Source organism: Bacillus rossius, chromosome 1 (genome assembly GCF_032445375.1).
Source record: "Bacillus rossius redtenbacheri isolate Brsri chromosome 1, Brsri_v3, whole genome shotgun sequence".
In the NCBI taxonomy this organism is placed as follows: Eukaryota; Metazoa; Arthropoda; class Insecta; order Phasmatodea; family Bacillidae; genus Bacillus; species Bacillus rossius.
Window position 1 is genome coordinate 361,841,751 of NC_086330.1, and position 288,358 is coordinate 362,130,108.

Genomic DNA, 288,358 nt, shown 5'->3' on the forward strand with positions numbered 1-288,358 from the left:
CGGGACTTAGTATTTAGGTTTCAATTGCCTAACGAGCCCACTCTTCAGTTCATTAATTCCGTGGCCAATTATGCGGCCGTTCTTAATTTAAACCTCACAGAAACTGAGTTAGTACAAACTATATTAGGGAATGTCTCTCCGCATGTGCTTCAACATAGCGCCATGCTTAGTCCTCCCACAACTTTGAATGCTTTACGCAAGTGGAGCTCTGAAGTGGAGAATCGCTTGCTCGCTGTTAGAAAATATAAGGAGGAATTCCCCATTTCATCTACATCGCGGTTTTATAAGCCTAAAAACTTAGAATTTCAGCCTGCTGTGAATGTTTATTCTCAGTCTGCTCGTGCTACGCGCGCGCCGCAGCTCGTTGATTGTGCGGTTAGTGTAACCGAGCCCCTTGTCGGCTCCGGCCGCGCTACCGACAGGCGCCCCCCTCCCACTAATGCGCCCGGCCTTAAGGCCAGCCGGTCTAGGTGTGCCAACTGCGGAAAGTTCGGTCACGCGGTGTCTGAGTGCACGCAGCCCGCTGTGAGCCGTGATTTACGCAAATGCTTTAGGTGCAACCGCGCAGGGCACTATAGGGATCAGTGTCCGGGAAACGGGCCCCGATCAGGGCGTATGAGCGGTCGCCGCGATCGTCGTCAGAGAAAAGCCGCCTTTCATAAATTTTACAATTTTGTTCATGTTAATTTGTTTAGTGATATTGTTCCGGCATTAGTGGATTCCGGAGCCACTCGTTCTTTGTTGAGTGCTGATTTTTTTGATTCCTTATGTAATAAATTTCCTGCATTGCGGAGCCGTGTGACTACGTGCCCTGACGTCATTATTTGTGTAGCTAACGGAGAAGTAGTACGCGCTCACATGACAGTTGAGCTTCACATTAAAATTGCCGGATTTTCCTGGAACTGGCATTTTTACATTATTCCTGGTTTGTGTCATTCACTTATCCTTGGTCTGGATTTTCTGGGGAAAACTCGTTGTTTGATTGACGTGGCTAATCAGCATCTTGTTTTTGGCTTTCACCCTTCATTAAAAATTAAATTAATTCCGCAGAATGCCGCCCCTGAAGTCATGTCTTGTCCTGACATGAGTGACATGACCTTCAGAGACTCTCTGATTTCGGACGTTTTCAGTCGTTATCCTGACGTAATAAACAGTCGTATAGGTAGGAGTGATGTATTGCCCTACAAGTTTTATTTAAAGGATCGCACGCCTGTTAAGGCCAAAGGCCACAGAGTATCACCCCCTAAACTACAAAAAATGAAGATTATTGTCGATCGCCTCATGGAAGCTGGGGTCATTGCCCCATCTATTTCTGATTTTAGCTCGCCTACTTTTCTAGTTCCTAAAAAGGAGGCTGGAGAATTTCGCTTGGTTCACAACTTCAAATCTTTAAATGATAAGGTCATTCAGGACTCTTACGAATTACCGACGGTAGAGAGCGCTCTACAACACCTAGGAGAGGCAGCCATTTTTTCCGTCATCGATTTGAACGCCAGTTTCCATCAAATCCTCTTGCATCCTGATTGCCGTAAATACACCGCATTTTCTACCCCTTGGGGACAATTTCAGTTCAATAGGGTGCCCATGGGAGTTTCATTTGGTAGTCAGGCCATGAGCCGCGTGCTGGACCATATTCTTTCTGATTTAAAGTATAAATTTGTCTTTAACTATATTGATGATATTATTGTTTATAGCGCTAGCTTAGAAGAGCACAAACAACATCTAACTCAGGTGTTTGACCGTCTTCGAGCGGCTGGGTTAACTGTTAATCCTGACAAACTTCGTTTGGCCCAGGACCATGTTAAGTTCCTTGGTTACATTATTTCTAAGGGTAAGCTCATTTTGGACCCTGACAAGGTTTTACCCATAGTTAATTTTCCGCCCCCTAAAAACGTCAAGGGAATTCAGAGATTCCTAGGCATGACAGGTTACTATGCACGCTTTATACCGGACTATGCTGCGGTCTGTGGTCCGTTGAATAAGCTGCGCAAGAAAAACACAGCCTTTGAATGGGGTGACGCGCAACAGAAAGCCTTTGATAATCTTAAGGCCCTTGTCTCTTCTCCTCCCGTTTTGATCCTTCCGGATTTTCAGCGTAGGTTCGCACTTCAGGTCGATGCGTCTAGTATTGCTCTAGGAGCCGTCTTAGGTCACCTCGAAAATGATAGATTACGTCCCATAGCTTATGCTAGCCGATCGTTGACAGACGGAGAAAGGCGTCTCGGCGTGTATGAGAAGGAGGCGCTTGCATGTTTGTTCGGCGTTGAGAAGTTCGCCTCGTACCTGGACTGTCAGGAATTTGACCTGTACACTGACAATCAGGCACTTAGCTGGTTATTTAACCACCCTAACCAGCTAGGGAAATTAGGGCGCTGGGTGTTACGGCTGTCCCGCTTTAACTTTAAGCTACACCATCTTAAGGGTAGTGACAATGTGGTCGCTGACACGTTGTCACGGATGTTTACCCCTGAGGAGTTTGACACCAGTGCCTTGCCAGTATCTTGTTCTGAGCCGATTAGTGCCGCGGTGTGCAAGGTCTTCCCAGAGTCTTTTCTTAGTATCCGTGATTGTCAGAAGGATGACCCGCTGTGTGTTCGCATACGCAGGGATTTGCATCATGGCACTGTTACGCCCTACGTAGAGGAACAAGGTGTAATTTATTACACAGGGAAATCAGGCAAGCAGAGGAAGGCAGTGGTTCCTGCCTCCCTTCGTCCGATGGTTCTTAAGTACTTTCATGACTCATTGTTGGGTGCTCACTTGGGTATCGAAAAAACATTCCGCCGCATCAGCGCGCATCTGGCATGGCCCGAACTACGTGCAGACGTGCGTCACCACGTGAGGTCCTGTGTTGACTGCCAGGTTTCTAAACCTCCGCAATGTGCCAAGGTTGGCCTGTATTGTGCGGATCCCCCGGTTGCTCCATGGCACGTTCTGCATATGGATATTTTTGGCCCCCTTACACGCTCCAAAAAGGGAAATATTTGCATTCTAGTGGTTCTGGACATCTTTTCCAAATTTGTGTTACTACTCCCCTTAAAAAATATGAAGGCGACTAGTATTGTTAAAGCCTTAAGAGAGCAAGTGTGGAAATATTTTGGTGCTCCTGCTATGATAACCTGTGATAATGCCCGTTACTTCCGGTCTGTATTATTTAAGGATATGTGTTTTGAATGGGCTATTAAACCCATTTACAGTAGTCCCTATTGCCCCCAGGGTAATCAGTCTGAACGTGTAAACAAGGTGCTTAAAGCCACTCTAACTGCTTATTACAGGGATGACCAGTCATTGTGGGACAGTGACCTTGAATTCATCAACGTGGCGTTTAATTCTGCTGTCCATATGGCGACAGGGTTTCCCCCTTCCATTTCCTTCATGGGCCGTGAGTTGACCCATCCCTTGCTTAACTCCTGGGGACTGCCGCCTCTGGAACTCGCCTCTGACAGTGATTCCCTGGAGGCCATGCTTGACGATGTGAGTTGTAATCTTAAGAAGGCCCGCGAGGCTGTAGCCGCCTCTTATAATGCTACGCGGAGACCACATGGTTTTGCTGTTAATGACTTGGTTCTCTTAAAGAATTTTAAATTGCCAAAACTGGCTGATAATGTTAATTCAAAATTGATTTCTGCTTTTGTTGGGCCATTTGTGATTGATAGATTTTTGGGAGACAACACGGTCCTATTGCGTAACCCTTCTGGTTCTAGAAAATATAAAAAGGCCCATGTGGGTCAATTAAAGAAATTTCATCAATAATTTTTTTTTTCTTTTTTTGGACTTAGTTTTTTTTTGTTGTTGTATGGGTGTTCGTGTTTCCTTCTCTTTTTTTTTTCCTTTCCTCCCACCGATGCTCCCGCCACGCCCAGAAGAGGACTTCGCGCCGCAGCGCACCCGACGCTCCTCGCCCTGCCCGAGATAGCGTGACCGCAGCCGCCCGCCGGGTTCGTCGTGTCTGCAAGGTCACTTGCTTGCTGGGACGTTGGTCGCCGTCACGTCACCGATGAGGAGCGGTGGCATGGAGTCGCCGCCGTCTCCTGCCCGTGTGGGGCCGTGACGCGTGCGGAGACTGACTCTCCTGCAGCGGCCGCTTCGGACGGCCCTGCCTGCCAGGCGCCGAGCGTGGGCAGGCGGTGGGGACGCCCGCCGTTCTCGCCCTGGTGTCGCGCTGGGCGAAGGCATGCTGTTCCTGCTACTCTGGGATGAAGAAGATGCTGTTCGAAATTGAATTTATTAGGGACGTCCCGTACTCTAAACTTTCTCTTCAACGCTGAAGAGTCTTTATTTCAGTGGAAACGCTGAAGACTCTTTATTTCTGTGGATACACTGATAATCCTTACTTGGTGTCCTACACGGAAACTATGCCAGTCATGAACTCACTTCAAGAAATTGTTATTTAGAAACATTGTTTGTATTTGTATACACATAGACATGTGTTGAACTCACTTCAAGAAATTGTTATTTAGAAACATTGGTTGTATTTGTATACACATAGACATGTGTTGAACTCACTTCAAGAAATTGCTAGTTAGAAACATTGTTTGTATTCGTATACACAGAGAAATGTGTTGAACTTACTTCAAGAAATCATCAGTTAGATATCAAGAAATTGTTATTTAGAAACATTGTTTGTATTTGTACACACATGGAATTGTGTTGGCTTGACATTTGAGTTACTTCAAGAGTTGTGACCGGACCTGCAGTTCCTCGTGTCCTTGTGACTTGGTTGGCGAGGCTCGCGGTTGCGTTCGTCAAGGGTGGGGGAGTTGAAGTGGTCGGTGCGCGTCACTTGAATTTCGCGCCGCGCGGCGGACTTCGGCGCTCCTTCCCTTCCTACTTTCCCCCTCCTATCTGCGTCCAGTGCTGTGTTTTGTCTTCCCCTCGTGAGGTGTCCGCGCATGCGCGTGGCGCCCTCTTGCTTAATTAAAACTAGGTGTAATGCCTTGAAGGCTCTTGTTCGTTAGCAGTCAGTCGGTGCTGGTCGTGAATTAAGCATGTAGTCTGATACTTGCTTTAGAGAGAGTGTGTGACAGCGGGGAGAATGCACGTAAGTGTTGTAAGGTGGTGACCCTTACAGTAATGTAAACGGTACTTGGTAATAGCTCTACTATAAATTCCATTTCGGCCGTCACCGTCTAAATTCTATTTGGCATTTATTGCTTTCTTTGATCATTTTTTTGTATTAGTACCATGCATAGTTTGTTTGACGTCTCTCCCCGTCTGGTCTACAGTCTTCGTTAGGACTTGTTTTTACGTAATGTATGTAATGTATTAATTTGTGAATTTTCCTTTTATATCATGCTTTATCATGCTTTACAGTAAGCTTATACCGCCTAGTGTAGGTTAGGCCGCGGTCGCCTGCATGTTCATTTGACGTTTTTTTTGTATTCTCTAATGAGGCATGTCTGTGTTCACGACATTGTGTAAGCGTTAATACTTAATTGTAATATTTCTATCTTTCAAGTATTTATCAAGTTAATATTATGTATTCTATCAAGCATTTAATCCTAAAGAAAATATAGATATGCGTTCACGTATTTTGCCGTGGCATGTGTACTAGCTCTATCAGTATTAAGCAAGTATTAATTATATGTGAAAGAATGATGTATTTGTATGATAACCACGTGAGGCCTTTGCCCATGATTAAACGAACTAAGTTAATGTAACTATTTGCTACTTCAACCTTTGCATCCATCCTTGGCTATAATTGTTAGATTACCTCTTTGAAAACCTTTTATTCAGCATAATTTATTCAGTATTTTTAGGATAGTGTTACACGCAGTTGAAGGTTCACGTGAATGTACTTCACCTGTTTACACTGTCCCATGAAGCTCATGGAAGCCTTCAGTGCGAATGTTCGGTATACCGATACCGAAATCGAAATTTTGCTACTTTCATTTTCGATTTCGGTAAGAATTTTATCTGTCGAAGTTCGTTTTTAGCGAAATATTTCGAGCCAAACGAAAGTTCAATAGCTTACCGAAGTTCGTTTGTTCTAGTTGAAAAAGAAATCGTAATTTAATAAAAATGTACAGTATAATACCGGTACAATAACGTTCCTTATTATAAAGTATATTTCACTTAACGAATGTTTTTTAAGTCCCCGCCAAAAATCGTATCTTCGCCATGCAAAACGGTTTCAGTTTAAAGTATCATTTTCACTATAACGTATAAATTCTACTAGTAGCGTGGCATTACTACAACAAAATTTACTTAAACTGGTAAATAAATTTCCAGCTAAATGATTAATGTAGTAGAACAAAGATACACAAATACCAACGCAACGTATTTTCTAACCTCTAAATTCTCAAGACAAAGTTAACAAACAGTTGCGCGCACAACAATAGATTATACCGTACGTAGTATGCGACGTGAGCAACACAACACCATTCGATACATCGAAAGACGGAGGTTTGAGAGAAGTATTAATTATTTAGACAAAAGTGTTACGCTACGCTAAAAATACTGTTTGATGTCTGTGCCGAGATTGTTTATTGTTATTGTTGAGTTTATTTTCAGGTTACGTTATTTAAACACCGCATTGTATTTGTGCTACAATATGAATGATCCTGGAGATAAAAAGAAACGAAAGCAATTCACGCTTAAGGAAAAAGTGGATATACTCAGAGAACTAGACACGGTGAAAAAAGCAAGTCGCAGTTGCCAATACATATGGCATTGCGGCTCTCCTGTAGCTATTTTTTTATATATTTTTTTCTCTTTGTAAAGATATGTATGCATGTTTCAGTGCTAAGTACAAAAACTTGAGGTACCTGTAAGTACTTAGCACTGAGATTCTACTGTAATGTCTTTATATGATTTGCTTGTTATTACTAATAATGTAATAACATATGCAAATCATATAAAGACATTAATTAGAAAAAAGATTTCCATTAAGATTAATTTACGTGGTGATGAAAAAAACTCACGTTAATGAAAATACGGGGTAAATCTGTATTGTACGAATTAGCGCCAAAAAAAATCGTACAAATATGAAATAACTTTCATTATATGCTATCTTACGTCCTCTTTTCAGAACCGCCTGCGGAGATAAAAAATTCCAATTACTTTTGGAGATATCGAATTTTTTAATATTCATTTTTTGGCGATTTTTTTAAAAAAAAAATTTAAAAATCTGAAAATACCTTTATTCTGTGCTCTTTAACTTCCTCTTTTCATTAAACCCAGCGGAGATCAGAAATTCCAAATACTTTAGGAGATATTGAATTTTTTAATTTCCTTTTGTGCACTGCTGCGGCGTTTAGCGGGAAGCCTACGATTCACACATCTTTCTGGACATACCCGAATACTCACGTTGGCAAGCCTTCTTTTCTTAAAATTAGCAAGAAGTAATTAAAAATACTTTAAAACATTGTATATGGTTGGTTATATTAGGTAAGTATAGCTACATTAAAAAAACTGTAAAATCATTTTATGGTTGCTTAGCAAATAACATTTTAATATGTAGCTATCCAGGGCTAGGAAACCGTTTACATGATTTCACAGTATTTTTAATGTAGCTATCCTAACCAAATCAACCATCCACAATGTTTTGAAGTATTTATAATGTAGCTAACAGCCTAATTGACCATTAGTTTTCATGAGTTGCATATTTATTTACAATAAACAAAAAAAAAAAAAAACCGAAGATGCACGATCGGGCGTTCGCCTCTCGTCTGTTGAAAGGCTTGCCAACGTGAGTATTCGGGTATGTCCAGAAGGATGAGTGAATCGTAGGCTTCCCGCGTTTCACCATTGTTGCTTGTTTACAAGAATGATTTTTTTTTTTTTTCGCGACGTAGTTGAACGACTACATCACGTAAAAAGAAAATTACGTGAGTTCCTACTGTTCATCCTTTTTCCCGGTTTGTTAGGTCAGGTCAGCTACATTATAAATACTTTAAAACTAAACAACCATTAAAATTAATTTTTATTATTTTTAATGACCGTTCAGTTTCAAAGTATTTATACTGTAGCTGACCTGACCTAATCTACCTTTGTCCCGTTTTGTTAGGTCAGGTCAGTTACATTATAAATACTTAAAACTATACAAGTAAAATTAATTGATATTATTATTAATTTCCGTTTATTTTGAAGTATTTATCATGTAACTAACCTTACCTAATGGAAAATTTCTGTTATTTAGGCATTCACGCACACACGGCAAAATATAAAATGGCGTCTGTTGAATGATTACATAGGGCTTGTATTGCAAAATAAGAACGGCGATATCTCCAAAAGTAATTGGAATTTTTAATCTCCGCAGGCAGTTTTGAAAATAGGACGTAAAAGAGCATATAATGAAAGTTATTTCATATTTGTACGATTTTTTTTGGCGCTAATCCGTACAATACAGATTTACCAAATACGGTAAAATCATAATTTGAACAAACATGGCAGATAAAGTAAATAAAATTTAACCGTGATTACAGTAGGCCTAGGTATCAAAACAAAATCATGCAATATTTGAAAAATTACCTGATTCATTTGCTTTCAAACAGTAGTGTAGGTACTATATTCGTAAAACATACATTCCAGAACTGTTAGTACACTATTTAGTATTTACCGTATACACATAAACAAAGAACGTACCTACTTTTATTTGCGCACAGCCAAACAAAAACATTGTCGTCTGCTTTATTTAAATTTTACATACTCTGACTGGCATATAAAATCCTCATAATATACAGCCAATTAGACAAAAAGGTCAACAAGTCACTGCATGTAATGACCACTTGGCAGCAACCATTTGTTATGTTTTGTTTTGACCATGTCCATTGCCTAGTTTACAGCTTCCTGAGCTAGCCATGTGTGACAGTGGTGCAAGATGGCGGCCGTTCCGCAGTATTCACGTATTTTTTTCATCAGTACCATGCACGTGATAAATATATTATCATAGACTGCGACATTACGACTGTAAAGGAAATAGTCTGTGCGCTGAAAGATCTGGATTGATTCTTGAAATTTACGAGTGACATGGGGCTGTGTTGTGTGGTCTAGGGCGGATGTTGATTTTATTAAATAGTAATATTTATATATACATCAAAAGGTACCAAAATGATTTATGTAATAGAATTTATTACTGAACAAATTTTGGGGCACTTTTTTTCTTTGTTAATTAAAAAATTTCGCTTAACTTTCGTTAAGAATATATTTATCTCATAGAAAAATTCATTTTCGTTTCACTTTCGCGAAACTTGATAAATTTTCTTTCACTTTCATTTCGTGTGGATAAAGTCACTTTCGCACATCCCTAAAAATTTTGCTTTCAAACAAAAGCCATGCTGTGAAAATGTACAAAAAATATATCTATTTTTACAAATAAGTTTTTTTTAACTTTTAAACACTTAAGCACTCCGAAACACAACTTTACAATAACTGTCATACTTTTTGCATAGCCATGTTCCTATCTACACAGTTTTTGTTTGAAAGCGGTTTTGTGGTACACGGCTGAATCAGGCTGATAATATATTAAAAATTGAAAACCCTATTCTGGTGCACGGATGAGTTTCCAAGGAGGGCATGATGGTTAATTCCTGATAAAAACCTCTTGCTCACATTCGGGAAATGCTGACAAGGGACCAAATGAATCGACACATCGCACCCTGAGTACAAGACTATCGTAACTCAAAAAATTGAGTTTTTGAGATATTTCTACCATAAGCAGGAAAATATCATTATCTAGGCACTGCAAGACTATTGCAATATTATATTTTCTTTTACGGGACTTATGGCAAATAATGTAGTGTTGCACTCTGGAAAACATTATATATAAGAATATGTGCAAGACTATGGCATCTGAGTTGTGATAGTATTGCACCGATTTTTTAGTTACGATAGTCTTTTACTCAGGGTGCGACATTTAAAAAAATTAGCGAGTCTATATTGAAAAATACGTTTACAAGTGTTCGTTCGGCGGGGGCGAGCTCAGAACCTCCCGCTCCTGTGCCGCCCGGTGTACTTGGAGTCGGGCCTCGTCTCCTTGCCCTGCCGTGCCCACCGCTGCTTCTTCTGCCTGATCCACGCCTTGCTCTTCTTGGCGAGCCTGCCCCTGGTGCCCCGCAGGGGGTCGCCCCTGCCGCCCGCCTTCCTCGCGAACTGGACCTGATGCCGGCCCGCCTGCTGCTCCGCCTCGCCCAGGCCGGACGGCAGCGCCGACGCGCTCTCCCCTGTCATCAGCACCAGGAAGAACTTCTTGGCCTTGGTGCTGTTGGGGAAGTCCACCACCACCCCGCCGAAGAAGCCCGCCCGCATCGCCTGGGCCGTGATCAGCTCCACCTGCTCGTTGTTCTCCGGGTAGAACTGGAACACTGCCCTGGCGGTTCGGCTCTGCAACAGTCACCCTGTCTTCTGCACTTACCGCTTCAGTTATCATTGCCGAGAGTTAACCCTGGGCAAATACAATCCTTTCGACGCGAAGCTAATACCAAATTGAATGTTTAAAATATTGAAAAAAGTCCAATCAAATTGAGATTATTGTTTTTATTTTATAAAATAATAAGTTAAAGAAAAAAAAAATAGTTTGATGTTTCCAATTGAACTGATTAAGTGATTAACCAATTGTACCCTATATATAACACCATTCAATAAAAATCATAAACTAAACATGAATAATATAATAATATTAATATTGATCATTCATAAAATCAAAACTGAGTGACTCCCACCCCCCAAGAAACCAAACTTTCTTTGTCCAAATATACACCACATACAAAAAAAGCTAAATATTTTAATGAGCCAATCTTAGACTTTCATGTTTTAAAGCATCACAAAAAACGCCTATCAACACATCAGACGCAAAGCTTTGCGTAACAACTGAAGATTCACATAAAATAAATAGCAAATTTCCTGGCGAAGTCAAATTGAATATTAAAAAGAGCTTCGATTGATTCGCTTAGTTGAAGATTTTCACAGGCCTACTGATCATGTCCATTGCATATTAAAAGATGTGATATGACATAAACATAATATGTACAGATATTCACAAAGTGTAATATAATGGGTGTAAAAAAAGTTATTCAAGTGTTGGTGAAAATTATTTATTTGCACAACTTTTTACACCCATTATATAACACTTATTGTATGTCAGTTAAAAATATTTGTGGCAAAACAACAAATGAGAGGGAGGTATCAAGTTGAAGTTTCAGATATAACCCTTAGCTAATAGTAAAAATGAGAAAATAAAATAATAAATAAATCAACATGGCACACGAGACCGGATCGACACGTGTCTGGAACAGGCTCTCACCAGGCTGGCGTAGAGCGTGCTGAAGAACTTGTAGAGCCGCTTGACGGGGTTGTGGGACTTGCGGTCGGCGTTGCAGAGCCACTGCAGCGCGCTGACGCTGAGCGCGGCGTCGAACGCCCCGGCCCGGAACGGCACGCCGTGGCCCAGGTCGCCCAGGAGCAGGTCCCCCTCCGCGCCTCGCTCCACGGCCACCCCTGCACGCCCCAGCGTCACCGCCCTCACACTTCCCGCTCTCCGGAGGATCAAAGCAAAGCAGGGCCGGTGCAAGGTAAATTGGCACCCTAGGCGAAATACCTTAATTCCCCCCCCCCCCCCCCCCCCCGGACACCCCAAAAAAAAAATTTCCTTGCCTCAAAATACATCACGTAAGCCTAAGATTTTTTCAACAATCCAATGTAAGCAGGCTTGTGATTTTTTTTTTTACTTTTTTACTTATTACAAATCATAAACAGGTCACCGTGGACTTTAAATAATTACCTATATCAATATAAACATTCCAAACTGTTACAAAAATCCATTTTCATCTAGTTTCAATAATCGTTAAACATATTATATCAGCTGTTATGTGTCGTGCTGCGCCACCCCTGCTACTTGGCGCCCTAGGCGGTTGCCTAGTTCGCCTCTATGGACGCGCCGGCCCTGGATTAAAGGCATGCACGTGGCACAGGATGTCCGTGAAAGAACTTCCCAGTTTCAACGGTGTATTACTACAGTGTAATTCTACATCTCCCGATGTCTGCCGAGAAAAATTTTACGGACGTCTTTGGCTAGACTTAGTATCATTACGTCTGCCGTGTCACCGGGAAAAGTTTTTTCTTAATTTTAGTTTGGAATTACACCACGAGATCGCACAGGAATCAAAACAAAGGGGCGGCAGAATTGACTATTGAGCTTCTAGCAACCTGATAGTTCTTTCCATGAACATTAAGTGGCAATGTTGTTCATTGTTGGTAATAAACATTTCTGTTAAAGCTTTGCGGACTATACACTCTGGATCACACATGCACGATAATTGCAAGACCAAAAATAAATTTCCCACGGAAATTGTCAGCAGACTGCAACAAGTGCCATTGAAAATACCACACAAACGACCACGGAGTTTACCAAGGAACCTTTCACAGAGGCACACCTGCTTTAGTACAGACTTCAATGTATTCAGATTAGCTGACAGGCACTACACTGTATGTATCTAAAATACAAAACTGTGGGTACATATACAGAACATGTAGAGGCATAAAAATATCAATGAACATAGGTCCGGAAATGCTTCAATTTATCACCTAAATGTTCTCATGAGAGTTTATATAAATATACAATTAAATATCCCTGTCTTTTCCCTGACAGTCCATAACCAAAATGACAAATTACCTTTACTATTAATAAAAAATTAATGCATTTCACAAATTTTGCAATTTTTCTAAAAGAGCTAAAAAAAATTACAGCCTTCACCATCATGACATCTGGCCTAATTCTAACAGAACCTTCCATAAGCCATTTTAAAGTGTGTATGACTTTGTACTAAAAACCACTCCAAAAGAAAAAAAATCTTTAAATGTCCGGGTAATGACAGACTGAAGTATGATACTTTCACCACAAAATAAAGTCACTAGGGAATTTCTATGTCTTTTCCAGGATTTCAAGATCATTCCCTGACTATCCCCGACCAATTCCAATTGCCTTAACTCTCCAGAATGTGGACACACCGTATCACATACAATGAAATACACAGGATCTCCTCCACGTACTACGCCATATCAGTAAACGTGTGGAAAATATGCAGTCTGTAAGGTACAGGTTTCATTGGGATTAGTCGCATACCATGCAAATATGGCATTTTGTATACCAGTGTTGCAGTGCATCTCATTTTCTAACACTGTAACTGATCTAACAATAAAGAGAAGCATTTCAGGACCTACATTCATTGATACCGCTGCCTCCTCTTCACGTCTTGCACGCGTACCCACAGTTTAGACACGTACCTAGAAACAAGATTTTATGGTTTTATTTTTAGTCCAATTTCATTTTTAAAGCAAATGATTTTGGTGTTTTTTAATCTTTATAAACGCTGTTTTGTAATAATTAATCCACCAAAATAAGGGTAAAATTTATAAACTGCATTTTTACAGTAAAATAATTTTTAATGAATTGATTAAAAAAAAAAAAATTCAGAAAAATAAAAATGAACCAGCAAGCATTTATTGTTTGAAACTGATTCGATAAGTGATCCACAACAATGGAAATTTATATTAATTTTTCTGATACATGCACTTTGGTACAATTTTTTTTTTAATGATTTAAATTAAGTTTTTGATAAAATTCTACTTGATTCCACGATAAAACTTACACTTGGGTTCGGTACGGTGTTATGCGGTGTGATCGCGAGTCACCCCGGGTGACGGGGGTGGTGGGAGGAGGGGGGTGGCAGGGGCGGGGGCCCACCTAGCATGGCCGGAGCGATGTCGACGCCCACCCACAGGTGGCCGGCCTCCTCCAGCACGTGGCCGCTGAGCCCAGAGCCGCAGCCCAGGTCCAGGACGAGGCAGGGGCCCGGGGGCAGAGCCAGCAGCTCCAGCGCGCGCTCCGACATCTGCAGCTGGATCTCCACCATCCGCGTGCTGCAGCCGAGGACAACACTCGTCTCACAACCACCTTCAACCAGCAGCTTTCCCTGCTAGCTCTCTTGCCGCTGCGTCACTAACCCACGCACCTCATATTTACAGTACTTACCCGAAAATAACGCGCCACTGAATACAATGTGACCCCAAAACATTTTGATTTATGAGTTTACGAAAGAGACTTCACGGATTGTAAATCACAATTCAAAGAACAAAGCGCTTCAGTATCATTTAAATTATTAAATTTATTCTAATTTTTTTAGACTCTTTTTTTTTGAAGCCAATTTGGTCAGTAGAGTGATTTTCGTGGTCTCTTTTAAAACACTGAACTGCAGATGGGAAAAAAAATTTTTTGTGTTTTATGACTGTAGTTCAAAGGCAGCTGTTCAGAAAGCAAAGAATGCGATGATAAACGGTGGTGGACAGTCACCTGGGAGGGTGAAAGAGCAGCCACAGTGAATAGAAGCAAAAAGAAAACTGGATAAACTCCATAACTCCATTTGTAGAGACCGGAAAAATTCGCGAATTCATTCGGCGATAGGCTAGAAGTCAAATATATATATACCTTTTAGATGATTTTGCTATTGGCTTACTGTTCATCTGTACGAATCTCAACCAATTATAAACCCTCAACCAAAGAAGGATCGAATCACAGACAAACCAGCTGAGACGACTCACAAGTCAGCAGCCAATGAACTGGCGTTATTTGCCTAAGTGTACAGGGGAATGTGCAGTCTATCCTGAAGGCTATTGAAACCGCGAATTTTTCCGGTTTCTATCCATTTGCACCCTCACCTTCATTCTGCATCACTCATCTGTCATGCCTGTGCAGAGGTCCAGAAAGTCCCGGACTAAAGTGGCATAAGTGATGTACCGTAGTTTACAAGCAGAGCAGGTAGTTTTTATCAACTAAGCCTTTCCAATGGCAAGATAAAATTTTGGGATTATAATGCAACCTCCACGTTTAGTTTCCACAGTTTTGGTAAAAATTATAGCATTATATTCAGGTAAATACTGTACTTACAATTATTTTGAAGCTGTAAAAAGGTAATGCAAGTGATTTTTTATTTACCCCTATAAGTTACTGTTACAGTAAATATCTGAAAAGATAATTTCAGGCAAAACATAAAATGCAATAAAGCCAACATGATAAATATACAGGAAAAACCCTCAAGTAAAGACAAGAAAAAAGCAACATGGCCTGGGAGACCCAGCCTGAAGACATTTTCATGAAATTATTTTTTGAGTTTGGAGTATTTCCAACATATATTTCACCAACCAAGCACAGGATTTTATTATTCTCGACCCCCAAGGACAAATTTCACAAAAGGGACAAAAAAAATCTTACCTCCAAACTTACTACAGATTGTAACAACATGCAAACCTCGTAACTCCTTAGTTTTAGATTTCATCCAGAATTTTAACAACACAAGGTGATAAAAACACACATGACTGCATACTGTAAACAAAATACTGATGTAAACTTCTTACCTTATGAATCGAAATAACTGTACCACAAACATTCATTAAGTCAGGAAATAAGAGGTTTGCTAATTTACTTTTCAGACCATTGACATTACAAGTTTTGCTGATGGAAATTGTGTTTTAAAAAAATATTTCTCAGTTACTAAGTTTGAAGAAAATATGCAATTCATAGTTTAAAAAATTAATGAAGTTAAAATTGACAAAAAGTATAATACAAGGTTTGCTAATTGACAAAAATATGATACACATTTTTTTCTTTAACAAAAAGTCAGGAACTGTATTCAGTAGAGTCAACATGATAAATATACAGTTTCACGTATTATCCTTTATATTAGGGTTACCAGACGTCTTCTTATATTTTGACATGTCCTCTTTTTAGCCTCGTTAACAGTCTGGATGGGTTTTCCAACAAATTGGCAAATTTACTTATTATTGAAAGAATTGAAAAAACAAAATAAGAGTAAAAGTATGTATTTCACACAGATTTTGGGCAAAGTATATGACAATACAATAGCTTACCTAGGGAAATAATAAAAGAGAGTAATATTTCAACATATAAGAGGGAACTGAAAATATATCTGTACAAGGAAACGTCAGTAGAAATGTAGATATTACGTGATTAAATGTTTATAGATTAATATAATTTAAATCACAGACTAAATAAAGAAAATAAATAATTTACCATGATAAACGTGACCGAGATGTATTTAAGTGTCTACTGATTAAAGATATTGTTTCCGTTTCAGTTGATTTGCATTAGTTTACAGTTGTTTCTACTTTAAATACAATAAAAAGTTTTTTATTGTATTTAATACATTGTACACTTTGAAAAAATACTAGGTATGACTGTTTATATTTGTGTTATTATGCGAACAATTGTCACCAGACAATTTATATATATATATATATGTATATATATATATATATATATATATATATATATATAAAATTTAACTATTAATTTATTATAGATATTAATGTTGTTAAACCTCTTGCTGCTAGGTTATTTCTCACTTTCTCACCTGTCTTCATATCATCGAGCAGTTTGGTATTGGTCTCAAATGTATTTGGTAACAATCTCCAAGGGACAAGTTGTGTTCAATCAATAACAGAATGTTAATAACCAGGAGCATGTATTTTTTGTGAAAAGCTCATAACGCTCACTCCTAGACTGCAACAAGTTAAGACCCGTTTCTGTGGTTTCTTCATCGTAATTGGCAGCCGTCTACAAGAGAAGCCATCCACTGCCTAGTTTGACAGGACCAGTCGGGACTCGTTTTCTTCCGCACTAAACTTCTGTGATTCGCGTGCCGGCAGTAGACAAGCAATTGAGAGAAACTTAACCAATTATGAAACACAGACCAAGCTACCAGTTATGTTAACAACACAATTATTAGTCACAAATTCTTTTCACGAAAAATGCACGCCCCTATAGTTACAACACATGGTTGAAACATTGTTACACTATATTTTTGATCAAATACATACTTACTTTTCTGAATATTTCCTTGCTTCACTTTCATTGTAGAACTGGAACAAAAAATAAAAATCCTCAATAACTTACATGGACCTAATTTTTAATTGAATCAGTCTCATTGAAAAGTCCAAATCACCTTGAAATGAAATATGTCAGATAAAAAAAGAAAGGCCATTTCTCCAGAGATATGGCCATTTGATATAAGCTGTGATCTGGCCGCTGCATATTGGAGCGATACAGAAATTGTATTTTTACAAGGAACATGATTCGGCTTCACTAGAGTGCAGTCATACAATAATGCGAGTAAAAAAAAAAAAAATGGACATGTGGCCTTTTCCAACAGACCAATTCAAAATATGGTACAGAGAAAAAACAAAAAAATATGCATGCTTTATGAAATCAATCCAAATGAGTCATTTAATGAGGCCCAACTCAAAACAACGTGACCCAACTAACCTTATAAAAATGACATGAACTACTGTACAAATTTATGTATACATTACATGTAGTCAAATACAAAATGCATCACATATGTATACCTACTATTACATACATAGCTGTATTTGGTGGATTACGAAGTAATAACTTGGCCTGATCTTGCATGAACAAAATATTACAAAATACTAAATTAAGAGATAGGAAATCATCAGCATAATGTTTAATCTAAAATTATGTGTGTGAGCCTACATACATTAACTGCTCACACAATAAGTAAACATATCATTATTCCTATATTCATTGGAGGTTTGTTCCGTTGTCGGTTTTTTCAAGTATAATGCAGGCGAGTGTAAATTAATTTATTGTGTTACTGGCAATTTTTTTAATGAAGGACACGGAACAAGGGATTCTGAGGAGAACGACACCCCTGATATGAGCTTATGATCTGCTGCATGAACCATCTGCCGATGGTAATTTGTCGAGTTACGGCTAAGCAGGTCCGCGGGGCAGAGTCAAGCTGAGGGAATTGGTTAATTCTGATTAAGTCAGCATGCCGGTCAACTGCCGACCAGCACAGTGCGTGCTATTGGCTCGGGCACAGTAACAAACGAGCAGGTAAGTCTACGTTCATTTGTAAATAAATGAAGTTACATATCTATAATGCTATTGCATTAACATACTAGTACACGTTATGGAACTGAATATAAAAATTAACGTTCCCAAAAAATATGTAGCCTACAGAAATAACACATAACCGCTCATTTACAAACTATACACAATATAGACTCCCTTGAGCTCTTCAGAAACTTGTCAAGCCAGTTTAAACAAAAACACTAATCACTAGAGACCTGCAAAATTCGCGGTTTCGATGGCCTTCAGGATAGACTGCACATACCCCTGTACACTCGGGCAAATAACGCAAATTCATTGGCTGCCGACTTGTAAGTCGTCTCAGCTGGTTTGTCTGTGATTCGATCCTTCTTTGGTTGAGGGTTTACAACTGGTCGAGATTCGTCCAGATGAACAGTAAGCCAATAGCAAAATTATCTAAGAGGTATATGTGTTTGAATTCTAGCCCATCACCGAATTAATCCGCGAATTTTGCAAGTCTCTACTAATGACTTATAAAAATTGTTTCTAATTAAGTTATATATTTTAAGTTACGCTAAAATTATGCACCAAGTTATATATTACATGAAGAACGTATCATATGCCAAGCTATGGCTTGGCATACAAATGATACATTTACATAGAGAAAACAAATACACAACATATACAAAACGGACGCAGGCACCGCAAGGGACTGGGCACTGCAGGCAGGCTGGCACTACCCACATGGGAACCACCACGCAGATGTGCACCAGCTGTAGGCAGGCACAGTGCACACACAGCAAGGAGGTCCAGTGCAATCATTTTCATGAATACGTTTTCTTTATAATTGAATTTTAAAAGAAAAATTTATTTTGTCACACAGAAATCTCAGGAAAAAATATATACTTTTAGAACTCCAATGTTTACACAAATAATTTTAAGTAATGATTTTGCTTGAGAAATGGAAATTAAACAATCATGTTTTTCATTTTTATTAATACATACTTTGTTTATAAGTCTGCTTGTTGATTGCATGAAAAAAAGAAGTCGTAAATATATACATATTAATGTTATTAAATACATGAAACACACATGTCAAGTATGTACCTACAAAAAACATGCTTACAGTAACACATGTGCAAAAGGGCATTAAACACACTACTTGGAAACACAATCCCTGCAGCATCTGTGCACGAGGCATGTCTGGCTATAATGGGGAGAAAATACAATATTGTAGCCCACTAAGAATTACAATAATCCTTCCAAAATAATTTCTCTTTAACCTTATGTAGCTAAATAGCTGTAATCAACTTATTATCTTTGAAAGATATGTGCAATGGGAGTGCATGACTTGATGTAAGCTTTTGGACATACGCCATTGCTAAGCACATGTTAACAAGCGACGTTTTGGGAACTGCTATATGCTCCCGTCCTCAGGTAACAAGCGACGTTTCGGGAACTGCTATCTGCTCCCGCAATGGCGTATGTCCAAAAGCTTACATCAAGTCATGTAATCAACTTATTCTGTCTTCGCGTGATTTTTTTTTCAGTAATTTTTCTGCATCATGTATCCAAGTTTATCCCTTGATCCTGACGTCATGATCCAGTATGACTGATCCTGTGGTACATGATGCTTGCTGTTTTAATTTAGTAGGTCGTAAGATCCTGGACATAGCAAAAATATTACAATACAAACAATGTTCGAAAGTAAAAAGAGAAAATTTCCAGATTTTTATTTTATCTGATATTATGATAATTCATTGTTACATCACAATTTTTGTTGTATCCAGGATCTTTCTATGTACTATATTAAATCAGTAAGCATCATGTACCACACAGTCAATGTATTCAGGATCATGCTAATAGGATCAAGGGATACACTTGGATATGCAATATGAAAATTTTAACTTTTTTCTTTTAAATCCTGGAAGGGAGGGATCTGGATACCACGGACTTCCCCCCCCCCCCCATGCTTCGTCCTGGAACACAAGACGACGAATAATAAAAATACAAGTACATTAACACAGACATTAACATAAACCAAACACAGCATACAGAACAACTTGTGTGCGACTATAAACTGAAGCAAGGAATAAAAAAAAATTAAAGTTAGCAAAAGGAAGCTAGAAATATAAGTTTGATGACATCCAGCACTGTTACATGGTTCCCACACTCTTAGTGCAGATAGTTTCCCTGGGTTTCTCCTGTCCAGTGCTAATGATCACTGACGGGATGGACGGTCGAGCAGAACGGGTACTCCGAGAAAACTCCCCGGCACGCTAATACATCCACCGCGTTTCCCACTTTCTAGAAAGACATGGATTTGACCCCGCCGGGTATAGAAACCCGAATAGCCTCGGTGAGAAACTAGCGATCTGACCACAGCTCCTGAGAAGGTGTGGGAAAACTGCCAGACAGAGGACACTGCTATGGGAACAAAAACAAGCCGACGACAAGAGTGTATACTTACAGGATAGAAGAGGAAGCGATATTGTCTGCGAGTGACAGGCTAGCCAGGCTAAGGGAAGGGCACAGGGTGATTGTAGCTGATGGCTAGGAGATTATCGGGTTTGTTGTCATTAACTTAGAAACACATAACTTAGAAACACAAAAGACAGAATTTTATTAGTTATGCCTGTTCTAAGTTGTGTGTTTCTAAGCTATGTGGTTTGGTGTTTCTAAGTTATGTGGTTCAGTGTTGTGTGTTTCTAAGTTCAGACAATTCCATATTGTGTTTTTAAATTATGTTTTTCTAACTAATGATGTTTCGAAGTTGTGTATTCCTAAGTAATGTTATTTTATTAGTTATGATTATTCTAACTTATGACAGTTCTAGGTTATGTGGATTTTAAGAATTCTAAGTAATGACTGTTCTAAATTGTGTGTTTCTAAGTTATATGGAGATCCTTTATTTTGGAAGCAGTGCCTAAGACGACAGGAGCAAGGTTGCAAACGTGGTCTCCTAACTGATAAAGGGAAGGCATGGGAAGGTAATGAAAAAGGCATACCAGGCAGGATAGGAGGGTCTTGAGATGTTACTTAACTTATACGATATATGTAGTGATATATGCAAGGCATTTAATGGACTCTTTGGAGACCTGGGCAGAAGATCGTATTCAAATGAAGCTTCTGCAAACCAATAATTGTGAAATTTCTTAATAAAAAAATAATTGAAGCTAGGGAATAATATCCCTGGAAGCAGAAGTAGATTGTTATAAATATCTACGGTGTCACTGCACAAAGCTATGTGGTAGGAGATCAAGAGCAGAAGGTGGTACAGAAGGGGCATAGGGCACTGGGACCTGCTTGGAAAGATCTTGAAGGGAGAAGGGTAGGAGGATGAAGGATGAAGCATAAACCACGTTGGTCCGACCGATGCTGGGTATTCACCTGGTGACAGAGGTGGGGAGTTGAGTAAAAAGTACCAGAAGGCAGCCAAATGGGTGACAGATATGTGGGACTAAAAGAAAGGGGGATGGGGAGATACATGCCGTCTGTGATGGATTGATAGAATGGCTACTAAGGTTTAACAGCGTGATGTAGAATGAAGCAGGCCGCGGAACAGGCAGCAGCGGGTGGTTTACAAGGGATAAAATAAGCATAGAAGCTTCAAATGGTTTGAATAGGTACAGAAAAATGGAGGCATTCTTTCTTCGTAAGGTCTAAGTGGGACTGGAACAACTTAAGTGGAAGGTTGTTACTAATGTTTAGGAGAAGACTGAGAGATGTGTAACTGAGGTGAAACCTCCTTGCTGCTGGATTAATGCTCAATTGTAAAAATAATTCAAGTTTCAAGTTTCATATCAATACCAGTTCCGGCGGTGCCTGATGCTCCGGACGTGACATACTGCTCAGTTGTCTAATAATACAGAAACGCTGTGAACAGACGAACTCTCTTGAACACTTAAAAACCCTAAACAACCCTTTCCTTTTAATAACATCACCACGTGCAAGTAAAACATCATAGATAAATAAAGTGCGATAGAGAATCCAGAACGCAAATATTTACAGTGGAATGTGGAAAATAATTTTTAACCTCTGCACATACATCCAAATTTGTATAAAAATTTGATAATAAAAGTATCAGTTTAAATCAGGGTATGTAAACTCTAATATATGTTTGAAATAAATTTTAAAATTAAATATGTTTTCGTATTGATACGGTTTTGAATCACTAACAATTCCAATTCTTTTTTTTAATTACAATATTTTATATTAGAATAAACCTGGATACACAATATGGAATCTGGCTTATAATTTTGGTGTAGATTATACGATTTAATTTCAGAATCATAGCGAATTATAAATTATACAGCCATATTTTGTCATACGGAAATTCGAGTTTTTGATGAGAAAACTGTTTTACTTTTAAAATTTTTATTTTAGTGGAACTGCTTCTACATTTGTCTGTATGTTTTATCCATAGAGGTAAGAAGTAAGTAGACTAATACCTCCATGGTTTTTATATATCATTTATAAATTTTGCTTACTATAATGTGGGTTTGTTTTTTGTTTTCGTTATCAATGGTGCTCTGCCGCCATTCAATTAGTTCAACATGGCCGAAGAGTTGTTGGTGGTTTTGAGGAGAAGTGATTCTTGTGGTCTTGGATTTTCTTTATTAGGCACTGCAGGATTACCTCCGATTATATACGACATCATAGAAAACTCTCCAGCAGCGGAAAGTGGAGAGGTGAGTACACTTAAATAGTCTTTTTACTTGCCGATTTTCTGCCGCAAATTCCTTCACTATGTAGGGAATTTTGACGTTTGAATGTCATAATAAAAATTGTTTGAGTGGCTCATTTTGTAGATGTAACAGAAGTAAGTATTTCACATAGTGGAAACAATTTACGTTAAATGCAAATACTTTTTGTGGTTAATGTAGGTTCGTGTGTTAAGAAAACAATGTTAGGTTAGGTATTATGTTTTTATTAGTAGTATTATTTTATTTATGAATCGTTAGTATATTTAACTAAGGAATGCTGCTTATTCGTATGCATAAATGTTGGTATTATTTATTGTATGTCACTACTGAAAAAGTTTTTATGTTCGTCTCCAGTTAACTTTAGTAGACCGGTTTAATCCTACTGGAACTACTGCGCCGGAGCACTAGGAAGGGCCCTTTGTTTCACACCTACTTGATTATCACTGATTATATTAGATTTTCCATATTTGTATCCGAATAACTTTGAACTACTATGCATGGAATGTAAACATTTCTGCACTGCTATAAGTTTTAATGCTGCATTTTTGTGAGTAGTATTTAAGTTACGGGATTTTCTGAAGAAAATTATGTTTCTTTTTTTTAGTGATGTTAATGTTTGTCAATGTAATTTTAAAGTTTATAAACTCTAATACCGAAATCATCATGAATGGATGCACTCACCTTTCTGTTGCATTTTATCCCCTTTTTTCATTAGTTTTACTATTTAAAATAATGATTAAAATGCTGCAAGTAGAGCTGTACTATTAATGCTTGTAACAGTTTGTTCACGGTCAGCAATGTTTCAAATTTGTTTGAGGCATTTGATGCAGTTTATAAATGTAGTATCATATATGAACCAAAAGAGGCTGGAAGTTCTTTGCTTAACAAATGAGCTCCTTGTTAAAGTTGTCAGATCCATGGTAATGTCTTATGGGGAGTAGTCTAGGTCCTGATACCATAACAATATTAATGACATTACCAAATTGGTAGTGCTGACATCATTACCACCCCTACATTCTTATGGGACTAGCATGGGAATTTTGGGTGGGAAGCATTGAGGTGCTTATTTTGAACAAAATATGTTTCTTTACTAAACTAACTTATGGGTATCATATTCTATACTACAGCCCTACCTATTCCAGTATAGAACACTATTTCAAGGATGTATTTCTCATGGTATCATATTGTATGCTATATTGTATCCCTCCCGGTTTACTATTTTTGTGATACCACATTTTATAGTTCAATTATTCATTGAAAATTTATTTTAACGTCTTGGGTATCATAAAGTATGCTATGACCCCACCAATTCCAGTACATAACACATTATTGTTCATATAATATTTGAGGTATCATATTCTAAGCTACAGTCCCTCACGGTTTAGTATATTTTGCGATACCTGATTTGTAATTTTTCCTTAGTTTCTCCATTCAATTTGTTATTATTGTCAAACTTCCATGATGTCATACAGTACCCAACTTTCTTTCCAAGCACTAGTAAGTAGGTATCGTATAGTGAACTTAGCCCGTCTTTGGGTATGGTTTTTGCATTATAGTAATGTTTTTTTTTATGTTATATTTAAACTATGGAATGCTAAAAGGCATACTCTGGATGGAGCAGATAATAATGCATTTATTTGTTTATTATTTATAAACTATCTTAAAATAACAAAAGTATGGTTTAATTTAGGACCAAAGAATATGCAGTATTAGTGTGCATCCTTTTCGTCTTTCTTCCCCTTTCTCCCATCCCCCCCCCCCCCTCCACCTTCTTTTCCCATTTCGACATATCTTGATTATGTATGCTCTTAAAATAGGATCAATGGAATATCAGTACTTTAGGGTTCTAGGATGTGCTATTAAGTATATGAAAACACCAGCTCAGGTATACAAGGTTATCCTAAATCATTCATCAGGTTTTATAACACTGTTCATTGACAAGTATGCGATGAACAAAGTGTACTAGGTGATACATGAAAAAATAGATATACTCACCAAGTTTAAAAAGCACACATTAGATGGCAGGCCTGTGATGGCATGCTACAAGATGGGAGCAATGCGGGAGAAGAGTTTTTGTGTGTTAGAATATGCGAAGTGTTTGTTGGTTACGATTGTTAAGCATGCATTTATACATAAATACGGAAAAGCTGCATTTGGTCTGCAAAGCATTTTGCATTGGTTTTGCCAGTTTCGTGTAGCTGGTTGTCTGTGTAAAGGAAAAGCCACGTGATGACCGCATGTCTCGGAGGAAATCGTGGAGCACTTGAGACTGAGCTTTGTGCACAGCCCAAAAAAATCACTGGGTATTCCGCAGCATTTGAATTTTGTACCCTACTGTTTGTAACTGTTACAACTCCTGACTCCAGATGATTATACACGCTGATTGGAGTTTTGCACTCAAATACAGCAAGTTATGGCAGACAATGATGACTTTACTGGGCCATTGAGATTCAGCGACGAGGCGAATTTCCATCTTTCATGAAAGGTGAATCGTCCTAATGTGAGATTGTGGGGTACTGAATTGCTGCATGTCTATGTGGAGCTGGAAAAAAATTCAACGCAGGTGTATGGCCGCTTTTTCTTTCATCGAGAAAACAGTGACAAGTTCTGTGTACCTGGATATGTTGCAGTTGTGGTTATTGCCACAACTGACTGCTGACTCCTTGACTTTCATCTTTTAACAGATGGGGCTCCACCTCACTGGAGCACAATTATCTGTGCCTTTCTCAACAGCAAGCTGCCACATTGCTGGGTAGGACTCGCTGGTCCGGGTGATGTTCCTCTGTTTCCATGGCCCCTCAAGTTGCCAGATTTCACACCATGTAATTTCTTCCTGTGGGATTATGTTAAGGACAAAATTGATGTACTTCAATGCCAACAATGCTGCAAGAACTGAAGGAACGCATCACTGCAGCTGTGACAGACATTGATAGAAACATGCTAGAGAAAGTATGGAGGGAACTGGATTACCGTTTGAATGTGTGCCGGGTGACCAAGAGCGCACACATTGAATATTTGTAGAGTACCAGAAACTTGGTGAGTGTATGTATATTTTCATGTATCACCCATGTTTGTACGTTGTAATACTTTTCGATAAACAATGCTTTGAAACCCGATGAATCATTTAGGCTATCGCTTTTGGAGAAAAAATCTGTATGTTTTACAGCATTAATAGAAGTAATGTTTTAAGTTATTGGTACAAGAACTTGGGAATAATTTAATTAACATTATTTGATGTATCAGTTTATATATAATCAAGTAAAATTTACCCAGAAAATTATGAAGTCTGGCTTTTAAACTTGTCCAATCAGTAGTGCATCCAGGGAATTTGTGTTTTATTAAAAATTTTTCTGCATTTAAACTTAACAAGAGGCAATTCATATATTGCTAGTGACATACTTAAGTTCTCGATTATATATATAATTTTTTATGTATGAATTTGGCCTTCTTTCGTAACAAATGTCTATCCACCCCAGTGTATTTTCAAGAATTAATCTGTGACTCGATTAGAGAAGAATAAGAAGGTAGTGCTTGCAGTGTCAGACACAAGAGAGGAATGGGCTGATGTTAAGTGTACAAATGTGTTTATCAAGAATCAAATATGATAAGCATTTCCCAAGGCTTGTGACTTCTCTAGTATAAGTATATTTGCTCTTGTTATCTCAGAAAGCTTAACATTAAATTAAATGGGGTCTCTTAACATGTTTAGCATGCTAGTCATCATGTGACTCTGGTCTTTGCAAACGGATGGAGCATGTCTGATTGAATGGAATACAACCAGGAGTCTGTGCGGAATTTCATTTTGACAGGAGGGGAGGAAATAGAACCACTTTAGTTGGTGGGGATGATAGAGATATAATTTTTTTTCATTAGAATTTCAGGGGGATAATTCCCCCTCTGTATGCCCCTGGGCACAACAGTAGTAAATTAACTCTAAAATAGGAAAGAGGACAAAGTTACCTTGTATATGTCCACATATTTTATTTATGCAATGCAATGCAATGCAATGCATTCTAAATCACCTTTCATTATGGTAGAAACCATTAGGCTATGGAACAAACAGTCAGTTTTACATAAAATCATTGTAGTATTTACAAATTACCTAGTAGAAAAAATACCATAATCAAAAGTAACATAAAGAAACTGCAATATGATGATAGGAAACATATGATTTATGTGTACATAACTGCATTAAAATATTACATACTTAACTAACTTTGTGCTTGACTTTTTTGTTTCTTTATTTCAATGTGCCCAAGGACACTTGACAAGTTGATGCCAATTAATGTAATCTAAAGTATGAAGTGGTGCTACATTACTGAAATGTGAAATATTTTTTTTTCTTTTGTTCTTGTTTTCTGTGTCATGTTTGAAACTTTCTTGAGGTACCTAGGCATTTTAATTGTTTATATATACTATAGCCTACAATATTCTCACACATAAGTTTTTTTTTAATCTGACTTGTGTGTTTGGAATTTTAAACGAAATACATTTGCAGATTTTTTAAAACACAGAAACAAGGGTGTATCCAGCTCAAAACAGTAAGGCCTGGAAAGGGGGGGGGGATTTTCCATAATTCAGCTTCTGTCATTGGGAGAAAGGTCCATGAAGCCACGTCGTTTATTTAAAAAAAAAAAAAAGTTACAATAGTTTGTGAGGATTAGCTACAAACCTTTTTCTAACTGTTGGGCCTTGCTCCTTGTTTTATCTATTTTTTCCCTCTTTGGAAGTGTGGTACAGTTGCCCTCTCCCCGCCCTTTTTTTTTTTCCCCTCCTGTTCCATCCTTGATATGCCCAAGCAACAAAATCAACTAATGTAAATTGTTGGCCTTCAAAGCTGAGTCGCGTCGAGGTGGTAGATTGTACCGACGTTTCGATCTGCATTTCAGCAGGCATCCTCAGGGGTCGACGCGGCTCCAGGTAGTTTATTGGGAGAAGCCTAGATGTCCATCAAGTTCTGTCCCTGCCCGAACACGCCCGAATATTCACCTTCGGCCAACCTCGGGATTTGTTTTATTTTTGCGCAGGAAAAATGAATTCAAATATTAAAAGTGGTCGATTAGGTTAGCTACATTAAAACACTTCAAAACACTATGGACGGTTAGTATAGCTACATTAAAATAAACAGATAAATATATATATATATTCGGGCGTGTTCGGGCAGGGACAGAACTTGATGTACATCTTAGGCTTCCCGTTTATTGGGGCAATGGCAGCGAAAGCGTGCAGTCTACTTCCAGCTGTTTATGAGGTTTCATTATAGTACTTTTTATGGTATTGTCCGCGGTATTCCGAGGGGAGACTCACCTCTCCCGTACCCAAGGGGCCCGCCTCTTGACGCCGCTGCGTGTCTCGGGAGAACTACCTTGACACGCATCGAGCTGCTCATAACCTCCAGCAAAGCGGGTGGCAACTCAAATAGATAGCGCTTCTATAGTTAGCTAGTTCTTTAGTAAATTCAGAGAGGTCGTGTATACTTAAAATTCAATAATTGGAATTTTTATGACTGAATTAAATAAATTAATTAAATAAATAGTTCTCAAAAACAAAAATTATAATTTAATATGATTGTTAAATCAGTTTTTTTATTACTGTAATGTTTCCATTATGTCGCTTTTATAATAACTGGAGAGAAAATGAAATTAGCAGACATGATATAGTTCATAATCTTAAGAACTTTAAGCGTTCTGAAACGGTATCGAACATCCGGGCAGTAAAAAAGTAATGAGGCGTTATTATTATTATTATTATTATCACTGCCTTCGTTCGAGCATAAAAAACCGTTAACAATTGATTTTTTGTCAATACATTCGATCGTCACGCACTTCCGATCACGTTACACCTTTTGTACATTCATAGATGGCAGTGTAAATAGGTGATTGTGTGCGGCTACAGAAGCACAACCTTGAGCTACCGGTCTTTCTGATGTTTGGTCGTTGCCTGCAGCATCTGCTCAGCTGCTTTCTATAACACACATGCACATTGACCCACATTTCCGGGTCCGCCCGCCTGGAACAAGAGCTCGATGGGAGATAACCGCCACCGCGCGAGACGCTGGCCCCCTTTGCTTCACAACCTTGTGTGGAGCGATGTTCCATTCCTAGTCTGCAGTGTGCATTTACTATCGGCTATTAGCGCTGCCCTTGTTTGTGTGTGCTCAGTTGCCATATATACACCATTGAGCAAAAACGTTTCACACGACTTTGTAATGTAATTAACTTTTTTTCTAATGTACCGTAAACATTGTATTTTGTGAAGTAAAATCTGGAATGAGAATTTTGGAAAATTCATTTTCCTGTTGTATTTCATAAAGAGCATCATCGGATAATATTCATTTATTTATTGCTAAGGAGTGGTAATTGAAAGACGCCATTTTTTCCCCAACAATTTCACTAATTTTTTATCTCATTTAAATTTAAGATTTTTATCTTTTTTTTTAGCATAGCACATAATTTGTATGTATGGAATGCCTTGTTATTAATAGTGACGGACTCCAAAAATAGTTTCTCCTTTCAAATAATAATTGGTGTTTAGCATTTAATTATTATTTTCTTGTCAATTACTTTGACTGATAATACTGTCAATAAACACTAATTAATAGTCTTAAAATCATCAAACAGTAAATTTTTTTAAAAAAATACAACTTATTACAATTAGAGGTGGTATACAAAATACAAGGTTAAGCCGGATGGTATCTATCTGGCAACAGTGTTCGCCATTTCCTCTTTACTGCAATCCAAGCATGAGCCAGGCAATATCTGACAATTATACGTACCTATTTGTCTCCGGAAGCGACATCGCGTGGGCTGTCCGAATTGGAAGTGACGAATGCTGGTAACATATGTATACTTCTTGTGTATTTCACGTTAAAAATAATCGTCACCAATTTGAATTTTAGATTTTATTTAATATTTGATATCACATTTAAGTAATTTAAAGACTTGTATAATCATTTTACTTTATAATTGACTTATATTAATAAATTGAATATAAAAATAATATTCAAACATTTTTAAGGAAGTTTTTTTTAACAAATATATGCACATACCGCTTTTAACTACGAAACAAAGGTAGAACTAGAAAGTAAAGTGCCGTTAATTCTTGTAAGATTAATTATTTGTTTGTATACTACTAATCTCAATTTAACATTGTTTTTACAATCAAATTCAATTGTTGTAACACAATGTGAACAACGTGTTCGGCTTGCTAGTACTGTTTGAAGAAGCCAAACATTGAACCTGCCCTGATTCAAGTTCGCCACAAGGTCGCAAGTACACAACTGTGTATTTGAATTCGGAAACTGCCTAAGAAAATTTTTTTTCTTCTTACCGGGTCATTCAAATTTTTTTATTCAATACTTGGTCGATGAGAAGGAAAATATAATTAAATAAAGAAAGGATCAGTATCAGGAATTAATCATAGTTGGCGATATTTTTATATATTTTTAAGATGGCATATTTTAAACGCACGTGTGCACCACGTGACGGCTCGCGCGACAGCCCGACGCGACGTGGTTGTTTTGTTGTGTCTAACGGTTTTATCAGCGTTAAGACTCGGTGTCACACGTCATGTTGATTTTTTTTTCTTCATTCATTTAAGTGCTATTTCTAAAATCTTAACTCGATACCTCCTTTGCACTTGTTGTTGTGCTGCAAATATTTTCAACAGTTATTCACTTAGTGTACTATATAATTGGTGTTAAAAAGTCGCGCAAGTGGTGATGATAATTGAGCAGTAGTTTTGGTTGTTTTTCTCCGGTTTTAGTTACAAATTTTGCTCTGTTACAGAAACCATTTTTTGTTGTTGATAAAACATTGTTTATATATCCCATCTAAAATGGCGTTATAACAGTGAAAGTTTTTTTTTTAATCGGGCCAGTAGTTTTCGAGTTTACTTACAAATTAACGCGCACATTCTCTTCATAAAATTTATATATAGGTGTATGTATATATATATATGTATGTATATATATGTATATGTATGTATGTATATATATTGCAGTTTTTTAAGCATATATTTGTTTTCTTGGTGATAGACACACTAGATATTATTTATGGATATACTTATAAAGGCTATGGACAGATTTTTCCTTGTGATTTATAAATTCCTCTCTCTCGATTTCCCTCTATCCCTTTTTTTCTTCCAATCCTTGAGACCGGATTTTTAATCTATGTAATATGCAAAAATGCAATGCAAAATTCTACATTCACGCTAATCTCTTCAGTGAACTAGCAGTGGATGGCTAAGGTTTAAAAAAAGGGCTAGAAAGTGGTCATAACTATGTGTATTAGGACGACCCAAACGAATTGGTCGATCGTCTGAGACTGCTATTGGCGTCGCGTAGTGCAGAAAACTATTCGTACAACGAAATAGTCTCCATACTCGAAGAACTTGGGAAGCTGGCTGCATACTATGTATGAGTCGAACCGGAGTCACACGCGAACTTCATGCTCCTGCAAGACGGAAATACCTTCGGCGCAAAGTTGTTGTGCATAGAATTGATGATGTACTCCAGGCGGACCTTGTTGAATTGGTACCATTCCCGAATGAACAAGGGCTTCAAGTACATGTTGATGGTCATCGATGTGTATGGCAAGTTTACTTGGACCAGGCATTTGGGGCGATGGGCTTTTACCGTCGCACCAGTAAACAGATGTTGGCAAAGAATTTCACAATGCGACATTCAAGGCTTTAATGAAGAAGTTTGGCATTAAACACCACTCTACATTTAGTAATGTCAAAGCTCCCGTAGTCGATAGGTATGACAGAATTTTGCGCACCAAGATTTGGCGTCAGTTAACGGCTAACATAACTAATAAGTGACTGGATATCTTGCCGAACTTTATTAGCTAATACAATTCCATGGTGCATTCTACCAGAAGATAAAGTCCAAAAACGTAAAGTATGATCACCTGCTTCGGACAGTGTTTCCCAACACGAAAGCGTAAAGCTAACGTCGGCGATATTGTGCGGATCTGCTAACAGAAAGGTTTCTTCGAGAAATGTTTCACTGCTATTTGGAGTCCCAAATGTTTCCTGTGTGACCCACGTTTGCGAATCTGAGCCTAGGATGTACTACCTGAAGTTTTGGACCTCGTGCCTATTCGCGGTGGCTTCCATGACTAAGAGATTCAGCCTACGATGTGTATTGACACGTATCTGGTAGGAAAAAATAAAGAATAAATGGTGGTGGAAAGTTCTGTTGAATAAAAGCATCCCAAGAATCATCCAAAGGTGGAACTCAGTAGTGGGGGCTCGATGGTTGTCACCATAATGAAACTGTAATGTTCGTGAGTGAGGCACTCGATGGTAATATAGTAACGAAAAATGCAACGTTTAGGAGTGGAGCACTTGAAGGCGACGCACAGTAATGAAAATTGCAACGTTCAATATTGGAACCCTTGGTAGCGATGCCACCGCAAAGAAAATTGCAACGTTCGGGAGTGGGGATCTCGATTCCAAGATGGCGACTGAGTTCAAGGTCATTCAATATGGCTGCCGTTACGTCACAATCCAAGATAATGGACCCAGGTATCTGAGCTACGCACCCAGCACAGTTTCCGGACCTACTAATTTATACTACTACTGTAACGTATGTATTTTTTTATGATAGGTCTCTAAAGCGTATTTACGTGCATATTGCTATGCCTAAGATAGCTGTGTATAATTCAGTTTAAAATTAAGGAAATAAGGTGTCAAGATACATGTAGAGCAGACCTAAGTCGTGCCGTAAAATGGTATTTGCATGAAGTACGAAGGGGGGGAAAAATACTCGTGTGTAGATGCTCCCTTTGTTGGGCATTATGGCAGATTGTAGTTTCTTTTTTTGTGCTTTCTCGCTGAGTGATGCTTGCTCGAAGTTCAGAAGCTGCGACGGAAAACGGCGAGTTTTATCTACGAACATCTCGGCCATCGTGACAGTTCCCGGCGATGCAGTCGCAAAGCCAGTTTCACAAGTTTCTGAAAGAAGTTACGGAGAGTTCAAGGTCTTCGGAACGCTTATGAAACCGTGTTTCTAAAATAATAAACCTGTCTTTAGGTGCATAATATATCAATTCATCATTGCCTAGCACCAAGCAAGGTTACGTCGGCAAGAAGTAGGAAAAACAACTTCGTTTTACAAGGTACCTAAAGCAAGCAATTGTGTGCTTACGTACTTCACTTGCATTTATGGCGTACTTGACGAATCCTGGTGGGTTCAGTTTTTAACTTAAATTATACAATTTTGTACACTTCATTAATGTTAGAGACGAGAATCAAGCTGTGTTTCGTATTTACGATCGGTATTTGTGTGCACGTATTTGTTGAAACTTCCTTATAAAATGCTTTATTAATATTTTTATTCAATGTATAAATGCCAGTCAGATACAAAGAATAATTACACAAGTTTTTAAATTATTTAAATGTTTTTTTTCTCAAAATGGTGATTTCTTTTTAACTCGTGAAGTACGCGAAAAGTACACGGATTCCATACTTTACTTACAGTTCGGAAACGCTTGTGATGTCACTTCCGGGAACAATACTTGAGGCGAATTCGGACACGGCCTAAGTATCTGGTCATTTAGGTTCGGAATTTATTGAGATGGAGAATCTATGTGATCAGTTAGTTCCTTGTATTGGTCTTACAGTGTTTAATTACTTTCTCAAGTCTGTCTTGGTTTATATCAAACTGTTCAAAAAAATGCTTAAAATGGGCAGGTAACGTAACTTAATTGTTTTTGTTCGTAACAAGAAATTGCCTGCATAGTTGCTTTGATTCGTTGTCGTTTGTAAAATGAAAGAACGAATTAAGCGTTCCTATAGGCTCTCGATTAGTGCACGTGCAGAGTATGGCCGGGTGATTTGTTTTTCCCCCCGAAGAAACATTTATGACTATTTCCCTAGGCTTTCGTATCAAATAGTATTTACGAACCGTTCCCTTTACCTACTCGACGATGCAACATCCCGAATGCATGCTAGATGAGCTTTAAATGACTCACGGACATTTCAGAAATGAGTATACTATTCTTGCAATTGGGGACGCTTAAATGATTCATTCGAAGTATTATACGAAAAAAAAGGCTCGTAGCACAATAGGTCCCTCCTCTCTAAAGCTATTCTTTTTTTTTTTTTTACTTCGTAACGAATAATTGTCACCAATTTTGCATTAGTATAAGGTTAGAATTTTTTTCTATGTCTAACACTTAGCTCTTGGTAACCAGTATTTGGTAGGAGTAATTTCGTGAATGGAACGGAAGTGACATGGAACGGAAATGTGTAGCCATGGTGCTGCCATCTGTGGCGGATGGCGCTTAACCATAGTTCATTAAAACAAAGGGAAACTTAAAGTGTTAACTTTTTAAATAATTTTAACAATATGAGCAGTATTTTAATAAAATTCCTTGTCGAAAATCAGGTCCGAAGACGGGGTTTAGTATTTTTTATTTTTTTTCCCCCCCTTCAAGTTTCTTCGCTCTTACAGGAACCTTTTCATTATGTAGTCCAACATTTCCGTCTGCTAATCAAACCATTTTATGGTCTACATAACTACTCCAGCAGCGAATTCTAGCGGTGGGTGAGGAAACTACGTGTGATTAGCGTCAAGAAAATTAGTTTATAACACAATTTTATTGGTTTTTTTTATCACGCTCGGCATTATTTTAAGGAATTCCACGTTAAATTCCGTGTCCGAGTTTCGTATTACAAGTGTATTTGTAACATGAGAACACATGAATTTGCTCGTTTCCGAGGTTAGATGTTACACATCTCATGCTCACTTTTTTTTTTTTAACGTGAATACGTCTTTAAAATTGCTTCCATAGTGGGAGGCAATTCAAAAAACGAATGATAACAAAATCGGGGGAAACAGTTTGGTGTTGCAGCTACATAGGACAGGTATCTATCATCTCCATCCAAAATTTAATTCCACCACTGGCTAGCTAAAGGATCATAGAATTCGTTACGTTAAGTGAGGACTGTGACGCATCGCGCGCCGTGGAGGGGGAAGCGCCGCCATTTTGAAGTCATTTTGCTGCGTTTCGAGATTTCCATTTAGTATAACTTTTGACTCGGAGAGGCTACGACCTTCGTTTTGAGTTTCAATTGTCAGCTCTCGTCAAAATCTATCGATTGCACGTATAAAATTTTTATTGTAAAATAGTTACAGTGATTAAAATAATTAAAAAAAATAGCGTTTTATTTATTTGTGTAGAAAATATTACCTGTTACACGTTTTCACGTACCACACACGGTCGTGTCCATAACACAGCCACGCCTTTTTTTTTTTTTTTTTTTTTTTTTTTAATATTTGAAACTACTACAGGTATAAGAATGCGTAGAAATATTCGAGGAGGGGAGAATGAGTCCCTTTGCTTGCAAGAATCTGAGAAGGTTGCGCGCTAGTAACGCGCATGTTGGGGCCCGCTCGGCGAATCCTTTTCCCCGAGAGTGGAAGGAAGTTGTCACGCTCCTCCCGTCCTAAGTGGAGTGTTTCTGCCGCTCCCTTCAACCTCTGGCCGTCCTGCCCATTCTTCCCGCCATTACGACCGCAGATGTTTCAATATTGCAGGCGGTGCTTGTGTTCTCACACCACCCTCCCCCCCCCCCCCCCTTTTACCATCGTGCATCCCTGCAGCCCACCGCGTCTGTTATTTTATTGAAACGTCTGTGGCCGGGGGGGTGGGAGTGCGAGGCATCGATTTCACGACGCGCCTTGCCCCTTCTCCGCCCCCCCCCCCCCACCGCCATCACCGGGGGCGGCGCCCCGGGACGTCGCCCCCCCCGCCATCACCGGGGGCGACGCCCCGGGACGTCTGGAGGAACCCGGTCTGAGGTCGGGTCAAGAGGGGCGGGCGCTGGTCAGAACGACCCACCAACTCCCGCTGCACGTTCATCGAGGAAAAAAAAAATATTATTGAAAACACACATGCGACTTTTTGATCTAAAGTCTTTCCCGAGCGCATACAGTTAGTCGCAGTACAATTATTTGTCAACTGACCATTTACAATGAAATTAACTGTGATTAATGCGAATGCTATTTCGATACATATCATCTGGTTTAATTTGCATTGTAGGTTATGGTACTATTTAAAAAAAAATCAAAATGAAATAGCTCTGAGTACTAGCAAAAATAGAAATCCGTTCGGAAATTCTTCCAGTACAATAACGACAAAAAATTCCTTTTTGGCACACCCTGCAGTGTTAGGTAGATTTCGAAGTACGTATTTATTCTGGAAATATTTCGGAAAATTCTATAAAGTTCTGGAACATTTGAAAACTTTATGTACATAACATATTTATGTTCTCCAATATTACAAAATGATCTATTAAATATTTGCTCATATTCCATGCACCAAAAATATTACTAATATTTCTAACTCACTGTATCCAGCATTGAATAATTTGGAACGCAGCATTGAAAACCTTAGAACTATTTTCATATTATATGGCAACTAAAGTAATTATTTAATTTTTTGGCCTTCAAAACTATTTTTTCATATCTTGCACTAATAACGTGGTCGTATAAAATTTTGATTTGCACCTAGGTTTAAGATAATATTAAGATGGTTTAAAATAAATTCAGACCTATTTGATACTAAGAATGTTTTGAAAATTTATAAATTTCAACACATGTTTACGGTAGTAATTAGTTTCATTAAAAATTGTTTCAGCCAAAGTTTTAGATAAAGTTCAGCATTCATACAATAAATTATAACGAAATGATAGTTTATCTATTTAAAAAAAAGTAGCTATATTTTTTTTTACTTTCAAACCTTGTTATATCCACCTCTTGCAGTAATGGTAGAGTAAGCAAAAGTGGTTTTAACCATAGTTTTAGTCCATATTTAGACAGTTAAACAAAAATAGGAATGGATTTGATAGTGTACCGGGTATGGAAGCTTTATTTATTTTCTCATTCCAACCCCATGGTTTTTTCAACACCTTGGAATAGTGGTTTGTATTATTTAAAAATTATCAGACAAAAGTTTCAGATAAAAATTATAAGATTCACAAACAATTCGAACGGATTTGATAGTATGCATATTAAGATAGTTATGAATTTTTTTTTTGTCTTTCAACCCCTGTTATTTTCCACCCATTGTAGTAATTAATGGTTGGTCACATAAAAAATAATTTCGGACCTAAGTTGAAGATAGTATTTTTAGGTTTTACAAAAACAAAAGTAATGAATTTAATAGTGTAAAAGGTACGGATTTTATGATTTTTGTTGCTGTAAAATGTAAAAATCAATATTGTAAATAGGTTTCCTCATTTTGATTTGGCTGATCATACCAATCTAAACAACTCTTTACTTTAGTTATGCTAATCTGTACATGTGGGGAAAAAAACACTATTTAAAAATTTGTAAAAATCTGTTGTACTGTAACATTATATGTTTCCCGCCCAGATAACGTAATTATTTATTTTAGTTGATATTTGTTTGTTCTATGTAATTAATTTTATTACTTGAAAACTGTTTATTTTAAGGTGTATACCTATCTATGTAATTGGTACTCTATGGACAGAAATGAACGTTTGAAACAAACAATTGCAAAGACCCCTCTAAGGAGCTATTGACTTTTAACGGTAAACTGTTAATTTAACACCGTTTTTATTTAATGAAAAATGTTAATCCAATATTTATTTGAATTTCGTGAAAGATTTTGTGTTCCGCGCTATTGTTGCGCGCGGATTTAATGTGTTTGACTTTAAATCATGTAACTGTCTTTAGTTCTCGGCCAATCAGGAGCCGTAGTTTAAAATCTGTCAGGCATTGTTAAGAGGACTTAATTTAAGAAGTTTTAGGAGAGAATGAAATGGCCTGCTAATGAATGAACTCCTACAAGACGTCGACGAATAATAATCCTGAAAAATAGCTAGAAAAAGATAGGCATCCGCACTAAAGGATGATAGAATTTTATTGTTAGGACGTAAATAAGTATTAATAGGGCTTTATCTAAAAAGATAAAGTTAATAGGAGTGAAAAATATACGTGAGTAAGAAATGTTAGTTACTCCATTTCGCTAGTAATCACGTATCTCATCTACACATCGTTATTTTTGCGGCCTATTTACAAAATAAACATTGATGAACTGAACTATTGTAAATATTAACTACGAGAATTTAAATTGATACTTTAATTTTACACACCACTGTCATCACCCAGTGATCTGATGAGCGAGAGCATCAGAGCTCTACCGACCTAAGTCATTTTATTTAGCCGAGGTAAAAACTTATATGAACCCTAAGTATAAACTGAACCTGAGATTTGCCAACCCGAACCAAAGAGACATCTGCTTAGTAAAAGAATGTGCGCATCGTCACTCCAGACATTTTTAATTTATGTGTGTTCTGCAGTGCCAACAAATGGTTAGGAATTTTTGGAAAGTAATAAATAATTATATTATTATTAAAATAAACCTAAGATATTTTCATTAATAAATAATTAATGTTTTATATGTTATTATAATTTACCCATCTTAACTATATCCATACCTATGAATTTTAAGTAATCACCTAACTGTGGCCCAGTAGGAATAACACATGCACAAATTGATTTTTATCTAAGCACAGCCTTTTACATAGAGGTAACATACATAATTAAACTGTCTAACCGAAAGTGGAGTCATTTAGTACAGAGAAGTGTACCCACATATTTATCTGGCGCCTCAAAGTGTGGCCTATAGTAGGTAGTACTCCTACACCGTCATAACTGAGGAACAGCTTTCTTGGGCGTCCAACAAATTGTGAAGCTTCACGTCAATCGTGCAACTTTGCAACTCAATTGAAGCTTCAAATAAACGAATAGCAAATTTATTGGTGAAGTTAAGGTCGAATATTAAAAAAGAGCTTCGATTTGATTCGTTCAAACGAATCTTCGCACGCGGCTACAGATCGCCGTGCGGGAAAGAGGGTGCGGTTCGTGCTGTTTTATGAAATGTTGAGAAACAAGACGAAGAGCGACGGAATGGACAGGACACACTCCTTGCACTAGACGGGATTCCGCCTGCGGTTTGCAAACCAGTCCCATTTCGCAGAGACGCGGGCGCGGTTGCTTTGAACTGCGCGTTTATACAGTTTGCTGGGACGTGTCCTTTGAAGCTTCAGCGGGTGTTCTCCGAGCGTGTATCGCGCGGTGACCTGTGCTTGTCTATTTGCGTTTTGTCAACCCCTGACGTAATATGCCACGAATTAAATTATAGGTAGGGGCATGCTGATTTCGCGAAAAGATTTCGGGACTAGTTGAAAGTTAAAACACTGTAAAGTCGTCTGTGTTTCGTGATTGGGAGAGTTTCTCCCAGGTACATGTCGATTGTAACAGCACCAATCACAGTGATTCAGTGCGGAAGTAAACGCGTCCTGAGTGGCTCAAATAAGGCAACAACTTCTCTCGCAGACGGCCGCCAATCAGAAGGAAGAAACCACAGGTGCGGGTATACCTTGTTGCAGTCTAATAAGTGTTCAGATCTTTTCGCGAAAAATGCCTGCCCCTAATTATAGGGCATCTAGGCACCAGAAATAACATTGCACATAGTAAGTTGAAGGAGCCTCTGTATTGGTATCGTGTTTTTACCTCATGATTTTAAATGAATTCATAGTATAACCATTTTAATTGCATATAAAATGTTTCTTTTTTTTACTAGTCCTTATGTAATGGTTTTTATGAAATTAAAGGCACAATTTTATATCAATCCTAGCATGTACTGTTCGTATGTAGCCTTCGTCTTAATATTGTTTATTTTTAGAATATCATTAATTTAATCAGTAAAAATTGTTTTTTTTTACAACCGTAGAAACCTGAGTTTTTCAGGGTTTTGTAAAACTTAATGTTTTATTGAGTAAATGAATCATATAGTATAAGATCACACCCGATACATGTATTAGCATTGAATATATATAATGTATAGAAGTCGCGAGCCCAGGTTAAATTTTCTGTCCGGTTTCTTAGAAGAATTGTTGTAGTTCCAAGCTCCGCCGCTGCGATCGCTTTCATCGCTGGGTATCGGCTGTATACGCCCCTGGTGGTATTTGGCAGAACTAGGTTAACCAGCCCAGTCGTGACATCATCCTTCACCCCCCCCCCCCCCCCCCCTCGAAAATCCCAGACCAACGATTCAAATTACCCGGCAGGTCTTATCAACATCGTTAGGCGACCTTGAAGAGAAGCTTCCCTTACCGTCGTTTGAGAAAGATGAAATCCCAAAAGAAGCTAGCCACGGAAATCACTGAATGATGGGATTCTGTACCCGAGTGAAGTGAAAATTAGCTATTAAAACTTTGTATTGGGCCAATAGTCAGTGTTACGTTCAAAATATGGTTTTATTTTAAAAGTAAAATACTTATTTAAACTATATTTCGCGTTTGTGCAAATTTACTTTTAGATATTGGCAAGGGAAATCAACATACCTTAAACAACCTTCTCTTATTCAACGTTATCTATTAAGTAGTAAAAGGGGTAGATATTATTTTTAAAAATAAAAAAAATTATATAACCCACTAAATCAGTATTGGCAAGATATATATAAATTCAATATTAAAATACGCACATTAAAAATTTTTGTAATTAACTTTTTTCTGTAATAAAAATTCAGGATGATTTTGGTTTAATTGGTTTACGTATATTGCTATATTTTCTAAATCACATAGAAAAGGGAAAACAGTGCATCAGTGAAAATTCAAAAATTTAGTTTAAGTAATACTAGCCATACCAAAAGATCAATATGCGAGATAAGAAATTTGGTAACTGCTCTACATTTCAAATAAAAATGCACTAGTTTCATGAATACTGAAATGTATGCGTAATAAGGCATATTATGTTATTATACTAAGCATGACTATAACTAAAAAAATTACAGTAATTTAAAACGATGGCATTCTTAACATACAATAAGTGCGCGAGTCTTAGTTTATTTTTTAATTGGCTTCTTCGTCAGATGGAAAAGAGTTAAGATTTCATCAAGGAAAAATATATTCTCAAAGTCACTAAACCGGGAGATAGAAAATAAGGTAGGTACTTAATTTTAAATAAAAGTTAAAATAGACTTACGCTAAACCAATTAAAAATAAGTCGTAAAAATATTTTTATTTATTAAATATGTTCTATACTTGACAGTTCTTTGTGTATAATTCTTCAAAAATATTTGAAATTTAATACATATTTTCTTAAAATGGTAGAATATCAGCAATACCCGGAAATTACGTGAGCAAAGCCACGGGTTATTAGATACACTTTTATTATAAAATAAAAACAATTATGCATTTGTAGTTCACGAATGTGATATTTTGTTTATTGCTTCACAACATTCATTTGCCAGTCTCAAATTTCATTGTACCACTTGTCAGAAATGTCACCAAAAATGAGAGATAGTTTTTTTTTGACGAATTTCAATTACGAGGAAACCTTTCGCAAGACTTTTTTCTTCGCAGTAGTCACTGGGACACCATTAATTTAAATCCACTAAGATAATAAAATTGTATGTATAATGATTTGTTTTTGTATATTTATATAACTTTCCAACCAATTTTTAATGATTTTCATGTGAATAAAAACTTGTAAAGCAATTTAATTAACTGTGTCATAATACTTCTGATTAGATGGAAATACAAACTTTTCATCAGTAATATACGATGATAAAAATATTTATTATTGTAAAATAATATTCACTGTTCAAATGCAAATTTAAATAGATTATTCATACATGTTTCCTGCTAATTAATGGTTTAAAATAATAATTTTTTAATATAAAATCATTTTTCTCTTGTGTTAAAATGGGTTGCTAAAATGAGGAATTATAAATATGTCACTTACTAAGTCCGTGCACAGATTTACACAAAACAGCAATGTAAATAATCTTTTTTGGTAGTTTCTAATTTTGTGCCCTGGATAACATGAATTTGGTTTAATTCATACCAAAGTGAATTTTTTGAACAACTTAAATTGATGTCATAAACAAATATTTATTTTATATTAAAAATCCACAAACAGTTTTTAAAATATAATATTTATCACGCCAGATGGAATAATAAACAAAAAATAGCTCTTATATGTTGTCTGTGTTTAAAGAATTGTATTATATTTCATGGAAATAATATTTACCTTTCGGTTATTAAAAGAAAATATATTTGTATTCAAAATACTTGCGCATCGTTTTTACGAGCATAAAGGCCGGGATACATTCGCAATAGCACGCAAACAGCACACAGATAGCACACACGCACAGAGATAGCACAGAGCTTGATGCTACATTCACGCACAACACAACACAAAATAATACCGGAAGCATTCAAAAAAGTTTTTTAAATGTAAAACTCCCGTTCACAATTTTGGTCACTGAAGTTGGCATACGTGACGTTTGTTTAGATTCGTGTGTTGTTATTGTGGTACGGTTTTCGTTAAACCCAGAAATATTTTAAATATTTCAAAGTTTACGTACAAAACACAATGAGCATTCAAAAATATATATCACTGTTTATTTCAAATCCGGCTTCTTTAACACATTCAGACACAGACTTCCAAGCATTTAATTTAGCTTCTTCATTTTTGTATCCTGCGGATCCCCTGTCATACAAAATATTTTTACTTTCTATTACAGCTATCAAAAAGCTATCAAATGTGCCTTCCATTTTTATGTTATCGCGTGTTTGAAAACAATAACAAACTACTCAAGTCAAGAGCACCAATACTTTCGTGACAATTGTTCTTTTATAAGCCCACTCGAGTAGTACTTAAACTGTTTGCTGATTGGCTACCATCATGGTCGCGCACAGAAAATAACCTAAAAGTTAAAAGTTAATGAACTTTCTGTGCGCCGATCCTGTGCTATTTTTCTGTGCGCGTGCTATTTGCCAATGTGGCAGCTCATATCTAATAGTGTATGTTGAACTTCTGTGCGTCTGTGCTGTTTGCTTGCTATTGCGAATGTAGCCCGGGCTTAACTTGTGTATCTAACCTCAAAGCAAGGAATATAAAGAGTGGGAACTCAATGCTATAACAAACACTCTTATTTTCTTTGGAGATCCGGGAAATGTGCTTTATTTATAAGCAAATTAACATAGTAAATCGTTAACTTTTCAGATCTATGTTGGCAAAATTGATTTTTTTTTGTGGTCATTCGCTACTGGGAATATTCACCATATAACGTTTAAGATTATTTATTTTGAATAACGAAACAACCAAAACATTATGTAAAAATGCTTCATCTTATGTTAAAAAAATTATAAACTGCATAGCCACAAAGTATGACATCATACCATTAGTTTCTGTTACTAATAACAACACGTGCACGCGTTTGAACAGTCATCGCAGCCATAGTTGTTTCATAGCTACCATAATCATTCAACGTTGTCAAGAATTATTCCAAATTATGTTTTGCCATTTTACTCAATGCGCCACTCCGTTAACACAACATTTTATAAATTCTGAACCACGAATGTCAGTGGGAATGTACACTATACTGTACATTCCAATCTGATACGCTTTAAGAAATTTCTGTAGTTTTCTTATTATTAAAACTTAATTTTTGATGTTGGCATCTTTTAACCGCACTTTTTTTTTTTTTTTTTTTTTTCGGTGGCCGTACTCCTCCAATTCAGTTGCGCCCGCCGATATCTAAGCGCTCGGATTTCAACAAAAGGCACCGCCTCTCGATAGAGTGAAACAGAGAATTACGCGCACGACCTTGAAAAAAGCGACGCTACAGCGCTCTGGCGTGGAAGCTGGTAACTACGAGTACCCTCTTGTGGAAAGAAGAGCTGTCTAGCGGCGGAGCTAACAACTACCTCAGTTTTGGATCCGAAAATTGGAATAATAAATCCTATCCCCTCGCGACTTCTATAAGTTATATATATTCAATGGTATTAGCAAGCACTCGAGGGACTTGTGTTACATATTTATCCTCATATCTCCGTCATATAATGTTACGGTTACCGCTCAAATGTTATAGTCGCACCGTGCGTGACGGGAAGACTGCGCGCCAGTCCACAGCCTTGCGCTGGAAGCACCATCTCGCGGGCCCCTTAACTTCTTGCACTTTCGTCTGGCAGAAATGGCATAGTTATTGAGACTATTTACTAGACAATTATTAGTGATTTGAAACTTTTTTTATATAGAAATCATCTCTAGTTTTCAGTGTATGTTGTTTGAAGAAAGAATTCCGTGGAAGAAATAATTGGGAAAAAAAATATCACGGCCCACTGTGTTCGTCTGTCATTTTCCCCCCCCCCCCCCCCCCCTTTCTGAACAGTTCCATGGAATTCTGTGTGCCATATTTTCGATTAAAATTTTGACATCGGCCGATTTTGGTTTTTTTCTTCTTCTTCTGGGTGATTGTGTTATCTTACTTGTCCACGTGTTGTGTGGTTCCTTCGTGACACGCGGTGGAAAGCCATTGCAAGAATGACTCGGAAGATATAATTGTTCTCGCTGGTGTGTGGAAGAGAGGGAAGCCTATGATGCACATAAAGTTCTGCCATTCCCGATTACACCCGAACAATTCACCTTCGGCCAACCTCGGGTTTATTTATATATACATTTATATTTCTCTGTTTATTTCAATGTAGCTATACTAACCTAACCGACCACTTTTGATATTTCAATTCGTTTTTTTCCTGCGCAAACATAAAACAAATCCCGAAGTTGGCCGAAGGTGAATTGTTCGGGTGTAATCGGGGAATTAGACAGTCACAGGGGTTTCCCCCTTTTCTTTGTTGACCCAGCGCTCTTAGCCGATTGGCCCTACCGCCCTGGGGCCCCCACGGGCGTGGATGCGGATACGCCGCATACGCAACCAGGAAGAGCGTTAGAGCTTTTGGCTATGCAAAGGGACTGAGGCTACCCATCCCAGCTTATGCACCACCTGCGGCCCCCTACTCCACTCAGCTCACCAGCAAGTTGGATGCTCCCTTAGCCCTCTGGAGTTGTCATCACTTCTGGCGCCTACCCCAGTCTCCCGCCTCACACTGGGACTCCTCAATCACCCAGCGAACCCGCGGTCCGGTGGAGGCCTACCCAACCTCTGCCAGCTGTCCAGGCTGGTTACCGGAGCTGTCCTCGTCGCTCACAACGTCAGCACGTCAGAGGGTTAGGGAACCCTAATACCTGCCCCTAAAGCACTCGGGGCACCACTCCCAAGTACGAGTCCTACCCGACAAGAATCCTGGGCCTTTGAGGAAACCTCAGCGGGGCACCATTCAGACATGGTGGATTCTCCCCGTACTACGACCAACTTTTGGTCTACTCGGCAGACTGTTCGCCGGTAGCCTGACCAGACCATCACACTTCAGAGTGCAGCCACGGGGTGTCCTCGTCGCCTCGGAAAACCCTCCGACCCCCGAATGGCAGAACTTTAATGTGCATCTCAGATCTACCGTGGAGAGAGGCTGGCGGACGAGGGGTGTCCAGCGACCCCGCCTCGACACACGTGGCGTGTCCCGACGTCCCGGCGTCCAGCTGGCTCGGCGCGCCTCCAAAGCCAACACCCCCACGCGCGCGGACGCGTCCGGAGACGGGATCTAAATACGACACGAGCCCCCGCGGCTGGAGCAGGGCTTGTAAACGCGCAGTCAGTCAGTCTGTCTGTCTGTCTGTCGCTCGCGGGCCCGCCGCGGTCATCGCTCAAGCCTTCGGTTTGATGAGGATGCGCGCGCAGCATGCAACTAGGATTGAAAGGATGGAAGAAAAAAAAAGGCTTAATATAAATAAAAAAAATTTACATATTACTTTTGAACCTTATTCTTTAATGATTGATAGAGACCGGAAAAATTCGCGAATTATTCATTTCGCGATAGGCTCGAATACAAATAGTTATACCTCAGTGCTGCCTGTGCCGTTGGCTCACAACTCGCCTGGATGACTCTGGGCTAGTGAGGAACACCCGACCAAAGCTTTATCGAATCACAGGCGGCTACGCTGGAACGTTTCACAAGACAGCAGCCAATGAGTGGGTGACATTTGACCGAGTATACGTAGAACTGTGGAGTTCATCCTACAGGTCACTGAACCCGCGAATTTTTCCGGTCCCTAGTGATTGATATTGACTTGAGTACTGGTCCATATCATTGAAAAAATTGTTTATTTTGAATATTAGTGATATAAAATTAGTTTATAATACTTTTAATTGTATTTATATAAGCGAGGTTATGTTCCCGTATTGTTGATTTATTTTCATTATAAATTATTAAACATTATTTATAAATAATTACAATCTATCTATTATTTTACTAAATCGTATTATTTTTTTCATTTGTTTATATTGTTATTGAATACTAAGAATTTATATTAATTGTTTAATTAGAATTAATTTATACGTTACCAACCGTATTTGTAATATCACTCGAGTTCTTTTATTATTTTATTTATATTAATTATTACGTTAAGTAAGTATAACTTCTAATGCGCATACATAAGTTCATGCACTTTTTTTTAATTTTTCTGCAAGTACAGTGTGTGTACGGATCTCAAACGTCACGTAAAAACAAAACCTATATTAACAGCAATGGTGCTGGAAATAATTGAAACTTTAATTTAGAGTAGCCTTTCACTAATTGCATTTGGTTTTTGACGCCTAAAGTCAGTTTATAGTTGCACGTTAAATACAGTTAGTTGTTGACTGTCCGCTTAAATTATGGGGAAAATATGACTGGGAAGGTTTTAACTTTGTAACTTAAAAAATCGGCGCTCGAATTGTAGTAATTTTCATATTAAATTTGCTTCTTTTTTTTTCATTTTAGTTACAGCCAATATATAAAAGTCATCCCTTGATATAAAAAAAAAAGAGCAGGAAAAATTTAAGAATAAGTCCTGAAATTTATACCTCCGAATATTTGTAGACACCTTGATAGGCCTGTGCGAGAATTCGAAATTTCAAATTTCAAAGCAAATCTATTATTCGTATTCTTACACTTTCGAAATAATAAATTTTTGTTTGTATTCGAAGTGTAGTGAAGGTGTTACATATCACCTCTTCTAACAATCAAAATTCGGGTTATGAGTTATTGTACGATATACTATACGTCACAAATCCAAGATGGCGGTCGGCACCCGGCACCACGCGCCACCACCAGTGCCCGGACATACTTTCCTATACTACTCATGTATGTGCTTATGTATGCGGTTTAGAAGTTATACTTAACTAGCTTAATAACTAATATAAATAAAATAATGAAAAAAAATTTAGTGCTGATATAAATACGGTTGGTAAAGTATAATTTCGATCTAATTAAAATTTAAATTAAATCCCAGGATTCAATCTTAATATAAACACGTGTATACAGGCATGGTAATGCCGCCGCGGTGATCCGTGAATGTCACCTGAAGGCCATAGCTTTTTATTTCCTGTCAGTTTACTATAACTTAAATATTTTTTTAAAAAAAATTCTTATCCTGCAGATCGTTGCTTAGATATTTGCTGTCAAACGCTTCGGTTCCTATAGGCTATGTTCCGCGGCAGGGCCACATGGACGTAAGAGTCAGGACGTGTGTCGTATAAAGCAGGCAGTCGTCGTACATTAATCCTAATTTCAGGGATATTATAAATAAAACTATAAAAAAATTTGTTCCTCATTTTAGATACGTGCAATAGAGGCTTTTAATTCGAAATTATTATTTGTTTTCTATTCGAACATTCCAACATACAAAAAAAAAGGTGCCAGGGGTAGTAAGCAATAAGGTGTGAGTAAAATAATTTCGTTCTGAATGTTCACAGTTACTGTCAAATAACTTTCTTTGAAGGAGTTGGGGGTTCTTCCAAGAAGTTGAGCCTAGGGTTTCTTGGTCGAAAACAAGTTGGGAACAGCTGGTCTAACGCACTGAGTTTTCCTCTAATACATAGTTTTGAGGCTCAATTTATTATTTTAAATATTGGTGTCTGTTTTAATGATTTGAATAAGTCTCATTGACTTGTATATAGTGGAGTTAGTCGAGCCTGCAAGTTTGTTATAAAGGAAAAGTAAAACTGAACCGGCTAGGAATCGAACTCAGCATCTTTGGCTCATCAGACAGTAGCTCTAACCACTTAGCCATCATACCGAATCATTCGTGGATAGGCAGTGCTTGATTGTGGGGAAGAGAGAGCGCAGGACGCCGAGATTGCAACAGCTGTCAGTGCGCACGTGTCCTGTATGTGTACCATGTGTACCGCCTGCATGTATGTCTGCCACGTGTGTGTGCACGGAGTCCAAGAGAATACCTTTTACAACTTGTTTGATGGGCACCTTAAGAGGCCAACTCCAGTGTTTCAGGGGCACTACGCAACCCGCGTTAACCTCATAAGATTCAATGCTAATTTCATTTTGCTTATAACTAATTAACTATGTAGATTTCGAAATGATGCTTGATATGTAAGACAACGATGCTCTTATCAAATCCCCTTTCTTCAAAAACGTGCATAAATTATGGTTCAAACCTAGACAATACACTTATGCATATTAGTAAAGATTAGTATAAAAACATAATTTATGCACTTTTTGAAGAAAGGGGTTTTGATAAGATCATCGTTGTCTTACATATAAAGCAAGCATCATTTCTAAATCTATATTAGTTAATTAGTTATAAGCAAAATGAAAATAGCATTTAATCTTATGAGGTTAACGCGGGTTGCGTAGTGTCCCTTAAACACTGGAGTGGCCTCTTAATATTTCTGGACTTTTTAGGCAAAAGAGCAAGTAAAAAATTGGCAAAATATTCATTTATTTTATATTAATACGTAAATTTAAAGTTAAGCTTTGTAATATATAGAGTGGCCATAAAATAATGTCCCAGTTTAATTGGTATAATACAACAGTTTAATTTAGACTATTTACACAAAATAAATATATTTTTCAGCAACACACAATGCTTAATTAAAACTTCTGTCACCTCATAGACAGTTTCTTAGTAGTTCATTTGAATATATGGTAGTAGTGAACCTCATTCAAGACAAAAAGAACTGTTTCAAACTAAAATATTTCAGTCCATCGTCTTTTTTTTTCTAACATAGCAATGCTCATGAAATAAAAAAACGTTATACTACCGAGAATTATCATTTTGCTACGATAAAATGCCTTACGAGTAAAACATTTACATCCTATGGTTGTAGTTAAATAAAAAATAATATTTTCTGGTTAGATATTTCTCCACAACGGTTATAGCAGTAAAATATAATGCAAAAATTAACACCACAGTTTCGGGGTAAAAATTCGTTTAAGTATTTCAAGATGGTGAGGGTCGACCAGTTTTATGTATCTGCATTAGCGTCGCCACCATGCGACTCGAAGGCTTTTCCTTTACTTTCTGGGCGTATCTCGTCGCCGCACCTAAATATATGGAAAATTCCATAACTTTGCTGTCGGGGTCTTCGTTGCTTCCGAAGCTTCCATCCTTCTTTTCCATATTCCGTCAAGCCGCCTCTCGATCTTTCTTTCGCGCGTTTTCGCAGTTCATTTTTTATTCAGTTCCGCGTGGTCTCTAGTAACTAGGTGGCATTTATGAAATATGTATGTGGGTTTGGTGCTGGCTCTTGGACAGTGCTGGTCCTGCCGACATTTTGGCTGACTTGCCATTATTTTAATTGCATATTTCTTTCTCTCAAGGACAAGCTTCGGACCCTTTTTTTTATTATACCTCTTTAGGCGCGCTATGGAAAAAAAATTAAGTGGATTTTTACGATGCGCGCGCACCATGCAACGAAATTTTTACTGGAAGATGGCGGACCCACGTGTATGAACATACACATTTATAGTCACTTTCATAAAAATATGGGACATACAAGACGTATTGGTGTGCCAAATGAAACTTTATGATAGTGAAACTTTCCTGCAGTATATTTGGTAAACTAAAATAGTCATAGTAAAGATTAACTTTAGAAATTAAAAAAAAAAAAAACAAGAATACTGGTATTGCAACAATTCAATTATAATACATACCGTAAAACGGGGTTACTTTGACTTTAAGGGTAACTTTGACAGTTTTTGGGGCTACTTTAACAGAGTGCCAAAATATGGTGTAAACGTGTGCGGAGCGAACTCGCGTGACCTTGTGAGGCAGAAGGGGATTGCTGTGAGTGCGGGGAGTGGGTTAGTGCATAGTATGGGGGGAGTGGGGTGAGGGGGGCGCGTGGGTTTGCTTTGCGATCACCTGACTCGCCGACTTTGTGAACGAATTTGCAGCTCGAAACTACCTCACGCAAAGACTGGCCACAAACATCAAAACTTTAAGGGCATCAGTGGGTCCTAACGAGATAAAATAGTTTTTTTGAGAATCTGAGACCAGGATACAGGATACACGTCCTGCTCTAATTTATTATTTTGATGAGACAAATATTACAGATGACCCGGGGGCGATAAATGTCCTAGTACGCCGAGGGCACAAACGCGTCAAAAGAGTCCAGGAACATTCGAAATCATCATAATATTGATTTCAAGACTGGTTATGTGCCTATAATTGTACCCTTAGTGTTTGATATTATTGTGTTAAATATGCCTTTAATAAAAATGATATATTGCTTAGCAAAACTCGTTTTTAATTTAATTTTGTGTATAATGAATAAAATATTAATATTTGTTTATCAAAATAATGTCAAAGTAACCATTACGCTTTAGATATTTGACATCAGTTGCATTTAAATGCCTTGTCAAAGTAACCCCACACTCGGAGTAACTTTGACACTTTTTAAAAAAAATATATAAAATTTTGGGCAGCTAGTGGGGCGTGTTATTGATATGAATTTGATAGCCAATGGACACATTGTTATGATGGAGCAAATATATAATTAATTTAGGATGTTAAAAAAAAGTAACCACCAAAAAACTTCCACAATATGTCAAAGTAGCCCCATTTTACGGTATTCTCCTTAAAATCTCCTGTAGGGCTTCGTAGCGCAGTGGTTTATAGTGTGCGGCTAATAGTTAAATGAATTACAGATAACTGGATTACTAAGAGATGCAAAATTTCTGGTATTCCACACCATAAAATACGTGTCCATCAAAATAAAGTGATATAATTTTTACTGGTTTGTTTGTCTGACAATGGCTTATGCATTACTTCTCACAATCAGTATGGCTTTATTAGCGTGATATTATGAAAGCTGCTATCTAGCGGGTGGACTCAAAACTACTTCTAAAACGAGGTCTCAGTCGCGGCAATTAAGAGTTCCTCCCCCGTGGTCCTTGCGGTCAGTGTCTCACGGGCTTTCCCTCTGCGTGCAGCGAGCAGACGGGCCGTAGTGACGCATGGGCTGGTGGTGTGCCGTGTTATTTCGCCGCTAGTGGCCGCTACGTGGCGTGTGATATATACTGTCCTTTAACAACTGCTATATTGCTCAGTAAATAAAGACTTTCTGTGCCCAGACGTTGCATCGAGCACGTAGAGGGGAGCCATTTACGACATCTTGACGGCGTCACAGCCCACACGCCCCGAGTTCCAATGGCGAAACTGCTCCCTGATGATGGCGACTGAAATGTCGACCGAAACGTTGGTGGATTATTCGCCAAGGACACGGCTACAACCCAGAAGCCATAGCTACTTCAGAAAATGGCCGTGAAAGCCTGCGAACATTAAGACAGGTGGGACAATCCATGTCAATTCAACCAATGGAAAAAAAAATTACGTCTTAGCATTTCCTTTATTTTAGGCACAGTGTTAGTATTAGCTAAGTAGATGACTATTGCGAAATTGTAATTTTTTTGGAATGTTTGTTTTTGAGTTATGAATTTATGAAATTCCAAAAAAATGGTAAATTCTGCAGCACAAGGAAATCTTTAAACTGTTCTAGTTAGAGAACTGTTAAACTTGGAATACTGAAATTTGTGGCATTTTGTTTAGTTTTGTATGGCATTTCATAAAATATATAACTCAACATGGTTACATTAAATCTTTTTTTACTTCAAAAGTTTCAAAAAAAATTTTTTATGAAACTCAAAAACGGAATTTTCAATTTTTTTGAAAAAAATTTATTTTATTCATACTTTTATTGACTACCTATATACCAAATTTGAACATGGTATTCCAATGCTATCTTACTAAAAAATATTCTTGTCTGTGTCAATGTATGTAAACTTTTGTAACAAAGAAAATCACTTAAATTTTAAATAAATAATTACTTTACTAATAAACTTAAATAATATATGGTTACATCTCACAAAATTTGTCTTGTCACTTAAAGTCAGACTTCTTGGCTCAGTGGTTGGAGTTCCTGACCGATGGCCTTCAGTCAGTTATAGTCATCATCATCATCATCATCATCATCATCATCATCATCATCATCATCATCATCATTACTTAGACAATACTTTGGTTACTGTTCTTGAATTATTAGTATAAGAGATTTATCTTTTTGGACAGAATTTGTGAAGCTGTAGTCATCTCCTGTTGAGGTACACTGTAAGTTCTACCTGTGGCTGTTATTGGATTAATTTTACAAATAATATAGTTTTTCGGTACCGTCAAAATGTCTGCTCTCCTTGGGTACATAAATGAAAACGAAGGACCACTTGGATGAAGAAAAGAAACAGTAACTTCTTCTTCAACTTCATTTTTTGAAAGAACACATGCGGTCCACCATTGTTTATCATAGGTGCATGCAACAAAACCTACTATCTCTTCAAATGGTACATCTTCAACAACAGGACTAATTTGAACTTTGTGCACTTCAGATTTGTCAGAATATGAATAGATTTTTGCCTCAAGTGTATCTGTTGTAAGAGGAATATATGCATGGAATTTTTGAGTTCCTACTACAGCTGTTGATTCTTCAAATCTAATTTTCAGCAATTTTTCTTCTTCAACATACTCCTCATTTGCCACATAGAAAAAAGTCACTGAGGGTATGTTTCTTATTCCCCACTGAAAAAGTTGAAATGGTGTCAATATGTGGTTGTCTGTTGGATTTTGAAGACTGGCCTTGGCTGCAAGTCTCTTAACTGTACCTGTTACTCCATCACACACTCCTTTGCCATGAGAGGTTGCGTAATAATGCCATTCAGCTTTGAGTCCATCAAAATCTTCACCATGGTGACAGATTTGAAAAGTTCTTTCTGTTTTTATATTGTGCAGCTGAGCCATCAGAGAAATAGTACAACTTTGTTAAATTGGGCAGAAAACTTTTCAAGAAGCCAATAAGTTTTTTTTGAAAGACATGAACAAGGACTGTGTTATGGGCTAAACAATCTGAAATAAATACAAAACTTTTATGAAGAAGAACTTCTGTTTCAGTGTCTGTATTCTTGTAGTACACCACAAATGGATGGACAGTAGCCATGGAGTTGTTCCAATGGAACCCTTGAGCTTCATCTTGCAGAACAAACGAATAGTTTTCTGCGAAGTCGCATGTTATCACAGCTTCATTTTCTCTCAATGAAGATTTCTTCTCAGCAAAAAATTGTGATTGCTGTTTTGCAATGAAGTCATGTTTCTTCAGGTGTACTAATTGGATACAAAATTCGTCAACAAATTCATCGGTTGGTTTACGTAACGTTTCAAAAGAACAACGATCAACAGTTACCCATTTTTTATAACTAATGTTCTCAATCATATCTTCCTCGAGACAACCCATTAATGCTTCTTTAAAATCATTAATTGTTGGACAGTAATCACATTCATCAAGGAAGCACAGTTGACTTGGTGGGTTGCACATTATTTGTGACAGATATTCTTGATACGTCTTCAGTGAATTTTCCAACCCAGGTAGTGTAATTTTATGCAAGTTTCCACCCACAATCATTAATTTTACGTTTTGGTGCGCAGTGCAAACACATACACAATGTGTGCCACTAGCACCAGCTATTACACAGTTCTTGGGTCTCAGTTCTGCAAATTTGGAGAAACCAATTTTTAACTCGGGGAGTTTGGACTTAAATAGGCAATGCACTTCTCTCAAGTTTGATAATTTTAACCTTTTTTGAACGTGAATAGGTTTTCCATTAGCATCTTTTCCCATTGAGACATAATCTTTCAAACCAGGCATTTGCCTACTAACATCATCACTGCAATAGAATTCCTTTACTTGTGTTGCTGTTTCTCGTGAAAAGACTTTCCCAGGTTTTGGATCTGGTGCAGACAAAACCCCTTTCACTTCTAATAGTTGTTTTGCTTTTCGTGCAGTGTAATTGCTTACACCAAACTCGCTTTCAATTTTGGCACAAGACCAACTTTTGGGTAAAATTGTTAAAATTTGTAATCTTTCACTTTTACTTGCAGTTGTAAATTTTTCTTTCAGCTGATCTATAATTTCTGTATGAGATCCTTCGCAATTACATTCCTTAACTTTTCCCACATTTTTAAAAAAAGTTTCATCAATCTTTCGTTTTATTTTTTCACTCTTTTCTTTGCAGTATCTTTTTTGACTTTTACATTTACTTTGTGAAACAGGTGACTCTCCAATAGAGGTTAAAGATGCATTTAAATAATGTAGACCTGTTTCAACGTCCATGTATGATTCAGTTTCACCTTGACTACAACTTTGTTTTTCAGTGTCATCTTCAACAATGCCTAATTCATTGCTTTCAGTTGCATTAGAGACACTATGTTTTTCCTTACCTAACTGTAAGCGGCAGGAAGTACAAATTTTCATACCATCTTCAATACCATAACCTAAGGAAGTCATCCATAAAGTAACATTTCTCAAGTCTTTGGAAATCCAATGTCCATTCTTTTTTAAAGGATTACAACAGTATTTTGACCACTTTTTATCCATGGTATACTCCAATGATCATTTCTTACTATGAGGAATGAGCACAATTAACTATACTCAAGTATTAAATACACATAACCTCTCAATATTGTTCACTCAACAAAAATATCAATATTGTTCACCCAATAAACAATCACCATTAAAAAAATCACTACAAAAATCTTAGTCTAAAGCTTCAAAGCTTCATAAAAGATGAGTTATGTAAGCACTTGGTAAACTTCCATAAACCCTTTTGTCTCTCCCAAAACACAATATGGCAGAACAGGCAGTGATGCCAGGCTTCAAGGAAGTATTTCCTTCAGACTATCAAAAAACCCCTCACCGCATGAAAAATTTCCCACTTCAAGTTTAAGTTGAATATAACAATTATTAAAAGGGACCATTTAATACAAAACAAATTGTAAAAATTCCACGTAAATTATTTATCATCCTAACTGTCATTCAATGTTTTCTTCAGTTATTGATGTGCAACCTGACATAAACAAAAAAATAATTTTGTTAAGATGCCATTGGAATACCATATTGAAATTTGGTATATAGGTAGTCAATAAAGGTATGAAAAATATATATTTTTTTCAAAACAATTGAAAATTCCGTTTTTGAGTTTTATAAAAAAAAATTTTGAAATTTTTGACGAAATAACGGCTTTATGTAACCATGTTGTGTTATATATTTTATGAAATGCCATACAAAACTAAACAAAATGCCACAAATTTCAGTATTCTAAGTTTAACGGTTCTCTAACTATAACAGTTTAAAGATTTCCTAGTGCTGCATAATTTACAATTCTTTTGGAATTTCAAAAATTCATAACTCAAAAAACAACATACCAAAAAAATTAAAATTTTACCATCATGCTTGTGATAGGTAGTACAACATGCATAAAAAAATTTATTAAAATCTGAAACCTTGACATTAATTTTTATTTATTTATTGGTTGATTTGATATGGATTGTCCCAGCTGTGTTTCCTGCGCTCCTCGTGTGTCTGAGGTGACCCTAACCGGACTGGAGGGTGTGTGGGGTTACTGCGAGGAAACAGTTTTCCATCGTCCTCACACCTTGGGAGATCACCGCTATACCCATCGAAATGTGCCGAAAAAAGCGGTCGAAGAGTTCCGAAATCGCCTTCATCAGTGCATCGCTGCTGATGGCCACCATCTTCCTGATGTGATTTTCATAACGTAATTTAAAAAAAAAAATTAATATGTATACTGATTCCAATAAAATAATCATCAGATCTGTAAGGTGCATTTTTTTTAATAGCCCGACAAAACCGATACATACCTTTTGACCCACCATTTTTTTTCCTCGCAGTAATTTACAGACATTTCTGGTAGTGAGAAAATTACCTTGCAAACTCCTTGCCCAACGACTCCTATTATATATATATATATATATAATGAGGTTTCATTATGAGTTTTTATGATAGTATACTGGCCGTGCAGGGACGAAGCACAAATTTCCCCGAGGGTCCCTGGCGGGCGTGGTCGCTGGGAGGACCCGTGGTTCGATGCCGACCCCGCGGTGTTTGCCTGTGCGCGCCCTACCGTCGTCCTTCCCGCAGTACGTCGCCCGACGTCGCTCTGGAATCCACGGCAGGGCCGTCGAGAGAAGCTTGGGTTGACCCTGACGGGACAAGTAGGAAACCTTGCAAGTAATGCGGTTTTTTTATTTTATTTTTGTCTGATTAAAAAAAAAAAAAGAGTTTAACGTTGAGTAATAGGTACCTGGAAAAACAACTTGCTTGACGCCGGGCTGTTCGGTTTCTCTCTCGGAGGCCCCGTGCACGGCCCGTGTGATGAACCGGGCGACTTCGCGCGGGGCCGCCACTCCGCCACATCCCCCGACTGCCAGCAGTTTTTGATGAGCCATTCCTTAAGTCCACTCGTTTATTTATAATTACACACATTTGTACATGACATATGTAACATTATTTTGTATAAAATATTAAGGCGTAAAAGGATTTTTTTTATTGTATTACTATTATTTATTGTTTTGTTCTACTGTATCCATTTATCCATTGTTATTTTTCTGTACTGTCACGTCCCTCTTTACTATCAATTATAATAAAATGTAAATAGGTCAAAAATTCTCCAAAAAAAAATCCAAAATATAGATTTCAAGAAAAAAAAATGTATTTTACTTATTGCAACTCAGAGAAAAGTTCCACTAAATTAACTCAAAAATAATTCGGAAAATAATAATTTGTACTCCAAAATCAAGCACAACTTCAGAACCCCGCAGCGTGTATTTCAGTCCTTGCGAGTCCATTGATGTGTTAGCATCTAACATCGATCGATAACGCGCAACTTCACACGTGTTCTCAAGATGTTCGTTTTGCAGATAAACTTCAAATACCGAACCCGGGCGCGAAATTTTAACGTAGGATTCTTAAAAATTAATGTCGAACGTTATATATAATCTGATAAATAAAATGGTCTCTTTTCAAATAACCAAAATTACTGGATGCGAATCTCGCACATGATTACTGCTCCCGCCGCTAGAATTCGCTGCCTGTAATCGTAAACGTTGCTTGCCATCATCAAACGCAGATAGCAGAGCAGCACGAAACAACTGGCAATTTTAAACTATTAAAAACTGTTCCCGTAAAACAGCAGCTTTCGAATTTTATTAAAGCATGTCCATTTTGTTAAAATTCATTGAACAGTTAATACTATAGAATTTCCGCGCACGTTAGAATTAATACTTCTAAGGCATTACTGAAAATATTAACCTGAAACATTTTAGAAAAACATTACACGAAGTATATGTTTGTATATTCGTTTTTGCTTAGACGACTGAAATCAGTATGTAAATACTTCCTACAAGCAAGCCTTAACCTTTTTGAGCTGATTAAACATTAGTATTATATCATAATATTATAAAAATCCAGTGACGAGATTTCAGTCATGCCCCTTGAGGTTACAAAGCGCGCGCACTACCTCCGTGCTACTTAGCCTTTTCAGAAACCACGTGGAGAATGTCTATTATTACATTGTAATGCCATGTTTCCTATGTTTTCTTTTTTTTAACTTGTGATTACATTTTGCTGTGAGTATTTTAGTTTACCAAGTATATTCCAGGGTAGTTTAGCATAAAGTTTCACTTGGCTCACCAATACGTTTGGTATGTAACCCTTTTGTTCACGAAATGACTATATACTTGTTTATGTTGCTACGCGTGGGTCCTACATCTTTGTGTCACATTTACGTTTATCGACTTTTCATTTCCAAGAAATAACTCTTACCAAATTTATACCAGCAGCTAATATGTTTTCACGTCAAAAAATTCAAATACTGTAAACGTTATGGTGGCAGTAACTGAAAATGTGTCTGTGTGTATTGCTTAACTTGTAAGGTTTCCTATGAGTCATATTAGCAACTGACTTGTAATTCTTACGTACTATCATATAGATGAAAAATATCTCGAAACTCAACCGGGCCCCGGGTATATTTGTTTAGTTTCCTTCTCCTCCTCCCCCCCCCCCCACCCCCACCCCTTGCAGTATTAACTCCCTCTAGACGAAAATAAGTTCACTATTGTTTGTATTGTTGCTACAGCGACATAAATTCGGTGCGAACAGAAAATATATATTATTCATCCTATCCTTCAACACATCTACAAAAGGGATGTTCGATACGCTTTACAGCGTTTATGTATTTTTTTCCCTTCAGAAACCATCTACAAGGTCTGGTCTCAAATAATCACCTTAAATTTTTTTTATCGGTTGTGTATCTTGGCACAAATGTGTTAGTATTGCATCTTAAATGTTCAATCGAACATTCGCAGTGAATTGCACATAATAAGCGTGTTTCCTCCAGACCATCAGATCGGACAAATGCTGCAGTCGAAACTACGGTCCCTGAATGTTGCTTTGCTGTCATGCCTCTGTCCTGTCCTGCACTTCTGAAAATAAATCCATTGGTGTGGAATGTTGGCTACGCAATCGCGCGAGGACGCAGTTCTACGGCAAGAAGCGCGCCAGACTGCGCACGGCGCTGACAGCGGCCCCGTTTGGTGTCACGTGACCGCGGGGGGGGGGGGGGGCGCAAGTGGTCCAGTGGTCCAGTGGTTAGCCGCGCCGGGTCGCATCAGGACTGCTAAAGACGGGGAGGGGGGGGGAACCCCCGAGGAAATGGGCTTTTTGACGGTTCGTTAATGAACTGTGGGAGGTGGTTTCGCCGGTTGGCAGCGAGTGTGCAGGCACGGAAGCTCGGTAAGTGGCCGGTCCTCCTGCAGCTGGCCCCGGGCAGGAGACAAAGGCCGCGCCATCAGTATTCCCGGCGGCGGCGACGCTGCAGGATGCGTGAAGCCGTCGTCCTCTGGGGCCCTGCTCGGCGGGGCGTCGGCCCGGACGGCGAGGTAATCGCCTGCATTAGGAGCTCTCCCCCTCTCCCTCCACGCACGCATCACCCCGCGTGGGAAAAGCTACCGCCGGTGTGCATCTCGTGCGGGGGCCGCTGCGGACCGATTGGTCGCATAACAAAGGGAGCTGATGACCTATCGTAATTCGGAGTGAGAAACGTTTTATGTCAAATTGCCGTAGAGACCGGAAAAATTCGCGAATTCATTTCGCGATAGGCTAAAATACAAATCGTTACACCTCGGTGCTGCCTCTGCCGTTGGCTCACAACTCACTTAGATGACCCTGGACCAGTGAGGAACACCCGACCAAAGCTTTATCGAATCACAGGCTGCTACGTTGTGGACGTCTCACAAGACAGCAGCCAATGAGTGGGTGACATTTGACCGAGTATACGTAGAACTGTGGAGTTCATCCTGCAGGTCACTGAACCCGCGAATTTTTCCTGTCCCTACAAATTGGTTAAGAGGCCGTGTCACAAATTTGCGCTCCTATCTATATCAATGTTATTTTAAAAGGCAGTTTTTCTCAAAGTCTATAAGAGGTAGGGGCCAGAAATTTTGCCTACTGAAAGTATACAATACATTTAACATAACCGCTTTTTTCAAATTTAGTTATCATATCATATATTATTTCTGTGATGAAAAAAATATAATCAATATTTTGATTTGTCCAGATACAGTGGAATTTTGCTTATATTTATAATTATTTAGCAAAAACTGAAAAGGCCATTGAAATGTATTGTACATTACCTTCCGATCAGTGTCTTCATGATCATGATGGGTTTAAAAACCTGGTTGTAATCAAGTCTTTAACTATTTCATGACAACATTTATACTTAATAATTTGGAGATAGGCCTTTTCTATCCTAAGCCCCTGAGCTTTCACTATCTGGTCTGGCGACCGACCTGACACTCTTCAACCACCCCAAGGGTCTCCGATTGCACATCCGATAAAAAAAAAGCTGTTCGTTCATTTGTTTTTGTGTCACAGACTTCACACATTTATGCCAAGGGAATATTCCGCTGATGTGACGCCATACGAATGTATTATTCGCGACCATACAACTTTTTTGTTTGTCATCGGGAAGAAATGTTCATTTTGAATTGAGCATTTTTAAATGTCAGCGTAGAATATGCTTATCTGCCCATTTTGTTTCTTTCCATAATAATGAGTAAAGTTAACATTGTCATAGACATTTTATTATATTCGTTTGCCGTCCAAGTAAAACTGTCACTATATCGCACGTAATTATATATTTTACTAATTTGTTAGTTGTCATTTTATTTAAGTTACAAATAACAGTAATCAAAAACTATTACTTAATAGTCCAGAAAAGAGATTGAGTTATTATTCATTTAATAGGGGTTTAAAATATGGTACTACATACATATTATATATATTATATATATTATACATATTATATATATTATACATATATTATCTTGTTGTCTTCTTTGTAACTTTACTGGAAGAATGGCATTTGGTATGTATGTTAACTCACAATGAAAATACTTCAGAAGTACTCAACAGTGAACAACCTAGGCCCTATACTAATTTCATTATGTTCATGGAAATATAATTAAAATTACAAATAATGAACTGTATGTGTTTCACGTAGAGATATCGTACGAACTGTATGTGGTACAGACCAACACTTGCTAAGGCTCTGAAAATACTTAATTTCAGTTAATGTGTGGAGAATATTAAAAGTTAGAAATAATGATATATATAAAACAATGCAAAGTTATCAGCATAAAAATAGAAGTTATTTTTACGTAGCGCCTATTGGAATGAATATTTTGTGTTGAATTATGTGGCATGATTAATATTCTCTTATGGTATGTGTGTTTTGTTAAAATCTTATAAAACATAACTTACTGTTGAAGGATTTTCATTTTTTTTTGTTATGATCTTATTTAAACAAGTTTTAATTATATTACACATGTCTATTTTAAAATCATTTTAATGTATACTTATAGAATTGTAATAGGCTTTATAAGGACTCTCAAAATGCATGTGAGTATCTATAATTATCTACATCACCATTATGGCCGTTTCACAAGATCAAATATTTATTGAATTCAATCAGTTGCATTCATTGTACATGATTTTCAATTTGTACATTGAATTCAATACAAATTGAAGATGTTATTCAACTAAGCTTATTAACTTATAAGTATTTTGTTTGTCCAGTACATAAAAGTAAAAGATTCTTTATTATTTAAATAATGAGCATCTATAAGCAATAACGTTTTCTAAATATTTACATAAACATAATGAAATCTAATTTTTCAATACTTTATATCTACGATCACATCAACGGCAGTATTATGTAATCAATGAGGTAATTAAATATCTTTAAAAGATATTTTCTCCTCTGTAAAGTAAATTTGTGATACAGCCCTCTTAATGTTAGTCTAGTGAGTTATTTCGTCTTCTAATATGCTACAGCAATATATAAAACTAAGTTTTGTTAGTGTTTTAGTCTTTTGTAATGTTAAAGTGTAATGTAATCAATTCATTTTTTTTTTGTAAATTCTTATTCATAAAGATACATATCATAATAAGATAAATAGTAATATTTGTAAATTTAGATTCTTTGAAACAACATCGATAAGAGGTTCTCCTACCTCTGTTAAACTGTATGATGGTGCATTGTAAAAAAATTAGGTAGTCTGACTTAAGTGAGATTGTATTTAGATTGTGTGTAATGCATATGCAATATCTAAGCATAAGAATTTATGTTATTATCCTTTTAAAACGTTACACTATGAATTTCGTATACTTTTTAATGTCAACTACCATTATTTTTCACGGAATATTACATCCAGATAAAGAATAATTACCACATGTTTGAAGATTAATTGTATTCCGATACATTTAAAGTATTAAAATTTTTAGATACGACTCATACTACAGTTGTAAATGTGAGGTTTCTTGATTCTGAATCCCTGCATCCGCAATTTCCTAGTGAGCCGCCGGTCAGATTGTCATCCTCTCAGATTGTCGAGGAACCAGATACATTTTTCGTCGAGTAATCTGGCGGTATAGTAGTTTTATCACGCGCTGCGGTTACAGTTACTTCGGTTGAATAAGCCACTAAATCTCACTGTTAAAAGAGAGAACTTCTAGACCAGAATATTGGAAATAAAAATTTACTGACACGGCCTCTTAAAGGAACCACCACGTACCAATGTGAAGCGCGCACGCTCGCAGCATGAGCCGGCGGCGGTCGCCGTAGAGACGGTGTGGACTGCCACCAAGGTGATGTGTTTCCTGAACATATACTGTGAAGGCTGGTAACCTTGAAATAAGGCCAATCATCGCGAAAATTGAGAGTGGGTGGTATTAAGAGCACAAGTCAACTTGGTTTTCCACAAGACGTATGCCTTTATACCGCCCCTTGTCGCAAACTATCTCGTGTAGTATCACGAGTGTTAAACTGTAGACTCATGTCCTTGTATGACTACAAATTTAATGGTTACCTTGAAATAAGGTCAGTTCTCTTTCGTCGCGAAAATTGAGAGTAATTTTTTAAGGGGCGGTATTAAGAGCACAAGTCAACTTTGTTTCCACAAGACGTATGTCTTTATACCGCCCCCTGTCACAAATTGTCTCGGGTATTATCACGAGTGTTAAACAGTAGACTAATGTCCTTGGATGACTTTAACCTTAATGGTAACCTTTGTTTTATTGTTGTTTGCTATGGTTTAACGTCGCGTGGCTATGCACAAGGGCGACTGGACCGCTGAGATTAAACGGGGTCCGAACCACTAGGCTACTGACTCGGTGCTCTTAAATTAGTGTTTTGTGTTCGAACCCCGAACCTCGAGGATCCAGCAGTTTCTGTTAGTCTTTCTTCTGTTCTATATTACTTTCATAACCACGTTCAGTGATATAAGTTGTTTTTTTCTTCCAAATTGTGTATGCGTTGTGCGCTCATACTCCCTCCCCCTCTTTTTTTGACGTGACAACGTCTAATAAATCGATGAACGCCGGCTGCACGCACGAAAAAATGTCCTGTTACATTGTTCCGTTACGCTGTGTCCCGTTACGTTCATTGTACGCTTGCGCCGCATCTATCTCTCTTCCACTCGACTGTTTATAAAGTGAAGTGAAAAGTTAATGTGGTTTTCATTGCTTATTACAACAACAATTTTGGCAATAGAGGTTAATTATTCTTGCATTTTAAAAATCTGATTACTAGTATAATTTCAAGAATTTTTTTTTATTATTAAAATAAAAATGATTCAATTTTATTCATAAAGTATGCAATCAATTCACGTTGTCACATTAAACTATCGTCCGTAAACCGACTTTACAGAAAACCAATTTTTTTTTTTTTACCTCCACTTTGCTTGTGATCTCTTTTAGAGTAGCGATCTTAGTTGATCCTGACTGTTAATCCGGTAAAACAAACCCATACTGCTTTCTTCTTCTAAGTGGGAGGAGGTGTACTTCCGTTTCCGCTCAGCAAACGTGTCGTGTGTGTGTGTGTGTGTGTCGTGTGTGTGTGTGTGTGATCCACCTCGCTTCGTCTCGCGTCGGCTGCCCTGGGGCCTAGCCGGTACCTGGTGGAAATACGATTGGCTGGCTCCGGTGACGCTGATCAGATCTCTCAAGGACGCGGGGGTTTCTCAGACGCCGTCGACAACCCTGCACGCTGGAGTTGGTGAGATATTGGCTGAGGGGCCGGGATCGGGATTCAGGGCCGTTCCACAGTGGCGCGGAAACGTCACAAATGGCAGCCAATGAGATTGCATTTCAAGGTTGAGAAATATTAATTTAATTTTTTTTTAAAAAAGTACAATGCTTCGAGATAATACCACGGGCAGAATTTGCATCTGTATAAATATAAATGTAAATGTTGGTTCGTTCAAAATCTCAAATCTCCGAAAGTTCGTCACCGATTGCTTTAAAATTTTTACGCAACGTTGCTTTCGAATACTATATACCTATGTCACACCTGTGAGAGGTAAATAAGATATAAATGTATAAATTAATGTTTGTGTTCGTCTTCTGTTTCCTAAAGTTAAAGATATATGGGAAGATATAGACATAGAGATATAGAGATAGGTAAAGAGAAATAGAGACAAAAAAAATTGAAAGAGACATAGCAACGCATGCCGGGCATTAGCAATTATATAATAAAAATAAACCAAAAGTTATAATAGAACACTAGATATTATTTTATTTGAAACAATTTTAACGTATTTATAATATAAACAAACCACCGCAACCAAATACTCAGCTTCTATTGTTCGCACGGGGCAACGTAAACTGAAAAGCTCAGCATTGGCGAGCTAATCCGTACGGGTCCTTTTCCGTTTGCGTGCCATTGCAGAACGGGCCTTAGAGCTGATGTAGCCAGCTAGCCCAACCTCGGAGCCGCAGTGTCCCGAGTGCCCACGCCTCCCCATGCGAGCGATCCGAGTTCAATCACAGGCGGGGTCAGACCCGTCATTGGGGTACGTAGCTGGTGGGGGTTCTTTTTTTCCTGAGTGATTTCGTTCGTCCCGCCATTGTCATCTCACCTGCAGTGTGGGGGGAGCCTTCTTTTCACAGACGAGAGAGCCAAACGCCCGATCGTGCATCTTCGGATTTTTTTTTATGTTCATTGTAACTCATGATAACTAATGGTCAATTAAGTTAGGTTAGCTACATTATAAATACTTTAAAACACTGTGGACGGTTGATTTGGTTAGGATAGCTACATTAAAGATACTGTGAAATCTTGTGAACGGTTTCCTAGCCCTGGATAGCTACATATTAAAAATTTATTTGCTAAGCAACCATAAAATGATTTTACAGTATTTTTAATGTAGCTATACTTATTTAATATAACCAACCATCCACAATGTTTTAAAAGTATATATAATGTAGCTAACCTATCCTAATCGACCGCAAAATTTAATGCCACACCGGTTTATACAATGAGATAGAACGGGGGGGGGGGGGGGGGGGGGGGGGAAAGCGAGCACGAACTTCGAGGAACTTCGGGTGCAGCTCTCTCGTCTGTGAAATGAAGGCTTCCCGCAGTGTGGTCACCGCCTAGTCAGGGGTGTGTCTGTTTTGGTGAGGCGGGATGATGGTGCGACGCTAGCTGGTGCTTCTAGCGCGGTGTCGCCTCTGAACTAGTAGCGCGCAGTCTTCTCGTCGTGCACAGGTCAACTCTGTGAGATTTGAGCGGTGACCATAGCATTAGATGGCTCATAAATGAAGGTGGAGGTGTTATGCAAGGTCTTTGGGTGCTATAAAGAATCTTTATCACGCGTTTCAACCCTTTTAGCCCTTCGCAGTTTAAAAATTAAATACGAAACAGAACTAACTACTCAACCGCCTCGGGTGTAATTCTTAAATTATTTTCGTTAACAGACGCCACTGATGTCTTGAGTAGTTTTAATATCGCATGTTTTCTTCTAGAGCTCTGCAGACTGAATGTGTGTCCAGGTAGAAGGGACCCTGCCCCTTAAAAGTCCTGTCCCCCAATCCACCCTTAGGGGGTGCGTGTGAGGGGGGGGGGGGAGCCACAAGTCTCTCGCGACGACCTTCAAGCACTGCATACAAGGCGACAGCTCGACAGTGTTAACACGTTACGGCGGTCACACCTACCATTGCCGGCCGCCATGTTGTACATTTATTTCGGTATCGACTACTAGTGTCGTAAAAAAATCGCTACGGGAGAGGTTCATTAAAAAAAATTTAATTTGTATATGTTTATATATTGATGTTATTTTATTTTTGTATATTCATGAGAAACTTGGGGGGGGGGGATTTTTTGCTCTCCTGTTTTGGAAACATCTGCTGGTGTTTAAGTGCCCGTCGTGTTCTGGGTAGCTTGGTTTCCGCGCTGCTGTTCTGTTGGAGTCGGTCTGAGCGGCCCTTCGCCGTCCGTGAATAGTTGATCGGACCTGCCGCGGCGGCGAGGAAGTGCTAAAGGAGCTCCTTCCTCCCTTGGCCCCCTTGTGCCCCCTTGTGCAGGGGAACAACCTGCCCCCTGTGGGATCGATAGGGACTCCCTAATTCTAATGAATAGTGATCGGAGGCCCGCCCACGCTCGCGGCTCGACGGCTGGGTGGGAGCCCGCGCCGAGATTGCCTCGCCCTCGACGCCCCCGGAGTACACGTTCCTCCAGGCCCTTCCAGGCTGTTACAACCCGTGTCTCAACTAGCTCATGCTCGGCTTGCTTTACAAGGCCTCATTCAGCTATTTATTGGAATTAGGTACATATGTACAACGTATCTCTCCCCCTCTCTCATCTATATATTTCTATTTTTTATCTGTATCATATATACTCTGCCACTCGCTATATCTCTATCTCTCCCCATCTATATCTCTCCATCTCTATCGCTCTCTATCTCTATCTATCTCTATCCCTCTCTATCTCTATCTCTCTCTCCATCTCTCTCTCCATCTCTATCTCTCCATATAGGTATATCTCACTTCATATATATATATATATCTCACTTCATATATATATATATATATCCAGCTATCTCTTCATCTATATATCTCTCCATCTCTATCTCTCTCCATCTCCATCTCTCTCCATCTCCATCTCTCTCCATCTCTATCTCTCTCAATCTCTATCTCTCAAGCTCTATCTATCTCTCCATCTCTATCTCTCTCTCCATCTCTATCTCTCTACATCTCTCTCTTTTTAATTCATTTCAATTCAATTATGTCATGCGTGCGCACTCGATACACCGAAAACACACGGAAACTGCCGCTAAACTGCATGAAATGCACACACATCTGTTGAAACGATTCGCGCGCCACCTGTTGTAAAGTGGTTGTGCTGATTCAGAAGCCTTCGCGGGCATGCGCATAACAACCCGCCAAAGTTCCATCGCATTCGGGCGAATGGTATATAGGAACGGGACAAACAAACATTCATTTGTTATATATAAATAGATTGTACATGTGTTAATTAAAACTTGGAATGTGTGGGTCATGGTGTAGCCTACATTCTAGTCATCATTCTTTAGGGTTATGGAAAAAATATGTTGTATTAAGTTATGTTGTAATCTTATAATATAAAAAAATATATATTAATTAAAATTTTAAAAAATACAATTATATCTTAGAAAATGACAAAGTGTAACTGAAAGGGTTTATGGCGTGGAGGACGTATCTACACGCATCTAATTTGAGGATTTTTTTAAGTGTAAATTCTGTACTCAGTAGACGAAAATACGGCGATTAGGCGAGCGAGAGTTCGCACAAGGCAACAAACGAAATTAGTAGATGTTAGTGTCGAGCTGTGAATATGCAATTCACTGACGAACTCTACTATAACGTCATCGTTCATATCCTATAATGGGGATTGTTTGGGGGGGGGGGGGAAGTTTTATTACGACCGCCCCATATTTTACTAAATCGACCTCGCTCGCTGTTTCACTAAACCACTCGACTAGACAGTTATGTTCACACACGGCGAGTTTACTAAATTACTCGCCACTCAACTAAATTACTAGCATAGTGTAAACCAGCCAGTGTGGTATCTAGGCGATGACTCATCCAGAGCGTAACGAAAAAAGCAAATCTCAGGTGTGCGGCTATCTGATGGAGAAGGGGAGGGGGAATATTGAGCGCCCCACTCCTCACTCTCTGGTGAGCATTTTTGAGGTGACGCAGTTGTCGTTATAGCTAGAAACTACAAATGCCTTAAAAATATTATTGTACCATATCGTTCTGTGAAGTTTCACTGCTAACGCGCATGGCGGCTACGCATATATATTTTTTTAATTACCACGTTATTATCTCGGTTTCCTGTCTGTTTGTTTGGTATAAATTTTTCAATCGGTTGTAAACTAACTTCCCGTTGAGCTGAGTTGGTTTAGCGATTCCCCCTGATTCGTGGTGTTAGGCTACGAGCCGAACAGTACAGTGTTGCGGGATGCATAACGCAGCACTACGCAGGCGGTACCTACATCGTCGGCAGCTCCAGGTTTTAGTTTTCAAATAAACATAATGTAACATTTAACCTTAATAAAAAAAACGCAATTTTAATTTAAATAATTTATAATTTACTTCAGAAGAAACATCAGCCTTTAATTTGCCCAAACAGTAAAATGTAATATTTTTATACAAACTCAGCCAGCGAGACAGGGTTTGATGCGCTCCCTTCAGCGAGAAAGAAACTCACAAACACTATATACTTCTTGGTGGAAAATTCATAGATTTATGGACTAAAAAACAGAAAATAATTTATCCTAGCCCCATACAGATCCCTAATCCCATTACAGATTGTCCTGAAAATTTGTGATTTGCGAATTTTTAATAGGTGTGAAAATATTTGAAAGATTTAAAACGAAAAAAAAACCGTGGGTCGCATGCAATAGATAAATAGTTCACGTAGGTCATTAAAACCTTTATTGCACTGCAAATGATATGAACTATTGTGTGAGTTCTCAACAACAGCTACTCCCTACACTCCTTAGAACTACTTTCTTTAGAACTACTTTCTTTCTCTCATTCGTCGTTGCCCGACAGTTTGATCCAAGGATAGGAACACGAGTTGTACGAGGCTGTGAAATATCTTTCGCGGCATTGGTGATTTTTTTCTCTCCTCTTATGATTTACTTTTGGCGCTGATAGCGTGGAAGGTTATGGGAAACCATGATTTTACAACCTTGCCGGTAAAAATCTCGATGGTTTTCCCATCGTCATACAGTTTTCCGAGGTTGCGCCTGGCGTTGACCAACGTTATAATCACCACCGTAATTATTGTACTTCACTAGGGACCGGAAAAATTCACGTTTTGAATCACCTCTAGGATAGACTCCACAATCCTTTGTGTACTGGTAGGAACCGTCAACTATAGGTAGCCTACGATTCGGCAATTCTTTAGTTGAGGGTTTCACATTGGCCAAGATTAATACTTGTGTGCCAATAGCAGAAGCAGCCTAGAGGTATACATATATGAAATTTATCCTATCACGAAATGAATCCGCGAATTTTTCAGTGGCCTGTAAATCACTCATTTTCATCATCATCATCCGTCATTGTTATCCACCTATCATTGCCCTTCAAGCATCATCACCAATCATTATTAGACACCTGCACAGTTCGCTTTATCTAGTATCAGGACGAACTACACACACTTGTACACGTATAAGTCGGTGTCTATTGCTGCCACATTTTACCTTTCGGCCACATTGCTTGTAATGGGTTAATTCTGATTTTGTATCGTTGTTTTTCTCGTCCTTGTTCCCACGAGAACGCAGTTCAATTGTGTAATGGGCAGGGGCATGTGTTTTTCGCGAAATAACCTGCTCGCTCATTAGACTGCAGTAAGTTTATGCCCGCGCTAGCTATCGTCTCCGTCAGCAAGGGAAGCCATCGCTCTATTGTGTCAGGCATTCAGGGCTCGTTTATGCTTCCGCACTGGACGGCTCGTGATTGATGTGCTGACAGTGGACATGTGCCTGGGATAAACCTAGCCAACCAACCAAAGTTGTTGACTCTCAGCTGGTCTGGAAATATTTTCGGAGAAACCACATGTCGCGAAGTCTGCAGGCCTGTAGACATCGTGAATCCAAGGGACCCACTAATCAGGGGGTGAATCTTGTGTTAGTGAGTGCGGGACGATAAGTGCGGTGTCTCCTCTGAACTGGCGCGCAGTCTTCTCGTCTTGTAGGGGACGACTGTGGAATTTGAGCAGCAACCGTAACATTAGGTGGTGGTGAAATGAAGATAAGGTTGTAATGCAATGGGTGATTTTCAAGAATCTTTACTTCTTTACTGAAAACACGCGTTTTAGCCCTTTTCCACTCTCCTTGAAATGCAGTTTTAAAACGAAATGCGGAAACAAGACTACGGAATTGTCAAGTAGTTTTGCAAACGGCGTGCGCGTGGTCAGGCATCACGAAGCGCTGTGTGCGGCAGGGTGTCCACAAGGAAAAAAATATTTCGTACCAACTTAGGCGAGAAAAAAGTACTAGATTTAGAAAAAAAAAAGTACTAAATTATAATTTGTTATGGTTTTAACAATTTACGAAGTTATTATGACATTGCAATGCTCGAACTTAAATATCACACCACACACATAGGCCCTATGTACATTCCATTTATTTATTTTGTATTTTTGTTTCGTTGATCCCACATGGAGTCAAGGCTCCGGGATATAGAACATGTCACGTTATGCATGTAGTTCCCTTAACATACAAATACGTATGTGCAGACATTAATATTTACATGATGCAAGTTAAAAAAAAAAGTACAGAACATGTCACACAATTTAACTGTATAGTGATACTTGATACTTTATGCAGAACATGAAGCAGCTGTTATCACAAGTCCATATTTTTTTAAAAAAATAATTACGCTAAATAACAAAACATATTGGAGTTACTGTAATATTATTATATTAAAGAAAAAAGTACTAGATCTAGTCAGGGGCGTAGCCAGGGGTGGGGGGGTTTAGGGGTTAACAACCCCCCCCCCCCCCTTAGCACCAAATCTTTAATTAATTTCTTATTCATCACTCAAACAAATTTCATATTAAAATTAATAAAAAATTTAACATTACAATATTTAAATTTAAGAACCGAAAACTGCTAAAATAGCACTATTTTACACCTTAAAATCCAAATTTTCCCGGGTGAGGGAGGGGGGCATGCTTCTTAACACCCGCCATACACAAATCCTGGCTACGCCACTGGATCTAGTAGGAAAGTACTGACTGTGGACACCCTGGTGCGCGGTAGTTCCCCCGACAGCCGAGCGGCCGCGCGGTGGAGCGCTCTGGCGGGGGCGCGCGCAACCAGCTCGCCGCCCGCCCGGCCTATATTGATCCTGCGGGGCGTCCGCCGCCTCTTCTCGGCTGGAGGCGAGCCCTCGCGCGCGTTTTATTTGTAACCGGTTGTCGTGCGTGCCCGAGGGGCTTGGGGGGGGGGGGGGGCCGTTTACACAGCGCCGATAATCGTCCCGCCGAGCTGCTGTAGAGCCACTTGCGGCCCGTCCCGAGGGCTGCGCGTGTTTTTGGTCGGCGCGTTCTGGAAAGTCCACATTGATGTACTTACAGGGGAAAAAAGATATGCTCCAGTCTGTCATCATCCATAATATATGTATATATGTATATATTAGTAAATAGTATTGCACGCTATCAAATGGCCGTGTGCGACGTTGTGTTGGCACTTTCGTTCGTTTCGCCTCCCCCCCCCCCCCCCCCCAATAATTCCGTGCAAGATGTGGGAATGGAGAATTTTTTCTTAATTTGAAATTTTGAGAATTGGGAATTCAGGGAAATTTTTGTTGCAGATATCGTGTGAACACCCTGGTTACCACCGTACCCCCCTGCTCGTATAGCGAAAACAGGTTCCGCATCTTTGACGGCATTTGCTTGGCTGTTAACTTGTCTCTCACCTATTTGTGCATTTTTTTTTTGTTTTTCGCTTTAAAAAAAATTTTTAATTGCAATCGTTGTTTGACGCAGGCCCCTCGATTCCGCGTTAGTTCTCCTTCGACGTCAACCGGCGAGTCCGGATACTCGCGCGCAGGAAAATCCTACATTCGTAGCCTGAACCTGTCTTGGAAGGACAGCCTGAACCTGTCTCGCGAACGGCAAAAAGGAAATTTTTAGTTCAGCGTTTTTGGGACGAGAAACCAGTATTGCAAACGTTAGTCGCACAGCTGATGATTGAATAACATACTTGTGCATTTTCTGCACGATACCAAATGTGTGGGGACACGTGTTACAACTCCTGTCGCTAGCTTCAAGGAAGCGACGGAACAATCATTCACCAGTAGTTTCGCGCCTGTAGCAGGGAAGGTCGACATGAATGGGGCGAAGTCTGGCGACCAGACCCGGGGGACAGGCCCTTCGCTCACGGATAGATGAATGAAGGCTGGGGCAGCAGAAATGTGTAACAACCACTGTGCTGCCATCCGTTGCGGATGGCGCGAAACAAAAGTTCGCAAAGTCAAAAGAAAAACTTCATACTAACTGTTCAGTGAATTTTAACAAGATGGGCAGAATTTTAATGAAATTCCTTGTCGAAAATCAAGTCCAAAGCCGGGGTTCAGTTTTTTTTCCCCCAAGTCTTTTTCGCTTTTATCGTAGCCGTTTCATTTTATAGTTTAAAATTTATGTCTGTAAAATCAGTTGAGTCAGTAGCTGATCCGGCAGCGGATTCAAGGGCTGGTGCGGAAATTACGTGTGATTCGCATCCCGAAATGTAGTTGAATTAACAATTATCTTATATTTATCATTCTCTACATTATTTCAAACAATTCCACATTAAATTTCGTGTCCAAGTTTAATCTTATGTGAATTTGCGAAATGAAGACACGTGAATTTGCTCGTGACCGAGGTTGAACATTACCACGTCGTTCAATTGTTTTAATTTATTTAATTATTTATACACGAACCAAATTCAGCACAAGACTGATTTGCGATTTTCTCGTGTCATTACACAGTAAAAAAAAATATCATTTTAAATATAAAATATAAAATATTTCAACCATGCTATAGAACACTATTAGATAATCTTAGTACATAAAAAAGATATGCGAATAATTTAAATTTAAAAAAATCTGTTCAGATACTTGGAAAAAATTACATTTGATATTACGTCTATACGTTATACCGCATCTGATGAATTATGTTTAGAAATATTGACTGGGTGGGGTCACATTGCCAGGGCGTTGCCTCGTGCGGTGCCAGCTGTTTCTGTGGAGCAGTGCACGATTTGGCAACAGCGTGGACGTACTCTGCCGGAGGGAGTCTGCTCTCTGGTTTGAGTCTCTCCTTGTGATCATTTATACAATGCGGGGCGATGCATTAAATTTAGTTGTCATTTTTAATTCATACTTTTGACGTGACAGCGTCTAATAAATCTATGAACGGCTGCACGCACGAAAAAGTGTCCCGTAACGCATATTGTCCCGTTACGCTCATTGTACGCTTGCGCCGCATCTATCTCTCTTCCACTCGATTGGAACAACCATCATTTTGACTTTTTCGAGGCACATTAAACTTGAAACACTCCCATTCGTTTCCTACTTGTCCTATCATCGTCCTATCCTTAACAGAATAACACAGATTGGAAGAAGTTAAATAGCAAACATGTATAAAAGTTATAGTTAAAATAATCTCTTCGTTAAAGTAATAAACATTTTTGAATTAATGAGTGCAAATATAAGTAAATTTATCAATTAAATTTTAGATTTCATTTTACTCCTTCTTTGTATCCATACAAAATAGTGATAATTCATTAAAAATGATTCAATTTTATTCATAAATGTATGCAATCATTTCATCAATGTTTTGTTATGACGTTGTCACGTTAAACTATCGTCCGTAAACCGACTTTACAGACAACCAATTTTTTTTTAAATATATATATGATATTTAATATGTGTTTGGAAGCGGGATTGTTCAGTAAAAGAAAATCATTACATAAAGCCACAATTTTCTCGTGAATCTCTTGGGTTTCAAAGTATAGGCTGCTTGAAGTTCATTTTTCATCTGCTCCACGTTAATGTACTGTACAGTGTTCTTGACATGCCCTTGACGACCGTGATCCAGTTATGAACAGTGAGAAGTTTTCACCCAATCACGCGTATCTAGCCAAACGTTGTGACCTTGGTATCGACAAGTGAGCACTGTAAAGAGACTTGATTATGTATATTGGCAAGTTGAATCTAGCTTGGGGCGGAAAAAATCCGCGAAAGTAATCGTGGGTTTATCAGTATATTATCTGAGACTGTTAGTAACATCTTGAATGTCGTCGCAGTTTTCATTATTAAATACCAGCAATCCCCATAGGAAAAAAAAATTAAGCAGCTTATTGCTATTTCGAGGAATTCTAGGATTGGGTGCTACAACTTACTGAAGTTAAACTTAAAACGATAAACAACGGTTAATTCAAGTGACTTAAAAACTCATAAATTCAATACGGCTTCCATGTCTTATCTTCAACAGCAATGCGCACCCAGTTTTTCTTCGTTAAGTCTGTAATTTTCTCTTCCAAAAACTCGAATCTCTAGATAAAGAACGATTAAGGGCACCGTCTGGACGATGGAAGGAAGCCACTGTAGACATTTACCTCTATATCTCTCCAAATAACAAAAAGTAAAAAAAGTAAATTTCCCTTGCCACTTAATTAAAGAGAGCTAAAGACGTTGAAATAAATATTTTAGAACGCAATAGGGCATTTTGTAAAAGAATTGCAGGCAAATGTGATAGGAATTTGTCCCTTGATCGATAGTCCTCGTTGTACCTTTCTTGATTTACGCATGTTTGCTGGGACTGTACGTGATGACTGTAATTATAGTTCACGAATTATCGTTTGAACCTGGATTTTCTATATCTCGTATCGGCTTTGGTCTCAATCGATTCGACACAAACGAAATTGTACTGTAGTGATTATTACAATTTAACTATTTCCCGTCGGGGACAGCAGTCATTTGTTTGTGCCGAGCATAGACACCCGCCTCTAAATTGCTCCGGAAATCATAATGTGGCGTCGTTAGCAGAGGCGCTGTTGGCGCAACAGCAGCGCTCGTTCGCACGTATCGATTATAGTCGCATCAATGCCGCCCGCTAATTGGTGGCGGGATGTGCGGGCGCTCGCGGTTCAAGCACAGAATAAGAGTGGATACAGACCGCGCGCCCAAGTCCCGAGTCCTTCGTTGGACGGGTTATTTGCGTCTAAAATAGTCCAATCATTTGAACAGTTTCTTGATCTATAGTTGATTAACAAACTAAAACACAATGTTAGGCTAATGCGCAATAGGCAAGAATCGGTCTGTATTATCCTATATATGTATATAAAACCATATATATATATACAGCACTGACTCACTGACACTGTAACACCAAAGAGATATGTATAACTTTGAGACGCGTAATATGAAGCACAAATATTAGCCTACTCCATAGAGATGTGTATTAAAAAAAAGTGTGCTGCATGACGTAAATTATCTTTCTTCTCTTCAACGCAATTATTTGTATCTTGATCTCAACAAAAAAAACTTGAAGGATGTTGATGGTTTAAATATGATTGAAGCAATGGAAGTATCAACACCATGAAAAGTAAGAATACATTCAAGCCGAATCCAAGCAGATCCACCGTACTTCGCGGGGGGAAAAAAAGATGAACACTTAAAAAGTAAGCTTGTAGATGATGAAGAAGCATCGATGTTAACGATTTCGAATCCGTACATTAATCCAGGTGAAAACCCTGACTTCTATGATGATTACAGTGACTTTGAAGCTGGTGATAAGACCAAATACTGTGATAAAGCACCTAAAGCTGGCAAGATCAAATACTGTGATGAAGCCTTGATACCAAAACGTTTGAAAAGGCGTGATAAAATTAATTATTCTGGTCGAGCTTACAATGATCACTGGAATCAGTGCGACTATGAGGACTGTGTTAAAACAGAAGACTTCAGAGATCTTAAAAATATTATAGTAATAATAATCACTCCAGGAAGATGATAGGAGCAAAAATATTGATTACACATCATCGAAGATCCCAACATATTGTTGATAGTGTGGGACTGTTGGTGACTTCGATTAATGGAGGAAACTATTCGCACACCAACGAAGCAGCCTCCATATAGCTACATCCAATAATGACTTGTTTTACCAACATGTGCAAGAAAAATATATATATTTTTGATTTAAAATTTTTTAATTTGTTTCCAAATGTTTTTCCTTTCTGTCGAATGTGCTTTCAAATGTACTTCCTCTTTGTAATTGTGCTTCCAAATATACTTCATTTTTGTCTAATATGCTTCCAAATGTGCTTTCTTTTTGTGATTGTGCTTCCAAATGTGCTTCAAGTGTGCTTCCAAATATTCTTCCTTTTGGTGATTGTGCTTCTAAATGTGCTTCCTTTTGTCGATTGTGCTTCCAAATGTGCTTCATTCTTGTGATAGAGCTTCCAAATGTGCTTCCTTTTTGTGAATATGCTTCTAATGTACATCCTTTTTGTCTAATTTGCTTTAAAATGTACTTCCTTTTGGTGATTGTGCTACCAAATGTTTTTTTTAAATGTGGTTCCAAATGTGCTTCCTTTTTGTTGATGGTGCTTCCAAATATGCTTCTTTTTTGTGAATGTGCTTCCGTTTCGTTTAGTGTGCATTGTCAAGTCTGTAGTCAGGTCTGAATATTTACTAGTTTAAAACCTATTGGTCTTTATAAAAAAAATTCTGTGATTCTTAGTACTTTAGTAAGCATAAAAATGCTACGTTGGTATATTTGCTTGTAATAGATTCCTTTCTTACTGTATGTCTGGCAGTTCGAAGACCTTTATCTTGTCTGCTTGAAATATTTCATATTTGTTTGAACGATATAACATGTATCGTCCAAGAAGGCATCGCGGTTCATATTCGCTTGTACTATAATCATTACTTTGTACATGTCCTTGCCTCGTGTTTCAGAGAAGCTTTGCCTATATGCCTGACACTTTACATTACTTGGTCGAAATGTTTGGCAAATATCGTAAAAAGACCTCCTTGGTAGGCGCAGTGATATCAAGTAACGCATTTATTCAGCCAGCAGGACTCTTTGTTTGCAGTGAGGATGATTAATTAAATACATATTTTAGAGCATAAATTAGGTGTTTCCGTTGTCCAAGGATCGAACCAAGGACAGGAATCGATCGAGTCATTCAGTAAATACATGAGTGATATTTTTGATGAATTTTGGGATTTTTTACGAAATTCTAGCTAAAAAATTACGATTTTCCAAGATGACATCATCGGCTTACTGGAGGCTGGTAGATGAGGAATTTAAGCCACCTTTAGGATTTTGAACATGTGTTGTTATATTTGTGTTTGTTTTTTTACCTGGAATAATCATTTTTGGATCATGCAAGGATCGAACCAAGTACTTAAATGTATCGAATCAATCAATATACAAATGATTTTGTTTTATGAATTGATTTTTTTCCTGAATTACAGCTAAATAATTACAGAGTTTCAAGATAGCTGCCAAGACAGTCGACAAGATGGCGGATGCAACGACTGTCTGGTAATTGGTTGCCTATTTCACACAAAATTTTACAATTTACATTTGAATGGTCTATAAGTTATTTATTAAAATAGCGCACATTTAGTTTTCAAACGCACAGATATAAAGCAATAAATAAGCACTAATTCGTGACATACAATAGATTACAAAAAATAAAAAATTCCAATGGAATAGCTAACTTTACGCCAAGTTGGTGACCTTCATACAATAAACTATTTTTTTTTGTAGTGAAGTACGAATTGTGTTTTATACAGCACAAATTAGCACTAACAGAGCAGTACCTTTTGACAAAGTTTTAGTTCGATATTCGTATGTGTGATCGCCAGCTTTGCTACAAACATATCAAGGGTTATAACGTTTGTGTTTACTTAGCACAAATATCGAAATTTTTGCTATAAGCAGCACAAATTGAGCACTAATTCGTGACATAAAATTTATTAAAAAAAAATTATTTTCAATGGGTGGTAGCCAACTTGACGCCAAGTTCGCGACCACCTTACTGTATGCTATAACCTTTTATGTAATGTAACACAAATTATTACAAATTGAGCGCTAATTTTTGACAAATTTTTAACTCTAAATTCCAGTGTGTTGTCGCCAATTTTGCACACGTTCTTTATAAGCCTACCATCGAATACTTTGTATGACAAATACGACACTGCTTAACGGGAGATTGAGATTAGTTATCATCAGTCAGCTGGCTGGCTTGCCCGCCCGGGCGTGACCTTCAACTCACGTCGCGTACCTTTCCGCGAACTTTCCAAAACATCCTTCACTGGCAGTAAAACCGATAATACTGTCCGGATATTTAATTTTTTTTTTTAAATTATAGTGCTTATTCGTGTATCAAAACTTAGTTCACATCAATTCTGTCAGGCCATGTAAATCATCTGTTCTGATGTCAAATATATTCCCTCTAATACAACCAACAGCGTAAGACTTATATAAACGTTCGATAGAGTCGTTATTGCGTACGATTGTGCGCTCAGTTGACTTGCTTAAAACTAAAGTGCGACAAACATCAGTGTGGCCTTCAACACATTCTGCACGCCGTAATACTTCAAGTTTTGTCTCAAATGCTTGAACACGATGCATTACGCTCTCACTTGGATATGATTCTAACTGCAGGTGCTGGCGTGCGTGCGATTTCCCCGCCACTGGCTAGACTGAAGTTCGTCACGGCCCGGTCTGTGGCCGGGCGACAACGGTACGGTTCGGCGGCGTACGCGCGGACGTAAAAACATTTGGTCCGTTACACTCAATAGCCGCAACTGAACTTGCCGTAGCTAATGTTTGTACAACGGCCGATGTTTGTAGTCAGACCTGCGAGCGCATCTCTTCATCCCTGACCTACACGCGCATCTCTTCCCCTCTGATATAGCTAACTGTATGCCGCGGCACATCTGTTGTTTACCGGGTTGAAGCAGACCTCGTGGCGTCATGCCCGACTTTTTTTTTTTTTGGCCCGTGGCTATTTCGTGCTAACTGAAATTTACAGACGTGCTATTCAAGACTAGGGCAGTAAAGTTAACATCGCCCTAAATAAATTCCCGCAATCTGAAGACGTGCTAAGTGAGGTATTGATGTGTTATAAATGCGAAAGTTTGTGTGTATGTTTTTTACTTGATAACACCCCAACCGCTGAACGTAATTTCGATGATATTTGGCATATAACTAGCTCATAACCCGGATTAATACATAGGCCGCATATATTACTATGAAATTCCATTCCTAATGGAATGAAAAAGGGCTAAATTAATTTTGATAACAGAAAATCATAGATCATAAACATAAAATGTGGCAAAATCTTAAATATTTTTCGAACTAAAAGTTGCAGTCCAATAGATAATTTAAAACAAAATTAACCAAAAAAAATTTTTAATACATATTATAACATTAAGTATATGTATGAATAATTAATTTTTTTGCTGAAACGACAGAAATAAGTTTGTACAAACAAACTTTAACCTTGTTGAGCTTATTCACATGGCGTGGAATATATGTAGGCTAACAATTGCTTTTGTGTCTACAGTAAGGTGAACGCTTCGCTATATCTACATTTTGATGTTCAATATATTTTTTAGTAAACAGACATCACTCAGATATCTTGAAGAGTTTCCCAATTGTTTGGTTTCTTCTGAAGCTCTTCACACCGTGTGTGTGCCCAGTTTGGCGTGACCTTAAAGGCATCGATACTCGGTTATATAATGTGATGAGATGTTGGCAAGCTACTCCCGTCTTCTTGTGCACTTTTGGCTTGATTCTAGGTTTTTGGGACACCATTTATATCTCTCATTTTGGGGGGGGGGGGATTCAGGGCTGTCTCGCCTGTTTATAATTTCCTTACTTTGTTAATATTTATCTGTATTGCTGTCCCAGGCAATATTTCGTATCAAGTGTAGTGGTCTTGACGTGAGGAAAACGGGAGTACATCGAGAAATAACCTGTTTGGGAAAAGGGGGGGGGGGGTTTATGGTAAATACAGCCTAATCTAGACCATGGTTTCCCACATTCTGTAATTATGTACCAATAGAGCCGTTCGCGTACTTCTTTTTTCTTTCTTTTTGGGGTGGATTCATGTAGTTTACCTCGGCAGCCATGTCTCATCACTGCGGTTCCGGCGTTTCTAGTTCACTCAGAGTTGTGTACTTTTTTTTAAAGAATAATGTTCGTCTGTATTTTACCACGTTTTTATTAACTCGGTTTCTTGTCTGTCTGTGTCTGTTCGGTACAAATTTCGCAATCGATTTTAAACTAAACCTCCCGATGAGCTAGAGACTTGAAACTGTGAACATATCTCAGAACTGGATGGCAATGCAATATTCACTCGCTTTCTTTCCTGTTTGTTTGTTTGTTTGTTTGTCCGGGACAAATTTGTTTGGTTTTGTTAAGCGATGCTCCCGGATTCGTGGCATTAGGCTACGAGCATAACGGTACAGTGTTGCGGGATGCATAACGCAACACCCCGCAGGCGGTGCCTCCATCGCCGACTGCTCTAACACAGTTAACCCTAAACTTCACAGCCTGAGAAAATACAAATCTGTATCTTTTCTCTGCGTGAAGATTTACCAAAATCTAAAAAAAAAAAAAACTCTGAATGTTTAAATTAATTTTAAACAAACTTCCCGATGAGCTGGAGCTAACTTAGAACGGAATGACAAAGTAACAAACAGACTAAGAAGGAATTTCCATTAATTTGTTTTAATATTGAAATAAAAATATTATAAAATTAATTTTCTTTGCTTACTTATTTCATTAAACAGATTGATATGTTATCGGCAGGTATGTAAAACAGTTTTTTTTATTTCAGATATCATCAGATGAAGAGAAACTGAAATAAACGTGCAATTAGCCAAATGTCTCTGTCATATCATTAAGATGTTAAAACTCGATTGCAAAAATTTCACGCACACAAGAAAAAATATTAAATAATTAAATAATTGTTATATACTACGTTTTTAAATATTCAGTATATATATATATATATATATATATATATATATATATTAAAAGCGGACTAAAGTGTCTAAAATTATTTATCCTAGCTCCATACGTGGGGCGTATGCAATAGATAATAGGTGTAGGAGTGGCTGTCGTTGAGTAAAACTTACCCACCAGTTCATATGATTTGCAGTGTAATAAAATGGTTTATGACCTAGGTTAACTATTAAAATTGTATTGCATTTTATTTTTTAAATCTTACAAATATACCAATAAAAAATTCACAATCAGCAAATTTCTGGACAATCTGTAATGGGGTTAGGAATGTGTATGAGGTTATAAATCTATATGGGCTGGGATGTTACCAAGGCCGGTAACTGTGTGGGTTTGCCTAAACCTCGGAGTAATAGAGTAACCGCTATGTACCAGCACAAGTTTATTCATCAAAAACAGAGGCTGCAGTAATCACACAAATTGTAAATTAAATTCTTGCTTCACGTATTTCTTATCGTTTATGACTTGTTTCCATTTGCTGGTGCACCAGGCTATGTCGAAAGCGATACTGTAACAAAGATTGCAGCATTAACGTATATGTTATGCTATAACAGTATAATGAAAAATTATATCCCTAAACTTTACTTTATTACTGTGCACCAGGATCATTGCAAGCTTATTTTCAAAACAATGTGCCAACAGCGTGTAGTTTTCAAAGATATCTGCTCAGTGATCAAATTATCATACAGCCTACAAAAATTAAGGAGCATAATCCAGCTAGATAATTAACAATAAACCTAAATGAAGCTATCAAAACTACAATAATTATTTACAAGTATCCTTTATGAAAAAAATAATTATAAATATTACACTACACAACTATACAAATTCTTTAAATAAATTATCCTAGTAATATTTAAGCTCTGAATAATTTTATGAAATCACAAGATATGTATGTGCACTATGAGGCACCTGCCTAAGATTGTACTGTAATGTCTCATCAAAATATTAAAATAAAAATTACTTTACAGTTATTACGAGACAGGTTGCAATACTCGCTCTAGCCGTAAAACTGAAAGGCCGAACGGGTTAGCAGCACTCGTCACCAGCGGCTCGGTGGGCGAGTTGCAGAGGCTGGTTCAGGGCAGACGAGCGCCACCCAGTGCTACTCGCTCCTCGGGCAAGGCGCGCAGCGAGTGGGTAGCGAGTTGACGGATCCTCCTCACACTCGCTGGGGACCCGTCCCGTGTCCTCCCGCGATGTCTGTGCTATAAGTAGGGAACCTGGTTGCATTAATCCCCTGAAAAATTAATCATAGCACGTGGTGTGATCTCCCATCAAACCATGCGCACATTGTTACTACACTGATAACAGAGTTGTAGTACATGTGTTTCCCTTGAGTGTGTCATGATACGTATCCGAACGTAAATACAAATGTGCACTTTCTAATTTCGCCGAAAAAAAATGTAATTTGCATGTTTGCCCCTTCATGCTAGGGCCGTATCAGTACAGTGGTGTTTTTTTAAAAAAATTGGTTATCTGTAAAGTCGGTTTACGGACGATAGTTTAACGTGACAACGTCATAACAAAACATTGATGAAATGATTGCATACTTTTATGAATAAAATTGAATCATTTTTATTGAATCATCACTATTTTGTATGGATACAAAGAAGGAGTGAAATGAAATCTACAATTTAATTGATAAATTTACTTTTATTTGCACTCATTAATTTAAATATGTTTATTACTTTAACGAAAAGATTATTTTAACTATGACTTTTATACATGTTTGCTATTTAACTTCTTCCAATCTGTGTCATTCTGTTAAGGATAGGACGATGATAGGAAAAGTAGGAAACGAATGGGAGTGTTTAAAGTTTAATGTGCCTCGAAAAAGTGAAATCGATGGTTGTTCCAATCGAGTGGTAGAGAGATAGATGCGGCGCAAGCGTACAATGAGTGTAACGGGACACAGCGTAACGGGACAATGTGCGTAACGGGACAATGTGCGTAACGGGACACTTTCGTGCGTGCAGCCGGCGTTCATCGATTTTTTAGACGTTGCCACGTCAAAATGTGACCGTAAGTGTGGATACGTAAGCTACGTGAACCAACGTAGAGCTGTTGTCTCCGCCGTGAAAAGTCTTAAGTCCAAACCATGATGAACACCGCCGACACCCACACCGACCGCCGACAAGCTCAACGGACCAGACACCGCAATAAGTCATCGCAAGCCAACCGCAAATTATGCTAACTCCCCACGTAGTTGCATGTCAGAGAGTTTCACAATCACGAAACTACTCTCGTCCAGAGTTAAAGTCCGTTCGGGACTTTAAATGTTTTCCAGCTGTGGCTGCGGGACTGTCACCTGGAAATGTTCTATCATCGAGTCGCTTTCCCTGAAGAAATCCTAGGTCCAGAATGGAGTTAGTTTCTGGCTGACATACCCAGTATCACGTGGTGTCGATGACGGACAGCGTGACGTTCTTCGTGGTCGGAGCGTTGGGACGGCGTCGCGACGCCCTCACGAAGAGAGTCATTCCGGGCTTCGCCTATGCCTCTCAGGCTCTAGAGTTCTCCACACCTCAAACAATCTGGAATGTTTTCACTACCGGCCAACTAAGATGGCCGATTGCCTATCACGTCATTTCCCGTCACTGGAGGGAGTGGAACACTTCTTATGGTCTCTTACGGCGGGTGGCCTATATCTCAGGCGTTGACTGCGATGCTGGTGGTCTATCTCGCGGTCTTTGAAGATACCAGGCATATCGCCGATACGGGGACCGTCCACTTATGACCCTATACCAAGGATAAATTATTTTATAATTTTACTAGTCCGTTTTAAAAACGTGATGCATTAAATATTGTTATTTAATTATTATTTATTCTTTCAATAGAGCAGCTTATTACAACGTGTTTCAAAGAACATCGTATTGTATATTAATTGTTTTTTTTTTATATTATCTTTGTAACTATATTGACGCTCTACTATCCGGCAGAATCGCTAATTCGAATGGCCGTGGTCCTCGTATCTTTCAATTTAACCTTCGTTTTATTGCTTTTAGGTTGTAGTATACTAAATTATTTAGTTTCTAATATTTCGTGGTTTTCGCACAAGTTTTTTTTTAAAGCATTCATAATACAAACACATAAAGGTGTTTACAACCAACCAAGTCGTTATTTTAATGCTGTTTATAAATTTGAAGGCAATTTTTTTATGTAAATCTTAGCATTTACTGGCAGCATGAAATGATGTGGTTTTGGATTGATTTTTCGTATGTAGCCTTCGTCTTCAGACTCTTTATTTTTAGCGCATCATTTAAATAAATTAGGTTTTTCCAAAACCGTGAAAAACTCAGTTTTGTAAAAGCTAATATTTTATTGATTTACTGAATGAAGTACTGAAAATAAAGGGTTTTGTAAATTGTTAATCCAAAACTGTGTACCCAGTGATTTAATGGTTTCGGTTCATGTTGTTCCATCAGTAATATTCTATATATGTGTTCTACTTCGTCAAGAAATACTCAATTGTAATTGCAATTTATAACAATAGTATGTTTTTGTAACTTTTTAGTTCAGGACCTTAAATCAAAAAATGGGACTTACTGTGATAATGTCCACCCCAATGGACAATACATAATCTATTAGAGTAATTTTGTCCATCATGATGACCGTGCTGTAACGGACAAAAATTATTACTGTGGGGTTTTTTTTTGTAAAAAATATATATTATATCTTATTACTTTACTATTAAAAAAATACCCTCAATTTTTTTTGTATGTCTTTTTTGTAAAATACTGACCGAAAGGGTTAAGTTAATGAAAGTCGTGTGCAAAAAAACACGGAATATTAGAAGCAAAACTGTTTTGAGTCGGCGCGCGTCGGGACGGGGTTGTGTGGTTGGGGAAGGGGTCGAGCGGGGGAAGGGGAAGGCGTTGCGCGCACCACCCTTCCCCTCTCCCCGTCGGTCCTCCTGGCCAGACGCTGGGCGTCTCCCCTCAGTGCAGCGCCGGGGCTCGCTCGCGCGGCCGTGACAGAGTGCTCCCAGCTCCGCCCGCGCTCGGTACGGATAACCCTTAACCTGCTCCGTGGCGGTCGGGCGAGCTCAGCTGGCAACTCTTCCGCCAGGAGCCAGGGGGGAGGGGGAGGCCTACCTGCTCATTTTGATCCGGCATCGATCCAACCGCGACGTTAGGATTATTTTTTATCAGGTGGATTCCGGCTGTTGACATTACTGCATTGCCGACGGTTATCGTTTCTGCACATTACAGTGTCTCGTTTTTCTAGCGGGTTACAGTTCTTTTTTTTCTTTCTAAATAACAGCTAGTACGCCCTTTTTTTAATACCACTCTATTGTATATTAAATATGCTTTGGAATTCCATGTTGAAACTATATTTACGCTCGATAATCCGGCTTAATCGCTAAACCGGCGTCACTGTACTCTCATATTACACGTTTTGTGTCGCTGCTATTGGGTCACTGTTTGATTGGAGGGCTCTGGACCAGTGGGGGACACCCAGCAAAAAAGGACCATCGAATCTCGATACGTCTAGCCTCTCGTCTTGACATCGGTGTCATTAGAAACAGTGAATGGTGGTGTTGATGAGAGTGGGGAACGGGACTACTCCGAGAAAATCACCGCCCGGTCTACGGTGACGTCAGCACGTTTTTCGTACTCGCGAAAAATCTGGGTATGCCCCCCCCCCCCCCCTCGGGAATCTACACGGTGGGAAAGACATCTAATAAGTGAGCTGCCCATTAGTTATCGAGTGAAATATGTAGAGAACTGAATGTGTAGTTCATACTAGAACTCGCGAATTTTTATAGTTTATAAGCTAGACACATGCGAAATTCGATTATTTTCTGGTATCAGTCTAAACTGTGCACACGTCTTTCGATCATTGGCTTCTGTCGAGACTACGTATGATTGGGCAATATGAGTTAATGATATTTATGTCTGTCATATATATTTTGTACATATTTCGTATGATTGTGGTATGATAATTTTTTAATTGTATTATTATTAGTGCATTGTCTTTCACGTAGTGTCAGACTATTTACTATCAGTTATGTCATTCATTATTTAATGTATGCATTCTAACTTGCCTTCAAATAGTGGCATGAATTTGCAGGACGTTATCAATAGGCATGATTCATGCAGAAAAGGAAAATCTGGAAACAGGGAATTTAAAAGGTGTCTTCAAACCCTGGGAAACAGGGAAATATATTTTTGTTAAGTTGCCAAATTGTATTAGTAATTTTTAATGCTAATGATTTTTTAATCTCATAAATCCAGTCTATATTTTAATAACAAATCGGTTTCGTAAGAGAACAATCAATGAATCAACTGTGTATTATTTAATGATTTGAATTTCTATAAAATGTAGATAGGCATTCACCTGGTTCAAATCAGTATTTCATTGTGTCAAAGTTTGATAACATTTAGTGATTTTATATATTGGTTGCATAGTTTTTATGGGAATGATAACGGTGTAAACTGTGTATTGTGCGGAAAAAGATTTTATGGTCATTTTGACGTGTTAGGTCTGGTAGAAATTATTTTCGAGAAGTATTTATAGTTTAATATGTTTGTTATCTTGCAAGATTAATTGATGAAGTAAGGAAAAACGTTTGGTTGGACAGGGAAAAACTCGGGTAAATGGTCTGAGTAAGGTGTGTGGGAACACTGAATAGGTAGGACTTGGCTAAATTCGTGGGTTCATTGACCTCCACGTACTCGGGGAAAATGCCACCTGCTCATTGGCTGACTTGTGCGACATCTCAACAGAGTAGCGTGTGTGGTTCGATACCTTTTTTTGGTTGAGAGTTTCTCGTTGGTCCAAGACCCACCAGTTAAACTGTAATCCAATCACAGAGGTGTTAGGGCCGCTTGCAAAGTAAATTCTAAGCACACGACTTGGCAGGTAAATCAAACGGGGCATACTTAACTTCCTATCGCTAGATGAATCCGCGATATTTTTCGCAACCTATAATTGCTCGATTAGTGTCGATTACACAGGTCGAGTAACATTTTTTTAACTCCTGGCTCGAAAATGATTGTTTGCCCGAGGTTATATTTCTAGTTTCATTTCACGTTATATCCTACTTTTTTTTAAACTTTAAATTAAAACTTTTTCTAATCAGTTTTGTTCTTAAATGTTTTATCAAGACTTCGACGACCAATATAAACACAGAAACGGCAAGCGAAAAAGTGGACTTAGAATCGCTTGCAGAGTCAGGTACGTAAAATCTAAGTAAAAACTTTGCAGGTCAACAAATGAAGAAATACTTTACTTTGCCTCATTTCACGATTGTGCAAGCCTGCCTAAGTCTTAAACTGTACTCAACTGGTTCAAGATAAATGCCGAGTTCACTAGTCGTGTTGATTGAACTGAGCGAGGTTGATCTCGATAGTGACTAAGCAGGCGAGTAGCTAGTAAACTCGGCCATTGTAATTGAGGTATTAAGGTAGCCCATAAAGTGAATGTAGATAAAGGTACACATAAAAAAATTGTAACCCAACAAAAATGTTTTTTGGAAACCAGTTTCCAATAAATTTTCTTTGTAAAAGTACTATAAATATTCTGTGAATTCTAAGCATATTCATGGGGAAGATACAAAGAGAATGCTGCATTTATACCAAATTGTTTGTATGATGTCAGGGACCTGTTTACTGAACCTTATTACTTTGGAACTAGATCAGTGGAACATATTATATGAAATTAACCGTTTATTTCACCGCTAGTTTGCAATATCTGCATGGAGGCAATGTTAGTAGTATTACTAGAAATAGTTTCCAATGTCAGAAGTGGGAACGACCTTCAAAACGAAATCCAAGTAAGCAATTTGGCACTTGCAAAAGTTTGTTTATCATTTAGCCATGGAAATATAAGACATAAAACTTTACTTTGGTTCGGTACTTACACAAGGTAATACTAATTACATAATTCGGGTAATATTACATATCTTGGTGATTATATCTTCTAAGTCCGGGGAGCTAACATATAATTAATTACACGCTGTGTGTGGCTGGCGACTAGCACAATCATTTGAAGTATAGCTGCCTAAATTGTATTTAACATTAAATGCTATCTATCGGCAGTGGTCGCATCTTCCCGAGTCAATTGATCATAGTATGAGCACTACAGAAGTTTTGTATTAATACAAAAAATTTGTTTTGCAATACTATTGTTTCTTTTTCTTGTTATTGTACAGAAGTTACAAGTTTACAAAAAAAACATGTTTGTAACTTACAAACATTTTTGCTTGAACAAAAAACAATCCATTACATTTTTGTGAAGAACATCCGTTTCTAACTCTTTCTGTCTATATTCTTCTGTTCCTTTCTCTTCGTCTCTTTTTTTCAAATGTAATCGTCTTAACTATCGGTATACGGCATTTGGTAGGAGTAAATTAGAGAATGGAATGGAAGTCGATTGGAACGGAAGTCTATTGGAACGGAAAAGATGGCGCATCCGCGTGATTTATGCGTTTATACTAACTTTAGCGAACATCCGGGGATATACTAAGCATATTGGTATGTCAAACTTACTTTATAATAGTACAACTATCACTTAATACTTAGAAGTTATAATTTATAGTGCTAAAAGAAATGACAACTTAAAAAAATACGCCATTGCAAAATTCATAAACATTTAAATGCAGAGATAGCCCAGCGTTCATCATACTGTAGACACACTACAATTTGTTAAACTATATTTTGAATAAAAGAATTTCGTGATGAACTTTTTTTATGTTAAATCTTAAATAATGTTGAATCAGCTCAATAGAGTTAAGGTTTGTTTGTCGTTTATGCAAAAACAAATATTTATAATTATATTTTGTGTTATAATATGGGTTTTAAAATTTGTCAGGTTAATTTTGTTTAGTGTATCTATTGGACTGCAACTTTTAGTTTGAAAAATACCTAAAAGATAGCGCAACATTTGTAAATCTTTAGAGAACCAACAAAAAGATAAATATCGTTGATGCCATGTTTGTTCTGACACAATTTTTCTGGCTAATAAATTGTAGGTATTTTTACATGCTTTATATTAGCTTCACCTGTATGTTTGTCTGTCCGTCTGTAACTCTTTCGACTAAGAGTGAGTGGCTTATCACTGTAAAATGTCCCACCAATTTTACTACGTTTGTTAGCCGAGCGGTCCAAGGCGCGCGACTTCGGTGACGTCATCTTTCGGATTCAGCGATCGTGGGTTCTACTCCCGGCCACGCCGGATTTTTTTTTTTCCGGTAAATTCTAAGATTATATCCATACATCTAACTGTAAATGATTATGAGAGACTTTACCATTTCTTTGTGACGTTGCAACTCCAAATAGTTATCTCAGATGGTAATAGGTAGTGTCGGTAACTCATTTCCCTATGATAATTATACATAAATATAGTTTAAAAAACTAAAAAAACATGCTTTAAAAGAATATCAAACTAAAAAGTTAAAAATAAATATAGTTTAAAAAACTAAAAAAAACATGCGTTTAAAGAATATCAAACTAAAAAGTTAAAAATAAATATAGTTTAAAAAACTAAAGAAACATGCTTTTAAAGATTATCAAACTAAAAAGTAAAAAATAATTTTAAAATTTAATTTATGACAATAGTATATAAGCAATACTAGTATAAATGAGAAAAAAGCATGGGGCGCTTAATATACAAAAAATATGGCACAAAATAATATACAAAAAATATGGCACAAAGCGCCTCAAGCTTTTTTCTCATTTATACTAGTATTGCTTATATACTATTGTCATAAATTAAATTTTAAAATTATTTTTTACTTTTTAGTTTGATAATCTTTAAAAGCATGTTTCTTTAGTTTTTTAAACTATATTTATTGAAGTTGCAATCATATCTTGTAATGACTATTCACATTCAAGTTTACAAAATTTATTCCAAAAATGTTTCACTACCATAAAGTTTACTTTGGCACATGTGAGACGCGTTTGGTACTCCTGTTCGGCTAGCCTTGAAAAATCAATAGTACAGTTGTGTTAAAAATAATTATAGTTAGTTTTTAAAAGGGGGGGGGGGAATCTTTTACCGTTTTTCCCTCAAATGAATACTTTTCGTATATTTATTACCCTTGGCAATATTTTAAAGAATTCTAAGTTAAATTTTGTGCCCGAGTTTCTAATTATAAGTTTATTTTGCAACATAATAATTTATTCGTTATCGCGGTTAGATGTTTACATATCACTGGCGAGTGATGACAAGACTGTGTTATATCTTCCTTTCATATGCTCTCTTCCTTTTTTCTCCCGTCCTCTCTCCCCTTCCCTTCCTCTATCTCCCCCTCCTTTCCTATATCTCCCCCTCCCTTCCTCTCTCTCCCCTCCCTTCCTCTCTCTCCCCTCCCTTCCTCTCTCTCCCCTCCCTTCCTCTCTCTCCCCCTCCCTTCCTCTCTCTCCCCCTCCCTTCCTCTCTCTCCCCCTCCCTTCCTCTCTCTCCCCCTCCCTTCTTTATCTCCCCCTCCCTTCTCTATCTCCCCCTCCCTTCTCTATCTCCCCCTCCCGTCCTCTATCTCCCCCTCCCGTCCTATATCATGCCCTCCCTTTTTCTCTCCCCCTTCCTTCCTCTTTCTCCCCCTCCCTCTTTCTCCCCCTTCCTCTATCTCCCCCTAATTTCCTCTCTCCCCCTCTTTCTCCTACCTCTCCCTTCCTCATGCCTGCCTTCCTCTTTCCCCCTCCCTTCCTCATGCCTGCCTTCCTCTTTCCCCCTCCCTTCCTCTTTCTCCCCCTCAACTCCTCTTCACTCTCTTCCTCCGTAGGTACTTGGATATCACCGCTTCATTGTCAGCGAGTCATCGGACGGATGCATACATCGCAAACTGCCACTCTAGTGCTGTGCTCAACTATTTGCACATTCTTTGGATAATTCTTGCATTGGGAAAGATTCGTTTAAAACAATTCCATCGACCTACGCCATTGCTGGATTACACTGAATGCCGTAGATAAACCTCAAGAATAGACAACAAAGATGAATGCATAATCACTCGGAGAACAAACCAAAATCAACTGATGTCAATTTTTGAATGTGTAGACAAAACAGACCTTTCTTTGAAAGTAATTTAGTCAGTTAAAATATACATTTAAAAATATTTACAGCATGACGAGCACGGTGGGCTCACAACGACGAGACAGTTGCAAAAAGAACAGTAAATACAGACAAACAACGACCTTGGACAACACAGCCACAAACAGACGAACTCTGGAGGCTTCCGATGACGAGACATTCGCGGCGTCACGGGAACTGACCTCTGCTGCCGTCACCAGGCCGCGACTCACCGAGTGTTGATGAATTCATCTTTGTTGTCCATCCTTAGAGGGTTTCCTATGACATCCTGTGTAATCCAGAAATGTGGTGTGCCCATGAATTTGTTTTTTTAAATCAACGGTGTGTTCGTTAAATGATTCATGCATTGGGAAATTTCGATTTAATACTATTTCTTGGGCCTACGCCATCGCATTGGCGTATGTCCAAGAAATTGTATTAAATCAAAATTCCCCGTTGCATGAATCATTTAAAGAACGTATCAATGCCCGGCATGTACCCGGCATAATTAATTCTATTAAGAAGCTGGAAAAAAAATTGATCCTTCTAATCTGTGTTCTAATAACTTTACTTTCCTATGAAAATGTCCAGCAACGGTGTATCCCCAATGGACTAACTTAAAAGTGTCATTTTAACAGCGAATATGCCCATAAAATCACAGCAAAAGTCAATTTGTAGCTTTTAAATGAAAGAATAGCATTTCACCACGACCGTAAAACACAGCTTACCAATTAAATTTCTGAAATCCAGTCATTACTCAGTATCAGAGACTTCATTGGTATTTACCAATCCATCTAAAATCTTGAAATCAAAAAAATAATTCAAATGCATAGAAAACAAAAACTTGCCATACTTTTAGGTTCAGCAGACCGAAATGCACATCCAACAACAAAATTTAAAACAAAAAGGTCATAAATGCATTTAGTATAACTCTTACAGTATGCGGAAAATCTGTTTTAGGGAAAGAAGGGCTTGATTTCAGAATTGCTCCTCATAAAACTGCACTGACGTATGTCCAAGAAATTGTATTAAATCAGCTGTGTGTGTCAACGCCCTTTGAGCCCTTCTCGCTCGTGCAGGTTTATCGCTTCAGTGAGGGGCACGAAACCACCTGCCGTGCATGTTTCACAAGCCCTGGGTAGAGCTGTACTGGCGTGTTCGGCGTGTTTACGTGGCCAAGATATTGTTCGCGTCGGCGTTTAGGCTGGCGTGATCTCCCGTTGTAAGGCTTCCGTGTTGTCACGGACTTTGAAACATCCTGTCTACGTGAACTAGTAAAACAAAAATCATCGTCGTCGTTTAAAAAAATGTGTGCTGATCGAATGAAATCGTTTAGCGTGTTTCATTTCGTTCGCGTTCGTCCGGATTATGCAAAGTAGTGTTGATGTCGGAAGCTCGTGTAAACACGTGAAATCGACTTTGAATTGCTCGCTTCTCTTTCTCGCGCAAACTTAAACTCACGCAACAGATTGAATGAATAAAGGAGAATGAGATTAAAAGAAGAGCTTGTTTTTTTCACCATCCTAAAAAAAATTTTTTTTAATTTTATTCTAATCTAGAAAACTAATTAGTTGCGTTTGATAATCTGGTCCAGTCACTTATACAATCCGCTTTGTATTGCCACTTAGTTGTTTGTCGTGTGCTATCTTAACTCTACGGAAGTATACTGCGATCAAAAAAAATTTATGTCATTCTTGAGGAACTAAAGGAATAAATAGTCTTCTTTATGCCGAATTTTTATTGCTTATCGAAACCTGCTACAAATGGGATGCCCTTTTATTTTTTATTTTTTTTTTGGGGGGGGGGGTAGGGAAGTACGCAACACTCGTGCGTATACCAACGCCCAGTCCAATTTGGTTTTAGAAAGATTTTTTTTTCTCTCTTTTTTGTTTAGTTTGCAAGTGTAAGTGATTAATAAAAAAAATAATGCATAATTTTTGCAGGATAAGACAGCGTGTCAATGTATGACTGACACTTCGATGGTACGTTTGAAATTCGGAATTTTAGCCAAGCGTGGTTATCAACGGAAGTTACAAAGCACGTTGTCAAAGATACCGGTGTGTTCACTGATTAGACTTATCTGCTGTGCGTATTGGCTTTGGCAATCTTGTGACCCAGTTCAGCCGAACGCGTGCGTGGGAGACATTCGAGTATTATTGAAACCTGGCGTGATCACAGCAAAACTTTTCCACGTTCCAGACAGTCAGTAAGCCTACATTTCCTTGGACTTCACATCTGCTGGGTTCAGAAAAGACAGGTTGGTTGAGAGAAGCACGTGAGCTTCTTGGAACGGGAATGCGCGTACAGAAACATAAGGCTGGGTTCACAATTAAAAAAAAACACAAGCGTGTTCACAGCAGGCCATGCCCACGTCTTTGCGAAATCGGTTCGCAATTGAAATCTTACTGTTAATTTCAACCAATTAAATTTCGTGATGTATCTGACATATATGTTGTTAGTTTTAGTCAATAACTATATTAGCTACCAAATGATTATCCCATTACATCTGACCAGCATTATGTTTTTCAACATATAAATTCATTTGTGTCACGTAAAAGAAATTTATTTTAGCTACGAAGCGTTTTTTTATTTTTTATTTGCATTAATTGCTTTGTGACTTTTATAAGTATTAATAGCAATACTAAATTTTTAAAGCAGGAGTTAAAAAAAAAACTTGAACATTATTATAACTCGACAATTTCTTGCCACAATATGTTCCATAGTCCCGTCAAAATTGCATCCTTCTTTGCTCTCATTTGGCTGTTGCGCCATGCGTCCGTAACAGAAATAAAATATATTCATTTCCTTCCCATGCACGCGACCTCTCTCCCATGCCAACGACCGTTCTATGCGCTATTTTGAATCAGTTAGGTTCGAAAACACGGCGGTCAAATCTTGTGCGCTCGACCTACTGTTACTGCTTTTTTTTTTTTTTTTTTTTTCAATTGTGCACCCAGCTTAAAGCATGAATGCATGCATGCATGCATGCAATGCAATCCCCTTGAGTGCTTTCTAACTTTTCTAAAAATACAGTTTATATCCTTTATAAACTATATTTATAAACTATATTTATAAACTATATTTATAAACTATATTTATAGAACAGTGAGAAAGCACTCAAGGGGATTGCATTGCATCTTTATCTTCATTTCTCAACCATCGAATGATAATGTTGCCACAAATATCGTGGTTGCCCCAGGGCCGTAGCCAAGATTTGGTGAAGCAGGGGGTCCATAATAGCCATTTTATAATTCTTTATGAGAAAATGTTATTTTCAATTATCTTTTAAACGTAAATTAGTGGTCACATTAAAATCTCAGGAAATAGTGGACTTTTATAACGTCACCGTTTACACATAAAAAGATACATGTAATGAGAGAAAATGTAATTTGTTTTCATTGTTTTTAATACTCTGTCCTTAGGTAAATTTTTCGATTTCGTTAAAACACCTCGCAGATACGTAATGCTATTAAATACATGAAAAAGGCGTGTCAATTTAGTATGAAAGACATGATGCAGTAACACTTGTGCAAACCGGCATTTTTTTGCAGACTACTTGGAAACCCAATTCCTAACGCTTTTGTGTATGAGGCAAGTCGGGCTGTATAGCCTAATGGGGAGGAAATGTAGCCCTCTAATGCTTACAATAATTAATCCTTCCATAACAATATCTCTGTAACCTTACGTAGCTAGGTTGCTACAATTTTTTTTTATTTTGTCGTCTGTTTTTGTTTCTTTTAAACCCTGTGGGGAGGCCCTCCCCCCTGACTACGTCCATGGTTGCCCTGTGCACGACCAGAAGACTGCGCCAGTTCAGAGCCTTGCTCTTAGAGGTGACACCGCGCTAGAAGCACCAGTGATCGTCACACTTATCAACCCACCTCACTAACACAGGTACACCCCTGACTAGGCGGGCCCCTTAATGTTGTTTTTTTTTTCATTGTGAAAACAGATCTAAAGAACTGTATCTCATGTAAGTGGCTGTGTTCAACGACGGAAATTCTAATTCATCCTTGTTAACCATCACTAGGCTTGGTAAAAGCACCGTTTCGGCGATACTTTGGGAGTTGCAATATGGCGACGGTTAGCTAAAAAGTGACTTAACTAACAGCATGTCTTCTCCCGATAATTGACTACGCGGGCTCAACGCCTTTCGTGCTTAGTCACGTGGCGCGCCGTGTTGCAAGACACCAGTGCGGTCCAGCTCATCTTGGCGCTTTTGGATCCCTTCTCAGTCAGTTCGGTGCTGAAATGCGAGATCGCTCATCCTTGTTTGTGGGAACGGGTAGTTTTCGCGAGAGAGAAAAAAAATTACCTGAACGCTCATTGGACTGCAATACTGTGTGCCCACGCCAACGGTTTCTTCCTTAAAAATTAGCGGTCGTCTGCATGAAGAAGCCGTTTCCCTTATTTGGTTTGCGTCGTTCAGGACACGTTTGCTTCTGCGTAAAATTGCTGTTTTTCGTGCGCCGAGAGACTGGTACGTACCTGGAAGAAACTCCGCCAATCAACGAAAAACAGGCTATGCTATCAGTGGCGGATGCGGATATTTTTTGTGGGGTTGGTATTAAAAAATTATTTTAAAGTGAATCACGTGTATTTAAAAAAAACATTACTATTGACTCTACGACACTGGCATATGGGCCTACAGAACCAGCAGTAGGCGACGCGGCTCACACAGTTGAAATTGGCAGGTATTGTAACAGCTCACATTGCGTCACCAATAACAACGTACTGCCTTCACTGATATTTTTAAAGGAAAAAAATTTCAATTTTCGCCCCCTATCGACCCCTGCGTCCGCCACCGAGTCTGGAAATCTTTTCGCGAAAGATACATGTCGAATTCAGTTGGTTACAACGTAGGCTGATTTTTAAAAAATATATATATTTTTACATCTCTGCGAACAGAGATTACTTCTGAAAGTGCGATCCAAATGTTCAGGTTTAGCTGGAATGCATGAATCACAAATTTTGTGGAGGGTGGCATGTTTTGGCCAGTTCCAAAATCGGGATAGATTTATTGTACTTGGTGTCAGTAGCGGATCCAGAGGGGGGGGGGGGGGGCTAAGGGGCTCAAGTCCCCTCCAAAAGCATCTGGGTCTACTATTGTTTTAGTGTTTGCCTTGATAAAGCCTAGCCTCAGCTGGGTCAAGCCCCTCCCAAACCAAAATCCTGGATCCGCCACTGCTTGGTGTACAATTTTCTAATTGGGATTGTCTACTGTTGAAGTTTCTCACATCGGCTCGGTGTTCATCCAGAGAGAGGATCTCTGGTCGGCTCGCAGTCGCATGGGGCTGGAGTGTGACCTTATTCCCCGGCGCCCCAGCGCGGGTCGATACTCACCCTGGCGCACCTGTCTCACCCCCCCTCCCCCTCCCCCTCCCCGCTCGTGTACGCACCCCAGCGGCGTTTGTTTATGTTCCTAGGGGTGCATTCACTTCACACACCGCGTTGGTAATTTTTTTTGACGTGACAACGTCTAATAAATCGATGAACGCCGGCTGCACGCACGAAAAAGTGCCCCGTTACGCACATTGTCCCGTTACACACATTGTACCGTTACCCTCATTGTCCCATTACGCTCATTGTACGCTTGCGCCGCATCTATCTCTCTTCCACTTGATTGGCCTATGCGTCCGAGGAGAAGAAAGACAGCGACAGCACGCAACTTACATCTACACGTGAACTGTTTCGTCGACTGTTTTTAAGTGAAGTGAAAAGTTTATGTGGTTTTCATTGCTTATTACAACAACAATTTCGGCAATAAAGGTTAATTATTCTTGCATTTTAAAAATCTGATTACTAGTAGGTATAATTTCAAGTATTTATTCTTTTATTATTAAAATTAAAATGATTCAATTTTATTCATAAAAGTATGCAATCATTTCATCAATGTTTTGTTATGACGTTGTCACGTTAAACTATCGTCCGTAAACCGACTTTACAGACAACCAATTTTTTTTGTTAATTTCAGATCTCAATTAAGATTTTTGCTATCTTTACTACGAAGATGGTGCTATAGACATGGTGTGGACAGTTAGTGTTAATTAGAACCTCTTGCATTTTCAACATTGATATCCTTCATATGCGATAGGTTTATCTAAAACCCGGTTAAATTATAAATTATAAAATCCTTCTACGTTGTTACAAGTTACCCGATGGTGATCTAGCAACTGGTGTACTTGATGTGTCAAAATTATTATTGTAAAACTTTTTTTCACCTAAGTTGGGAAAAATATTTTGCAAAATATCGACGTAGGTAGTATGTATGTACGTTATTTTGGGTAATGCAAGGTGAGCTGTTGTCATGAACGTAGATCCAGAGGGAGAAGGGGCAGGGAGGCCCTCTTTGAGAAGCCTTACTTGCGGTTGCAAAATCGTAACTGTGAAATCATAATGATAAATGTTATCCTTCAACCCCTCCCTTTCCTCTGCGAATCCTACAGATTTTCACCCATGGCTGTGGCATCATGTGCAATTTCAACTGTGTGAGAAGTCTTGTCGCCTACTTCTACTTCTGTTGACCTGTCTGTCAGTGTGTTAGCGCCAATAATAATTTAATTTTTTTTACTACAAGTGTTCAAATTTTAATGTATTGTTACGATCGCGGGTTCGTAAAGGATAGCCCAATTAATAGATTTTACTACACACTACACAGTTTTATTGATGGCCACTACTTATGTCACTTACAAATAATCTTCTAAAATAGCAAATAAACAATTGCACTTAAAGAAATGTCTCTTCCCCAGTCAATTGTTTTCACGCATCGCACACCTCGCTGGGCCGCACCTCTGGCGTAACTCTCGCCGCAGCACCCCTCGTGGATCTCCGCCGCGGGACTCCGTCGCCGCACTCCGCCGCCGCCGACGCACTTGCCTTCGCCGAGGATCCGCCCGACGCCTCGCTCGGAACTTCGCTCGGGACTCCGCCGCGCTCGCGACACTATCGCCCGGAACTTAACTCTTCGCCCTGGAACCTTCGTCCAAGGACTTCGCCACTCTGCCGCACCCGCGGCACTATCGTCCCGGAAACTCCGCCGCGGGAAAGCTCCTGCCTGAACTCTGAACTGACTCTCTCTCTCTCTCGAGGCCGCCGTCCTCGTTTTATATATCAGCCGCAATTTCCAGAACTCGCGAGCGCGGCCGGGGCCAGTCGCGTCATTCCGCGCCGACCCGACGGAAGAAATCTCTGGAAACACGTGTCGGCGGCTCGCGTAACTCCGCAGCTGTCCGGTGTCAGTTACGTGTCAAAGGCAGGGCGCCGCGCGGGGAGTGTTGTGAAGGAGGGGGGAAAGCGACAATCCTTGTTATCTTCCAGGCGCGCGCGGCGCATATCATGTTGCGGCAGCCGCCAGCCATCTCTGCACCTGCACATGTCCCGGCCTTGCTCACGTTCGTAACAATATTTTTATTTTTTGAATTCCCCCATCCCCCCCTATGGCCGATAAATATAAACTAAAAATATTCCTGTATTCGCCACTGTAAAGAAGTGAAGTTACATGCACCATTCAGCTGTGGCATTCTCGTTAGTGACTGTGATACATTTGGCCAGACAAAAATTATAACTCAAAATATTTGCCGGATTATGTTACGAACAGAGGCTTATGTTTGCTATATGTCTGCCGCAAAAGATTGTCATGTAATGCTTGTATTGAAAAACGCCCGAGAGAAAACTCATGACGGGAAAAAAAAAACGCAATTTCTCAGTGTGTGGCGTTTGTCAGGAACTCCAATATCATAATGAATTCCAAACAACAAGCCTGTTGAGTGCCACGCCGGGTGGCTGGAACGGAACCAGCGACCCTTGTCGCAGGAGCGGTGCGCCGACCAACGTAACCGCCAAGAAACCGCCACTGTGATTGGTCAAGTAGTCAGGGTGCTCGTCTACGGGTCGTTACCACAACGCCGAAATACCATAACGCCGAATGTCAAAATTGACCACAACGCCGACAGCTAGAAAACTGCTGTGTACCACAACGCCGAAATAACAACTGAATGAATTTGTGTGTGTTTCTTAAATGTACCTTAACGCCGAAATACCACAATCAAACCTAACCTTACCTTACCTAACCTAGCATAATATAACCTAACCTAACTTAACCTAGCCTATCCTAGCCTAACCTAACCTAGCCTAGCCTAGCCTAACCTAGCCTAGCCTAACCTAACCTAGTCTAACCTAACCTAGTCTAACCTAACCTAACCTAGTCTAACCTAACTTTTGTGGCATTCCTGCAATGACATTTTTTGGTGTTAAGTGTATTTCGGCGTTGTGGTACACAGCAGTTTTCTAGCTGTCGGCGTTGTGGTGCGTCCCCCTCGTTCTACTGCCGAGGTGATCTGAGTTCAGTCCCGAATTGTTTTAAGTGAAACTTCTTTACAGCTATTAGGGTAAGCAAGTATAATGCTCAGAAGGCAGTGATCAGGAGTTGCACAACCTATGGCACAGAAGGAAAGGGCTCACAAGTGGGGCGCTAGATGGCATGTTTGCATTATAGCACACTTTCATACTTGCGTATTCGAATACTTGTGCACTTACATAAATATGCACTTCCATACTTCCGCACTATAAAGGTAATTATAGGTATTATGTTTATTCATTTGTATAAATCATTTTATTTTGTAAATATTTGCTTGTACCTATATCAACAACAATGGGTAGCAAAGCACACTTTCATGACTAAATTGTGCTAGGAGTACTGTAATAACTGAAAAACTTTTGTTTTAAAAATAATTGATTTGTATTGGAGTTAGGAATGAAATAACTCCTAAGAAAATTCGAGAAAAATAAATAGTCTTGGTCATAAATATAATAGATGTGTGATAAGCCTTCTCCGATGATGTTAATAGTAAATTGTATAATATAATATAATATTCTTGAAGAATTAGTGAAATAAAGACTGATAAACAATGTTAAAATTATAGATGATAAAATAATATTTCAGAAATACTTATATTAATATCTGTTTCTGACCTTAAGTGTATCAATATTGTGAATATTGAACTGAACTATTCGCTACACATTAGTGCTTCTAGATATTTCCTAGAACATTGTGAGTCTACCTGGCCGTTCAGCATCAGTACCTGACATTGTGAGTCTTTGTTACAAGAGATCAGTAAGGACTTTCATGAGGTGACGAGCGATGAGGAACAAATAATCTCCTGGGAATTTGAGGAGTATCCATAATGGTGCTGCAATGAAACAAGTAACATCTAGCCCATAGTCATGTGTGTTTTTATCTTTGTGTGAATATTCTTACTAGTAACTTCAAAACTCTCTTTTGACTAATGTTATAACTAATTGATAACTCTGAGGTAGAGATATGCAGTTAAGCTAAAAAGTATTGTGCCTTTGAGCAAGCTGTTAGCACCTAATTGAGTTAGATGCTAGTTAAATGATTAATTACTTGTTTGATTCACTAGTTGAGTCATTGATAGTTCAGTTACGCCAAATTAAATTGTGCTTAATATTACATTAATAGTGTCCAATATTTGTGTTTGAATTTATCATGGATAAATGCATAATGGTTAATGACTAATTTCAATTACATAAATTTTGGGGGGATCATTCTTTCATTATGTAAATGTTTGATATGGTGATTTTGTAGATTGAGATTGACTTAAATTTTGTATTGTAGGATTGGCATTTGATAATTCTAACTTATTTAGTTTCAGGAGCATCCTCATAATTTAATTCCCATACTTGGGGTAGTTTATGTATCATACAACACTCACATATTTTGGCAAAGGGGGTGCTGCTGCCCCCTTACCAAAATTGAAGAAATTAATAAAACAAGCAGCAGTGCCCTGTAGTAAAAAAAAAATTTGTAACTAATGGTTTTAAACTATTGTTCAAAATAAAATTTTTGTAAAAAATATTTTACTCCTTTTGTTGTTGTTTGTTATTGTGTGGCCTCATGAACCCTCCACCCCCGTGAAAGATGTTGAATCCCGGAATTTGCCTTACCCCGTTTCTGTCCGATTCGAGAAAATATCCCCCTTCTGTTTTGACCTAGATGTGCCCTTACAGTGAAGTTTAGTAATTAGAACAACATTATGCATTGTAACCTTGGTGTGTGTCATTATGAAATAAAAGTAGAAATGATGAGTGAATTGTAAGTGGTTTCAATAGTGAAACCATTGGCTGTGATGTTTACGTTCATCTACAGTAGAAAAAATGTGGGAACATTGGCCAGTGGTGGATCACCCATTCTAACTTTAACTAACTCTGAGTAAAATTAAATTTTATAAAAGGGGAAAAGTTGCAGAACATTCTCTTAATCAGCCTGTTTATCTTTCTACAACATCTCTCTCTTTTAAACACTTTGAGGCAAACTGAGGCAGGCTACTTAATAAGAAGGTGAGATATTAAGGTGGAATATAAATTTTTCAAATGCATTGTCTTTGTACTTTTGCCAGGCCCAATTTACGAATAGTCACTATGGGTATTTATGTAATAATGCAAAAATTTCTCAACATTGGTAAACATGTTCAAAATGCATAATGTATTACTGTATTAATACTCTGTAATCTTGTGATTATTATACTTTTCTAATAGTTCCCAATTATGATGAACATAGCTAAAACTTCTTTATTTACTGTGCAGTACTCTTGGGACATGACAATTGTTTACGCACAGTCTTTTAGCTTTATATGGTTTATACATTGTTGAAGTTGTTAGATTATATTGGTAGTTACTGATATTTCGTGAGCTCTTAAGAGTTTGTAAAAATTCATGCATTCTATCTGTTCAATAAAATCTACTGAACACTAAATTTTATTTTGCTCTATGATTGTTTTATATTTTCCCAGTGTAATTAGTTGTTTTATAAGAACCAAGAAAACCTTTTAATCATCTTTTGTAGGTTCTAAGAAGCATTGATGCATGAAATGATATATTGTGTGGTGTTTATAATAGTAACATTAAACATGATGTGCATGTTTAAAGTTAATTAAATTGTCTTGTCATTTTGCACTCTTTTTGCCAATATCACTTAAGATTTTTTTGTCCCACAATCTTCCATAAGAATAGGGTTTATTGCTAATGAAGGAATGTATGATTTCTGCTGCAGTGTTTAGTGTTTCTAATCTGTAACATGTTTTGTTTGCAGGTCGAAGCTGGAGACGTCATCTTGAAAGTGAACGAAACAGATGTCAATAGATTTAGTACAAAGGAAGGTAAGTGTTATTGTATCTATTTATAAATGTTTAACATGTTCTCATAACACTTACTCATCTGATCAGGTGATGTACAATTATGTAGGCCTGCTTAGGTGTTTATAATAAAAATTGTGTGCAGATATCAGAAACTTTCATTCCTTTGTATTTTCATAGTTTTATTCATAGTAAGTTATCATAATTTATCATGTATGTCTATTAGTTTCTTGGACTAGATACTCATTGATAGAGATAAAAATATTGATTAAATTTCCAACTCCATCTGATTTATGTGTGTGTAGATATATAAGCATTAATCACATATGTCTTACATACAAATACATAATTTAAAACACTAAAAAACGATTTAATATCTAAACCATTTTGTAATATTGTAGTTGTACCTCACTAAGTAATTCACACAAATTTAGAAAATTTTATATTCTTAATTTTAAAATTGATCTGGTTTAAAAAAATAGTACACTAAAATTTTAACAGAAATAAATTCATTTTTACATTCTTTAGTATTTTTATAAATTAGTTTTTATGTTTTAATTTATTGTTGGAGAAAACATATTTTTGTACCATTTATATGGACCAATTTTATATATGTTTCAGTCTTAAAATGCCTGAGGTTATCCACCGACCCGGTAACGTTAAAACTAAAAAGAGGTGAGTGCCATGAAAAATTTTCTCTTCTTTTTTTTTTTGTTAAGTTATTTCTGGAATATATGTGTATGTTACTTCAGTGTTATTGTTGTTGGTTTTTTTTTGTTTCAAAATAGCATGGGTGGACAAAATATCTAAGCTGAAAAATTTCCAGAACGTGTTTAAGACTTGAATTTCCTCCAAATACATAACCAGAGTTTTTTTTTTTCAACCATCCCATTATAAAGTCAAATTAAATCACTACTATTAACTTCATGCCCACTTTTAGTGATCAAGTATGTTCAGAAATGAATAATAGCAGAGTTTTTATATTCTTGAAGCTTTATCAAGACTTATTTCATACCATGTTATTAAATAACTCCCCAAGCCTCTGGTATTTCCCACAAACCTTTATTGAATAAAATTTGAACATTTTGTCCACCCATTTGTGATAGTAGGATAGCTGCTAGAGGTTCATACTCCTTCCACACTGTGAGTAAGTGTATTCACTAACTTTGTAAGATGACCTTACCTCGAGGTTGAGTTCAGTAGCCATGCTACTTTTGCTAAACATTTTTGGAGCGATTGTGTTATATTCCACATGTACCTGTTTATTCCGTTGTTGCATACATGTTACAGATTGGCGCCATGCCGCACTTGTACACCAAAACCTGAGTCAGTCGTGCCACACTTAACATCTTATTCTTCCTTCACTTATTCTCTAGAACATAACATATCCCACAGATTCAGTGACGAGATTTGAACTATGTCCCTTGAGCTTACAAACCACACACTATGCCACTGCGCTACCAAGCCTGACAAAAGTTTGTAAAGAGAATATGGTGTGTAATGTATAATGATTATAATGCCAGTCTTCTTAGGTATTTTAAAACTTGGAATTACTCTTTACTATAACTATTTTAGTTTACCAAATATATTTCAGGGTAGTTTCACTGTCATAAGGTTTCATTTGGCACACCAATATGTTTTATATGTCTCCTAATTTTTATGAAAGTGACTGTATACTGGATTATGTTGCTACACATGGGTCCGCCATATTTGTGATACATTTCAGTTCATCGACTTCCGTTGCATTTTCACGAAATTACTCCTGCCAAATGCTGTATACCAAGAGATAAGATGTTTTCACATCAAAAAAATATATATTAATTTTTGTTCATTACCTAGGTACCTGCATTTGATAATATGTTTTATTATTTAACTTGCACTGTTTCAAAACAATCATGGCTTTTATTGAACTAAGAAAATGAAGTAATCAATGCAGAAAAATAATTGTGTCCGTGAATAAATAAAATATAAGACCCAATTATTTTTTAATCTATGGATTTTTGATACAGAAGTTGTGTGTCAATAGGGCCAGAATGCTGTGTTGCCATATCCTTTGGCCATAACTTTTATTTTGTTAACAACAGTGATTAGAGAATACCAAGTATGGATAGTGTTGTTAAGAGCAGATAAATGTTAAGCCTGGTGTTGTTAACAGAGTCTGTGAGTCTTTGAATAGCCCTCCATGTGTTCCCTAAGCATGCTCAGTATGTGTTGTGTATATTTCAGTAGACTGTTGGGAAGAGTCTAACCCATCCCTGCAGTGCAGTGTCTTATGTGTTAATGCCTTTCTGTTAGTGGGCTTGTTTGTGCTGGAAGATCAATTGTAGTGATGTATACCTGCAGGACATGATGGGGGGAAGAGTAAAGGCATGGAAGCTTTGTTTAGCATGGAAAGTGTTGAGCTTCAGTGTTGTCATCCCTCTCATTTACTCATATTCTTCAGGGGCAACACATTAACATCACGATAATAACCAAACAAATCATCAGTATAGTGCCAAAAGTAACCAAGTCAAAAAGTAGCAAAACTGATTAGTTGACTTTATCAGTTTTTTATGAACAATGTTTTAGTTACTGAGACTTGTTCATAATAGTGACATTTTAATTCCTTATCTACTGGTGAGATACTGACATGGGCATATTATTTTTAGTTATACTTCTGCCCTTTATAAGGCAGATAGTAACTATTTTTTTTTTTTTTTTTTTTTTTATTACAATTCCATATTCTTATTGTATAAGTACAAGTATTAATCCATCTGAAAGCATTCTAAAATTTAAAGTTGTTTGAAGTTTGTATGTAACCTAGAACACACAAGATTTTATTTTTAGTTTATTTTACAATGTTGAAGTTACTTATATGTACATTGCTATTACACTAAACATGTTAAATTTTGGCAATGTAATTTATTTTGTGTGCAAATTCAGGATAGTAAAAATGATTGAGTAGAGGAAGATAGCTTAGAAAAATTGAATAACAGTAGTTAATTTTATGGCAGTTATCTTTCTCAAAGTTACTGCAATAATCTCTGGCCATTGTTTACTTCTTGTTTTTCATTTTCATTACATATGGCACACAATGACTTTTTTTTTTTTTTTTGCAGTTTTTAATGACAGTTATTTATATTAATTTGTTAAAAATATATATTACTAAAATATATATATTTTTTTTAATGATAGCATGTCTTTTTTATTGACAAATGATTTAAACATTTGGATATTGGAATTTTGATCTAAGTTGATTGAACATCCAAAATACATTTTTGTATTTAATCTAATATAGGAAAAATATAGGTTTTTTTTTTTAAAGTAAATTTCTGCATCTTAGATCTAATTTAATTAACATACTACTGTGTTACATCAAGGAAAAGGTGTACATATTATATATTGTCCATTGGTATGGCTTTGTAAGTTAAAAATAAAATAATGGAGAGATAACAAATAATAATTCACTCCAGATCACACCTGACCTATGAAATTGGTTCAATTATTTTTTTTAATGTATTGTTTTACGTTTGTTAATATTGCAGCATTATTTTTAAACTTTATAAGTGAATTTTTAGGGACTCATAATTTTTTTTTGTAAAATTTCGGAATCACCAGTGAACCACCTGAACCCTCCAGTCTTCTGCCCTCCCTGAATTCAGAGCAGTGCCCGCCACTGCACGAGACAGGAGTTCTTCTCACCGAGGCAACAGGTCTAACTTGCTCATCTACTTTAATGCAAATAAGGTAGGGCTTCCTGATAATACAAATAGGTTTCCTACAGCTGATGGTGTGCCGCGTGTCGTTTGTAGTTGGTGTAGCTGGTTCTGAGACGCTTGTCGAGTGTTGGCAGTGCGCCGTGTGCGCAGATCCAGTGATCAAGGAGAGGGTGCGGCACTACCTCTCCTCCCCCCAGCAGCTCCGCGAGGAAGACCTGACTGAGTTCGTGGCGAAGGAGCAGAGCAGGCTCCCGACCCTCCCCGACCTCACCTCGCCCTCGGATGACAACGCGACCGGCTCGCGCAATGGCACCTGCTCCGAGCTGGAGGCGCTGCTGCCCCCCGACAGCTTCGAGGAGGTGGACAGGACCCAGTGGGAACCCCTGTCCTCCAACGACAAGTTCTCCCGCCCTCGCCCGCCCCGCTTCGAAGCGTTCATGATGACGGGCGATGTCATTCTCAACCTGTCTCGCACCCAGCAGAGCTCCGGCCTGCTCCCCAAGCACCAGAAGAAAGTTGACAGTCTAAGGTTATTACCGTCTCTTTGAACAGCATGCCAGAATTAACGAGTGAATTTACGCAATCAAAAAAATTTGGTTAAAAAAAAATTTAATACTACAGGAAAATCCTGAAAAAAATTTGTTTTATAACTATATTTAAGTTGTAATATCTTAAGGTAGTTATTTGTGTGTTACTACTGCAGGTATCACCACCATCATCACCACTACCACAACCATCACCACCACCACAACAACTCTGTGCCTACCAGCCCCAATGAAATGGAGCTGGGTCATCGTAATCACCACCACCACAAACTGCCCAGCGGCACAAACTCAGCTGGCACATCCCCCGTCGGGCCCAACAAGAGGGACAGTGCTGGGCCGCAGACGTCAGGTATCGTAACTCCACACCATTAGTTGAGCAGTGCTTGTTCGTCCACTTCGTGCTGTGTTTCATTTACGAACGGGTTTGTGCGACAGGTGTCCCGTGCTGCCCTTCGGGGACCCAGGCTCCGTTTCCCGGATTCGTGCGCACGTCTCGTTCCGAGGACCACCTGCAGTTCCAAAAAGACTCGTCCATAAGTGCCGTCGACATCGACATCGACGAAGACGTGACTTCGTCGCTCAACACGCTCCTGGACACGCGGCCGGACAGCGGCGGCAGCAACGACCACGACAAGGACCGCATCGTGTGGACGTACAACGCCCCCGTCTCCTCCCCCGGTTCCCCCTCGTCGAGCGAAGACACGAGTCCCCGGCGTTCGCTATCGCCCCAGTCCCCCACGTCCGTGTCGTCTTCGGTCATGTCGAGCAACTCGAGCTCGCGGGGGGGCCCCGCCCCCTCGGGCCCGCTCGGCGGCCTGCTGCAGCCCAACGGGGAGCTGAGCCAGTCGGAGGCCGTCTCGAACATCTCCAGCCCCGACTTCCAGGAGGAGGAGACCCTGGACATCCTGAGCACCCGCGACCTGATGGAGGTGAGCGACCCCAGCGACAGCGACTCCACCCTCCTGGTCAGCGACAGGGTCCCGGCCCACCCGGCCCACCCCGCGCAGGACGGCGCGGAGCACAGGATCGTGATCCAGGTGAAGGGGCCGGACAAAGACTCGCGGCCGCCCGCCAAGCCGCAGAGGCCGGGTAACGGACTGGAGCTCTCGGTGGGAGGAGCCTTGCCCTCGCGGTCGCCTTCCAGTCTCAGTTCGGGGAATGTCACCCCAGAACTAGTCGGCTACCAGGTACCAATTGGCTTGTGTGCTTACAAATTACCACGTTTTATTACAACTAAAAACATGTTTATTTTCATTAACATCTGGAATCACCTTGCTTGCAATTATTTTTAAATTTTTAATTTACAGTCTTACTTTATTGTCGTAGTTATTGTACCTTTATTGACCATTTTTATTCAGTTAGAAATATGTGTTCGGTGCTTTGTACAAATTGGCTGTTCATCACTAGTAATTTTATACTGCACCACATATTATTGCAAGAAATGTCATTAATTCACATATTACTAATGATTAATTTTATAACATATTGTAAAAGCTAAATTATATTAAAAATTATTGAAATTATTTTGATAGGAACAGATTTATAAGAAGTTGTAAAATCAAGCATGACCACACTATCTTTGTTTATATATATTTAATGGATTTAATTTTCAGTGATAATGTAATATTAAATTTATTTGTAAGTAATGTTTGTTTTTGTACTGATACCAATTGTATAATTTTTATGCATGGACTTGTTATGCTTTGACTTTATTAGTTTGTGTAATACTAAAACATTTCATCTCTATCCTCTCAAGTCTAAAAACACAACTGCAGCCAAAAAAAAAATGGCGGCAAGTCTAGTATGTTTTTTTATTATATGTATCTTGTTGAGATGTCACAGAATAAGTTTGTTACTTTTTCAAACTTTCAAATCTTATAGATTTTAGTCACCTAAACTTAAAATTATCTAGCTCAATCTTCACTTTAATTCAACATATTGAAAATTAAAACATTAATTTACCTGCAGTTATACAAATTGTTATTCTGTGCAATTTTGTATTTTCAAGTGGCTAGTTTGGGGACCACAGAAGTGGCTGTAAGTTGATTTTATGGCTGTGTGATTATAATTTATGGGGACGTGAATTTCGAAGAAGTTTTCGTAAATTTTTGTCATGTGTACAAGTATGCTAGGTATTTTGATGATGTGTTACATAATAGTTTATACAGTATTTTACTGCACAGCATACTTTCATAAGAACAAGTTACTTCTTTTAATAGCTGTAATAATAATTAGCATGGAGGAGTGCACCGTTATGGTGAAAGTAATGCCCACCAAAATGGATGACTTTGAAGCAAGGTGATTTTCGACGTGACGTGAATCAAGAAGTGCTGAGATAACATAAAATGTTGAGAAACTCCACTGGCTCACTGCAGCATTTAGCTTATTGCCTACTTATGAACAGTATTGAGCTTGCAGCCGCTAGGGGTTTGAACCCTGATCACTTTGGCTTGAGGCAAGATGTCTGGCCACTAGACAACTGTGACTAACTGTATTAGCCACGAGGAGGCTAGACACTGGAGTTGTGAAAGACACTTGTCTTAGGTGTCAGGAACATATTATTAAGATTCTATGGTCATTTTTCATACAGGAAGAATTTTTGTAATTTGTAGTCTAGCCGATAACTTTGCAGTCACTGACATTTATGAAATAAATACTAGGTGAGTTTAAAAAAAATAAAATATAAAAAAGTGAAAACAAACTATTCATTAACTGCAAATTTCTACTCATATATAGTTTTAAGATAATTATGCTTATGGGTATAGAAGTGTTTTATATTTCCAGTTTTCCTATCTTATGAAGTTACCTTGTATATATTATGATGAGCACGAGAGAATTGAATCAAAATTAAATATTTCTTGAATGTACACTTGCTGCATTTTTACAAGGATACCAGATCAGTAGCAGTGTTTCTGTATTCATATGTAAGTATTGATATCATTCAAAAGTTTTTTTTTATTCAAATTATTCAAATTTTCAATAAAAATGTTATATTGTTTAAACTTTTAAATTTTTTTTTTTTTTCTCTTCATAGTTCTGTGATTGATTATGGATGATCATAATGTTGTTAGTGTTGTTGTAACAGTAACTCTACTATCATCCTTTGCAGAGTATTTAAGTTTGAAAGAGAGGCACAGACGTATGGGTCGTGTCAGGTGCGCTGAGGCAGGATGCGCCGTGCGGTGCGTGAAGTCGCGACAGGTGCGTGTGTTCCCCCGGAAGGAGCTGCGGGAGTCGGAGGACGAGCTGACCATGCTCGGGGACGAGCCGGGCTTCCCGGGGGCCAGGGCGACCTCGGCGACCTCGGCGACCTCCCCGCCCGCGTCGGAGGACGACAGCGACATCGAGAGCCTGCACAGCTTCCACTACAGCCCCAAGGCGGTGGACATCCCCTCGGCCGTCCGGCTGGCCAAGAGGCTGTACATGCTCGACGGCTTCAAGAGGTCTGACGTGTCGCGCCACCTCAGCAAGAAGTGAGCGCGCAGCTCGCGCACAGAGTACACGGCTCGAGGACAAATAATAACTAGAGACCTGGACATTTCACAGATTCATTTGTTTTTCAGGCAAAAATTCACAGTTTTACGCATACTGCGCCCACATATGCTTTCCTATTGACTGGTTTCTCACTGTAGAACTTCCCCCACCATCGAGTGAGTCTACGTGATTCGGTCACTACTGCTTACCGGTAGTTGACTGCCCCACTGTCATAGAGGGGAGTGTCAAGGTGTAAAACGTTTGCAGTCTTCCTTGCAATCAAAAGAATCCGCATAATTTCCAGGTCTCTTGTTACTGATTTGATGACTGGCTACTCTCGTCTGGAGCTTGAATGTGATTGATCCGTTCAGTTGCTTCCGGCTTATCGGTTTATAATACATAGCTCATGACATGTCAAAATGACTGCGAACCACTGGAAGATGTCTTTAAATCACACGAGTGTTCAGAGTACAACTTGTTATTACGTAAACTCACAAAATTTTCAGGTCTCTATTAATCATTTGATGTGAAATTTTTTTTAGGTTAAATATTTATTTTGCTTCAGTTACTATAGGAGCACCTTAAAAAAAAAATTACTAAAATTATTAAAAACATCTGTAGATCCAGCGTAATTTAGGGAGCTTAGAAAAATATTTAAAATATTTGTTACACAAAAGGTCTTAACAAAAAGTTTATTAAAAAGTTTTGCCGGTATAATCAACTTTTAAAAAAATCTGTCGCGACTCTTGATTTATTTTGTGTCCAAATAAGTCTTTAACCTATCAGTGATCTGTGATTTCGAAACGAGCCACATCCATGCATTCATCTATAAAACACACTTAACGGTCTTGTTTGTGTTTGAATGGCTTACAAGTTGGCAAACAGGTAGACGGGACCACACTTGTAATTGCGAAATCCAGTTTGGAACAGCATTCTCGTGAGTGAGGTAACTCACGCCTCAAGTTGCAGTAGGTATAAAGGATGCAAAAAGAGCCCTTAAAAACTTTGAGTAGTTTTCACTGTCAGCTTTCCTGTAGCAGCCGATCATGATTGTTTGCTCGATTCTGCTGGCGAATATCCACTTTACATTTTGTCACGGGAACGTTCAGATTGTTTTGGATGGATTCCGATTATTTATTGACCTTGGCTGCCAGGTGGTGTTACTACACTGTGTGCATTTTTAGTTTGCTGACAGTGTATAGTTACTGCGTGTTTTTATTTTGGTGTATGATATTTCCTGTTTTATAGCAGGTTACATTTCATATTTCACATTTTACAAGTACATTTCCATAATGATTTTTGAAGACGAACACTCATCCATATTTGTTTTCTTTTATTAGAGAATATTATTGCATCTAGTTTTAAATTCCATCATTTTGTGTATTTGTTCCATCATCCGGCGAAATCGCTAATCCATACAGACAAAAGTTAATGGTTTTATTTATACTCCAATTTGGTTTTTTAAACAGAATATTTTGATATTATTGTTTTTATTTTTATAAAAGCTGTTTTGTAATACCTACTTCACCAAAAAAGTGGTAAAATTTATATGCTGAATTGTTACGATAAAATTATTTGTAATAAATTGGTCTTAAACAGATGCATTTATAACTATAAAAATAAATTATCAAGCTTTTGTTGTTTGAAAAGTGATCCAATAAGAGATGCACAATAAAACAAATTTAATTAATTTTTCTGATACATGCCCTTTGTTACAATTTTTTGTCCAGAAATGACATTCCTTGAATTTCAGAAATTGGATTCCTTTTTTTTTATGATTTGAATTAAGTTGTGGTTAAATGCTACTTAATTCCATGAGGGTTTTTTTTGTATCAGTTGTGTATATTTAAATGTGTACATAGTGTAAAATTAGTTAAATTATGAATGTAGAGGTCCTGATATTTACATTAATTTAATGTAATTTGTGGTCTTTTGTCGGCAGTAATGACTTCAGCCGAGCTGTGGCTGAGGAGTACCTGAAATATTTTAGTTTCGAAAGCAACACGCTCGACGTAGCGCTGCGCAAGTTCCTCAAGCAGTTCAGTCTAGCGGGCGAGACCCAGGAGAGGGAGCGAGTTCTGGTGCACTTCTCGAAGAGGTACCTGGACTGCAACCCCGGCACCTTCAACTCTCAAGGTCAGCGCGCGCGTCTGGCCGCTTTGCATGCTCACCGAGTGAACTGTACATTAGCAGGGTGTCCATACTATATGGGAAGTCAGGGAATTTTACTTGAAATCCTGGAAAAGCAACGGAAATTCCCCCAGTGATAGTAACTTGAGGGTAAAATATCGTGCTCTAGTCTGCCATCGCCCATACTGTGAAAGCATTTTTTGAATTGAAACCTCTTTTGGTCGTGATGGGAGTGAAATTTCAAGGCCAAATTTTAATGTGACTTTTCCGTGAAACATTGTGAAATGTTCTGGCGCTAAAAGGACGGAGAATAGGTTGCAGACAGTCCCTTGGAACCGGCTCCACGTGGTGGCGTGCGGAAGGACGTATTATTTTAATTACTTGTGTATATCAGTATTGTTAAACAGTGTTATATGAATATGAGTATTGTTTTAGCTGTGTAACTAATTTTTTTTTTGCTGGTATGATGCTTTTCACAGATAAGTTTGACAGGGTAATTATTTGTTCACAAATTATTATTTTACTATCTGATTAACTAAATCACACATCATATCATAATTGTGAGCCCACGAGTGTGTGAAATATGTTCAACTAACAATATGCTATTTTTAATAAGTTTAAATAAATCCTGTACAAGGAATTTTATTATTTTTTTTTAATTTTAATCAAATTTCTATAAAATACAATTAAGGTTAGCTGTGGTATTTTTAGGAAATTGTCGTCTCTTTCTCTGCCATTTTACCCCTTACAATATACTTACGAGTTTATGTTTGAATTTCCATAGAAGTTTCTTTTCTATCACTGGTACTGATTTACACGTGCTTTTTTTTTTCTAGATGGGTGTTTTATTGCGTAGTCATACATTGGGCCATGTACTTTTCGCAAAAAATATATCCAAACCTGCTGTGTGTTAAATATTTGTAGCATTGTCTTCTGTGTTTTGTGGTTGGCTGGGTTTATTTCAGGTACATAGTTATTATCAGCACACCAATCTTAGCCATCTGGTGAGGAGGCAAACACGTCCTGAATGGCCAGACCAAATAGAACAATGGACAATAATGGCTTCTCTTGCATACAGCTGCTAATCACTAGGAAACAGTTGCTAGCACGGATATACATTATTGCAGTCTAATGCGCGATCAGGTTATTTCGCGATAGAAATGGCCCCAGTCATACACTCTGGGAAATGGAATTTGCAAGGTTCTGTTTGTAATAAAGTGTAGCGAGAACTAAGCCAGCCAGCTGTAGGGATGGAGGACCTGAGTTTTCTTTCTTTCATTGAGATGATTGCAAAAATACAAGTGTAAATTATTTTTAAAAAAAAATAGCTGAGGTAATTTGAAGGTTTGATTTGGATAAAGACGTGAAAATTTTATTACAGATTTGTGTGACCACCCGATTAAGTAAATACTGTCTAAATAAAAAAAAATCTGTTTTCTGTCAATAGTTTCTCTTAATTTTTTTTTGGGATGTTCTAGCAAAGTCGTTGGATCACTCGCCTACCTCCACAATGATTAGGATTCGATTCTAAGCTGGGTCAAACCCTGGATTTTTCGCAAGGGCAAATTATGTCAGACCTTGCAGTGAACCGAAAGGTTCTCCAGAATATTTCCATTTAATAGTGACCTTGTTATTGAGGAATTATTTAACTCAAATTCTTTAATTTATGTAGTTATTGTTTTTTTCTCAGTTGTATTTTCCCCTTAATTTTGATTCTTGAGCCCATGATTGCGAACATGTCACTCCGTGTGGTGATCATCATTGGTTTGATTCCAACACCTCGGTAAGAATCAAATTTACGAACACTAAGTTGGTAACCAAGTTGTTCAAAGTCCACTATGAACACAAGGTCTTGTCACCTTAAGCCTTTGTGCATAACTGTGCGACATTAAACTGTCTCAAATCAAACCTTTTCTTCCTTTATGCCCACTCTTAAACAGTCAAACAATTAGTGCAGTATTTATTTTTTGAACTAAGTGTGATTACAACTGGGGAGTGCTGCAGTAGCTGATGTGAATCTGGTCTTTTTGTTATTGATTTTGACAAGCAGGTATATATTTTTTAAAACTTTCGTATTTTTCTAGATGCCGTTCACACACTGACGTGTGCGATCATGCTGCTCAACACAGACCTGCATGGCCAAAACTTAGGTCGTAAGATGACCTGCTCAGAGTTCATAGATAATCTCTGTGAGCTTAATGACGGAGAAAATTTTCCTCGAGAGGTACTCAAGTCTCTTTACCAGGCCATTAAGAATTACCCTCTGGAGTGGGCATTGTGAGTCACTTTGCAAGTGTTTGCTTCTTGATAACATCTCTTGTTGATTTTTATTTTAATCTGTAGTCTTGAAAATTTTCATTTATTTTTCAAAGATAAGTTTGCCAATTATAATTATGGCAATGATAATTATTCTAAAGCTTTTGAAAAGCTGAATTTGTGAAATAAAAAAGATCTATTTCATAAATAAATTTGTTTAAATATCAACAAACAAAATAAATTTTTTACTGTTTTTAGTATTGGGCATTATTCTGTTGGTCTGAATGTAAATCTTGTTTGTGTTTAGAGATGAAGAAGGTGATGAAGTTAACACAGCGAGGCAACAGTTGGACGGCCAACACAGTTTGTCGGGCAGTAACCCTTTCCTGGAAATACCAGATGCAGCGACTGCAATAGAGTACAAGAAGGGCTACGTCATGAGGAAGTGTTGCATCGATGGGAATGGGAAAAAAAGTGAGTATAAAATTGTGGAACTGTGAAGCAGGGATACATTTATACAACTCACTGAGATTCTTAAAGTTTACTTTATATTTTTTTAAATATAATCTGCAGCTTCCAAGATGGATTTACAATTTTATTACATAAAAGGCTCAGCGAGGCCATGAATTAAATTTATTTTGGAATAAGACAAATAAATTCTTCAATCCTTAAATATCATAAAATATTTAGTAGGGCTGATCGGTTCCCACATTTTCAGTTCGGTTCGGCTCGGCTCGGTTTTTTGTTAAAAATGTCGGTTTTCGGTTCGGTTCGGTCACTACTTCAAAATTTTTCTTTGAGCTGTCATACCAAAAAAAATTCCACTATAGTATTTGATTACTTGCAATATCTTGCAAAAGTTTAATTTCTTAGGGGAGTCACTTTCTCAGCAATATAAAAGTTATTTTCAACTACTATTTGTATTTATAAATAAGTTTATATGCTACTGAAACAACCATATGTGTAAAAAGGAACAGAACAAAACAGTTTAGAACATTAATAATTAGTATTACATTAACCTTGTTGCCAGCTTGAATTTATGAAATGTACTGGAATAAAATTCAATAGCAATAATGTGATTAAAAGCAATATACAAATAAAAACTTCCTACTGTAGCCTCTATGCCGGGAGTTAATGGACAAGCCAACATAAACAAACGTCTTAACCAAGAAAACGTCTTAACCTACCAGTGCATTAAAGGCAGAATGAATCATAATGACCATATTTTCAAAATACACAAGTAAAGTATTCATATTTAGTATGCGGTATTTACTAGGATTTTTTTTCCGTCACGTGCGTAACATCATCATCTTTGCGGAACACGGGCGGTATTATTTTTAATTCCTTCGTCACAGATGTTCATAGTTGCCTCCAATTACCAAGACGTAGTGGCAAAAAAGAATTTTTATTTTACGAGAAATCAAATACTCTAGACTATAACGACGCAAAGCCGCAATAATCACGCGCGAATAGTAAACAAACTACATCTGAAGGGTCTGACGACATGCACATTCATTCTCCAACTGCCATTTGGAACGGAACTTGGAAGGCAACTAATCGATCCTAGCGCACGTATAGCGCATTCTGTGATGTGAAAATAGAACTGAGTGACGCCATGCGTCGTGAGCGCCCTGCAGAATACGGACGGAACTAAGCAATGCTACGAAACTTCTACCGTTTTAGCTTACGAACCGGAATTAAATAAATATTATTTTAGTAACGGAAGTGATATATCCTTTAAATAAGAAAAAACCATATATTTAAGAGAAAATAGTAGTATTCCGACAGAAACTTCCGACGTTAAACATAGGAAATAGTGAACTGTAAGAAACGCTTAGACTTTACTATCCCATGGTTAAAATGGCGAACATTAAGAGAATAGATGATTTAAACGTTTTATAGTGAAAAACTTAGCATGCGTCTTAAATGTGTTTTGATGTATTATGCAAGCGGTACGTTTCTTATCCAATATGAATGTTAAATACATTATTTGGTAGATACTTGAAGTTAGTTTTTAATGCCCTAATAAAAACCGAATCATCGGTTTTTTCTGGGAATTCGGTTCGGCTTCGGTTTTTACTAAAATGACCGAACCGAACCGAAAATTCGGTCAACCGATCAGCCCTAATATTTAGTATTTGAGGGAAAAGATTTGAAGAAAAATTTATCAAGTAATGTAATACAATCAAAAATTCTATACAGACAAATTGAAGTCCTATTAGGCTATTACCATTCCCCAGTTCACATATTTTGTACTTTTATTATTTAATAATGTTAATAAAATTATGATGTGTATTGAATCTGAAAACTTTGTTCATGAAACGAACATTTTAAGGGTTAAATGTTTGAAAATCATAGATTCATAGTTAATAATTTTTTTTCCATGCACATTTTTGAACATCGAGATCTGGGTTCAGATTCCAAGGTTAGATTCAGTGCACTTTGTTATTCAAATTCAAGTTTTGGAAAATTATATTGGAATTTGACTCATTGCGAATTTATTTAAATTTGATTTATACAAAAAAACTAGTGGTGCACCGATGCGGATACCGATGAATCATAATCAGCGATTATGGGTACTTACCGATTAATCGTAATCGGCGATTATCTTAACGACTACTTTGCCGATTATTTACGTCCCGGCGTAATTAAGTAGGTTTTTACCGTGTAATATTTGTTACACATTTTAGGACGAAATACGGTAATATTTGTATATATTACAAAATTCATCTAACTCCGTCATATCATAATTACAGATATTTCGTTAAGTTTAATAAATCTCATTGCCTCGAACAATAAAAAATACATTTTTCCTACACGTTTATTTACGTTTCGTCTATTGTTTAGTGGCCTTGTACATTACCTTTAGCTAGAGACGTAAAATAGATGGCACGCAATCAAAATACCACAAACAGTTGCAGTGGATTCTATGACAATCGATCTTTTCGAGTCGTAGTAGCGGTTCAAAATCGTGGTCCCGATACCTTCTAGTTTTTATCACTGTGTTTTACAAACTCGTTATGGGCGTCTTTGGTAACATTATCCGTTGTTGTGTTATTTGTATGTGACTTGAAAAGTGAAAAAGTATTTATAATTTTATATATTCAGTGAACATAAATAAAATCACATGTGTTAGAATTGGTTTTTAGTCATTTTTATATAATTATAGTGAGATGGCGAGTAGGGAGAAAAAAATGGAGTGTGGAAACATTTTTCTATAAACTCAAGTGAAGAAAATAAAGCAGCATCTTTACATTGTTAAACGGTAATTTCTTGATGCAACCTTATGTATTAGATAATAATGCTAGTTTTTCGCAACAAAAACTTACCCATTGTAAATTACAATTATTAGGCTGTAGTTCGTTGTTTACAATAACAAATATAAATAGAAGTTAATTTAATTTACACTTTGCAATGACTTAATAGTGTATTTTATATATTTTTATACTGTTGTTATAACTGTATTCTCAATTTTACCTAATCTTGTTATTAAATTCACATGGGAATAAAAATTTTTGTGTGCATTATTATTATTACACTTAAAAAAAATGTCTTCATTATAATCGGTAACTGAATCGGTATCTGCCGATTATTGCTCTCATAATCGGTAATCGAATCGGTAATCGGTAAAGTCATATCGGTGCACCACTAAAAAAAACATTGTTCGAAATTACAATTTTGGTTTAATAACAGTAGCAGACTATTGACCAAAATGGAATAGTATTGTCTTGTACTTTTTCCTCCAACCTGTTTTTTCACTTCATATTCATACCACTTTGGTCCGCAGCGCCCTTCGGCAAGCGAGGGTGGAAGATGTTCTACTGCACGCTGCGAGACATGGTGCTGTACTTGCACAAGGACGAGCACGGGTTCCGCAAGTCCGCCCTGTCGGACAACCTCCACAACGCCATCAGGATACACCACGCGCTCGCCACCAAGGCCGCAGACTACACCAAGAAGCAGCATGTGTTCAGGTTACAAACCGCGGACCAAGCGGAGTATCTCTTCCAGACCAGGTAAGGAAGCAACTGTCCACTGTCTCTTCTGTCTCACGTACACTCTAGAGGCTAGTGGCTACTCAGCAGGTAGCCCCACCGTCACTGGGGGAGCTTCATGTATCATAGCCTTGAGCTTACTACCGTGTGGAGCTATCAGTGCAGTATTTCCTCTCTCTCTTTCTCTGCTCTCTTCTTTTTTTATTCTGTTCCCTTCCACTCTTTTATTTCTTTTTTTATCATTCTCTCACACTTTCTCTTCCCCCCCCCCCCTTCCCCCCATCATTTCCTACTTAAAAAGCTGCATGAATCTATAATTATGACCAGCCTGAATTAATAATATTCCTGGCCAAATATCATTATACAGTGAAACCTCGTTAATAAAATACCGGTTATTTCAAAGTTCGCGTTTATTTGAACACTTTTAATTCCCCTTCAGACTGGGATAGCATATTTAATGTCGATCAATACGGTTAATACAAAATATTCGTTATTATGTATTACGAAGTAACCTCACGTCTGCTCACGTAGTGTACTATTGTTTTATTATCGGATAAACCGAATGAAATTTTAGAACAAGAATCGCACACTTTAATCACGTGCACACAGCTTCACTATAATTCTGTTAACGGCAAATAATTTGTACGGTAAATGGTCTACAGTCAAACCTCTATCTATCGAACTCGCATGTATCGATTGTCCGTGTTTATCGTATACTTTCTACGGTCCCGGCAAAATTGCCATACAACTAAGGTTAAAAAAGTCCGCTTGTACCGATGTTCGAATTATCGTTTTGTCCGCATTGATCGTACAAAATATGTGGTCCCGTCACTTTAAATTATAATAGATGATCGTTTAACCATAAAGATTTTGCAGAAATAACCATTTCTTAGAAAGAAACCGTCATAAAAACAGTAACGATAGTATACAGTAGTAAAAATCAACTTAAATCTGCAGCCAAGTAATGGAGCACGTAAATATGAAAAGACAAATGAACAACAACTTACGAAGAAATATGGATGATGTACCATAACTACAGTACAAACCCAATTGTTATCCTAAGATAATTACCATAAAAAGAACTAAAGATTCTTTGTCTATACCATAATTACTACAGAAGCACGATAGCTACCACATTTGCACTACAGTTACCGTGACAACCGAGATGTATATTTACCGTGACGGTAATGTATTTATTTATGACATATTTTTTTAAAATAAAGAACATTATTGAAAAATAGGATGTTAAATTTTTATATGTACATTTGGCACATGTTGCGAAGAAATAATGTGATCTGAAAAAATGCAGTACTACTACGAAAAGCGAAAAGGGTAATCGTGGATTTTTAGATTATGGCACTCTCTCTCGTTTTTCAGTAATATCGGCCGAAAATTAACAAGCGTATCGGAAGTCGGCAGAAATGCCGATTCAACTAAATATTGGCAAAATCTGCTTCTTCAGTACAGCTCTACATTTGATGACATGAGTAAACATATTTCAGACTTCAGGATATTGAAAAAGACTTTAATTTCCATGTAGATTTATTGTGTGTATGTTTTTTTTTTTGCAAGTGTAAATTGAATTAAGTAAAATACTTCCATTTTTATTTATTTTTCAACTGATTTAACTTTAATGACAAGTAACTGATATATTTCTGACACTAATTTTGAGGTTGAAATATTTTTTAAAAATTCTTAGAGTGAAGTCCACATCTATTGAATGTCCGCATCTACTGAATTTTTTTGTTGGTCCCCTGAAAAACGATAGAGGTTTGACTGTACTTCGAACAGCAAACATTTTACGACAACGTCTAGTTTTGTTAACAACCATATTTTTCATAGACAACGGAAAATAGTGCAGTGCTACAAACTGTAGAAAAGCACTAGAATGAACGCGGCTATTGAAACGCTTTTATTGAAATTAATACCTTGATTAGAAAAATATTTATTTGAAAGATAAATTTCCCATTTAAAGAATTTTACGCAATTTAAAAACAGAATACAAACAAGTAGAAGCCCACAATAACCTGAGAGTTACAATACAAAACCGTAACCACACGCCGCATGGGCTGTTCCAAGAACATGGCTCCCTTTACACCAATGAACTGCTCGTGTTAGCTGCTGCTGTTCCAACTGAATACCGTGTCCCCCGAGGTGAACATGCTGTCATACGGGACTCATGGTGCATGATGTTGGGTTGGTCACTCTGACACTTTTTTTTATCTGTTTACTTTTGTTGAACTAACCAGCGTGCTGTAAAATGGCGAAGCGTAAACGGAACGAGTTATCTTTGTCAGCAAAAATGGAAATTTTAAGTAGCATCGATAATAGCGGTAAGTCTAAAACGGAAATCGCGAAAGCCTTCAACATACCGTTGTCGACTCTCTCGACGATAGTGAGCAAGAGAGAAAAATTAGAAGCAGCGTGCGCGAGTGGTAGTTGTACAAAGGGAAAAAAACGTATGCGTGGTCCTCAACTCAAGGAACTGGAAGATAAGCTACTGGAGTGGTATCATCAGATGCGGGATGGTAACATTACCATGTCTGGGCCAATGATCCAACAAAAGGCAGATTATTTTGCACTGACACTGAAAATTGATGACTAAGTGCAGTAATGGATGGTTGCAGCGATTCAAGGAGCGAAATAATTTGGTTTATAAAGCTGTTTGTGGAGAGAGTGCAGCTGTGGACAAAGATGCTGCACTTGATTGGCTAGGTTCTGTGCAGCCAGTTTTGAATAAATATGTGCCACGCGACATATTTAACATGGACGAAACCGGAATTTTTTATAACTTGCTTCCAAACAAGACATGGGCCTTCAGAGGAGAATCTTGTCATGGTGGCAAACATAGCAAGGCACGAATCACTGTTTTGTTGTGCTGCAACCAGGATGGTAGCACAAAGCTGAAACCTTTAGTAATTTCAAAGTCAATGAAACCTAGATGTTTCAAGGGTATTGATACTGCTCGACTGCCCTGTGATTATGAAGCAAATGAAAATGCATGGGTAACGAGTAAATTGTTCCAGTCGTGGCTAATCCAGTTTGACAGGAAGATGGCAACTCTGAACAGAAATGTTCTTCTATTGTTAGATCGTTGTGCAGCACATACAGCTCATGGGCTACAGCTGAATAATGTCACACTGATGTTCCTGCCAGCAAATACAACCAGCTTCATACAACCACTGTACCAGGGCATCATTGCCACAGTCAAGAGGTTCTACAGGACACATCTAGTGAAGTACCTCATTAGGCAGCTTGAGCTACGTCTTCTCAGCCAAGGTGGAATGTGTTGGATGCAATGAGGAACATTTCAATGGCTTGGGACAGTGTATCAACAGCAACAATCCAAAACTGTTTTGCCAAAAGTGGGTTTGGCAAAACAGATGAAAGTCCCGAAGATGAAAGTTCAGACCTAGTGGAAGGCTGGGAAGAACTTCAGCAACATGGTGCTTCTGGCAACTTCAAAGATTATGTTCATGTTGATGATAATGTGTATACAAAAGCTGCACTACTGAATGAATGTGAAAGTGAGCTGGACACAGTTGTTCCAGTTGTATGTGAAGATGGAGAAGAAGAAGAGAGTGATGATGTGGATAACGACGTTCATGAACTTCCAAGCAGAATTGAAGCTTCTTCAGCATTAATTCTCTTGGAAAATGTTCTGGCTGCTAGTGATGTAGACACTGATGTCTTGTCTTCCTTCGACAAACTTTGCAGTGCAGTAAAGGACTCTTATGCAACTAAAAAAGTGCAGAAAAAAATCAATGAATTTTTCAAGCCTCTTTAATTCTCTATTTGACTAATTTTCGAGTAAAAAATCAATACTTGATTTTGTCGATTATTATTAATGTGAGCATATGCACCTGTTAATACAAACCTCGTTAATACAAACTGCAAAATTTTAGGTCCCTTTAGGTTTGTATTAAAGAGGTTTCACTGTATCATCTTTTACTGTTCTTAAAATACTGAGACATTTTACAAACATAATGAAAATATATGTGGTATAGGAAGATGTAAAGGCTTTTTTGAATTCTGTTTTAATGATGAAATAACTTTCAGCGATTTTAAGCGCAGTTTTTAAGTGAGAGATGTGTTCTAAAGGTCTGCACGCAATTTTGCTGCCGTTTTAGTCTTGGTCTCGCACTGAGCTAGTTACTTCATTTTCTTGGCATTTCTTTAACTACGAATTTTTCACGTGAATTAATTTGTTGGGTCACACATTTTCTCACTGGATTTTTACTTAATATTTTTGAATTGTAAAACGTGATGCAAATGATCATAATTATGGACATTTGTGTGACTTTTTAATACTATAAAATAATATGTAGCCGTTATCTGTTCAGAAAGTTTGAGACGAAACATCAAATATAACAGTGCTATCGTGATAACCGACGTGCAAAGGAATATACTATTTTATGGAGCCAATTGAACATTCCAATTAAACAATCCTTTTCATTCAAAAAGTTATAGTTAAAATCTGTTCGTTAAAGTAATAAACATATTTCAATTAATGAGTGCAAATAAAAGTAAATTTATCAATTAAATTGTAGATTTCATTTCACTCCTTCTTTGTATCCATACAAAATAGTGATAATTCAATTAAAAAATAAAAATGATTCAGTTTTATTCATAAAAGTATGCAATCATTTATCAATGTTTTGTTATGACATTGTCACGTTAAACTATCGTCCGTAAACCAACTTTACAGACAGCAAACTTTTTATATTAATGGTTTTTTTTAACTGTAAATATATGTTCATGTAATATTTTGTGATAATATATTAATCTTAGATTTAATATGGAGGCTGTTACAAAATCAGAAATCTGCTGCTATTTCTTCAATTGACTTAATTTAAAAAAATTATTAGGTAATCCTCAATTACTTTTAAAGGAAACAATATTAAAATTATGATGCCCATTACGTGGCTGTGATGTAAGTGTAAATGGCTATAACCCATTAAGCGTATTTGTACGTTGTTTTCTGATTGCTCAGCTGTGCTCAATTAAATCTAGCTTTTTGGTGTAAGCCTTTAGTTCAAGTGAGGGTTATTAATTTATAACTTTGCATTGGTAGGTTGCCGTTGAATAACCAATCCAAGGATTTTCTGTCTTTTTATTTGTAAGTAGTGATGAGATGTATCAAAAGCTTTTTGGCCATTGTCTCATTTAGTTTGTGGCTTCTTGGTTCGTGGCCTCAACCGAGAAGCCAAAAATTCGTTATTTAATAGTTGGCCAGTAATTGTGCCTTTTAACATGTATAATGTGAAATACAGTAGAACCCTTTTGTAATGTTTTACAAGGGGGAATAAGCAGCAAACATTATAAGCAGGAAATATTGATTTAGCTTTTGTCAATGTTTTAACTTTTTTACCAATTGACACATCAAGGTATGTAAAAAATGTAATGTTAAAACCACTGATGGTTACATTCCATGCTTGAATTTGGTTAGCCAAGCCCACAATTTTTCAACTTCATCATGCTTCCAGCTTCTATTTTAATTGTCTTTAAAGACCACTGCCACAATTTCTGTACAATTGTCCAATGGTTCGTGATGACGACGTTTAGAATGGGAATGCCTAGGTAATACCAATTGCTTCACCGCTTGCAAATGTGTAATTTTGGGATTCCTACCTACAAATGAAATAAATTAAACTCATTATCAGCAATAGAAAATATTTCCTACCTTCCCCCCCCCCCCCCCCCCTCAAAATACTTGGCAAACGACTGTGTACGTACATCTGAAAACACACAAGAATGGCAAAGAATGGAAGGATTTTTTTTTCTTCCAAGAAAAGGTTACCAACGGACACGTAACAGAGAATGTTATGTACCTTTGTACCTTCTCTATATTGAATACACAGCGTTAACCAGCACTAACGTGTAGTGCTTGATGTTCTGGCGTGCACACATTTCTTTTTCCATAAGTCCTATTTGAACAATCTACATTCATGGTAAAACAGTGATTGTGGACAAAAATGTATGTAAAGTGTAAAGTATACCTTTTAACATGTTAAACTTCATAGATGGGGTAAGTGTTGGAATAGTTATGTTTTAAATATTTTTTTTAAATTAATTTTTAGAAAGCAAGCGTTTTAAGCATGAAATGCACTGTTAGAGAGATGTTATATATAGGAAATAAATACATTGTCCTTACGGGAAAAATGTTGGTACTTAAAAAATATGATGTTATAAGCAGGAACATTATAACAGGGGTTCTACTATCTGTTGGTAACCAGAGATTGTTGACAGTTGCCATCAATACCCAGACTTTTTTGTGCCTTGCGTGTAGCGACTCGATATGCTGTTATAAGCAGGAACATTATAGCAGGGTTGTACTATCTGTTGGTAACCAGATATTGTTGACACTTGCCATCAATACCCAGACATTTCTGTGCCTTGGCGTGTAGCGACTCGACATGATGTTATAAGCAGGAACATTATAGCAGGGTTCTACTATCTGTTGGTAACCAGAGATTGTTAACACTTGCTGTTGCCATCAATACCCAGACTTTTTTGTGCCTTGCGTGTAGCGACTCGACGTGATGTTATAAGCAGGAACATTATAGCAGGGTTGTACTATCTGTTGGTAACCAGAGATTGTTGACAGTTGCCATCAATACCCAGACTTTTTTGTGCCTTGCGTGTAGCGACTCAATATGCTGTTATAAGCAGGAACATTATAGTAGGGTTGTACTATCTGTTGGTAACCAGATATTGTTGACACTTGCCATCAATACCCAGACTTTTCTGTGCCTTGGCGTGTAGCGACTCGACATGATGTTATAAGCAGGAACATTATAGCAGGGTTGTACTATCTGTTGGTAACCAGAGATTGTTGACACTTGCCATCAATACCCAGACTTTTTTGTGCCTTGCGTGTAGCGACTCGACATGATGTTATAAGCAGGAACATTATAGCAGGGTTGTACTATCTGTTGGTAACCAGAGATTGTTGACACTTGCCATCAATACCCAGACTTTTTTGTGCCTTGCGTGTAGCGACTCGACATGATGTTATAAGCAGGAACATTATAGCAGGGTTGTACTATCTGTTGGTAACCAGAGATTGTTGACACTTGCCATCAATACCCAGACTTTTTTGTGCCTTGGCGTGTAGCGACTCGAAGGAGCTGCAGTCGTGGATAGACACGATCAACCTGGTGTGCGCCAGCTTCTCAGCACAGCCCCTCGCGGGTGCGGTGGGCTCCCAGCGCAAGTTCCAGAGGCCGCTGCTTCCCTGCAGCCACACCAAGCTCTCTCTGGTACGACCGAGCAGCGTTTTATTAATAACTGAGATATAAATGTGCTTGACGTTTGATTACTTCCCTGTATTAAACTATCTGATAATCAAACTTATTGGTTGCTGATGGTACAATAATTGTGACTGCAAACTTTGTTGATTTTTATTTATATATATAAACATTTTACTTGAATGCCTGGTTGTGTGGGTGAAAATTTCTAAAATTGCACCTTTTTTACAATGTGAATATTAAGAATTTTCAAACCCTAGCAATATTTATTATATCCACTTTTTTATAAACTTATTATGATTATATATACATAACCTATTATTTACGTTAGTTTCCTATCTTTATTCTACTGAAAAGTACCTAATTGGGTGGGGTTTTGTTTTCCGATACAATTTAAAATGTATTTCTCATCATCACAGAAATGCAGAAAGTGAACTTATAGGGAGGGGCCATGATAAAGTTTATAAAATTGCAGGACTAGCTGCCAAAGTCATAATAAGTCCCTAAGTAAACAGCAATGGTGCTAGAAGTTATTAAATTTTAATTTGTAGCAGCCATTTGCTAAATTGCCTTTTTGATTTCTGACGCCTCACGTCAGTTTGATGACGCACTTTAAACATACATAGCCTACATGGATTATAGCTGAAGACTCTTCACTTAAATTATATGAAAAGATATGTGAAAAGGTTTAGTTTTCTTTCTTAAAAATTAGTATGTTCTTGCAAATACATAGATCTATTTTGAATTTTTCTAAATTTTTTATTTCTTCATAGCAATGTTCCCATCATAAAACAATTCATATGAAATTGTTATTGAAAGATTCTGACAGGTACTGAAATATGTTTACCATTTATTTTTAGACACACTGATTTATATGCTTTTAGGAAATTGTAAACATTAGTTATAGCTGTATCATTTTCAAGGCATTAAGAATGTTTTGAAGGGTTAGTGTGTTAGTAAACAATGTATTTATTAGTTGTAATTGTTAGCAGATGCAATAATTCTTTAGTTAAATACAAACTAGCATAATTTAAGCAATTTTGTATAATAATGACATGTAGTACTTCTAAAGCTCTATATAGATTGATTGTCATAGATAATTGATTGTAAGAAATGCTGTGCATGTGTTGTATTGTGTGTTTTGTACATGTTGTCGTAAGGCTAATAAAATATAGTTATTTGAATAAAATAGGCTGTTAAAATTATTCACTAAAATTAAATATCTTTCTAATCAAATTTAAACATATAATGAAACTACTTTCTTCCCACACTTCACAGGAGGCAAAAAAAAATTGATAGAATAATAATTTGTATTATACTCACATATTTGTTACATATAAAAATTAAGTGGTATGTTGCAGAAAACAACCTCAATTTATGAATAAATCTCTTTAGGTTCATACATTATGCATATTTTAATTATTTTAAATATTTTGAGCATTAGTCCCACTTGATGTATCCATTAGTATTTGATAATTATAAAAATTATTTGATTAGAAATGTCAAATTAAATATCAAATTATTCATGAATGTCATTTATTTTCATAATACTCTGAGACCTCAATAAGAAATGCTGTGTTTGTTTCAGAGGGAACAGCTTCGTGACCATGAGGAGAGAGTCCAGAGGCTGGAGACTGAGTTGGAAGACCACCGCAAACATCCACCCGAGAGAAACGCCAAGTCTCTTGCCGTGCAGAACTACAAGGAGAAAGACGCTTTCTTGCACTTTGAGGTAGCTGTGTGAACATTTCCACCGATTGAGAAGTACCACATCTGTTTGATGTAAAGATTCTCTGATAATTGTAGTACAACATGAATATCATTGGTCCAATTTCCAGGAGAGTCACACTTCGGTTATCAGTACTTTTACTGTTTCTGCATTTGTTGTCATCACAAATATTTTCAACAAATATTCACTTAGTGTAATAATAGGTAAAGTTTGTGGAAAGTCATGCAATTATTATCACTTGTACAGTTTTTACACCCATAATCAGGGGCATGCAGATTTCGCGAAAAGATTTCGAGACTAGATGAAAGTTAAAACACTATAGCATCTTCTGTGTTTCATGATTGGGTGAGTTTCTCTCAGGTACATATAGATTGTAACACCACCAATCACAGTGATTCAGTGTGGAAGTAAACGCGACCTGAGTGGCTCGGTCAAATGCGGCAATGACTTCTCTCGCAGACGGCCGCCAATCACAAGGAAGAAAACGCAGGTGCGGGTATATCTTGTTGCAGTCTAATAAGTGTTCAGATCTTTTCGCAATAAATGCCTGCCCCTACCTATAATGTTTCACTTGGTGAATATCTGTTGAAAATGTGAGTGACTGAACTACAAGTGTTCGGGAGTTATTGTGTTTAAAAACCCTCCTAAATAATAGTTGTTTTGTATAGAGACGTACGAGACTGTAAAATCCATATAAAACGAAACAATTAATAACGATTCACTCGCGAACAACTCGATTGGCAGCAAGCGTGCACGATAGCACAATTTACCGCCATGATGGTTCAACAACAACTGTTGCTTCGTTGCCGGAAGCTGCAGGGCTACCCACCTTGGCAGGCAGCCAACTTGAAAAACTTGGCGCTGCTAGCAAGCAGCGCGGGAAGTTCAAAATTCAAATGTTTCAAACACTATACACTAAATGACACACAATATTTACACGTCCAAACAATAGTAATGAAGATAAAAATAAAAATAACATGGTGTGTAAGACAATGCCTTAATTTTTTTAACTTATGTGCTGTCTTGAATTTTGGTTATTAATTATAATATGTCAATGATTTAAGTAAAACCAAAGTTTATTTTAAATTTAGATTCATTCCATGACTTACCGTATTGGCCCGAATATAAGGCGACCTGCAGTTTCAGGAGGCCAAACATATGTAAAAATAATTTTGGTAGAAATTAATGTGAAAATTCCTTAGACATCATTTTGTGTTGATAAATCCTTTTTTCATTTATGTATAACAATTAATTTATATTTAAAACATTACTTATTTAAAAAAAAGTTTGAATGGCCTACCCTAAAAGTCAAAAGAAAACAATTAGAAAATATTTACATTTTTAAGTATTACACCAGAAATTGTTTCGTATGTTTACTCTAATGAAGCTGCATAATTGTCATCTTCAGAGCTGTTTATTTGTCCAGAGCTCGTTCCCCGCCGTTCCACCGATGTGTGATTGTTCATTTTTCACAGTTTACTGTATCTACGAATTTAAAATTTTTACAATGGCTATTAATCACTCTTAAAATAAAGCATTTAACTTTCCGTTTCACTTAAGCTACGTATTACCACAGAACAAGACGTATTACTATTTAGGGCCGATATTATGACCTCCGGCTAAATCCTCAGGTTAGCTAGCCTCCAGGTAAGGCTAGCCTCCGGTTAACGAACGAGGGGTGTATTATGACCCATACTTAGCCTGCGGTTGGCTAACCGGAACCTGACGAAGCGTGTGGTGTAATAATGGGTGTGTTGGTAATGAAATAAAACAGAACTTGGTAACTTTTGTTGCAAGACAGTTATTTTTTCTGGTACAATGTTAGTCAACTGTTTGTTTGTATTGTGATTCGGAATGTTTACAGCTGCAGTAAAGAAATATGCCGCGAACTTTATCTTGCAACAGATATAATTAAATTAACCAAAAACTACTTTGACGTCAAACCTGCTTTGTATTAAACCATAAAATTACAATTTACGATTCAAAACCGTGTGTTTTCAACTTTACTCTTGTATTGAAACTCATGATTTTGTTAGGTTATATATTAAGCCAAAACTAACGAAGTAATTCTATACCAACAAATAATAGGGATGACATTTTTGCTAGAGAACACTTATTTCTTTCATAAATTTATTTCATAATCAAATAATATAGACCCCGTTTCGGGAAAATACTTGTCGATTTTCATTTCACTGGTGTAGGTTTCATTTTTGTACTAATAGTTTCGTATCACGTATCCAAATTAATCTGATCCTGATGGAATTAGTTTGTGGTATAGGATGCTTGCTGTTTTAATTTAGTAGATCGAGAGATACTAGATATAGTATTCACTGGAGAAATAATTATGATTGTAAAATCTATACGAAAGAAATATATTTTTACAAGACCTGACATAATTTGTTTGCATCGTGATATGTTAGGTATTTTGTGTTGTGTACAGGATTTTTCAACATTCTAAATTAAAACAGCAAGTATAATGTAAAACAAGACCAACATATAAAGGGTCATGCCGATAGGATCAAGGGATAAACTTGGATACGGTAAACAGAATAATTCCAGTGCTGTTTTCGTTTTGCACTTGCGTGGCAGGTAGATAATAAGTACCTAATGGTTTGTAAGATAGGGAAGGGATAATTGGGTAACATTTATTTTCACATTCAATTGTATTCATTGAATTATAACCACGTCTGAAGTCGTATGAAGTGCATTTCATTCCCGGCATATGTCCACTGTATTACGAATAAAAATTGACAGATACAACTTCCACGAAAACACACATTTTATAGGTACCTACCGGTAATAATAACCCTCGTTTTGCAATTTTAAAATTCACTTATTTACACATATTCTTAAGCAGGAACATTTAAGTTTATATACATAGCATACGTTTATGTACTTCGTGATAAATTAAAGTCAAATAATAATACACGACTCGACGAGAATAGAAAAGCGTGACTACACTTTCATGCCATGTAATTTTTAATAAAACTTTGACGAATGCGAAGCATTTTACATTTAGTAATAAATTCTTCCATCGCATCCTGCAAATATTCAATAGAATTCCTCAAATAGTCATCATCACTAACAACAACTAACCTCGCCTGATACATCGCCATTTTATTTTCTGTTGCTTAGCCTCCGGTTAAGCAGCTAGCGGCCGGTTCATCCACCCGCTAGGTTAGCCGGGTCTTTAACTGGAAGGTAGACGTTAACAGGGAGTCATAAAACCGAAATAAGAGCTAGCCTGTGGTTAAATTTTAGCCGGAACTTTAGCCGGAGGTCATAAAACCGGCCCTTAGTAGTGTGTTAAACGTAACAAAGTAATTTTTTTTTTTTTTTTTTTTTTTTTTAATTTAATTATGTGGCCTACAGCTTTTCGCCAACGGCCAAAGGGTCATTATATTCAGTGTGTATCTCAATTTCAAATCGTTATCAAATATCAGAATATATATGGTACACCCATGCCTTACCCGGGACTCGAACCCAGGACCCCTCGCACCGTAAGCCAGTGTGCATCCGACTACGCTACGGAGGTCGGCAAAAGTAAACAAAGAATGCAGCTTGCCGGAACAAAACAAGTGGCTAGCTGCCATGATGAAGCATACGGCCATGAATAACTTCGGTTACGTGACCGCGAAAATTTGTCCATATTACTCTCTGACAGAGAGTCTCTGTCCTATGAATTTTAAAGAATAATTTATGATAATTATGTTGTTTGAAAGGTTTTTACCTAAATAAAGAGTGGATTATTAAAATAGCTTTTGAAGCAACGTACCAAATTCCTGTTAATATGGCGTCTTCGTGCGTGTTCGGCAATGTTCGTTTTACAACAAAGAAATATTGTGGAAAGACAGTTGGCAGCTGTGAATTTCCAAACATTACATCCAAAATGTTTGTAAACGTAAACAATCGTTCAGAAAATAGCTGTGATATTTTAGTACAAATATTTCCGTTAAAAATCTGAAGATAAATTACCGTAAATTTTAACACGCGATTGTACACAAAGTAGGTGCAAATATGAATTGTGTAATAAAAGGTTGCCATTTTGAGATGCTTCAACATTCACATTTTTACTCAAGAACAAATATAATTTTTAACTTTAAACAATTGTGAATTACTGCAATATTGGATGGATTTATCGTTTTCCCCGTGTGAGGTAACGAAGTTTTAGTTAATATAAGAAATCGTGAACATTTTGTTTAACAATGTTTCTACTGTAGCTTTCAGCTTGGAACTAATGTTTGCGGTTCTGACGTCTTGGGTGCGAAAATAAGGCGACTTCCAATTTTTGCATCTCTCGTTTATGTAAAAATGGTCGCCTTACATTCGGACCAATACTACTTACATTTGTGAGTTACATGGTTTACTTATGTTCATTTCAGTGTTATATGATGTACGTATTGACATTTGAATTGCATTTTGTTTTTAGGGAAATTCACCCTAAAGGTGTGAATGAATAAAAAATTGTACTAAAAAATACGTTAAAATAAATTTAAAAAAAATGGTGGAAAATGTCATTCAGCCAAATTAACTGCATAGTTTGCCATTCTTAAAAGTGGTAGAAATGTTTGTTAAAATGGGAACCAACAAAGTTTTTCTTTTTTCTTTCCATTGCCAGTTCTTTTCCTTTTGCTGTATCGAGGCATCTGCTTTTTTTTTTTTTTTTTTTTTTTAATCCTATTTCAAATCTAATATTGAATTATTTACGAGTGTCAGATATTTTTCAAATAAAAATTCATCATACAGTTTTACAATGTTTTTCACACTTAGAGTGCAAGAATAATGAAAAATACAGAGAGATTAAAAAGGTGGAAATAAATAATACGTAATCAGATTATTTTTTACCCATAAACAAGCAGAAAACAAATCAGTTTCTGAATAAATCATATTGGTTTCGTACATTGGTTTTTTTTTTAATTAGCCCCTTTTGCTCTACCTATCAGTAGGGACAAGATTATATTATGATTAATTGCGATAAAACCGAAATAAACCGAAAAGCAAGTTAATACCCCATATACCACCAAAATGCAAGTTAATCTATACTAATATTATAAAGCTTAACAGTTTGTTTGTTTGAACGCGCTAATCTCAGGAACCACTGGTCCGATTTGAAAAATTCTTTCAGTGTTGGATAGTACATTTATCAAGGAAGGCTATAGGCTATATTATATTATCAATAACATTAGGGATCCTTACTAAAAGTCCAATAGAGAATTCAATGTGATGGAGGGGGTTAGATACAACATGCAGTACACGTACAAAGTGTGTGTTGGCAATGCCGCAGGTTCTAGAAGTTTATTTCCTATTGCCTATTAACATTGTTGCCACGCACTAGATGCCTTATCATTCTTAATTTTCACATACAAGTAAAAAACACCCGTGTGATATTAACAACGAAGCAATCAGAACCCTCATAAGAGTTCAATTAGTATTTAAATTAGGGATGTACCGATTCGAATCCCGATTAACTGTAATCGCCTGATAATAGAGAATCGGTAATTAATCTTAATCTGCGATATTTCAACCGATTATTTAGACAAAATTGTCAACATTTTCTCATTATATTTATCATAGATATCTCTTAGCATTATAAGAAAAACATGCCAATGATACTAATATATTCTTTTAACGGTAAATAGTAAACTCTTTTAAGTTTAATTCATGAAACACCGTTCAGACTGTAGGCCTACACACGCGCTGAAAGTTTCAGAAACTTTGTCGTCTAATAAATTAAATATACTCTTATTTTATTCAATTGACGATTTTCTTCTAGCATGTATGGCTAGTATTTCCATTATTGTTAGCTCCATGCATCAAACAACTGCTTTGAGTGCCGCTTGTAATAAAATACAACACATAAAACAGTATAAAACAATAATATTATTTGAACATCATCACAAGATCTCCATTTTACGTTTAGGTTACGTACGTCATGTGATGAACAAAAACAATGGCCAACTGATCTCACGTCACCAAAATTTCCGTTGTATACGTGAACCTTTTTCTATTATTTTTTATTATGATTGAAGTCGCTTTAATAACGGGAAAGTCTTCTTTACTTTTTATTTTTACCGTATATTAACAACAAATATTTAACCAGGAATAAAAGTTCACGATTGCGATAGTTGGTGGTAGGTTGTAGGAATATTTCTGTTTGCGACCGAAATTAATTTTTCGAATATTGGTAATGTCTGTGTTAGCGAAGACGACTCGGCGACTGTAGATTGTTTTAATGTTTTCTAGTCACTAATGCACGTCCATACATTACGTAAACGGAGTGACGAATTCTTTGATCAAATATTACAGTATATATTGCTAAGTTTTCTATTTGTTGGCATTTACCAAAATAAATATTTGTTAAGAGCTTTTATACATTGCATTCACTATTTTATGTTGCATAATAATCATGGGTACGCCTAGTCGCAGTGCTGTGTGGAAATATTTTTTTTTAGGATCCGGGCCGGATGATAAATATGCATTGTGTAAATATTGTTCTCAAAAAATATCACGTGGTGGCGTACACGGAAACAAAACGTCTTTCACTATAAGTAATATGTGGAGCCATGTTAAGCGATTCCACTATATAAAAATTAAGATGCAGGATGTTACAAAAGACGAAATGTGTGTGTCTGAGAGTACAACACCATCTGGTTCATGTGATCCTTGTCAGGCGACACACAAAGTCAATCAGCTTGTATTTCTTCACAAAAATCTGAAAGCTATTAACTATAGCTATTAATGTTTTGTGCAATGCCTTAGCTAGCTTACCAAAATCTTAAATATTTATGTAAATAAAAATGATTTTGTCTGCATTCTATACATACGTATGTACACTTATGGTCCATGCCTGCATTACATCAATTTTAATCACAATGTTGTTCTCTTTGCTTTCTTTTTTAATTTATGTATGTAATAATCGGGCAAATATAATCTGTTTTCTTAATTGGTTTGGAACATCGGCTGAATTTGAATTTTTTAGTGAATTGTTAATCGTAATCGGTAACCGGTTTTTCAATATCGATACATCCCTAATTTAAATACTTTTTATCACTTTAAATCGCAAACCTAAACTATTGTTTTTTCCCCTCTCTCTGTGTTTAATTTGTTTTTTTATTGCCCTTTTTTTTTCAATGATATATATTTTACAGACTTGAAACTTCACAGTAATGTTCCTTATGTTACGCAGGATGACATTTTCCGAAAATTAGATTCCATGGGTGGTTAAAACCAGGCAACAGTGGGTTCTTTGTCTGCATGAGAACAGGATTTTGCATTGTTCATGCCTTCTGCATCTCCATGGCAACAGGCATTGCGCGGCAGTGGCGTACCCACAAAGAGGGGCATTTATAATGAGCGGCGCAAGAGTGATCTGCCTGTAGACTACCGTAGCGAAGTACAGGTACATCAGTTGTACGTTGCGTGCACGAGTCGGGAAACCATCGGTGCTATTCATTTTCTCTCCGGTACATTATACAGCATTGTAATAAATTAACACTGAATTAGTTTTTATTTACCATTACTGTAAATGGGAGATGTGGCTTAATTTTTTTCCATTAGTATAGCCGTGCGAAGCCGGGTCCGGCAGCTAGTACACCCTATAGCACCAGACTGCAAGTTAAATTGTGGAATTAACCAGCATTTAACAAAAACTTGATTCAAACTGCATAAGAAGTAATCTTTTAATGTATGTGTCTTGATATCTTATTGAATTATGTACTTTTAATCTACAAATGGTAGCCAACTTATTTTTATTGTTCCGAATGTCACCGTTTTAGGCAACCTTTACCAATTTTTTTTTATTGTGAAAATGCAGTATCTCAACAGTATGTATTTCAAAAATTAATTTGAAAAAAAATATATGTTTTGTCGTCCTGCCGATGTTGATGTGTGGCTGGGTGGTGTCTGAGGGCGCCAACTAACCTTTATTAGTGGTGGTTGCTGTGGGCCAGTTCGCAGCGCGAGACCTCTCTCTCTCGGTGGTCGTGACGTCGCCACGTGGCAGGCAGGAGTGGTTGGACCACACACACGACTAGCTTGAAACGTTCTCGGTCCGCACACGAACGCCGATCGCCGAACTCCGCGAGTCGCACACGACTGCTCGCGCCGAGGGGGTGAAGGCCAACTGGCGCGTACTGGCAGGTCCCGTCAGGGCTCGAGTCAATCTCCGCTCTCCATGACAATCGACCTGCACCCGTTCGAGACACTTGACCACCCGACCAAAACGCAGACCGGTGAGGCACCGAGGTGGCATAACGACCTGTGCGAGCCACGGAAGCACCTGGGACGATGTCAGTTTGATTTAAGTTTTTAATTTGAATATAATATTCAGGTGCTGACGTGGAGTGTGTGTTTGTCCCCAGCTGAAGAGGTACAAGACGTACGCGTACCTGCTGCGGTCCAGGGTCGCCCAGTTCCCGGAGTTGGATGTCCCGGCGGGCGCGGCGGAGGGCGACGACTGCGTGGTCCCCCCGCCGGTGCCGGACCGCCGCTCCGCCGCCAACAGGTACAGTTACCGGGCGGCCATCTACAGCGCGGGTGGCGGCGGACGCGACAACGGGGGAGACCTGGGCTGACGCATGATGGGAGTGTTCTCCGCTTGTGTGCTGTGAGCGCCCCGCCTCCGCTTCACCCTCCCGGGCCACTCAACCCAGGGTTATGGGCCTCCGCCTTTTAACACGCTGTGGTGGTACTTCCATTTGGACCTGGTTTCATACTTCGCTTCCATAATTACTGGCGTCGTTGACTGAGCAGCCGTATCTACTTCTAGCATGTTCGAAGTCCGTACTGTACACTGTTACCTTTCAGTCTGCTACTTAGTAAGAGATTTTATTTATTTTTTTATTTTTTTTATTTTTTTACCCAGCATTTGCATGAACAGCCAAGATGCAGAAATCGAAGTTTTTGAACTGAAATGTATTTACTCAAGACTTGTTGAAAATAGTTGTTTCGAGAATGTCAAAATTTTTATGTACAGGTTTTTTTTTTTTTTTTTTGTAAACAAATTCTGATTTGACTTCTTGAAAATAGTTTCATTGGTGTAGCATTTTGGTAAGCCTTGCTGTATGGCAGTATTCTTATTATGAGTTGGCAACAATATCAAGTCTAAACACAAGAGTTATGTTCAAAAATAATCTCATGTTTGTGTGTTTTCAGACTGTATCATTAAAAATCATCATAAAAAAAATTATTAGCAAAGTAGTTGTGCTATGATTCAAACCATATTTTCCAGCATATACAAGGTTAGAATTTTATGCAAGTTTAAATATCTTAAAGCTGCTACTTACGTGACAGGTATGGTGAGACCGTAGTTTTGTTTTTTTGCATGTACCTAATCGGCACGTACTGCAGTATTTATGTTGCTGTTGCACAAAGGAGGTTGGGGAAGGAATTGACTAACTTGAGCCTGTTTTTCATCCTTGTAACCACCACACTTACATGTTGGTTTTTTTTTTTCTATCTGTCACACTTTCTTTTCATATGGTCTCATTGTTTTAAACTACTAATTTAAAAAAAGAAAAATTACTATCTACGCTAATTTTGATCTTTTGCTTTTAAACGACTTGTCCAGCATTTTCAGGCATCGACCCCTTCCCCTAGTCTGTTTGCTAGAGTGCAATGGGCAGAGGACATCTTGCAACTCCAACCACTCTCCCCAGCCATACGGGTGTTGATTCCTAGATTCTTATCTGATACGTGAGCGACATCAAAGCAGTCTTTTGTTATTGCAGGGTGTCCACATTCTGGAAAAACAGGGAAGTTGGAATTGTTCGGGGGAAATTCAGGGAATTTACTTGAATTCCTGCAAAGTCATGTAAATTCTCCTGTGGTAGTAATTCAAGGGGAAATTTACATACTCCGGTCTGCCACCTACCACCCATACTCTGAAAGCATTTTTTTTAACGTGTTTCAGTGTACGGTGAGCACTATAAAATGGTGCATGCAAGATTCTGTTTGAAATAAAGTGTAGAAAGGAAACCAGGCAGTGTCTGGAGATATGGTAGCTGGATTTTCCTTATTTATTCCAGAAAATTTGCAAAAATAGATAAATTATTTTTAAAAATTAGTCGGGAGGATTAAACATTTTGGTCAAGGAAGGCTTGGAAATTTTATTACAGATGTGTGTAGACACCCTGAACTAGTTTCTCTACAATTGCATGATTTCCTCATAAAATACTACCCATAATTTTTTTAGTCTTGTGTTTAGATAAGCAGAGTTCTGTTACTTCCGTGCCCAAGGGCAAGTGGCCTCATGTTTTAAATGAAGTGAGTTATCTGTTGTTAAATTATCTTAAAAAGTAAATTTATCTTTGGAATTTTTGTGGCTTTCAGAAAATTCGGAGAATAGTTCAGTACGCAGAAAAATATGTGGGAAGTAGTTTTTCACTGCCGTAATAGTAAATTTGGTGTCAGAAATGTTTTCTGAAAATTATTCCGGACACCCCATGTCATTATTTTTTTTCCACAAAATAAAACTTAAAAAAAAAAAACAGCTCTGTGCGAAAAAGTGAGTTGCACACTCTCTTTTTTTATGTGAAATTTCCAGCCTTATACACGTTATTGAAGAATGGCTTTGATGTTTTACATGTTTTTAACCATTGTCATAAACCGTAACATTGGCTTTTGACTGATGCATTCTGACGCTTAGATGCGATGCTTTACGACATGTTGCAAGTTGGCTGTTGCTCGTTTTAAACTTTTTTTTCTTTGCTCAGCATTCTTTATCTTCTTCTTACTGTTTTATGTGTGATTTGGTTGCTGCAATTTAATTGGGTTTTTTTTTTTCTCGCTCTCTCTCTCTCACCTTCATATAGTCACTTATGTTAAAATGTTGTTTGTAGTTCATCATTGACGATAGTTTGCAAGATAATATTAAAGATGTGTGTTTCAGTTTCTGTATTAAGATGATTTACAATTTTTTATAACGTATCTAATTTTCAGTTTTTGTTTTCAAGTTCTGGATTATTTATATGTACGTACAAATAATAAAGTTGTGGTATTGCCATTTTGACACCTGTACGGTTGTTTTCTGGTTATTTTGTAGGTTAGTTTCTTCACATTCGTAAAAAAAAAAAGTACGTACATAGTACCACCATTAGTGCGGATTGCAATGTATCGCCACAGTATTTTAGTTTTGAAGCTATGCTGTGCACTAGTGCATTTTTTTATCTAGGGTCTATTGCACCCTGTTCTTTGGTGGCTCAGCACTACAAGCTGTGACAATACTCCCATTCTGTCACTCTCTCTCTCTCTGTGTCTGTGTGTGTGTCTCTCGCCGACAGCGGGGAGCTCGGACCGCAAACCGAAAGCGAACGCCGCTGTGCTTTCATGTGGGCTTGTTGTGTGTGCGTGCTCGACGAGTGACGTCTTCTCTTCTGTCCTTGCGTCGGGGCGCCGACTCTTGTCGGCTCACTTGCTTTACGTTCCGCGACTGTGAGTACACCTCGTCCCTCGGAGCACGTCTGTCTGACGAGCCGAGTTTACCACGTGTGTGCGCGTGCGAGTGGCTACAGGACTTCATGGTCTCGCAGTTGGTTAACACTTGCATATGTAGCGTGTGTCTGCGTCAATCTCTTTGTACATAAACGTGAGATGAAATATAAATAAAAATCACAAGTTGATGAATTGTACAGTATTAATATTTAACTTCCATGTAATTTAGGTATGAGTGAGATGACTGTGTAAATACATTGATTGTAAATTTCAAGGGGTGTGTGTGTGTTTTATTTCCCAAGTTGATAAAAGTTTTTAAAGAATGAGAAATGTGTGGGCTCGCATGCACATGATGATTTTCAAGAGTCTTAACTAGCTAACCAACTCCCCACTAAAGTGTACTTGATTATCTAAAAGTGAAAGTCTAAGTTAATGGCTGTTCTTGATCTCATGAAAAGAAACACTTGGTGAAGAGATGCATTTTACTTTTTAAGCCTTATTTTGTCTTGTTAGTAACTGAGGCTGATAAAGTCAAGGCCTTTTTACAGGTTAGAAGTAATAAATACTATTTATGTGATAATACTGTTTTCATGCATTGGTAACCTCAATCCAAACAATAGTGTTAGGAATATAAAAAAAATATACATTATTAAGTAAAACAGAGATTTTGGTGCTTGCTAGCAATGAAGCAAAGAGTTTAATATAGTAGTTATATAGTTTAACTATTATGTAGACAGCAATTTTTGCTGAAAGTAAATATTTTTACTATAATATCTGTAATAGAAATTGTTCATTTTGCTCGCAGCGTGTAATTTTTTTCTGGTATGTTTGGCATTCTTACTGTTTGACTAGCTCACAAACAGTAATTTTGTTGGCATAAAATTTTTAATATTTTTTTTAAATAACCAAGTTGTACAGATGCAGTAATATAATACTGAATTGAGTTGTTTTCCAACAAAATCCATGGTGTTTGGTTATACTATTGTGTTATTGTTTTGCTAATTTTTTTTGGCTAAAATTCATTAGCTTGTTTTGGGACATAGTTATAAAATCCTTTAATTACAACAAAAATGATTTTGCAGATATCCATGTGTAGGCTTCATCTATCCATATGTATAGAAACATATTTAGATATAATTTTTACCTTTGACCATAAATATTATGCTATTTTCAAAACTTTTAATGTACTTATGTATTTAGATTTTTTTTTCCTATCAAATTTTTTGAATCTTTCATGCATAAAGAGTACACACAATTACTTTTCCTAGATTTGGTTGGCATTGCTTCTTAATTGTATAAAGGTTTATTTTTACCATGCCAAAACTTGTAAGGTAGCCAATAATATTTTCTCCTGCAAGTGAATTGAACAAACATAGTTAATAAGTATCATGTGCAATTACTACTGTATAGGTGCCCTCTCTTTAGTCTTGACGTTGTACAGTGTTTTGAACCTGGTTGTGTTTGTAAACATATTTTGTTGACACTTTGTATTCTTAACTACTTAGATGTGTTGAGTGTGGTTGCTACTCACACTGAATTGTGCTAAAAATGTTTGGAAATTTTCATTTCTAACATCATTCACTTGTAAGATGATACACATTCTGTCAAAGACTTGCTGTACTATTTATTTAATGAAACATGAGAAAAGCTACATTTAAGATTCCTTGAAATGACTCTTGAATTATTTTCTGATTGTTATGTGTATTAACACTTTAAGGTGGCAAAAAAAAAAATTGTTATTGGCAGCTTATTTAAAGTTTGATTTCAAGAATAAAATTGTGCGTGTGAGTAGTGAAATGAATAATGTGTACTATCGTATTTGTAATGGGCTTACAAGATAAGCTGTAGAGGGATATGACCACTTCTAACATATTGTTTTGATTGCCTCATCTACCGTATTGGTCCGAAAATAGGCCGACCTTTTTTGCCAGTTTTGTCAACCTTGAAATCTAGTCTGCCTATAATGGGGCACTAGCCAAAATAGTATAATTTATTAAACACATACATTTCAAAGAGAATCACTTACGATGGCATAAAAATGTTATCAGATATACAAATCATTGACCTAAAATTACGCCGTACTTATGTGGAATTAGTCATTTTTCCAACTTAGAAATTTAGTAAACACACTTAACCCCAATAACGTATCATATTTTAAGTTAAGTACACAGATGTGGTCACTTGTAGCACATAGCTTTTAAAAGCGAGGTCTGGTTATTTTTGAACTGTATTTAACAGGCTGCGGTAATTTTATTTGCTTGTAAAATGTGGTATTTACAGTAAACAGTTAGTAAAAACAGCAATTTTACTGTACTGTTATTTACCGTAGTATGCTTTATTTACTCTTCTACCACAGGAAAAACAAAATGGCACCAGTTTCTGCAACTTGTAGTTGCGACACGAATAAACAAATACCGGTACATACCAACAGTAACAAGAACAATAAAACCTATTTGCAATATTGGCTGTTTTATGGTTGATTCATACACGTTTCACATGAAACCATTTTGGGTTTTTTACGTCAAAATTAAACGTAACGGTAAATGTTTTTACGTCACAATTTCTATGAACTTAGAAAATGTAGCCATTGCCGTATAAAATGTTGGCACCACTACAAAAGAATGTGAAGATAAACGGAAATATGAACTCTCAAATATTTTTGTCAGTTCAGTAAATACTAACTTAGTTGAAGTGTTAGTGTGGTAATATGCTGCTGATAATCATTTTAGTTAGTCGGCCTATTTTCAAGGTCGGCATATCTTCAGACCAATACGGTATAACATTTAATAAATACTTAAATTCACCAGTCTGCCAGTAGACTTTTTTTTTTGCCAGCAGTGTTAAAGATTACTACAGTTTCAAAAGATTGAAGTAAATGCCCAGGATTGCAGTGATGACTGTGTTATGTAACTGGTTCAGTCTGTTGGTGATATCAACTGTAAAGTGTGACACAAGGTTCTTAGATTACAGTATTTTACTCACAGTACCTTTTTATTTCAATTTTAATTGAATCTGGAAAATTTTTAACTTTTATTTCATTCATAATGTGATTTTTTCCCCCAATGCTATTGCACTTTTTTTTTATGTGGGCAGTTTTTACTGCTAAATTTATTCACATCAGTCGAAAATAGTCCCTTTCCCTCTTATTTTGATATTTTGACATTGTACTTTTATGATGCTTCTGTACAAGGTTATGAAAAATGTTTAGCTTTTGGAACTGAACAAAACAATCATTTATACCTTATTATTTTCTTCTGTTTCTTTAAATAGTTCTACTAATTAGCAATTATAAATAGCTCATCCTTTTTATCATTGGTCTTGCTGCATTGTTGAGATGGGGTAGTCCATTTGCTTACCATTCTTTCTTAACCTTTCGACTATGGGCCACTTTTTCTTCTTGATCCTTATTTAATAACTGAAATTCTGTGGGAACTACTTAATAATGGTGTTCAGAGAGTGGGCGGTGACGACACCAGACAGAGGATGCAAGGGTGATAAGCCTCGACAGTTCAAGCAGGCAGTTTTAAGTCCGCAACGGTCTAGAAACAGCATTGGGAGTCATCAGTGCCGGGTGGTTTCTGCAGTTCGCTGACCCAAATTTGTCTGTCGAATTCGGACTCATCCTCTCGTCCTATATAGTACTTTAATATTAGTTTACTTACGTTAGAGCAGTAAGTAAGTAAGTAGTACATATTCAACACAGGTTTTGTGGGGACAGTGTATATCTCCAGTAACTTTGTAAACTTATTGGGAACTCCATTGTGCAACAATCTACACTTTTGCAACCTTCAGCTCATATGCACTGAGAACTACAAGCCTCCATAAAGTCATCACACTGAGAGGATTTTTTTTTGTGTGTTATCTGTATATAAAATATAGGTTTTTTTTTTTTAAATGTTGAAACCAATGCATGATATTTTAGTGTGAAGTACTTTTGCATGACAGCATGTAATAACTTAATTCTTTAATTATTAGCTTTAGTTAATGTTTAAAAGTTAATGTTTGAGGGATCATCGTGTAAAATTTTTCATTTGAAATTTAGTTTCAAAACTTATTTGTATTAAATGTCGGTCAGTTGGCAGTTCATTGAATCAGTGAACGAGAAATGCTGTTTTGAATGATTATTGTATTTACTCAGAAGAGCAAAGCTTCTAAGTAGGTTGCATATTACAACAACTTGAATTGCAAATCTGGAGTGTCTTATGACCTCCATGCTTCATATTATGTAGTAAAAAAAACTGTATAGGTACTCATATATGTTGTTATTATTATTATATGTTTATTATTGTTGTTATTATTATTAGTATTCCATGCTTGTAGATTTTTCCCATTGCTGTCCCTTTATTTGCGTCCATCTATGTTTCTTGGTTTCACATACTTTCTGATAAGAGCAGACTACATGTAAAATACTTGACCATAATGAATTCTCTGCAAAACTTGAGACATACTGTTTGTGCTGTACTCTGAAAAAGCTTAAAGCAGATGAAAATTATAAAAAAGCAGAGCTAATGAATACAATGGGATCCAGGGTGTAATGGAATGATACAGTCTCACGCTGTAGGTAACCATTTTAAATTACTTTTCACGACAATATAGCTTACATTAAAAATCCCAGTGAACATCTTATTATTTACATGTTCAATGAAGGGCCCCTTATTAAGAAGTAACTTATAACTAAAATATATGCATCTGAAATATATTTCCATTAGAAAATTTAAGAATAACATAGTTCATGAAAGACCTTTGGCTAGATTACTTTTCTTTCCTCTTGCCCTAGTTGATAGTCATGCTTGCCTCGTGGCAGTATACTTGTTCCACAAACATTTGATCATGAGACAGATTATAAAAATGAGTGAGTTACTGTAATTTCCGAAATGCAGGGGCCACCACTGCTTAGTTTCTTAAGTTAGTAGTTGACCAACGTGAAAACCAGATATTGGTTAAACGGTGACTTTTAAGGACTGACTTCAGAGGTTGTTTTTCACAAGTTGAAGGGCAGATTGGAATCGAGCGGGCATACAGTAAACAGTAAACTACAGAGACTTACGTTGTAATGAAGCTCATGTTACCCTCTGGTTTGCGGTCATTGCAAACTGAGGACTCAGTTTTTAAAGGCAGTGATGCTGGAGCCTATCAAAATTCTTAAAAATTGTGAGGATTTGGACAGTTAGTTAAAATAACATTTTGGTTTAATGAAGAAATTTAAACCATATAATGACGTAGCCAGAAGCATTGCCTGTAATCATAAAAATTTTCACTTCTGAAATATTTTTAATTCTCTTCATTCTGTATGCCCTAGGAATGTTAAAAATGTAGCTTTGGTAGCTAATTGTGCAATATGTATGCAATATGTATATATATATATATTTTTGTTTGTGTTTGTAAGTAAGCCACTCTAAAGTTTTTAACTGTGTTTAAAGTAAAAACAAAATAATGCCTGAAACAGTATGCAACCCCTTTTATAGTCTCATTCTTGTCGTTTGAATTTTAATTTGTGTATTAGCATCTGTATGTATATCTGCACACGAGTTAGAACTCTGATACTCTAGAGCTTTCTCATTGTCTGCTTGCCACCAGCATTGAGAAATTTTGTAGGAGTGGACACTGGGTGCCCCACCCCCCCCCCCCCCACCCCCCCACCCCACTAAATGGTTTCTAAAGGGGTTCGTGAACCAGCAGATGAAGGGGCACTGCCTCTCAAAATTAAAAAGATAACTTGATGTAGATCAGGTTCAACCTGACTAGAAAATATGTCTAGAAAATTTTTTTTTTCTCTGAGAATGCAACAATTTCAGAAGTATTTTCTCGTTCATTACTATTCACTGCAAAATCATTGATATTCATGATCGTGGGCCGTACGTTACACCCTGGACTAGACGTGTGTGTTGTTGAATCGGCTGATGAGATGGTATGAGGTGGACAGTAAGTATGTATGTACCTGGATGGACTTGTTCACAAATGAATGTTCTGTGTATGTTCTGTTGCATGCAGGGAGAAGAGTGAAGACTAGATAGCACAATCGGTCACTGCCTGGGCACCAAGACCGCAAATCGGACGTTTAGTATTAGTATTACGCTTGCCCTGCATTTCAGTTGCCTGTTTCTGCCTGCCTGCATCTGTATGTCAGTACTTGCAAATGCCAAAGATGATTTCTGCATTTTTGTACTTAATACTGTTGTATTTCTTTAGTAAAAAAAAAATTACGTGACATTGAGCAAATGCATTAGTTTAACGTAATTCGTTATGTTTGCTAGTACTGTAAGCTGCTTAGTGTGTATTTAGTGTGCATTTAATAGCATTTGAATGTTTGTTCGATGTATTTGGCATTTTTTTTTTACATCATATCCAAAATTGTATTTTTTTAGACTGTTTTTTATGTTTATTTGCATGGTTGAATGTTTTGTAGTTGGTTATTAGAATAGGTGTGTCAAATAAGAAATTTTATATTTTGGTGCCTATTTATGTGCAATCAAGAGAAAAATTTGTCTTTATTATTAATTTATTGTACTTATGTAAATTTTTATATTTGTGTGGCAATTAAATGTCACAATATAATACTCATTGAAACTTTTGTTGAGTTACAGAAATTTGTCTATAGTATCTGTAACAAACATACCATAGTTCCCATTTTTTTTTTAGCAATGGAGTTTTAATTGTATGCCGATCAGGTTTCTGTTAATAATCTGCAGTTTACTAATTCAATTAAATATGGTTTGATACCAGAGAGAGAAAAAAAAACTTCATTTATATTGTGCAGTTTTGCTGTTGCTATGGTGACCTGAAGTTAATTCAAAAGCAAGTGGAATACCAGCTGTATGGAGTACATTAGACGGGTGTGTCGTAATAGTTCACTTATTAGATTGTGGGTCAGAATCTGTGTTACAGTAGCTGATACATTCCCATTTAAATTACATATTACACTAACATAAATATCAAAACAAGAAAGTTTTATCGTCAACATACGAAGTGTGCAGATAATGCTCCTGGGGTACATAATCAGCTTGTCAACTTTTAAGTGAACTGAATTTATTTAACTTTCAGTTATTATATGTTTCACCATTAAATAATTTTATTTGTGTGTAGGTAGTGTGACTTGGTTTTGTATTTTTGTGTGTGCCCCTGTTGTTAAAAAAAAATACTTTTAATATTCATTGCATGTTCTCAGTTAAAAATTTCAATATACGTAATTCTTTAGTTCTTCCTTCTCAAAAAAATATTCAATACTTTTTATCACATGTAATTTTTGCATTTATGTTGAATGTGGAACTTTTTTTCTTCCGGGTAATAATTTTTCGGCATGACAGTTTGGCAATATTTTAATGGAAATTTATTGTGAGAATCTTTAACTACCGAGGCAGTTTCATCATGAATTAGACTAATTTTTTTTTAAAAACAGTGGGACCAGCTTATGTAATAAATTTTCTGTTTGTGTGTGCAGGTACAAACGTATGTAAAATATTCTTACATGAGAGTCCTATTTTATTGAAATGTTCAGAATAAATGTTCTTGTTTTTAAAATGTTGTTGCAACTCAACTTTCCACATTTGTAGTTCAATATCCTGTTGCTTCCTGTATGTTAGAGAGTTTGCATTGAAAAGTAGGTAGCTTCCTCCTGCTTATCTTTCTACCTTCTCTTTTCAAATTTTAGTTTTTCAGTCGCTGTTTGTAACAGAGGTATTCCTTTATTTTCATGTGCTACTGCTCAATTATATATTTTTTTTTTTTTTTTTTTGTGTGGGGAGGGGTGATTGTTTTGCAAGGTTGAATATGAGATTTTTGGGTCATATATTTTCTGATTAATATTTTAGAAAATGTTTTTAATATGGAAATAATATTAAGAGAACTTTTTAAGCAATAGACAATATGTATATTCAAATTGATTTGTTTATTTATATTTGATATAATCTCTGTGGTTTATTCAAATATAACACATCAAATTATAACAGGTTGAAATTGAAATGAAATTTAAAAAGTTCTTCTTTTGATTAAACTAATTTTTCATGCAGTTACCATAAATTTATTTAACTACATATCTGGCACGTGAAGATTTTTCAGAGTGTGGATACAGAGAGGTTTATTTAATTAATTGATTTCTCATACCAGAAAGATAAAATCTTAATGATACATCTTAGGTGTCTGTGTGTATTCAAAAAATATTCAAATTTGTGAATAATTTTATAGTTGATCCAACATTTTAAACTAAGAAAATGCATAGCCAAGTTTTTTATTTTCTTAAATTTTACACCACACTATTATGGTTCTACATTAGTTTATCTTTTTTTAGTTTTACTGTATTTAGCATATTTTGCATTATTTTTTCTTGGAATTGTGAAATTTGAAAAGTAAAAATGTTTCTCTGAATGTTTAAATTAGAATTGAAAAATTTTCAACATTCATGAATAATTTATTTGATTTTAATGAAAACAACAGGAATAACCTAAGCCTAGTATGTTTGTGTGTTCCTGCAAATATGTTGTTGATTATACAGTGCTTGGATGCTTATGACCTGATGTGGCCAGGGGATTCATTAGTGGATGTCTTACTGAAGTTATTGTGCGCCACCGTGTCAAGGGGGCACGGACCCGGGAGATACTCTACTGTCGAGGTGTGACGTCGCCTGTGTGGGGACGTGACTCGTTTCCCCCGTGCACCTTTGCAAGACCACCGGAACCTGGCTTGCACTCGGCGTCAGGCTTGCTATAATAAATGCCCACGTGGGCTTTTATGGCATCTCACACAACGATAGGCAGTCACAGACTCGCACGTGGTGTCAGGCAAATATGAAAGCACACAAGATAAGCTAAGTTGTTATACATTACAATGCATTACACGACATGTTCCTCATGCAATAATTATGATTATAAAAATTAAGCTGTAAAACGTCTTGCGGCACGGCCGGTTTACCGAGGATCCAGGCCACCTCGTGGCTGGACTGTAAGTTTGCGTTGGTGACAAAGTTCCAGCAGGCGGATTCCTACGTAATTAGAGTAAGCTCCGGGAATAACTAGCTAATGTTTTAGATAGAACATAAGAACAGAAGTACTAGAGACAGTTAATACACAGGTTGAAGTCCCCGGAATGCGGAGAACGTCCTACCTCGGGTGGCGATGCGAAGCGACTGTGGTGAATTATGGCCTCCAAAGTGGTTAGTTAGCACCATGGTGCCAAGCTGAAAGAATCGTTAGGCGATTCAGAGTTGTCCCGCTGATGTGCGTAAGTTGAAAACAGATTAATACCCTCAAAATTATAACTACCTATTTCAGACTGAAAACCCTTTAAAAATTCACGTAAAACTATTATAGCTCCGATTAATAAAATATAAGATGGCCTTCAGCAGCCCGGGTCCATTTCTGGTAATTTATAACTTAAATATAATGTCCGGTTGTTTTTTCAGGTTTCATAAGCAAGTCATGGGAAAGACTCGAAGGAAACAGTGTTGGAGGTCTCAAATTTTTAATTTCCAGCAGCAATTTGCTAACTGGTAGTATTTTTTTTTACCATTCTTTTCAGTTATAGTGAGTTACATATTAAATAATTTAAATATGGTTTTCTGTCTACTTAAATCATGTGGAAACTATCTTGAAGAAAAATTTTCTTTCAAAATTAAATCTGCACTTTCCTGCGAATATTATATCTGATATGTTTAGGTTGGATTATTTTGTATTAAAATGACCCTGTGATATGAAGATTTAAAAAAATATTACTAAAATGTCCTATTGAAGTCCAGGAGCTGGTTGTATAGGTATTTGTAGGCACCCTGGTCATTAGAAATGGCAACACAATGATACGGATCATAGCTGTAGGGGCTGTGCCTACAATACAGAACCATCCCACATTTCAGCATTTCCATAATGTTGGGAAACCTTGTAAAACCAACATGAGGATGGTCAGACAGCAATATAAACCCAGGTCCTCTCAAATGTCGGTCCAATGTATTAACCTCTGCGTCACCTTGCCCCATCATTTCAGAAGAATATGGTTGGTTGTATTTGTATACGTCGCAGGCTTAAGTAATGGGGAAGCTATATATGTTCAAAAATTTCATGCTACGTAATTAAGTAAAATCACTTTCAAAATCACAATTTTGGTTTGTACTTGAATTTTGATTTTCAATCCATAAAGACTTTTTCATAAACTCATAATCAAAAAGTCTCATTATTTTTGGGTAAATACTGTAATTTTATAGATTACCATAACAGGAGCTCATGACAGTCTGAAGATCTGGGCTTTTCGCTTGTCTGTAAACATCTCGGGTTTCCGTATCACAAAGCTTTTATCAGGTAGAGTTAACTGGATTTACTTGGTGCTTGTTTTGTGATCAGGTTAACTGCATCAGTTGGCATGCGTGGTTTTTGAAGGTTGAAAGCCATTTGAATGTGCGAGACAGTAGTATTCTAGAATGTAATCAAGGAGTTTTCAAGAGTATTTTTTAAATATTATATATGCTAGATAATTATGATATTGATAAAAAAATTAAATGGTTTTTTTATCTAATATACAAACCAGAGTACAGTTTGAAGATAGCCTGTACTGAAATGTGGGGCCTCGGCTCTGCAACGGCTGGCAGAGTTGTTCAATGTTTGTACATATTTACGGAGTTTAGGTTTGGATTATGGATTTCAGTTTTTGGTTTATTTGTGCACTAAACTTAATTTCAAGGTTTTCAACGATAACTAAATAATGTGTTCGCTGTATTTTGCAGCAGTGTTTTGGTGACATCAAATCAAAATATATATAATCGGGGTGTGTATTTCAAATAATAATAATAATAGGATTTAGCTGTGTTTACATATTGGAAGAAAATACTGGAGAAGTAACCATTCATCATGGTATTTATTTCCCAGCATCAGTAGAAATTATTCATGTTTCTTGTAAGTAATTTGATAAGTATATTATATATCTGAAACCTCAAAATCGAGTACCATTGAAGTTGTTCTGTTGTCTGAACGTTCAGAAATTAAATTTCCCCTGCACCAAAATGGTGCTACCAGAAGCTTTTTGTATTGTGTGCTAATGGGTGCGGGGAAGAGAGTGATTGTGTGGGTTGTGATTCTGGAAAATGAAATTAAAATATTTTCTTGAGGCATTCCAGGCAGTTGTGTACATATACGAGTAGATTAGGGGGAGGGTGCTGTGAAATTTTCATTTATCAAAAAGCGCTAGCTTGTAACAAAACGGTGTTATTTATTGCAGTACTTAACATTGTTATGGGTGTCATGTTACAACACACAATAAATTGTGATATAAATTTTGACTGAACTTTTTGTTTTTATTTTAATTTATAAAATATTTACAACAAAAACACTTAATGGTTCTTGATATTATGCATTAAGATAAAATAACTTTGGCTTAAATTACTTCAGCCAAAAAAAAAGTTGTGCTTATGATTTGTTTATAATAAATGTGTGTGACGCACAGTCGGTAAAGACTATGTTCTATTTGGCTGTTACACAGAAAATATCCATTTATGGATATACATTATCGTTCTGAAAAGGCTATTTCACTTGCCACTTGTCACCTGAGAGTTAAATTTGGGGATAACTGCTTATTAAGTAAACCTAATACTAAAGTTAAAGAGAATGAGATTGTTCTCAACTGTGAAAAAAAATTATATGCAAGGGCTCCGCCTACCTGGGCACACACAGGGTGTACAGAGCTTCAGAGGAAAACATGTACTATTTGAAAACTGCTCAAGATATCCGATTGGTGTTCGTGTACGAAAAACATTTAAGAATAAGCTGAGGGGGGGATGAGTAATCCTATTTCCGTATTCTGTTTTTAAAAGTATTTTTAGAAGAGTGAAAATGGCTAACACGTGCGTCAACTGAATAATTTTTAGGCACGAAACAGCTGATGCAGTTTCATGAAAGCAATTGAGTAACTTGCCTTACACTTTGATCTTAATTTCTCTGTCATGTTATGTTATGGTTACCACTTATATATCTTAGTTTTTTTCCCTATGCACTACGTGAAGACTGCACGCCAGACCACAGAGGCGACACAATGCTAGAAGCACCAGGGAGGGTCTCTCTTATCATCCCACCTCACTAAGGCGGGTCCCTTAAACTTCAGTAGTAAATACATTTTTTTTTTAACCATTTTAGAATGTCTTTACAAATAAGGAATATGCGATCACTTCAGTTGTACCTTGGTAGAAACTTATGTTGTTGATGTTGCCGCGGATGTAGTAAAACGGTCACTTGCAGTGTGCGTGATGAGCAATTTTGTGACTTATTGAAAGGAGAGGTTTGGGGTAATGAAGTTCAGATGCCTAGGCCGTGTACTTGTTTGGCAGGAAGCGTTGCCACGATCGAACCAGCGTTTGAATCGGGACTGCTACAACACTGCCCTGTAACGTTCTGGCGTTACTTTGAGTGTCGGTACAAGTGCAGTTTCGATCAGAAATGACTAATTGTGTTTTGAACTTTGGTAACCATGGTTTTTTTTCCTGCGACCTTTCCAGTTAAAAGATATAATTTTAAATAGTTTAGGCTGTGTGATGAAGTCATTAGTTCCAATTATTTATTCATAGTAATGAGTGTTATCATGAAGTCGAATAATTTTTTCCTTGCAAGTTTCATTTTTTTTCCCTCTGTTGTACTGAGAGTAGTATTTTTTTTTTCTTGGCCAAGTACTCAAGTAGTGTTTCAATTTAACAATTTATAAACAAAATATAATACATAATGTTACGTATTAATATCCTGTAATCTTAAATTCTGCCTTGTTGACATTCATTATTGGCTGTACTTCTTCAGCAATGGCGATTAAAATCTTTGTGTCACTACTTCATACAGCAGTGATATGTATTAATAGTTTGGTAATCTCCGTTCCCTGGTGTTGATTTAGCTGTTACAGTATTATGTTTTGAAATCTGCACAAACTAAATTTCTTTGTTATTATCATTGATTGTTTTTAAAGTGTTAAATAGGGATCTTAAAATATATATTTAAAAAGCATATATAAATGTTCATGTAAAATGTATTACCAATATGTTTTGCAAAAAATGTGTGGTATTAATTTCTCTTGATATAAACTAAATGTTCTTTAAAAATTTTCAGAAAATATTTGTTGTTACTATAAACATAAAAACAAAATAAAAATATTTCTACAAAGATTTAGAGTCAAGTATTTTTTGTACACGGTATCAGTATGTTAAAGTGTTGCTATAGTTACATAATTACATGTTTCTAGGACATGCTGTGTTAGTTTCCTGGTACTGACTCTGTGAACCAAGTGCAGCACACAAAAATTGTGTGTAACTTTTTCAAATTCCACTTTGCAGTATACAAGTCTGTGTTTTTGTAGCACAGTCCATGTTGCTACCACATTCAACACAAAAAATATGAACAATGTGTGTCCATTCTTTTATTGTCTGCTAAGAGACACAGTTTATGTTTTCTACATTCTAAAGAGAGTGATAAATCCTTATATTGAAGTACACTAGTTTTCAATACTATCTTGGACTGTCCTCGTAAGGTTGAGTGATATCTTTGTATCACAGATGGAAATGTTTTTGCTTGTGCCAATGTAATTTTTCAAAAATACCTCCTCCTGGATAACTGTATTCAAAGTTTCATGTCAATCTCATTAATGTTTATTTTGTATTTGTTAAATTTAAAAATGGACCATGCATGAAACATTGTACATATAAATTGTAAGTTATAAGTTGAAATATGGTCTTTTTTGTGTTTCTCAGCAGTGTTAAAAGTATGTAAAAAAAAATGGCTATTATAAAGAACTGAATGAAGCGTATTTCATATTCCTATGGCCATTAATCAAGTTTTAAATAAAGTTTACTGTTTGTTGCAAGTGAATAGAGAAAACTATAATTGGTTGCGTTGTCATAGTTGATAAGTGAAGTTTTCCATAAGTTATGTTTCATTATCTTTTTCATTAATTTATCTGTTCAGCATACTTGAGTCTTTTACATGTTTTGCTGATGATGTGGAGATTGATTATTTTTTTATTTTTCAGTACTGTATTGTGTTGATTATTAAGTGAGGTTAGATTTTCAATATTTTCAGTAGTTCCTTGCCACATGTATTACATAATTACTAAATAAGCAATGGTTTTTGTCAGACTGGACTGATGTGTTTATTGTTTCGTATAAGCCTATATGATAAAGTCATGTAGTAACTACTCCTACAGGCTGTCACTATTTATTCTTAATAAAACAATGTTAACAAAAACTTGTGTGTTTTTTTTTCTCTTTAATATGTTTCCAAAAAAAATTAGCAGAATGGCACATTGTTGTGTTATGTTGTATAACTTTGCCATTCAGCCTGTAAATATGTGCACCTGTACTGCTGTGTTGCTAGTAGCTTAGTGAACACTTTTTTTTTTGTATGTGGTGCCATTTATAAAGGTCACTGGTTTGAAACCTTTTAAATGGAACAACTAATTTTTTTGTCGGCCATTACATTACATTACATGAAGTACCCACCTAACTTAAGAGAAGGTACATTGTAAGCTCCCGTGCGTATGAGAAGGTAACATTTTATAACCCCGTTTTATAAAAAAATTTGATTGAAATAGCTCCTAGAATTGGGAAAAGATTGGTGACTTTGCTCATTACATTCACACAGACATCTTGTTCATAAGAGCCTCGTACCCAGATTACCTGTATTGGCGTGCATGTCACCTGCCCATGCTACCTTCACCGTCCAGACATCTGGGCCGTGTTCTGGGGAAGGTGCTCAACACCTCAGACATGCTCCGGCTACTTCCAGGGGAAAAGCTAACAATGAAAATTGACATAATTGCTTCATTTCCTCCCCTTTACTTAAATTATTATGAACAAAAAAATTAGTTGTAAAGTCGGTTTACGGACGATAGTTTAACGTGACAACGTCATAACAAAACATTGATGAAATGATTGCATACTTTTATGAATAAAATTGGATCATTTTTATTGAATTATCACTATTTTGTATGGATAAAAAGAAAGAGTGAAATGAAATCTACAATTTAATTGATAAATTTAGTTTTATTTGCTCTCATTAATTCAAATATGTTTATTACTTTAACGAAGAGATTATTTTAACTATACCCTTTATACATGTTTGCTGTTTAACTTCTTCCAATCTGTGCTATTCTGTTAAGGATAGGATGATGATAGGAAAAGTAGGAAACGAATGGGAGTGTTTCAAGTTTAATGTGCCTCGAAAAAGTCAAATCGATGGTTGTTCCAATCGAGTGGAAGAGAGATAGATGCGGTGCAAGCGTACAATGAGCGTAACGGAACAATGAGTCATCCTTTTTCGTGCGTGCAGCCGGCGTTCATTGATTTATTAGACGTCACGTCAAAAATTTGTTGTGTCGTCACCACATACCCAGGAAGTGAAACTTAATACCAATATCTGTGTGAACAATAAAACTAAATATTCAATAGTTAACTTGAACTATAAAACTAAAAAATAACGTACTACAGTAGAACCATAGGGGCATAAGGAAGAAACATCATAAGCAGGAAATATCAATTTAGAACTTGTCACTGTTCGAACTTTTTACCAATGGTCTCATCAAGCTATGTAAACAAATTTAATGTCAAAACCACTGACAGGTACACTCAAAGCTTGTATTTGCTTAATTTAGCCAACAATTTTTCAACTTTTTCATGTTTCCATCTTCTACTTTAGTTTTCATAAAAGACACATTTCTGTAAAATTCTCTCACGATTCGTGATGTTTAAAGTAGGAATGCCAATTTCGATCTCTCTATCAGAAATAGAAAACACTTTTTGTTTTGCCATCACTATATAGTTGGCAACTAAAGTATTGTAGGACTATGTATGTACATGTATATCTGAAAACACACTAGAATTTTTTTTTTCCAAAACAAGCATGCCAACATACTCGTAAACATCTACATTTATCTTAAAACAGTGATTGAATACAAGAATGTACGTAAAGTGTAAAGTATATACTTTACACATGGGTAAGTGTTGGAATAGTTAGGTTTTAAAAGGTTTTTTTCTTTCCAATTATTTAATTTCAGAAAGCAAACATTGTAAGCAGGAAATGCACTATGGGTAAAATCTCAGGACTTAAAACATTATAAGCAGGAACATATAGTTCTACTGTAAATACCATGTGTATGAAATGTACAGCTGGGAAACGGGCTGAGTGTATCCAGCGGCGGGTCGTTACCACAACGCCGAAAAATGTTGCTGCAGGGAGGGGGGGGCCACAGGAGCAAAATGAAAAACAACTGAATGAATTTGTGTGCTAACCTTATCTAACCTAACCTTTGTGGCAGTACTGCAATATTTTTCGGCGTTGTGGTACACAGCAGTTTTCTAGCTGTCTGCGTTGTAGTCAATTTGGCATTCAGCGTTATTGTACGTTCGGCGTTGTGGTGCGTCCCCTCCAGCGGCTAGATCACGAGAAACGGCTGTCAGCAGGGCGACAGTCACAGAGGAGTAGGACAAACTTGTTTTCTTTTACGGTAGATATGTGGACAATGACAAAACTGTCTCATTTTCTCTGTCTCTCTCTCACACAGAGAAAGAGAGAGCGCACTGACAGTTACTTGCATATTGGGAGGGGCCAGGGGTGCATTCCACCAGTGGTGTTGGTAGGGGCGGGATGGGGACCAGACTTTACTGCTCCCGGAGGTACAACATCAAGGTTAGCTACATTAAAAATACTTTAAAACTCATGTGGACAGTTGGTTTTTACATTTATATCTTTATTTGTGGTGCCTTTCTCCTCCGTATTTACCTCCACTTCCCCATACATACCCCTTCTGGGTTTAAAGTTGTAGTTAGAGCGTAGTTAAGATGCTGCTTAAATCTTTCAGATTTTAAACACATTTGTATTATAACAGTATGCATAAGTAATGTTGAATGAAAACGAAATTATATCAGTTGCCATTATTTATGTACAATTATTGAGTGTGATACTGGTTTAAAATTTTAATTTTGCGATACCCCACAGTAACATTTTCCTATATTCCAACAGCTCACAATGCTGTACGACACACAATCGTATAATTTTTAAACTTCATTATGCTGACTATTATTAATCCTCAAAACAGTTCATAATTTAGATTTTTAAGTTTCAAATAATTGCATAATTTAAAAAACACTTTATTTAATAGTGTTAAAGTGGTAAAAAAAACATTTAAAAATCATTCATATTGTAAAATAGGCGAACACTTACACCTCGTACTGTGCTCAAAATACATTTAAAGCATCTTTAGTAAAGCGTGATTTAATTTTTACCAAATATTACTGCATATACACACGTATGTATTCCAATAAATTCAAAACCATGTTGTGTATCAAAAAACACAGCATTAATGCAATTTTTTGTGTGTGGCAGGACTTGGGGAATGCTTCACCTCCTAACATATAAGAGCACTTGGTAGGACGCCTACAATATTCGCCGTATATACTAATATCTGCTATACGAGAGCAGTGGGTGAAACTACAAAGCAAAGAAGAATAATTAAAAGGTTTGTTTTACTCGCAGTATCTTTTGCTCCATAGGAATTGTAAGAGTTATGAGGAAATGAACTTAGGTCAAAAAGAGTTGGTAACTCTCGTATAGGCAAAAAAAAGACTTGCAATTATTTTTTTTTTAACTTTTTTTTAGATGGTAGGTACAAAAGCAAATGACTTGATAAATAATGTCGTCGTCCTTCGAAGGCCGTAAAGCCCGGCCTCCACCCGCCAGTATTAAACCCTGCAAACGGAACGCACCCCTAGCCCATGTCACGTGAGTCAAGCGAGCCGTCGACGCCGGTGAGTGCCTTCACAGATTAGTCCATATGCCAACACCACCAAACAGTTCTCACGCATCATAAATTGCTGTGATTAATTAAGTGATTTTTAATTAGCAGAACATCACTTAATAGTGAAAGTGCGTCGTAGGGGTGCAGCGGTTTTCCCCGTGGGAAACCGCAATTAATAAACGTCCGGAACGTCCCTTGCGGCCTTCCGCCAATAATTAACCACAGTGTTAATCAACCTAATTTACCTCCCTGTTTTTACTTGCAATAGCCACTGGAGTAGTCAACGAGTGACAGTCTCCAGCTTGACTTTCTATTTTCAAATATAATTAATTTAAATTTTGTTATGTATTATTACTATAGGCCTTCCGCCAACTAATTCAGACAGATGTCATTAAGATACGAGTGTTCTATAAATAATAATGACTAATTATGATTATAAAATTGGAATAACGGCATACTAGAAAGTTTGGCGCGTCATGACGCTTCATCCCCTCCCAAGCCGGCACAAAGTGGCAGTAGAGTTTTACTCACGGGCCGGGGCGGACGTGTGATCCCGCGGGGAGACTAACATTTTGTGTTTCTGATCCATAATTCTGGTAACTATTATAATTCGCTAAAACCTTTTTCCTCCTTTCTCTCCCTGTGTGCCCCTGTGCCCTTTTCCGGTGCAGGGCTTATCCCGGCCTCTTTAATTTTTGCTCGTAGCAGAACAAAGGTTTGTGACGCAGTCATCTTACGGTCCGGGCTGACTCCCGCGAACAGAACTTCATGTAATTCATCGAGCATACGCCTGCCGACTGCAATCTTAAAGACTTTGCCATTTAATATTATCTTCGTGGTCCCGCGACTCACACAGGTGAGTCCGGGCACGAATCTACCTACAGCTCATCACGGAGTGGCCGTTAATCCACCCAAACTCTTTGTCGACCCACAAATCAATGTAGGGACCTTGTTTGCAAGTGCCGCAATGTATCATCCATGTAATACATAATTAATTATCAGTGCGAGTCAGAGTGTATGTAGTGCCAGTGTGTTTTTTTTGTCCAGTGTAATTGTGTAACTTGTGCCTCCATCCACACTATGTGAGATGCGAGATTAAAAAACCAGCACCTAATACCGTTTCTTTATTTCGCAAACGCCTCATGAACAATTAGGAAACAGTCCTCTATACTGTTTAGGGCCAGTGCTTATTAGAAGTAGGGACACCCTCCCACCATCAACTGCCGTCGATCCTAGTGGAACACGCAGGGGCAAAAACCCACGATCACCTCAGTTAATCCTCGAATTAACCTGGCGCCCGCCGGAGATTTCCTATAGAGCCACTGAAAACCACTAGGACCGCCCCGGGTCTCGATCCCGAGACCGCGGGTGACGGCAATACTAATGCGAATTGAAATTCGTCTGAAGGTGAAACTGCTTAGGAAATACCTAATATTGTGCCACAAATAATGAGAGCTTAGTCAAATTATGTTTTATGTATTTGAACGTAAGATCATCAAATACAAATATACTCAATATAACCTGTTGTAATCAAATACATCATGAGATATAAATATGTGATCATAATTACAATAAGATACATAACTTATTGTCTTAAAAATCGCAACACACTGAACATTACGAACGATGCAGAAGTAGATGATTGTATCAAAACAATCAGCAGACAACTTGCCCTCAGAACTCTTCCTCGAGGAAGAGCATTGAGAGTATGACCTGGATGAGCTGAGAGCATCTTGGCCCCTCGAGTAAAACTGTTTCCAGCAAGTAAAACGTGCCCCTAGAGTGACGTCGACCCAAGTGTCTCCCCAGCTCCTTCAGGCCGTTATGCCTCGTCAGCCCCTGATCCACCCCTGCCCCGTGCAGTGTGATAATGTGTTATTAAGAACATACTTATATGTTTAGTGTTTAATGTTTCATATAATTTTTATGTATTATTTTTTTTTGCATAATATTGTGTAATCTTAATATTATATGTTTTTTCTAAAATATTGTGTGAAGTATATACGTGACTGTTCACCGGGCGACATAGCCGAGGCCAACACCCGGAATCTCTCCGAGCACTGCACGTGTCGTGGAGTGGGGGTAGGACGGGCAGAGAGGCGCGACGCGCGGAATGAGAGGGGGTAGTAGGCATCTGGCAGCCGGACGAGCAGGACGCGGACGGGGACCAGTGTCGCAGAGCAATGACGGGTGAGATTGAGTCTGGGGAGTATTTCGCGACCACGTGTGTGACACTACGAGTAGCCATTGTAAATAGTTTAATTGTATATCAGGTTCTCGCTCATGACCAGACATTACACGTATCAGCAGACACGTTTTTACCGTAAAGAGGCGGGCTCTATGCCTCAGGCGCCAGCACTTAAATTCGCCTATTTCACTGTCATCATTGAAAAGGGGACCATCTAAGGATCGTCAACGTACGCACACGAGACCACGGGGGGCCGCTCGCACTCGGCGCCTGCCCACCCCAAACACGTGCAGCCGAGCCTCACTCCGCGGAGGGACGGGTGTTGTGCCGCGGATCGCTCATGTAAATAGATTGTGTGAAGGGCCCAATAAATATTTGCGTTCAAACTGTCGAACTATCATTGTAGTACGGATAGTGATAATTTCCCCTGCTACGAGGTCTGAACCCCTTCTGAGAATAAGACGCAACCAGCATCACGGGGGTGATATCCGGGACTACGACAAGAGGTATAGGATCAAAAAGAGATTTCATGTAAAACAAATCTAAAGGGTCGCTATCGCAACTCAATGCTATAACTAAAGCTCTTATTTTCTTTGTAAATAAGTAAATTGTGTGGTATTTATCAGCAACTTAACAACCTAAAAGTCGTTACTTTTCAAAAGAAAATGTTAGCTACCTTGATTTTGTTTGGTCGTTCGTTGCTGACAATGTTCACCTTGAAACATGAATGTTACATTTTTTTTCCGGTAAATATGTAGTTGAGCGGTATTTGCGAAAAAAAAAATGTTAAAAATCCGAAAATACCTTTATTAGACGCTCTTTTTAACTTCCTCTTTTCATTAAAAGCGGCGGAGGTAAGAAATTCCAAATACTTTAGGAGATATCGAATTTTTAAATTTCATCATATGTAGTTGAGCGGTATTTGCGAAAAAAAATGTTAAAAGTCCGAAAATACCTTTATTAGATGCTTTTCAACTTCCTCTTTTCATTAAAAGCGGCGGAGATAAGAAATTCCAAATACTTTCGACCCACCTCTAGTTTAATATTAAACAGAGAAATATAAATATATATATAAATAAACCCGAGGTTGGCCGAATGTGAATATTCGGGCGCGTTCGGGCATGGACAGAACTTGGACATCTTTTTAGGCTTCTCTACTTTCCCAGTTTCCCAGATCTGGATAATTAAACATTGTCAAAAAAAAATTCCAAAGTATAATTGTTTGCGATTACACTCAATACGTTACCTCGTTAATACACCTTCCAACAATTCTGAACTAATAAAGTCTGTAAAATTACTTTTTTTATAAGAAATTGTGTTTTAACATATCTATGTTTTCTTCGTATTTAAAACTTAGTTTTTGATGTTGGCATTTCACAACCGCACAAATATTTTAGCTCTATTCTGCCAATTAAGTTGCACCCTCTGGATGAAATTGTTTTGAACTTTTTGTCATTTGATTTTACGCGCCTTTTTCGTATGTGGTTGTTTTCAGTGTTGTAGTTTTGGATTAAAATTAAGACTATTTCTAGTAATTGTGTATTCATGAAGTATGAACTATAAACGAAGTGTTAAATTTATTATCCACATTCCACAGAGATACGTTTGGTTGGCTGCAAATGTTGACGTTGAATAGGTTTACGTAAGTATTGACATTGGACACTTGTCTCATTAGGTTTTGTTTTTAGCATTTCTGAAAATAATGACCAATTCGAATTTTTTTCTTATTTTGCTACACAAAAAATTATTACTGAAACTATGTCGGGAAATGTTAGGTTAAATAAGGCAAAAACATATTTGTGTAGTCCTTAACCGTATATCGTTTTATGTAAACTTAATGTTCAAACAATACAGAAATATTTTGTGGATGATAACCAAAAAGGGTAATTCTGAAAAAAGAGCAAGGTGGGGTGGGGGAACTTTTTTTTTTTTTTTTACTTACTGACATGTTTTGCTATCATTCTCTAAGAGAGCATTTGATATGTAAATTAATTTGCCATTTTATGACGTAGTTAGGGTTAGCTAATTATAATACTTAAAAATAGTGTGGAGCATTGGTTAGGTTAGCTACATTAAAAATACTGTAAAATTGATTTCAGTGATATGTTAGGAATTACCAATTGAAATGTAGCTAACCTAACTCAACCTAACCAATGTAGCTAACTTAACCTAACCTTCAAACAATTTCACAGTATTTTTAATGCAGCTATCCTAACCAACCATTCTTATTATTCTACGCTATTCTTAATGTAAGTACCAACCCACATGTTAAAATGGTCAAATACTGGTAAACTACTTTATCACAATGCCCTCTTAGGTAATGATTGGAAAACATGCCAGGAAGTAAAAAAAAAAGTTTGAAATATTTATTGTAATTTTTACGGAAGAGGCACTCCTTCAAAATTAAAATAAATACAATAAATCAGTATAAACAATTATTTTACATACTCCAATATTACATTATAATGAACAGTTTGTGCTAACTGTAAAAACATTCACTAATGAGAAAAAAGAAGATTACAGTAGTAATTTATAGTGCAAATGGTATATTAATGCAAACAAAATTTTTACTGGTAAAAAAAATTGTGATATTTGAATGCCCTTCAGCAAATAACAAAGTGTTCATTCAAAATGTGGATAATTTTAAAAATCATATTTATCCCACTAATTTCCACTAAGCATCTTAAGTTTTAAAATTTACCATTTAGAAATAAAAAGTGCATTCTTCTCGGTTGCATGTCATTTGTAATTCATCCATGTTCCCATATATTAGCAGAGATCTTGTGTGATTGACTCATATAGGCTAGGTTAGCTACAACCCACTGCACTCCACACATTCTGGGTTAGGTAGGATCAAAGGGATCGATAGATGTGTAACATCACTGTTGACAGTTAACAGGTAAATTTTAACAATACATTCTAATGAATTTTATTAGTTACATAGCTTTTTGGGGTAAATATGTAGTGTACGGATTAGCGTCAAAAATTTTTTTAAAAATCTCAAATAACTTTCATTATATGCTCTTTTACGTCCTCTTTTCATTTCAGCCTGCGGAGATAAGAAATTCCAAATACTTTAGGAGATATTGAATTTGTTAATTTTCATATTTGAGCGATATTTGTTAAAAAAAATTTCAATTCCGAAAATACTTTTATTCTGTGCTCTTTAACTTCCTCTTTTCATCAAACCCGGTGGAGATAAGAAATTCCAAATACTTTAGGAGATATAGAATTTTTTAATTTTCATCCTGTGCACTCATGCGGAGTTAATATTGTTGCTTGTTTACAAGTTTTTTTTTGTTTTTTTCCGACGTACATGAACGGGGAAACCTAAGATGCACATTAAGTTCTGCCATTCCCGATTACACCCGAACTATTCACCTTCGGCCAACCTTGGGTTTATTTATTAATATTTATATTTTCTGTTTATTTTAATGTAGCTATACTAACCTAACTAACCGTCCATAGTGTTTTAAAGTGTTTTAATGTACCTAACCTAACCGACCACTTTTAATATTTGAATTCATTTTTCCTGCTCAAAAATAAAACAAATCCCGAGGTTGGCCGAAGGTGAATATTTGGGCGTGTTCGGGCAGGGACAGAACTTCTTGTACATCTTAGGTCTCCCACGTGAACGACTACATCATGTAAAAAGAAAATTGCGTGAGTTCCCACTGTTCATCCTTTTTCCCGTTTTGTTAGGTCAGGTCAGTTACATTATAAATACTTAAAACTATACAACAAGTAAAATTAATTGATATTATTTTTAATTTCCGTTTATTTTGAAGTATTTATAATGTAACTAACCTTACTTAATGGAAAATTCACGCACACACTGCAAAATATAAAATTGCTACGGTCGAATGATTACATAGGTCTTGTATTGCAAAATAAGAACGGCGATATCTCCAAAAGTAATTGGAATTTCTTATCTCCGCAGGCCGTACAGTACATATTTAGTTATTTACCCCATATTTATTTTTATTAATTGAAAGTTAATAGTTAATATCCAAACAAAATTTTGATTTTAGTGGAATCCTGAGTATTTTAGAGTAACTGATCACTCTAAAGGTGTCCATTGGGGTTGAATGCACACAGATGCTCAGATTCCTCCACTCCACCTTGTAAACACAACATATAATTAGTGGTGCATTTTATAATTTTACACATATTGCATGTTGATGTGTGAATGAACCACTACAACACGATACTATAACAACATTGATGTTGACATCAACATGACAGCGCTGAAGTCATTACCATCGGCTGTCATATGGGAGTTTTGGGCTGAGAATTTTCACATGCTTGTTTTGCACAAAAATATGTTTCTTTTTGAAACTAACTTTCAAGTTAGTATTGTATGATGTATATACTTCAGCCCTTCCTATTCTAGTATAAAACACAATACCATCTTCCATGATGTATAGTTTTTTCTCTACATTCTTTCCACCCAATAAAAAATTCTGTGTAATGCATGGTTTCGTGCAGTGAACTTGGCCTGAACTTCAAGTAAGTATTGATAATGAGTATTAAAAAAGGTAGGTTCTTTGTGTGTTCTTGCATAATTTTTATGTTTTATATTGCTGTAGTTTGTGTGGTTTTTCCTAAAAGACTAGGTATTTACAGGGCTAGTGATAAATATGAAGAATTATTGGTTAAGTTATGACAGAAATATTTAAAATACTGTAGTTGTGAAGGGCTTCAAAGCAGAGGAAGATTGTGTGGTTGAATCAATTAAAAACTAGTGGATACTGATGGAAATTTATTAAAATATCTGTTGGTAATATGTCATAGTAATTTTTTTTTTTTAATTTATATTTTCATGTTTTTTTAATGCTTTTTATTTCATAATTTAAATGGACTTTGTTGCCTTTTCCGCTACTTTGGGATTTTCAGAAGTCCGTGGGAATTGTAAACTGAAGTTTTGCAGAATAAACAATACGTTCCCTCTAACACGCATAGCTCCCACTGAAACACAGACTAACGTAGCGTAAAATTATGTATGCATACAAATTAAGATAACAAAAGTAGGTAAACAAAGTAGAGTTACTGTGATGAAACAGTCACAAAATTTCTGGAACTATGATCTGTTACCACTCGGGCAAATCATATAATTAGGGTAGGGATTTCAACATATAAACTCAAGTAATGACAGTGTAAACCATCAAATAAACATAAATTTTGTGGAACATACTCAATGGATCTTATGGCAAAGTTTTGATTAGCATGACAGTTTTTATAGATGACTTTTATAATTTAAAAAAAAATAGTCTGAATATAAAACATATTTATCTAACGACTTGTTTTCTGAAACCAACAAAACAAATATCACATATGTAATATTTTTTTTTTCTTTCAGAGTTTTGTACAATGGATCAAGAGGAACAAGACAAGCAAAACAAACGAGTCATTGATTTGTCATCTATTAGTCCGGTCGTAAAACGTCGTTCATCTTTGTTTTCTAGGAGGATTTCGAGAGGAATAGGTAAAGTATAGCTTGTAATTTTGTTATGATGTTGATTAGGTAAACAACTAGGCTACTATTGCTGTACATTAAGTAGTTGCTATGTGCCTTTTTCCTGCTTTCTATTATTGTAGCATAAACAAGCACACTTTTTCAACAGATTCATGCTAGTCATAAGCTTTGACGTCCCTCGGTCTATGGTCCCTAATTCCCTGTGGTGAACTGTCCTGATTTGCCCGTGTAGCTCTCGTCGGTGAGGGAGTGAGTTCAGGCCAACGTGGCCGGGACCGGAAAGTAAGGGACCAGGAGGGAACTTTGCGTATGTGGAAGGAATGGTAGATGGTAACAAGGATAATACGATGCTGTCCGTTTTCACGAGCTCCTTTATTCCGTGAAGAATCCTGTCGCAGCTTGGCCGGCACGTCGCGAAACGAGCGTCCTCCTCTGCCGCGACCCGGACTCCCGGAAACAAACACTTGGAGACAAAATGAGAACCGGCGTAGCAGCGAATGCGGTCCCGTAGCGAATCGTACCGGTTACGAAAAGTTCAGTGGTGCTTCGTAGCACGTACGCGACTCGTGACGTATGCGTAGACGACTCTATAACGATATATACAGATTAAGAGAGTAGGAAGGTCCAGGCGTGCACGGCGTGCGTCTCGAGCGGAGTGAGTTGCGATGTTACGAAGACGCGATCTTGTTAACGAGGTTTATCGCGAGGAATCCTGTCACAGCCTGGACGACCACGTCGGTAGACGAACGTTTCATCCACGCTGCGACCCGGACCCCGTGCTACTTCTCGCGGAGCGGAGCGAAGCAGGTCCGCCCTGTGCGACTCCCAGTAGGCAACTGTCTGGCGCTCCGCCGCCCGCCCGCGCGGGCTGCGGAGGGGAGGAAGGGGAAACGGGCCGGCGGAGAAGATGCGACTCACGCCGCGGGCCAGGCTTGCCGATGTACATGATATGACACAGCATAAGCACTTAAAAATATATACAGAAATCCCGAAATGCAAAGTATTAAAAAGAAAAGGACATTATAAATTATTTAAAAAAAACGTAGACACTTGTGAATATTTACAATGGGTCCCTGTGCGTCCCTGCTCATAGCACTGTACTTAGGTTGCACTAGTAATGCAAGAGAGGACGTTAACGAGGCATAACGGCCTGAAGGAGCCGAGGAGACACTTGGGTCGACGTCAGCTTATTCAATTAAATTAAATAAAGTTCTTTGTTTTACAAAAAGCTAGACAACCGAAACATTAAACAATATTTGTACCAGAAAAAACGGCTGAATATTCAGGTGTCAAACTCAGAACTATGATGAAGTTACCTAATAGTGTAATTTCCCAAAAGGTTTAATATGGTGTAATGTAATATGATCAATCAGTAAGCTAAGCTGTTTTGATGTGAGGAGCGTGAAACACTGTTCTTATTTTATCTTCAAGGCGGCCACAAGAGTTCTAAAAGCTCAGGGGCAATACTTGCTCGCAGCTTCTACGCGCCAAGCACAGAACCGGCGTGCAGTCTTCGAGTCTGTATCACGCCTCTATGGGACTTCAAGTGGAGACCCTATAGTTTTAAACGGTAAAATTAAAGATAAAGGCTACTTCCCTATACCATTTGCAACACTTGTGTGTATAATTTTTCATACCTAAAAAGGCATGTGAAAATACCTGATTTAGCCTTTTTTCACTGTCCGAAAAGTACATGTTATAGACGAGATCATGGAACGAAACTTGTGCAGTGGCTCTTGGATTCGTAATCAGACACCTTTATGTTTATTAAATCTCAAGTGGTTTGTAAATGGCACGTTAACACCTGGAGGTCTGCATGCTGTTGGGTGACCCAGCCAGGTGGCCACCTTAAAGGCAGTTGCATAATTGCACTGCCTAATAAAGCCTGTGAACTTATTAGATATTTTGAAAGCAACTGTGAAGGTTTGGAACTCAAACATAAAAGACTGAAAAATATAAATTACATGGTACTGTGATGAGCTAGTAACCTATTTTGAAATTACCAAGCAATATTTACTTTCATTTCAGTAGCAGTTAGAAAAGCTGAAAATGGCAATTCTTCAAGAGAAAATGCAGAAGATAAAATAACACTCAAAGAGTAAGTAAATGAATTCGCCTCCTTTCTTCCTTCACAGTTACCTACAACTGTCTAGCATTGTGACCTAAATCACTGTGTATTACGGAATCTATCATCTTAGAATTGTGATAAGATTTCATTGTGCATCTTTAGCTGTTCTTTTGTTCATGACCTTAACTGGTTATTAACAGAATTTAAGATTAACAATGGACGTCATTTTACTAGTTATGTGATGTTTTTTAATTCTTTGGAATTCCATGTGTTTACTAATTCCTTTTTGACAGTAGCTAAGCTCAGTTTTTTTGTTTTGTATATTTTATTTCTCAGTTTTGTTTTTCTGACAGACATGCTTTGCAATGGAATTTTCCTTAATATCTTAATGGATAAGTAAACCCTCACACTACTATTTGCAAGTACAAAGGCGTCTCCCCCCCCCCCCCCCTCCCTGTACGAGAGGGGTTTTCAGCTGTGATATGAAACCATGGTCACATCATCTTGGTTCTATCAGTTGCACTGCATTTTTGTGTAAACATGTTTTACAATAGCTTTGAAATTAATTCAGGCAACTTCCAACTACTTTATTCCTATTGGTTTTTTGGTTACACCATACTGCTTGTAAAATGAAATTATGGAGTTAATTAAGTTTTATATGTAGGCTTGATGATTGTTTCATTTTCATAAAGACAGATGATTTCCCTTTTGAAGATTTTTCTCTAAAATGCTTAGTTTCTAAGTAAACACACTTTCTGCACTAAGCTAAGATGCACTCATTCTACCAACAAAACTGCCAGTGTGCTTTGTAAGTTTTGTTTGTCATCATATATGAAATGCCCATGATTAGCTGTGTGTCAGTGCAAACACTTTTTTATTTATATTTATGTTGAAATTTTTTTTTATCAAATCATAACACACAAGTTAATTATAACCATCTGTGTTCCTCTGCAAATTTCATGCTCTGAATTTTTGTAATTTATTTTCTTATGTATTAATTAAAATAAATATAAATTAATTAATAAATAATAAATAAATTTTAATTAAAGTAATACTTAAAATGTATTTTAATACTTAAAACATTAAATAGCAAAAAAGGTGGTTGTCTGTAAAGTCGGTTTACGGACGATAATTTTACGTGATAGTGTCATAAGAAAACATTGATGAAAAATTGCATACCTACATTTTAATTTTCAAATATTATTTACAGGTTTTGCAAATTTAATTTTAATAATTTGTTTAAATATAATCACGAACAATTAGTTAAAAAGCCCGCCTCAACCTGTTTGATATTATAGAAGATTTTCTCGCACTGTGGTTGGCAGATTCTTGCACGCTCGGCTCAGGCGGAACGTGACAACGAGTTATGCTTTTTCGTGCGTGCAGCCGGCGTTCATCGATTTATAAGACATTATCACGTCAAAAAAAAGTATTAGTAAAATTCTTCAAGGGTGAAATATAAAGTAACATAGAAATACTAAACATAATTATGTGATTGTATTTAATTTGCAATAATGTTTAATTTAATGCTCTGTTTTAAAATTTTCAGCATCTATGAGGAATATAATAAAATTTTGAAGGTGGTTGCAGTAACATTAGATAAGATGGGAAACAAAATAATTATCAAATCTCATTTTTGCATATTTAAATTCATCAGTCTGCAATTTTATCACAAAATGTTGGTAGTTAGTTAAAGACACCTTCGACCAAGCCATTACTTTAAGGACAGTAGGATGCACGATAAGGTCATCCTAAAGCTTACAGAATCGCTCCGAAAATATTTAAGATCAATAGCATGGCTTCTGACCTTCACTATAGATGTAACCTTTAAAATTTAGTGAATAGCCTCCTCGCTGAAAGATAGTTTGACTTGGATCTTAAGTTGAAGAGTTTTAATATAGGCCATGTGGCTCAGGGCAACTATTACACATGCATTAAAGATCATTTCAATAGCAAATGAATATTAGTAATAACAGTTATGAATTTTCACCTCTACTAATTTTATTATTTTAGGCTTATTTTATGATGTTATATAGATGAAACGACATTAGAACAAAAATGTATGCCTTTCTCTCAGGAAGAACATTCTGGGTCTAAAATAATGGTATTGCTAGCACAAAAATTTAATAAGCGAAAACCTTATAATTATAATATAATAGGGTTCTACTGTGTATTAATACAATTAGTTCATAGATATTTATATCAGAGTGTACTTAATATTGTTTTCTCTTGAACAGGTATTTTGATAAACTAAATAACGAGGAGAATGACTGGAAGGCTCTGAAACTAGCTAGGCAAAACAGGAAGCAAGCAAGCAGAGAGTGAGTACAAAAACAGCTTTTAAGGGTAGTAAGCTAAAATATATGTAAAATTACTATTCACTTCTAATAGTGTAGAATTATTCTGGTAAATTCTGGCTGTTGAGTGGCATTACTAAAGCCTGCACAGTAAACTTATACACGCTGTGTTTGTGTTGGGCAGTTGAACCATTGAGTTATAAAAAAAATAAAAGCAAGCTGTCAACCAGTTGACAAGGTGCAGTTAAGTATCTGTAAAACATGGTGAACAGCAGGAGCTAGAATATGATTAAAATTTGTATGCTTACTCAGGTCTGGTTTAAGTTAGGTGAGCTATGATTTTAGTGACAGTTTTCACACAAAAATAATGCAAGTCTTTTTTTGTTGAAAAAATCACCCAAAAAAAAGGGGGGGGGGGGTTGCCTTATAACAGACAGCAAACTATTTCAACAGCCATTTAGTTTAGGTACTCAGTTTACACAGAATACATTGAAAAAATTTAGATTTTTTTTTTTTATAAATATTGATTAGAAGCATTATTAACGACAGTATTAGTTAAGCACCTACCAGGGTGTAGATCACTCCCCCTCCCCCCAGGAGCTATGTAGTGTTAGAGGGTATGTATTTATTTATCATTTTCATATCATGCATTTTACAATTCCCACCGACTTCTGATAATCCCAAAGTAGTGGCGAAGGCAATGTAGTGCATTTAAATTATGAAAATATAAATGCAAAAATTATTAAAATCACTATAACATATTAACAGATATTTTTAATAAATTTCCATCAATATCCACTAATTTTTAATTTGGTAAACCACACAATCTTCCCCTGCTTTTTTAAAGCCAGTGTGTGAAATGGTATTGATAAATGTAATCCTGCAGGTTTTCGCCCTTGGCACCTACTAAGCAAGGAAAGGAAAAAGGTGAGTTAATAATTTTTCGTTGAACAATGACTTTTGTAATGGGGGGGGGGGGGTCACCTTACATTCAGGTCAACTTATTTTTCGGTGAATACGGTATTACTGTGTTGGTACACTTCAGTTGCCAGGTAGATTTAACCATTTGTAGAGATTCATAGCACTGACAATCCACACATTGTGCTTACAGTTGTAGCCACTCAGTGAATTAATACTACTGCATACCTGCCAACCCTCTCGCTTTAGGCGGGAGACTCCCGATTTGTCATTCAAATCTCCCGTTTTTTGGTTCTGTTTCTCTTGAAGTTTTTAATGCAATAAATTTATAGAATTAATATGTTTGTACCATTATTCCGTACAATCGTATAGTAACTATGGTTCGTATCATAATGTGCAGTTATTTTAATAGCCTAAATGCCCGCAATTGTCGGCTAAAACTCTTGGTTAAGCGTACATCTAAGAAAGAAACGTAGTTATTTACTATAATTATGGGAGCTGTTTTGGTACATTTTCATAATTTGTGTTGTTAGCCAACCAGAAAAAGGTTTCATTTGTTTTCCAAGATGGCGTGTTTTGTCAACATTATAAACTGTGTTTTCGGTGGTGTTGGTTTGAAATAAAGACGGACTGGATTAATAGTGGGTTTATGATACCACTGTTTACATTCGTGTCCAAATTCGCTTCGGTTTGTCAGCCGGCTATGTGTGAATTGTTTGTTCGTCCCCGAACAAATTCGCCTTTGTTCGCGTCTGTGCTCACAGACGAAGTGTAGAGGTAGCATTATAGTACAGTCTTCGAATTTATTCAACTGTGTATTCATAAAAATATTATTTTGTGGAAGCAGTTGCGTGATGAGTATTTTGTACGCGTTGTATAGTTGTAGGCATACTCCGCAATAGGGATTTAATAGAAATGGCGCTAAGTAAGCCTACAGTGAAGTATCTTGCTGTGTACCAGAAGACATTTAGTGACGAATTTCCGTGCATTTTGCAATCGAGGAAAGGTGAACATGCTGCATTTTGTTATTTTTGTCGTTGTGATTTTTCCGTCTCGCATGCTTGAAAGGGCAACATTGTGAAACATATAAATACGAAGAAACATGCCGTCAATGCTAAATGCATATAGCATAAAATCAGAAATTAGACGTTTTTCGTAACACAAGTCGGAAAGAAGATAGTGTGACAAAAGCAGAGTGTTTGCTAACGTATTTTATTTTAGAACACAATTTGCCCATTGCTTGTGCTGATCATGCTGGTTTACTCTTTAAAAATTTTTTCAAAATTTACAAAATAACCAAAATTTTCTCGCTTTATTGGGGGAACAAGTATTTACTCCACTAAAAAACCTCCCGCTTTTGGACTGGCCAAAGTTGGCAGGTATACTACTGGCATTTTATTGGAAGGGAAGATCCATGTGGAATGTTTTCATGACCTTGCAAATATTCAGATATTATGGGAGGACAATACAAGTAGGCAAGGCCAATGTGCTACAATAAATTTATTTATGCTTGTTTACAGTGCACAATATAATGATTTCTGGTGTAAAATCAGTGTTCAAATTTATTTGAAGGCATAAACTTACTTCTTATTTTTACCATGGCCTTTTGCCTGTACTTCTGGCTGTGGAGTCAAAGGTTCAGAGTTTGATTCCCAGCAGAGTTAAGACTTTTCCACTTGTCGAAAATTTCTAACTTGGGTTTGTGGCTGGGTGTTGTGGAGTCCCTTTACCTCCATGCCACAGAAGGCAATTGCGAGCCACTGCAGAATCATGCGCTCATGAGAGTTCTGGATAATTCATGGCATCCACCGCTGCAGTGTTATCTCGGGTCATCATGGGGCAGTCGGGGCTCAAAGGCGTAATCAGCTCAAAATGTGGAAAAAATTTGAGTGGGAGGGGAGCGGCATTTTTTTGGAATGATACTGCTTTCATGGGGAGGTGCCATTTATTATATAAAAAATTAAAAAAGGAAGAACCTTTACAAAAAAAATTATGAACAGTAGTTAACATTAAGCACAGCCCCTTGTTCCTTGGTTGCAAAAACCCATTGACTGTGAATGTTTAATTGCGAGTTGCATAAGCTAATCATATGAGAAACCTATGTTTGTAGTTATTATGACTTTTTGCAGATAATGCAGTTTTCCTATTTCATAAATAGTGTCCTTCAAGTTTTAAAATGCCAACAACCATACTGTTAATAAATGTATGAGAAATTCAGTACTTTCTCATCCCCTAGAATACAATACAAGTTTCACAAGTCAATCCTGCTACCACCCTGAAATTACTTATGTTTTCATTTATCATTTGCTTCCTCCCCTAGCTTATGGCATGACCATTGATTAGACTGCGAGTCAAATTATTTATGTTTTATTGAAGAGTGATTTTAGGTATTCCAATAATATAGTTTAACTATAGAAACTATTATGTCATATTAGCGTGTATGTAGTTGATGCAACTTAACTGTGTTCTGGTTTAAAAAATAATGGTATGTATTTATTCAGTTCCTGTAGGCTATGCAAGTAGTTTATATTTACAGTAGACTCTCGATTATCTGGGGTAATGATTGGCAAGGGTTCCACGGATAACCGAAAAGTACGGTTAAAGCAATGGGAAAAAAAGCTGATTGAAATGTTTTCATCCCGACTATCTAAGACACTGTAACACCCGTTTGTCAAAGTAACACCCTAATTTGTTCCAGTAAAACAGAGCGCTAATCAAAACAGTGCTAGTCACATACATTTTTTTTCTCCATAAGAGAGTATTTTAATCAAGACACTACTCCCATTAAATTAATTTACAGAACTAATACATATCTAAATACATTTGAAGTACATTTAATTAAATGGTTATTAACATTTACAGATTAGTTAACCTAAAATTAAATAATTCACATACTGCATTGTTAACATAATAGAGCTTGGGCATAACATTTTTTCACCTATGTAGGCACTACCAACATCTGAGTTACAAAATAATAATGTTATTGATATGGGAGATTTTTTTTTTCAGTTCTATTAAGAATTTTAAAAAGCATAAATTTAACATTTTCTAGTATTACAAAGATTATTTAACCTGTTAAAGTAATTCCAGAATGTGTGTGTGGCATGATTTGCCTAAAGCGCATTCTAGTGGCACAAGGAAAACTAGCCCTGAAAGCTTCTGGCTTCTCTCTCCAGAACTGCTGTTGATATGCAGGATGGCGGAATATAAATGTTTGCTGAATACTTGGGCGTTGTCAAAAATTGCTATCCAACGAAGGAAGCGAATAGCTATTGAGGAAAAGCAAAATATTGTTTGTTGATTCTTTGTATTTAATGCTACACAAGTGCTGTTGATGTGCGTGCATGGAAATAAAGTCAAAAATTATTTTTATGGTTTATGAAAGTGAAATATGGCATGGTTAATCAGCAAAACGGATAACCCGCACCTGGATAATCGGGAGTCTACTATATTATATAGATATATTCTGGCGAGCGCATGCTCGCGACAATATAATTAATCAAATATGTGTTTATTATGTATTTATTGTAACAACTTTGTCATTGTTTTTTTTGACAGTGCAATAGCTCGTGGTCCTCCAAGCCTTAAATGGGAGGACAGCCAAGACTTGCTGACGGATGATGATAAGCAGTTCATTGCTAAGATACCAGACTGCAGAGCCACCTTGCAGAAGCTGGAAGAAGCTGAGCAACATCTAGGCTTGTACGAACACTACGGATTAAGACTTGCGCAAACAGCAACGTGCCTTATTGACAGGTTAGAAGGTTATACAGTTGCAGAGGGAACGGGCAGCAACATTTTTGGGGGACCTGAGCTGCAACATTGTGAAAGAAATTGTGCAGGTGACAATGTGGTGGAAAAGAACGATGCTGCAGACAACGTTGTGAAAGAAACCATTGAGTAACGACTAAGCATACATTTTAAGAATATTAGTTTTGTGTAGAACTGAAACTTCTAACTTCAGAGAGAGCAAACAAAGACTTGTAAGATTGTAAATTGTCTTAAGTGTTTTTATACCAGCTTGTTTTAAAAATAATTTTCTAATCATGTGCAGATCAAATATTCCAGTTGTTGATATTTTTTTGACTTTTGTATATTAATTTGTAGCTTTAAATGCTTCATTAGTTTTCTTAGAATACATATTTAGCAATGCTTTTCTTTTCCTATTGTAAATAATTGAAGTTTATGAGAAACTCCCCTCCCCCCCCCCCCCCCCTTCTCTCCCTAGTATAGAGTAAATTGGTAAGACAGATTTTGGGGAGTACCATGAATAGTAAGTAGTAACATTGAATTGCAGTCACCACTTAAGGAAAGTTATATTTAATATTTTCTGATGCTGGATTCATGATTTAATGTGGTGGGAATGAGAATGTGTTCTCAAGGAGCTGCTTTGAATCGAGGCAACTTCTAGAAAACAAGACCTGTGGTGCTGACAGTTAAATAGTACTATAATAGCATGCAAATGGGCTAGCTGCATGCAGACACAGTAAGCAAGGTGGTGCACTGGTGACACAGGACAGGTAAGAATTCTGATCTTGCCATTATAATTTCAGATCTCCACTGTTTCCTCAATCCTTCCAGGCAAATGGCATGGTTCCCTACCAACATCTCTTAACTGCATGATGTTCGTTTACAGTAAAACCAAACTTAAAATGATTTGACTCTATAGAACTTACCAACGTGCACTTTAGTCTAAAGATACAGGTTCAATGGTTTAGGGTAGTGATGGCCCACTTGAAGAATCTTCCAATAAAATATCACACACACTTAATACATTAGCCACCTTAGTTTGCTTTTATATAGATAAGTTGACATTATAATAAAACATTTAAAAAAATATTGTTATAAATGCAATATTTATTTGTGTGTTTGGCCTTCACTGGTCAAAGGTGAATCAATCTTTTTTTCTTTTTTTTATGTTTGTATCAATCCATAATTGTATACACTGAGTGAGAACTAAGTTCACTTGTTATCCTATATTATTTTTCAGCTTCTGTTTACAACAAACTATAAAGACCAGAAAAAAGTTATTCATTTATATATAATTTTTCTAAAGATGTTTTTATTGTATGTAATATAAGAAAACTTTATGAAAAACAGAATACCAACTTCAATTATTCTTAAATAAGTTAGAAAATTCTAATATGACATAAAACATTTTATGAAATTGTTCTTTGGTTGTATTAGATCATGATAGCATATGAGTTAAAATCTGACTTCATTTTACTATTAAACAATTGTTTTTCTCGGCATTCTGTTATTTTGCACAATAACATTCATGGTACAGCCAGGGCAAATAAAACAAAAAATAAATAAAAAGACAAACAGCCGAAAATTTTGAAAACAGCAACAACGTCTACTTTGTTTCATTATATTACAGCACTAATGTTGAGTTTATAAAAAATTATATCCTCCTTCCACTTACCAATAGTGGGTGTAAAAAGTCACTATTGCTAGAGTTTCAGATTACAAAAACTTAGACTAGTACACACTAATAATTTCAGACAATAAATACAGTCACACAACAACAAGCACACACACACAGACTAAATCCTGATCACAATACATAAATAATTTGAAATTTAGATTCATTAAACTGCTACTACTCTGTGGAAATGAAAATTGAGGCATGTTTCTTTAAGTGACTATCCAAATACATCTTTTTAGAAAAAGCTTGGTAACAGAAATCGCACACACGTTTGGCTGTAGGAGTGGGCAAACATGCCAACGTACGCATGTGCAGGTGGAAGTTACTCTTCTGAATGAAGCTATAGCTACAATAGTCGCACACGTAATGTCTTTCATTCGTGTGGGTGAGCCGGTGGCGGGTGACATGGCTCTTGTAAATGAAGCTGCATTCGCATATGTCGCACGTGTAAGGCCGTTTTCCACCGTGGGTGAGGACATGGTTTTTCAAATGCTGGTTGGTCGTAAACTTACGATCACACACGTCACATCTCAGCAGATTGAAACGCTTCCGTTTGCCTACTCTGGAGTGAAACTTCTTCCTACAAAATCTTTCACAATGCTTCTTCAGGTTTTTTTGTTGCTTGTAAGATTTCCCGCACTTTGTGCACGTAAACTGTTTGGTAGTGGAGAGTTTGTGTTGCACACTATGCGCTAATAATACCCCACTACAGTCACATGATTCTGAACCACAATTGAAGCCGTGTTTTGCACCCTTGATCTTGTAAGCTCTACAAAGGTTTACACTGCCTCCAGTTTTCTGACTACGACAGTGAACAAATTGGGAACTGCTTCTATCAGCAAACTTTAGCTGATATTTCTCCACATCCTCTTCTGTTTCAAAGCTACCTGGGCCAACTTCCTCCGTACATGACCAAATCTGTTCATTGTCACCTGTATTGAAAAGAAATTCACAAACATTACTATGTAATAGAATCAGCAGTACTTTCTACTTTGCTATAGGAAAGCAATGCTGAAATCAGAACCATTAAACACTAACATGGTTGACAGATTATTTTAGTTTCATTAAGTTACACCTACTCAAACCCAATAAAAATAAAGTGTGCATTAGATGTTGGGCTTCACGAACTTGACTATGGTTAATTGAAATCAATCAAAAATCATGCAAAATTTCAATTTCTGTGCCCATGTCACGAAATGTCTATATTACAGAACAAGTTTTTCAAATGTTTCAAATTTATTATTTTTTAGGTTCCTGTGCTACTAGTCTAAGAAATTATACCACAATATTCTTCAACTTCTATCTAAGTCAAAAATATTAAGATAACAGTTTAGTTATTTCATTTTTTTTAAAAAAATTTGAAAGTGTATGCCTTTGAACACGAAAATTGCACTTTGGACATAATGGTATGAATGCTACATACCAAAATGTAGAATGAAAAATGTAGAGCTGTAACAAACCGTATGTATTTGGTAATGAGTAACGGTTGTGCCATCTAGTACCGAGTAACGAAACGTCACACGAATGCATTTCATTACTCACATTTTTCGTAGTATGGGATTTATCGTTAGAATCTTCAAATTTTATTGTCAATAAATAATTTTTGACACCTATTTGTTGCTTTTTCATTATAATCGACTCATAATAGATTGCAATGTTATTGTGATATTACATAAGCTCACGGTTAAAATTTTCAAAATAGTAAATCAATTGCAAATTTAGTAGATTCCGTCAACAGTTCGCTTGTAGTTCTACATTTTACCTATTAACTCAAATTAAAATTAGAATGACTTAAACACAAGTCTGGTTCAAAATACAGAAAAGTGAACAAATGCACCTTACGCAGTTTGGTATGTAATGTATAAGTATGTTTTCTACAAATGACGAATGTTGCGACGTCATACTGTACACGTACGCAATACAACTTGATTCGTTGATCTAACATAACATAGCATGTTATGGGTATCAGAAAGTTGAAATATGCTTCTGAGGTCAGTTTTTAAGTTTGGTGCGAGACTTATTCTGAACAAATATTTTTGGTTTTGTTCTAAATATCTAGGGTGCTAGGCTTATTCGATGGTTTGGGTTAGGTAATTCTAAAGAGCCACTTTTTTGAAGAAGAAAAAAATTAATTACAACCTTCAAATAGGCTTGTTTCTATCTCCTGACATGTTTTTAAATCTTTCAATAAGATGGTGTTGTGATACAAGTGGTGAGGTTAGATTATATATTACAAATACTGTGATATTGTGAGAATGGTATGTTGAGTAAGGTTAGCTACATTAAAAATCTTGAAATATTGTTTGAACAATTGGTCAGGAATTACCAATGTAAAATGAAGATAACTTAAAACTAACCAAACATCCTTACTATTTTATAATGTGTAAGGAAGCTAACCAACCGATAACATAAATTCAAAATGTATCCAATGTAGGTAACCTAACTAAACAACAATCCACACTATTATGACGTATTTTTAATGCAGCTAACCATCATTCTCACAATTTTATGCTTGTGTAATGTACCTGACCTAACCACTCTTAAAAATGGTCAGTTACTGGTAAACTACTTGTAGTAACGCAATGCCATCTTAGATAATGGTTGGAAAACATGCCAGGAAAAAAAAATTAGAATTTTTATCTCAATTAGTTTTGCACAGAATAAACATATCACATTTATATTTCCCTACCTTGAATATAATTAAGTTCCATCTTTGTTTACTCATTTGTCTGTTGAATACTCACAGTTTAAAAAAAAATCATGGCTTAAAATTTTTAGTATAATTTCAAGTGAAAAGCAGGAAAAAAAAATTGACCTAGGTACAAGAATATAATAAAAAGTTTCTAAACATCAATTCTGAACTACTAATGAAGTACGTACCAGAGTTCAAGTCGGGTGAACTAGGAGACTCTAAGTCTGGAGAACACCTGCAGCAAGAAACCAAAACACTAAAAAGAGTCATGAATGTAACTAGACTTACAGACTGAAACACAATGAATATAATTTACCAAGAGTTATGTTCACTGGGAAACTGAAAACAAAAAGGAAACTGGGAGGGAAACAAACATACTGCTACTTTGATTAAAACATTTATAATGTATATAATATGTCAAGTAAAATGTCATGATGTTCTCAATAGTCATCTGCAATTATAATCCACCACAACATTCTTACATCGTAAAGTAATAAGAGAAAATGTGAAATAGTAATGCTAGATTTCCACACCACATTCATGCTTTCACATTTCTGCACATGCCAAAGCACATGCTACTACCTACTTCATCGTTTATATTAGTCACAAATACGTAAAACCTGACTTGTTTCTGACTGAACTGGTAGCGGTCAGCTCATGCCCGCCTGCGAACCCTTGCACAATACGTAGAAATTATGGAAAATAGCATTTGTACAGTTTTCAAGCATCTCGAGATACGTCAGTCTTAATATGTTTCTCAGGCACACATTATTTTTCTGCAGTTAATATGAATGTTGCAGGACTTCACACATCAGAAACTTTGTATTGCTTACAAATAAATTATGCTATTTCAATTGCAGTATCTCTGAACGGAGACAAACTGATTTTGATCTGCCTATTTTACAACATGCAGTTCATTAAAACATTAACCTGAATTAAAGTTTATTCTACAATACATAAGAAAGTAAAAAAACTAGTTTCCTCACTGGTGAATTTGGCTGCTATGTACGCTGTACTTCTACCTGTGTAACATGTTTGCTTTAAGATAATGGGAGGATAATTTATTATTATAAATTACTGCTTCAAGAAAAAAATGTTCACTTGCCATTATTTATGGGTAAGAGTGCTCCCGATATTTTATTTTACAAATAAAGGCTTTCAATAATGAGTAAGTTAACAATTGTTGTGGCCTCCATCCTCGAAAGACTACCCGACATGATCGGGATCACCATTTTAGTCTCTAAATCAACCAATACCAAGACCAACTTACAGCCCTTTTTAAGAATTAGGGTCTTTATTAAGGAGTTTTATGCAGCCCTGAGAGGGAAGCACTAATTTGCAGTCCGTATCTAAATCATTAAGTTGGCACAGATTTGAACACTGCTTTCAATGTAACATACAGTTACAAATTTACGTGAAAAATGCAGCCATATGCAACTTGATTATTACAATTGGTAAAATTCAGTAAAAGAGCTAGAACTACCTACTTCGTAATATTTAAAAATAAGGATAACTGTAGATAAGAGGTTTTTTTTTTTCATTTTGTAAATGTTTACAAGCCCGCAAGGATGTGATATAATATCAACAATGGTAGAACATCTTCCCAATCTGTGGTAGAGTTAACCTTACCTGAATCCACGCAAGCTTTCAACATCAACAACATCAGAGATGCAAGTACATAAAATTGGCAAGACATGCTACACAGAAAGTAAAGCTTAAATTGACCGTGACACCATGTCTCCGGACCTCATTTTTCCACATAAATTAACATATTGCTCACAGAAGAGCATTGTTTTACTGTGTTCCCATGTTATTATAAACTACGGCCATGGCTCAATGACTAAAACAAACACAAAAATGATGGTGTCGTGCAAATTCACTGGAGAGGCTTCTGCCCTTCTCACTTTGTAAATTACTTTATGGTAAATTTTCTGTAAAAAAAATTATAAATTTCTGATATTTTTTTTTAACACTACAGGAGGCATTCCTCTATTTACCCTGAAAAAAGCTTTTCAAAATTCCTACTGGTTTCCGAGTAATTAACCTTCATGGCCGTCGTCATGTTATGCTTTATTTGTTATTAGCATAGCCGAGGCTGTTTCTCACGAGATATTGGCCTGATCGCCTGTGCTTTCTATAATGACGTAAATTTATTTTGTTTATTTAATAGCATAGCCGAGACTGTTTTCAATGAGAAATATACCTGATTCTGTTGTCACATGATATGGTTTGCATTTCTATCATAAAAACTCATTTCATGTTTCTTAGCTGTCAAAATCATAACAAATTAGAGAATTTTGAAATGCCAGGTAAAATTAATTCATATTTTTTGAAAGAAATTAAAACCATTTCTTGAAGTAGCCAATGGCATTGCATTTAGACCTAAAAAGTTTCAGTTCTGCAATAAATTAAATTCTCCTTATTTGTACAACCCAAAAACGTTAAAAATGTAACTTTAGCAGCTAATTATGCAAAAAGTATGTGCTATATATATTTTTCATTTCGTGAAAGTTAAACAATTGAAAAAGTCTACAAGTTTATCTTAAATTACTGTAAATATAAAATCTTGACCTGAAAGGGTCCAAATGTTTAAAAATATTGTCCTCTGATAACTTTAACAAAAAAAAAAACTTTTTTTGTAAGTCAAGGTCTTACCAATGTATGTATTCTCTTTATTTCATTATTTCAAGGCAAAAAAAATAATTACATTTCTGCATGCATTATAAAAATACACTCCTTCAAATTTAACACAGCACTGAATAAACAATATGTACCCATTGGGTGAACTCACAGCAAGGCTGGATATATTGTATCGCTGAAGCTGTCTGCTTCCTCGTCCTCCCAGCCCGCCGTCGTATTGCAGTCTTCATGTTCCTGCATGGGACAAGCATACAGTGTGTAACGACATGCAGCAATGCTGCAGTTACACAGTGAACTTATAAGGATCGCAGTTATTTCGTAAAAGTATTTTATAAAATTCCAAATATTGTGAATTTGAAAACTTAAATACGTTCCTCTACTTACCCTAAAAACAGTGTTTCAAAATTATTAACGGTTTCTGAGAAATTACAATTTATATGTTACGTAAGGCAGCCTGTGCAGTGACTTGGTGAAAACATTTTCTAGCAAGAAGAATTTTACCACAGTACCTAGACATAGGAGAGATTGTTGGAAATCAATGTGCAGTGAAAATGATGATAGAGCAACAAAATCTACAACTTCTCGACTTTGCTTTGTACGAGGAATGACACAGAAGATAAGTAAAAGCCATTATTTGCAGAACCTGTCAGAATTTATCAAACATGAGATAAATAAGTATTTTATTTTAGAGAAATGTCTTGCCAGCTCGTAAAAACTGACTAAAAAAACTAAATTAGATAGTTATAGGCTTTTCCGCAAACCTGAGCTTCTTCTTTTACGGAAACAAAGAGAATGGGCTTCAAATCTTCAGCACGAGACGGTTTTCCAGAGTTTGTTTCGCAGGCCTTGTTAGCACTGGAAGTATTCGTCTACAACAGACAAACAACAGCTCAAAGTAACGTGCTGGAACTTGCAAGAAGATGTTACAGAGCAAGGTAAACAACTCACCAAAGGGACTGGCTTTGGTCGGATGGAAGTTCCGTACAGCTGAGGTCGGGGCAGTCCGAGAAGGGCCATGCGCAGAAGGGAAAACCCACTCGTACATTCTTCTTTGCCCGCAGAAAACTCATTGGAACTGAGCCCAAAAAACTTGAGTCACATAACAAGCCTGAATGTTTGGTTTCCATACATTATAATAACTACATGGATAAACTTAAATCACTGATATCATCATTGTTCAACCACTTTAACAGTGACCATCCCAAAGCCAAACCTCAATAATACAAACCTGAAGGGACCATAATTTTGTCAATTTGCAGTAATGTGGTTTGAATTAACCATACTATTAGAAAATTTAATCAAACCTTTTATATATAATTTTAAATCAAATTCAAATCAAATTAATAATATTTTTCTACTTTAATTTTAGTATGTGCATACCATACCTAAAATAAATTTTATATACTTGCCATATGTACTTTTTTTATGTATCGTAAAATTCAATTTCAGGATGGCTACACCAGTAGTTTAAATAATTAATTATTTTGTACTGTACTACATTTAAAGGATTTAAGAAAGAATAAATCAAAGGTTTAGAAATTACTACAAAAAAAATATTACCATAATTTTCCTCAACCTACACAGAACCAAAGTAATGGCATGTATTATTTTAGTTGAAACTTCAGATTGTTTCTTTACATTATTCTCGGATATTTGTACTAACCATCTTTTACTGCATGCAACTGTTTACCTTTGGAACAAAAACAACTTTGTATTACATAATAGCCATACTTCTGTATTAAAAAAATTATGTTGCACTGTACCTCCTTTGTAATTTCTAGGGACTGTGAAAACACTTTCTATTAATGAGAGTTTTGTATTAACAGGGTTTGTATTAATGAGGTTTCACTGTATTATAGTCAATACAGCTGGACCAAATTTATAAACAGCTAGAACAAAGTAAAACTTTTATCACAGTTTGATGTTATAACTTTTTTTTAAAGCATTACATGTATGATATCACATAAATATATACATACAAATAGCATTCTAGAGCCACATTAAGTAAAATGCAAACATGTTTTGCAACAGAACATCAATAGAAGGGAACAAAAATTAGGTGAAAAACCTGAGTATAGTTGTAAAAATGTTTTCCTCCTTTCCTAAGTAATAACACAGTTAGTTCTGCATTTTTAAGGTCCTGAATCAGACAAGTAAGTTATACCAATACAATGAATATTTACATGGTTATAGTTAATTAATTCTTTTCCCCTAGATATTAACTCTCGATGTATACATCTGGATCAGGATTGCCCGATATTCAGACTGCAAACCCAAACAGGATCATCAAATATCATGGAAGACATATTCCATATTCAGCCTTAAATATCTTTAACCTTTTTACTACTGACGTCGACCAGAGCTAAGCCCTCCCTAAGCCTGATGTGCCTCAGGCCGCTGCCTACCCCCTCTCCTTCTACCGACACCCTCTGTTTCAAACCTCCTGCCGAGTGCATATGTGTGTGTGCGTGTTTGGCCACCCGGCAGTGTTAGAGCCTGTGTTACGGCCTCATACCATTTATAATTTAGTCAAATTAATAAGTATGGTTTTCTTTTACTATTTCTATTTTCTTCCCAGGGTAATTGTTTTCAGCTAATTATGAGGACGTAGCAGCGCCATGCGCGACCCCTTTCGGCACACACCATCAGTTGAGCGGTGAAGACTTCCCCTTTAAAAATAATGAACTTAATAAATAAATAAATAACTCTAATACGTAGTAATTACTCCTAAATTAACGTTTAATTCTCGAAGGGTTTTAACATGTTATGTATTTTTCCTTTGCTACATTAATCGAAAAACAGTAAATTCACCACTTCCTGCGGCTATGACACCCTGGCCAATAGACGGTCTCTTCCATTCGCCGTCTGGGGTAGGAAGCATCTCCGCACCTCATCGACTTCAACTACTGTTGCTCGTCACTGATCTGTTAACATTCACCGTCTTTGTATCTTTAAACTTTTTCTATTCATCTTCGGGGCCTACCCCGGTGGGGTTTTACCTAATTGTTTAAAGCTCCCTGGAGCATTTTAAATAGCATGACGATCTTTGACTTTCGGGGACAGGCCACAAGGTGTCCTGGTTAGCATTTAAGCTGGACTACTTGCCGTTGGCAATATTAACTTTTTTATACGTAACAACTCCTCATTGTGTGATTACTCGGAGTCTTGTCAATGTACGTGACAGCGTCAATAAAATCGAATAGTCGCCCGGACTAGTTCGTATTCATCTCTCAACCACGAGCTTCTCATTACAGAGACTGAAGGTGTGTGGGGCGCCTCAAGACCCCACTGGCAGTTGTCTTCGCCGATTTCATAGCGTGCCCACTGCTGAGAGCGGACCGGTAAGTTCCAGTGAATCGGCACAGGGGGAAATCGAGCCTAGCTCCCCACGGGCCACATCATGGCCCAGGGACAGAGTCGACAGCCGAGTCCACATGCCCATCCATGTGGTGGCACCCAAGATCTCTATTTATGCTGTTATGAAAAAAAAATTGGTTGTCTGTAAAGTCGGTTTACGGACGATAGTTTAACGTGACAGCGTCATAACAAAACTTTGAAGAAATGATTGCATATTTTTTATGAATAAAATTGAATCATTTTTATTGAATTATCACTATTTTGTATGGATACAAAGAAAGAGTGAAATGAAATCTACAATTTAATTGATAAATTTACTTTTATTTGCACTCATTAATTCAAATATGTTTATTACTTTAACGAAGAGGTTATTTTAACTATAACTTTTATACATGTTTGCTATTTAACTTCTTCCAATCTGTGTTATTGTGTTAAGGATAGGACGATGATAGGAAAAGTAGGAAACGAATGGGAGTGTTTCAAGTTTAATGTGCCTCGAAAAAGTCAAATCTATGGTTGTTCCAATCGAGTGGAAGAGAGATAGATGCGGCGCAAGCGTACAATGAGCGTAACGGGACACAGCGTAATGGGACAATGTGCGTAACAGGAAATTTTTTCGTGCGTGCAGCCGGCGTTCATCGATTTATTAGACGTCACGTCAAAAAAACCCAACGACAATACAAATCTAACATTCTAATTAAATGATGCCATGTCTAATTGCATTTTTAAGTCTGCATTGTTTAGTTAATAGCTAAGCAATAGTATACATTTTTTGCAGAATTGTAATATAAAAGACTCAAAAAAACCAGAAAGATAAAAAAAAGACAAAATAAACAGAAAACAAAGGATACATGCATAGTTGCTCTTTTCTCTCTCCTTGAAATGATTGTATGCCTATAAGGTCAGTGAGAGATTAATTTTTTTTTTAGTCACTCAGCAATACATTTTCTATAAATTTTATATATATTTTCTCAAATATGAATTCTTATCCAGAACATAGTATGTACAGTAAGTATAAGTTTTATTTCAATTGTTTTTAATTACTGAGTGATGGTAGTTGAAAACTGTTGGCAGTTTTCTGAATTACTTGTGGCATTGACTTTTTTTGATAAAATTAAGCTGATAACATATGTGAACAGATGAGAAAATAATTTTTAACATACCTTTCAACTTTCTTCTGTGAATGTTTGTTTCCATGAGTCCAATTTTTTACCTCATTACTTTCATTTTTATTGTTTGTTATGGCAGTTTGCTGAAATTAATTTAGAAGCAATCAGAACATTAACATAAATATATGTAATTATTATACAAGTCCATATACAACAATAATAATGATGTCAAAGGTTTTTTGGAGAGGACAGAAAATTAAATAAACGTAAATGTATTAAGATTACAGTTTTTAGTTATTATATAAACTTATAATTTCAATTTGTATATAATCAATTTTATTACATAGTAATAATGACTATGTATGTAAAAGTGAAGTATGTAATGTACCTATATTGTATAATTATATGTTACAAATTCTATTCTATTCATTGAGACTACAGAATCAAGTAAAAATTTTCTATATATATTTTCTTTTCAGATACCAAATCAACCTCTGAATTCAAAACATAGGTACAACAAACGATGCTAAGCACTGAATAATATTTCATGCATACATAACATCAGTTAAATGCTGTCGATCAGCACACTTTGTAATGACATAAATTTACAAAACAATTTTAAATAAGAACTACACTAAATTTTAGTACCACTAAGGAAGAATGAAAAAAATGTTTTTACATGCAGCTACACCATGCAAAAAAACTTATTTGAAGCATGCTTTGTCAGGATGCTTCAAAAATATGCTGCAACTCACACATGTAACAAAACTGTAAAGTCGTAAGTTTCACCATCAAGCATTTTCAACATGCTACGAGAAAAAAGGTCAGCACTCATGATCTACTAGATTGTTTGAATAATTTTCCCACTTATATGTCTAAACTCTCCTAATAGTCAGAGAAGACATCTATCTCCTCAAGAGTTTTTGGACAGACTGCACCAACTAGCACTGAACTAAACCAACTCGTACTGTGATACTCAGGCAAACAAACAACCTCAACTAATAAAGACTGTACAAAACAAAATACAAGCAAGTGCAACGACAGCACTTACTAGTATCTCCCTATCTTCTGATGCGACAGTTTTATCTGCCATGGAAAGACAAGAGTCGGAAGGCGACCCACGGCACCTCCTGTACAGAATACAGCAGAACAGTCTCAAACTCGCCGGGGATGTCCGCAGTGCTCGGCTCTCCCGCCAGCCAGACACACACTACACCAACATCAAAACTGCAAATACTTATTTCCTTGTGCGAACACTTCATCAGGCGTCCAACAATCTCACTTCAGATAATTTCCCTGTTTCCCCCATCCCATATAACATTTTTTTTCACCCTTATCTCATGGGTCTATCTGACAAAATAACAGATATACTAAAATAAAAACTACTGGTGGGCAGGTATACGGATGTTTTAGGGTGGGTGGATGACAGACAGCATGGATTCAGGAGAGGTTCTCGTGTGAAACACAGATTACGGGCCTTCTGGAAGATCTGGTGGAAGCAGTGGACTGGGGGGGAGGGGGGGCAGTGGACAGGGGGGAAGCAGTTAGATGCTATTTTCATCGACTTTGAAATGGCACTTGTTAAGGTAACGCACAAGAGGCTAATGGAGATGGTAGAGTTGTTGGTAAAGGATGACAGGGTGGTAAGTTGGGTAGAAAACTTTATGAGGGATAGGATAGGTGAAAGTGGGAGAGGAAAGGTCTGAAAAGCGGGAAGTGATGTCAGAAGTGCTCAAGGGGAGTGTGTTGGGCCCCTGCTGTTCACGATAATGATGAACGTTATTTGCGGATGTTTGCGTAGTGTATGAGGTGGTGAGAGATGGGGTACATCTGCAAGGGGATATGATCAGGTTGAAACGATGGACAGAGGAGAATGAGATGTAGCTGAATGCAAGGAAGAGAAAAAAAAGGAAGTGTATAACTGGAAGGAGCAGGAGATAAGTACGTGGGAGTTACACTGAAAAATATACTGGGATGGGCAAAACAGGTTCAGTAAGAGGAGGAGGGTGCTGGGGTTGCTTGTCAGAACCCTACAGGAAGGAGAGTCAGGGAGAAGGCATACTACACGTTGGTCAGGCCAGTGATGGAGTATGCGGCTGTGATCTGGGATCCCTACCTAGTGGCTGAGGTAAGGGAACTGGAGAAGGTACAGCTTAGAGTGGCCAAGTGGGTGATAGGTATGTGGAGGAGAAGGGAAAGGCAAGAGGAGGAAATGCATAGTCTATCGGAAATTATTACGGTTTTGGGGTAGCAAGCATTACAGAGGAGGAAAAGGGTGTAAAGGTTAGTCAAGCTGCTTAAGGTGATAAAGGGTGACGGAAGATGGGGACAGCTGGAACTAGGTTACACAGAGATGGCGGACAGATCACGGGCGGACGCTCCAGAGGGAATGGAGGCGAACGGAAAGAGGGAGGCATGCCTTCCCTGTGGAACAGGGAGGGAGTAGACTGAGTTAGAGGAATGAATGCTGAGGGTGAGATATGTAAGGGATCTGAGGTGACGAATAAGGGTGAGGGGGGAAAGAGGATGACTCCTTGCCACCAGGTGAAAGTGAAAGGTGCGAGTGTATATCAATCAAAACACATTTCGACAAACATACCTATCATGAAAGATGACTGTAAAATGTTTTTCTGCACAATAGATGGTTTACACTGTCATCATTTTGATCAACCTACAAATACAACAAAGCCAGTCTGAATAAAGATACTTTGTTTGATCAAACTATGAAATGAAACACTACCGACTGTGATTAAACTAAATACTAAGCCTATAGATATTTGATTCTGCTTCAAATTAATAATACACAATACATTGTTTGTATCCCTTACAATCAATACCAATTGTTGGTGAAAATGTATATGGATTATTAGTAAAATTAAATTTTTTTTTAAAAATACATTAGGTTTTAAGACATTAAGATATTGCATAGTATGTATAAAAAATTACTGATAATTTACTGTTTTGTACATATATATTGAAAACATCCCTTTGTTTTCCAGGTTTGAAGAGTAAAAAAATATTATTAAGAGATTTGAATCAATATGAGCTGTGAATATATTGTAAGAGGAATATGCTGGAATATAAAGGCAACAGTGAAGGTACTTATATGAAATTATAGGGTTAGAAAAATATACTTGTTTTCAGTATTTAAACACAGCGGCATTATCAAAAACTTAATTTATTTATAAGTCATATTCTTCTCCCTTTTTACTGCACACTTTATATTGTTTTGCATCATTCATAAGGACCAATTCCATGCACAGCACAGATAGGTTATCCAACCCAATTAAAATGAACTAATTACATTGGTACTGCTATGCCCTTCTGCTCACTCTTATGCACTTTGGAGCAACCATCTTGGTTTTTGAAGCGTAAACAACTTTTTAAGTTAAAACAAGGTCTGGGTCATTCAAAAAGTATGAACTACCTACATAAAGATTTTTAAAACAAACTACAAGTCACTATTTTAACGTGAAATACATAATTGAACAGCTTGAAATTGATTTTGGTTATGGATTCCTGGTCATTTTCAAGAAGAGAGTTATGTCCAAGGTCCATATATGTATCCAAGTTTATTCCTTGATCCTTATGGCATGATCCTGTATACATTGATCCTGTGATACATGATGCTTGCTGTTTTAATTTAGTACCGTATGTCGAAAGATCCTGGACATAACAAAATCTTGTGTTATAAAAGATCTATAATCGTAAAATGTATACGATAAGAAAAAATTACCGTCAGTTGGGGTGAAGTTGACCAGTGGGGTGAAGTTGACCATTTTTATGAAATTTGTTTTGTTGGCCTGACACAATCCAGGCAATGAAGATAAAAAATTATGTGGTTATGCTTTAAAATCTAGGAGAGTTTCTCTTAAAAGAAGTGATTTTGGGACTGAAATTACAATTTTAGACAGAAATTTAGAAACAAATAAAAACCAAGAACTATTTGTTATGATTAATAATGTTGCTAATACTTTATTCAGGGTGTCTACTGACCCTGGAAAACCTGAAAAACCTGGAAAAATCAGCGAATATTGTAATCAGGTAATAATCAGGGAATTTTTGTTTGGTAGGTTGTAGTTGGCAATACGTTTTTTGTTTATTGATCTGCTTGCATTGACGTAGCATCAAGTGAATCCCGCCCCATTTTTTTATTTTTGAATGGAAAATAACGAACAGTTCCCACGTCCATTTTCTTTTATTTACCATCGGATTCGGAAGTGGCGTTAAATCACGTGATACAAACTGGTTCAAGCTGGTCTGTTATCCTGCTGACGTACTTACTGCAGCATGTGCTTCCCACGTTCGGATTATACCGACAGGTGCATTTAATTTTTAAGTATCTATGGATGCCCTCAACGTAAACTGGGCATTTTTGTTTGTGGGCTTCATACGGTCCATGATGCTTTCAAAACTGGAATTTTTGCTATACAATTGGACGTTGTTAGTTTTTTGAGGCACAGTTACTATTTGTTTATGCATGTACCTACCTGCAAGGAGGGCAGATTACATTAGAATAACTGGATCAGAGCTTTTTTCTAAGAAATTTTGTGCAATCAGATGGAATACTGCAGTTTCTGAGCGTGCCATGAAAACGTTACCCCACCTAAAGAAATTTGTTAGTGAAGTTTCTATTTCATCTGTGTCTTTCAGTGTAGTGAAAAGTGCTCTTGAAGAAAGTAAAATTGACATTCTTCTACTCTTTGGCATCAGAGCTGGAATTGTTTCTCACAATGTTCCAAAGTGAAGCACCCATGGCACCTTTTCTTTATGACTCACTGGTAGACATTTTATTAGCTTTGGCAGGAAAGTTTTTGAAACCAGAGGTACTGAAGGGAGAAACACAATGTATGTCGATTGGATGTAGATAACCAGGAAAATCTATTGACTGCTAACAATATCAAGTTGGGTTATGCAGTACGCCATGCCATCAAGAAAGAGAAAGTACCAGTAAAGTCTGTCTTGTTACTGAAAAATGATGTTAGGCCTTGTCTAAAGGTTATGGTAAAAAAACTTCAAGACAAAAGTCCCCTGAGTCCCCTGAAGTACAAACTTACCAAGGGAATTTACTGCTTATGTCCGTCTGTGGCTTTAAATTCGGGTGTGAGGAAACAGTGTGTGAATTACAGTTTAGAATGTTGTCTTCAAAACAAGTGGCTATAAGGACAAGAAGCTGATAACATTGAGTGATCATATCAGTTGGTATGTTCCTCGCAAGATTCTGAAGCACTGTTCTCGTCTTTTTCTCGAGAAGACTGGCGCCTTGATCACTTGTGGATGCTCATTCTTAAGGCACATACAGTAGCTGCCAAAACAGGCCTTCTAAAGTTTGTGAGGATGATGTTGGTACTTTCCCATGGAAATGCATCATTGGAAAGAGGATTTTCAGTAAATTCTAATTTGCTGACTGAAAACTTGCAGGAAGAAATACTGATCGCACAAAGACAGATGTACGACTTTGTTCAACGTTCTGGAGGTGTAGAGCATGTTGATATCACCAAGTCCATTTTACAGTATGTAAGAAATGCTAGTTGTAGGCGTAAGGAAGCCTTGCAAACAAAACAAAAAGAAAAGGAAGCTACAGACAAGAAGGCAGAAAAAGAAGAGTTGAAGAGGAGATCAAGGCATTGCAGTTGAAGAAGGCTCGAGTGTTGGATTTGGCTCGTTCTGAAGCAAGTGCAATAGTTGAGTCTCTGCGAAATTGATGGGAGCTTCCTTTTACTTATGTTTTTGCAAAAGTAAGTGTGTGAAATATTTGCAGCAGCATGTTTTATTTGCCATCAATTGAGTCACTTTTTCCACATCTGGAAGAAGGTATTTTTTTTTTACTAATTTAAGTGAGTTGAAATACTTTGAAACACGTCAATGTACTGTTATGCAGTTTTTTCAGTTTCGTGGAATGTCGTAATTGTGTTACAGAAAACCTGGAAAAGTTCAGTTTTAGACCTGGAAAACCTGGAAAAATCAGGGAATTCGATTTACTAGATCTAGTAGACACCCTGTTTATTACTGCCGGGTATAATAAAAAAATAATTGCAAATAAAATTGCTATGTTTGCTGATTTGAGAGGATTGAAGAGTAAGTAAATAATAAAAATTGCCAAATAAATTAAAATTTCTAAGGTAAACTAATTTTATTGAAACTGTGCAGTTTCTTTAGCATTTTGGGGTGAAGATGACCACACAGTCATGTTCACCCCAATGTCTAGTAATTTATGTTGAGAAGTGTCTAATTCAGAAAACAGTTCTGCCTCCTTATAAACTAAACAAACGAGTCCATTATGAGTTCCAAGAAAAAGTGATAGCAGAATGAACTAGAATGGAAATGCAGTTCAATGTTTACTAACATATAGTTTCAATTGTTATTTCCAGTAGCTTACCTGTGGTTATTTGGTCTATTTTTTCTATTATTGTAAGGTTTACTTCACATATCAGTTAAATGTTTTATTATACTAATAAATATATATTTTTTGGTTATTGGCTGTTTTCATAACTTGTAGGTTCCTCTATTTTAGGAAATAAACATCAGTCATATTCTGGAATAGCCTAAATGATAATGTTTGTAAAATATCAATTTAATTATTTTCTAGTTTTGTGCACAAGTAGTTTAAGTAAAGTCACCTATCTATTGATAGGTAGGTAAATAAATCTGTTCACTTGAGTTTTCATTATTGGCAGTCTAAATAAATAACACTTTATTTTGTTCTAAATTGTTTATATATTTTTTATTACAGAGTAAAAATTCAAAATAAGATATTTTTTTCTCAAAATAATTTTTTTGGTGTTTCTCTTACATATAATGTAGTAAACTTAACCCTAACACTAGCAAGGTGAATATTAAAATGAAAATAAACTTAATGGTCACATTCACCCCACTGGGGGTGAACATGACAAATTACATAAAAAAATTAAAAACATCATTAAAATATTAGTATTTTTTTCTTTCAATGACAGCATTTCAGAAAACAAGTATAGATCTATACATGTACATAGTTAGATAAATAAACATATTAAAATTTGTTAGCAAAAATTCATTATGAAGATGAAATCTGGTCACCTTCACCCCAAATGACGGTACCACAAGTAGGTACTGCTTACTTTATTTTGATTTTTTATGTTAAAATACAATTTGATACATTACCTGAAACAATTACTCCTTAGGGGAAAACGTTCCTTTTTGTGTATTTAGTTTATATCAAAGTTTTATAATGCATTAATTCAAAATAAAATATTTTGTTAATATATTGTACAGTTTAAAATCACAAACACATTCAACTGCTTAAGTTTATTTAGGCCTAAATTTTTTACACTAAAATATAACTGGATATGTTACACAGAGCAATTGCTCCCGGAAACAAGTTCCTCTAAGGTTTTATACATATTTACAAAATCAAATATATTTTAGTAATTATACAGCTTTGCATCATAAAACATACCATTCCTACTCTTTATTTTAATTTTTTATGTTAAAATACAACTGGATACACAAGAAGAAACAATTACTGATTGGTAAATATGTAGTTGGGCGGTATTTGCGAAAAAAAAATGTTAAAAATCCGAAAATACTTTTATTCTATGCTCTTTAACTTCCTCTTTTCATTTAAAGCGGCGGAGGTAAGAAATTCCAAATACTTTAGGAGATATAGAATTTTTAAATTTCATCATATGTAGTTGAGGGGTATTTGCGAAAAAAAATGTTAAAAATCCGAAAATACCTTTAATAGATGCTCTTCAACTTCCTCTTTTCATTAATAGCGGCGGAGATAAGAAATTCCAAATACTTTAGGAGATATCAAATTTTTAAATTTCATAACAATTATACCAGTGCGTTCATGTGGCGTTCCGCATTGTTTCTTGTTTACGAGTATCTATTTTTTTTATTGGATAATGATGTCACGTGATTGATCGTGATAGGCCAGAATTCAAATGAACCAATACGTGATTATTTAGTTCATTTATTGTTTTAAAACTGTGTTTAATTACCGCCTCCAACTTAGGCAAGTTTTTAACGTTTCTAATTTTAAAGTCTTATTTTTTATTGTTGCACAAGTAATAAGTAACAAAAAAATTTTACGTGAGTTGTTACTGTTCATCCATTGTCCCGGTTTGTTAGGTCAGGTCAGTTACATTATAAATACTTTAAAACTAAAGAACCATTGAAATAATTTCATATTATTTCTAATGTACGCTTAGTTTCAAAGTATTTATAATGTAACTGACCTGACCTAATCAACCATTTTCATTAATTAGGCATTCACAAACACACTGCAAAATAAAAAATGGCGACGGTCGAATGATAAACACAGGTCTTGTATGCAAAATAAGAACGGCAATATCTCCTAAAGTATTTGGAATTTCTTATCTCCGCCGCTTTTAATAAAAAGAGGAAGTTGAAGAGCATCTAATAAAGGTATTTTCGGACTTTTAACATTTTTTTTCGCAAATACCGCTCAACTACATATGATGAAATTTAAAAATTCGATATCTCCTAAAGTACTTGGAATTTCTTACCTCCGCCGCTTTTAATGAAAAGAGGAAGTTGAAGAGCGTCTAATAAAGGTATTTTCGGATTTTTAAGATTTTGTTTCGCAAATACCGCTCAACTACATATTTACCTACCGATTTTTTTTATGCATCCCTCTTCTTGACATTAACCTACTTTAGAAACCTGATACACGTTTAAACACATGTCAGCTAGTATTAGATTATTAACTAGTATTATTAGACCATCAGTGATAATGAAGGAGCTAGGGTGGAAAACACTGAAAAGGAGGAAGAGAGCAGAAAGACTGGCGAAACTGTTTAAGGTGATTACGGAAGAGACGCTGGGAAAAGCTGGGAAATAGGTTGGGGGAGGGACGAGGGATGAGTGGATATGAACGGAAAGAGGTAGGCAAGTATTCCTGGTGAGGATACGGCAGGAATGGAATTGACTGAATGGAAGATACTAGCTGCGAGAGGAAGGAAAGTCTTGAGAAAGAGGCTTCAGTTATTGGGAGAATAAGGCAGAAAGAGGGGGGTCCTTGCCGAGAAGACCAATCGCAAATGTACGTAAGTGCCAGCAGTGGCTTGGAATAGTAAAATGATTGTTTTTACACATATTTTGCAGAGGGTACATTCAACAGTGAACATAAGAGTTCGTTCAAGAGTCAACTAAAATGTGTCAAAGGGAGATTGCAGAGAGAGAGAGTCATCATCCTCTTCTATTGACTGAAATGACAATTGCCTTAGGCAATCAGACAGTCAGCACTGCCCAATAATTTACCGCTCATTGTTTCGAGGCTTTTATAGCACTCCACACTAGCAAGTTTAAAAATTATTTTCACAGGATATCATATAAATAATATAAGTATTTCTAGAAATATTTTTTTTATATATTCAATTTTTTTTTTCCAGAAAACTAAATACCTCATATTTTGATTTATAGACTTACAAAAATTATACATAACTAGTATGGTATGTTACATAACATCAAAACATTAGGCACCTACCTCCGAAAATTTTCAAAACATTCTTAAAACGGTAGAGTACGAACACGTTGTAATATAGTGTTTGGTAGACATGTCTTTGGAAGAAGCAACATTAAAACTGCGGGACTAGGTAAATTCCTTAAACTTTCTACTTGATTCCCAATAGAAACACATTAATAAAATATAGTTAGTTCTCAAAATTATGAAACAAATAACACAATAATCCACACACCCACTACAGGCAAAACATAAACACGATAATAAAAAAAAAGCTTATTCCAAAGATACAAGATTGGACAACAGAACGGTAAAGGATAGAACACCAAAAACCGTTGACTAAAAATAAGGTACAGGTCATGTCTCCCATGCACTTAAAAAAAAGGATCATATAAAGGTGTAGCATATTCAACACACAAAACCTTATTTTTGTGTCTTGTAATAACAGGCTAAATCAGGTATCACTTTGTTTGTCCGCATTTATATTAAATTAGTAATCGATATTAATAGTAACTTCACTTAATAATAATTAGCATTGACATACTGCAATAAAATCGTCCTTTCAACCTGGATTCTAGTATCACTCCATTTGACGATTACTTTCCTAATTAAGCTGATTAAGTGATTACTGTCGATCGTTACAGAGAAATGGGCCTCAACACAAGGAGCCGACTAGCTACTTCCAGGTCTTCCCTAATCGTACAAACATCTCTGCCCAGCCACGTGGGCCACACATCCCCCTTACTATCGTACTCACTAACATAGGGCCGCTCAACTGAACTGGCTTCAAACACCTTACCATTTATCACCACATCTCAAGTTGCAAGATATCCACAATGCTTTCACTCCGTGTAAAAGCTAGACCAAGACATTATACAATAATTTAACAGTATAAAAGTCCATGACCCAGTCCTAACCAACACATGCAAAGGCTCTTGGAGCACAACTGCACTGGAGGCGGAAGCTTAAGTGATTATGTGCAGGTGTTTTTTTTTCCCCTTTGTCTAGTGATAATTTGTAAAGCAAGGCATAGCTGAAATAGTGTATCACTATTTATGTATTTAAAGACCACATCACAACAGACTGGCAGCTGTTTTATGTGAAGTCACTACACACTGTGTGCACGGAAGTGGTATCCCTGGACCATCTAATTCAGACCAACTCGGTCTCTGTCGGTGACAGATGCTGTTTCGTAGAGTTCCTACAATAAATTATTTTGCCAACACTGAGTCTTTAGATTCTATAGTTTAATTTGTCTTAAAATCCATTATCAGTTGAATGTCACAAGTGTCCAACATTTTAAACAGGAGACTAGTTTATTTTGTCTTAAAATCCATTATCAGTTGAATGTCACAAGTGTCCAACATTTTAAACAGCAGACTTAATCCCTGATTTTTAAAACAGCCTCATGTCAAGTGGCACACTATAGAACATCTCACTCTTAGATTTCAATGTGGCTGTATATGGACTCTTCTATTACTTTCTAACACATGCCGACTGCCATTAGTGCTGTCCTTGTCTCTTCATGTGCTGTTACCATATAACATAGAAATTTAAAATTTTACGAATTTAAAGTTTTTGCATATTTTAAAGCATCGAAATTGACATTAGGCAATGTATATTTTCTATGTGTAATTACATTTTAAGGATCCGAAAAAAATTTAAAAATTTAACTTTCTCACTAGGAACTGTTTTGTAGTATTCTGAAATGTTTCGACGCCATCCGACTTGCTTTGACTGACGATGTATCACTCCTGTCGCCGGCACCAGTTAGCAGGGTGATCCATGCCTAGTAAATAGTGCTCTCAGGGAGGGTGCCGTCACCCGGCCTCTGTAGAAGGCTCGGGAAGTACCTGACGGGCGCTACGGGCGTCGCAGTGCTGCTGTTGTCCGGGGGGCGCCAGGCTAGTGGGACACTAGGCCATTGGTGATGGGTCGTGTTTACGCTGCCCCCACGTGCCCGGCCAGGTACGCAGCTGGGAATCTATCCTGAAACTCCCTACTTGGCTGTGAGGCCGTTCGACCATGTGGAGGACAGAATGGTACGGAATAATCGTAGACACAGTTTATATTACTGACGCCAAACATTAGTGCTCCTTGAATCCGCACAGACCGCTATGGCGCATCGCCGCCTCGCCCCGAGCGTGTGCGACGTGAACGCACCTGGGTGCAGGGTGGTGCAACGCCTCGAACGTAAGCTGCCCTGCCTAATCGACTGTCGCCCGCGCGAAAGTCGACCAACGGGGTACTGTTAGGTGACCTGATTACCTGGACTTTGAAATTAACATTCAGCACTCTAAAAAACAATATTAATTAAGTAATGACTGTGCTTAAATATTAATTGTAATTCTGGACTTAAGCACGATCAGGCGGCGTGCATGGCCCGGGATTACTTTTGCACACAACACGTTTTCGCGGGAGCGAGGCTGGGGAGTCGTGCGGACGGCACAGCCATCGCCAGTTAATCACCGCCCTCCAAGGAGACGAGTCGCGAGTCGCCCGCGGAGCCTCTCGACCTCCGCCCTTGCCATCTCTACCGGAATTGCGTGAGTTTTCAGCACATCAGAAACGTGTCCTGTAGAGCGCGGCTCCCAGTAAGCGGGTCATGCACGACGCAGCGCATGTATAGCGTGTCTGACAATAAACCACTTTGAATCGAGCCCCGCGTATTTGTTACAATGCCCGTAGTATAGCGTCCCTGGTGGCTAAAACAGCCGGGGGTAACTCTGATGGAACGACCCTTACTGCCTGCCGGCCACGTGGCGACGTCACGCCCTGAGTCAAGAGTCTCGGCTACGCACTAGCACGTAGCTATTATTGCTAGTTGGCGCCCAGAAGCAACTCCACACCCTCAACATCACCTTGGCAGAAGGCAGAAGGCGTCATTACATTGGATTTTAATCCACAGACTTCTCCGGTGGTATGCATGGGTACGCTGTACTCCCTACACATACACTACGCAGTGGCAGAACCGCTACAAAAGCTAGGATAATACACTATGCGGCGTCTGAGCCGTTGTACTATTACATTAACACACGCTGATTACAAAACGAAACACGACACTAATGTAACACTGTGAATTTGTCGCGGCAGTCTCGCGGGGATGTGAAAACTAATTGGCTGGAGTCGGCCAGTGCCGTAAATTGCGTGGTCCGCGACGCGGTGCGGAATCACCAAGGAAACGGTAGAGATAAGCTTGGGTCCGCGAAATACACGTCGAGTCTACATGAGCAGCAATGAATTAAAAAGGTTTGGTTATTAAATCAAGTGCAGAGTGAACGATCGGTGGAACAAAATTGAAGGCTGCTCACGGACACACGTCTTGACCCAGCGCGAAGTGTTTGGAGACTGCCGAACATGACCATCTCTCAAGGGAGGGAAACTTTCACCTCCTTTGTGAGTCGGCGTCAAAAACTTATATCGACTTAATTTTCTCTATTATAAGCTAAAAACACATTCCAGGTGCTCAATTAAAAGGTAGCACCAGGTAATTAGGTGCTTAAAACTTAACAACTGTTTTAGAGTATTTAATTATTTGAGATGTGGTATGTAGAGCACCACTTCTCACTGGATGGAATGAAGGTTGATCCCGATAGGGTCAGGGCCCTCCTAGAACTAGAGCCACCAAAAAAAAAAAAATAGCTTCAACAGGTTACCACTGGCCGGGGGTGAACCGGGATGTCCGGGTCTACGTCTGGGAGTGTGAGACCTGCCAGCACCGTGACATCATACGGCCGAAGGCCACCCCAAAGCCCGACCGACACCCGCCAGTACTCGGCTCCGCTAACGGAAAACACCTCTAGCCATAGCCCACCTGAGTCAAGTGAGCGAACCGCAGCCCAAGGTAGAGAATAGCGAACCATTTTAATTACGCATGCAACGCACTCCCCGTGCCTACAAAATTCCCCACACAATAATAAAGTAATCAAAAACAAACAAAAGCCCCTAATTAATAAAGTGCGACGTAGGAGTGCCCGGGTCACTCACGTGTAGTTTTCTACTAAAACAGCTGTGAGTGCAACCCTTGCGGCTTTCAGCCTAAATTCAGTAGTGAAACGTGTGACGTAACGCAAACCACCCCAAATTAGCATTATCATTCGCCACTGGAGTAGTTATCAAGAAACAGACAGTCTCCAGCTTGACTCTAATATTCAAACTTATTTTAGACAAACTTATTAAATGTCAATTCTAAAACATTTATAGATATTAAGTTAATCATTAAGTTTTATTGTATGAATTTAGAGCCACTTGCTTTTTATTATTAATGTACTTTTTTACGAATAACGGAACTTTAGAAAGTCTGGCGCGACAGGGAGCTCACCCCTCCCGTCGCGCCAAGGCCAGACGCCAGTACAGCGCGACTCGCGGACCGGGACGGACGTACATCCCACGGGGAGCCAGCATCTCTTTGTTTCACCGAATGTCCATCTGGTAATTATAGTCACAACCAAAACCTTTTTTTAAATACTCCCCGTGTGCGCCCGGTCCTTTTCCGGTGTAGGGCCTAACCCAGCCGCATCAATTTAACACGCCCCACACAAAGCATTACGTGGGGCCGTGCAGTATACGGTACGGGCCGTCTCCCGCCACCCCAGAACTTTAGTTAATCGCCCAGTGCTCAGGCACAGGCTACATCTAAGCTTAAACGTGTTTTTAATTTAGTAGCGAGCCGCGGTCCACACAGGTGGGCCCACGCGTCGCAAGTTACCGATTACGAGATTAGCCGATGCTAATCGAACGCTCTCCCTCGACTGCGACTGGCGTGAGGACTTAATAAGTAAACACACGTAGAGGCACGCAGGTGTCCCTCTCAGATAACGTGTGCAGTGTAATCGTGTAGGTAAAAGCACCACAGAGTGCCGTTTTATCAAGTGTAATTGTAATAATAGTGTACCTAATCAAAACTTCTACGTGTTCCGACGCCTCATTGGCAGTCATGTACCGCCGAGTAAACCTCGCGCCCAATGTAATGAACCAGTGTAAATCGTGAACAATAAAATGTCCACCCCGCACCTCCCGTGCGCGACGTGCGACCCGTAGAACAACCAGAACAGTGTATGTAAATTAACCTAAACAACCCAACCTAATCAGGAAACAAATTCCATCACCGCCGACGGTTCTAGCGGTCCACGCTGGGGCAACGAACCCACGACCATCACACGGTTAGACACCGAGCTAGCCTGGCGCCCTCCCGGAACAGAAATCTCTAAGAAAGCCAGCCACCCCGCTAGGATCTGCGCCCTACCTCGAACACGAAACCGCGGTGGACGGCAACCGCAAGGCGAGGCGACGGCACCCAACAGCAGCAGCCTTACCTGCCGTCATCGCCGTTCCAGACGCTCGCACTGGACGTGATGGGGCCGTACCCTCTCTTGCCGCGGGGTAAACGCTTCCTGGTGGTAGTGACCGACATGTTCACCCGCTGGACCGAAGCATACCCCTGCAGCCACGCACGGGCGGCCACCATCATCGACGTCCTGACGCACGAATTCCTAACTCGGTTCGGCTATCCGGAATCCATCCTGATGGACAACGGCAGCCAGTTCCTGGGGGCCCTGTGGAGAGGGTGGTGCCAAGAGGCACACATCATCCACCACACCACACCCTCCTAACACCCCAGGGCCATCCCGACCTAGCGCAGGAACCAAGATCTGAAGGTCCAACTGCGGCTGCACCTGGGGGAGGACCACACCAAGTGGGACCGCCACGTCGCTGACGCACTGTTCTGCGTCCGACAGCGCGTGAATGCGGCCACTGGGATGACTCCCATGGAAATGACCCAGGGGTGTAACCTGCCACTACCCGGCGAGTTGGCATCCCACAGTGTTCCGCACCCGGGAGAACACCAGGAGGAGCGCAACCAACGATGCACCTTCGAACACGACGCGGCCTGAGCGCGACAATTACACTACAGACAGCGAGAGCGCCCCCGACGGGAGCGTCGGCCTCCAGCCCGCCTGGCCGAGTATGTCCTGGGCAGTTCGTCGCGCCGCCTCCCACTTCATGTGCTGCAATGCCGCCTTCCGGCCCAGCTGCCCCCGCAGTGTCCAAGGCGGCGTCCGCCAGCGCCAACACTTCACACAACGCACCGCCTCCTCCCGGCCCAGCTGCCTCCGCAGCAGCTAAGGTGGCATCCGCCCGCGTCAAGACGCCGCGTGCCACGTGGTTGTGCCATGTAGGGTGCAGGCTGTGCTAGGGTTCATCGAGCCGCAGGATCGGGAACACGCGGCGGTGACGGGCTTCCGCTGGGAATTGGGGGGGGGGGGGGGCGATTGACGTCGTCCCGACCATGGCCTCTAAACACCTGTTCCGCACCGCTAGTACCAGATTCCGTTTTTGGAGCGCACCCCTAGCCCAGCAGGAATGAGTCAGGCGAGCGCCTCGGGCTTGACCCCACTAGACTCAAATAAACTTCAGGGCACGATACACCGGGGTCTCGACCCCATCAAACAATTAAGGAACAAGACATTACAACACAATTATTAATTCACAGGCATTAAACAAGTGTGTTGTAGCTACTCCGTGCGAGCACCGCACACACGGAGTAGACAACGAACCTATTTACCAGTCACCACAGCCACTGGTCTTAATTTAAGTGCCCGTGACAATGTTCGAGTCAGATTAGGAGAAATTCCACTAAAACGGTTCACAGTGAGACAATATGTTAAGACTCTTCAATGTGTCTAAATTAATTTCAGATATTCATATTAATACACGACACTTGACTCAACTTGGAAGAGTTAATATGGTTAGGGCATTTAAGTTATTGACCAAATTCACACCCAAGTCTTTACCTTTGGGATTCTAGATTACAATGTTATGTACTTATTAATTCAAATACTTATGTGCACCATTATTCTAATGTAAGTTTGATACAATCACAATAGAACCCTCTCAATGCCAGAAATTGCAGTCTACAAGTTAAAATGATCACATTTGATATGCTCTTCAAACACAATCCACAGTTAACTCTATGCTAGCAATCCCAGTACATTCAACCAAATGTTATCAGAATATTTTGTAGTCACGAATAGCAGGCAATCTAATAAGTTAGCTACCTTCAATCATAGTCTGAAGAATCATCTTGGGAACACTTCATGCATATCTGCATGTGAAATGTAACTGGTACCTACTAATAATATACTGTCTTGTATTACCTTTGATAACCATTAATTACATTCCAAATGAATGCCTATGCTTAATTTCTAACTACATTGTTAGTTTTCCATTTAGTTTTGATCTCTAAACCAGCAGTCACAATCAAGTTTGTTTCTATCATAACTACTTTTCATTATGTCTATTTTTGTGATGCCATTTTTTCAATGTTAGTGTAAAAATTTATTTTTAAATGGTTAAACTTAAAAAACAAAAGGCATGTTTAAATTACATGTTACTTTATAATATAGGGTATTGATTTAAATGTAAACAAAATCACTAGTGAATTATTCTGACAGAAAAATTTAAGTTTTGTTACATTCTTGCCATTAGAACGCTGAAGGAAATAAAATGATCTAAAATCTTGTTCTATACCTACCTCAAAAGCTAGTTTGGCTTGATAGCTGTTTTAATAAAATAAAAAAAACTCTCTTTAGGCGTATGCAACATATAATTAACATGTTCATACCTGAAAATAACACCCCCAAAAAGCTGCACACGTGCTCTCTGTAAAACATACAAAATGGTCATGCTTTGAACTAGAACTTATGTAGTCATTCTTTTTATAGACAGCCCACAAGGGTGGGGTGGGTGGGGGGGGGGTAACGACGCAGACTGCGTCATTAAAATTTCATGGGGGGGGGGGGGGGTTAAAAGACGAGAAAAATGTATATATTATTTACATAATTATAGCTTCTAATGTGAAAATACTTTTCTGGTGCTTTGATAATTGAAAGGGATCTTGTGAATCAAATTGGCAACCCCGCACTTTCCTCAACAAAAGCAGTTTGGCATCTGTCGGTTCAGGATGGAAATATTACCTGATATGACCAAAATTATTATTAGAAAATCAGTTTTAATTAATGCAAAATGTGATAAAATATAATACTAAAAAAGTATAATATTATAAAATCATTGGGTAAATCATTGAGAAAATGGCATAAAAAATTATGGGGGGGGGGGGGTTTTATCAAAGGGTAAGGGGGGGAGTCATAGTGTTTGTGGGGGGGGGGGGGGGCACCTCTGTTTTAGAACCTAATTGACATCAATGCATCATAATAAAATACACTAAAAATAGTAGTGTTTTACTTGCAACACAGGCAAGTGTGTAAAATAACCTAGCAGCAAGAAGTGCCCCTAAAATAGTTTTTTTTTTTTTTAAACCAACTATAAAGTTTAAAATTGTTTCTCCTAGCCCCATGCTGATTGCCTAAAACTTTTCAGTTGTGATTTTTTTAATATCTATGAAAATAATTTTTAAAAACTTGGGGCACATGCAATAGGATATTTATAGCTCACCCAGGTCATAAAACTATTTTATCACACTGCAAATGATACAAACATGTGTGCAAGTTTTCTCAATTCTACTCACTAAACTATTTTCTACTGCATAGGCTCCATGACTTTTTGTTTTAAATCTTACAATTATTTTCATTGGTATTAAAAATTTACATCACAAATTTTCAGGATAATCCGTATGGGGTTAAGAATCTTAATTTCAGGGTGTTGATAAATATGCATAGGGCTAAGAATTTTTTTTTTACACATTTTAGTCAATTTTAAAAATGTGGTATATTATATAAATGTGTTAAGAAATTTTAGTATCATTTTTAAACATTTTGAGATTATGACTAAACATTTGGCAAATTTCTGTTTTTCACCCGATATCTAAAATAGAAAATGTGTATACCTACCTACCAAATTTATTTTATTTCCCTAAAAAATAAAGAAGCTAACAAAATTTTTATGTTTTTAAATGTGTGTCACTTATGTTGCCATCTGCAATAAGAAAGCATTTACAAATGTCAAGCCAATTCAAGTAATATCTCAAAATAGATCCAGTTGGAGAACAAACACAAATGCAATCAATTTGTTGTGAGCTGTTTTATGTCTGTGTTAAGTTATCCAATTCTGAGCTATGTTCTGAGCAGCTCTCGAGAAATTAGTTTAAAATCAAATGCAAAATTCCTGACGAGTGACTGTTGTATTGTCATCCAGTTCTGAACTCTTCCAGACGCTAGCTCATCGGGAAGTTAGTTTAAAATAGTTTGCAAAAATTGTACTAAACAAAATGAGAGTTAATAATTAATGTCTTTGTAAGGAATCTTAAATACAGAAGGTTTATTTCCCTCATAAAACTTATATGAATTATTAATATGATGCAAATATGCACACACCAGTTTTAGCAATACGTACATAAAAAATTGGATGTTTAGAAAAAAAATGTTTCTAACTTAAGACTACTCAGAAACCTAGGCACAGTTATTAAATATAATATCCAATTTGGAAAATTAAGGGTACAAAAAACACTGCAAATCTAAAATCCAACAACACATTGAGTTTTTTTATTTCACAATTCTTAAATAACAACAAATTAAATATTCAACTAGTTGATGGAATGATCGACAAATTTCAGGTTCTTACTGTTCAACAAACAATTCAGATCAACAATTCTGTGGAGACACCAGCTCCCAATACAGTTTTGACTACAGCACATTTGGCATAGCATGACTAGCACATCAAAAACAATGCCTCCAGACACTGCACTTTCACGTGTGCTGGAATAGTGCAAACATTTCCTCTTCACTTAACCTAGTGCTGAGCAACTGGGAGCAAATAGCACTTCAGTGTTTAAAAATTATAATATTTAAAATAATTCATTCTGCCAACATTAGCACAGCTGGTTAAGTTTTCAGCATGACAGTATGCCAAAACCTCTAGTGTGATTAATATACTACATGCAGTATCACAGTTTCATCATATACTAGATTATTTTTATCTTTATACAAATGAGTTTAAATTTAATAAGTTAGTTTTAAAAACCTTAGTTACTTTAAAAAATACTTCATACAATCTTTGTATATTTTTTTCATATATTTCGTTACTACAAACTTGTTTCACAATAATTTTTGTCCCAGTTGCTCAATGTCACACGAGACACCCCAATACCGCCAACATTTCTCTAACAGATTACAAATAATAATACTAAAATAATTTATTGAAAGGAAAAGTGGATGCAAAATGAGCTCAATATGAGCTTGTTCATTTTTTTTACTGATATTTTAACACTCACTTTCCACTATTGTGTGTTGTACCACTATGAGAAAAAACATTCATCACTCTTTTTACATGTGTCATATGGTGATTACAAAATAATAGTGGTTTTTAATACTTATCTTTACACCAAACTATGTCAATAACAGCAAGTCACTGAAGACTGAAACAGACTATATGTAACTTGGCAATGTTGTACTAGAGCTCCTAAACAAGTGCAACCTTTACATTAAAATAGTATTTTCTATGGTATTGACATCACAGTTATAGCTGTATCAATGTTTATCAATAGGCTGTTTCCATATAATACAAGGAAAAGTTTCTGCTTAAACTTGAAAAAAATTCTGATTGAAACGCAGCAAAAAAAAATTAGATACAGCTACAACTTCCAAAACATAAAGAACAATATCTACACACAGACCGTGCTGGTCTATATTGATGTGCATGTACAAATCTTTGAAACAACATACTTAGCAACTTGAGTCTGCGAAGCTCTGTGTACGAAAGGAAATACTGCCAGGAGACAAATCCTAGACTCCTAATTGTCAAGTTCAAGGCCTCTCTCACTTCTGTAATCTCATGTTAAATTGTGCATCGATAATATCAAATTTGTGCAACATTAGCAGATATTCTCGTGGCGTGCTCACAAATAGATGGCCAACGAATTTTTTAAAAAAAACACAGTAAAATAACTATAGTTGTACTTGAGACTACTGCAGCTTATCTTAACACATACGGGTACACATTGTCAGAAGTCCACCGAACTTCCACGTCAAAACACAGCCTAAAATATTTCTTTTCTTTGAAAAGGCACCTTTGAGATTGTAGCTGATAATACCGCATTTGGAAAATGTTCACGTGCCTCTACCAGGTACCACCGGTTAAAAACGTCCTGCATCCAAGAGACAAAAAAAAATTGTTTTTCTTGTCGAGGCAGTACGAAGAGAAGCACCGACACACAGGAACTCAGTACACGTATATCTGCTTGAGTTGGTCCCTCAGCTCGGCGGGTATCGTGCACGCCTCAGGCGCGGGCTTCCTCTTGACGAGGCGTCGCCACCGCCCCCTCAGGTTCTTCCTGAAGCCGCGGCAGATCCCTGGCCGGTCCGCGGGGAGGGTGTGCATCAGCGAGTCCTGCACAGCCACACACTCGCGCTACAGACTGCCGCTTCAGCCGATACTCGTATAACACTAATAAGATTATACATTAACAAAATTTAACAATACATTTAATACCACGGGCTGCTGTAGCATTCTCAGATAGAATTCTTTGACCCAATAACAGATAAGAAAACTAAACTCTGGTAAATTTTATTTAAATACACCACAAAACAAGAAACAAAAATATTGAGTTTTGTAAACTAACCCTTAACTCTGAGCTTTAGACTTCAGTTTATACAATTTCTTATGTACCCATGTTCTTTTTTTTTAATCTCTCTTACTTTTGAAATGTAAAAATACTCTGTATTATTTAGTTTTTGTGGTTGTACAGTTTGTTTGTATACCTATATGTATATATTTGTATTAATTGACTTGTTCTATATCCGAGTCCTTACCTACATATGGGATCTACAGAACAAAAATTGAATAAATAAATAAAAATAAACCCCAAGGGCCATTAAAAAGAAACGGGTGTGGAGGGGGGGCAAGGGAGACAAGTCCCCAGGGGGCTCCGGCTGGGTTCCAGGATTTTTTTTCTGTCTGAATTTACTGAGTACGGCAACCGTTACTATTTTTGCAGATAGAATTATAAGATACACGCAGATCATCTTCACATTTATGGCCAATGTAACGTTCAGTCTTTGAATTTTTAAACTGTAGTCTGAAAAATTGTACTTGAGGTACATAATAGGTTTCTCTCGACAACTATTTGTTCCCATGACCTTGATTCATAACACGTAATGAATTGGAACTGTGCAAATTCTTGTAATCAAATATTCCCTCGTAAAAGATTACAGAACTATTTTCAATGTTATCGCCCCAAAACTTTGTTAACTGACAATATGGCGCATTTAACTAGCTGTTGAATACCGGAGTATCCCCCGGTTTGATTTGTAACACACTTCCAAACCCAAACCTACCGTTGTTTTATTTTATTTAAGTTTTCCGTGTTTTGGTTTATTCTCGTGACACCAAATGCACAAAGAGGTAGGTACTACGGCGACTCGCAAATATTGTTCCTTATTGCGTATTCCGTTGAGTTAAAATTTTAAATATTAAGATAAAGAAATGGATTGGTTGTGTGTAATGCAAAGCTGTATAATTATCAAATATATTTTGAAAATATGTATAAACTTTTAGCAACAGTTGTATAACATATCCATTTGTATTTTAACGTAAAAAATTATAAAATAAAATTAGTAGTTTGAATGTGTTGATACGAAACTGTACCATAACCAACACATATTTGATTTGCAAAATATGAATTATACAACTTTGATACCAACCGGATACGCAATAAGGAACAATTTACCATATACACAATAACACAAGCAAACTGTCCTTGCAACTTTCTCCCTGTCTGTATTACGAAACAGGCAATTTGGGGGAAAACCGCAATATCAGGCAACCTTCCCGGTACTACCTTGAGCGCCAGTCAGCTGTTGGAAATGAAAGTTGGCACTGACAAAGTATACGTCACCTGACCTCTTTCAACCAACTCGGGGCTATCCCATGCGTGAGATGCGCTTGACACACACACACACACACTTTACTGAAAAACTAGGCGAATACAATATTTTCATTGTATCTTAGATAATTTTTAAAACTTTTTTTTTCAACGAAGCCATACGAACATACCATTGAATAAATTCACCGATTCATGTACGGTATAACAATACGTGGCAAGCGAACACACTTAACGAACTTTTTTTTTTTTTAAAGCATGAGTACCAACGCTTTCAACGAAACAAATATTAGAACTTTTCCGCAGCCAACAATCAAGCAGCCAGCACCAATCGCGCACCCTCCAACATGGCGAGATGGCGTACCTGGTCATTGCTGTACACTGGGTACTGCCACAAGAAAAGGGGCGGGGGTGGCGGCGCCGTGCCGTTGGCCTGGGGTTGCAGCTGCTGCTCGCTGGAAGGCGGCGGCGGTGGCACGGAGCAGATGGTGGATACGGCCGTCTGCTGCGGGCTGGCCGCTACCACTACGTCCGTCACGGCGTTGTGGTTGTCGTCCCTCTTCCTCAGTTTGCTGCGGACGAGACGGAAAGCCGACATCGTAGTACCGACCATGTTACTGCTGACGGTTTTGGGTTTTTTGTTTTTTAAAACAGCGTCGGCTACGAACAGCACTGGTACACCATCGAACAAACGGACACTTGTACTGCACTTCGCACTCGGATGCCAGAGGATGGACTACTCAAAACGTCGTACTCCTGTTTCCATACATCCGCTGCTCGTTGCGGTATTGCCTCGCACACTCTCGCCTCCAAGCGTGATCTAACCGTTTGCCTGGCCCGCGCTTGTATTATAAGAACGTGGTCGCCTACGTCACGCCCGAGGTGGCCGCTCATTGGCTGCTGTCCAAAGCTCCGCTTTTCAAACGAAGGAGCTTTGTTCACGCGGCAGTTGGCGGAGGAGTGGGGGCGGGGAATGGAGGGGAAGTGAGGGGAAGTCGAAGGGGAAAGCCAAGAGAGCGACGCGATAGTCACATGGCTGCAAAAACAACAAACATTCTCATTCTCAGCCAGACAGCAGACTGTAGTCACGAGACATGGCTCTTGGGAGTACGTGAAATACGAATAGTCAAATATGAATATTAAATTGTTAAGTGAATGGGATAATGTCCATACTTCATACCAGCTATTTTATTTTCAATGCTGTGTACAAAAAAAATCCAACCCATAATCGCGACGTCCTAAATATTTTTAAAGAACATCACGGTAGTTTTTCAGTTTTGCAGGGACAGAAATTGTTATTTTTAAGTCAGTTTATGTTACTTGGCGTATTCAGACAGCCAATTAAAACTAAATTACTTAATTTTTTTGATGTAGCGTTTATTTTGCCGATGCAAAATGTAAATAGCATACTTCGTTTTATGGGGTTTGGTGCAAAATCACAGCAGAGCAAACTACCGAAACAACAAATTGCAAGGTACGCGTGCACAGTAGAACGAGCGTCTAACCGTAACAAACACTTTGCAACTGACACCAGGCGCCTGATTGGAAGTAAAACAGCACATATCGCAAGTTCAAGGGCATATCCAGGAATTGGGGGGGGGGGGGGAGGAGGCAGTTGCCACCCTTTCCTAAGTAGGGAAAAATAAATAAAACCCGGAGCAGGAGCTAAAGTAAGAGAAAACTATTCTCGCACACTATTGTTAAAAATAATAATGTTCTTCGTTTTGTTATTGTAAATTGCCGTAACGCAACATTGACCATCCTTCCCCATTAAAAAAGTTTTAATTGCGGAAAATGCGCCCCCTCCCCCATCATACTTTTCCCTAATTACAAAGCACGCTCTTCCACTTTTTCTTCTTCTTGTTTTGAGCTGGATACGCTTTTGGTTCAATTTGCTTCATTAATATTTTTGAAGATAATATATTTACTTCGAATAATATAACAAATTAAATATTATTGGTGACAGATTTATTATTTACATTAAGTGTGTGCGCCCATGTGATACCTATCTCCCTATCCCCCATTTTTATTTTATTTTTCCTCCTCTTTTGACTAATAGCAAATAGTTGGATTCATCTTGGATTGGCATAAGCCTACCGCCATAATTTATTAGGTTGGAAGACAGCAGGCAAACTATTTTCAGATTTATCTGGAAAACCAGACCACTGAGAGTGTTCGGGAAAGAAGCGTCTAAACACGAGATTTTTAGATCCGTCACTAGTGGTCGCTTCAGCTCGTATGGTAAGAGCAGTATTTGGTAAGAGGACAGCTTCTGAAGTATGCCTGGATTGGCGTCGCTTCAAGGACGCCAGCCAGTTCTACGACGTCAATCATCTTGCCTCGCACACGATCCAGACCTCTTGTTGATCCCTGAATGTGCGTAGCGTCAACTACTGTCCTCAAAACAATCACTGCTTGTCGTTTGCTCTGGATGAGACAGCCTAAGGAGGAAGTACGTTTAAAATTGCATTTTACTGGCTTAGGGATAGGCTGTATGTAGATTGAAAAAAAAAACTATTTTGTTACACACAGTTTTCTTGTTCTACTGTTTTTTTTTTAATATATATTTAGTATTCAAGGGGCTTGACTACCTGGGCACCAAGCGATTTGAAAACTGCTCAAGATATCAGAGTGGGGGCTGTATACGAATATCATTAAGAATGCGCTGAGGGCAGATGGATGATTCTGTTTCCGTATTCTGTTTCAAAATTGTATTTTTAAGATTGTGGAAATGACTAAAACGAGCGTTTTCAGAATAATTTTTAGACACGAAACGTCCGGTAAAGATTCTTGAAAGCACCCAAGAGCCTTGATTTACACCTTTATCTTCATTTCTCCACCATATAATGTTATGGTTGCCGCTCAAATCTCATAGTTTCTCCACGCACGACGAGAAGACTGCGCGACAGTAACATCAGTGAGTGTCGCCCTTATCATCCCACCTCATATAAATACACCCCCTTACTAGGCGGGCCCCTTAAGGAGCAGTGTCATTAGGCACAATTCGGTAAGGAATGTGGCACAATGTGGTTAGTCAAAACGCTTTTAGGGAAAACTAAAGTAGATCCTTACGATACAACGAAGAGCCCGCAACGAGGACTGTAATCACTTTCAAAGGCACTAAAAGAAATGTATGTGCGGAAACGGAATGTTTTCATTTCGCGTGCTATTAAATTTTTATCGGCTGCGCACCTTGCTCCCGAACTTAACGATGTGTTGACAACTATGCAATCCTTCCGCGGTTTTGTATCGTAGTAAGAGCCGGAGAAATAAGGTTAAGTTAGCAGGAGATATTTTCGACTGCCTTTGGCTATTCTTACTCCGACAAGAATAGATTCTGGCACCGCTTATAGATGCTGCAAGCACAATAGGGAACGCTATTCTTTCTTTCTGCTCCCATTTGATTTTGTTACTATTACAGTGAGTGAGCATTACAAAAAAATGCGATTAAAGTTTAAGGTAAAAGTCAAACCTTCGATTGCACCTATATTAGTCCGACACGTGAATCATACTGTGACATAAGGCTACAGGAAAATAAATAGCGTCTAATCCCATATTCGGATCAAAGGACAAGGATTAACGTTGTAAATAAATAAATAAATAAATAAATAAATAAATAAATGTGTTGCTTAATAATTCTATTTTTTTTTTTTTACATTCTATTCGATTGTCAACGTAAATTGATTTCGAATAATGGCAAATAAATGAGTGTAAGTGTTCTGCACTGTCAACATGGTGTCACGTCAATTGGTGGTGGTTTTGTTACTCACAGTTGTAGATTCATACACGTTCTGTACGCACAGCATTATTCCCAATAATATTACTCTGGTGTAATATTTCATCGGTAACTAAATTCAGGCCTTACTGTTTAATTGTTTACTATGAATTATTTAAAATTGTCTACTTTTTTTATTTAAGTTTTTTTTTCGCAGGCCCCCCTAGACCCATGGGCCTCGTTGCCACAGCAACGGTAGCACCGGCCATGTGGGGGCCCTGCAACGGAGTCACGAACGGGGCAGCACGAAGCGTGGTTCGTGTCCTTCCCTAGAACTCGCTATTTTTTTTTCTCTGCTTGAGCCCCCGGACCAGCTCTCTATTGAGCGCCGCCCAGAAACTCTTTGCAATTTGTTGTGGAGTACCTGATCCGCATGGACCTTTACCTCCTGCCTAAGGGAATTGGATGTAATTTCTACTTGTTTCTGAAATGGCTTTTGCTGCTTATTTGTGTTTGGTTTCCCTCTATCCTCCCACTCTTTTGGGTGGTTGGCTAGTGGGGTCATATGATCTAAACCCAACTTTTTTTTTTTTTTGCTTTTTACCAATATGGTAAGTGTCGACCCTATTTATACTTCTATGCTTATATTATTTACATTTTCATACACTATCTCTTACTTGTCTAATCCTGCCCCCTCACAGGTAATAATAAATTCACCTGGGTGGGGCTGTCCTACTATGATTATAAGGCAGCTTGGTTGATAGAATAATTTTAAATTTAACATTTATTTGATTTTAAATTTAACATTCATGCAACATTTTTCCTAGAACTCGCGGAGTCGAGAACGCATATCGGGGTACAGTACGCACGCAATCTGCTCAGTAACGTATTCACGAAACCCAACACTGAGGATGTGTTTTTTTATAACTCACGCAAGAAACGCAACGAGGCAACAGTGCAACACCAACCAAAGCAATAAAATCATATTTCTTAACAAAGCACGCACTTTTCAGGACGTCACCAACACTACAACTTCAAATTGTAAAACACTAAAAATATCTTCTAGCACGAGCCTCGCGTGTGTTTCTATGCACGTAACATCTGCGTCTCTAAATGTTTTCCGAACACTTCTCTTCAAATATGAAAACGAAGGACAAAACGCAAGAACGTTGGCAGTTGAACAATACTTGCGTTGCGTTATTGCGCCTTGCGTAGTACTTGCCGGTACTCTATGATAGTGTTGCTGAACATTTTGCATCCTGCGTAGCATATGAAGCAGGCCTGAAACGTCTATTTTGCCAACTGATAATAGAACTATCAATAACATGCGTGTTGGCATCCAGAGGTCCGCATGTCCTAGTATCAACACAGAGAGAGGTTGATGGTTCGTGATTGGCTCATTAAAAAATATGCGGAGTCAAATTAGAAATATTTAAGGCTCGGATTCACTCGCCGAGTTTTTTTTGTTTACATTTTCTCGTCAGTACTATTAATTAAGGTATTTTCCTGTAAATGTATTCCGATATTTATCTTCCAGCTGTGTTGGGACACAATGTTCTCGCCGAATTTGACTAAATACTTGCGAGAAATTTTACAGCTATTAATGATATTTAGTCAATATCTCTTGAGAAAATTTTAAGCGCAACATAAAATGCACGAAAGTTATTGCGATGATATTTACATAATATTGGTACATAATGACAAGAAACTGGAATAACGAACCGATGTGTGAGACCAAACCAGAAAAATTTTAATAGCACGAGTCAGTCTGTTGGAGTACCGAAAGTATACAAAAAAATAAATAATAAACCTCACGTGTCATCGTTTACTTCAGATTATCTTGACAGTTTTAATGATAGATTGCAAGCCAATGATGGGAACATGCGCAGAAACTTAAACTAAATCCACTTCATTATTAGTTTATGGTCTATAAGGCTAGTGGCGCGGAAACACTTATTTACATGTCCTGTGACCTATGCATAACCGTTCGGTGAGATCAAATATGGATTTGAAGAAATAACGCATCATCCAGTCTTGACCACAGGATATTATTAGGTATTATTAAATGAAAAATATTATACTGGGAATCGAATCTTGGGCGGGCGGTCTTTCTTTCGATGGCTGGTTTAAAAATGCCTATCCGTTTTTCTGAAGCAATCAACGTGAACCAGATACGTGAACTCGGGAAGTGTTTACTAGCTGGTTCCCGGGAGGCGGTGTGACGTCACGGACCGCGCGAAGTGACGCAGATGAACTGCGTCGTGGGAACTGCGCGCTAGTGCTGCACTCTCTTCCCGAAACTCGTAGATCGTGGACTGGCGTCTATTTCTGATCGCGCTCTCTTGCGCAGTGTTGTTTGTCGGCGGCGTCTGGCGAGTGTTTACGAACACCCGCGGTGCTGTGTTCCTGTTATCAGGCAGTAGTAGTACATACGCGTCATTGTTAGGCAGTGAGGGGAAGAGACCGGAACAGATATACGTTCTTTAAATGATTCATTTTGATTCAATACAATTTCTTGGACATGCGCCATTGTACTTTTACACTGTTTGTCATAGGAAAAAAAAATCAAGAATGCAAATGAAAAAATAAAATTGGGTTAGTTTGAACTGTTATTATTGTTTTTTTCATGACTAAATTCCTTCCACGGAATTCTTGTGCTGTCTGATATTTAAGTTTAAATGTGTTCGTCTGTGTTGTCATCGTTATGTTGTCCATGATAACTGATTGGGTTTATCTGTTTGACATCAGCTGATTTAGGCTTGTTCTCTGTTGCTTATGTTTACATATAAGTAAAAAAAAATTGGTTGTCTGTAAAGTCGGTTTACGGACGATAGTTTAACGTGACGTCATAACAAAACATTGATGAAATGATTGCATACTTTTATGAATAAAATTGAATAATTTTTATTGAATTATCACTAGTTTGTATGGATACAAAGGAGTGAAATGAAATCTACAATTTAACTGATAAATTTACTTTTATTTGCACTCATTAATTCAAATATGTTTATTACTTTAACGAAGAGTTTATTTTAACTATAACTTTTATACGTTTGCTATTTAACTTCTTCCAATCTGTGTTATTCTGTTAAGGATAGGACGATGATAGGAAAAGTAGGAAACGAATGGAAGTGTTTCAAGTTTAATTTGCCTCGAAAAAGTCAAATCGATGGTTGTTCCAATCGAGTGGAAGAGAGATAGAAGCGGCGCAAGCGTACAATGAGCGTAACGGGACACATCGTGACGGGACAATGTGCGTAACGGGACACTTTTTCGTGCGTGCAGCCGGCGCTCATCGATTTATTAGACGTTGTCACGTCAAAAAAAGTTTGATACTTTCTTCGGATGTTATGCAGCCTTCCCCTTAAATTAGTTCTTTTTTTTTTTTTTTTTTGCGTTCATATAACGTAGATACTTATTAGCATTTGGGTTGGGGTTAACATCCGTGGAAAGTACACGTGTTGCCAACGTTTTGACATGCCTTGTTACAGCCATCTTCAGGGACGTTTTAACAATCTGTAGACGTAAATTTCCCTTGAAGATGGCTGCAACAATACATGCCGGAACGTTATTTCTGCCAACGTGTGGTCTCAACCCTGGAAGCCAAGAAGTAGTTAGGAGTCTATGATCACGAAAGCCTTACGCTCTAAAATTCTGTGGTGTTATGGAAGAGAGGGTTAAGTCAATAACATCAAATTTTAAGAGAGGTGGAAGAAAGTCAAGGATTATTTGACACTTTATATGGTTTGTAGTTTTGTGTTGCGTGTATAAAATATCAATAATTAATAATATAACGACTAATATTTGATCGTGAAAATAATATTAGACTTTCTTCCACCTCTCTTAAAATTTGATGTTTTTGATTTAACCCTCTCTTCCATAACACCACAGAATTATATAAAGACTGAACAGCCCCCAAAAAATGCATAAAAAAATAAAGGTCGTCTAAAACAGAGATTGGTTCTAAATGGGTTACCTGCTCTGCGGAGACGCGCTTACCGCGAGGTGACGCCGCACCGCCGCTAAATATACCCGCACACAGGCGGACCTTGACGAGCACAGCCGAACGGCAAGCACAACTGAGGTCGATGCAAGGCGAGCGACACACCTGTCTACTCACTCGCGTACTGGCGGCGCGCGCTGTCCTGATTGCGCGTACTGGCGGCGCGCGCTGTCCTGATGCGCGCACTTACCGCCACGAGGCAGTTCCGGATTCGCCGAAGCCTACCGCCGTTTACTTGAAAAACATATATGTCGCCTCTCTCTGGCCGTGTCAGTTGGAAAATAGGTGTAACGAAATTGAGGTTTACCACTTTCGACAGTAGGTAACTGCCCACTCTGATGCTTCACCGTGTATCGTAGACGTCACGGTAACTACCACCAATTTGCCAATCTTGGCAGTCATTTTCTCGAAAACCTTTCTCCTGAGTGTGTTACTCCAAGGCAATTTTTTTTTTCAACTTTCAGCTAGCTATTTACACACGTTAATTCAAAATCAGGTGTTTATGAAATTACATCCCCTGATCCCCTCTATCCCTGCGTCACATATAGCTCTTAAAACTAAAAACAAAACGGATAAAAGTCTGAAGTCGGATAAATTTTTTATGTAAGTATATAATGTATTTCATATGTTTTATTCCTGCATGATTTTTTTTATAAATTTAATAATTTTTAATTTTTTTAGATAACACCATTGTTTTGATAATGAAGTACTTTTAAGACGTCATAAATGCGTTAAAATAACTATTTAAGAAGCATTATGATTTCAAAATGTCGGGCTACACATTTATCTGGTAGGTTTTTTTTTTCCTAACCTAAATTAAATCTAAGTGTGTTGGGGAGGGTTCCGGGTTAGGGAGGGAGACTAAGTGCGTCTCAGGCCGAAGCCCATACGCTCTAATCATGCAGGGTATTAGCCATGCAAGAGGGGTAGCATGCATCATGTGCTAGGAGGGGATTGGCCAGCCATGGCAGCGATTGGCGCCATGACTAACTCCCCTCACTGACTATACTAGACTAAACTAGATAAGTTGGGCCCAGGTAAAACCTGCATAGACACAGGGAAAACCCTGGGCTCAGACATGCGGGATGCAAAATTTCATGCATTAATATCAAGCAGGAGGCTTACGGGAAAACAGAAGGATGGATCTAGAAGAAGAGTTGGACAGAGTAGAAAAGAGTCTACCATGCGGGGGGGTTGGGGGCTTGGACATTGATGTCCGCATTGTTTTGGGTGGCTATCTGGTAGGTAATCACTACCACCCAAAAAAAAAAAAAAAATCCTCCGGTCTTCTGCCCCTCCCCGAAATTCTAAGCCGGGTCCGCCGCTGCGGTAATTTCAGCGTGTTCCAGATCTCCGTTCAGGAGAGAGAGAGAGAGAGAAAAAAAAAACAACACAGTTCAATGCAGTAGGTCGTTGTTCATCCATATCGATACCTCGCTACCACCGGTACAAGCGAGGCTGGCTCGAACGGAGAGACGCGGGTTCGAGGAAAGCCTTCTTTTCACAGACGAGAGAGCCAAAACCCGAAGTTCCCCGATGTTCATGCTTTTTTATCCGTATCTTTAATGTAGCTATTCTAACCAAATCAACCGTCCACAATGTTTTAAAGTATTTATAATGTAGCTAACCTAACCTAATTGACCATTAGTATCCTTTTATCAACACAGCCATATTTATTTACAATGAACAAAAAAAAAACCGAAGATGCACGATCGGAGGTTTGGCTCTCTCGTCTGTGAAAAGAAGGCTTTCCCGGGTTCGACACCAACACGCCCCATGCACTGTGGCGGTGCCCAGGTTGTTTGGAACCGACTGTAATCTTAAACACTCTCCCCCCCACTTCTACACGGGCACTCGTAAGGTATGCAGAGCTTCTGAATAAACCACGCGATTTGAAAACCAAGCATTTACCGAGGGCGGTTGAGTACATAGTGTGAAAAGGGTTAAAAAAAAAGTGTGTTTTCAGAATAATTTTTCAGGCATGAAAAACCCGGTAGGTACAGATTCTTGAAACCACTCAGGGGTCTTGCCTTACACGTGCGTCTTCATTTCTACTCCTTAAAAATGACATGGTTGCCGCTCAAATCTCACAGTTGCCCCATTCACGACCAGAAGTCTGCGCGCGAGTCCTCGGCCTTGCGCTTAGAGGCGATACCGCGCTAGAAGCACCAGTGAGCATCGCATTTATCATCCCGCCTTACTTACACAAGTACATCCCTGACTAGGCGGGCAAGTGTCAGCGGTTAGTTTCGATACAAACTGAAAGTGTTCCTTGAAAAGCGATTCACCCACTGAATTGCTTTACTAAACATGATTTTTTTTAAGTCACGTTTTTTTTCTTTTTTTCTTTCAAAAAACGTTATCCATCATATCTTCCGAGGTAAAAACCGTTCTAAAGAAGATTTATTTTTCATTTAAATGTATTAATGTTTCAGCTGTTAGAATTTTTAGGTTTTAATATTCTTCTAACTGACAAAATATGACTCTAAATGCATTTAAGATATTAATTTATACCGTTTACGAGGCACATGATTGTACTAAGCCTTTCTCAATTAATGATGTAAAATTTATTTCAAGGAAAGATAGACAAGTTCGAAACGAAAATTTTGTGATGAAAGTGGAACATTCAGTCCCTTGAACGACAAGATGGCAGCAGTTATGACGTATTACTGACGTCACATGACTTTCAAGGTCTTGAATGCGATAAAAAAAAAGGTTATGATTTGAAGCTAAATTTGATCGTGCTAAATGCCCTTTAGCAAGTAGCCCCAAACATAGATTTATTCCTACCCGGAAAGGATATGAAAAGGATATTATTCGGAGTGTACGTTGGTTTTAATTTTTGGTTAAACGGGGGCAAATAACGTAGTTTGTTTATTTATTTAGCGTTAGCTGTCTAATTAATCGTCATAATACCATGTGGATAGTTGGAATACTCCCTACAATATTTAGAGAAATGCTACAAAATAATGATATTAAAGTGAGCCACAAAAATATTTCTGGTACGATTCACTGAACGGTGGAACTAATTAATCTAAACGCCACGCATGTAACAGCTGAATCACAATATACCAGACGCAAAACAATAAGCTAGAAATTTCGATTGCCGATAAATAGTTTACAATGAAATTAAACTGCAGCAATTTGTTTCAATGACCAAGACTCCTTGAGTTTAAAATCTGACTGAGAGTTTTTACACGCATACAGGGTCCACAAAGGAGAATGATGACATACTTGATATGACAAGGTTATGAGGATAATTGACAACACGTGTGAGACCAGTTTCAAAACACGTCTTCAACGCACGTTTGAAAAAAAAAAAAACTTTTATCTCGTGCCAGTATGCAGAAACCCCGACGAATCAAGCTGTAGATTACGTAGTTCATAGGCGTAGCCAGTATTTGTGGAGGAGGGGGGCCGAAAGAAGCTATAAGAATACAATTTTTATAGGGCTGTTTCAGAATGTATCCTCCCCCCCCCTTTTTTTTTCTGAAAAGACGAAGTTCTGAGGGTCTTCCCCCAAAATATTTTTAAAAATATGCCTTTAACACATTTCTAGGCTATCTGAGGACACCTACGTGTTTTTTTTCCCCTTCAAAACCTTAAAACTACTTAATAAATCTCTAACACTAACAGACAACGCACAACTTAAACCAGTGGGTCTAACGCATTAAATTTTGCACAGGAGTTCCTTATTATAATGTAGAAGAGCATAAGAAAGGATTTTTTTTTTTTAATTTATCCCCTAAGGAGGTTAAATAGGGGATATAAGTTTGCATGGAAGTTTGTCATTTTAATAGTTACGAAGATGTAAATTGGTGTTTAGGTCTGTTTATAAATACAAGTCAGTTGTATCAGCGTTTTTGGTAATTCGTCGAAGATGAGGATCAAACACGGCTAGTACATTAAAAAAAAAGTGCTACTTACGGAAGGTGGAAACTTACAATACCACTGCTTATATGATTTAGTGGACGTGAATTGAGACAAGCATTAGTCATTTCAAGCTGGTTTACGAATTGCCCGTGTCCAGGGCGCGTAATCGAATGTGGGGGCCGCGGCCCCTCCCTGCCTTCGCCCTTGACGCAGTCTGCACGCCGAACAGGACAGGCCACGTCACGCGGCTTAGAGCCGGCGGTTAGCCTTCGAGGTCAGAGTGACCGCCCAAGACTCGCCAGGCGAGTGATTGTCACCGATTGAAACAGTTGACAGTCGCTCAACCCCCCGCCGTGCCTCGATCTCGGCACAGTCGCCCGCGCAATGGACGACTTGGAACGGGGCGGAGCCAAGAAGTTCAAGTAACGGCCGGTTGAGCGCCACTGGCAACTGCGGGATGCTGAATTCGAACAGTCACGCCTAACGGAATAAGCTACGTTGAGAGAGTTGTCGTGGACATTCATTCGAAGTTGGTTGAGGAGGATTTGGGAAGCAAAAGGCTTAAGAACTCTTACAACGAGGGACCAACCAGTGAAATGCCATTATTTAAACGCCTACGCAGCATTAGGCTGCGACTGCTTGCTTTGTTTCCTACAGATTCTCCCCTCTCCTCGCTCCAACACGTCCAGAAACTTTACGATGACGCCAGTTCGCGACCGAGAAGTGTTGAGACCACAGACCAACCACTACCGATAAATACGGAACGATTCTGATCATCTGCGCGCGGGTACTGACGATTTGCTAATAGAGTTGTCTAAACCAGCACAACGCCATGTATGTTTCTTTACGAATGGTGCACTAACAAACGCTCGCTTCTGATAACAACCTACTTAATAAAACTCTAACACTGACTGACAGACAACGCACAGCTTAAACCAGTGGCTCTGTAAGCATTAGATTTTGCATAGTAGTTCCTCATATAACGTAGCACTAAGAAAGGATTTTTGAAAAAATTAATACCCTAAGAGGGTTAAATACGGGATGAAAGTTTGAGTGGAACTATTATTATTTTTGAAGCTATAAATATGTAAATTGGTGCTTTAGGCTTCTGTTTAAAAATAAGTAATTTGTAGCAGCATTGTTTTTGGTAATTCATAAAAAAAAATGAGGCTCGAATACTTTTCGATCGGGCATATTTGCTAGATATTATTAAATGTTTAAGTTGTATTTTGACACATTACCTACGTGTTTAAAGGGCACTAATCATGAAATATAAAAACAATTTTAAGTGAAGAAGCAAAGTTATGTATTATTGGGGAGAGGGGGAGGCTGTTTAATTTCAATTAATATGGTTCGAACTACTTCACGGCTCGTCCGTGCCAAAGCGCCAAGGAGCACAGATCGAAGCCCCCGGCGGATGTGCAGAAGTGTGCAGGATCCGGATCGTGGTGCAGCCTTGACCTCGACCTTGACCTTGACCGATTACCGGCGGCGCTCGGCGAGAAGGAAGCCCGCCGAGGTGTCTGGTTTCCTTCCGCCCGCTCGGGGGAGGAGCACGAGGGGGGGGTAGGGGGGGGGGAGCTCGGCGAGGCTGGCCCCCTCCGCTATATTCGTCGCGTCTGGGGGCCAGAAGGATGATCGCGCCGCCAGATAGCCCCCCTCGCGCGCTGGCTGCGGTCCAGAGACGGGGGGCCGTGTGTACAAACACGCCCCGAGGCGCCGCGGCGGCCCTTCGGGTTTACGTCTCGTAGGACCACGAGGTCATTGCAGAAATGGTGCTCTCACTCGCCGACGACAGAGATCGCCGGATATCAGGAGAAGGGAATACGAAAGTAAGTCGCGGGCGTAGCCAGGATTTGTTGAAGCAGTAAAAAGTTAATTTTAATAATAGGCCTTTTTTTTTCTGGGTCCTGGGTTGGGGGTAGTGATACGAAAAAAGAAAACCTGTCAATCAGGGGGGGGGGGGGGGGGAGGTGGGACGTTCCGAGGGTCCTTGCCTGTAAAACGTTTATTTTTAAAAAAATGCACGATTTAAAACACCTTTTTATATGAGAACCCTTATGTTCTTTTTGAAAACCTGAAACGCTTAAATAAAATGTGTCTCTTAAAGAAGGTGTAGAATTACTATATCACTGCTTATGATTCTATCCTAATACGTGATTAAAGAGGAGGCTAATCTATAATGTTGTATGTGCAGTGGCCATAAATTGAGCAATACATTAATTAGGGTCGGACCCGGGTCTTCTGGAGTGCAAGTCCAAAGTTTCACCGCTGTGACATCTCACTCGACGAATGTACAAAGATCACTCGTTTTACCAACTTCTCCTCTCATCCTAACACAAACAAACACACACACGCGCGCGCGCGCGCGCTCATTTGATCGATCCTCATAGCCAGTGGTGTTTTTGGTGAGGCGGAATGATAAGGTCGACGCTCGCTGGTGCTTCCAGCACGGTATCGCCTCTAAGCGCAAGACTGTGGACTGGCGCGCAGTCTTCTCGTCGTGCACACAGCTATGAGATTTGAGCGGTGATCGTGACATACGGTGGGGAAATGAAGATAAAGGTGTAATATCAGTCCGTTGAGTGCTTTCAAGAATCTTTTTACCGGGTGTTTCAAGATAATAATTACTTTGGATAACACGCTATTTATTTTTTTTTCGCTATTCTATAAATACAGTTTAAGAACGAAACCCAGAAACGGAATTATTCATCCGCCCTCAGCGTATTCTTAAAAGCTTTCCCGTAAACAGGCGCCGCTATGTTATCTTGAGCAGTTTTCAAGAAACACAATTCCTGCCCTTTCTATAACATGACGCATGTCGACCTGTGAGGAGGAGGGAATACATGATCATACCCCACTAGGGATTAAAATAGTACCTCTGTAACCTCATGCTGCGAACTTGTTATTTTCTCTTTCTGATTTTTATTGTGGTTAATCCTGGAAGCAGTAGCGGATCCAGAGGGGGGGGGGGGGCTAAGGGGCTGAAGCCCCCTCCAAAAGCATCTGGGTCCACTATTGTTTTAGTGTTTGCCTTGATAAAGCCTAGCCTCAGCTGGGTCAAGCCCCTCCCAAACCAAAATCCTGGATCCGCCACTGCCTGGAAGGGATGGGTCCGGACCCTGTGCGGGGCTGGGTGCCTCAGAGCTGGACGTCCCACCCTGGCCCTTGGGAGCAACTGTAGCAGAAACACGGCAGGTGAAAGCCGGGCAAAGGCAAAGAGCTGCAGGCGGCGGAGAACTGCGCACCGCGCGACCGCCGCGTGACGTCAGCTCCGGAGGAAGCCGGCGGCCGCTATCTGCGACGGGAAGCCGACCGACCGACGCCATGTTGGCGCGGGGAAGGAAGCTAGACAAGAAAGGGGGGGGGGGGGAACAGGCGCGCTGTGTCTTTTCCTCAAGAGAAGGGGGAAAAAAATCCCTCCTCTGGCGGTGCACGACTTACGGGAAGTTATGTCACTGCTGGTCCGGAGCCTATCTACCGTAATGCCGGGGTTTGTAAACTAACGCAAGGAACGCGACACGTAACCAATGCAATATAAATCATCGGTCGTTTATAAAAGCACGCAAATCGCAAGACGCCGCAAACCACACAACTTAAAATCGTAAACCAACAGAAAAAAACTAAAAATCTACCTCGGGCGTCTTTCGATAATTCATAGTTAACATTAAAAACAAAAGAAACTGTCAAATATTTGATTTAAAAGTGTTTCTCTTTCACAGTGTGAAAGTTGAAAAAGTGAAAACGTGATGAGAACATTGCGAGTTTCTATGCACATAACGTTCTGCGTGTCTAAAGGTTTACGGAACACTTCTCTTCAAATATGGCCGTCTGAAACGCAAGCCAAAACGCAGGAAAGTTGGAAGTTGAGCAGTCTATAAACAGGTACTGTAAATTGTGTTCGCTGAACGTTTTGCGTCTTGCGTTCTTGCGTAGTTTATGAACTACACGCTTACACGGGAAGTTCATTCTAATTCAGCTTCACTAAAATGTCCCAATGCTGACGTCGCTGACACTATCACATACTTAAGAACTATGTACTTAAAAAGTAGTTTATGTAGTAAGAAGCACATTACAAAGTCACAGAACTTTTAGGTAAAATTTCAGAATTAGATATTAAAAAAAACTCTAATTAAACATGAAAAAAGTTTAAATAATAGCAGTTTCGCTTAAAGTGAACATATTTGGTGAAAAATTCAAAGTATGAAATTGAAGCGTAAGTATACAAGTTTTAAGTTGAAATTTTTATAACTTATATTTTTTCAGAATATTTTGTAATACATATTTTTACTCGCAAATAAACAATAAAATAAAGGTGTGATGGATTTTTGTTCCAAACTTGCATTTAAAGCAGTTTTTTTTAAAAGGAGAGCAAAACTTTATTCTATGGTTGCTATCAAGAGAAATAACATACCATGAAAATAAAACAACCATTATAAAGGAAGCAGGGGCGCAACAACCAAATTTCCAAAGGGGGGCAATATATCTTTTTATAAAGAATCATCGATCCCCCTATTGAAGCGGGGGTTCGGGGGTCCTCCCCGGGAAAATTTGTATTTCAAAGTGGAAAATGGTGCTATTTAAGCAGTTTTATTATCTAAAAATTGATTACACATCACTTTCTTTACCCCCGTTTGCCCCCACTTCAAGGTTTCAGAGGGGGGGCAAAATACCTCCCCCCCCCTTGTTGTTGCGCCCCTGAAAGGAAGTAATATAATAAAATCAACATCACTGGCAAGCTAGACGTGGGACGGGAAGTGGAAGCAGCGCAGATAAGTAGACGGGTGAGGAATTGTGCAGTAGCGACGGAATGCATTCAGTGGGGATAAACGGGAGGGCCCGTAGAAGACCCGCCGGCTTTCTGGCAACGTGTGCCACGTTTCCCATTTGAAAAAAATTCCCGAGTCTGACCCAACCGGCAGTCGAAACAAACTAGCTATTATTGTTCTGATCAGCAGGAGTAAGAGCCCTTTCACACGGGCAACTCTATCGCCGGCAACTGAGTGGCGAGAAATCATAACTGCGTTCACACGGGCAACTAACTATCTCGTCGACTGTCGGGCAACTCTCGAGTCGCTTCTCCCGTCGTTCACTGCTTTCACACGGGCAACCGTGTCCCGTCAACGTTCCTTATGTTTTTACTGCAAAACACGTGTGTCACGTTTGATGCCGAGAGATTCAGTGAGTTGATTCATGATCTCTAAATCTCTAATGTTGATTACGCTCATCAACTTTTGAAAAAATATATATATATATGTGGTACGAAAATGACGGAATATCATCAATTTTCTTTTAATTCGTTATTATATAGCTATAATGTTCAGGAATTATACTCGATTAATTTATATCATGATCATATATGTTTCTTAATTCATTAAATTTTGCACTTTTGTTTGGTCATTTAATCGTGTCATGTCATTCATAAATTAATTACTGATTGTAACTTCAACTCGATCCTCAACAGTTTTATTTCGTCACATATTGGTATCTTCTAACTTCAAAATTTGGCATAGTTCAAAGAACGTTGCTAATTCCATTCTAAAGTATTAGTTTAAAAAAAAGTTATCGTCAGTTAAAAATTGAGGTAATAAGATAGAGAGAGCTCATTCCTTCACTCTGGCAGCATTGATAGGATAAGGCGATAATTCCTTTTGTCTCGATTTCTTTTTCTTCCTACGGACACATTCATCCACTATCAATGCAATTAAAATGGCCTCAAGGCACTCATTTCAGCGAACAGGAGAACACTGGATAACGTCGACTGAAATCTCAGCAATCGGGTAACTAACTATCCTTGTGAAAAGTTTCCAGCGCTACAACTTCCGTTTCCAGGTCTGGCAACTGCAGTTTCCAGGTCTGGCAACTCGGTTGCCAGTGTGAAAGGGCTCTAAGGGGCCGAGATGGTGTCGAAAGACGCCATATTGGTTTCAACAGTTTTTTTAGGCTGTTAATAACTTCACATCGTTTGGTTTCCCCAATCTGGCTTCATTAAAGAATAGTAAGTATATAATTTAATGGAATCCGTGAAGTTAACAATGACTAGCTGCATCAAATATTTTTTTTTCCCTGTGAAGTCAACTGTTAATAAACAATACGTTAAGGTCTTCTACAAAAATCTCTTAATGTGTGTTCTTTATATTTACGAACGGAAATTTTCAATATAGGTGATGAAAAATTGTTATGGCATAGAAACTGTTTAAACCATTATAACGTCTTTCGGTTCCTGTATATCTATGCCCCGTTCCAAATCATTATTTTATATTTGCGTTCTACACGGTTAAAATTGCTGACTTTTTGAGTTGCTGGACTTTCACGAAATGGAAAAAATATATATACATCGCAAACGTTTGGCATAATTAACTGGAAAAGTTGCATTTTTAACGTTTTCCCCCAGTATTTACAAGAAAAATGAAAAGGAATATAAAACTGGAACTTTTTAGGTTTAAAGTCTATTTTGCTGGCTACGCGATATAATTTTATTTCTTTCAGAAAACATTGATTTATCTATGCTTAAAAATCCTCAGAATTGTAATGATTTTAAAAGGCTAAATAAAATTAATTTTTTTTTCTGAAATAAATTTAAATCATACCACACAATAGCGACCTACATTGCTATTAGACCCAAAAATTTTAAGCCTTTTATTTCAATTATTTTTCCTACCAATACCGCACCAAAATGTTAAAAATTCAAACTTTGCCAGCTAATTATGCAAGAAGTATGAACCGTAGTCTATATATTTTTTTATTATTTTGTTGAATTTCGGCCACTCGAAAAGTCTACAAGTTTAGCCGCGTTGAGAACGAAAATTTGAAATAATGACCTGGAACGGGATACACCTTAAGAAATGTTGATTCGGGACAGATGATTTGCTGTAGCGGCGATGCTTCAGTTCAGTTCCCACACAACTCAGCGAACAGCAAACACTCACTTGATAGTGATGGCAAGTAGCACGATGATGACTGCTACCAGCAGCATAGCAATCAGTACTCCGCATATCATGTACACGCTGTCGTTCGGGGCATCTGGAACACAAGAGACACCACCTGACGTCAGAACACATCCCACTGTCCTACCTAAGACACTTGCTGGTCGCATCTTTGCAATCAGGTAACTATTGGAAATTTTTTTGACGTGAATACGTCTTTAAAATTGCTTCCATAGTACGAGGCAATTAAAAAAAAAATAATGATAAAATCGGGGGATAGAGTTTGGTGTTGCAGCTACATATCTATCATCTCCATCCAAAATTTAATTACGCCACTGGATAGCTAAAGGATCAAAGAATTCGTTACGCTAAGTGAGGACTGTGACGCATCGCGCGCGGTGAAGGGGGAAGCGTCGCCATTTTGAGGTCATTTTTATGCGTTTCGAGATTTCCATTTAGTAGGTATAACCTTTGACTCGGAGAAGCTACGACGTTCGTTTGGGTTTCAATCGTCAGCTCTCGTCAAAATCTATCGATCGCATATATAAAACATTAGTGTAAAATAGTTACAGGGAATATATGTGTTGTTAAAATAAAAAAATAGCGTATTTATTTATTTTGTTTTATTTAGAAAATATTACCTGTTACGTACACGTATTTACGAACAACACACGGCCGTGTCCATGACACAGCCACACCACATTTTTTTTTAAATATAAAATTATTACCATTTGTAAGTAAGTTTTTTAATGTGACTTACAGCTTTAGTTTAAGATAACATAATAAATAAAAGAAATCCCTTTCGGCGCAGTCTACAGTCGTAGATAGATTTCGAAGCACCTATTTCTTCTGGAAATATTTTGGAAACTTCTATAAACTTCTGGAACATTTTAAGAACGTAATGGATATAACATCCTATATGTTCGCCAATATAAAAAAAATCGTTTTAACATTTTCTCATATTCCATGCAGCGAAAATATTTTGAATTTTCTTAACTTAATGCATCCAGCATTGGATGGCTTACCGGATTTCATATTAAGCCTGCTAAGGTAGTTATGCAATTATTTTTTTTATCTTTAAACACAATTTTTCATCCCTTGCACTAATATGTGACCGTTAAAAAATTTTTGGACAAAGGTTCAAGTTACCACTAAGACGGTTATTAATAAATTCAGACGAATTTGATACTAAGAAGGTTATTTTTTATTGTCGTCCCCTGTTTTTACTGTAATAGTTCGTTTCATCAAAAATTGTTTCAGCCAAATATTTTAGATAAAATTTAGGTGTTTTACAATAAATTAAAATGGATTTGATAGTACATCTACTAAAAAAAGTAATGACATTTTGTCTTTCCTTGTTATTTCCACCCCTTGCAGTTATGGTTTGTAATATCAAAAATTGTTTCAGACTAAAGTTTTAGGTGAAAATTATATGATTAATACCAAATTCGTTCAAATTCGATGTTGTGCGTACGAAGTTGAGTTGAGTTGACTATGGTTTTGGGGTCTGTGGACCATTAAACGAAAAACTGTATAAATATTTTCCGAAAGTCGTACCATGGTAATTGCTATAATAGGTAGTATTTATTTAAATCTACCTAAAAGCGAATAAAATAGCAATACCATACAAAAATACATGTAAACAGTTAAAAAAAAAGGTTATGTCATGCAGTTTTAGCAAATGGTTCATAAAAAATTAACCAAAGTTAAACCACTTAAATTTTTTACTCTGAAGCAGTGATTTCAAGCACAATAAATTTCCTTAAACATTTCAATATCGTATTCTGAACTCACAACTTTATCAATTCAATTAATACAAGGTTTTCATAAAACAAATTAACATTTTTTGCACAAAAAATCTTTAATGCTCAGTTGTATGACTTTTTTTTAAACTGTAATACTTAAATATAGCTAAATTAAATTAAAAAAAAAACACTAAAATTCTAGTACGTGCATAACATGCTCTAAACTGCGTAGCAAAAATGTTGTAATAAATATATCTTTTTTCCGTAACTAAATATTGTGGTTTAATTTAGAAAATAAATCACCCCTTCACGAACCAAATAGACGGTACCTATACAAAATGGAAAATTTCGCAGTCATACACACAGGGTGTGGCCATGCATATTTTACTGCGTGGGTAATGCATGAAGCCTCTGAAGTCACGAAACGAATCCTTACCGGACGTCTCATGACAAAAAATTATACTGAAAATCTATTTTTTTTAATACAGCTTAGAAACGAAATCTGAAAACAGAACTACTTATGCGCTCTCAGCGCATTCTTAAATGATTTTCGTCAGCAGACCCCACTCGGATATGTCGATCAGTTTTAAAACGGCGTTATTTCTTCGGAAGCTCTGCACGCCGTGTAGGCGGGGGGTCAGCGCGTAGAGACGTCGAGAAGGTAACACATTACTTCACAGAGAAAGGGAGATGTTGCCACGAAGAGTAGCCAATGTTCGCAACAATGTGCACTAATGCGGGGACGCACCACAACGCCGAACGTACAATAACGCCGAATGCCAAATTGACCACAACGCCAACAGGCTAGAAAACTGCTGTGTACTACAACGCCGAATCACCACAACGCGCGAAATACATTAACGCCGAAAAATGTCATTGCAGGACTGCCACAAAAGGTTAGGTTAGGTGAGGTTAGCACACAAATTCATTCAGTTGTTTTTCATTTTGCTCCTGTGTCCCCCCCCCCCCCTTCCCCGCAGCAACATTTTTCGGCGTTACTGTATTTCGGCCTTTGTGGCACACAGCAGTTTTCTAGCTGTCGGCGTTGCGGTCAATTTGGCATTCGCCGTTATTGTACGTACGGCGTCGTGGTAACGACCCCACTAATGCGCTCGGCGGATCCAAGATGGCGGGGGGTGAGATCCGCCCCCTAACGAGGCGCGGCTTCTCGCGGCGCACGGAGGCCGATACGTCACGGCCCGCGGGGAGTTATCTCTCTCGCGCGAGGGGGCTATCAGCCGCGCGCAAAAAGGAGACCCCTCGTTGCGAGAGCTCAGGCGCGATTGTCACCGGGGGAGGGGGGAGAGAGAGGACTGTGTGTCCACAACACGTCGCCGTCATGAGCAATCGCCAGCTCATCTGGGGCGCACGGCCCCTCCGCGTGACGGATAATACACGTCTCTGCGGCCGCCTGGCTCGGCCCTCACCGACAGCTCAGCATTTCTTCAACCTGCACGATCACGAGTAGCGTTTAACAGCCATTGTCTAGAGACTGGAAAAATTCGCCGTTTCGATGACCTCTAGGATAGACTCCACAACCCTCTACACACTCGGGCAAATGCCACCTGCTCACTGGCTACTGACTCGTGTGACACCCGTCAACTGGGACGCTTGCGATTCGATACTTTTTTTGGTTGAAGGTTTTCCATTGGCTCAAAGTCCTTCATATAAACTGTAAGCTAATCAGAGAAAGGTGCAGTTGTTTGGATTCTATCATATCGTGAAAATAATCCGCGAATTTTTCCGGTCTCTAGCCATTGCACTTGCCTACACTCATTTTATTTTTCATGGCTTCCTTATAAAATGTAATTTTTGGATACGAAAAAATTCACACACAGAATTGTAAGTAGTATAAGGACGTGCAGAAAGCCTTCATCTGTAATATTCCAGGTTAAAAACTACAAAGTCCCATGGAGGAACGTTACAGGTCCGAAGACTGCGTGGTAGTTCGGTCTGGTGCGTAGAGGCGAAGAGGCGTGTGATGCGCGAGCCGGTGTCGCCCTTAGCGACCCGGCGCTTCTATAACGCAGGTGGCTCGTGACTTGGCAAGTCTCTGGACTTGCCGTACTGAAGCTTGTCTTTCGTTGATAAGGGGGAGGTGAGGAAGAGGGGTGCTGCACTCTTCCGAATTGGGGAAGAAATTAATAGAACATATAATAGGGTTATCGCAAACAAGAATCAATTTGCCCAGAAGCAGTAGTTCGACAATTGGTTACTAAACCTCACAAAAAATATTTAAAAAAAAACTGTTATTGTATCGCATCATATATTCTCCTCCACAATGAACGATGTAGAATTAAAAAAAAACATGTCCAAAACTATGTCTAGAACTACCAAAGCTCTTGCATCGATCCACAAGCCTTTGATGTCCGAGCATTTACCGACGTTTAACGGAAAATGTTCGACCCACGCCGAGGTCGCCTCGGTCAATGACGAGTCTTTGCGTTCCCATGACGCGAGGTGTGACAAAAACCCCGACCAGGCACACTATAGGGCACTGCGAGCCCTGTTTATTTTACTGTCATTGTACGCTAAGTTGAACCATGGCTATACAGTAGAACCCCTCATATCCGACCTTCCCACAACCGACTTCTCCGGATATCCGACCTAGTCTCCGTGGTTGGCGAGCCTGTTCAGACTTGAAAAAGTGACGCAAACTGTAAGGTCAGACGTGATTGTTGGTGTAGAATGTGCTCGTACAATAATCTTGTACTGTTCTATGTTTTTTAACGTAACGTAACGTATTATGGGCAAAAAAAGTGGAGGGACACTTCCGCAAAATCAAGTTTGTCAAAACTGAAACAAAAATACATTACTGAATTCTTTAAATAAGGTTTGCTTACATTGTATTTATCGTCTCATTTATAATTTAACAAAAGTAAATGTTTGAAATGTATACAGCAACATTTTTACAAATAAAGTTGTATTACTGTACACACTGTATAGCTGGGAAAGGCGTTTTTTTTTTTGCTCCTACGGATATCCGACCTTTTGGCCGTTCCGACCATGGCCCGGTCCCGTCATGGTCGGATATGTGAGGTTCTACTGTATTCATTAATGACTTACCTAAATACCTAAAATAATTGCCAATATCACACGTATGCTGATGATGTACAAGTATAACTTCGTACCAAATCAACTGATATTAATCAGTCAATTAGTTATGCCAATGATGATCATGCTTCCATTTATAAATGGACAAATTATAATAAACTTATGTTGAATATGAATAAAGCAGGGCTATATTAATTGGTTCCGCTCATACGATATCTGAAGCAAGCTTCTAGCAAACATAGTAATTTATTGCTTGAAGGATTTGGTATTCGGTTCTCTAACCCTCTTATAAACAGAACCTTAACCTATAAGTAGCAGATAATGCAAATTAGCAAGAAAAAACAGTTCTTTCATTGCTTACAACGTTTGACAAATATTCTCTCTCCTAGTATTGCAACCATTTTTGTCCAGGTCTTAATTAAGCCTTACTTTGATTATTGCGGTGTCTTGTTTCCTGATTTGAAGGATAAACGAGCAATGCGACTTCAGAATCTTCAACACTGCAGTGTAATACTTGTTTTTTATCTTAAATCCTGAGACCATCTAACACAATACCATCAGCAGCTTAGATGGTTCAAACTCACTCAAAGACGTAATACGCATGCACTTATCCTCGCTTACAAAGCACAGTAGCCGGGATCATCTCATTACCTGCCAGCCAATATTAACTACTATGGCCATTGCATATGATCCACACACAATATGCTGACAATCCTCGTGAATTCATCCAGATGTTTGTCAGGATATCTTGCAGCCACTGCAGAGTTGTAGCTCTGGAACGAACTAGACCAGGCGACAAGGCAATCAAAAAACGTAGCTCAGTTCAAACACCGGTTGAAAAAACAACTTTGGAACACCTAATTACCCTGATCACTTCGTGGCTTACCTCCTGCTCAAGTCTGTGTGTGAATGTGTGAGTGACTGATTTTAATGCAATAATACTTATTATTATCTTGTTTTGGCAACGCGGGATTTTTTTTAACAGTTATTTCATTCCATAACGTGTATGCATATGTATACATTTAATTTTCAGTTACTGAATGTTACCTATTTTCAACTTAATGGATCAACCGAATAACAACTTAGAAAAAATCAGAAATAAAATTTTGTTTTAATTTTCCATCACTTGTTGAACATGCTGAATCTTGTTCAAACGAAAAAGAGGAAATGGCGTCTAGACATCGACCGGCGAGCTTACTGAAAGGGATCTCATTCAGTGGTCGATATTTGTTTTGAAACATGCGTGTTGTGCGCGATATCACAAGGACAGCAGAAACAACTTAGCGTAGAAGCAATCATCACCTGTTCAGGCCCAGGTTTCGCCACGTGACATGCCGCTTCACAGTGCACGGGGAAACCTACTATTCACCAACCCCGAATCAGATGCTCCAAGTTATCCACGTTCATTTACTTCCTTCTTTTTTTTGTTGTTGTAAATTTTTAACTCATGTTACAATAGAATGAATGTTAGGCGAAAAAAAAAAAACTTTTTTCAGGGGGGAGGGGGGGGGGTAGTTTTCAGCTCGTCTAGTTGGCCGTAACTATAATGAAAGTTTCATTATGTTAAGTCAGTTACATAAATAATAAGTTTAATCGTCGTAAAATGATTCAAATTCTCTCAAACGTAACCTCTTTATTTTTTTTCCGGGTCGGTAGGTTTGTAATCGACTTTAAAAAATTACCAAAATAGTGTAAAAGTGTGAATTATCATAAAAAATTGTATTTTTTTTTCTATTGTCCGCGAAGTTGCACAAGAGAGAGAGAGAGAGAGAGAGAGAGAAGGGGGGGGGGGAAACTCCGGGTCCTGATCGGGGGGTCAGTGATTCCCAAGGCTTCCCAGAAAGTTGCGCACCCACCAAAGAATACCGCCCGAAACCGGCGGAGGATTTCAGCGGAAACGCGCGAGTCATGTATAATTTCTTGGCTGCGGGTTTTTTTTTCCTCGGTACCAGTAGGTACCTAGTCATCGACAGGGACGGTGCGACGCTAACTGGGAACTCTTTCACGTGTTCACGACAAACACGAAGACTTCTGCGGACTCCGGTGTAGTCGAACTCGAGTTCGTGTCCGACTAGTTTCCTTTTCTTCCCAGAACTTTTCCAGAGTCCACGTTCGCGCGAGTGATCACAGAAGTAACTAACACAGGGACAACGAGAGGGAGGGGAAAGGAGGAAGGGGAAAGGAGGAAGGGGGGGTGTCCAAATACGTGAATTACCCTGATAGTAAGACGAAAATCATAAATATTTCACTGAATAAGATACGTGCAGATTACACTTACAGTTATAGCCACACTTTAAAAATTTATATGTAAATGAAACAAAAATATTCATGTAAATATACATATCGTCCCTTAACAGCCAGAAGGGCCAACATCACAAATGTCAAATTGTTCAGGATCAAATTAAAACATTTAAAAAAATCCTGTTTACAAAATATAAATAATTTATGGTGTATTTACAAAGATGCTTTTTTATTTAATATAAATATACAATTTTCTGTGATATGCCAGGACATACTACGAACGGCCATGATTACTGCCATAACAAAACCTCAATTTTTAAAAAAGTGTGATGTTGGCCCTTCTGGCTGTTAAGGGACGATATATATGTACATTTACATGAAAGTAAGTCATTTGTAAACCGTTCCCTCAATAAATTACCAGCATTAACTGCGCACATTAAAAAAGGATAATAAAATAAAATCGAGTTATTTAATATTCGATTACCTTTTCCATTGTCTAAAATATTATATATATGCTTGAATGGAACATAAATTAAAATATAAAATTATGCGCCAATTTTGGTAACAAAAACCCAGTATTATAGCGGAAAATCGTGTTTCATGTGTACAAAAATAACCATAGCCATGTGTTGTAGAAAGTTACAATATCTTCCATGTAGTATTTACAAACTATTTCTCGGCAACTGGTTTCCAAAGGAATCGTTCGTAAGAGTACAGAAATACTTATGTTCTGTGCACAGCAACGTTTACAGTAATTAGAATATTTATTTTGCATTCTGAAGTTTTAAAAGCTGTGCAATAAGTAACGGAGAGAGGGGAAAGATTAAAATAGTTGCCCCCTGGCTTTTGGTGGATTACTCGTGAGCGGGGAAGACATTTTCCTTTGGTGGAGCTGGACAGCTCTCTGGATTAAGAAGAGAGAGTCAAGTTTTGACTAATACACCTTTGTTTAAAGGAATTGGGAAATTATATATCTATAATATACGCTACACATTATTTGATACCTATTTGTCTACACGTTTGTCGTTTAACTTATTTTGTTTACTAACTAGTACACTAGTAGTCCATTCTCTGATTTCACAGCAAGATAAGGAATATCACTTTACTTTCATGGTCACAAGTTTCAAAATATTTCTTCGTTAGAATATTAAATTTTTTAAAAAATCTGTGCTTGGCCACTACGTGCGTTAAAAATGAAAATTTACACTTCAATAAACCACTTGAAAGATAAAAAAAATATATATTCAATAGTTCGTTTGAACGATAATGCTAAACAATAAAGTACACAACGAATAGTCACAATAAATGTAAAATTGCGTCGAAACACCTGCATAGAGTCTTACAGTTGTCTGATTCTCTACTTTATTCGTTCCTACCCCTTCTTCTCCCCACCATCGAGCACCCCACTCCTAAGCGTTTCACTTTTCGTTACTCTCTGATGAGTCATCGCGTCGACTTACCCAACCGACTGTAAGAAAGTTTCACTTCATAATAATGTGAGCGAGTGTTTCAGTACTCGCCAGAGATGTGCAACACTTAACCTCGGTGAAGAGCAAATACGCGTGATCTCGCGTTGCAAAGACACATAATGCGAAAATCGGACACGTGAATCACACGTAGTTTCCGCACCCGCCGCTAGAATTCGCTGCCGGTGCAGCTACGTCGACTATCGACTCATTCCATTTGCAGACCTAAATTTTGAACTAGGTATATAATGAAACGGCTCCGATGAAAACGAAAACAAAATGAAAAAAAATTCTAAATCCCAGGTTTTGGACCTGTTTTACGACAATAAATTTTTATTAAAATACTGCCAATCTCGTTAAAATTCACTGATTAGTTAATACAATAAAGTTTCCCTTTGACTTTGTGAACTTTGGCTTGCGCCATCCGCCACAGATGGCAGCATCGTGGTTACACATTTCCGTTCCATGAGACTTCCGTTCCATTCTCGAAATTACTCCCGCAAAATGCCGTATAAGTAGGGACCGGAAAAAATTCGCGGGTTCAATGACCTGCAGGATGAACTCCACAGTTCTACGTACACTCGGTCAAATGTCACCCACTCATTGGCTGCTGTCTTGTGAGACGTCCCAACGTAGCAGCCTGTGATTCGATAAAGCTTTGGTTGGGTGTTTCTCATTGGCCCAGAGTCATCCAGGTGAGTTGTGAGCCAATAGCAGAGGCAGCACTGAGGTATAGTAACTATTTGTATTTTAGCCTACCGCGAAATTAATTCGCGAATTTTTCCGGTTTCTACGTATAAGACGTTACACATCAAAAAATTAAAATGGAGGACGAGCCCCAAACCACTTTGCTACCATATAATGTGCTGGGGCGGAGCGAACACGTGACCATAGCCACATAAACGTGCCCCATTATCAGCCACGGCCGCCGCGGAACAGTTAACGACTTCGGCGGTGGTGTCGGCGTGATTCAATCGGGATGGCCTAGATGAGGCAGCGCTCAGCGGGCAGAATGCGGCGCGGGTGATACGAGACACGTGGTCATTAACCGTTACTGAGTTGTTAAGAGAGTACCGCTGTGCGCGGGGAAATAGGACACGGCCGACATAGGCCGCAGCTATGGCCGTGGATACGCCGTAATAACACGCACCGAGCTTTGAGTGTCATTCAGCTGTTAAACGGGCGTGCCATTTTTTTTCTCGAGCGAACAAAGAAGTGAAATTCTGATATCTGCATCCTTAGAGGAAAAACTGCGCAAGACAGGTCTTCAGGAGATATGGAACGTGTGCAGCACGCAACCATAGAACAAAGATAGAGATAAAAAGTGCGACTCTTACAGTTGAAACTGAAACCATGATTTTTGCACGACATGTGACGCTATCTGTTGGGTGGGCCCATAACTACTAGCAAAAAATTTCGGACGGGAGGTTTAAATCTAAAGTGTTAGGTTTATAATGTTAATTTAACTACTTGACAACTAATTGCTTAGTAAGAGAGATTCAAACTGTACGAGTAACACTTAATGCTGTTTTGTAATAAAAAAAAAAGAGCATTTTCTATGTAAATTTGTACATATGCACAATTTCTCTTATGCCACACCACAAAACACTTTATTTATTTTGTTTGCATGGTAATAGCTTATGCATTACTTCTCACAATCAACGTAACTATCCGGAGTCGAATGGGGAAACAATCAGCTAAGCCTGCGCAGAAGTGGACTGCGCAGGCTGACCCGAGCGTGCGAGATCTCCCGGCGTCAGTCCGGTTCAGTTGATGCTGCAGGACCATGTCTCGCGACGTAACGGAACAATAACAATATAAACTACTAATCAGAACCATGCCTTTCTGTGGTGAAAAGTGACGAGTATCATGGTCGAAGGAAAAAGGAAAATGCCTTGGCGTGTTCATTTGAAATATTAAAAACCGTTGACGCAAATGCCACAAGATACATTTCAGTAATAAATAAACTTAAGGAGTGCATAGAGGTAAAACACAAAAGAAAAAGTAAAGAAACCAAGAAGCCGGGAGCTAGAAATAACGCCATTTACGAACCGAAATTGTCGTGCATGCAGTGTCTCACGAGTCTGAATCTCAATGGTGTAATTTTCACTTTCAAAAGAAATGTAAAAGCTGATATATATAAAATTAATAACAAATGGTTCTTGTGAATAATTTTATTTTTATTTTTTGGTGTGTGTAGAGCCCCGCGATTAAGAAACACTTAAAGATTCAATAAAAGTGTCTGATTGCGAATAGCATTTTACAGCCAGTGCATGTTTCTATACAAGTAAGGTGTATTTTATTAGACAGCGAAAAAGGCTAACGCGGGTGTTTTCACAGGAAATATTTGGGGTCGCCGCTTGGAAAAGTCCCACCACAGGGGCGCGCTATCGCCGCGAAGATAGCACCGGCGGTTCGGTGCCCGGCGCGTAAGGGCTGCGAGGCGTCCGACGCGCGAGCCAGTGTCGCCCTTAGCGACCGCGCGCCTCCAGGGTGCTCGTCCCAGACGCCAACTCCCCGCTGTTCGCGGCCAGGCGGGCGGAGAAAAGCCTAAGATGTCCATGAAGTTCTGTCCCTGCCCGAACACGCCCGAATGTTCACCTTCGGCCAACCTCGGGATTTGTTTTATAATTTGCGCAGGAAAAATGAATTCAAATATTAAAAGTGTTCGGTTAGGTTAGCTACATTAAAACACTTTAAAACACTACGGACGGTTAGTTAGGTTAGTATAGCTACGTTAAAATAAACGGAGAAATATAAATATATATATAAATAAACCCGAGGTTGGCCGAAGGTGAATATTCGGGCGTGTTCGGGCAGGGACGGAACTTGTACATCTAGGCTTCCCGGCGCGGCGGGCGGAACTGCTCTCGGAGCCGAGGTCGCGCGCGTGAGTTGTTCCACCCCCCCCCCCCCCCCCCAACAAGGGGCGAAGGCGGGGGAGCGCCGGCGACCCACATCTGCGGTCCCAGCCGCGCACGAAGCGAGGCTGCCCGTCTCGCGGCCCACATGCGGGCTCCGTCCTGGCGACCACGTCTAGATAGGTACCTCAGATTCAACATATCGACAATTTGCTATCGATATTTTAGTGCCGATATATTTTGTTCCGAACATGCTCTTTTATTATTTTATAACAGCATTGAGTGTTTCTCGTACAGTTTGAATATATCTCACTAAGCAATTAGTTAGCTAGTTAAATCAAAGTCATAAACCTAACACTTTAGATTTGAACCTCCCGTCCGAGATTTTTTGCTAGTAGTTATGGGTCCACCCAACAGATAACGTCACGTGTCGTGCAAAAAAAAAATGGTTTCAGTTTCCATTGTAAGAGTCGCACTTTTATCTGTCTCCTTGTTCTGTGGTTGCATGCTATGCTACACACGTTCCATATCTCCTGAAGACCTGTCTTGCGCAGTTTTTCCTCTAACGATGCAGATATCAGAATTTCACTTCTTTTGAGGTTACAATTCTTTAGGCACGTTATGAAAAAAAACAAAAAAACAATGAGAGTGAGTTTTTAAGATGCACGCGCACCAATGCAACGAAATGTTCACAAGATGAAAAAAAACAACAACATACAAATAAATACTATATATGTGCTTATAAGGCTCATTGATAGTGTATACTAGTCAATATCATTAAAAAAATATTTAAATATTGTGAATATTAGTGATGGAATTTTTTTTATAAACTTTTCCAAGAGTAATTTTATAAGTGAGGTTATGTGGAAGTTTTAGTAGTCTCCTGGCGTTTTCATGGGAGTATTTGTGAGGTTATGTTCCCGTTTGTATAATTTATTTGTGTTATAAATTATAATTTTTTTAATAAATAATTAAAATTAATTAGTATAAACATTCAGCATAATTATTTATTTTCATTACTAATCAAACTTTATCTCAATTTTTTTACTAAATAAAATAATTGATTTTATACAGATGTTTATAATAATATTGTATACTGAAAGTTTAATTCTTTTTTAATTGGATAGAATTTATATATACTTTTCCAACCGTATTTATACTGTCACTCCAGTCCTTTTATTATTTTATTTATATTAATTATTTGCATGCAAAATTAAAGTTAGTTTATTACTACGCCAAGCAAGTATAACCTCTAACGCGCCTACGTAAGTACACGCACCCATATCTTCAAACAAAAATAAATTTTATTAAAATTATCTTTAAATAATTTGACATAATATAATAATAATAAAATGGACTGAAAGTTCAGGGGGTAAAAAAAATATTTAAAAGGAGGAAATATTGGAGTTCCCAGTAGGGAATTTCATAGGTTGGTAAGTTGAAGCAATGCAATGCAGTGGCAGGCAATGCAATGCAGTGATTATTGGGCAAGGGCACTGGCCGATGACGTGAAAGTAAATACGTAAATTAAAAATAATAAAGAAAATTAATTGTATTCACTTTTGCTCTTAAGAGCTAAACTTGTATTGTATATAAAAAAACGTATTACATTATATACTCAAATAATTTCTTATGGTAAGAAAAGCATGGGTGAAAGTTTATGTATTGTTATAGACCGGTATATCGAAAATATCGATATTTACAAGCCGATATTTTATCAGTATCGATATAATCCGAGCAATCAGTGGCGTAGCCAGGGGGGGGGGTTTAGGGGTTCAAACCCCCCCCCCCCCTTAGCACCAAATCTTTAATTAATGTCGTATTCATCACTCAAACAAATTTCATATTAAAATTAATAAAAAAATTTACCATTACAATATTTAAATTTAAGTACCGAAAACTGCTAAAATAGCACTATTTTACACCTTAAAAGCCAAATTTCCCCGGGGGAGGACCCCCGGACCCCCGCTTTAATACGGGAAGGGGGGGGCCATGCTTCTTAACACCCCCCATACACAAATCCTGGCTACGCCACTGCGAGCAATATATCGAAAGACCGCTAAATCGATGTGTTGGAAGGTCTCTGAGAAACCTGCCTGGCCAGTGACGCATCTGTGTCAGCGAGGCGGGATGATAAAGCGCGACGCGGTTTCGCCTCTAAGCACACGGCTCTGAACTGGCGCGCGCGGTCTTCTCGTCGTGTTGCATAGAGCGACTGCGAGATATGAGCGGTAACCACTATTCTATACGGCGGAGAAATGAAGATAACGGTGTGATTCAAGTCTCTTGAGCGTTTTCAATAATCTCCACCGGGTGTCTCATGCCTGAACTTCATTCTGAAAACACGCGTGTTAGCCACTTTCACTCGTTTAAAAACACAGTTTATCGGAAACTGAACTAAGTCATCCACCCTTAGCGTATTCTTAAATGCTGTTCGTGAACAGACTCTCCTAGGATATTTTGAGCAGTTTTCAAATTGCGTGGTTTTTGTTCCCCCTGAAGCTCTGCACACAGTTTGTATGTACCCAAGTAAGCTCTGCACACCCTTAAATCCAAATAAGGCCATTGATTTTTATTTTTGATAAGAAACTACGAAGAGGGTCTCCAAATATGTCGCTTAAGTGCGAGACATTTTAAAATTGATCTTCCAAACTTGTTTTCTTCTGCACGAAAACTTAACACGGTATTTTTTTTTTAAGTAAGCAACTGGTTGAAACTCTACGCAGCGCATTCTTAGCTAGATGCCTAAAATTCGTGTTTGACATTATGGCTTTTATTTACTTCATCGTATATGACAAAGATGAACGAAATAATTTCTCATCCTGCACGGGACTGATAAACGTAAAAGTCAAAACTATGTTTTAAGGAAAACTTTCTGTTTATTTTAAAGTGTTCTGCTTATTCCATGCATCAGATTCCCCCCCCCCCCGGTCCATGCGTATCAAAATTAGTAACGACATAGTGTTGGCATGCATGAGTAAATAATGTCAAAATGAGGGTGTCAAAAACTTACTGAATTTTTGCTGTTGCACCAGATTCAGACAAAAAACGGAACCATCAAAACTGAAGAAGACATTAACGTATTGAACTTCTGTTTCAAATGTCCCGAACTTGATAATGTTTGAACCATACAACCATTCAAGTTGAACGGCGCGCAGCCTGAAAAGGGCTGATTTTGAAAAAAAGTGTGAAAATTGGTGCGAACCCACTGAAGTCACAACTTGCAATCATGAAGGCTCGTGTATAGCCTTCGTTCGACCGCGGTAGAGGTTAAAAGTAGTGACAACTATGGCTGAAGCACATAAAAGACCACCACCTGATGACCCACAGCGACCTTTGAAGGTCATGTTTCCACACCTAAGTCAGACAGCGTTGACAACTCTGAGGCATCTCACCAGTAAACATCACGAAATACTCCACTTTAGACTCAATGGGGAAGGATTCTTGTGCAGCGCGAAATCGTTAAGGGGGAAAAATTGTCGTCGAAAGACGCCATCTTGGTTTCAACAACTTGGTTTGGAATGGCTACCAAATGAAGCGCATTCTCTCGGGATCAAAAACAATTACCTCTGGAATGCGAGGCGGCAATGCATGACCAGATACATTCGGTTTATTTGTTGTCGAGTGTTGTGAGGGTTGATTGCGATTTTTATTTCAGTTCTTTAGTGAACTTTTGTATACCGCTGATAAATTTTGGTTCGTAATCACTGTTAAAAATTAAAAACAAAAGATTCCTGGTTGGTCGAGACAGGTAAGGCTCATGCCCTTGTTGGGCTCAATTTAAAATCAGAGGCGTGGTTCAAATTTATGATCGCTAAAATCGGGGAGGTCCCTTCGCTACAAGCCACCTTTATTAGACCTGGCGACGTACACGTACAAGGCAACATCAGTTAAGCCAACCACACACATTCAAACTTTTATGTCAAGGGCAAATATCAGTGTCATAACGACAATAACTTTTCCATTGCGAAACAATAAACACGGGGAGAACCAGCGCACAATAGCTCCCAACGAGACGCTTGCGGTAGTTATCTCGCTCAAAGGTTCCTCCTTCTTGTGCTCCATGGTACACATCTACACCGTAAAAATAACCCGAGCGAGTTCAGTAAAATAGTTTGTAGAAAGTTGCTGTTTATATTTACATGTACATTCGCCGAATAAATCGGCTCCAAGGTCCATGGCTTAGTTGCTGTTTTCATTTTGATAACTGTATAATATTTTTGTTGTTTTTATAATGTCTTATTAACCCAGTCCAAGGTACACGGTGTAGATACTTGTTTTGTTAAAAAAAAGTAATTAAATATTTTTTTATAAACGTTGAATATTTCCCAATTTTTTATAATAATTAGGCTACGATTTTTCAATATGGCAGACGTGAGGTAATTCACAATGGCGGAATCCAAAATGGCTGAAAGTTCTAAAACAAAAAGGTGTAATCCAAGATGGCGGAAAGTTCTAGAAAACAAAATTGCTGTATCCAAGATGGCGGCAGGGGTTAAGGTCAACGATCTATGTCATCCAAGATGGCCTCAGTGGCGTCACAATCCAATATGGCGGCCGGTCATTGATCTGCTATTTTTTTTTTAAATTATATATTTAGGAGAGTGAATATTGCTATAATGCATGTTTTCAGAATGAAACACCGTTCAAAATTTTTGAAAGCACTCAGGGGAGTTGCACCACACATTAACCTTTAATAAATTATCCGCCATATAATATTAAGATTGCCACTCAGATCTCATAGCTGCCAAATGCACGACTTAAAGACTGCGCGCCAGTTGACAGCATTGATACTTAAAATACTGTTTTGAATCAAATACTACATTTTTAACTAATACAAGTATAAACAAGTAGGTATGTGCCCATTTTATCAATATAAGGATTTCTAAACTACTACAGTTATAAAACTTTATATAATAAATTATCATTTATTTTCTTACTTAAATCGTACAAGAATTACTAAGTACATTTTTATTGCTTGAAATTTAATTCACATGTAAGACTCATTGATGTTTCGTAATAGTGGTAAAACGAAGCAATTTGTATTTAACCACAGTTTCCATAATTATATTTACTTCAATATTTATATTTAATTTAAATATATATGAAATGCGTTGTTGATGACGCGCATTTTAAAAACTTAATGTAAATAACATTCCATATGTTCTCTAAAATCTAAAATTCCAAAAGATGTGAGGCGTCGCATTTATCATCCCGCCTCACTAACACAAATACATCCCTGAATAAGGAGGGCCACTTAACACATATCTACGAAACATGACATTGAAAAGCAATCATTTCCGTAAATCCATTTCTTCAACAAAACCGATAAACTTGATTGATTCCACAGGCAATAAACTTCGAGATTAAAACTGATGCATTGCTCGTTCAACAAGAGCCAAGGGATATTATCAGATCGTCTAATAATATCAGTGACGTTTCAGCTATGGAGGAGAGACTGGCAAGCTATGGCGCGCGGGAGTCAAAGAACAAAGTTCTGTTCTTAAGCCAAGAAATGCGCGTCTTCAAAGAAAACCTTTGGAAGCCACGAGCATATTAAAAGATAGAGCAACTGCCACAGCGAAATATCAAGGATAAGAATTTATAGGGGGAAAAAAGTCCATTTGACGTACGAACGTCATTCGCACTAATTTAATCGCTTATAATTTTCATTTAAATTTAAAGTGACTTCAAATGACATTTGCATTTTGAACGTCTTACTAATTGAATTGTTGACATATTGAAATTTTTACTATTCATCTTACGAACAAATGAAAGAAACTGCTTGCCCTACAACTTTCAACTTGAACTTTAGTCAATTCAAACAGGCCTATAGTAAATATTTATAATATTTCAGGCGAATTCGGACACAAATGTGAAACTGTACGTACAAAAATTCGACCTATACTAATTTGAAAACATATAAGTTGGCAAGCATAGATGATCAAATGAATTTTATGTATGAATTTTTTGACATTTTGAAAGCAATTATAATTCCTTGTCGAAGAATTAATCAATTTTTTTCAATGTATTATGTGCATCAATAATAATCAAAGTCGGATATTAGTCAATAGCGTATTTTTCGAAATAAAATTCTCATCCCGTCACTCAACATTACATTTATGTGCTTGTAAGCTGATTGATTTACATTACGTAAAAGCATGTTCCACATCAGCTAATTCTTGAAAATATTGACTTCTTGCACAAACTATTCTACTTTGGAAGATAAGAAGGCTCAGAACAATATCGTAAGAAAACACTCGAGCTTCGATCAGACAACTGGCGTCAGTGAAGGGTGAGTATGGCGTTTGGAAGATAACATTCGTTTGAATGTTACATTCTTACGTTAGGCTTGTTAACCCTGAGAGGCCATCTATAAAAATATTTTATTTTCCAGTAAAAAAATTGTTGGTATACAAGTTAACAACCTTTTCTTTTCTTTTCAATTTTGTAACTACTTGTTCCATTCATCTCAGCTTCAAGATTTCCTAGGATCTTAAAATATTTTTTTGAAAAACTGTTTAAGGTAACATATGATAATCTGAATTACTTCTTTAAACATTAAATGAAATCATGCTTCTGTTCCAGGAATTAATTATGAACGAATTAAGTAGAAAATATTTGAGTCTAAAATATATGGAGTCTACATTATAACACAGAAAAAAAGTGTGTGTGTACCTATTGTACGCGCATTAGAAGCTATACTTACTTGGGTTAAAAAAAAAAACTTTAATTTTGCATGCAAATAACGACTATAAATAAAATAATAAAATGTATGGAGTGATATTATAAATACGATTGGAAAAGTATAAATTCAATCAAATTAAAAAATGAAATAATATTTAGTATTTAATATTAATATAAACACGTGTATAAATTTAACTATATTATTTAATTTAGTAAAATAATAGAGGTAAAGTTTTTGTTATAAAAACAATAAATACTGTGAATGTTTATTCTAATTTATTTATTTTTACTATTTATTAAATAATAATAATGTAATAATTTATAATGGACAGAAATTATGAAACGGAAACATAACCTCACTTACATAAATACACTTGAAAAAGTTTATAAACACAATTTATATCACTAATAATCACAATAAATATATTTTTTTAATTATATGGACCAGTATTTAATACTAGTCACCTAAGTATAATATTTAAAAAAACATATATCATTTTTATTTGTATGTAGCTTTCTTTTTCATCTTGTGAAAATTTCGTTGCATTCACTCGTAATTTTTTCATAACGCGTCTAAAAAAGTATAACTTTAAATAATTGCTTGCATTTGTCGAGTGTGCTCCAAGCGACAACGTTCCTCATTTCGTATCCTGCGAGTGTTTAGCAGTTGCTCGGAGCCTGTGTGAAGAGTTGGCATAGGGACCGTGTTTTTGTCTGTGTGTTTTCCGTTTTGTTTTGAAGTTGGACTGAATTCAGAATCATTTTAAGGAGGTTGTAAGCACACAAATAATAATGAATGTTTCCTCATCGTTCACTTCGCTAGGCTGCGATGATAAACAAAGACTAATGATCAAACATTATTCCAACCCAACACAAAAATAACGAATTACTTTACATCACTTCGTTGCACGTTGACGAGAGACGTGATGTTATATCAAAAGACATGACTTGCAGTACTGATCATCAGATACAGACGTTATCAGTTATTTATGTTTTCTAAGAGGTTATGTATCAGCTTTCGAGTGTACCAAGTGCATGTATGTTTCAGTAATAAATGTCATAATGTGCGTATCGGTGAACAAGTCTATTTTCCTGGAAACAAGCTTAAATATAGCTATCAAACGTAATTTCCTCCATCGTCTGCTTGTATTTCGTCGCACCAAGTCCCTAAGTATCACGTGACCGGCAACTTGGGTTTCCGACGTCTCATCACCAGAGAACTGCAGAATTCTCGTCACTTGGAGAGAGACTGGAATGCATACCGTTATACACTCGAACTGCTTTTTCATTGGACCAAAGACAGTTTTTTTTACGCTCCAAAGTACACTAAAACGACAGCAAACTTTATAAAATTCTAATGAATACGACTGAAAACATTCGCGGTTTCGATTACGTTCAGGAAAGACTACACAATCCTCTGTTTATTCATTGGCTGCTGACTTGGGAGTCGTCCCAGCTGGTTCGCCTGTGATTCGATACTTCTTTGGTTGAGGGTTTTCTCACTGGCCCGGAGTCGTCAAGATGAACAGATGACCAACAGCAAAAGCAGCTTGGAGGTAATATGTATTTGAATTTTTAGCCTATCGAGGAATGAATCAGTGGATTTTTCCGGTCTCTACACGGTTTGAAATTGCAGTAAAATTACGAAGAGTTCTTAATTTACGACAATTGGATCTTCGAAAAAAAATTACATCGTATTTTGACTTACGAGTTTTGTTTTGAGAGTGAAAAAACACGTGGAAGAAATCTGAGATAATATGCCAAGATTATTTATGAACATTCATGTTTGACGTAAGTGAACTCATTACCCGAAAATTTTGCGAAGATAAACGGTAAACATACGAAGATCTCTGGATAATTTGTAAACCAACGTTCTTCTTGAATTTGCGGCGAACAGTGCTCAAATGACTCAAGTCACGTAGCAATCCGGCCGGGAGGTGAAATGTGGCAGCCAACGGACAGCAGACGCCAACTAGTGCGTGTGTGTGTGCGTGTGCGCGCGTTGCTGGTTTGTTACCACAACGCCGAACGTACAATAACGCCGAATACCATAACGCCGAATGCCAAATTGACCGCAACGCCGACAGCTAGAAAACTGCTGTGTACCACAACGCCGAAATACATTAACGCCCAAAAATGTTGCTGCGGGGAGGAGGGGGGGCACAGGAGCAAAATGAAAAACAACTGAATGAATTTGTGTACCTAACCTAACCTAGGCTAGCCTAACCTAGCCTAGCCTAGCCTAACCTAACCTAACCTTACCTGACCTAACCTTTGTGGCAGTCCTGCAATGAATGATATTTTTCGGCGTTAATGTATTTAGGCGTTGTGGTAATTCGGCGTTGCGGTACACAGCGGTTTTCTAGCTGTCGGCGTTGTAGTCAATTTGGCATTCGGCGCTATGGTTTTCGGCGTTATTGTACGTTCGGCGTTGTGGTGCGTCCCCCGCGTGTCTTCTCGAAGACGCACTGCGTCGCGGCGTGTGCCGACCTCCGCGCAGGAGACGGAGCCCAGGGTTGAATCGCGTGCGATTGCCTCGTAACGACCCGATTGTTGCCGGCGACGCGACGACCGGCCGCGAGAACAACCGAGAACTGACGAGAACGAGCGGGGTCGCTTGTCAACAACGTGTTTGTTCAACCGCGAGGTCGCGACGTCTTCGACGGATTGCGTAGCTGCTGGCGCTCTCTTTGCGTTCGTTCAGGATAAAAGGTCTGTCTGGGACAAACTAATAATTCCGCGCGCGCGCGCGTGTTTATTATTAGTGATCTCGGATCCGAATCTCGAATTACAATCCCGAATAATACTTGGAATAGTATACCCCTTGAATCCGAATCTACGTCTCCAGGGGTCCAAAATAAAATAATGTACAAGAAATGAAAAATATTAACTATGGTGTTGAAACATTAAACACATTGAATAAAACAAATAAATAAAACTAAAATAAATATACGATGAATAAAATTTAAATAATAATTAAATATAAAAATATTGTTCAGGCAAACCAAACTTTCTCTCAACCTTTCTCTTTTGCTGTTGGTATTTTGAAGACGTTACGAATTTGATTCGAATTTTTAACTATTTCCGGATCACAATCAATAGACCCTGCAATTTTGCGAATCATCTGACCACTTGGCTGAACTCCATAGTTCTCTTGAGTTCTCTTTAGTGGCCCGTCTAGCTTGCGTTAGTGAGGCGGGATGATAAGCTCGACGCTCGCTGGTGTTTAAGGTGCGGTGTCGCCTCTACGTGCAGTCTTCTCGTCGCGCATGGGGCAACTGTGAGATTTGAGTTCGAGAGGTAACCATAACATGAAATGGCGGAGAAAGGAAGATAAACGTGTATTTCGAAAATTTGTACCATATCATGTTGAAAATTATTGTTCTGAAAACACTCGCTCCAGCCATTTTCACTCTCCTAAAAATACAGTTTAGAAACTAAAACCAGAAACAGAACTACTCATCCACCCAACAAACGTCACTCGGATATCTTGAGTGGTTTCTATCTGAAGCTCTGCACACCGCATGTGTTCCCAGGTATGGGCGGGGCCCAAGGTCAGACAACTTCAAAGTCCCTTAGTGGGAAAACTGCTACCCTGAAGATGGCGACTGTAACGTCGACCGGAACGTCGGTCGCATTCAACGCAGTTAAGAGCCCCGCAAGCAAAGCAGCCTCAGTGCGAAAGCCTGCAGCTGTTCTGAAATGCATCCTGATTGGTTGGCGGATACACGATTTTTTTTCTCGGGTATTTGGGGGGGGGGGGGGGTGGAAAATCACTGGAAAATAAAAATTTCAACACGTGTATTCAAATAAACTTACAATACTATTGACACTAACAATTGGCATATGGGCCTACAATAGGCGTAGCCACGTGACTTCTCACACAGAACCTACAAGTCTTCACTGATATTTAGCAATTTTTTTTATATAATATCGGAAAGGGGGGGGGGGACATGAATAAATTTAGATCATAATATTCGTTACATAATGAAATAAATTTTCAGATATATTTATTTTTTAAAGTTATAGAAATATAGTTTCATTTTTACGCAAAAAAAAAAATGTTTTCGCACACGACATTCATATTAAAATTATTTTTAGTTATACTTGCCATGTTGCTCTTCGCCAGTTTAAAGAATCGCCGCGATGGAAACGGATGTCATTTCAGTTATCGCTAGGCACGATTTTGATTGGCCGATCGCATCCAACATCCAACTTATTTCATGACCCGTCCTATATGCGTATATATGATGGAAACTCAAGTCATCCAAATCGTCAAACAAACATGGCTGCGCTGTTTACTTTTTAGGTGACGTCATAACGCTCCAAAGTTTATTCGACACAATATACTGGAAGGTGTTGGAAACGAAAAGTTTGACCGCGCGACAGGTCCTAGACATGATGGGGAAGCCTAAGGCTGGGTTCACAATTAAAAAAATTAAGCGAGTACATAGCAAGTCATGCACACGACCTGTGCACACGACCTGTGCGAACTGCGAAATCGGTTCACAATTTAATTCTTACTGTTAATTTCAGCCAATGAAATTTCGCGAACTATGCGACATCTGTTAGCAGTGTTAGTAAATAAACATATTAACTTTCAAAATAAGGATAATACTATTATTATCTCGAAATTTTCTTACCACAATATGGTTAATAAATATAAACATATTTCTAGTCCCGCCAAAAAAGCACCCTGCTCTTCTCCCATTGGCTGTTGTGCCATGCATACGCGACCGAAATAAAATATATTCATTTCATTCCTATGCGCACGACCTCGCTCCCATGCACACGACCAACTTTCTGCTATTGTGAATCGTTAGGTTAGGAAACATGGCGTTCATATCCTATGCACACGACATACTGTTACAGTTACTGTTATTTTTTCAATTGTGACCCCAGCCTAAGATGTAAGTACATCAATTTCTGTACCCTGCCCGAACACGCCCGAATATTCACCTTCTGCCAACCTCGGGTTTATTTATATTAATTTATATTTCTCTGTTTATTTTAATGTAGCTATGCTAACCTAACTAACCGTCCATAGTGTTTTAAAGTGTTTTAATGTAGCTAACCTAACCGACCACTTTTAATATTTGAATTCATTTTACCTGCGCAAAAATAATACAAATCCCGAGGTTGGCCGAAGGTGAATATTCGGGCGTGTTCGGGCAGGGGCAGAACTTGATGTACATCTTAGGCTTCTCGACGTGATGCGTGGCGGACACGCGCCCTTGTGTTCCTACAGCTTTTTTTTCTCCTTCTCCTGAAGCGAAATGTTGTCGCAGGACCGCGGGGACGTCTCGCGCGCCGGCAAACAGCGCCGACGACGAGAGCCGTCGTGCGGTGACAGCCCGTGCCTGGCGCAGAGCACGTGACTTCCTGCCGGTGGCAACAGCGCGACGGGCCGACCCCTACTCGCGCGGCCGTGGAATAGAGACCAGAAAAATTCGCGAATTCATTTCGCGACAGGCTAAAATACAAATAGTTGTACCTCAGTGCTGCCTCTGCTATAATGGCTCACAACTCACCTGGATGACTCTGGGCCAATGAGAAACGCCCGACCAAAGCTTTATCGAATCACAGGCTGCTACGTTGGGACGCCTCACAAGACAGCAGCCCAATGAGTGGGTGGCATTTGACCGAGTGTACGTAGAACTATGGAGTTCATCCTGCAGGTCATTGAACCCGCGAATTTTTCCGGTCCGTACTCTGAGCCGATGGCAAAAACTCAACAAAAGAAGTATCGAATCATAAGAATCGCAGTAAACAGGTGTCCCGAGTCGGTAGCCAATGACCAGGCGATAGTTTCCCGAGTACATATAGAATCGTGGAGTCTGTCCTAGTGGTCATTGAAACCGCGAATTTTTCCAGACCCTAGCGTGGAATCGCACCAGCACCGATGGAGATTGCTGCCATGTACAACATTCAGTGTAAAATCACACCGTATACATTTCGTCAGGCTACTATCAAAACCTCGTAAATCTGAATGAGAGACTTTGGTCCATAAATTAATGACACACAGGCCTGTAAAACCTCCATCGTCTAATTATGAATGTAAGGAAATCTATCGTAATTAATTGAAATTCCTATGTCTTACTTTTTCTTCATTTTATTGTTTAATACCATCTGTGTATTAAAAAATTAACAAATCATTTACACAATGTATTTTCTTTCTTTATAAATTAAATATCACTTTATTTTTACATTTTTATTTATTATAGCATATTTGTATTTTCCATTATTTACCCCCCCCCCCCCCAAAAAAAATTTGTTTTTGCCTCTCCTGTAAAAAAAACGTGTGTATTAGACTTTTGATTGTAAGCCGACGATTTTTTTCCCCGTGTTATGCGTGGTTGTGAATCGGCAGGTTGGAAATCCTGACGGTTAAATCTTGTTAGTGTAATACTGTTTTTTTTATTATGTGCAAACATCTCTCATCTCCCGGTCTACGGCATTTAGTAGGAGTAATTTCGTGAAAATGGAACGGAAGTCAATGAACGGAAAAGTGTGACCAAGATGGCTGATCCACGTGCAGCAACATAAAAAAAATTACGGATCATGCCAAACGTATTGTTGTGCCAAATGTAACTTGATGATAGTGAAACTACAGTGGAATATTTTGGGTAAACGAAAATAGTCATAGTAAAAAGTAATTACAAGTTTTAAAAGACTGAACAAAACTGGCTTACAATATTGTTAATTCATATTCTCCTTTTAAATTCCCAATATGCTCATTTAGTAGCACAGCGGTAGAGAGCACGCTTGTTATACTATAGGGACGTGGTTAAATCGTGGTTCAATTGTCAATGGACTTTTTTTACATTTTTTAATACAACATTATAATATACCTAATAATATTTAATCAGCTCAGTATCGTATTGCGTATTGTTTGTTTGTAGTAAGTATTTACAGACTGATTTCAGTCTTTTGAGCAAAAACAAAAATACTAACATATACTTAGTGTTATAATATGTACTTTAAATGTTTCAGGTTAATATTTTAGTAATGCCAACTTCTTAACTTGTGCGGAAACTTTATTATATTAACTGTTAAGTGAATTTTAAACAAGATTTGTCTGTTTTTAATAAGATTCCTAGTCGAAAATCGGGTCCAAATGCGGGGTTTTGCCGGAGACGTTTCTAATAGTTTAAAATTGACTGTTGTTTCGTGCTGCTTTGTTTTCCGTGTTTGAAGGTAGCAAGCAACGTTTTACGATTCAGGCAGCGAATTCTAGCCGCGAGCGCAAAAAGCATATATGTGATTCGCGTCAGAATTTTTTTTTGTATTTGAATAGCGTCTATTTTATTTATCAATTAAATTTATCACGCTCAGCATTGGTTTTAAAGAGTTATACCTTTGAATATATATACTGTATAGAAGTCGCGAGTGGATAGGATTTACTCTACGTTTTCCAGAAGCGTGTGATGAGCAGCTTGGGAACTTCACCGCTGCAGTGCGCTGCCGTAACGCCCTGTATCGTCTTAATTGTTATTTACACGTTAGAGCGCAGCACTGTCGCCCGCTGTCATTCCCCGCACCCCTCATCCATCATTCACTGCAGCTCAAGGTCGTTCAACGGGAGGGGGAAGGGGTGTTTGAAGAGTTCGACACTTGTCCGCTAGGGACCACCACAAGTCGATGCCTTAGAGATGGTGGCGATTGCGGCGGTGAATTAACCAACTAACTCAAAACCGTATTAGAAATTTTAACCTGGGCTGGCGACTTCTATACAGTATATATATTCAAAGGTTATACTTCAAATGTCGTGTCAGAGTTTCGTATTATAAGTAGAGACCGGAAAAATTCGCGGGTTCATTTCATGATATGCTAGAATCCAAATAACTGTATCTTTATATTGCTTCTGTGATTGAGTCACAATTTATCTGAAGGACTTTGAGCCAATGAAAAACCTTCAACCAAAAAAGTATCGAATCACAAGCGTCCCAGTTGACAGGTGTCACGAGTAAATAGCCAATGAGCAGGTGGCATTTGCCTGAGTGTGTAGGGGATTGTGGAGTCTATCCTAGAGGTCATCGAAATCGCGAATTTGTCCAGTCTCTAATTATAAGTGAACAACATGGGATCACATGAATACGATCGTTACCGAGGTTGGATGTGTGCGCACATAACACTGGCGGGTAGGTACTGAAAAGACTCCCTCGCGTGTCTCAATTTTGTGACGTCACCTCCAGCCGTGTTTTTGTTTTCTCCCTCGGGCTGACCGCCGCGTGATCTCCGGGAACGCTCGCACGCGTCGCTGCTATCAGTTATCACAGTCCCCCCTCCCCTCCTGCAGTCCCCGGAATTACCGCGGTAGCCCGGCCGATAAGCGGGTGTTTCCCAGAACCCTCAGAGTGGGGGGAACCACAAGACCGGCGCATGACGCTCCTCTTGTGTTGCACGCGCAGAAAAACAAAAGCACGGGGTCAAGATATCCTGTAAAAACAAACACTGCAGCGCCTGTTTTACTCACCTGTCTGGCTCAATTACTTTTCTGTACACTTTGCAGAAAATTTTATGGGGGGGATCAGTGATGCAGACCTTCAAAATTCGCGTTATCCCACTCCCTACAAAGGACACTCAATCATAACAAAATTTTACCGTTACAAAAATTAATCTTTGAATGCTATATAAATAAAAAAAGAATTTGAAAGCAAATAAAGTTGTTTATTTCCCCCCCCCCCCTTCCCCACGAAAACTAAATTCTGCGTATGTTCATGGTATCCATTTAAATTTGCGTTCAGTGAGTAAAGTAAACAAGTAAGAACTGAACTCTCCATGTTTTTTTTTTCTCTGAGGGAAATATTATGTAAATTTAGCTTATGTTACATAAAACTTTTGTTTTTATCTGCGTTCTTTAGTTAGTGTAGTGTCATTAGCATTTACGCATCCGCACAACATAAGGAAGGTAGCATTTGTTTTTTAAATTAGGGGGTAAAGATTTCTTGTTGTTGACCAAAATTAATTCAAAGAAATTATATTACGACAGCGGCCAGTTTAGCGACGGTTATAGAAATTTGTTTGAATTAAACGATGGCCAGACGCTCATAGTTCCAACTTAAGTACGTTATATTTTATTTTCAATACAAAGTGTTTATTGAGCTCCAGCTTACGGACGTAAAAAAGCCGTGGGAAGCACTTTAGACCATAAGTCCTAAATATGTTTTCAACTTATTGTTTTAATGATGAACCAACTTGCAGCCGACGTTTGTCGACCAAATACTGAATCATCTTGTAAATACATTTCTATCAATAATATCTTTGAAAGATCTGTGCAATGGGAGTGCATGACTTGATGTAAGCTTTTGGACATATGCCATTGCTAAGCACCTGTGTTTTCGTACCATGTGCGTCTCTGCCTGAGGACGGGAGCAGATAGCAGTTCCCGAAACGTCGCTTGTTTCTGTTTTAGAAAACTGTTGTGTTTGTTTCGTCTTTTCGTTTTGTCGTGTTTTTGTCTCGTTTTGACTGTTGTGCTGAATTTTTTTGGGTTCAATATTTTTGTGCTGTCATCATTTGTGGGTGTTTTTTCGTTCTCTTCTGTTTTTGGAAAACTATTATGTTTGTTTCGTCTTTTCGTTTTTCTGTGTTTTTGTCTCGTTTTAACTGTTGTGCTGAATTTTTTGGGTTCGGTATTTTTGTGCTGTCATACTTTGTGGGTTTTTTTTCGTTCTGTTAGTCCATTTTTCTTTGTTTTTCGTTGTTTGTTGACCATATTCCTGTTGTGGAGTATTGTATGGTGTTTATATCCTGACAACAGCAATTTTTTGCTTAATTTATGTTTTTGTCATTTGTGTTTTTTTTTTTGTAGTTTTCTTCTACAGACATACATGTGGTTAGCAATGGCGTATGTCCAAAAGCTTACATCAAGTCATATTTCTATCAACACCATTGATTCTAGGATACGAATCCGCAGTTCTTCCGAGTGGGAAGGTCTGCGTTGCGACAACTCTCGCCTCGTCGCCGTTCTGCGCAGTCTCTATAGCGCATCTCATCCTCAGATTGAGGCGTGCATTCAAATGGGATTTTTACTATCTCTTTCCAATGCACGATTTCTGCCATTAGTGCTGTCCTTGTTTCGGTGTGCTCTGTTGCCAGATGCACGCCATAGAACGCAAAGGTTTGAGACACAACTTTGTAATTTAATGAATAATTTGTTTAATGTAGGGGAAAATTCTATTGTTTTTTTTAAGGTAAAATCTGGAATGAGATTGTGAAAATACATTTTTTTTCCTGGTGTATTGCATTAAGAGCATCATTTAATAATTTTTTTTTTTAATTTCTTACGAAATCTAATTGAAAGAATCCATCTTGGTTTCAACCGTTTTTTGTTAATATTTTGTTTATATAACTTAATTTTATGAAGTTTGGCTCTTTTCAGGATTGCACATGCTTTCATGGAATGCCTTGTTATTAATAGTGACTGGCTGTTATAAATATTTTCTCTAGTGAAATAATTTAACATTTTGTCAGAATACCTAAAACTATAATAACGCTGTCAGTAGGCATCATTTTATGGTCTTAGAAAAATAAAAAAAATAGTATAGTTAAAATTATATTTAAACTTATTATTACTAACGATGGTATACAAAATAAGATTTTTTTTTTAATTTTAAAAACCCGGGTAGTATCAATCTGGCAACAGTGTTCGCTATTTACTCTGAATTTACTGCCATCTATGCGCGAAACAAACAGACTAAGTCCTTGCCCGCCGCGATCGTCGTATCGGATTTATTGCTCGACCACGATGACGAACGACGATCTATTGGCACAGCTGGTTCCAGCCAGTTAAACCGATACGGCCTTCGGAAATTTCCGCCAATCCTTTCATTGCCGCTAATTCTTTCATTGCTACTTGTTTCTCGCACGCAAACGCCATATTTTATTTTACAACCTTATGCTTTAATCATGAAGTCAGTAATTTGTCAGGAGATGGCATGCTGTGACGAAATCAATTTTTTTTCCTCTCACCATCGCCATATTGCTACACCAATGAGTATGAACATGAAGCACAGCTGCGTCCATAAAATAAAGACCTTCAAAAACTATTTTCCACAATGCAACCCCTGCATCTCATCAAGGGCGGTATTCCAAGACGTTCGGGTAAGCTAGCGAATAAGAACTGCCTTGTTGGGGGTAAAACCGTAACTTAACTCTCGGACCGTATTCTAGAACGTGGCCAAAAAGAATCCCAGGGAGGAAACAAATCGGTAACAGATTTAATAAACTGTGCCCTGCGCGAGGCTAGAAACTGGTTTCAACGCTTTCTAGCGGACTTTTCGCAAACAAGAAACAGAACGAGCACTCCGCTATACTGTAATTTTCCTGCTTTGTGGAGTGCTTAAAGAAAAAATTATCACGACCGAGACAAAAAGAATTTGGCCTGTGATTTAGTGTTTGGTAAGCACAAATAGATGTTTCCTGAAGCGTCAAAAGATGACGTAAAAATAATTACGTAAAAAATTACGTAAAAAAATAGATGAAGCCAACTCTGGATCAGACATGTTGCTCTCCCGGAAATATTGATAAAAATGGTTTGTCAAATTTACTGCTATGCTGTAATACTCATTTATATAAAAATAAGTTTTGTTTCCTTTGACGGGATTTGAACCAATCAAAAATAACATCTTATGACTTAGATGCACACACTTTGCCAATTGCGCTAATTATTTTTAGTTTCTTTTTAAATTTCTAATATTAATATTTGTCTCGCTGGTGATTTTTCATTACCAACCAGCCAAACATCCCCACGTTATTTACTTATTATTTCTTATAGTTCGACAATTTAGTGTGACAGTTTTATGGACTTTGTCAAATCGGTGACTAATTAAAACGTTTATAAATTAACTCGTACCCAAAACCCCTCGCACCATAAGCCAGTGTGCATTCGACTACGCATCGGCATCCATCATAGCACAACGCAAATTTGATGAGGGATTGTTGGTAATCAATATAGCAAAGCCAAATTTTTAACGTATTCTCAAAGTTCAGATAACTCCTTTTTATGACTTTTTAAGTTTAAAATTTGTATTCGAGAATATTTTTTGCTACTAAAATTTTTCATTGTTATGTTTTTTTCATATGTTTATGAATTGGGATATATATAGGTTCATGCTGCTACACGTGAGTCCGCCATATTGTGATGTGGTTATGACGTGTTCTCCCCGCATTTGGGCCTCATTGCTGTATTCTCAAATACTAATGACAAGCCACAGGTGGTAGTTCGACCGCAGCTCGTCGCTCGTGACGACAGTTCGCCGATTGCCGAGCTCCCGCGCACGAGGCTACAATCACTGGCCACGTCAAGCCGCAGGCACTGTCAAACGGGCGGGCATAGCCTCGCAACTGGGGAGCCAGTAAAATGACGCCCTGGGGCTTGTCGGTGTTGGAGGCTGCCACGCCAACACTCGCGCCTGCTCGCAGTGTGCATTACCAGTATCGCCGCACGGTGCGCTCCGGAGCGAGGTAACGGAACACGGGTAACGCGGGCGGGAAGCCTTCATTTCACAGACGAGAGAGCCACACCCGAAGTTCATGCTCGCTTTTTTCCCCGTTCTATCTCATTGTATAAACCAATGAGGCATTAAATTTTGCGGTCGATTAGGATAGGTTAGCTACATTGTAAATACTTTAAAACATTGTGGACGGTTGGTTATATTAGGTAAGTATAGCTACATTAAAAATACTGTAAAATCATTTTCTGGTTGCTTAGCAAATTTCTTTTTAATATGTAGCTATCCAGCTCTAGGAAACCGTTCACATGATTTCACAGTATCTTTAATGTAGCTATCCTAACCAAATCAACCGTCCACAATGTTTTAAAGTATTTATAATGTAGCTAACCTAACCTAATTGACGATTAGTTATCATGAGTTGTCGAAAATAAACATTCACGGAATATGGGGCGTCCCGAGAATATTTGTAAAAGACAAACACTTCCTAGATTTTAACCGGTATGAAAAATATACAAATCCACGAAGTACGTTTCTTCAATTAGGTATTTTCCTCTAAAAAACCATTACAAATAAATACCGTTGCCTTGTTTATGGTCTTTCCTTTCATCAACACCGCCACATTTATTTACAATGAACAAAAAAAAAAACCGAAGATGCACGATCGTGCGTTTGGCTCTCTCGTCTGTGAAAAGAAGTCTTCCCAGCGCGGGCGGGCCTTGCGACAGACACGCTGCAGCGAGAGCGAGAGAAGAGAGAGAGAGAGAGAGAGAGAGAGAGAGAGAGAGAGAGAGAGAGAGACTTTCTGCACAACCGAGGCGGCTGTTCGCGGGGAAAGCTGTGGTTTGCGAAACGAACGCAAGAGCTGGGTACCCGAGTAAGAAGGCCCCTTCAACAGTCGACCGCGGCCCCGAAGACAATATCTGACGTGTGACACCTTAGCTCTCCGTGAAGCGACGGAAGTAGAGGAACGGAAATGGGCAACAACCGCGGCGCGGATTAAAGTTCGCAAAGCCAAAGGGAAACTTCATATCATGAATTTTAACGAGATGGACAGTATTTTAATAAAAATTCCTCGTCCAAAGCCCGGATTTCGTAATTTTTTTTCCAAGTAATTTTCCCCTTTTATTGGAACCGTTTCATTAGAAAGCTTAGAATTTAGGTCTCCTTATCAAATGATTCGATAATCGAAGTAGCTGCTCCGGGCAACGAATTCTACGGCGGGTGCGGAAACTACGCGTGATTCGCGTCTTGCGTGTATATTTATCACTCCGTCATTATTTTAAAGAATTCTACGTTAAATTTCGTGTCCGAGTTTCGGATTATAAGTGTGATTATTTGCAACATGAGAACACATGAATTGTCTCGTTACCGAGGTTAGATGTTACACATCCATTGCGAGTACTGAAAGACATCAATGCGGGGTACGAAATTTGCACGCATCAAGTGTAGGAGAATACAGGAGGCAGAGGATGGTCTGGATGAAGAGTTCGGACAGAGTAGAGTCCATGGTGCTGGAGTCGGAACACTTGGACGCAGCGCCTGCTTTCACGTTTTAAAACAGGTCGGGATGTGATAACCAGGGACGCAAGCGTCTACCCGGCTTCCAGCAGCACCTTAAACTAGATGAAGTCGGTTAAAAAGGAAGAAGGTAAAAACAACTCACAAACAACGCCCTAAATAGGCCACCCCCTCGGGTCGGAAATCTGTTGCGCCTATTATTTTTACGAGGGCGTTCATGCCTTGTAAAATATTCTAAAACTAAACAGTAAAATAGACCCGGGGTTTATATAAACTACAGCCGGATTTACATAAACTACTCAAGAAACGCAAGAACGAAAGAAATGTAAAAGACGTTAAAAGTAAAAAAAAAAAAAATTCGGCATTTTCAAAAACCGTTTTTTAAAAGAACCAACGCAAAACGCAACGAAACGCAAGCCTTGGCCAACTTTCGCCCTCTTGCATTTCGACTTGCGTTTCCACATTCCGTATTTGAAGTGAAGTTTTCCGAAAGATTTCAAGATGATAGACGTCATGCACACAGAAGGTTACGATTTTCCTTTTATCACCCGTATCACGTTTTTCACTTATTAAACTATCGCACATTGAAAGAAAATCTCGATTTTTTAAATCAAAATATTAAGAATATTATACGTTATCGTGCAAACATATTTTATCATTAAAAAATCTCTAAGAAGAAATTATTTTTCTGATGTTTATATATATATATATATATATATATATATATATGAAATACGTTTTCAGAAACAATACTGAATATTTCTTGTCTCACTTAACGGAAATTTTTGATTAATGTTTTATCCAAGCAAAATATTTTTTAATAACGAAATAGAAAATAGTTTATTAAATGAGTGGACTTTTTTTGTTTTATTGTCTTATTAATGTCCACAGTTAATACTGGGAAGCTATTTAGAAAACGGTAATATACTACTAAATTGAACTAATGTAGGTACTGTTTCAACACATAGTATAAATTCCTTGGCAAGAATCCGAACACAGTATTACCGCGACTTTTTTTTTGTAGCACTACAGTTCGCTTTCATGTAAACATATACATAATTTCAGTTCAATTCACAAAAAAAAAAACATTCAGTGTGGGGTCTCCGCTAGTTAAAAGCTACCGCACTACGGTTTATCGTTGCCAAGGGCGACCGAGAGTTTCCAGGCCCTAGCATATTGATCCCGTGGTTGACTTGACTCGCGATGGTGATGTGTAGAGGGGTGAGGGAGGGAAGGAGGGAGGGGGGTGGTAGGTCACGCCGTGCCGTCTAAAGCACCGAGGACGTCGATGACGTCACACTAACCCTTCCGGTCACGGTCAGCAGCCGAACGAGCTATGAATAGCGTGGCTATTGTCGCTACGGCGCTGTACAACCCCCCCCCCCCCCCTTCACGCAACCCTCCTGCACGATATGTCATGACGGAGCGCGCAGCAACATTTATGAAAATCTAATATTAGTTCTACATGCGAGGAAACAGTCCCTCTCCCTCTGTCTCTCTCTTAAAATCTCGGAGCTTCGGCAGAGCACCATAACTGGGCCACAGTAGGGTGGATCCACATCGATTCATCTGGCTGCGAAAGCAAAATTTCTTTTTTTTTAAGTGAAACTTCTAATGCGAATTCCAACAAGGTTGCGTTAAACGTTTAACGCTACCATGGAGGCGGTATGAAAGCACTGTTGCGTTAAAACGTTCAACGCTCCTGGGGAGGGGGAATAGAAAGAGACAGAGCGAGAGTGAATGCGTGGCACTCGGACGCATGCGCGAGCGTTAGCAACGAGTAGCGTCCAATATTCCAACCAGAGGGAGAGAGAAAGAAAGATACACAAAGGTAGAAAGTAGGAGAGAGAAAGAGAGTGAGTCGGTAGATCCCAAGCACATGCGCGTGGTATTAATGCTATGCAGCGAAGTAAACAGTGTGAGCGTCGTGAAAACCAAAGGGGGAAGTACCATTGATGTAGTTTTTGCAAGAAATATTGAAAAAATAGAACTCAAACATTTCGTATCTTACCTTAGTTATCATAATCCCATTGTAAATGTTATAGATTTGGATATTTCTCCACTCGAAAATGATAATTAAAAGATGCTATCAATTGTGAATTGTAAGCAATGTTAGTAAAGTTTGTCTTAAAGAAACAATATGATTTCACTAAAAATCAATTTCTACCCCTTCCTATTTTCATTAACACATTACGAAGTTTCACTTCTTCCGCGCGGAGGGACTCCACGCACTATTTTTTTTATTATGGATGGTAACGCTACGAGGGGTTGACGTAACACCAAACAAGGCTTAGTAGAGTCAAAAATTTGGTTGCGCCGATCTGAAAACTCCCGAAATCAAACTTCGTAAGAAAAATTCTACGTGTTGAAGGTGTAAATGTTCTGGTAGTTAGCTAAGAAGTATTAGATAAGTTTGGTATTGTCGTGAGATTATGTAACTTGATTCTGTGTAGTTGGACAAATAGATAAGTGGAAGAGAAGTCTAAAGGACTTGACTTCTTCATAAAGTCGTTAATAAATAAATAAAATAATAATAATAACGTGACCTGGAGGGCCAAAGTCAACAGCCGGAAACCACCTGAAAAAACAATCTGGGGCAAGGGGTCAATTGATGCCGGATTGCAGAATGACCACAACCATAAAATCCCGTATTAAAGTTCCGTCATTGTGCAATGTATTTTTTTTTGTAAATGGAACATATATCTTCATGTCAAATAACAGATGCTGTTACATTCGTACATTTACCTGAAAACAACTGTATGACTACAAAACAAAATGTTCGCAGTAATGCTGGGTTCGGATTCTTACCCGGAAATTCATGCTTTATGTTGTCCCAGTACCTCCAATAGTTAAAGTTATTTGTAAACCATTCCCTGAGTATCTTTCCGGTATTTACTGCGGACATTTATTAGCGTAATGAAACAAAATTAAATCAAGTTGTTGAATATTCGATTATCTTATCCATGGTTTAAAAAAAATATGCTTGCATGAAAAATAAAATATATAATTATGCAGCAGCTTGGACTTCTGGGTTGTAGCCGCGTCCTTGACGAATAATTCACCAACGTTTCGGTCAACATTGCAAGTCACCATCATCAGGGAGCAGTTACCTACTGAGTAGTTCAGTCGACAGAAACGATGAATTATTCATCGAGGACACGGCTACAACCCAGAAGCCAAGCTACTTATTACATGCTATTTCTTAGCAACTGGTTTCCAACAGGATTCTTTTGTGAAAGCACAGTGTATGTAGTGCCGGTGTGCTGGGGAGACCGTCAGAGGGCGTGGTTGGCTCGTGGCCGCAGATAAGCCCCGACACCTCGTCGCTATCGGCGCGGATGTGGGCCACGAGGTCCGCCCATTGGCCCACGTCGTCGCCTTAGGAGAGCTTTGTTTTCATAACCTAACCAAAAATCTAAGTGTATTTGTAGGAGGGGTCCGGGTTAAGGCCGGTCCATACGCGACGTTTTGTACACAGTTTTGACTGCGCAGGTAAAACTGTGCAAACAAAAGGTTGCAGTTTAGCCGTGTCCACACAACACAGTTTGCAGCCAAGTTTTATCCTCCAATTCTTTCCGGTGTACCGACCTCAAACAATTAATGTTTGTTTTGTGATTTTATATATGTTAGCCGCGATGTCAACCTCTTTGTATTTTTGCACAAGTGCTTCATACGCTTGACTCTTTTTTGTCCCTATCGTTATATTCTTTTGATTTGACCCGCCATAAACACGGAAAGGACTTGTACAGACCAATGATCTCTGTTAGAAATTCACGTGAACGCTGTCGCAAATAGGTCATCGTTGAACAACTTAACACTGTTCCGGCACAAATACCGAGGGAGAACTGAGCCCCGTGTACGGAGAAGACGGAGGAAGTGTCCACACGCTACAAGTCTGGGCATGTCGACTAAACTGCGCGGAAATAAATGCTTTTGGGCACAGTTTTCCTTCTCCGTGTTCAGTCTCCGCGCAGTTCACAAAACTGCGCAGTTTTCCTGTCTATACGCTACGTCTTGTCTACAACGATGTGACCTGCGCACGTAAATCGTTGCCGAAAACGTTGCGTGTGGACCTAGGTGCGTCTATACGCCTGGTCATGCTGTGATCAGCCATGCAGGGAGAGGGTCGCACGGCGTGCTTTGTGCGGGGATTGGTCAGCCGTGGTAGCTCCCCAAAACTAGATTTAAACTATGCTAAGTTGGGCCCAAGTAAAATCCTGCATTGACTCAGGGAAAACCATGGGGACGCAAGGGCATGCATTGATAGCGTAAGAGTACACAGGAAACAGATTTCACAACTAGTACCAGTGTTCTACCTAATCCTTCTGTCACCGTCGTTATGCCAACGGTGTTTGTAAACAACTCCTGGCCCCCACATTCGATTACGGGCCCTGGACCCAGCATCGGAGACGCCCCCCCCCCCCCCCCGCTAATTTTACAGTCACGTGCTACATTATAATTGCATGAGTATTTCTTACCTACACTCTTTTTAGAATTATATTTAACCTGAAAATACAGGGTATAATTATGGTTACTATTTTATAAGTCCAAACTAAGCTGTATTTATAAGATTATTTTACTTTAATATAACCACAGCGAGTATGTATATTTATTCCACACACTGGGATAAAAACAAACGGGCCCGGGCCCTGGACACAGGGGTCCACCCAGCCCCACCCTTGTGGGGGCCATGAAACAACTCCAAATGGTTATTAGTGTTGGTAAAACAAACATCTGTTGTGTTGCTTAGGGAGTGGCGTTTGGGAAATGGGTATCAGTGGTACAGTGGTACTGGTTTTGAGAGCTGTCAGGATTTGAGAAGAGTTACGTGGCGGGGGCGCCCATGGCTCCTGCACCTGAGATGCAGGCATGCTGCAGGCCAAGTGGGTCAGGTTCCCCCCACCCCTCCCCCCCCAACCAACCCGCGTGTGACGTCACACGAGCCGCCATTTCTCTCTCCCCCTCTCTCCGGCTCGGACCATGTCACGTGGCGCTGGGACTCCCTGGCACTAGGTGGGCCACGAGGAACCACTATCCCACACACACATACTGGAGTCCGCTTCTTGCTTGTTGTATTAGGTACAGGAACCATAATCCTCTTTGGCCTAAATATATATGCGAGTATGCGAGCGCTAAATTATGCTATTGCGCAAGTACGTAAATGTGAATTTATTCAAGTGTACAAGTATGCGAGTGTGCAAATATGTAAGAGCGCAAGTATATAAAATGTGCAAGCATGCAAGTGTGCAAGAATGCTCCCCTGCGGTCTCCTTCTCTACCAGTTCCCCCACCACGTACCTAACTATTCCCCTCATGCAATCGGAATTTTTGTAACGCTCCAATTGAAAAAAACCCTCCACAAAGAAGTTTCACCTAAACAATTATTGTACTTTTACAAAAAAAAAAAATTCCTACTTAGGAAAATTGGCGCATAAGTTAAAATTTTAACTGAGGCTTCCTTCAAGCCTATTTTTTTTTTTACACCATGGAAATATATAAAAGAATTTTCAAACATTGGACTTTATTTTGTTGTATCATGCTTCTTATGTGCGAACTTCAGGGAATGGATCACAAATTACTTTAACTATTGTAAGTATTGGGACAACACAAAGCATAAATTCCCTGGTAAGAACTTTTTTTGGTGGTGATACAGATGTTTTCACGTAAATATACAAATATAAAAAATATCTGTAATATTACATAAATATTTCTGTTACATTTTAAAAAAAATTACAGAGCAATATGGCGATGGTGAGGTAAAATATGACTTAAGTACGTCACGGCATGCCTTATCCTGGCAATTAATAACTCAATGGGTTTTCGTCACCAACTCGCCTCGAAGATATGTGGTGATACTGATATGAAAACAAGCTACGTATTAAACATGGACATACGTGACAGGTTTTTATCACCTTTTGTTTAAACTAACATCCATCGTGAAGAGTGGTGATCATTCTTTGCATTGTTTACTGCGTCCAAATGACTTCTTTATCTACCCTTTTTTCTTAACGAGGATATACCAGCAAGAGCGCAAGGTTTTCGTTACAAATCGAAAGTCCGGTTTCCATTACTTCTCTGTAACTGAACAATAAGTATTGCGCTGCATAATCGCAAAAATACCCTAACTCAAAGATAGCAATTCATTTTCTTTAATGGCAGCAGAATAATTTTTTTAATTAAATGATATAATACGTGCTGGTAAAACCTTTTTTGTAGCCACACCTTTAAATATATTTCATTCGGATGACGTATAGAAATTAAATATGCCCCTCCATCGCACTGATTGAAACCTAGAAGAAGAAAAAAAAAGTTTTAACCACCCAAGTAACAAGCGACGACTACACCCAGAATTTTAAATATGTAATCTGGATTAAGGGTAACATCCATGTAAGGCTACTTTAAATAACGAAAAATATATTAATATATTAATGTTTGGCCACACTAAAAAAAAAATTTAAAATAAAATAATACAAAAATTGATTTACAAATACATATATTAAAATAAAACACTAAATATGATCATATAGTAAATTAAATAAAGTAAAACAAAATATAACGTGAGTAAAATAGTGCTGTTTGTTGGACTGGTGGTTAATGAAATAGATATGCATGATTTATGAGCTTACAACAAAAAAAAAAAAAGGACAAAAAGCAGCACACTGAAAGCAGTAAAACTCGAAAAGAACGAATCGATTTTTTTTAAATCGGTAACGGCCAATGTTATCATTCAGTATTTTTAGGCGACCCTGACGAAACTATCGATTCGTTTGTACATCAACAACTCTTCTCTTTGTTTCTTCGCCGCAGTTTCACTTTTCGCAAAAAAGGCCAAAACCTCCCGCCCACTATATCTGGCAGTGTCCAAGCGATAGTTCTCACGCAGCCCGCTGTACACATAGCGCTAGAGTCGCAACAGCACGTCAAGCGCGACAATCAAAGACGCGATGCGACACCAGAATATCGCATCATTGTGAACATGCGGTGTGTACCGGCGCGGGCAAACACAAACAAGCACTCGTATGCAAAATGTTTCATTGCCATTAAATACGCTCCAAACATACGACAGCCATCAATGTTTACATCTCTTTTTTTTATCGACGTGTTTTGAGAGAAATATGTTAGATCAAACAAAAAAAAAAATCATTCGGAAAAAACACTATGCATGAAAACATTTTACAGTTAAAATTAGGAAAAAAAAACCCTTGAAAACACACAAATAATAATAGCATTACCAATCCAAACCAGTCTAACCATCTTTCTAAAACAAAATCCTGACGCTCATTTCAATAACATCACCCCCGTGACGCGATAAAAATAGGAAAAATAATTCTGCTCGTAAAGTCTGTCAAGACCACCATTATTTTTGTCGCGCTGACGTTACAGATGTGTCGAACGCGACTAGTTGGGAAAATATTTTAATCGCCTCCCATCCACCTTTCGGATCTAAAGAATCCAACAGTACATACAAGCACAGGTTTTGCTGTTTACGATTAGATGAAACTGTTTTCAAGAAATGCTCTTTGCAAGATAATTCTGTAAATTGCCGCACTTCAACAGGTGTGTACGGCCGGATTCTTGGAAATGATGACGTAACACGCTGATAATTCGTTCTTGGCAGGTGAGTAGAGCTCCGACAATGAAATCACTCGCGTCGAACCGGTTCGCAAATGTTCTTTTTTAAATTCCTGTTTTGTAAGTACACAAAAATATTGTCTGTACTTTTACAAAAGATTCCTTAGAAAAGCAGTTGCCAAGAAATAGTTTGTAATACTAAAAGAAATATATAATAACTTTATACAACACATGGCTATGGTTATTTTGTATATATTTAAAAAAAATATTCAGTGAATACTAAGAACGTCTAACGAAAATTGGTGCATAATTTTATTTTTTAATTGATGTTTCATTCAAGCATAATTTGACTTTATTTTGTTTTAATATTCTTATAAATGTGCGCAGTAAACACTGCAAAGATATTTAGGGAACGGTTTACAAATAACTTTAACTACTGGAGGTACTGGGACAACATAACGCAAAAATCCGAACCCAGTATTACTGTGAACACTGTCTTGAAGTGATACACTTGTTTTTATGTATATGTTCAAATTTAAAAAAAAAAATATATCTGTAATTTTACATGAACATTTCTGTTCCATTTACGAAAAATTTACATTATACTAATTTTCTTGTAATTATTCTCAGTGAAGCAACAATAAATGGGGAAAAAATACAAGTTTGAAGTTGCTCTAGGTACGCAGCTTACTAATTTATTCCAGGAGTTCTTAAACATTAACTAATTCATTCCACCGGAAGCATTGGTATACAAATTTAACTTTTCTTGTCTTCTTGCTTGGCAGAGAGAGATTAACACTGACAAAAAAAAGTTGTCTCCGCCATAAAAAATTACATCGATAAAAACCCTTCCATAAATGTTGTGGCGACAACAAAATGATTTTCGTTATTCTCAACGAAACCATTTATCAGTTACTAGGAAATTTGTTTTCTTACTAATAAACCATTTTGTGGACTCGTGGACACTACAATGTGATTCGGTTGCCCTGAACTATTTGGTAGATTGTATATTGACATAGGTAGCAGTTTATGGTAGCCTCAATTCTTTTTTACGGTATACTATTCGTTTCGATCAGAATATCAGTGCAAGAAATAATGCTATTTTGGGTGATGCACCTGTGATTTCAACTGTGTGAGAAACCACGTCGCATACGGCTAATTCTGTTGGCCAATATGACAGTGTGTTGGTGTAAATAGTAATGTAAGAATTTTTGAATACATGTGTTCAAATTTTGAAGATTCATTATTTTTTTTTTTTTTTAAACCTGCCCTTCCTCTCTCGCAACCAATAAAAATAAAATCCTGTATCCATCACTGGTCTCGAAAGAGAATTTCGATCATACCACAGCTAAAATAAAATGAAAAAAAAAAAAAAAAACTTCAAAATTGGGCGCCCTCCTTTAAACGAATTCGGAGCACGCCACTGGACGGAAGAATGTGGTTCCTCGCGGAAAGCGCGTCACGTGCCCAAAAAGAAAAAGAAAAAAAAGAGGAGTGTCAGCTCACAGCTCACACGTCTGCCCCACCGCCATGGAGCTCATCCGGCCGCGGGCGGCCAGCAGCGCACCCTCTGGTGCGAGATCCCGGAGGTGTTCGGCAGCCAAGTGCTCTGAGTCGCGCCTCGTTGGCTAGCTGTCACTTGGTGGTGGAACACTAAACACGAGTGTACGATCACACACGAGAGATAGTCGCTGCATGTGACCAGGCACTACGCGAAGAAGCAGTCCATTTACAAGCACTTACAAACCAACCAGTCACTACTTCAAAAATGCAGGGACCACATGATGCTGCGCTCATTGATAGGCTCGTTAAAACAAGATAAAATCATGTTGATAAATGTTCGACTACCTTTCCCTTTGGTTTAAAAAATTATGGTTGAATGAAACATAAATTAAGATATAAAATTATGCGTGAATATACGTAATAAATACTCAGTAATGTCTTGAAAAACGTATTTCGAACATGCAAAAATAACGAATAGCCATGTGTTGTTGTCGTGTAGGTACCTACTGATGGCGTCGATCCACTTGCCCCTTGCACCAAGCGGCTTAAGGGGATAGTATCATGCATTATTTTGCTTCTAATACTTCGTATTAATTTTACAAATGGATTTAAATGAATTCACAATTTAGCCATACTTAACTGTCTATAAAATAAAGGGTGCCACCGGATGCAGGTCCAATCGCTGGCCCAATTGATTGATTACTAAACAAGTCTTCATTTAACCTCATTTAATGGTTCTTATGATCTTGGCAAATTTTTAAGTCAGTCCTAGCATTTACTGAAAACTAAAATAATTATGTATACAGTTTTGGATTAAATAATAAAAAAAAAAGATTTTTCTAAAACCCTAAAAAACTCGGGTTGTTGTGGTTTTGGGAAAACATATTTTTTCATTTATTTATGAATGGCATACTAAAAAATAAAGAGTTTCAAAACGAAGGCTGAATACGATCTGTTGATCAAATTTTATGTTCAATATATGCTATGACTAACATAAAAATTTGCTTGTAAGCTTATAAAAACATTAAATGTAGACTTATTTAGAAGGAAAAAAAACTTTATAAACAGTTAAATATTGTTATATTATAAACTTTTTTAAAACCATGTGCAAAACATACTAAATAACACGTCTTTGGCCCTCTCTTAAAACTGTATTTTTTTTTTTTACAAAATCAATTACAATTATTTAATTTTCGATTATCTTTGCCATGGTTTTTTTTTAAAAAAAAAAAGCTTGAATGAAAAATCAATTAAAATACAAAATTATGCACCGATTTCCGTAAGAAATACTCAGAATTACTCCGACAAACGTATTTCATTTATGCAAAAACAACCATAGCCATGTGTTGTACATTATCGAAAAGCAAGGGCGTCGCCGGGGAGGGGGGGGGGGGTTAGGGGGGCAGTTGCCACCCCCTAAAGCCTTAGAGATTCAAAAAAATGTAGCCAAATGCAAAAAAAAATACATACTTTACCCACAATTCCCCCCCCCCCCCCCATCCCCCCGGGCCATCGGCTGGCGACGCCCTTGACCGACAGGAACACGAGACCTCGCACGAATCTCCGCCGAGCGGAACGAAGAGTTGTGTTGCGCAGAAGCTGGTTCGCCCGCCCCCGGGGGCGGCACTCCACAAACACACACATGCGTGGAGGCGGCGGGTACTGGCTACCATTGGTGGGGGGGGATGGTGGGGGAAGACAGGCGCCTGCCGTCGTCACGTGACGTGTGACGTCGACTCGAGGCTTCCTGGAAACCTTTTTTATTTCCTTTTTATTTCGGCGGCGCAACCAAACCACACAGACACACCACTTGGGCGTCGCAGTCCGGTAACAACAGTGTCTTGGAAGCAGCTCTGGCGCCGAAACACGAGGGGGCGGTGTTTCCCGGAGACGTACCTCGCGTGCTAAGGCCGTGTTTATAAACAACGCGAGAAATACCACACGGTCGTTTATGAAGCACGGAAGTCGCAGAAAAAGTCAACACCCCTACAACTTGAAACTACGTATGAAACTGTATAAAACGATTTTATTCCCCGAACTTAATTTTTGTAATTCATGCTTATCACGAAAACATAGGAAATTGTCAATGATTTTATTTATACCGGTTATTTACATTCAAGGTGCGAAATTTAAAAAAAAATGAAAATAACCATGCATGTAATAAAAACAACACCGTGGCCGTCTAGTCACATAACGTCTGCGTCTTTAAAACGTAAGTCAAGACGCAAGAAGTTGAAAGTTGGGCTATGATTGCGTTGCGTTTTTTGCGTCGTGCGTGGTTTTGTAGACGAGTCTTTGAAAACGTCGATATTAAACTATCTTGCCGACTAGTTTCAGTTCCTCGGTTCACGTCATGGTGTATAAGCACACGGTCTCAGAGTAACTGTTCTTTGCTCATCCCCCAACATAAAAACAGCTGTATACTCAAAATCTGTCTCTGTGACTTATTGCTCGTGCCTGGAATGAACTACCTGAGTCAATCAGACTGCAAAATTCCCTTTCTATGTTTAAGAAAACATTATTCAGGTACTTGCTTAGCTCCAATAATCAGGTTTAGCTGTGGTATCAGATATGTGTGATTGAATATGTGTGAATGTACGTGTACATGTATGATTTATTGTAAGAAAATGTATTGGTATATATGTATATATATTTATTTTTGTCTTCGTTAGTTTTTACATAAATATTTAGGTAATTAAATGTCTTTAAATCTCCATAACTTTAGCATTAGCTTTTTTTAAAAAAAATGCCTTTTTATAATATGCCTAAAATATATTATACTTCAGATAGCTCATGTGTATCTTATATGCTATTTTTTTGTTATTTTCATATGTTTCGATGTTAATTCAGTTTTTATTTTAATTTATTTGTGAAAATTTTTGGTATGTCTAGACTATAACATTTATCAGGTTTACTTTGCATGTACCTAGTTAGTAGAGATGTGTGTGGTTAAGTGTAGGACGAGGCGGTACGCCTTAACTTCGCCACTTCAAATAAGGCAATAAATAAATAAACTTCGTGCGTGTAGCGTATTCTTGCGCAGTTCGTAAACCCGGCCTAAGCGCGCGTCTCTCAACATGTGACGCTTGCTAGCCCACGAGGCTGGTCAGCCAAACCAAACACCGCGTCTACTCCGCGGATAACTGTTTTCCGCGAACCCACGTCGCAGCGACATCTGCGATACACATTACGCCGCGGCGTCTTTTATTTTTATTATTAGTATCCTTCGTATTAGCTCTGACGTGCACACTCTGGTTCGTTCCTAGAAAAACAAAGGAAAAAAAAATAACCCTTTTAAATCTCAGCGTACATTTGGTAGGAGGTTCACTACATCACGCCAGTTAGCCGATCTAACTGGTGGGGAGCTTCACTCTCACACGTAAAATTTTATAGCATTACACAACCTACCAGCGCACACACAGGCCCGTGTGCCAAACCTATCTCCCACAAGACACGCACCCCCGCCGTCGATTCAAATGATTCTTCACCAGTGTGGGGTGCACCTGAATTACTATGCACTTAGCGAGTTGTAGAAACTTCGGTTTCTGGCCTCGCCCGCGTTTACTGCCCCGGATGGCAATATGATGAATCGGCGGCGGCGGTAGGCGGTTACCAAGGAACTTCTTCCAATCAGTAACACACGGGTGTTGATCCCGAAACCGACCCTCCTGGAATTAAGAAACATCTCGCTGAGGGGGCCCGCTTGCGCTTGCAAAAGCGTGAATGTGCAACGGGTTTGATAAATGTAAACGTCAAAAATGTGTATTATGGAAAACTTTCAGTACATTTTAAAGTTTCCTGTTTATTGTACGCGTATAGGCCAAAACACGGGCAGTAGCACACAACATACAAGCACCCTAGCCACAGATGATCCATGCCCCAAAACTCTCGGATCTGCAACCCTCCCCCCATCCCGGGCGAAATTCCAGGTGAACCCCTTACGAATCCAACAGATTTGCGCCCCTAGTAACAGATTTATTTGCGGAAAATTACAAAATTTAAAAAATGCGTAGCCGATAAGCGCTTTATATTTGAAACTTAATGAAAACAGGAAGAACTTCGTTCAGTTTAAAGTAATTAAGATGATCAGTGTTTTATCTTTAAATGCTTTCTCTATCATGTACAATAAAAACGTTGTTCAGCCTCAACTTCAAAGACGTATACCAGCCTGGGGAAGAACTTTAGACCACAAAACCGGAATTACAATAGTCCGTCACCTTTGTCCGTCCGTCAAAAATGTCTGCAATAGTTTTGCGTGTCAAATTGTATTATATTAGAAGTTTTTGAAGTTAGTTTCATGTTTTAGATGCTTACATATATTTTTTAAATTATGTACGAATACATTTAAAGGTTGTGTTATGAAACAAAAATCGTCCGATTCGTAGAGGTGTAATTAATTACGCATGGTTAATATGAAAATGTTGAAATAAATACCAGAGTAAATTATATTGAGTTTAAAGAGTTATGAGAGCATAGGTTACATGATTGTCAAACTAAACCAATAATACAATAAACATTTAAATATAAGTTTTTTCAACAATTGGAAAAATGTATAAAGAAAAAAAACTAATTATTATGACAGACGAATGAATGCACGAAAACAACAAACAAAAACACATATATTTCCAATCTATATTTACTGCGCTCTAATAACTAAGTAATTTCAAAATCAGTTTATTAGGACATCGGACATCGCAATTTTGGACAGGGCAGGTTTCCGTACGACAATGTGACGTCATTCACATTAGGATAAGAACACAGACCGCCCACAGGTTCGGACAGATGTAGACGGGCCTTTATAGGGGTATATATAAGAACGAAAAATTCCGAAAACCATAAAGATAAAAAATAAAAAGAATTTAAAAAATTTACCGAAAACAAGACTGAAACAGCTGATGTTGAACAAACGGAACCAACGATGAAACTATACAAGTATTATGTACAACACGACGACAGCACGGACAAAAACCTTTTCTGTTTGTAGGACATCAGCTGATTCAGTCTTGTTTTCTGTGAATTTTTTTCCTTCGTGTTTTTTTAAATTTATTTATTTGGTTTTCGGAATTTTTCCATGACAAACAGTGTAAAATTTCAATTGTGTAGGTATGTCCAAAAAAAACTGCATTAAAACTGAGTGTAGTAAATCTGTCGGCGGCTGACGGACGAACGAATGGCGGATGAACGGGCTATTGTAATTACGTCTTAAGTCGTATAAAGGTTTTAAACTTATTCTGTCGTGATGAATATGCAGCCAAAATTTGTCGGATGAATTCAGACTCACTCTGTATATTTATAACGGCCTGAGGGCTCGTGATGAAAATAATCTTAAGTGGTTGAGTGTTTCCCTTGCACTGTTCATTCAACCGTCCCGATTATAGAAACAATATGCAATCGCACTATCAGATGGTTTTCCACAACAAATCTGCGAATTCCCGATATCAGTACAGATGCGAAGATTATGTTTTTTTTTCCACCACGCAAATAAACGTTCCGAGCTTCGTTGCCAAAGAAATGACAAACGGTCTCAATACAGTTTCAATCATTTTAAGATATAATAATTTTCGTACAAACTAGCAGTATGGTGGACTACGAAGATAACTACTGTGAGTGAATGAATATTAAGTTATCAGGGACTGAAGTTTTTTGCGGATGCAATAATTTTTTAGTAGAGACCGGAATTCATTTAAAATTATGTGCAAAAACACGAAATATTAGAAGCAAAATGATTAATATACCACTTTCTTCAGCTTGACCAATCAGCATCAATGTTGATTACAGAAAGTTAAAAAGGAAAATTGCTTCAATGCAAACATACGCATGAAAACTCACTGCAGTAAAACTCAACCATAAATTGAATAGCTGTTGCGTTTATTACCTTGTAAAATGTCACCTTGACATCTAAAGTGTATTGTTTTGCACAAATAACAGCAAAACAAGACGTAAATATTTTGTCAGTATTATTCAACACGCACATCAAAACTGATTTTAAACCCATCATTGCATCTTCTATTCTCGATGTTTAAAATCTACGTACACCGAAGAAGGGGGAAAAAACTATGACCAAAAACTCGGTAATCCCTCAAATTTCTTGTGTTTTAATCATTGGAAGTATATGAAAACGAATTTTTTTTTGTGTATACTCTCAGCCCGAAAAAAATTCTGAACCGTGTAAAGCCGGATTAAAGAGCTTTCAGAGAAAGGCACGTGGATTTTATTAGTTCAATACCACGAGTTCTACAATGCGAAGGCGTGCAGTAAGCCCTTTCTATTGCCTGTCTCAAGCTTAGATTGCAGTACAGAGTAAATGGCGAACACTGTAAACATTTTCACCTTTAATTTAAGAAGAACGCTAGTTACAAATTATCCAGGGATCTTCGTAATTTTACGGCTTTCTTCGTAAATTTGCGGACACTGAAGTTCACTTAGTTCGGACATGAATCCAAAGAATGCTCTTGTTTAAATCCACAGTACGAACATTTTTTTCCATGAGTGTGTGTTTACTTTTGTTAAAGAACGAAACATAAAACTCAGAAGTCTAAATACGACGTAGTTTCTGCAAAGATTCGGTTATTTGAAATAACTAAGAACTCTTCGTTTATTTGAGTTAAATTCTTCGTTGAAAAGTCCGTAATTTTACTGTACTTTCTAACAGTGTGTTACCAGATTGATACTACCTGTTAAAAAATTTAAAAATTATTTTGTGTACCATCTTTAATTATTATAAGCTTTAATATTTTTATTATTCTACCGTTTTTTTTTTTAAGATTATAAATTCGTGTATATGGACAGTAGGCCTATTATTACAGTTGTGTTCATTTTGATAAAAAAAATTATAATTCAATGCTAAACACCAATAAATATTTTTCAGGAGGAACAATTTATAGCTGTCCGTTTCATTAAATTATGTTCTATGCTCGAAAGAACACAAAAATTAGTTTTAAATGATATAACAAATGTTAAAAATTACTGTTGAAAACAAGATGGCGTCTTTAAATTATATGATGATCTTGATGAAATATAAAAGGAAAATTATCATTCCATATTTAACTTTTAAAAAATATAATGTTTAAAATTAATTTTAAATTTTTCGTTTGGTACATTACAAAGTTGTGTCATAAACGTTTTTTTTTTTTGCTCTATGGCGAGCATTTGGTAACAGAGCACACCAAAACAAGGACAGAGCTAATGGCAGAAATCAGTGCACTGGAAAGAGAGAGAGAGAGAGTAAATACTCGTTCATATGTAGACTGCAAGCTAAGGACGAGACACGCCAAGGCAAATGTGACACCGCAGAGCGACGAGTGTGTCGGCTGCTGAACACAACCTTTGGCAAGTACTTATTTATCTCGGCGATCTCGCGGCTCTCCAGACATCACGCCACTCACTCCACCTGCGACACTTCACGTGACTTCACGCTCATAACGAACCTCGTCATGAGCGCACGTGCTGCGACAGTCCTCATAGCTCATAGCGTCATAGCTCATTGCGCTCCTAGCTCCCTCTAAGAGGAGCGTTTAGTATAGAAAGACGCCAACTTGGTTTGGACAATTTTCAAAAATAAGCATTGTATACAATTTAATAGAACCACTGAACTGGCTTGTCGTCGCATGGAAATTTCATTCAATTTGAGGAATGTTAACTGTACCTAACAAGAGTCAACAGACATTACATATTTTTTTTAAGGTTTAGATGTGTGATAATTAACTGTCTTAATGAAAGCAAATATCAAATCTTAACGATAAATAAAATTGTTATTGAATAAAACTACTGAAACCAATATGGCGTCGTCGTTTCCTATAGGTATATACCCCTATAAAGGCCCGTCTACATCTGTCCGAACCTGTGAATGACGTCACATTGTCGTACGGAAATCTGCCCTGTCCACAATTGCGATGTCCGATGTCCGAATCAACTGATTTTTAAAGAACGTAGTTATTAGCGCGCAGTAAAGATAGAGTGGAAAAATAGGTATGTGGTTTTTAGATTGTTCTTGTTTGTTCTTTTCATGCAATCATTATAAATGGGTATGTGACTTTGTTTTGAATATTAATTATAACTTATGACAATTATAAGAGTTCAATAATATTTAGTTATTAGGTAAGGCAAAAGTAAATGATAATAAATAAATTCTAATCACACTGCCAAAAATAAATTCGTGTGTTCGGCTTTTGAAAAGTGCTGGTCGCAAACGGGCAGCAATCATAATTTCGTCTTGTTCTTATTAGCTTCTTGTTCCTACCACATCGTCTGTTTTTTTTTCTGTCTACCTTTATTAAATTTTCCGTGCCGATACCTTTAGCTTTAACTTTTTACTTGTTCGCTTCCCGGATTTTGGTGTGACAGTCGTTCAAATCCTGCAGAATAAAATAAACTAAGTAATAATGGCGTTGGGAAGGAGTGAACCCACGTATATGGCATACGACCCATTGCGTGAAGATTTATGAACTGAGGCACGTATAAGACTAAGATATGCTTCTACCTTTCCAGGGTTCCCCGAAAACACGCATACACCAATCAACTAGTTGTAACGACCCTCAGATTCGAAGCAAGCGGGAATCCTGGAATCGAAGCTGGATCACATTGGTGGGTATGTTGTGGGGGGGGGGGAAGGGGGTAAGTAGTCTTACCTGAAACTTCCTCGAATTATAGTGTTACTGATCCAGCCTTAAGTGCTTGGAAAATATTAGTAAACAAAAGGTTGGTCGTTTCAATAGCCCATTATTTATTTATTACAACTGCTCCAGACAACAGCGTATACAATAAGTCATCTGAAACACTCAAACGAAAAAGTCTATGTTATGGCTTACATAATACCGCAACAGAAACTATTTAAGGCAGGGTCTCACAGTACATGATTTTTTTTCCTATTTCTTTCGTCAGTACTTTTTTAGGGGGCTGTTTCTAAAATTTTAACTCAGTGCCTCCCTTGTATTTGCTATTATGCCAAAAATATTTTCCACATATTTTACATAAAGTGAATATCTGTGAATTTCTCCGTTAAAAATATTTGTGGCAGAACAACAAAAGTGAGGTATCGAGTTAAAATTTTGGCTAATTGTCCTTAAATAAAAGTAATGCCGATAAATAAAAAAATATATAACATGGCATGTAAGACCTAGCCTTAAAATATGTTGTCTTATTCCCTCTCAAAAAGCACTACTCCTAGTTATGCGTATTTACTATGGAACACTGTAAGAATAGGCCATGTTTAAGGGGCCCGCCTCGTCAGGGGTGAATGTGTGTTAGTGAGGCGGGATGATAAGCGCGACGCTCGCTGGTGCTTCCAGCGCGGTATAGCCTCTAAGCGCAAGTCTCTGAACTGGCGCGCATTCGTCTCGTCGTCACAGGATAACTGTGAAATTTGAGCGGTGACCGTAACATTATATGGCGGAGAAATGAAGATAAAGGTGTTATGCAAGCCCCTTAAGTGCTTTCAAGAATCTGTTATCTGAATCTATAATCTTTATGCCTAAAAATTACTCTGAAAACACGCATTTTAGGCATTTTAACGCTTCTAAAAATACAGTTTAAAAACTTAATCCGAAATTAAAAGTACTTTTCGGCCCTCAGCGAACTCTTAAATGCTATTCGTAAATAGGCCCCACTCGGATATCTTGAGTAGTTTTGAAATCGCGTTGTTTTTCCTGAAGCTCTGCACACCGTATGTATGCCCAGGTAGGCGGGACCCTTAAGTAGGGGGCTTGTGTTGTTGGATTTTTTTTTCCTAGCCTAAGTTAAATCTAAGTGTGTAGGGGAGGGTCCAGGTTAGGGGAGGACCTAGGTGTGTCTCAGGCCGAAGCCTATACACTCTACAATGCGGGTTTCGAACCATGCAGGACAAGGGCGCGTGCAATGTTTTCGTGTTGGGGTTTACTGGCCAGCCATGGCTGCAATTGGCGCCATGACTGACGCCCCATTGGTCGCCTAGCTTAAAGCTAGCTAAATGTGACCCAGGTAAAACCTGCATAGACACAGGGAAAACCCTGGGCCGGGTCATGCGGGGATCAATTATCATGCATTAAGCAGGCAGGTAGCTACTGGACAAGAGGGAAGAAGGGTCCAGGTAAGAAGAGTTGGAGGGGCTGAAAAATCAACCATGCTGGAGTTGGGTGCTTGGGCCTTGCGGCCCGCATTTAAAGTTTGGGAACTCCTGGGTTGTTATTAGCCAGGGGCGCAAGCGCCCCCAGGGGTGGGCGACTTCACTCGTCAGCCCAGCCACAGCTGCCCAGGCAGCCACAGTTAAGACAGAAGTGGGCAGACGAGCCAGTAAACCGGCTCGAACTGCGGGCGCACGATGCGAAAGGCAGCCTGACGTTGCGCCATCTTCATCTTCCTTCTTCAGGTTAACAGCAGTACTTTTCAAGCCAGGGTGGGGGGAGGGAACCAACCTCGCCACCCAAAATCCCCGAGACGGTTGAAGGTCGCGCCGCTCGAGGCTACTACTGCCAGACCTACAGTAGCCCCAGCTGAAGGTTCCTGATGTCTTCCTTCAGAGTTCCGATGCATTTCAATTCCGTTGCGCGCGCAGCAGTTCACAGCTCCGCAAGTTCCAGCCCGCAGTTCGTCTACACTTCGCATCCAGGGCACATCGAGCTCCCCTGCGGTGCCTTCGCCGACGAAGCTGCTTCCTGCCACGCGCCGAGCTACATTCAGGCTACCTTTCTCCCCGACAGCCGTGATAACGACTCCACAGGCCGGCCATTGGTCCGCGGACTGCTATTGGTTATTCACAGCCACCCCAGCGAGATTGCAACTCTCGAGCTGGGCTCCCGTATCCGCCACCCGCGGGACGCGGTCGGTAGCAGTTGGCGCTGCTAGGCCGCCCCCAGCACGCACACAAAACCCACACGCACTGCCAGCCTTCGGTTACCCAATAGGGCGCAGGGAACTCCCAGCCAACAGCCCGCGAGAGAGATGCGCACGCCCCGAGAGAAGACCACCGACTGTGTTGTTGGAAATCGTTAACGGAAAATTTTGAAATCTTATTCTTGGAATTATAAATTACATAAAAGGTGTGATAATCAAATGACTTGGCCAAAACAGGAAACGTAAACATTCCCGTCATTCCTGTTTACAACATTAGCCTACTATCTTTCTTAATGTGAGCCACTACAACGTACGCGCATTATGTACGTTTTATTGGTCGTCCCACCAGCGCAGAGAGATACAACAACACCAACAGCTGGCGCCGGCCTTGAAGCTGGGTATAGAAACTTCTCAGTCCCATTACTGCGCGCGACTTGCTGGATGACGTCGTTGATGCAGCCTCATTACCCACGACGTGGCTCGCGGTGTCTCGAGAGACTTCCAGGGGCACTTCGGCGACGTCGAGGTCACCGCGTCACCCGTCCAAAGGTCACCCTTGAGGCGGTGGGTGTCCGAATATCGCGAACGACCGTAAAGAGCCCGTCTACAATAGCTTTGAATATATATACTGTATAGAAGTCGCCAGCCCAGGTTAAAATTTCTAATACGGTTTTGAGGTAGTTGGTTAATTCACCGCCGCAATCGCCACCATCTCTAGGGCATCGACTTGTGGTGGTCCCTAGCGGACAAGTGTCGAACTCTTCAAACACCCCTTCCCCCTCCTGTGGAACGACGTTGAGCTGCAGTGAATGATGGGTGGGGGGTGCGGGGAATGACAGCGGGCGACAGCGCTGCGCTCTAACGTGTAAATAACAACTAAGACGATACAGGGCGTTACGGCAGCGCACTGCAGCGGTGAAGTTCCCAAGCTGCTCATCATACACTTCTGAAAAACGTAGAGTAAATCCTATCCACTCGCGACTTCTATACAGTATATATATTGAAAGACAATAGTCCGAACCTGTGCGTGGTCCGTGTCCTTATCCGAATGTGAGTGACGTCACATTGTCTCACCGAAAACTGCCCTGTCCACAATTGCGATGTCCGATGTCCGAATGTATTGATTTCTAACGTTGCTACCAGAGCGCAGTAAATGTGCCAAACCAAATGTTTTTGTTTATATTTTTTGATGCTTTGTAGTTTGAGATTGAACTTTTGAAAGTTGTGGGAGTTCAATTTTATATATTTATTCAGTAAGGCAAAGTGGCAAATGTAAATGCTAAAAAAATGAACTCTTATCACAACAATCGGACAGCACCAATTTAAATGTCGTCTTGCTCTTCTTGACTTACAACACCTTCCATTGTCTTCAGTAACAAAAACAAACAACACGTTTTCAAACGGGAACCGGAAATTCAAATATCGTGAGTGTTCTGTTCTTTTTCTGTGTCCGAAGTACACAGGTTGGGACAAAAAGTTCAAATTGACGAATGTCTTCGGACCAGGTAGGTTCGGACCTTCGCCCCACTTGACGCATGACGTCAGAGGGTCACGTGGACCAATCAGCGACGAGTGTCCTTCGGACACAGTTTAGGACATTGCTATTGTAGACGTGCCTTAACGTTACCGAAATGTGCGCGTGTGGACGGGACTTCGTTTGCAGCGCCGCGTGTTGAAACTTGACGCGGAGACACGCAAAGGGCTCGATCCGTCGTTTGTCGGTCTCTCGCCGCCGTCGCATCAAAGGAACTCACGGCTCGATGGAAGAACCAGCAAGGACGGGTGGCGCGATATTTTTCTTCATTTTCCGGCCCAATTGATCCTTATCATTGGATCAATAGTTGATTTATGTATTTATTGACTTAATGGCAAAGTTAAGGCTTTAAGCCTTCTCTTCCACTAACCCACAGTAGGCCTTCTACACAACTGCACAAAAATAATATTTCATGAACTTATAATACTAAACTAACCTAAACTAATAGCTTAAGAAATAAAATCCTGACTTTTACACTACTAAAGAACATAAACAAAAGTTATAACATTAAAAATTAGAATAACTTAAAACAGGACTACAGCATATATGTGGTTACAAACACTAAAGCGGCTAGTAGAGTGCTAGTAGAAAATTACGTTGTGGCGAGAGAGAGAGAAAAAAAAGGCTGCGAAATGGGGTGGAGCCGGAACTTCGCGCTGATTGGCTGGTGGGTCCGGCCAATCACAGCACAGCCGCGAGCTTGATCCCCGAGGTTTGTCTTCGTGACGTGACGACTCCGCGCGCTGGTCGCCGACGGAAGCCCGCTCCCCCTGACCCCGGGCCGTGGAGCAAGCAGCGCAGAGGACGCCGATAGCACCGCTGTGCCTCGGCCTTGAGGAGGGACGGGGTCGCTGTTATCTCGCCGGGGTTCGGCGACCCGCGCGACATTCCGCGGGCGTCGACGGCTCGGGAGGTTCCCAGGGACTCTCCGTTCTATCTCATTGTATAAACCGGTGTGGCATTAAATTTTGCGGTCGATTAGGATAGGTTAGCTACATTAAAAATACTGTAAAATCATTTTATGGTTGCTTAGCAAACAAATTTTTAATATGTAGCTATCCAGCGCTAGGAAACTGTTTACATGATTTCACATTATCTTTAATGTAGCTATCCTAACCAAATCAACCGTCCACAATATTTTGTCTTTCTTTTTATCAACACCGTCATATTTATTTACAATGAACAAAAAAAACCGAAGATGCACGATCGGGCGTTTTGCTCTCTTGTCTGTGAATGGAAGGCTTCCGCTCTGGTTATACCGTGCTTAAATTCAGTGTGGCGTCAGCAGTCATCACGTCCCACATGTGCGATTTCCAGATACTTTCGAAGTAACTATACAGAAACCGTCATGCTTTTGTGTAACTTTCACGAATCTTCAGAACAATATTTTTGCAGCCAGATGCTGAAGGTGCATAACACGAACATTTTCGCAGGTTACATAAAACAATGACGACGCGAAGGAAACACACAACTGCAACGACTTATTCCGGTATCCATTGTACTTATTACATGTTGCGATAAGATCTAAGGCTCTATACCTCTTTGCCAAGAGCCTAACATTTCCCGAGTGGACTTGCTAGTTATTAGTTTATTTCAAACGCTCAATTTTTATGACCATGACTTTACATCGAGCACCCTGTAGTTGTAATCCTTATATATACATAATTTCCTAGTACTGCGCACCACTAATGTTACATAACAGGACAATATAACCCCCCTCCCGTACTATCGCAAAACACGCATGTTCCTTAGTAATGGAGCGAGTCCTTTCAGTACCCGCCAGTGATGTGTAACATCTAACACCGGTAACAAAGCAGAACTCACGTGTTCTCATGTTGCAAATACACTTAGCATGCGGAACTCGGACACGAAAAGTAATTTAAGATTACTGAAAATAATGTAAAGCGTTATAAATATATTCGCACATTGTGTTTTCAACTACATTTCTGGACGCGAATCTCCCTATTTTCTGCACCCAACACTAGAATTTGCTGCCGAAGTAACAGACCGAAATTTGAAACTATATAATGAAACGGCTCCGATAAAAGGGGGAAAAAATAATTGAAAAAATATTACTAAACCTAATCTTTGGACCTGTTTTTCCATAAGGAATTTTTTTTATTAAAATATTGCCCGTCTTGTTAAAATTCATTAAACCGCTAATACAATAAAGTTTCTCTTTGTCGTTGTGAACTTTGATTCGCGCCATCCACCATAAATGGATGCACCGTGGTTGTTTGTTACACATTTTCATTCGCATTCACGAATTTACTCCCTCCAAATGCCGTTTACCGAGACCTAAGATGTTACACATAAAAATAACCTGAACTAACACTAGACTGCAATACGGCATGCGTGCGCCACAGAGACTATCGCACAAAGAAAGGAACCAGTTGTAAACCATGGCATTAAATAATTCAGAGATTTTTACTTGGAATATTTACAAAATTTGTGATCCCAAATACCGAACTTTAGTGCCTTCATATAACTTTTCAAAAGAAAAGTTCAACACATAAATTTAAATATTTAAGTACACGTAAATATACCCTCAAACCCCGCTTCCTTTTCACCCCTTTGAGACACGCTTTCCGCACCACCGTTTTCCACATTGTGATTTGTGGCTATCTGCAAGAGAAGCCATTGCCTTATATCGCCGAGCCATTCTGATCACAGATCAGCTGTAATACGTGTGCTACAGTGGACACGTGTCACGTAATGTTTCCAGAATGTTGCAGAATAATCTATGATTTTTGAGCAAATTCTAGAAGGCTATCGAAATGTTCTGCAATGTTCTAGAATGTTCGTAGCGTGGTTGTATATAACCCTGCAGGGTTTTCTTCAGTAGCCTACATAAACCTACTTGCGCCTGTAGGCCAAGCCGAAAAAAGGTTTTTATTTTAAATACGTAATATACAATTAACAGAACGTCAAGACTTAATCATGATATTATTATGCTCATGAAACTCACCGGTACCACACATTTCATACATGCACATGCAAACTGGTTTTGCATTTACGTTTTCATCTAGTATTTAAGTTGTATCTGCAGAACCAATATCTACAATAGGGTCAGGTATTTTTTTAAGAAAAAAATTAACTTTAATTATATTTTAATGAGGTATGCCTACACAAACAGTTTCTTCCTTGTAATTGGCGACCCTCTGAAAGATAAGCCATTGCCTTATTTGGTCAATCGGGGCACATTTTCTTGCGCAAAGAATTGCTGTGATTCGTGAACCTGGAAGAAATCTCAACCAATCCCGTAACTCAGGCAATGCTACAGTGTTTTAGCACACGCACAGAAAAAAATTTTATGTTCTTTTACAAAATAATCCTTTAGAAACCCTTTGCCAAGAAATAGTTTGTAATACTACAAGAACGATACTGTAACTTTGTACAAGACATGGCTATGTTTATTTTTGCGTTTACGAATATAATTTTTCCGAGATAATACTGAGTATGGATTACGAAAATTGGCACACAATTTTATATTTTAATTGATTTTTCACTCAAACATAATTTTTAAAAATGAAAAAGTAATAGAATATTCAATAAGTTGAATTATTTTGTTGTGTGATGCTTATTAATGTGAGCAGTTAGTACATACTGGAAAGCTATTCAGGGAACGGTTTGCACATTGAAGGTACTGGGACAACACAAAGCATAAATACCCGGGTAAGAATCTGAAACTAGTACTACAGTGAACACTATTACGTGGTAATACGGTTGTTTTTATGTCAATATTTCTGTTCCATTTACAAAAAAAAAGACAGTAAAGCTATGTCTAGAAATCTTTTCGCGAAAAACACATGCCCCCTAAGCAAACAACGAGTAGAGATTGCTAAAAACTACGCGGGAGGCGTGTACGGATATGGTGATGCAACGAAACTTGTTTTTTTTTTTTTCCTTCCGTAGTATGTGCGGGATCAAAACGTACGAGCGTCATAAATCTCTGATCGTTCGATGCTATCGGTCCAGTTTGTTTTCTTCCATGACGTCGGTAAAAAAAGAAAAAAAATCCTCCCAGTGCAGTTATCAGTGTTTTCCGGGGAGAGTTTTATCTTCTTCGTTGCCGTGCATTTTCCTCGCCATGTTTGCGCGGCTCCGAGGCTAGTTTCAAATAAGTTTTACTTCTTCATCAAATCCAAAATACGTAGTTTTAAAAAGTACTGCATATGTATTGAAAATTTCTGAAGATTTATTAACATATTGGTTGTTGGTATTTCAACAGATTTCTCCAATAAATAATAAAGGCATATTTCTATTGCTTCGTTCCTATATGTAATCCCAGTTAGGGTATAATAGGAGATTTATCAATCTAGTAATAGTTTTATCTTCAAATCATATAATCTTCATATTAACTTATTTTCAGAAGGTTGATTGGGGTTAGTGAGAGATTATATTGACTTGTCCCCATAGTTAATGTTATATGCATATTATATATCTTCATGTAAGATTAATTTCCTCTATCCAAATAAATGTTAAAGTAAACAAAATAAATAATATTAAACAAATAGTTTCTTCTTTCTTCAGAATCTTCTGAATATATGCCATCACCAAAAATTATAATAAATATTTTCTTTACCTAAAAAGGGGTTTTAGACTATTATATTTATCACATCATGAAAGTGAACAAATTTTTCTTCTTTCTTCAAAAACCTTAAATATATTCCATAACCAGAACTAAATTTTCTTCATCTATATTTAGAGTTTATCTTCATAATTTTTATCACATAAATCAACTGGAGAGAAATTCTTCTAAAATTTTCTTACAGTCAATCTTCATCGCTGTCCGTTTCCACAGATGCATACCACCGGTCAAATTCTTCTAACCGTTTCCCCATTTCTGTTACTAGGTTTCTCCAAATTTCAAAAGAATTCTTATTATGGATAAGACTTCGAAGATCTTGAAAGTCATATCCTAGTGTCAGTAATTCTTGAGTATATTTTTCTCTGATATCTTCTGTCTTCTTACATTGATTTAAAACATGCAGTACTGTATCTTCTACTTCACAAATCTGACAAAGAGGTGACTGTACTAATCCGAGTGAATAGAGTTTTGCTTTAAAATTTCCGTGGCCACTGAGAAATTGCGATACATAATAGTCCGGTGTGATCCACCGACATTTAAGTCTTGCGTTAATGTCAGGTATAATATTGTATGTATGTCTTCCTGTTGTTGAGGAGTCCCAAGTTTCCTGCCATCTTGATATAACATTCCGCCGAAGTTCCTTCTTCTCTGCCACAGAGATCTTCCTATCCCTATTTAACTGGGATACTTGCCCACGTTCATATATAACTAGGTCAATGGGTATGAGTCCGGCTATAACTAGGAGTGCATCTGTTGAAATTGTTCTATAAGATTTAGTTATAGCAATAAGTACAGTTCGTTGGCTGGATAATAAAGTTCTTCGAGGATGAACTTGACAAGCAATGCGACTCCAAGCACCAGCTGCATATGTTAAAATACTCACATAAACTCCTTTATAAATAATCTCTAGGGTCTTATAGTTTAAGCCCCAATTAACAGGTGTAGTAGATCGTAATCGGTGGAATAATATTGCAGATTTCTTCGTTATGTACTTGATATGCTCGTGGAATCGGAATCCAGTCCCAATCTGTACTCCCAAATATTTAACAAGTTGTTTAATTCTTACAACACGTCCCTCATAGCGAACTGTGGGAGGTCTATTAACACTAAGTTTACCCTTGAGTAAAATACCTTCCATTTTTTCTGGAGCAATCTTTAGTTTAGAAGCAGTTGCCCATTGGTGAACAATACCTAAAGCCTCTTCAGACTTCTTTTCTAGCATGAATCTTGAATTAGCAGGGATTAATAAAAATCCATCATCAGCGTATCCATATATGTTGGTATTTCAACAATTGAATAGATTCACATCTCATCTCAATTCATCGACACTCCCCCAGGCAGATAATCCCATTTGGGCATAATCCTGGTTAGGAGGAAGATGGTTCTTTTACATGCCTGACACTGTTACCAGAGTCTGACATGGGTTCCTAAAACCGAGAAAGGGATACGCCATTTCTAATCGCGGCATGTTACTGAGAAGTGCCCAGCTAGGTCGAGAGGTTGAGGAGACCCATCCCAACTTCGGCCCCACCGATGCACCCTCAGCTCCGCCGTCCACCCCCAGACCTCCACAGAGCTAACCCCCTCTGAGGGATCTGAGTAGCAACGACACGGAACCATACCTATCACATCCCTGGGACCCCTCGGTCACCCAGTTACTCGTGATCCAGCTGAGGCCTATCCAACCTCTACTAGCTCAGCAGGCTAGTACCCGAGCTTAAGCAGCTCAACACTTCCACTCGTCAACAGGGTGGGGACCCTTCGGAGTGTTCTCCAAGCATAGGAGGACCACTACCACCACGTTTTCCTACTCCAATCCTGATCCTGAGCCATTAGAGGAAATCTCAGCAGGGAACTATCACAGTAAAGGATCAGTCCCGTGGCACCCTTCATCTTCAGGTATAGTGTTTTCCCAGGCAGCCTCATCGCGAGAGAGCACCCCCTAATCCGGACTTGGATGACCTTGAGTGCTTCAATATCAGCATCTCCCCCGCCCGCAGGTTACAGCTTTGCCAGAGCCCGGGTAGGTAAGGTAACACCAAACCAAGGATTGCCTTAATTGCCGACTCTTGGACTATCCACCGTATTGGTATGGTATTTCAACACTTTGAAGGAAAGAAATTACGAAATAGATACAATGCGTCATTTTTGTTTTGTTTTGTTATGTTAGGACACCATGGACCCGTAGCCGCCATAAAAGGGGTTAAATTCTGAAGGAAAAAAATGCCCTCCCCCTTTCTATTTTGAGATGAACACGCTCTTACATGTTGTTATCGATTTTATGTTCCAATGCGTTAAAATGCAAAATGAAAAAATTGGTAAATATAGGGCCCTGAACTTACCTACTTGTATTTACTTATGTGTTTGGGTTTTTTTAATGCTGTAGGATCATCGCTTTTAGATTACGAAATTCTCGTAAAATGTAGACTTCAGTATATCACAGGCACACACCATGTTTGCCAAGTCGCAAACGTTTCTCTGGAAATTCTACCGGTGTAAAGCGTTTAAAATGCAACACGAGGGATGGTCCTTTCAAGGCGTCACGCCTTGCTTTGACCGCAATTTTGGGTTGTTGCATTTCATTCGAATGTTCCACTATAGAAGTATCATTTAATTTTGTGTTTCGTAGCAAATATTGTTGACAGATATGTTCTTCATGTTATCTGGCGATTCGTAAAAATTCTTGGATATTTGTCTGATTGTGTTTATCAACTACGCGAGAGAGACGCCGCCGCAATGACGCAACGCACGCAACCGAAGCAAGAAAATAACGGTCGTTTATTGGAATTGCATAACCATTGTATAACACTAGCGCGGTATCGCCTCTGAAATAACTGGCGTGCAGTCTTTTCGTCTCGTGCATAGGGAAAAATAATGTTTTGAGTGGTAACCATGTCATTATTTGGCGGAGAAATTAAGATAAAAATGTGAAAATGCAAGGCCCTCGAGTGCTTTCAGGAATCTGTAACGGGTGTTTCATTCCTTAAAACGCGTTTTTAGGCATTTTCACTATCCTAAAAATGAAATACGGAATCAGAACTGCGCATTCGTAGAGACCGGAAAAATTCGCTAATTCATTTCGCGACAGGCTAAAATACAAATAGTTATACCTCAGTGCTGCTGCCTCTGCTATTGGTTCACAACTCACCTGGATGACTCTGGGCCAATGAGAAACGCCCCACCAAAGCTTTATCGAATCACAGGCTGCTACGTTGGGACGTCTCACAAGACAGCAGCCAATGAGTGGGTGACATTTGACCGAGTGTACGTAGAACTATGGAGTTCGTCCTACAGGTTATTGAATTTTTCCGGTCTCTACATTCGCCATCAGCTCATTCTTTCATGTTCACCCCCCCCCCCTTTTTTTTCCCCCGTAATCAGACACCACTCTAGAAGCGGGAGCAGTTTTCAGATCACGTGGTTCCTTCTGGAGCGCTAGCGCTGCACGCAGTACGCGCGCCTGGACTAGGCGGGGTGGGGGGGTGTACTGACACACACTTGCACGCAGATATTCGTCACCCGTCAGCGCTGGCGTGTCGCGACGCGCGCCTCGGCCCGCGACAAAAGGACACGTCCGTGGGATCCGCCATTGTTCCGAAGGTCGCGAGCGTGGTGTCGGGAGGAGCTTTTGTTCCGCCCGGCGAATGAATACCCCGTTCGTTTTGCATCGTGTTCCACGTTGCACTGCAGAAAAAAAGATTATGTACCGTCTGCGCGAGCTTGCCGTACCAATTTTTGTTTTGATGATGACACAGATTTGCCAACTTTACCTAACAATGATAAACTAAATTCAATCTTGTAGACGCTTCAATGATACCCATCCATGGACGTAATCAGGGGGAGGGAGGCAGGGCTTGTTTCCTGGGCGCCGCATTTGACCGGGGCGGGGGGGGGGGGGGGACGACGACTAAACTGGCAAAGTAATTATTACTATAGTTAAAAACAAAAAAAAAATGTTGGAGGGTACATGAACATAATTATTTGTATTGAAATATACATACGTGTATATCGTCAAATATTTAAAAACTGATATTTTTCGCGTATAGTCCAACTTGTGATTTATTAAAAATGAAGGACTGCAAAAATCTATATATTGGCCAAAATTATTTGTTATAGTGGAATTAATAAGTGGTGGCGATATGAGGTGTTTTCGGGAAAGGATTTTGGATTGTTGGTTTGAAAAATAAAGAGGCGCCAAGATGAATTCTTGCCCCGGGTGGAATCTCGTCTTGCTACGTTCCTGGTTTCATCATATTTTTTTTTTCCGCAGCAAGCTGGTCATGTGTAGAGACTTGGCAAGTTTAAGAAGGAAAGATACGAACCGAAATACGCCATCTTGGTTTCAACTTTTGTTTTCGGCCGTAGCATTTTTCTGTAATTTAATCTTCAAAATTTGGTTTCGTCATGCCGAAACGTTGAGCACATTTTAGCGCAGAATCTACGGTACAACAAATGTAGAAACTGATTAGTTTTCCTATAAACTTACAAGAAAACGTTACACTAATGTTGAATATACAATGAGTCTATCAGTAAACTGTTCAGTTACACGCATTTTATAACGTCAATTACGTATCATCGTGGTTCTGTTATTATTCTTAGTCTCGCGTTCATGCTACGCTCACTGTTTTGAATTACAGCAAATTTACTGGCTTTAACGAAGAATTCGCCTGAAATAAATGAACAGTTCTGTGTAACTTCATATAACTGGTTCTTCGTAGAAACTACTCTGTTATAAACAGGGTAAACGTTCACGTGGAAGAAATAAAGTTTTTTTTTGCATTAATATTTACAAGTTTTTGAATTTTCTTTCTTATATACCAAGGTTATGCTTGTGGGTTCGTGCTCACACTTTGTGTCCGTTAATTTACGAAGATAAACTATTAATTTACGAAGATGCCTTTATGATAATTTATAACCAGCGTTCTTCGTAAACTTAAGGCGCTCTCGACGCTTCGTCTGGTGCGTCAAAGCTCCGATTGGCTGAAAGCCTCCACGCGTTGCGTCGCAACACAGCACGCCAATGTGAAACACGCTTCAACGATCACGGCCACGGGGACCCCTGCCAAGTTTAAGCCGCCGAGAACTTTCCAGTCGCGGTCACGCGGCGAGGACGCGTGTCAAGGACGGTTCCGGGAAGACTTCCCAGGAGGGGCCATCGTGCAGAGAAACGCTGCGGTTGCAAAAAAAAATCAATCACATTAAATACGTCTGCAATTGCGTAGAGACCGGAAAAAATTCGCGGATTCATTTCACGACAGCCTGAAATTCAAATAGTTATACCCCAATGCTGCCTCTGCTATTGGCTCACAACTCACCTGGACGACTCTGGGCCAGTGAGAAACACCCAACCGAAGCTGTAACGAATCACAGGCCGCTACGTTGTGACACCTCCACAAGACAGCAGCCAATGAGAGGGTGACATTTGACCGAGTGTACGTAGAACTATAAAGTTCATCCTAGAGATCATTGAACCCGCGAATTTTTCCGGTCCCTAGCAATTGGTCTTGGAATATTTAAAATTTCATGGTCTCAAATAATGAACTTTAATATTTCTGAATAAAGAATAATTTTACAAAAAATAACAAGTTCAGGCTCCCAGCGCTTGTTCTAGAATTTTCCTCTGTAGCTGCAGTGCACGACTGGAATGCACTCAAAGAGCCAGTAAGGCAACAAATGTCACGTTTATCTTTCAGGAAGTCTGTTATAAAATATCTCAACAAACAATAAAATATTGCAAAGTGGAATAAGAGTAGATGAGATCCTTATTTTTATTAGCTTTGTACAAAGGTTTGTGTGTGTGTTTATTTCAATTGTTTTCTTTCTTATAGGTTAAATTTAATGATGAATAATTTTTAGTTTACAATGTATTTGGCATTAG

At 38.1% G+C, this 288,358-nt stretch overlaps 6 protein-coding genes across 17 annotated transcripts in view; 2 read left to right on the forward strand and 4 right to left on the reverse strand.

Annotated features, from left to right (window-relative positions):
* Positions 1 to 9,855: 9,855 nt before the first annotated feature.
* On the reverse strand, positions 9,856 to 21,830 carry LOC134528319 (probable 18S rRNA (guanine-N(7))-methyltransferase). Its single transcript, XM_063361842.1, has 5 exons — positions 21,659 to 21,830; positions 16,835 to 16,872; positions 13,682 to 13,857; positions 11,243 to 11,436; positions 9,856 to 10,323 (listed from the first exon to the last, which is right to left on the reverse strand). Exons 1-5 carry the CDS (start codon positions 21,692 to 21,694, stop codon positions 9,922 to 9,924), a joined length of 846 nt encoding a protein of 281 aa, XP_063217912.1. The 5' UTR covers positions 21,695 to 21,830; the 3' UTR covers positions 9,856 to 9,921.
* Positions 21,831 to 22,366: 536 nt separating this feature from the next.
* Positions 22,367 to 151,906, forward strand: LOC134528320 (PH and SEC7 domain-containing protein). 8 transcript variants are annotated; one of them, XM_063361845.1, is made up of 15 exons: positions 22,367 to 22,539; positions 101,168 to 101,234; positions 101,832 to 101,885; positions 105,059 to 105,437; positions 105,612 to 105,802; positions 105,889 to 106,640; positions 108,676 to 108,926; positions 110,870 to 111,063; positions 113,142 to 113,334; positions 113,621 to 113,787; positions 117,101 to 117,329; positions 124,426 to 124,570; positions 126,147 to 126,290; positions 134,648 to 134,790; positions 143,709 to 151,906. In XM_063361845.1, exons 1-15 carry the CDS (start codon positions 22,405 to 22,407, stop codon positions 143,725 to 143,727), a joined length of 3,063 nt encoding a protein of 1,020 aa, XP_063217915.1. In that variant the 5' UTR covers positions 22,367 to 22,404; the 3' UTR covers positions 143,728 to 151,906. The 8 variants fall into 8 exon arrangements, with proteins under 8 accessions (XP_063217915.1, XP_063217918.1, XP_063217921.1 ...); XM_063361848.1 differs by having other exon boundaries at positions 22,376 to 22,539; positions 108,679 to 108,926; XM_063361851.1 differs by having other exon boundaries at positions 22,376 to 22,539; positions 105,889 to 106,382.
* A 7,092-nt stretch (positions 151,907 to 158,998) lies between these two features.
* Positions 158,999 to 172,573, forward strand: LOC134528322 (uncharacterized). 3 transcript variants are annotated; one of them, XR_010074384.1, is made up of 6 exons: positions 159,063 to 159,283; positions 163,001 to 163,126; positions 165,149 to 165,215; positions 167,423 to 167,506; positions 168,369 to 168,409; positions 171,959 to 172,573. XR_010074384.1 is itself a non-coding variant. In XM_063361856.1 (5 exons), the coding sequence occupies exons 2-5, from the start codon at positions 163,012 to 163,014 to the stop codon at positions 172,302 to 172,304; spliced, it is 612 nt and encodes a 203-aa protein (XP_063217926.1). In that variant the 5' UTR covers positions 158,999 to 159,283; positions 163,001 to 163,011; the 3' UTR covers positions 172,305 to 172,573. The 3 variants fall into 3 exon arrangements, 2 of the variants coding, with proteins under 2 accessions (XP_063217926.1, XP_063217925.1); XM_063361856.1 differs by lacking the exon at positions 168,369 to 168,409 and having other exon boundaries at positions 158,999 to 159,283; XM_063361855.1 differs by lacking the exon at positions 168,369 to 168,409 and having other exon boundaries at positions 159,026 to 159,283; positions 165,146 to 165,215.
* A 727-nt stretch (positions 172,574 to 173,300) lies between these two features.
* Positions 173,301 to 193,393, reverse strand: LOC134528321 (zinc finger protein 98-like). 3 transcript variants are annotated; one of them, XM_063361853.1, is made up of 8 exons: positions 193,117 to 193,360; positions 184,678 to 184,756; positions 183,681 to 183,769; positions 180,109 to 180,235; positions 179,922 to 180,029; positions 179,312 to 179,394; positions 176,709 to 176,755; positions 174,003 to 174,760 (listed from the first exon to the last, which is right to left on the reverse strand). In XM_063361853.1, the coding sequence occupies exons 2-8, from the start codon at positions 184,717 to 184,719 to the stop codon at positions 174,003 to 174,005; spliced, it is 1,254 nt and encodes a 417-aa protein (XP_063217923.1). In that variant the 5' UTR covers positions 184,720 to 184,756; positions 193,117 to 193,360. The 3 variants fall into 3 exon arrangements, 2 of the variants coding, with proteins under 2 accessions (XP_063217924.1, XP_063217923.1); XM_063361854.1 differs by lacking the exon at positions 184,678 to 184,756 and having other exon boundaries at positions 173,301 to 174,760; positions 193,117 to 193,393; XR_010074383.1 differs by lacking the exon at positions 184,678 to 184,756 and having other exon boundaries at positions 174,323 to 174,760; positions 179,295 to 179,394; positions 193,117 to 193,381.
* A 9,172-nt stretch (positions 193,394 to 202,565) lies between these two features.
* On the reverse strand, positions 202,566 to 206,828 carry LOC134528324 (uncharacterized). Its single transcript, XM_063361857.1, has 2 exons — positions 206,292 to 206,828; positions 202,566 to 204,435 (listed from the first exon to the last, which is right to left on the reverse strand). Exons 1-2 carry the CDS (start codon positions 206,538 to 206,540, stop codon positions 204,268 to 204,270), a joined length of 417 nt encoding a protein of 138 aa, XP_063217927.1. The 5' UTR covers positions 206,541 to 206,828; the 3' UTR covers positions 202,566 to 204,267.
* A 16,378-nt stretch (positions 206,829 to 223,206) lies between these two features.
* Positions 223,207 to 288,358, reverse strand: part of LOC134528325 (uncharacterized) — a 563,803-nt gene continuing 498,651 nt past the window's right edge. The window contains exon 4 of the mRNA XM_063361859.1: positions 223,207 to 224,541. Within this exon, the coding sequence (XP_063217929.1) occupies positions 224,444 to 224,541 (98 nt within the window). The 3' untranslated portion in view covers positions 223,207 to 224,443. The remainder of the gene's footprint in view (positions 224,542 to 288,358) is intronic.

What these genes read in the sequence shown, in the direction of transcription:
- LOC134528321 (XM_063361853.1), bottom strand. Translation starts at nt 184,719, where the DNA reads ATGGCAGATAAAACTGTCGCATCAGAAGATAGGGAGATACTA. An exon ending in CAGAAGATAGGGAGATACTA is followed by an intron (nt 183,770 to 184,677) that starts GTAAGTGCTGTC and finishes AATTAATTTCAG; the next exon opens with CAAACTGCCATAACAAACAA. An exon ending in TTCACCCGACTTGAACTCTG is followed by an intron (nt 174,761 to 176,708) that starts GTACGTACTTCA and finishes TTTTCAATACAG; the next exon opens with GTGACAATGAACAGATTTGG.
- LOC134528324 (XM_063361857.1), bottom strand. Translation starts at nt 206,540, where the DNA reads ATGGTCGGTACTACGATGTCGGCTTTCCGTCTCGTCCGCAGCAAACTG. An exon ending in CAGTGTACAGCAATGACCAG is followed by an intron (nt 204,436 to 206,291) that starts GTACGCCATCTC and finishes GTGGCTGTGCAG; the next exon opens with GACTCGCTGATGCACACCCT.
- LOC134528320 (XM_063361843.1), top strand. Translation starts at nt 22,405, where the DNA reads ATGGCCGAAGAGTTGTTGGTGGTTTTGAGGAGAAGTGATTCTTGTGGT. An exon ending in CAGCAGCGGAAAGTGGAGAG is followed by an intron (nt 22,540 to 101,167) that starts GTGAGTACACTT and finishes TTTTGTTTGCAG; the next exon opens with GTCGAAGCTGGAGACGTCAT. An exon ending in CAGAACTAGTCGGCTACCAG is followed by an intron (nt 106,641 to 108,675) that starts GTACCAATTGGC and finishes TTCCCCCGGAAG; the next exon opens with GAGCTGCGGGAGTCGGAGGA.
- LOC134528319 (XM_063361842.1), bottom strand. Translation starts at nt 21,694, where the DNA reads ATGTCACGTCCGGAGCATCAGGCACCGCCGGAACTG. An exon ending in ATCAGGCACCGCCGGAACTG is followed by an intron (nt 16,873 to 21,658) that starts GTATTGATATGA and finishes TTTTTGTTCCAG; the next exon opens with TTCTACAATGAAAGTGAAGC. An exon ending in GCACGCTCTACGCCAGCCTG is followed by an intron (nt 10,324 to 11,242) that starts GTGAGAGCCTGT and finishes TGACTGTTGCAG; the next exon opens with AGCCGAACCGCCAGGGCAGT.
- LOC134528322 (XM_063361855.1), top strand. Translation starts at nt 163,012, where the DNA reads ATGGATCAAGAGGAACAAGACAAGCAAAACAAACGAGTCATTGATTTG. An exon ending in GAGGATTTCGAGAGGAATAG is followed by an intron (nt 163,127 to 165,145) that starts GTAAAGTATAGC and finishes CTTTCATTTCAG; the next exon opens with TAGCAGTTAGAAAAGCTGAA. An exon ending in GATAAAATAACACTCAAAGA is followed by an intron (nt 165,216 to 167,422) that starts GTAAGTAAATGA and finishes TCTCTTGAACAG; the next exon opens with GTATTTTGATAAACTAAATA.